General features: G+C 47.1%; 3 protein-coding genes and 1 pseudogene across 6 annotated transcripts; 3 read left to right on the top strand and 1 right to left on the bottom strand.

Annotated features, from left to right (window-relative positions):
• Positions 1 to 36,034: 36,034 nt before the first annotated feature.
• MRPS18C (mitochondrial ribosomal protein S18C) lies at positions 36,035 to 66,055 on the bottom strand. The gene is made up of 6 exons (XM_038759398.1): positions 65,907 to 66,055; positions 62,248 to 62,309; positions 56,595 to 56,678; positions 49,740 to 49,797; positions 36,241 to 36,300; positions 36,035 to 36,159 (listed from the first exon to the last, which is right to left on the bottom strand). Exons 1-6 carry the CDS (start codon positions 65,986 to 65,988, stop codon positions 36,083 to 36,085), a joined length of 423 nt encoding a protein of 140 aa, XP_038615326.1. The 5' UTR covers positions 65,989 to 66,055; the 3' UTR covers positions 36,035 to 36,082.
• A 2,760-nt stretch (positions 66,056 to 68,815) lies between these two features.
• On the top strand, positions 68,816 to 148,479 carry HELQ (helicase, POLQ like). 4 transcript variants are annotated; one of them, XM_038759318.1, is made up of 18 exons: positions 68,816 to 69,001; positions 76,009 to 76,696; positions 79,029 to 79,207; positions 80,099 to 80,299; positions 86,932 to 87,004; positions 87,596 to 87,693; positions 93,465 to 93,563; positions 94,868 to 95,013; positions 101,468 to 101,707; positions 105,829 to 105,970; positions 113,872 to 113,976; positions 115,629 to 115,851; positions 117,779 to 117,936; positions 122,473 to 122,571; positions 122,807 to 122,980; positions 130,557 to 130,670; positions 140,391 to 140,525; positions 148,305 to 148,479. In XM_038759318.1, the coding sequence occupies exons 1-18, from the start codon at positions 68,915 to 68,917 to the stop codon at positions 148,419 to 148,421; spliced, it is 3,078 nt and encodes a 1,025-aa protein (XP_038615246.1). In that variant the 5' UTR covers positions 68,816 to 68,914; the 3' UTR covers positions 148,422 to 148,479. The 4 variants fall into 4 exon arrangements, with proteins under 4 accessions (XP_038615246.1, XP_038615247.1, XP_038615248.1 ...); XM_038759319.1 differs by lacking the exon at positions 86,932 to 87,004 and having other exon boundaries at positions 80,099 to 80,228; XM_038759321.1 differs by lacking the exons at positions 68,816 to 69,001; positions 76,009 to 76,696 and adding an exon at positions 77,797 to 77,825.
• Positions 148,480 to 169,151: 20,672 nt separating this feature from the next.
• Positions 169,152 to 224,341, top strand: COQ2 (coenzyme Q2, polyprenyltransferase). The gene is made up of 9 exons (XM_038758805.1): positions 169,152 to 169,285; positions 169,375 to 169,622; positions 169,730 to 170,005; positions 182,564 to 182,730; positions 193,228 to 193,349; positions 200,529 to 200,614; positions 209,262 to 209,395; positions 212,813 to 213,001; positions 223,954 to 224,341. Exons 1-9 carry the CDS (start codon positions 169,152 to 169,154, stop codon positions 224,119 to 224,121), a joined length of 1,524 nt encoding a protein of 507 aa, XP_038614733.1. The 3' UTR covers positions 224,122 to 224,341.
• Positions 224,342 to 246,298: 21,957 nt separating this feature from the next.
• LOC119939563 lies at positions 246,299 to 257,475 on the top strand (annotated as a pseudogene).
• Positions 257,476 to 278,812: the final 21,337 nt, after the last annotated feature.

Below are 278,812 nucleotides of genomic sequence, written 5' to 3' on the forward strand. Positions count from 1 at the left end.
GCAAGACACTTCACTTCTGTGGGACTCAGTTACCTCATCTGGAAAATGGGGATGAAGACTGTGAGCCCCCCGTGGGACATCCTGATCGCCTTGTAGCCTCCACAGCGCTTAGAACAGTGCTTTGCACATAGTAAGCGCTTAATAAATGCCATTATATATATATATATAGTAAGCACTTAATAAATGCTATAGAGAAGCAGCGTGGCTCAGTGGAAAGAGCCCGGGCTTTGGAGTCAGAGGTCATGGGTTCAAATCCCGGCTCCGCCAATTGCCAGCTGTGTGACCTTGGGCAAGTCACTTCACTTCTCTGGGCCTCAGTTATCTCATCTGTCAAACGGGGATGAAGACTGTGAGCCCCCCGTGGGACAACCTGATCGCCTTGGAACCTCCCCAGCGCTTAGAACAGTGCTCTGCACATAGTAAGTGTTTAATAAATGCTATTATTATTATTATTATTATTATTTTAGAAGCAGCATGAAAGGGCACGGACTTGGGAGTTATACCTCATTATTCAGTCCATCAATCAGTCACGGGCATTTAGCAAGTACTTACCGTGTGCAGCTCGGAAGGGTACAATACAACAGAGTTGGTAGACCCGATCCCTGCCAACTGGGAGCTTCCAGTCTAGAGAAGCAACGTGGCTCAGTGGAAAGAGCGCGGACTTTGCAGTCAGAGGTCATGGGTTCGAGTCCCGGCTCCGCCACATCTGCCGTGTGACCTTGGGCAAGTTACTTCACTTCTCGGAGCCTCAGTTACCTCATCTGTAAAATGGGGATGATGACTGTGAGCCCCACGCGGGACAACCTGATCACCTTGTATCCCCCCAGCGCTTAGAACAGTGCTTTGCACATAGTAAGCGCTTAACAAATGCTATCATTATCATTATTATTATTATATTAAAATAAACTCCAGGAACCCTGGCCGGCTGGCTCCGGGGGACGCCCCCACACCCTATATCTGGGCCTCAGTTACCTCATCTGGAAAATGGGGATGAAGACTGTTGGCCCCCCGTGGGACAACCTGATCACCTTGTAACCTCCCCAGCGCTTAGAACAGTGCTTTGCACATAGTAAGCACTTAACAAATGCCATCATTATTATTATATTAAAATAAACTCCCAGTAACCTGGCCGGCTGGCTCCGGGGGGACGCCCCCACACCCTATATCTGGGCCTCAGTTACCTCATCTGGAAAATGGGGGTGAAGACGGTGGGCCCCCCGTGGGACGACCTGATACCTTGTATCCCCCCAGTGCTTAGAACGGTGCTTGGCACATAGTGAGCTCTTAATAAATGTCATTATTATTATTATTATTATTATTATTATTATTATAGGGCTCTGTATAGTAAGAGCTCAGTAAATATTTACTTATTGTCATTTGTAAGTGTTTAACAAATACCATCATTATTGTTATTATTAGAGGAAATTCACTCATTCATTCAATCGTATTTATTGAGCGCTTACTGTGTGCAGAGCACTGTACTAAGCGCTTGGGAAGTCCAAGTTGGCAACATATAGAGACGGTCCCTACCCGACAGTGGGCTCACAGTCTAGAAGGGAGTTCAAGTCCAGCTCTAAGCCAGAAGCCCTACGGGATCTTGTCCACTTCCAGAGGCCTTTGAGCCGATCGTGTGGGACCACCTGGCTGGACTCAGGGCAGATTCAATCAATCAAATCAATCAATCAATCAATCAATCAATCAAACGATGGTATTTAGTGAGCGCTTCCTGAGTGCAGAGCACTGGGGAATACGACAGAGTTGGTAGATCAATCTCCCCCTTTTAGACTGTGAGCCCACTATTGGGTAGGGACTGTCTCTATATGTTGCCAACTTGTACTTCCCAAGCGCTTAGTACAGTGCTCTGCACACAGTAAGCGCTCAATAAATACGATTGATGATGATGATGATCAATCTCCGGCCCACGGAGCGTTCACGGCCTAGGGAGGGGACATTAATACAGAGCCCACTGTCGGGTAGGGACTGTGTCTAGATGTTGCCAACTTGGACTTCCCAAGCGCTTAGTACAGTGCTCTGCACACGGTAAGCGCTCAATAAATACGATTGAATGAATGAATGAATAATATATATACAACATATAGTAATATAATATAAAAAAATAGTTTACACAAGGGCTGTGGGGCCGAGGGTGGGGATCCAGAGACCCAGAGATCCCAGATCCAAGCGCATAGACGACAAAGAAGGGAGAGGGAATCGGGGAATTAGGGAATGAATTCCCTAATTAAGGTTAGGGAAGGCCATGGCTATGAGTGGGAAAACGGGGGAAGGAGCGGGCGGGCAGGATTCCCGCTGCTGTTACCCGGATCGGCAGTCACCTGGTGTTTACGGACGTTGAAATATTTTTACAGGCTTTTTTTGGCCACGACCCACCGGAGCGATGAATTTCCCGAAGGCTGCCAGGAATACCTTCCCTCCTCAAATCCAACAGAAATGAAGACACATCTCCTCCAAGAGTCCGTCCTTACTAAGCCATTTTTCCTCTTCTCCCATTCCCTGACTTTCTCCCTTTCTTCATCCCACTCCCAATCCCTCAGTACTTGTACGTATACCTCCTTCCCTTCCCCACAGCACCTGTATATATATGTATATATGTCTGTACATATTTATTACTCTATTTATTTATTTATTTATTTTACTTGTACATATCTATTCTATTTATTTTATTTTGTTAGTATGTTTGGTTTTGTTCCCTGTCTCCCCCTTCTCGACTGTGAGCCCGCTGTTGGGTAGGGACCGGCTCTATATGTTGCCAACTTGTCCTTCCTAAGCGCTTAGTACAGTGCTCTGCACACAGTAAGTGCTCAATAAATACGATTGAATGAATGAATGAATGAATTTATTGAGCGCTTACTGTGTGCAGAGCACTGTACTAAGCGCTTGGGAAATACAAGTTGGCAACAGAGTGCTGCTGTCTGGGGGGGGTCCCAGTAAGCCTACGAATCTCAAGATGAAGGCATTCAATTAAGTAGAAGGGACTAGGATTTAATCCCTAGTTTATAGATGAGGTGTTCGTATTTATTACTCTATTTTATTTGTACATGTTTATTCTATTTATTTTATTTTGTTAATATGTTTTGTTTTGTTCTCTCTCTCCCCCTTCCAGACTGTGAGCCTGCTGTTAGGTAGGGACCATCTCTGTATGTTGCCGACTTGTCCTTCCCAAGCGCTTAGTACAGTGCTCTGCACACAGTAAGCGCTCAATAAATACGATTGAATGAATGAATGAATGAATGAATGAATGAATGAATGAATGAACTAAGGCACGGAAAAGTTAAGCGACTGGGGCCCCAGTAAGCCTACGAATCTCAAGACGAAGGCATTCAATTAAGTAGAAGGGACTAGGATTTAATCGCTAATTTATAGACGAGGAAACTAAGGCATGGAAAAGTTAAGCAACTGGGGCCCCAGTAAGCCTACGAATCTCAAGACGAAGGCATTCAATTAAGTAGAAGGGACTAGGATTTAATCCCTAGTTTATAGATGAGGAAACTAAGGCACGGAAAAGTTAAGTGACTGGGGCCCCAGTAAGCCTACGAATCTCAAGACGAAGGCATTTAATTAAGTAGAAGGGACTAGGATTTAATCCATAATTTATAGACGAGGAAACTAAGGCACGGAAAAGTTAAGCGACCGGGGCTCCAGTAAGCCTACGAATCTCAAAACGAAGGCATTTAATTAAGTAGAAGGGACTAGGATTTAATCCCTAGTTTATAGATGAGGAAACTAAGGCACAGAAAAATTAAGCGACTGGGGCCCCAGTAAACCTGCGAATCTCAAGACGAAGGCATTCAGTTAAGTAGAATGGACTAGGATTTAATCCCTAATTTATAGGTGAGGAAACTAAGGCACAGAAAAGTTAAGTGATTTATAAGCGCTTAGTACAGTGCTCTGCACACAGTAAGCACTCAATAAATACGACTGAATGAATCAAAGGTCTCAGCGGGCAGGCGACAGAGCGAGGATAATAATAATAGTGGTTATTTGTTAAGCGCTCACTGTGTGCCAGTCGCTGTATTAAGCGCTGGGGTGGATATAAGCAAACTGGATTGGCCACAGTCCCCGTCCCGCATCGGGCTCACGGCCTCAATCCCCATTTTACAGATGATAATGATAGTATTTGTTAAGTGCTTACCATGTGTGGAGCACTGTTCTAAGCGCTGGGGTTGACAGAAGGCGATCGGGTGGTCCCACGGGGGGGCTCCCAGTCTCAATCCCCATTTTCCAGATGAGGGAACTGAGGCCCAGAGAAGTGACGTGACTTGCCCGAAGTCCCACAGCTGACAAGTGGCGGGGCCGGGATTAGAACCCACAACCTCTGACTCCCAAGCCCGGGCTCTTTCCACTAAGAGGTAACAGAGGCCCAGAGAAGTGAAGTGACTTACCTCAGGTCCCACAGCAGACAAAGAATACTAATAATAATGATGGTATTAAGCGCTTACTATGTGCCAAACACTGTTCTAAGCGCTGGGGAGGTTACAAGGTGATGAGGTTGGCCCACGGGGGGCTCACAGTCTTCATCCCCATTTCACAGATGAGGGAACTGAGGCCCGGACAAGTGAAGCGACTCACCCAAAGTCACACAGCTGGCAATTGGCGGTGTCAGGATTTGAACCCATGACCTCCGACTCCAAAGCCCGGGCTCTTTCCACTGAGCCATGCTGTGGCGCAGGGGAAATTCATTCATTCAATCGTATTTACTGAGTGCTTACGGTGTGCAGAGCACTGTACTAAAGTCAGAGGTCATGGGTTCGAATCCCGGCTCCCCCACATGTCTGCTGTGTGACCTTCGGCAAGACACTTAACTTCTCTGAGCCTCAGTTCCCTCATCTGTCAAATGGGGATTAAGACTGTGAGCCCCACGTGGGACAAACTGATCACCTTGCATTCCCCCAGTGCTTAGAACAGTGCTTGGCACATAGTAAGCGCTTAACAAATGCTATTATTATTATTATTATTATTATTATTACCAAGCGCTTGAGAAGTACACGTCGGCAACATATAGAGACGGTCCCTACCCACCACAGGCCTGGGAGTCGGAGGCCCTGGGTTCTAATCCCTGCTCCTACTGAGTGCTGTGCGACCTTGCAAAAATCACTCACTAGCTCTGGGCCTCAGTTCCCTCATCTGTCAAATGGGGATGAAGACTGTGAGCCCCACATGGGGCAACTTGATCACCTTGTATCCTCCCCAGCGCTTAGAACAGTGCTTGGCACATAGTAAGCGCTAACAAATACCATAATAATAATAATAATTAATAACAATAATATTTATTATAATAATTATTATAATTATATATTATAATGTATTATATATTATTATATATTATATATTATATAATTATATAATTATAATAATAAATATAATTATTATTATTATTATTATTATTATTATTCCCAAATCTGGCATTCCTAATGGGAGGCTCTCCCTAATGTGGTCTGTGGTGCCCTCTAGTGGCTGTCTTTGGGAATGCCCAGAGAGAGAACAATCAAGCCGCCAATCAGTCGTATTTATTACTTATAAATACGGCAAATTACTGATATTGCTGCTTATCATTATTATTAGTAGTAGTAGTAATAATAATAATTAGTAATTATAATAATAATAATAATAATAATAAATAATGGCATTTATTAAGCGCTTACTATGTGCCAAGCACTGTTCTAAGCGCTGGGGAGGTTACAGGGTGATCAGGTTGTGTCCCACGGGGGGGGCTCACAGTCTTCATCCCCATTTGACAGATGAGGTCACTGAGGCCCAGGGAATAATAATAATAATAATAATAATAATAATAATAATAATAATAATAATAATAATGACATTTGTTAAGCGTTGGGGAGGTTCCAAGGTGATCAGGTGGTCTCACGGGGGGTTCACAGTCTTCATTCCCGTTTTCCAGATGAGGGAACTGAGGCCCAGAGAATAATAATAATAATAACGATAATTCTGGCATTTGTTAAGCGCTTACTATGTGCAAAGCACTGTTCTAAGCGCTGGGGAGGTTCCAAGGTGATCAGGTGGTCCCACGGGGGGCTCACAGTCTTCATCCCCGTTTTGCAGATGAGGGAACTGAGGCCCAGAGAATAATAATAATAATAATTCTGGCATTTATTAAGTGCTTACTATGTGCAAAGCACTGTTCTAAGCGCTGGGGAGGTTCCAAGGTGATCAGGTGGTCCCACGGGGCCTCACAGTCTTAATCCCCATTTTACAGATGAGGTCACTGAGGCCCAGAGAATAACAATAATAATAATAATAATAATAATAATAATAATGGGCTCACAGTCTTTATCCCCACTTTACAGATAATAATAATAATAATAATTATGGCATTTGTTAAGCGCTTACTATGTGCAAAGCACTGTTCTAAGCGCTGGGGAGGTTACAAGGTGATCAAGTTGTCCCACGGGGGGCTCACAATCTTCGTCCCCATTTTACAGATGAGGGAACTGAGGCCCAGAGAATAATAATAATAATAATAATTCTGGCATGTATTAAGCACTTACTATGTGCAAAGCACTGTTCTAAGCGCTGGGGAAGTTCCAAGGTGATCAGATTGTCCCACGGGGGGCTCCCAGTCTTCATCCCCGTTTTGCAGATGAGGGAACTGAGGCCCAGAGAATAATAATAATAATAATTCTGACATTTATTAAGTGCTTACTATGTGCAAAGCACTATTCTAAGCGCTGGGGAGGTTCCAAGGTGATCAGGTGGTCCCACGGGGCCTCACAGTCTTAATCCCCATTTTACAGATGAGGTCACTGAGGCCCAGGGAATAATAATAATAATAATGGGCTCACAGTCTTAATCCCCACTTTACTACTACTACTACTACTACTACTACTACTACTACTACTACTAATAATAATAATAATTCTGGCATTTGTTAAGCGCTTACTATCTGCAAAGCACTGTTCTAAGCGCTGGGGAGGTTACAAGGTGATGAGGTTGTCCCACGGGGGGCTCACAATCTTCGTCCCCATTTTACAGATGAGGGAACTGAGGCCCAGAGAATAATAATAATAATAATAATAATTCTGGCATGTATTAAGCGCTTATTATGTGCAAAGCAGTGTTCTAAGCGCTGGGGAGGTTCCAAGGTGATCAGGTGGTCCCACGGGGCCTCACAGTCTTAATCCCCATTTTCCAGATGAGGTCACTGAGGCCCAGTTAATAATAATAATAATAATAATAATAATAATAATAATAATAATGGGCTCACAGTCTTAATCCCCACTTTACAGATAATAATAATAATAATAATAATAATAATAATAATTCTGGCATTTGTTAAGCGTTTACTATGTGCAAAGCACTGTTCTAAGCGCTGGGGAGGTTCCAAGGTGATCAGGTTGTCCCACGGGGGGCTCACAATCTTCGTCCCCATTTTACAGATGAGGGAACTGAGGCCCAGAGAATAATAATAATAATGATAATTCTGGCATTTGTTAAGCGCTTACTATGTGCAAAGCACTGTTCTAAGCGCTGGGAAGGTTACAAGGTGATCAGGTTGTCCCACGGGGGGGCTCACAGTCTTCATCCCCGTTTTCCAGATGAGGGAACTGAGGCCCAGAGAATAATAATAATGATGGCATTTGTTAAGCGCTTACTGTGTGCAAAGCACTGTTCTAAGCGCTGGGGAAGTTCCAAGGTGATCATCCCCGTTTTCCAGATGAGGGAACTGAGGCCCAGAGAGGTGAAGTGACTTGCCCACAGTCACCCAGCTGACAAGTGGCGGAGCCGGAATTCGAACCCACGACCTCTGACTCCCGAACCCGGGTTCTTTGCATTAAGCCAAGCTGTAATCGGGTTGTCCCACAGGGGGTTCACAGTTTTAATCCCCATTTTACGGATGAGGTAACTGAGGCACAGGGAACTGAAGTGACTTGTCCAAGGTCACACAGCAGACGAGAGGCGGAGGCGGGATTAGAACTCAGCCCCCACTTTTCTTCTGCTCCTCCTCCCCTCCCCATCGCCCCCGCTCCCTCCCTTTCATTCAATCGTCTTTATTGAGCGCTTACTTTGTGCAGAGCACTGTACTAACCTCCTCCCCCTCCCCACAGCACTTGGCCAGCGCTTAGAACAGTGCTCTGCACATAGTAAGCACTTAATACATCCATTATCATTATTCTATTGATTATTCTAGTTATTTTTCATTATTATATTGATTATTCTATTTATTTGTCATTATTCTATTGATTATTCTATTTATTTTTCATTATTCTATTGATTATTCTATTTATTTTTCATTAGTATATTGATTATTCTATTTATTTTTCATTATTCTATTGATTATTCTATTTATTTTTCATTATCATATTGATTATTCTATTTATTTTTCATTATTATATTGACTATTCTATTTATTTTATGAATGATCTGTATATAGCTATAATTCAGTTTATCCCTGTTGATGCTATTGATGCCTGTCTACTTGCTTTTTGTGTTTCCCCTTCTATACATTCATTCATTCATTCAGTCGTATTTATTGAGCGCTTACTGTGTGCAGAGCACTGTACTAAGCGCTTGGGAAGTCCAAGTTGGCGACATATAGAGACGGTCATCATCATCATCAATCGTATTTACTGAGCGCTTACTATGTGCAGAGCACTGTACTAAGCGCTTATTACCCCACAACGGGCTCCCAGTCTAGAAGGGGGAGACAGAGGACAAAAGAAAACACTTAGACAGGTGTCAAAACCATCAGAATAAATAGAATTATTCACATCATGAGAAGCAGCGTGGCTCAGTGGAAAGAGCCCGGGCTTTGGAGTCAGAGGTCGCGGGTTCAAATCCCGCCTCCGCCACTTGTCAGCTGTGCGACTTTGGGCAAGTCGCTTCACTTCTCTGGGCCTCAGTTACCTCATCTGGAAAATGGGGATGAAGACTGGGAGCCCCCCGTGGGACAACCTGATCACCTGGTAACCTCCCCAGCGCTTAGAACAGGGCTTTGCACATAGTAAGCGCTTAATAAATGCCATAAAAAAGGTTATGGATTCAAATTCCGCCTCCACCACTTGTCTGCTGTGTGACTTTGGGCAAGTCACGTAACTTCTCTGGGCCTCAGTTCCCTCATCTGTCAAATGGGGATGAAGACTGGGAGCCCCCCGTGGGACAACCGGATCACCTTGTAACCTCCCCAGCGCTTAGAACACCGCTTTGCACACAGTAAGCGCTTAATGCCATAAAAAAGGTCATGGGTTCAAATTCCGCCTCCGCCACTTGTCTGCTGTGTGACTTTGGGCAAGTCACTTCACTTCTCTGGGCCTCAGTTCCCTCATCTGGAGAATGGGGATGAAGACTGGGAGCTCCCCGTGGGACCACCTGATCACCTTGTAACGTCCCCAGCGCTTAGAACAGTGCTTTGCACATAGTAAGCGCTTCATAAATGCTATCATTATTATTATTATCATTCATTCATTCATTCAATCGTATTTATTGAGCGCTTACTGTGTGCAGAGCACCGTACTAAGCGCTTGGGAAGTCCAAGGTGTCACTAGAGAAGCAGCGTGGCTCAATGGGAAAGAGCCCGGGCTTTGGAGTCAGAGGTCACGGGTTCAAATCCCGGCTCTGCCACTTAAGCTGTGGGACTTTGGGCAAGTCACTTCACTCCTCTGGGCCTCAGTTCCCTCATCTGGAAAATGGGGATGAAGACTGGGACCCCCCCCCCGTGGGACAACCTGATCACCTTGTAACCTCCCCAGCGTTTAGAACAGTGCTTTGCACGTAGTAAGTGCTTAATAAACGTCATCATTATTAATAAAATAGGGTAGTAAATATGTACAAGTAAAATAGAGTAGTAAATGTGTTACAAATTTATACAAGTGCTTGGAGGTCAGGGGGTGGGGATGGAGAGGGGAGGAGGAGAGGAAAAAGGGGGCTCAGTCTGGGAAGGCCTCCTGGAGGAGGTGAGCTCTCAGTAAGAATAATAAAATAATAATAATAATAATAATAATAATAATAATAGCATTTATTAAGCACTTACTATGTGCAAATCACTGTTCTAGTAATAATAATAATGGCATTTATTAAGCGCTTACTATGTGCAAAGCACTGTTTTAAGCGCTGGGGAGGTTCCAAGCTGATGAGGTTGTCCCACGGGGGGCTCCCAGTCTTCATCCCCATTTTCCAGATGAGGGAGCTGAGGCCCAGAGAATAATAATAATAATGGCATTTATTAAGCGCTTACTATGTGCCAAGCACTGTTCTAAGTGCCGGGGAGGTTCCAAGGTGATCAGGTTGTCCCACGGGGGGCTCCCAGTCTTCATCCCCATTTTGCAGATGAGGGAGCTGAGGCCCAGAGAAGAATAATAATAATGGCATTTATTAAGCGCTATGTGCAAAGCACTGTTCTAAGCGCCGGGGAGGTTCCAAGCTGATGAGGTTGTCCCACGGGGGCCTCCCAGTCTTCATCCCCATTTTCCAGATGAGGGAGCTGAGGCCCAGAGAATAATGATAATAATGGCATTTATTAAGCGCTTACTATGTGCAAAGCACTGTTCTAAGCACCGGGGAGGTTCCAGGCTGATCAGGTTGTCCCACGGGGGGCTCCCAGTCTTCATCCCCATTTTCCAGATGAGGGAACTGAGGCCCAGAGAAGTGAAGTGACTTGCCCAAAGGCACACAGCTCACAGGATTTGAACCCATGACCTCGGCCTCCAAAGCCCGGGCTCTTTCCACTGAGCCACGCTGCTTCTCTTTGAAGCTTTGAAGGGAGCTAGGTTGGAGGATGTGAGCCCGTTGTTGGGTAGGGACCGTCTCTAGATGTTGCCGACTTGTCCTTCCCAAGCGCTCAGTACAGTGCCCTGCACACAGTAAGCGCTCAATAAATATGAATGAATCAATCAATCAATCAATCTTGGCCCTCCCCACGGGAGTGAAGCCTCATTAGTCGCCACACTGCCCGTCAGATCGCCAACTTGTACTTCCCAAGCGCTCAGTACAGTGCATATTTATTGTATTGATTTTATTTTGTTAATATGTTTGGTTTTGTTGTCTGTCTCCCCCTTCTAGACTGTGAGCCCGCTGTTGGGTAGGGACCGTCTCTATCTGTTGCCAACTTGGACGTCCCAAGCGCTCAGTACAGTGCTCTACACACAGTGGGCGCTCAATAAATACGATTGAATGAATGAATGACTGTGAGCCCGCTGTTGAGTAGGGCCCGTCTCTATCTGTTGCCAACTTGGACTTCCCAAGCGCTTAGTACAGTGCTCTGCTCACAGTGGGCGCTCAATAAATACGATTGAATGAATGAATCATCATCAATCGTATTTATTGAGTGCTTACTATGTGCAGAGCACTGTACTAAGCGCTTGGGAAGTACAAATTGGCAACATAATGAATGACTGTGAGCCCGCTGTTGGGTAGGGACCGACTCTGTTGCCAACTTGGGACTTCCCCAGCGCTTAGAACAGTGCTTTGCGCATAGTAAGCACTTAATAAATGCCATTATTATTATTATTATTATTATTATCTATAATTCTATTTATCTATTCTGATGGTATTGACACCTGTCCACTTGTTTTTGTTGTCTGTCTCCCCCTTAATAACAATAATAATGATGGCTCTCTGCACACAGGGAGCGCTCAATAAATACGACTGAATGAATGAAAAGGGAGATGGTAAGAGGGACAAAAAGAGAACAGTGCTTTGCGCATAGTAAGCACTTAATAAATGCCATCATTATTATAATTATTATTATCTATAATTCTATTTATCTATTCTGATGGTATTGACACCTGTCCACTTGTTTTGTTGTCTGTCTCCCCCTTAATAACAATAATAATGATGGCTCTCTGCACACAGGGAGCGCTCAATAAATACGACTGAATGAATGAAAAGGGAGACGGGAAGAGGGACAAAAAAAGAGATTTTTTCCCCCCAGGCGGATGACGTCATAGAGGATGACGTCAAAGGGCGGAAGCGGCGTTGTAATACTCCGGAGCTGCCACCAGAGGGCAGCTGCCCCGATTCATCTGGCCCCGGCCGGCCGCCATTTAAGGGAGCAGGGCTGGGGCGCAAAGGCGTCTGGGAGTCGTAGTCTGGCGCTCGCCCTGAACTACAACTCCCAGCGTGCCCCGCGCCAGGGGCCGGCCGCCATTTAAGGGAGCAGGGCTGGGGCGCGCAAAGGCGTCTGGGACTCGTAGTCTGACGCTCGCTCCGAACTACAACTCCCAGCGTGCCCCGCGCCAGGGGCCGGAAGGCCCGGCCGGCCGGGCTCAGACCGTTTTCCCTTTAAGATGGATAGGAATTATTCATTCAGTCGTATTCATTCATTCATTCATTCACTCAATTGTATTTATTGGGCGCTTACTGTGTGCAGAGCACTGTACTAAGCGCTTGGGAAGCCCAAGTAGCGTGGCTCAGTGGGAAGAGCCCGGGCTTTGGAGTTAGGGGTCATGGGTTCGAATCCCGGCTCCGCCATGTGTCTGCTGTGTGACCTTGGGCAAGTCACTTGACTTCTCTGGGCCTCAGTTACCTCAGCTGTAAAATAGGGATAAAGACTGTAAGCCCCATGTGGGAGAGCTTGATCACCTTGTATCCCCCCCAGCGCTTAGAACAGTGCTCTGCACATAGTAAGTGCTTAATAAATGCCATAATAATAATAATAATAGAGACGGCCCCTACCCGACAGCGGGCTCACAGCCTAGAAGGGGAAGACGGACAACAAAACGAAACATATTAACAAAATAAAATAAATAGAATAATCAATCAATCAATCAATCAGTCGTATTTATTGAGCGCTTACTGTGTGCATGTACTAAGCGCCTGGGAAGTAAAATAAATAAATGGAGTAATATTTCCTTGGGACAGGGACCACGTGTCCTCAGTTATGAGAAGCAGCGTGGCTCAGTGGAAAAAGCCTGGGTTTTGGAGTCAGAGGTCGTGGGTTCAAATCCCAACTCCGCCACCCGTCAGCTGGGTGACTCTGGGCAGGTCACTTCACTTCTCTGGGCCTCAGTTCCCTCATCTGGAAAATTTATTGAGCGCTTACTGTGCGCAGAGCACTGTAGGAAGCGCTTGGGAAGGACAATTCAGCAAGCGTGGCTCAGCGGAAAGAGCCCGGGCTTTGGAGTCGGAGGTCATGGGTTCAAATCCCAGCTCTGCCAATTGTCAGCTGTGTGACCTTGGGCAAGTCACTTAGCTTCTCTGGGCCTCAGTGACCTCATCTGTGAACTGGGGATTAAGACTGTGAGCCCCACACGGGACAATCTGATCACCTTGGATCCTCCCCAGCGCTTAGAACAGTGCTTTGCACATAGTAAGCGCTTAACAAATGTCATCATTATTATTATTATTATTATTAAGAAAGAGAGACCATCCCTGCCCACACCACGCTTACTTACTGTGTGCAGAGAATAATAGAGTGACAGGACATGATCCATGTTCAAGATCTTACAATCTACCTGAGTGGACAGATATTAAAATATACTTAGTAATAATAATAATAATAATAATAATAATCATGTCTTAAGCAATTACTATGCGCCAAGCAGTCTACTAAATGATGGAGAAGGTGAAAGATAATGAGGTTGAATACACCCCTGTCCTTCAAGGGGCTCACTGTATTTAGCGCTTAGAACAGTGCTTTGCACATAGTAAGCGCTTAACAAATGCCATTATTATTATTATAAGGATGCAAAATGGGGATTTTTATTTATTAGGTACATTCTACAGTCCCTGTGAGATGGAGCGTAGAGAACATGGAGACCCCCAAACTTGGTACAAATTAGGCCTCTTTGATCCCATTTCCTCCCGGGAAAGTTTACCACACAAGCCACCATCGAAGCACTGAGTGGGCCCAACTTACTCCCAGGAGTAATCTATGAACCAACTAATAATAGTAATAATAATAATAATGACAGCATTTATTAAGCGCTTACTATGTGCCAAGCACTGTTCTAAGCACTAGGGAGGTTACAAGGTGATCAGGTTGTCCCACGGGGGGCTCCCAGCCTTCATCCCCAATTTAGTAATATTATTATTATTAATAATAATAAATGCGATTGAATGAATATGTGCAAAGCACTGTTCTAAGCTCTGGGAGAGAACAGTGCTTCGCACAGAGTAAGCGCTTGACAAATGCCATCATTATTATTATTATCATTACAGGGCTCTGTCTAGTAAGAGCTCAGTAAATATTATTTCTTTATTGTCATCCCGTAGTCTCCTTCAAGTCATAGCTCTTCCAAAGAAATGCCATCATCATTATTATTAATAAATACCATCATTATTATTATAATTACAGGGCTCTGTATAGTAAGAGCTCAGTAAATATTATTTCTTTATTGTCATCCCGTAGTCTCCTTCAAGTCATAGCTCTTCCAAAGAAATGCCATCATTATTATTAATAAATGCCATCATTATTATTATAATTACAGGGCCCTGTCTAGTATGAGCTCAGTAAGTATTATTTCTTTATTGTCATCCCATAGTCTCCTTCAAGTCATAGCTCTTTCAAAGAAATGCCATCATTATTATTATTATTAATAATAATAATAAATGCCATCATTATTATTATAATTACAGAGCCCTGTATAGTAAGAGCTCAGTAAATATTATTTCTTTATGTCATCCCGTAGTCTCATTCAAGCCATAGCTCTTCCAAAGAAATGCCATCATTATTATTAATAAATGCCATCATTATTATTATAATTACAGGGCCCTGTCTAGTAAGAGCTCAGTAAATATTATTTCTTTATTGTCATCCCGTAGTCTCCTTCAAGTCATAGCTCTTCCAAAGAAATGCCATCATTATTATTTTAATTACAGGGCCCTGTCTAGTAAGAGCTCAGTAAATATTATTTCTTTATTGTCATCCCATAGTCTCCTTCAAGTCATAGCTCTTCCAAAGAAATGCCATCATCATTATTATTATTATTATTGATAAATGCCATCATTATTATTATGATAATTACAGGGCCCTGTCTAGTAAGAGCTCAGTAAATATTATTTCTTTATTGTCATCCCGTAGTCTCCTTCAAGTCATAGCTCTTCCAAAGAAATGCCATCATTATTATTAATAAATGCCATCATTACTATTATAATTACAGGGCCCTGTCTAGTAAGAGCTCAGTAAATATTATTTCTTTATTGTCATCCCGTAGTCTCCTTCAAGTCATAGCTCTTCCAAAGAAATGCCATTATTATTATTATTATTAATAATAAACGCCATCATTATTCTTATAATTACAGTTCTCTGTATAGTAAGAGCTCAGTAAATATTATTTCTTTGTTGTCATCCTGTAGTCTCATTCAAGTCATAGCTCTTCCAAAGAAATGCCATCATTATTATCATAATTACAGGGTCCTGTCTAGTAAGAGCTCAGTAAATAGTATTTCTTTATTATCATCCCGTAGTCTCCTTCAAGTCATAGCTCTTCCAAAGAAATGCCATTATTATTAGTAGTAGTAGTAATGAATGCGATCATTATTCTTATAATTACAGTTCTCTGTATAGTAAGAGCTCAGTAAATATTATTTCTGTATTGTCATCCCGTAGTCTCCTTCAAGTCATAGCTCTTCCAAAGAAATGCCATTATTATTATTAGTAGTAGTAATAAATGCGATCATTATTCTTATAATTACAGTTCTCTGTATAGTAAGAGCTCAGTAAATATTATTTCTTTATTGTCATCCTGTAGTCTCCTTCAAGTCATAGCTCTTCCAAAGAAATGCCATCATTATTATTATAATTACAGGGCCCTGTCTAGTAAGAGCTCAGTAAATAGTATTTCTTTATTATCATCCCGTAGTCTCCTTCAAGTCATAGCTCTTCCAAAGAAATGCCATTATTATTATTAGTAGTAGTAATAAATGCGATCATAATTCTTATAATTACAGGGCCCTGTCTAGTAAGAGCTCAGTAAATAGTATTTCTTTATTGTCATCCCGTAGTCTCCTTCAAGTCATAGCTCTTCCAAAGAAATGCCATTATTATTATTAGTAGTAGTAATAAATGCGATCATTATTCTTATAATTACAGTTCTCTGTATAGTAAGAGCTCAGTAAATATTATTTCTTTATTGTCATCCTGTAGTCTCCTTCAAGTCATAGCTCTTCCAAAGAAATGCCATCATTATTATTATAATTACAGGGCCCTGTCTAGTAAGAGCTCAGTAAATAGTATTTCTTTATTATCATACCGTAGTCTCCTTCAAGTCATAGCTCTTCCAAAGAAATGCCATTATTATTATTAGTAGTAGTAATAAATGCGATCATAATTCTTATAATTACAGGGCCCTGTCTAGTAAGAGCTCAGTAAATAGTATTTCTTTATTGTCATCCCGTAGTCTCCTTCAAGTCATAGCTCTTCCAAAGAAATGCCATTATTATTATTATTAGTAGTAATAAATGCGATCATTATTCTTATAATTACAGTTCTCTGTATAGTCAGAGCTCAGTAAATATTATTTCTGTATTGTCATCCCGTAGTCTCCTTCAAGTCGTAGCTCTTCCAAAGAAATGCCATCATCATTATTATTATTATTATTGATAAATGCCATCATTATTATTATGATAATTACAGGGCCCTGTCTAGTAAGAGCTCAGTAAATATTATTTCTTTGTTGTCATCCTGTAGTCTCCTTCAAGTCATAGCTCTTCCAAAGAAATGCCACCATCATTATTATTATTATTATTGATAAATGCCATCATTATTATTATTATAATTACAGTTCTCTGTCTAGTAAGAGCTCAGTAAATATTATTTCTTTGTTGTCATCCCTTAGTCTCATTCACGTTATAGCTCTTCCAAAGAAATGCCATCATTATTATTATTATTAATAAAGGCCATCATTATTATTATTATAATTACAGGGCCCTGTGTAGTAAGAGCTCAGTAAATATTATTTCTTTATTGTCATCCCGTAGTCTCCTTCAAGTCATAGCTCTTCCAAAGAAATACCATTATTATTATTAATAGTAATAAATGCCACTATTATTATTATTAATAATAATAAATGCCATCATTATTCTTACAATTACAGTTCTCTGTATAGTCAGAGCTCAGTAAATATTATTTCTGTATTGTCATCCCGTAGTCTCCTTCAAGTCGTAGCTCTTCCAAAGAAATGCCATCATCATTATTATTATTATTATTGATAAATGCCATCATTATTATTATTATAATTACAGTTCTCTGTCTAGTAAGAGCTCAGTAAATATTATTTCTTTGTTGTCCTCCCTTAGTCTCATTCACGTTATGGCTCTTCCAAAGAAATGCCATCATCATTATTATTATTATTAATAAATGCCATCATTATTATTATTATAATTACAGGGCCCTGTCTAGTAAGAGCTCAGTAAATATTATTTCTTTATTGTCATCCCGTAGTCTCTTTCAAGTCATAGCTCTTCCAAAGAAATGCCATCATTATTATTATTATAATTACAGGGCCCTGTCTAGTAAGAGCTCAGTAAATATTATTTCTTTATTGTCATCCCGTAGTCTCCTTCAAGTCATAGCTTTTCCAAAGAAATGCCATCATCATTATTATAATTACAGGGCTCTGTCTAGTAAGAGCTCAGTAAATATTATTTCTTTATTGTCATCCCGTAGTCTCCTTCAAGTCATAGCTCTTCCAAAGAAATGCCATTATTATTATTATTATTAATAATAAACGCCATCATTATTCTTATAATTACAGTTCTCTGTATAGTAAGAGCTCAGTAAATATTATTTCTTTGTTGTCATCCCATAGTCTCATTCAAGTCATAGCTCTTCCAAAGAAATGCCATCATTATTATTATAATTACAGGGTCCTGTCTAGTAAGAGCTCAGTAAATAGTATTTCTGTATTATCATCCCGTAGTCTCCTGCAAGTCATAGCTCTTCCAAAGAAATGCCATTATTAGTAGTAGTAGTAGTAATAAATGCGATCATTATTCTTATAATTACAGTTCTCTGTATAGTAAGAGCTCAGTAAATATTATTTCTGTATTGTCATCCCGTAGTCTCCTTCAAGTCATAGCTCTTCCAAAGAAATGCCATTATTATTAGTAGTAGTAGTAATAAATGCGATCATTATTCTTATAATTACAGTTCTCTGTATAGTAAGAGCTCAGTAAATATTATTTCTGTATTGTCATCCCGTAGTCTCCTTCAAGTCATAGCTCTTCCAAAGAAATGCCATTATTATTATTAGTAGTAGTAATAAATGCGATCATTATTCTTATAATTACAGTTCTCTGTATAGTAAGAGCTCAGTAAATATTATTTCTTTATTGTCATCCTGTAGTCTCCTTCAAGTCATAGCTCTTCCAAAGAAATGCCATCATTATTATTATAATTACAGGGCCCTGTCTAGTAAGAGCTCAGTAAATAGTATTTCTTTATTATCATCCCGTAGTCTCCTTCAAGTCATAGCTCTTCCAAAGAAATGCCATTATTATTATTAGTAGTAGTAATAAATGCGATCATAATTCTTATAATTACAGGGCCCTGTCTAGTAAGAGCTCAGTAAATAGTATTTCTTTATTGTCATCCCGTAGTCTCCTTCAAGTCATAGCTCTTCCAAAGAAATGCCATTATTATTATTAGTAGTAGTAATAAATGCGATCATTATTCTTATAATTACAGTTCTCTGTATAGTAAGAGCTCAGTAAATATTATTTCTTTATTGTCATCCCGTAGTCTCCTTCAAGTCATAGCTCTTCCAAAGAAATGCCATCATTATTATTATAATTACAGGGTCCTGTCTAGTAAGAGCTCAGTAAATAGTATTTCTTTATTATCATCCCGTAGTCTCCTTCAAGTCATAGCTCTTCCAAAGAAATGCCATTATTATTATTAGTAGTAGTAATAAATGCGATCATAATTCTTATAATCACAGGGCCCTGTCTAGTAAGAGCTCAGTAAATAGTATTTCTTTATTGTCATCCCGTAGTCTCCTTCAAGTCATAGCTCTTCCAAAGAAATGCCATTATTATTATTATTAGTAGTAATAAATGCGATCATTATTCTTATAATTACAGTTCTCTGTATAGTAAGAGCTCAGTAAATATTATTTCTTTATTGTCATCCCGTAGTCTCCTTCAAGTCATAGCTCTTCCAAAGAAATGCCATCATTATTATTATAATTACAGGGCCCTGTCTAGTAAGAGCTCAGTAAATAGTATTTCTTTATTATCATCCCGTAGTCTCCTTCAAGTCATAGCTCTTCCAAAGAAATGCCATTATTATTATTAGTAGTAGTAATAAATGCGATCATAATTCTTATAATCACAGGGCCCTGTCTAGTAAGAGCTCAGTAAATAGTATTTCTTTATTGTCATCCCGTAGTCTCCTTCAAGTCATAGCTCTTCCAAAGAAATGCCATTATTATTATTATTAGTAGTAATAAATGCGATCATTATTCTTATAATTACAGTTCTCTGTATAGTAAGAGCTCAGTAAATATTATTTCTTTATTGTCATCCCGTAGTCTCCTTCAAGTCGTAGCTCTTCCAAAGAAATGCCATCATCATTATTATTATTATTATTGATAAATGCCATCATCATTATTATTATAATTACAGTTCTCTGTCTAGTAAGAGCTCAGTAAATATTATTTCTTTGTTGTCCTCCCTTAGTCTCATTCACGCTATAGCTCTTCCAAAGAAATGCCATCATTATTATTATTATTATTATTGATAAATGCCATCATTATTATTATGATAATTACAGGGCCCTGTCTAGTAAGAGCTCAGTAAATATTATTTCTTTATTGTCATCCTGTAGTCTCCTTCAAGTCGTAGCTCTTCCAAAGAAATGCCACCATCATTATTATTATTATTATTGATAAATGCCATCATTATTATTATTATAATTACAGTTCTCTGTCTAGTAAGAGCTCAGTAAATATTATTTCTTTACTGTCAACCCGTAGTTTCCTTCAAGTCCTAGCTCTTCCAAAGCAGGGAAAGGTGGCTTTCAGTGGCCCGTTCTCAAGCAGCCTGGGCCTGCAGTGACGCGATCAGGCAACCAAATTCAATTTGTCTGTGAACGAGTGCGAATTCCTCGTCAAGCTAAAAAGCAAAAATCCCATTTTCGGAGCCCGTGAACCGGTGAAAATACAATCCCCAACGCTCACTCCCAGCAGTAGGGTTCACGGCCTACCAGGGTAGGGACCGCCTCTCTATGTTGCCAACTTGGACTTCCCAAGCGCTTAGTCCAGTGCTCAGCACACAGTAAGCGCTCAATAAATACGCTTGATTGATTGATTGATTGATACCATGGTGGATTGCGCCTTTTTGCAAACATTTGTCGCTGCTGAGTGGAGGGCAACGATGGGATTTCTCCTGATTATCTTGCATTTCCCTAGTGCTTAGCACAAAGAACCCAGGCTTTGGACTGTCTGTGTTGCCAACTTGGGCTTCCCAAGCGCTTAGTACAGTGCTCTGCACACAGTAAGCGCTCAATAAATACAATTGATTGATTGATCTGGAGTCGGAGGTCATGGGTTCAAATCTCACTGTCGGCTGGGTGACAAATGTTGCCAATTTGTACTTCCCAAGCGCTTAGTACAGTGCTCTGCACATAGCAAGCGCTCAATAAATACGATTGATGATGATGACTGGGGGCGAGTCACCTCCCTTCTCTGGGCCTCAGTTCCCTCATCTGGAAAATGGGGATTAAGACTGTGAGTCGCCCGTGGGACAACCTGATCACCACTGTTGGGTAGGGACTGTCTCTATATGTTGCCAATTTGTACTTCCCAAGCGCTTAGTACAGTGCTCTGCACATAGTAAGCGCTCAATAAATACAATTGATGATGATGATGGTAAGTCACTTGGGCAAGCGCTTAGTACAGTGCTCTGCACACAGTAAGCGCTCAATAAATACGATTGATTGATTGATTGATTGATCGGGCAAGTCACTTCACTTCTCCGGGCCTCAGTTCCCTCATCTGGAAAATGGGGATTAAGACTGTGAGCCCCCAGTGGGACAACCAGATCACCTTGTTACCTCCCCAGCGCTTAGAAGAGTGCTTTGCACATAGTAAGCACTTAATAAATGCCATCATTATTATTATTAATAATAATGATAAATGCCATCATTATTCTTAATAATAATAATAATAAATGCCATCATTATTATTATAATTACAGGGCTCTGTATAGTGACAGCTCAGTAAATATTATTTATTTATTGTCATCACGTAGCGTGTCCCCAGTTTTTTGCACATAGTAAGCGCTTAATAAATGCCATCATTATTATTATTAATAATAATAATAAATGCCATCATTATTCTTAATAATAATAATAATAATAATAATAAATGCCATCATTATTATTATAATTACAGGGCTCTGTATAGTGAGAGCTCAGTAAATATTATTTATTTATTGTCATCACGTAGCGTGTCCCCAGTTTTTTGCACATAGTAAGCGCTCAATAAATGCCACTATTATATTATTATTATTATTATTATTATTATTATTATTATTATTATTACCACCCTAGGTGTGGGGTGCAAACAATCCCCTCAGTCGGGTCAGCCTGGGAAGCTAGAGGAGCCACAGAGAAAGAAACCTCTAACAGGAGTCATGCGATTTGACCTGTTCAGAAAGGTTGCGTGGGTTGTAAATGCATGCACCTTGCCTAAGCGCTTAGTACAGTGCTCTGCACACAGTAAGCGCTCAATAAATACGACTTACTGAATGAATGAGTGAAATCTTTTCAAAATCAATCGATCGATCAGTGGAATTTATTGACTATTTACTGTTGCCAGTCAGTCAATCGTATTTATTGAGTGAACACTGCGTTAGAAGCAGCGTGGCTCAGCAGAAAGAGCCTGGGCTTTGGAGTCGGAGGTCATGGGTTCGAATCCCGGCTCCGCCAACTGTCAGCTGGGTGACTTTGGGCGAGTCACTTCACTTGGAGTCAGAGGTCGTGGGTTCAAATCCCGGCTCCGCCAGTTGTCAGCTGGGTAACTTTGGGCGAGTCACTTCACTTCTCTGGGCCTCAGTTCCCTCATCTGGAAAATGGGGATGAAGACTGTGAGCCCCCGTGGGACAACCTGATCACCTTGTAACCTCCCCAGCGCTTAGAACAGTGCTTTGCACATAGTAAACGCTTAATAAAGGCCATTATTATTATTATTCTCTGCGCCTCAGTTCCCTCATCTGGAAAATGGGGATGAAGACTGTGAGCCCCGCGTGGGACAACCTGATCACCTTGTAACCTCCCCAGCGCTTAGAACAGTGCTTTGCACATAGTAAACGCTTAATAAAGGCCATTATTATTATTATTCTCTGCGCCTCAGTTCCCTCATCTGGAAAATGGGGATGAAGACTGTGAGCCCCCCGTGGGACCACCTGATCACCTTGTAACCTCCCCGGCGCTTAGAACAGTGCTTTGCACGTAGTAAGCACTTAACAAATACCATCGTTATTATTTCCGCCACTTGTCAGCTGTGTGACTTTGGGCAAGTCAGTTAACTTCTCTGGGCCTCAGTGACCTCATCTGTAAAATGGGGATTAAGACTGTGAGCCCCCTTGGGACAATCTGATCACCTTGTAACCTCCCCAGCGCTTAGAACAGTGCTTTGCACATAGTAAGAGCTTAATAAATGCCATTATTATTACTATTATTACTATTACTATTATTATTATTATTATTATTATTATTAAGCTCTTAGGAGAGTACGCTAGAACGGTAAGCGAATTCCCTGCCCACAACACGTTTACGCGGTACAAATCACTAGGGAGAGAACAATCCATTCATTCATTCATTCATTCATTCAATCGTATTTATTGAGCGCTTACTGTGTGCAGAGCACTGTACTAAGCGCTTGGGAAGTCCAAGTTGGCAACATCTAGAGACGGTCCCTACCCAACAGTGGGCTCACAGTCTAGAAGGGGGAGACAGACAACAAAACAAATTAACAGAATAAAGTAAATAGAATAAATATGTACAAGTAAAATAATGAATAAATAGTAAAATAAATGAATAAATAGTAAAATAAATGAACAAATAGTAAAATAAATGAATGAATAAATAGTACAATAAATAAATAAGTAAAATAAATAAATAAATATTTAAAATCCAATGAATCAATAGTAAAATAAAGAAATAAACAGTAAAATAAATAAATCAATAGTAAAATAAATAAATAAACAAAGTAAATAAACAGTAAAATAAATAAATCAATAGTAAAAGAAATAAGTAAATAAAAGTAAAATAAAGAATTAAATATTTAAAATCCAATGGAGTTGGTGGACATATTAACAGAATAGAATAAATAGAATAAATATGTACAAGTAAAATAAATGAACAAATAGTAAAATAAACAGTAAAATAAATAAATAGTAAAATAAATAAATAAATAAATAAATAAATAAATGAACAGTAAAATAAATAAATCAATAGTAAAAGAAATAAATAAATAAAAGTAAAATAAAGAATTAAATATTTAAAATCCAATGGAGTCGGTGGACATAGTAACAGAATAAAATAAATAGAATAAATATGTACAAGTAAAATACATGAACAAACAGTAAAATAAATAAATAAACAGTAAAATAAATAAAAGTAAAATAAAGAAATAAATATTTAAAATCCAATGGAGTTGGTGGACATATTAACAGAGTAAAATAAATAGAATAAATATGTACAAGTAAAATAAATGGATCAATAGTAAACAGTAAAATAAACAGTAAAATAAATAAATCAATAGTAAAATAAATAAAAGTTAAATAAAGAAATAAATATTTAAAATCCAATGGAGTTGGTGGACATATTAACAGAATAAAATAAATAGAATAAATATGTACAAGTAAAATAAATGGATCAATAGTAAAATAAATAAACAGTAAAATAAATAAATCAATAGTAAAATAAATAAAAGTAAAATAAGGAAATAAATATTTAAAATCCAATGGAGTTGGTGGACATATTAACAGAGTAAAATAAATAAAATAAAGAAATAAACAGTAAAATAAATAAATCAATAGTAAAAGAAATAAGTAAATAAAAGTAAAATAAAGAATTAAATATTTAAAATCCAATGGAGTTGGTGGACATATTAACAGAATAGAATAAATAGAATAAATATGTACAAGTAAAATAAATGAACAAATAGTAAAATAAATGAATAAATAGTAAAATAAAGAAACAGTAAAATAAATAAATGATTGATAAATAAATAAATGATAAATAAAACAAATAAATAATTGAGTAGTAAAATAAATAAATAAATGGTAAAATAAATAGATAAATAGTAAAATAAATAAATGAGCAGTAAAATAAAGAAATAAACAGTAAAATAAATAAATGAGTAGTAAAATAAATAAATAAATAAAATAAATAAATAAATGGTAAAATAAATAAATACATAGTAAAATAAATAAATGAGCAGTAAAATAAATAAATAAACAGTAAAATAAATAAATGAGTAGTAAAATAAATAAAATAAATAAATAAATGGTAAAATAAATAAATAAATAGTAAAATAAATGAGCAGTAAAATAAATAAATAAAATAAAGAAATAAATAAATAAATAGTAAAATAAATAAATAAATAGTGAAAGAAATAAATAAATAGTAAAATAAATAAATAAATAGTGAAATAAATAAATAAATAAGCAAAATAAATAAATATTTAAAATCCAATGGAGTTGGTGGACATAATTCCTGCCCTCAAGAAGTTGATGATTTTAGTTGTGCCCTCTAATGTGCTAAGTACAGTCCTCCACGCTCAGCAAATAGCAGTGATTGATTGTGAACGCAGCCACAGTACTAATCAGCCTCGGCCCAGTGGGCCTTCCCCGACGACTGCGGGCCCGGGAGCGGACAACGGATTCTGTCGGTCACCTTCAGGAGCTGCTGGGGCTGTTCTGGTGAGTCTAACTTGGGGTGATCTTCCCGGGGAGATCCTGCGTTTCGGAGCGGCGGGAGAAGCCCTCAAACGGCGGGAAATTCACTGGTGGTTGTCTCCCCCACGGGATTGTCCGGCTGAGAAGTCCCGGTCGCCTTGGGAATTAGGGACCTCAACTTTCCCCGAGGTGACCGGTGGCTCGTTCTGCTCCTCTCAGCTTGGCGGCCGTGGCGTCGGCATGTCTTGGCATTCCATCGCGGGCAGGCCCCGCTTCTCCCGGCCGGCCTACGGAAACTCCAGCGTGCCGTTTTCCGGGCCCGAGGACGGCCAGGCCGCGGCTTCGACGGCCTCCCGTCCAAGAGCGCGCCGTCGGGGCTCTCCGAGGAGCGCTGGGGAGAGGAACTTCGGTTTAACGAGCCCGTGCGGGTCTGCCGCCGGCCGGGGATTACCTGTTCCTTCCACGGACGCTCCAAGAACCAGGGCACCACGGAACCCGCCACAGGCCGCAGACCTTGTGGCCGGGACATCGGCGTCGGCCCCGAGACGGAAATCCAGCCGGCTGCCTCGGTTCCCCCGCAGAGGCCGAGGTTACTACAGCGATCGAGGCCTACTGCGGGCCCCGGGGCCTGGACGGGTCGGCCCCTACTCGCAGGACCGCGGCCTTGGGGTCCGTGCGGGCCGGGGGGCTCATTTCAGGCCCGGAGCCCCCGGGCCCCTGAACGAAATCCCGCTCCACGCGGCCCCGCCATCCAACTCCGCGTCCGGCACTGTTCGGCACACCACGGCGATGGGCTTCCCAGGTGAGGGATGGGCTGTGGGAATAATAAGGTTGGCGTTTGTTAAGCGCTTACTATGTGCAAAGTTCTAGTGGGAAGGCAGTGAAAGGGATCCCGTTCCACGGGGAGCGTCTTGGATCCTTGGATTTTGTAGGAACAGTATGGTCCCATGGGATCCCGTTCCCCGGGGATAGTCTTGGATCCTCGGATGCGATCGGAACAGTACGGCCTCAGGGTCGGACCCCGGTTTCCCTAGCTGACCTCTCTCTGAGACAATAACAATAACGATGGCATTATTGTACTTCCCAAGCGCTTGGTACAGTGCTCTGCACACAGTAAGCGCTCAATAAATGCGATTGATGATGATGACGATGGCATTTATTAAGCACTTACTACGAAGCGCTGGGGAGGTTCCAAGGTGATCCGGTTGCCCCACGGGGGGGCTCCCAGTCTTCACCCCCATTTGACAGATGAGGTCACCGAGGCTCAGAGAAGTGACTCGCCCAAGTTCACCCAGCTGCCAATGGGCGCAGCCGGGATTTGAACCCATGACCTCTGACTCCAAAGCCCGCGCTCTTTCCACTGAGCCACGCTGCTGAGATGGGCCATTGCAGCCTCTCCGGCCGGTCCAACCTGTAGATTTCCCTGTACGGAGCTCTGTGAGGAAGGATTCTTGGCACCGGGATTCATCCATCATCATCATCATCAATGCTATTTATTAAGTGCTTACTATGTGCAGAGCACTGTACTAAGTGCTTGGGAGAGTAATAATAATAATAATGATGATGGTATTTGTTAAGCGCTTACTATGTGTGAAGCACTGTTCTAAGCGCTGGGGGGATACAAGGTGATCAGGTTGCCCCACGTGGGGCTCACAGTCTTCACTCATTCAATCGTATTTATTGAGCGCTGACTGTGTGCAGAGCACTGGACTAAGCGCTTGGGAAGTACAGTCTTCATCCCCCTTTGACAGATGAGGTGACTGAGGCGCAGAGAAGTTAAGCGACTTGTCCAAGGTCACACAGCAGAGAGGCAGCGTGGCTCAGTGGGAAGAGCCCGGGCTTTGGAGTCAGAGGTCGTGGGTTCAAATCCAGGCTCCGCCACTTGTCAGCTGGGTGACTTTGGGCAAGTCACTTCACTTCTCTGGGCCTCAGTGACCTCGTCTGGAAAATGGGGGTGAAGACTGCGAGCCCCCCGTGGGCCAATCTGATCACCTTGTTAACCTCCCCAGCACTTAGAACAGTGCTTTGCACATAGTAAGCGCTTAATAAATGCCCTCATCATTATTATTACTACTACTATTAAGTGGAGGAGCCGGGATTAGAACCCACGACCTCTGACTCCCAAGCCCGGGCTCTTTCCACTGAGCCACGCTGCTTCTCTAAGTACAATACAGAGCAGAGTGTACAATATAACAAAGATGGCAGACATATTCCCTGCCCACAATAGGGTTATAGCTTAGAGGGGGAGAAAGCTAATAATAATAATAATGATAGCATTGATTAAGCGCTTACTATGTGCAAAGCACTGTTCTAAGTGCTGGGGAGGTTACAAGGTGATCAGGTGGTCCCACGGGGGGCTCACGGTCTTCATCCCCATTTGACAGATGAGGGAACTGAGGCCCAGAGAATAATAGTAATAATAATGATGGCATTTGTTAAGCGCTTACTATGTGCAAAGCACTGTTCTAAGCGCTGGGGAGGTTACAAGGTGATCAGGTGGTCCCACGGGGGGCTCACGGTCTTCATCCCCATTTGACAGATGAGGGAACTGAGGCCCAGAGAAGTGACTTGCTCAATATAAGTAATTTACAACATAAAATTTATAGATGTGTACATAGAGAAGCGGCGTGGCTCGGTGGAAAAGAGCCCGGGCTTTGGAGTCAGAGGTCATGGGTTCAAATCCCAACTCCGCCACTTGTCAGCTGTGTGACTCTGGGCAAGTCACTTCACTTCTCTGGGCCTCAGTTCCCTCATCTGTCAAATGGGGATTAAGACTGTGAGCCCTACGTGGGACACCTGATCACTTTGTAACCTCCCCAGCGCTTAGAACAGTGCTATGCACATAGTAAGCGCTTAATAAATGCCATTATTATTATTATTAAGTGCTATAGGGATGAGGATAGGGTGAATATCAAATGCCCAGAGGTCACAGAACCAAATGCACAGATGATGCAGAAGGGTGAGGGATTTTTAATCAGGGAAGGCCTCTTGGAGGAGATGGGACTTGGGTTTTGAAGGTGGGGAGAGTGGTGGTCTGGAATAAATAGGGGGGCAAGGAATTTCAGGTTAGGGAGAGGATGTGGGAATGGGATCGGAAGAGATACAGGCGACGACGAGGTACCAAGCGTTTGGCCTGGGCCGCAGGAGATCGGTGAAGTGAATACGATTCATTCGATCGCATTTATTGGTGAAGTGAATACGATTCATTCAATCGTGTTTATTGATATAGGATGAGTTGAGCTGTTTGAGTGATTTAAGGCCGAAAGTTATTAGTTTCGGTTTGATGCCGACACGGCAGGGCAACCGCTGGAGGATCTGGAGCCGTGGACTGAACTTTTTTTTAGAAAAACGATCCATGCTTCAGAGTGAACGAACTGGAGTGAATGGGGAGAGACGGGAGATCAGCAAGGAGGGACAGGATAAATTAGAGAAATTAGATAAGCAATTATAATAAGATAAATTAGATTTATCTAATTAGATAAATTAGAGAAGCAGGATGGCTCAGTGGAAAGAGCACGGGCTTGGGAGTCAGAGGGCGTGGGTTAGAATCCCGACTCTAATAATAATGATGAGGGCATTTATTAAGCGCTTACTATGTGCAAAGCACTGTTCTAAGCGCTGGGGAGGTTCCAAGGTGATCAGGTTGTCCCACGGGGACACAGTCTTCACCCCCATCTTACAGATGAGGGAACTGAGGCCCAGAGAAGCTAAGTGACCGGCCCAAAGTCACACAGCTGACAGTCGGCGGAGCCGGGATTTGAACCCACGACCTCTGACTCCAAAGCCCGGGCTCCTTCCACCGAGCCACGCTGCTTCTCTATATAGTGATTGGAAAGTCATGGGGAGTGCAGGATTTGGGTGGGAGGATAAGTTCTCTTTTGGACACGGTTAGTTTGAGGTGTTGGCAGGAAAACCGAGTAGCGATGTCCTGAAGGTGGGAGGAAATCTGAGACTGCAGGGGAGAGAGGCTGGAGATGGAGATTTGGGGATCATCCGCAGAGAGGTGGTAGTTAAAGGAATCCCCGCTGGAAGGTCTCAGGAACCAGTCACGGAATTTCCCTTTGCTCGCTTGCAGGGATGGAGTCTTCCTTCGGGACGAAGCCCCCGGCCCAGGTTCTCCTATGGATGCAACCCCCGGAAGGCCCCGGCTTTTGGATCAGCAGGGGAGTCCTGCCTGTGGAGCGTCTGGATGGCGCTCAGAACTGCGGGAGCGTACTCACTCTGCCCCCGGGACTGAGCAAGAATTCCTACCAGGAACCGCCGCTGCCTTCTCTGGGAATCCGGAATTTGTCATCGCTCCCCCTGGAAGACCAGAAGCCCCCGTTGTCCCTCCACGAAATCCCAAACCCTCCACTGCCCCCTGTTAAAATCCAAAATCCCCCACTGCCTCCTTTGGAAAATGAAAAGCCTTTACTGCCACCCCCAGATATCCCGAAGCCCCCACTGCTCCCTCTGGATATCCAGAACCTTCCACTAACCTCCCCAGAGATCCAGAAGCCCCAATGGCCTCCCCTGGAAGTCCAGAATCCTCCATTACTCTCCCTGGAAAACCAGGGACCCCCATTTCCCAACTCCCCACTTTTGAACATCCAGAGGACCCCACTGGCTCAAATCCAAAACCAACCCCCCACTGAAATCCAGAATCCCCCCCTGCCCCCTGCTCCATGGCCAGCCCAATTCCAGAAGCCCCCACTGCCCCTCCTTGAAATCCAGAATCGCCCTTTACTCCCCACTGAAAACCAGAATCCTCCACTCCCTCCCCTAGAAAATGAAAAGCCTCCATTGCCCCCGCTAGAAATCCCAAAGCCCCCGCTGTCCGTCCCGGAAACCCCAAACCTTCTGCTGCCCCTCTTAGAAAATGAAATTCCTCTGTTGTCCCCTGCAGATATTCAGAACGTCCTGCTGCCCTCCTTCAAAATCCGGAATCGCCCTCGGTCCTCAGTGGATAAACCACCATCACCCTCCCCGGGGATCCGGAGGTCCCCATTATTCCCCATTGAAATCCAGAAGCCCCCTCTGCCTCTCCTAGAAAATGAAAGCCCTCCATTGACCCCCCTAGATTCTCAGAAGCCGCAGTGGCCCCCTTTCAAACTCCAGGATCCCCCATTATCCCTACTGGATAGCCAGATATGCCCATCGCCTCCCCTGGGAATCCTGGACATTAGCGAGGCCCCAGACTCCACCGAAACCCGTCAGTCGGATCCCTTCTTGCCCCGTTTCGGCCGGGACTCCTCCCCGGGGGGGCTCATTTCTGAAGACACCCTTCCAGGGCAGATCGGTGGTAGTTCCAGGACGGCAGCGACCCCGGGACGATGGACCGGTCCCACCTCGAGCCCAGTGGACTTGGCCACGCTGATCGAAGAACTGCAGCTCCCTCCTCTTCTGTCCCCTCTGGGGGAGGACCGTGGCCCAGAGGGCAAGAGAGGCTCCAAACTCTTCAAAGCTGCCCGGGAAGATCAGGCTCTTGGGGCGTCCATCCCGGTGAAGGGCTCCTCCGGCCGATCCGACGGGTCCCGGAGCCCCGGGCGGGCCGCCGTTGTTTTGGGGTCCCCGGCTGGGGTCCCAAACCTCCCGGGGGTCTTGCCCAGCACCAAGCCCTGGAGAATCCCCAGCGAACCAAGGAGCCAGGCCACAGGGTCCAGGCGGAAGGAGCCAGAAGGGGCTGGTGGCGGTGGATCGGAGTGGGCGGCAGGCAAAAATTCAGCTGTCCAGGAGGGCCCCATCCCGCTGAGGGGGATGCAGAGGGGAAGCCACCGGGAGCACGGCCCAAAATCCCGGAGAAAGGCGCGGGGCGACCGGGGCCCGGACGCGGAGACGTTCCACGTTTTGGGCAGAGAGGGTCAGAAGCCCAGCGGCGTCTCGGCTCCCCAGGGCCCCAAGTCCCCGGGCGAGATCCACGGCTCCCAGTCGGTCTCAGGAATCAAACGCAGGCTGGGAGCCTCAGACAACGGACAGGTCCAGCGGGTGACTGAAGGAAACAGGACTGGACCCGCCTCGAGCCCAGTGGCCCTTGCCACGTTGATGGAAGAACTGCGGCTCCCTCCTCTCCTGTCTCCCCTGAGGGAGGGCCGCGGCACAGACGAAGCGAGAGGCCCCGGAGCCGCCCCGGAACATCGGACTCCCGACGTTTCCATCCCGGGGAGAGGTTCCTCCGGCCGATCCGATGAGTCCAGGAGTACCGGGCAGGCCCCCCGGTACTCAGCGCACAGCCCCGCTGCGGGGAAACCCGTCTCAGGGTCCCCAGCCGGGGTCCCGTACCTCCCGGGGGGCCGGCCCGGCACCAGTCCCCGCAGGGCGCCGAGTGATTCAGGGGGGCAGGCCGGGTTTTCCGGGCGGAAAGGGCCGGAAGGGGCCGGAGGGCGTGGATCTGAGTGGATCGGAGGGAAAGGGAGGCCGGGGTGGGATGTCACTTCAGAGGAGAGAGAGAGACCCACTCCGTGGAGCGGGAAGCAGAGGAGAAGCCCCAAGAAGCCCAGTCCAAAGCCTTGGAGAAAGGCTGGGCAGACTTTCCACATGTCAGGGAAGAGCCACGGACTCGGCGGCCTCTCCGCTCCCCGAGGCCCGAAGTCCCCGGGGAAGATCGACGGCTCCCGGCCCACCTCAGGGACCAAACGCAGGCTGGAGGCCCCGGCTGACGGGCGGGACGCCGGCCAAGCCGAGCCGGGCTCCCTGGCAGCTCCGGAGGTCAAAGTCCGGAAACCGGACGGCGCCGCGGAGACACGGCACCCGGCTCCCTCTCAGACCGAGGTGCCCTCGGCGGGAAGGGTCAGGTTTGCGTCCTTGCCTTCCACCCCCCTCACAATCCCACCTCCTCGGTCGATCCCTCGGCAACCTCGGTCCCCGGCCCCGCCGACTCCCGCCATCCCGGCCGCCCGCTCCGCCGTTCCTTGGCCTCCTCCTCCCCCGCCTTTCCCGCCTCCCGGGCGATGGTGTCCGCGTCCCCGGGTCAGGAATATCGATTTCAGCAGCCAGCCCCTGCCCTGGCGGCAGCCCAACGTCCCCGAGCCCGCGAGGTCGCGGCCCATCACCGAGGCGCAGAGGCCGCGGCGAGAGGCCATGAAGCGGCGGGCGCAGAGGGAGCGGGAGAATCTGGTCAACCACAATTCCTGGGAAAGGGGGGGAGTCGTTCAGTGAGCGGCTGAACTTTCCCGCCTAAGTGGCCGGAGGATCCGGACCAGGCCGACACAACCGGCCACCGCCATCCTCTCCGTTGGGGAACGACAGGCTTAATGAGGAGGGATCCGCGGGGGGGAGACGGTATTCCTAACACAACCGGCTAGACGCTTAAATAGGAAAAACGACTCACCGCGGCAGTGACTCCAGGGAAGCCAGCTGGAAACTGACGAGCACTGAGAACTGGTCGAGACCGAATCAATCAATCAATCAATCGTATTTATTGAGCGCTTACTATGTGCACAGCACTGTACTAAGCGCTTGGGAAATACAAATTGGCATCACATAGAGACAGTCCCTACCCAACAGTGGGCTCACAGTCTAAAAGCTCACCGAATGGGGCTGCCCCACCTGAACCGGCTTTGTGGCCTCACCATTCACTCACTCAATCGTATTTATTGAGCGCTCACTGTGTGCAGAGCACCGCGCTCAACGCTTGGGAAGCACAAGAGGTCATGGGTTCAAATCCCGGCTCCGCCACTTGTCAGCTGTGAGACTTTGGGCAAGTCACTTGACTTCTCCGTGCCTCAGTTCCCTCATCTGTAAAATGGGGATGAAGACGGTGAGCCCCACGTGGGACAACCTGATCACCTTGTATCCCCCAGCGCTTAGAACAGTGCTTTGCACATAGCAAGCGCTTAATAAATGCCATCATTATTATTACTACAAGTTGGCAACGTACAGCGACGGTCCCTACCCGACAACGGGCTCACAGTAAGAAGCAGCGTGGCTCGGTGGGAAGAGCCCGGGCTTTGGAGTCCGAGGTCACGGGTTCCAATCCCGGCTCCGCCACTTGTCAGCTGGGTGACTTTGGGCAAGTCACTTCACTTCCCTGGGCCTCAGTTACCTCATCTGTAAAATGGGGATTAAGACTGTGAGCCCTACGTGGGACAACCTGATCACCTTGGACCCTCCCCAGCGCTTAGAACGGTGCTTTGCACATAGTAAGCGCTTAATAAATGCCATTATTATTAGAAGGGGGAGACGGACGACGAAACAAAACATGGGGACGGGTGTCAAGTCGTCAGAATAAATAGAAATAAAGGTAGATGCGGAAAAAAGGGGCTTAAGTTTGCTCCGAACGAGAGCTGCCTGTCCTATCTTCTTGTGCTGGCCACCTGAGTGACGTCTGTTCATTCAATCGTATTTATTGAGCGCTTATTGCGTGCAGAGAACTATATTAATAACTTGGGAGAGTATGATACAACGGTAAACAGGCCCACTGCCTGCCCGCAGTGAGCTTACCTAGCTCCCGGCAGGGCAATTCAAGCTTTGACTTATTTGAAAAGTCTTTTTTCACTCCCGGTGAAAAGCAGCGTGGCTCAGTGGAAAGCGCCCGGGCTTTGGAGTCAGAGGTCATGGGTTCGAATCCTGGCTCCGCCAACTGTCAGCTGGGTGACCTTGGACAAGTCACTTCACTTCTCTGGGCCTCAGTTCCCTACATTGTTGGGTAGGGACCGTCTCTGTACGTTGCCGGCTTGTACTTCCCAAGCGATTAGTACAGTGCTCTGCACACGGTAAGCGCTCACTAAATACGATTGAATGAATGAATGAATGGTCTCACTGTGCCTCAGTTTCCTCCTCAGGGATGAAACTCCTTTCCTCTCTCCCTCAGACTACGGGAGACGGAATATGTCCAAGCGGATTATTTTTGTATCTACCCCAGTCTCCGGCATAAACACATCTGAACACTCAGAGTCACTCAAACAGTTCAGCACTGACGCGGCCAAGTCCAGCTTAATAATAATAATAATAATAATAATAATAATAATAATAATAATAATAATAATAATTCATTCATTCATCCAATCGTATTTATTCATTCAATCATCATCATCATCAATCGTACTTATTGAGCACTTACTATGTGCAGAGCACTGTACTAAGCGCTTGGGAAGTACAAATTGGCAACATATAGAGACAGTCCCTACCCAACAGTGGGCTCACAGTCTAAAAGGGGCGCTTACTGTGTGCAGAGCACTGCACTAAGCGCTTGGGAAGTCCAAGTTGGCAACAGATAGAGACGGTCCAAGTGCTTACTGTGTGCAGAGCACTGTACTAAGCGCTTGGGAAGTCCAAGTTGGCAACATATAGTGACGGTCCCTACCCAACAGTCTAGAAGATAATAATAACAATGTTGGTATTTGTTAAGCGCTTACTATGTGCCAAGCACTGTTCTAAGCGCTGGGGAGGATACAAGGTGATCAAGATACATGGGGCTCCCGGTCTTCATCCCCATGTTCCAGATGGGGTCACTGAGGCCCAGAGAAGGGAAGTGACCTGCCCAGAGTCACCCAGCTGACACGTGGCGGAGCCGGGATTAGAACCCATGACCTCTGACTCCCAAACCCGGGCTCTTTCCACGGAGCCACGCTGCTTCTCCACTAACACTGAGCTTCTAGACTGTGAGCCCGCCGGTGGGTAGGGACCGTCTCTATATGTAGCCAACTCGGACTTCCCAAGCGCTTAGTACAGCGCTCGGCACACAGTAAGCGCTCAATAAATACGACTGAATGAATGAATGAGCTTAGTTCAGTGACGGGGGTGAGCTGGAGGCAGGAGGGAAACCATTGGCTAAAAACCCAGAAAAAACTCCTCTAGGCTGCAAGCTCCCTGTGGGCCAGAGACGTGTCGTCTACTATAGTGTGCTCTCCCCCCAGGAAGCATTCAAGAAATACCGTTAATTAAGTTTTCCAAGGACCCTCCCACCCTCCCCAATTGAATCCTCCGACAGGCTCAGTGGAAAGAGCCCGGGCTTTGGAGTCGGAGGTCACGGGTTCAAATCCCGGCTCCGCCAACTGTCAGCTGGGTGACCTTGGGCAAGTCACTTCACTTCTCTGGGCCTCAGTTCCCTCACCTGGAAAATGGGGATTAAGACTGTGAGCCCCCCGTGGGGCAACCTGATCACCCTGTAACCTTCCCAGCGCTTAGAGCAGTGCTTTGCACATAGTAAGCGCTTAACAAATACCATCATTATTATTATCATTATTATTTGCCTGCTCTGTGATCGCTGGCAGGTCATTTACCTTCTCTGTGCCTCAGTTTCCTCATCCATAAAATGGGGATTCAATATCTCATAAACTACAGGTGGGACATGGGCTGTATCTGACCTGATTAACTTATATCTAGTAAGCGCTTAATACATGCCATCATCATCATCATCATCATATCTACCCCAGCACTTCGTACTATGTTGGGCACACAGTGAGCACTTAGCAAATGCTATTATTTTAGTGCATATCACCCTGCTACATTGAAATGATAATAATAATGATAGCATTTATTAAGCGCTTACTATATGCAAAGCACTGTATTAAGCGCTGGGGAGGTTACCAGGTGATCAGGTTGTCCCACGGGGGGCTCGCAGTCTTCATCCCCATTTTCCAGATGAGGGAACTGAGGCTCAGAGAAGTGACTTGCCCAAAGTCACACAGCTCACAGGATCTGAACCCATGACCTCTGACTCCAAAGCCCGGGCTCTTTCCACTGAGCCACGCTGCTTATCTCTATCGTTTACTCCCAAGTGCTTAATAATAATCATGATAACAATAATAATCATGGCATTTGTTAAGCGCTTACTATGTGCAGAGCACTGTTCTAAGCGCCGGGGGGGGGGGTTTACAAGGTGATCAAGTGGTCCCACGTGAGGCTCACGGTCTTAATCCCCATTTTACAGATGAGGCAACCGAGGCTCAGAGAAGTTAAGTGACTTCCCCGAGGTCACACGGCAGACATGTGGCGGAGCCGGGATTCGAACCCATGACCTCGGACTCCAAAGCCGGGGCTCCTTCCACCGAGCCACGCTGCTCCTCTGCTTAGTACGGCGCTGCTGCCCACGGTAAATACGCCTGACATTACTTAGTACAGTGCTCTGCACATAGTAAGCGCTCAATAAATACGATTGATTGATTGATTGATTACTTAGGGGCTCCAATTAAGAAGGAAAACGGCTGCCCAAAGGGAAGATCTAGTCTATTTTTTTTCCTTTTCCATCCCAAAATTGTCCTTGCAAAGATATAATTTGAGCCAAGCGATGGAAGACGGCATCTCAAAATTCACCGGGCCACACGTTTATTAAGAGGAGACTGGGGAACGTTTATTCCCGATACTTGATGTTACAGATTTTGGGGTCTTTCAGAAAGGTGGGGTCCTTGTAAGTAACGGACATGAATCCTGCAAAAGAGGAATATTTTTAATATCTCTGTTGTGTTACACAATAAAACACGGACAAAGTGTTAACCTATTTCCTCTTACCCATTATCTGAGCCCGCTTAATAGCCTTCGACAGCTCTTTCTGTTTCCTCCCGCAGAGACCTGTAAATCGGAAAACACAGAGTTTCGAACATTCCCAGCCACCCGGGGCATTCCTGAAATAAGTTTCGGAATGGGCATCTGTTTAGGCAATGAGGGAAATGACAGGAAAAGGGAGAGGAAGTTTATTTTTTTCCCGGGGGGGGGTGTGTGTGCACAAAATCCCACATTTCCTCCCGACATTCCTTGGTCTCACTGTCAGAGAGCGGGAGCGCTAAGTCAGAGGGTCCAACTTGGTCCAATATGTTGCCAACTTGTACTTCCCAAGCGCTTAGTACAGTGCTCTGCACACAGTAAGCGCTCAATAAATACGATTGATTGAATGAATGAATGAATGAATGGTCTCACCCAGTTTTGACACCGCTCCTGCTGTTACCATTACCGTTCATTGATTCAATCGTATTTATTGAGCGCTGACCGCGTGCAGAGCACTGTACTAAGCGCCTGCCAACAGTCCAATAGGTACCAGACGCAGGCCGGCAGCAAGACAGTGCACTGAGACTGCATTGTTCGTTCAATCGTATTTATTGAGCGCTGACTGCGTGCAGAGCGCTGTACTAAGCGCCTGCCAACAGTCCAATAGGTACCAGATGCAGGCCGGCAGTAAGACAGTGCACTGAGACTGCATCGTTCGTTCAATCGTATTTATTGAGCGCTGTGTGCAGAGCACTGTACTAAGCGCTCGCCAGTAGTCCAATAGGTACCAGATGCAGGCCGGCACTTAGACAGTGCACTGAGACTGCATCATTCATTCAATCGTATTTATTGAGCGCTGACTGTGTGCAGAGCACTGTACTAAGCGCCTGCCAACAGTCCAATAGGTACCAGACGCAGGCCGGCAGCAAGACAGTGCGCTGAGACTGCATCGTTCGTTCAATCCTATTTATTGAGCGCTGACTGTGTGCAGAGCACTGTACTAAGCGCCTCCCAACAGTCCAATAGGTACCAGACACAGGCCAGCAGCAAGACAGTGCACTGAGACTGCATCATTTGTTCAATCGCATTTATTGAGCACTGACTGTGTGCAGAGCACTGTACTAAGCTCCTGCCAACAGTCCAATAGGTACCAGACACAGGCCGGCAGTAAGACAATGCACTGAGACTGCATCGTTCGTTCAATCGTATTTATTGAGCGCTGACTGTGTGCAGAGCACCATACTAAGCGCTCGCCAGTAGTCCAATAGGTACCAGATGCAGGCCGGCACTTAGACAGTGCACTGAGACTGCATCATTCATTCAATCGTGTTTACTGAGCGCTGACTGTGTGCAGAGCACTGTACTAAGCGCTGCATCAGTCAGATGCAGCGTGGCTCAGTGGAAAGATCCCGGGCTTTGGAGTCAGGGGTCATGGGTTCAAATTCCGGCTCCGCCAATTGTCAGCTGGGTGACTTTGGGCAAATTACTTCAGTTCTCTGGGCCTCAGTGACCTCATCTGGAAAATGGGGGTGAAGACTGTGAGCCCCCGGTGGGACAACCTGATCACCTTGTAGCCTCCCCAGAGCTTAGAACGGTGCTTTGCATATAGTAAGCGCTTAATAAATGCCATCATTATTATTATTATTATCAGTCCAGGACAATTTGGTATCTCCAGAACTGAACGTGCTGAGCGGCCTCCAGAGGAATCATTCTCGAGACAGAGGGTCTTCTCCAAAAACGGGAGTCAGTAAGCATTTAATAAATGCCATTATTATTATTATTATTATTATTATTATTATTATTATTATTATCAGTCCAGGACAATTTGGTATCTCTAGAACTGCACACGCTGAGCGGCCTCCAGAGGAATCATCCTCGAGACAGACGGGCTTCTCCAAAAAGGGGAGTCAGTAAGCGCTTAATAAATGCCATCATTATTATTATTATTATCAGTCCAGGACAATTTGGTATCTTCAGAACAGCACGCGCTGAGCGGCCTCCAGAGGAATCATTCTCGAGATAGAGGGTCTTCTCCAAAAAGGAGAGTCAGTAAGTGCTTAATAAATGCCATTATTATTATTATTATTATTATTATTATTAGTCCAGGACAATTTGGTATCTCCAGAACTGGACGCGCTAAGCGGCCTCCAGAGGAATCATTCTCGGGACAGAGGGTCTTCTCCAAAAAGGGGAGTCAGTAAGCGCTTAATAAATGCCATCATTATGATTATTATTATTATTATCAGTCCAGGGCAAATGGTATCTCCAGAACTGGACGCGCTGAGCAGCCTCCAGAGGAATCATTCTCGGGACAGAGGGTCTTCTCCAAAAAGGGGAGTCAGTAAGCGCTTAATAAATGCCATCATTATGATTATTATTATTATTATCAGTCCAGGGCAAATGGTATCTCCAGAAATGGACGCGCTGAGCAGCCTCCAGAGGAATCATTCTCGGGACAGAGGGTCTTCTCCAAAAAGGGGAGTCAGTAAGCACTTAATAAATGCCATCGTTATTATTATTATCAGTCAGGACAATTTGGTATCTCCAGAACTGCATGCACTGAGCGGCTTCCAGAGGAATCATTCTCGGGACAGAGGGTCTTCTCCAAAAAGGGGAGTCAGTAAGTGCTTAATAAATGCCATCATTATTATTATTATTATTATTATCATTATCAGTCCAGGACAATTTGGTATCTCCAGAACTGCACGCGCTGAGCAGCCTCCAGAGGAATCATTCTAAAGACAGAGGGTCTTCTCCAAAAAGGGGAGTCAGTAAGCGCTTAATAAATGCCATCATTATTATTATTATTATTATCAGTCCAGGACAATTTGGTATCTCCAGAACTGCACGCTCTGAGCGGCCTCCAGAGGAATCATTCTCGAGATAGAGGGTTTTCTCCAAAAAGGGGAGTCAGTAAGCGCTTAATAAATGCCATTATTATTATTGCTATTATCAGTCCAGGACAATTGGTTATCTCCAGAACTGGACGCGCTGAGCAGCCTCCAGAAGAATCATTCTTGGGACAGAGGGTCTTCTCCAAAAAGGGGAGTCAGTAAGCGCTTAATAAATGCCATCATTATTATTATATTATTATCAGTCCAGGACAGTTTGGTATCTCCAGAATGGCACGCGCTGAGCGGCCTCCAGAGGAATCATTCTCGAGATAGAGGGTCTTCTCCAAAAAGGGGAGTCAGTAAGTGCTTAATAAATGCTATTATTATTATTATTATTATTATTATTATCAGTCCAGGACAATTTGGTATCTCTAGAACTGCATGCGCTGAGCGGCCTCCAGAGGAATCATTCTAAAGACAGAGGGTCTTCTCCAAAAAGGGGAGTCAGCAAGCACTTAATAAATGCCATTGTTATTATTATTATTATTATCAGTCAGGACAATTTGCCATCTCCAGAACTGCACGCGCTGAGCGGCCTCCAGAGGAATCATTCTAAAGACAGAGGGTCTTCTCCAAATAGGGGAGTCAATAAGCGCTTAATAAATGCCATCATTATTATTATTATTATTATCAGTCCAGGACAATTTGCCATCTCCAGAACTGCACGCGCTGAGCGGCCTCCAGAGGAATCATTCTAAAGACAGAGGGTCTTCTCCAAAAAGGGGAGTCAATAAGCGCTTAATAAATGCCATCATTATTATTATTATTATTATCAGTCCAGGACAATTTGGTATCTCCAGAACTGCACGCGCTGAGCGGCCTCCAGAGGAATCATTCTCGGGACAGAGGGTCTTCTCCAAAAAGGGGAGTCAATAAGCGCTTAATAAATGCCATCATTATTATTATTATTATTATTATCAGTCCAGGACAATTTGGTATCTCCAGAACTGCATGCGCTGAGCGGCCTCCAGAGGAATCATTCTAAAGACAGAGGGTCTTCTCCAAAAAGGGGAGTCAATAAGTGCTTAATAAATGCCATCATCATTATTATTATTATTATCATCAGTCCAGGACAATTTGGTATCTCCAGAACTGCACGAGCTGAGCGGCCTCCAGAGGAATCATTCTCGAGATAGGGGGTCTTCTCCAAAAAGGGGAGTCAATAAGCGCTTAATAAATGCCATCGTTATTATTATTATTATCAGTCCAGGACAATTTGGTATCTCCAGAACTGGACGCGCTGAGCGGCCTCCAGAGGAATCATTCTCGGGACAGAGGGTCTTCTCCAAAAAGGGAAGTCCCATCTGACATCATCAAAAAGTGGAAACAGGATGGTTTGCAGTCACGAAAGTCTCTGAAAAAGGGTTCAACCCATAGCAGAATCACAAGAGGAATTTGCTCACCCCACAGGGCTCCTTGATGACCGGGGGACTAAGAGGAGGACTCTCGGAGGGAGTTCGGAGCTTCTTCGGATATAAAATGATTGTTCCTTCACGGCCAAGGAACGCACGTTCTGGATTATGCTGGCACGATGCCTGTCTACTTGTTTTGCTGCCCCTTCTAGACTGTGAGCCCGCCGGTGGGACGGGATTGTCTCTATCTGTTCCCGAACTGTACTTTCCAAGCGCTCAGTACACAGTCAGCGCTCAATACGACTGAATGGATGAACGAAAAGGTAGCGCAAAGAGACTTTGGACAGGGAAACAGTCAGTGCACACAGTAAGCGCTCAATAAATACGACAATGGATGAACGAAAAGTTAGCACAAAGAGACTTTGGACAGGGAAACATTAATTGGTCAGTGCACACAGTAAGCGCTCAATAAATACGATTGAATGGATGAATGAAAAGGTAGCGCAAAGAAACTTTGGACAGGGAAACATTAATCAGTCAGTGCTCACAGTAAGCGCTCAATAAATACGATTGAATGGATGAATGAAAAGGTAGCGCAAAGAAACTTTGGACAGGGAAACATTAATCAGTCAGTGCTCACAGTAAGCGCTCAATAAATACGATTGAATGGATGAATGAAAAGGTAGCGCAAAGAGACTTTGGACAGGAAAACATTTATCGGTCAGTGCGCACAGTAAGTGCTCAATAAATATGATTGAATGGATGAATGAAAAGCTAGCGCAAAGAGACTTTGGACAGGAAAACATTTATCGGTCAGTGCGCACAGTAAGTGCTCAATAAATATGATTGAATGGATGAATGAAAAGGTAGCGCAAAGAGACTTTGGACAGGAAAACATTTATCGGTCAGTGCGCACAGTAAGTGCTCAATAAATACGATTGATGGATGAATGAAAAGGTAGCGCAAAATGACTTTGGACAGGGAAACAATCGGTCAGTGTACAGAGTAAGCACTCAATAAATATGACAATGAATGAAGGAAAAGGTAGCGCAGAGAGACCTTGGACAGGGAAACATTAACTGGTCAGTGCACACAGTAAGCGCTCAATAAATACGACAATGGATGAATGAAAAGGTAGCGCAAAGAGACTTTGGACAGGGAAACATTAATCGGTCAGTGCACACAGTAAGCGCTCAATAAATATGACTGAATGGATGAATGAAAAGGTAGCGTAAAGAAACTTTGGACAGGGAAACATTAATCAGTCAGTGCACACAGTAAGCGCTCAATAAATACGATTGAATGGATGAATGAAAAGGTAGCGCAAAGAGACTTTGGACAGGAAAACATTTATCGGTCAGTGCGCACAGTAAGTGCTCAATAAATATGATTGAATGGATGAATGAAAAGCTAGCGCAAAGAGACTTTGGACAGGAAAACATTTATCGGTCAGTGCACACAGTAAGTGCTCAATAAATATGATTGAATGGATGAATGAAAAGGTAGCGCAAAGAGACTTTGGACAGGAAAACATTTATCGGTCAGTGCGCACAGTAAGTGCTCAATAAATACGATTGATGGATGAATGAAAAGGTAGCGCAAAATGACTTTGGACAGGGAAACAATCGGTCAGTGTACAGAGTAAGCGCTCAATAAATATGACAATGAATGAACGAAAAGGTAGCGCAGAGAGACCTTGGACAGGGAAACATTAACTGGTCAGTGCACACAGTAAGCGCTCAATAAATACGACAATGGATGAATGAAAAGGTAGCGCAAAGAGACTTTGGACAGGGAAACATTAATCGGTCAGTGCACACAGTAAGCGCTCAATAAATACGATTGAATGGATGAACGAAAAGGTAGTGCAAAGAGACTTTGGACAGGGAAACATTTATCAGTCAGTGCACACAGTAAGCGACAATGGATGAAAGAAAAGGTAGTGCAAGAGACTTTGGACAGGGAAACATTAATCAGTCAGTACACACAGTAAGCGCTCAATAAATACAACTGAATGAAAAGGTAGCGCAAAGAGACTTTGGACAGGGAAACATTAATCAGTCAGTGCACACAGTAAGCGCTCAATAAATACGACTAAAAAGGTAGCGCAAAGAGACTTTGGACAGGGAAACATTAATCAGTCAGTGCACACAGTAAGCACTCGATAAATATGATTGAATGGATGAATGAAAAGGTAGCGCAAAGAGACTTTGGGCAGGGAAACATTAATCGGTCAGTGCACACAGTAAGCGCTCAATAAATACAATTGAATGAAAAGGTAGCGCAAAGAGACTTTGAACAGGGAAACATTAATCGGTCAGTGCACACAGCAAGCACTCAATAAATACAATTGAATGAAAGGTAGCGTAAAGAGACTTTGGACAGGGAAACATTAATCAGTCAGTGCGCACAGTAAGCGCTCAATAAATACGATTGAATGGATGAATGAAAAGGTAGTGCAAAGAGACTTTGGACAGGGAAACAATCAGTCAGTGCACACAGTAAGCGCTCAATAAATACGACTGAATGGATGAACGAAAAGGTAGTGCAAAGAGACTTTGGACAGGGAAACATTAATCAGTCAGTGCACACAGTAAGCGCTCAATAAATACGATTGAATGGATGAACGAAAAGGTAGTGCAAAGAGACTTTGGACAGGGAAACATTAATCAGTCAGTGCACACAGTAAGCGCTCAATAAATACGATTGAATGGATGAACGAAAAGGTAGTGCAAAGAGACTTTGGACAGGGAAACATTTATTGGTCAGTGCGCACAGTAAGCGCTCAATAAATACGATTGAATGGATGAATGAAAAGGTAGCGCAAAATGACTTTGGACAGGGAAACAATCGGTCAGTGCACACAGTAAGCGCTCAATAAATACGATTGAATGGATGAATGAAAAGGTAGCACAAAGAGACTTTGGACAGCAAAACATTTATCAGTCAGTGCACACAGTAAGCGACTGAATGGATGAATGAAAAGGTAGCGCAAAGAGACTCTGGACAGGGAAACATTAATCAGTCAGTGCACACAGTAAGCGCTCAATAAATACGATTGAATGGATGAATGAAAAGGTAGCGCAAAATGACTTTGGACAGGGAAACATTAATCAGTCAGTGCACATAGTAAGCGCTCGATAAATACGACTGAATGAACAAAAAGGTAGCATAAAGAGACTCTGGACAGGGAAACATTAATCGGTCAGTGCACACAGTAAGTGCTCAATAAATACGACTGAATGGATGAATGAAAAGGTAGTGCAAAGAGACTTTGGACAGGGAAACATTAATCAGTCAGTGCACACAGTAAGCGCTCAATAAATACGATTGAATGGATGAACGAAAAGGTAGTGCAAAGAGACTTTGGACAGGGAAACATTAATCAGTCAGTGCACACAGTAAGCGCTCAATAAATACGATTGAATGGATGAACGAAAAGGTAGTGCAAAGAGACTTTGGACAGGGAAACATTTATCAGTCAGTGCACACAGTAAGCGACAATGGATGAAAGAAAAGGTAGTGCAAGAGACTTTGGACAGGGAAACATTAATCAGTCAGTACACACAGTAAGCGCTCAATAAATACAACTGAATGAAAAGGTAGCGCAAAGAGACTTTGGACAGGGAAACATTAATCAGTCAGTGCACACAGTAAGCGCTCAATAAATACGACTGAAAAGGTAGCGCAAAGAGACTTTGGACAGGGAAACATTAATCAGTCAGTGCACACAGTAAGCACTCAATAAATATGATTGAATGGATGAATGAAAAGGTAGCGCAAAGAGACTTTGGGCAGGGAAACATTAATCGGTCAGTGCACACAGTAAGCGCTCAATAAATACAATTGAATGAAAAGGTAGCGCAAAGAGACTTTGAACAGGGAAACATTAATCGGTCAGTGCACACAGCAAGCACTCAATAAATACAATTGAATGAAAGGTAGCGTAAAGAGACTTTGGACAGGGAAACATTAATCAGTCAGTGCGCACAGTAAGCGCTCAATAAATACGATTGAATGGATGAATGAAAAGGTAGTGCAAAGAGACTTTGGACAGGGAAACAATCAGTCAGTGCACACAGTAAGCGCTCAATAAATACGACTGAATGGATGAACGAAAAGAGTGCAAAGAGACTTTGGACAGGAAAACATTTATCGGTCAGTGCGCACAGTAAGTGCTCAATAAATACGATTGAATGGATGAATGAAAGTGCAAAATGACTTTGGACAGGGAAACAATCGGTCAGTGCACAAAGTAAGCGCTCAATAAATATGACAATGAATGAACGAAAAGGTAGCGCAAAGAGACTTTGGACAGGGAAACATTAATCAGTCAGTGCACACAGTAAGCGCTCAATAAATACGACAATGGATGAACGAAAAGGTAGCACAAAGAGACTCTGGACAGGGAAACATGAATCAGTGCACACAGTAAGCGCTCAATAAATACAATTGAATGGATGAATGAAAAGGTAGCGCAAAGAGACTTTGGACAGGAAAACATTAATCGGTCAGTGCACACAGTAAGCGCTCAATAAATACGAATGAATGGATGAATGAAAAGGTAGCGCAAAGAGACTTTGGACAGTGAAACATTAGTCAATCAGTCAGTCGGTCGATTGTATTTATTCATATATGTTGGTACAGATTTATTACTCTATTTTACTGGTACATATTTACTATTCTACTTATTTTGTTAATACGTTCTGTTTTATTGTCTGTCTCCCCCTTCTAGATTGTGAGCCCGCTGTTGGGTAGGGACCGCCTCTATATGTTGCCAACTTGTCTTTCCCAAGCGCTTAGTCCAGTGCTGTGCACACAGTAAGCGCTCAATAAATACGACTGAATGAATGAATGAATCCCAGATCTTGGTGTCCGCCTGCGGTAGGGACTGGAGGGGTGGAGAGGCTCTGGGGCTGGAGAGGATTTTTTTCCACGAGCTTCCTGCACCAATCCGCGGGAATGCGTTAGGAAGGTGGTCCCCAGTGACTCCCTTCAATCAATCAATCGTATTTATTGAGCGCTTACGGTGTGCAGAGCACTGTACTAAGCGCTTGGGAAGTACAAGTTGGCAACCTATAGAGACGGTCCCCACCCGACAGTGGGCTCACAGTCTAGAAGTCTTCACCTTTGGGGAGGAGCCTGGGGTTGTCATATCATCAATCGTATTTATTGAGCGCTTACTATGTGCAGAGCACTGTACTAAGCGCTTGGGAAGTACAAATTGGCAACACACAGAGACAGTCCCTACCCAACAGTGGGCTCACAGTCATACGGGGGTGGCAGTGAGAGATGTGCAGAGATTTGGGGGGGGGGGCACCGCTCGAAATAGTCTCAGATCTCCATTTCCAAAATAAAAGAGCCGTAGGGAATTAGGACCTAGTGGAGGATAACGGGTCCGGGTGGTCCGGCGGTGATTCCGGGGGCTCTTCTGGCCCGGATTTAAGACGGAAAACCCCATGTCACACGAGTCCCTCGTGTTAATAATAATAATAATAACAATGGCATTTATTAAGTGCTTACTATGTGCAAAGCACTGTTCTAAGCGCTGGGGTGGGATACAAGGTGATCAGGTTGCCCCACGTGGGGCTCACAGTCTTAATCCCCATTTTCCAGATGAGGGAACTGAGGCACAGAGAAGTGAAGTGACTTGCCCGAAGTCACACAGCTGACAAGTGGCAGAGCTGGGATTTGAACCGACGACCTCCAACTCCAAAGCCCGGGCTCTTTCCACCGAGCCGCGCTGCTTCTCTATAATGTTGGCATTTGTTAAGCGCTTACTATGTGCCAAGCACTGTTCTAAGCGCTTGGGGGGACACAAAGTGATCAGGTTGTCCCACGTGGGGCTCACAGTCTTAATCTCCATTTTACAGATGAGGTAACTGGGGCTCAGAGAAGTTAAGTGACTTGCCCAAGGTCACACAGCAGACATGTGGCAGAGCTGGGATTTGAACCCGTGACCTCTGACTCCAAAGCCCGGGCTCTTTCCACTGAGCCACGCTGTGTTAGCGTCCGGTGCTGCTTACCTTCCGCGGAGGGGGTGATAATGACGTATTAGTTCTGCTCATTCATTCATTCATTCAATTGTATTTATTGAGCGCTTACTATGTGCAGAGCACTGGACTAAGCGCTTGGGAAGTCCAAGTCGGCAACAGGTAGAGACGGTCCCTACCCAACAACGGGCTCACAGTCACACTCCTATTAGTGGAAGGGAAATACTGTCATTCTCATCATCATCATCATCATCAATCGTATTTACTGAGCGCTTACTGTGTGCAGAGCACTGGACTAAGCGCTTGGGAAGTACAAGTTTGGTAATGGCATTTAAATACCACAATTACATAAACTAAACCCGGGTATTAATGAGGCATTGGGAGATTTCGACTGTAGGCTGCAAGCTCGTCGCGGGCGGGGAAGGGGTCAGTTTATTGTTATACTGTACTCTCCCAAGAATCTAGTAATAATAATTATTGTCTTTGTTAAGGGCTTACTATGTGCCAGGCACTGTTCTAAGCACTGGGGTAATAATAATAATAATAATGACAATAATAATAGTGGCATTTGTTAAGTGCTTACCATGTGCCAATCACTGTTCTAAGCACTGGGGTAATAATAATAATAATGGCATTTGTTAAGCACTTACTATGTGCCAAGCACTGTTTTAAGCACTGGGGTAATAATACTAATACTAACAGTAATAATAATAATAATGGCATTTGTTAAGTGCTTACTATGTGCCAAGCACTGTTCTAAGCACTGGTGTAAAAATAATAATAATAATACTAATAGTAATAATAATAATAATGGCATTTGTTAAGCGCTTACTATGTGCCAAGCACTGTTCTAAGCACATAATAATAATGGCATTTGTTAAGCGCTTACTATGTGCCAAGCACTATTCTAAGCACTGGGGTAATATTAATAATAATACTGGCATTTGTTAAGTGCTTACTATGTGCCAAGCACTGTTCTAAGCACTGGGGTAATAATAATAATAATAATGGCATTTGTTAAGCGCTATGTGCCAAGCACTGTTTTAAGCACTGGGGTAATAATAATAATAATGGCATTTGTTAAGCGCTTACCATGTGCCAAGCACTGTTCTAAGCACTGGGGTAATAATAATAATAATAATGGCATTTGTTAAGCGCTTACTATGTGCCAAGCACTGTTCTAAGCACTGGGGTAATAATAATAATGGCATTTGTTAAGCGCTTACTATGTGCTAAGCACTGTTCTAAGCACTGGGGTAATAATAATAATAATAATGGCATTTGTTAAGCGCTTACTATATGCCAAGCACTGTTCTAAGCACTGGGGTAATAATAATAATAATAATAATAATAATAATAATAATAATGGCATTTATTAAGCACTTACTATGTGCCAAGCACTGTTCTAAGCACTGGGGTAATAATAATAATAATAATAATGGCATTTGTTAAGCGCTATGTGCCAAGCACTGTTCTAAGCACTGGGGTAATAATAATAATAATAATAGCATTTGTTAAGCGCTTGCTATATGCCAAGCACTGTTCTAAGCACTGGGGTAATAATAATAATAATAATAATAATAATAATAATAATAATAATAATAATGGCATTTGTTAAGCGCTTACTATGTGCCAAGCACTGTTCTAAGCACTGGGGTAATAATAATAATAATAATGGCATTTGTTAAGCGCTTACTATGTGCCAAGCACTGTTCTAAGCACTGGGGTAATAATAATAATGGCATTTGTTAAGCGCTTACTATGTGCTAAGCACTGTTCTAAGCACTGGGGTAATAATAATGATAACAATAATAATAATAATAATGGCATTTGTTAAGCGCTTACTATGTGCCAACCACTGTTCTAAGCACTGGGGTAATAATAATAATGGCATTTAAGCGCTTACTATGTGCCAACCACTGTTCTAATCACTGGGGTAATAATAATAATGGCATTTGTTAAGTGCTTACTATGTGCCAAGCACCGTTCTATGCACTGGGGTAATAATAACAACAATAATAATGGCACTTGTTAAGCACTTACTATGTGCCAAGCACTGTTCTAAGCACTGGGGTCATAATAATAATAATAATGATAATAATAATAATGGCATTTGTTAAGCACTTACTATGTGCCAAGTACTGTTCTAAGCACTGGGGTAATAATAATAATAATAATAGCATTTGTTAAGCGCTTAGTAAGTGCAAAGCACTGTTCTATGCACTGGGGGGATACAAGGTGATCAGGTTGTCCCATGTGGGGCTCACAGTCTTAATCCCCATTTTACAGATGAGGGAACTGAGGCGCAGAGAAGTGAAGTGACTGGCCCAAGGTCACACAGCAGACAAGTGGCGGAGGCGGGATTGGAACCCACGTCCTCTGACTCCCGAGCCCGCGCGCTTTCCACTAAGCCACGCTGCTTCTCTAGTAGAGCGACGTGCACACAGTCAGCGTCCACTAAATAAAACTGAATGAATTAATCTGCGGTAAATAGCACGACGGGCTCCCACTCTGTCTACATTATGTCCAAAATTATCTGATTACGGACTCTAGTCTGGCTCTTTGCTGATTTGCAGAGTTTTGTCAGAATGGATATTTTCAGGACACACTTTGGGACCGAGGTGGTGGCAGATTTGGGAAGTTTTGTCATCCATTCATTCATTTAATCGTATTTATTAATAATAATAATAATAATGATGATGGCATTTATTAAGCACTTACTACGTGCAAAGCACTTGTTCAAAGCGCTGGGGAGGTTACAGGGCGATCAGGTGGGCCCACGGGGGGCTCGCAGTCTTCATCCCCATTTTCCAGACGAGGGAACTGAGGCCCAGAGAAGTGAAGTGACTCGCCCAAAGTCACACAGCTGACAAGTGGCGGAGCCGGGCTTACTGTGCGCAGAGCACTGTGCTAAGCGCTTGGGAAGTCCAAGTCGGCAACATCTAGAGACGGTCCCTGCCCCACAACGGGCTCACGGTCTAGAAGGGGGAGACGGCCGACAAAACGAACACACCGCCTCCCTGGATAGTACGCAACATAATTGTAGAGGAAACAGTTGTGAAGATGGACGTGGGATACTGCAATGCAAATTTTCCTTAACTACCGCCTAATAATAATAATAGTAATAATAATAATAATGGCATTTGGTAAGCGCTTACTATGTGCAGAGCGCCGTCCTAAGCGCCGGATAGGAGAAATGGGCATATCCCTTATTTTTTTTGAAGTAGTTTTTTTGAACTGCATAAAACGCCTGAATATTGCAATTGAAAAGAGTTAAATGTAAATACCTGTTATATGCCTGCCGTAAACACATCCAGTGAATGGGGAAATAAACTGAGATAGAAGCTGTTTGGAGGTAAAAACAAAAACAAAAAAAAAAAGAAAAAAAGCAAAATACGTAAACGGTCAATGCAACCAACTATGGTACTCAATCAATCAACCATCCCCCTCTCCATCCCCCCCATCTTACCTCCTTCCCTTCCCCACAGCACCTGTATATATGTATATATGTTTGTACATATTTTTTTCATTCTATTTACTTATTTATTTATTTATTTTATTTGTCCATATCTATTCTATTTATTTTATTTTGTTAGTATGTTTGGTTTTGTTCTCTGTCTCCCCCTCTTAGACTGGGAGCCCACTGTTGGGTAGGGACTGTCTCTATATGTTGCCAATTTGTACTTCCCAAGCGCTTAGTACAGTGCTCTGCACATAGTAAGCGCTCAATACGATTGATGATGATGATGATGATTTATTGAGCGCTTACTGTGTGCAGAGCACTGTACTAAGCGCTTGGGAAGTCCAAGTTGGCAACACATAGAGACGGTCCCTACCCAACAGTGGGCTCACGGTCTGGAAGGGGGAGATGGAGAACAAAACCAAACATATGTTGCCAACTTGTACTTCCCGAGCGCTTAGTACAGTGCTCTGCACACAGTAAGCGGTCAATAAATACGATTGATTGATATTAACAAAATAAAATAAATAGAATAGATACGTACAAGTAAAATAAACAAATAGAGTAATAAATCTGCACAAACATATATACAGGTACCGTGGGGAAGGGATAATATACAAATATACCGGAACGTTAAAATACACAATATAAGGCATTTATTTTGACTCCAAGTTTTTTCAACTCCCATTCACCCGCCCTGACCATACGGAAGTCACTGGAACACTTTTTAGACTGTGAGCCTACTGTTGGGTAGGGACTGTCTCTATATGTTGCCAACTTGTACTTCCCAAGCGCTTAGTACAGTGCTCTGCACACAGTAAGCGCTCAATAAATATGATTGATTGATTGTTACCTCCATATTTCAAGTGTCTACTCACCGCCACCCCGTTGTTGGGGAGGGCCCGTCTATGCCGCCGTCTTTTACTTCCCAAGCGCTCAGTCCATTCATTCATTCATTCAATAGTATTTATTGAGCACTTACTGTGTGCAGAGCACTGTGCTAAGCGCTTGGGAAGTCCAAGTTGGCAACAGATAGACGGTCCCTACGCAACAGTCTAGTGCTCTGCACACAATAATTGCTCAATAAATACGACTGAATGAACTGTTTATTCATTCCTTCATTCATTCGTGTTTATTGAGTGCTTACTGTGTGCAGAGCACTGTACTAAGCGCTTGGGAAGTACAAGTTGGCAACACATAGAGACGGTCCCTACCCAACAACGGGCTCACACTCTAGAAGGGAGAGACAGACAACAAAACATGTGGACAGGTGTCAAGTCGTCCGAACAAATACTTAAAGCTATATGCACATCATTAACAAAATAAATAAATCAGTCAATCAATCGTATTTATTGAGTGCTTACTGTGTGCAGAGCACTGTACTAAGCGCTTGGGAAGTACAAGTTGGCAACATCATCATCATCAATCGTATTTATTGAGCACTTACTGTGCGCAGAGCACTGTACTAAACGCTTGGGAAGTACAAGTTGGCAACATCATCATCATCATCAATCGTATTTATTGAGCGCTTACTGTGTGCACAGCACTGTACTAAGCGCTTGGGAAGTACACGTTGGCAACATAGAGGGACAGTCCCTACCCAACAGTGGGCTCACAGTCTCGAGTAAATATGTACAAGTAAAATAGAGTAATAAATCTGTACAAATATAGATACAAGTGCTGTGGGGAGGGGAAGGAGGAGAGGAAAAAGGGGGCTCAGCCTGGGATGATAATAATAATAATAATAATAACAACAACAACAATAATAATAATATTAATAATAATAATAATAATAATGTTGGCATTTGTTAAGCGCTTACTATGTCCAAAGCACTGTTCTAAGCGCTTGGGGGGATACAAAGTGATCAGGTTGTCCCACGTGGGGCTCACGGTCTTAATCCCCATTTTCCAGATGAGGTAACTGAGGCTCAGAGAAGTTAAGTGACTTGCCCAAGGTCACACAGCAGACACGTGGCGGAGCCGGGATTCGAACCCATGACCTCACGACCCAGGGATCCATCTAAATCTAAACGCCTGGACAATTCCCACCTGGATCGGGAGCTGTTGGACACCGTAGCGCAACGATCCGGTGGCGAGTACAAATGTTGCCAATTTGTACTTCCCAAGCGCTTAGTACAGTGCTGTGCACATAGTAAGCGCTCAATAAGTACGATTGATGATGATGAGAGGATGGAACCGGGAGTTAGAGGGCTGACCTCCAGTCCCAGCTTGGCCGGTGGGCCGCCCGCCTCCTTTCTCATCTCCCACCCTCCTGTCTCTCGCCGCTTCGGTCCATTCTTCACTCCGCTGCCCGAATGATCTTTCTACAGAAACGCTCCGGGCGTGTCACTCCCCTCCTCAAATATCTCCAGCCTGTCAACCTCCGAATCGAGCAGAAACTCTTCACTCTCGGCTTCGAGGCTGTCCATCCCCTCGCCCCCTCCTACCTCACCTCCCTTCTCTCCTTCTCCGGCCCAGCCCGCACCCTCTGCTCCTCTGCCGCTAATCTCCTCCCCGTACCTCGCTCTCGCCTGTCCCGCCGTCGACCCCCGGCCCACGTCACCCCCCAGGCCTGGAATGCCCTCCCTCTGCCCATCCGCCAACCTCGCTCTCTTCCTCCCTTCAAAGCCCTACTGAGACCTCACCTCCTCCAGGAGGCCTTCCCACACTGAGCCTCCCCTTTTCCTCTCCTCCTCATCATCATCAATCGTATTTACTGAGCGCTTACTATGTGCAAAGCACTGTACTAAGCGCTTGGGAAGTACAAATTGGCAACATATAGAAACAGTCCCTACCCAACAGTGGGCTCACAGTCTAAAAGGGGGAGACAGAGACCAAACATACTAACAAAATAAAATAAACAGAATAGATATGTACAAATAAATTAAATAAAGTCAAAAATACAAACATATATACATATATACAGGTGCTGTGGGGAAGGGAGGGAGGTAAGATGGGGGGATGGAGAGGGGGACGAGGGGGAGAGGAAGGAAGGGGCTCAGTGTGGGAAGGCCTCCTGGAGGAGGTGAGCTCTCAGCAGGGCCTTGAAGGGAGGAAGAGAGCTGGCTTGGCGGATGGGCAGAGGGAGGCCTTTCCAGGCCCGGGGGATGACGTGGGCCGGGGGTCGATGGTGGGACAAGCGAGAGCGAGGCACGGGGAGGAGATTAGCGGCGGAGCAGCGGAGGGTGCGGGCTGGGCTGGAGAAGGACAGAAGGGAGGGGAGGTAGGAGGGGGTGAGGGGATGGACTGACAGCCTTGAAGCCCAGGGTGAGGAGTTTCTGCCTGATGCGCAGATTGATTGGGAGCCACTGGAGATTTTTGAGGAGGGGAGTGATATGCCCAGAGCGTTTCTGGACAAAGATAATCCGGGCAGCAGCATGAAGTATGGATTGAAGTGGAGAGAGACACGAGGATGGGAGATCAGAGAGAAGGCTGATGCAGTAGTCCAGACGGGATAGGATCACCCCTCCCCATCACCCCATCCCTCCCTCTGCCCCTTCCCACAGCACTACATATATCTGGACATATTTATTACTCTGTTTATTTGCCCGTCCCGCCATCGACCCCCGGCCCACGTCCTCCCCCGGGCCTGGAATGCCCTCCCTCTGCCCATCCGCCAAGCTGGCTCTCTTCCTCCCTTCAAGGCCCTGCTGAGAGCTCACCTCCTCCAGGAGGCCTTCCCAGACTGAGCCCCTTCCTTCCTCTCCCCCTCGTCCCCCTCTCCATCCCCCCCATCTTACCTCCTTCCCTTCCCCACAGCACCTGTATATATGGTTGTACATATTTATTACTCTATTTATTTATTTTACTTGTACATATCTATCCTATTTATTTTATTTTGTTGGTATGTTTGGTTTTGTTCTCTGTCTCCCCCTTTTAGACTGTGAGCCCACTGTTGGGTAGGGACTGTCTCTATGTGTTGCCAATTTGTACTTCCCAGGCGCTTAGTACAGTGCTCTGCACATAGTAAGCGCTCAATAAATACGATTGATGATGATGATGATGATTAATGATGTGTATATAGCTATAATTCTATTTATTCTGACAGTATTGACACCTGTCTACTTGTTTCGTTGTCTCTCTCCCCTTTTTAGACTGCGAGCCCGTCGTCGGGTAGGGACTGTCTCTACATGTTGCTGATTTGTACTTCCCAAGCGCTTAGTACAGTGCTCTGCATACAATAAGCACTCAATAGATACGACTGAATGAATGAATCTTCTGCAAAATAATAACAATAATAATTGCGCTTAGTACAGTGCTCTGCCCACAATAAGCGCTCAACAGTTATGACTGAATTAATAATAATAATAATGATGGCTTTTGTTAAGTGCTTACTATGTGCAAAACACTGTTCTAAGCGCTGGGTGATGAGGTTGTCCCACGGGGGGCTCACAGTCTTAATCCCCATTTTCCATGAGGTCACTGAGGCCCAGAGAAGTGAAGTGACTTGCCCAAAGTCACCCAGCTGCCAAGTGGAGGAGCCGGCATTTGAACCCATGACCTCTGACTCCAAAGCCCGGGCTCCTTCCACTGAGCCACGCTGGAATGAATCTTCTGGATAATAATAATAATCGTATTTATCAAGCGCTTACTAGGTGCCAAGCACTATTCTAAGCGCCGGGGAGGTTACAAGGGGATCAGGTGGTCCCACGGGGGGCTCCTAGTCTTCATCCCCATTTTCCAGATGAGGTCACTGAGGCCCAGAGAAGTGAAGTGACTTGCCCAAAGTCACCCAGCTGCCAGGCGGCGGAGCCGGGATTTGAACCCGTGACCTCTGACTCCAAAGCCCGGGCTCTTCCCACTGAGCCACGCGGGATAAACCTTAGCAAGCCACTTTATCCACCCTACTCCTCCTCTGTGAAATAATTTCTGCCTCTCCCTCCTTCAAAGGGCGGTTGAGGGAAAATAATGTGAGTTTGCTTTGGCAAAAGATTGGTAAAATTCAATGGCTTATTTTAAAATCTAACGAGACTCCTTTAGGAGCAGGGGGGAGGGGAGAATGGGGCAGTGGAAAAGAAACTTCTCTGTGCCTCAGTTACCTCATCTGCAAAATGGGGATTAAAACTGTGAGCCCCAAGTGGGACAACCTGATCATTCATTCAATCGTATTTATCGAGCGCTTACTGTGTGCACAGCACTGTACTAAGCGCTTAGGAAGTACAAGTTGGCAACATAACCTCTTGTAACCCCCCCCCCCCACCTCAAGGGCTTAGAACAGTGCTTTGCACATAGTAAGCGCCTAACAAATACCACCATTTTTATTATTATGTGTGTTGGTGTGTCCGTTCCCGCTTGAATTGGTACAAAAGGCAAATGGTTATTCCCTCCCTGTCCCTCCCAGCCATGTGCCACGTAGAGGACTTAATAATAATAATAATAATGGTATTTATTAAGCGCTTACTATGTGCAAAGCACTGTTCTAAGCGCTGGGGAGGTTACAAGGTGATCAGGTGGTCCCACGGGGGGATCACGGTTTTAATCCCCATTTTACAGATGAGGGAACTGAAGCACAGAGAAGTGAAGTGACTTGCCCAAAGTCACACAGCTGACAATGGGCCGAGCCGGGATTTGAACCCGTGACCTCTGACTCTAAAGCCCGGGCTCTTTCCACTGAGCCATGCTGCTTCTCCACGGCTGGGCTAATGGACGTGTTTATTCTATTTATTTTATTTTGTTAATATGTTTTGTTTTGTTCCCTGTCTCCCCCTTCCAGACTGTGAGCCCGCTGTTGGGTAGGGACCATCTCTAGATGTTGCCGACTTGGACTTCCCAAGCGCTTAGTACAGTGCTCTGCACACAGTAAGCGCTCAATAAATACGACTGAATGAATGAATGAATCACGGGGCGCGACCTTCACCCGAGGCTGCCATGGGGAGCTCAAACGGCAGGTGGGCAGAGAGGCCAGATGGCCACCAATCGATCAATCAATCGTATTTATTGAGCGCTTACTGTGTGCAGAGCACTGTACTAAGCGCTTGACTCCGGCGGCAAGCTGGCCCTAGTTCCTCACTCTTCCGGCCAACAGCTGGTCTCCAGCCTGGCCCGGGGACCTGTGGTGGTCCCCTCAGGGTCACACTGACTACCGTGTGATCCAGGGTCTTGACAACAACAATAATAATAATGACGACATTTACTAAGCGCTTACTATGAGCCAAGCACTGTTCTAAGCGCTGGGGAGGTTCCAAGGTGATCAGGCTGTCCCACAGGGGGCTCACAGTCTTCATCCCCATTTTCCAGATGAGGCAACTGAGGCCCAGAGAAGTGAAGTGACTTGCCCTGTGATCCAGGGTCCCAACAATAATAATAATAATGACGACATTTATTAAGCGCTTACTATGTGCAAAGCACTGTTCCAAGCGCTGGGGAGGTAACAAGGTGATCAGGTTGTCCCACGGGGGACTCACAGTCTTCATCCCCGTTTTACAGATGAGGTAACTGAGGCCCAAAGAAGTGACTTGCCCAAGGCCACCCAGCTGACAGGTGGTGGAGCCGGGATTCGAACCCCTGACCTCTGACTCCAAAGCCCGGGCTCTTTGCACTGAGCCGCGCTGCTTCTCCAGCACCGTTTCAAGTGATGGAGCTTCCCAAGCGCTTAGTCCAGTGCTCTGCACACGGTAGGCGCTCAATAAATACGACTGAATGAATGGAGCGTTACTGATGCAATAAAAATAAAATTCCTTACCTGAACATTCTTGTAGTCGACGTGAATCCCACACAGGGTGCATTTCTTAAGAGGTTCTTTGTAGGGATTTTCCATCTGTAATGGCTGGCGGCAAGAAGAAAGGGCAACCTTAGCATAATAATAATAATAATGATGGCATTTATTAGGCGCTTACTATGTGCAAAGCACTGTTCTAAGCGCTGGGGAGGGAACAAGGTGATCAGGTTGTCCCACATGGGGCTCACAGTCTTTATCCTCATTTTACAGATGAGGGAACTGAGGCCCAGTCTTGTCCAAAGTCACCCAGCTGATAAGTGGCGGAGCCGGGATTTGAACCCATGACCTCGGACTCCAAAGCCCGGGCTCTTTCCACTGAGCCACGCTGCTTCTCCAGCACGACACCCCACGCCAACGACGCCCACGATCTCTCAGATTTAACCCCGGAAGGTGTCTGCGTGCGCATTTAGACACAAAACATATTCATTCATTCATTCAATCGTACTTATTGAGCGCTTACTGTGTGCACAGCACTGTGGGAAGTCCAAGTTGGCAACATATAGGGACGGCCCCGACCCGACAGCGGGCTCACGGTCTAGAAGATACGCTGCTTCCTCTTAATGGCTTCGCGAGGCTATACCATGCTGTCCAGTGGAGCGCAATTCGAACCCCAAACTGCGTTGTCTCTGAGCGCAAAGGTTCAAATGCGAATAAAACTCTTCCGCTAGATTCTCTTCCTCAGGCGGTTCGGGCTGATAAAGCCGTTTTCAGCTTTTTACTTCCCTCTTTATGTCCAACTGAAAATTACTCTCCTCCAGGAGGCCTTCCCGGACAAAGCCCTCCTTTCCTCCTCTCCCGCTCCCTTTATTCCCACGGCCCCACGGCATTTTTGTACGGACCTGTAATCTTATTTATTTATATTAATGCCCGTCTCCCCCTCTAGACTGTACGCTTGCTCTGAGCAGGGAATGTCGGTTTTATTGTACCCTTCCAAGAGATGATGCCGACTTGTACTTCCCAAGCGCTCAGCACACAGTAAGCGCTCAATAAATACGACTGAATGAATGACTAGTAGAGCGCTCTGCACACAGTCAGAGCTCAATAATTGCAAGCAGGCTTCTGCCCCCTCCGCTCCACCGAAGCCGCCCTCTCCGAGGTCCCGAGTGATTTCCTTCCTGCCAAATCCGAGGGCCTCCACTCTCCATCCTAATTTTCCTGACCTCAGATACCGCGGAAATCAACTTGTACTTCCCAAGCGCTTAGCACAGTGCTCTGCACACCGTAAGAGCTCAATAAATACGATTGAATGAATGAATGAATGAATAGTAGAGTGCTCTGCACAGTCAGAGCTCAATAATTGCAATCTGGCTTCTGCCCCCTCCGCTCCACCGAAGCCGCCCTCTCCGAGGTCCCGAGTGATTTCCTTCCCGCCAAATCCGAGGGCCTCCACCCTCCATCCTAATTTTCCTGACCTCAGACACCATGGAAATCAACTTGCACTTCCCAAGCGCTTGGCACAGTGCTCTGCACACAGTAAGTGCTCAATAAATACGAATGAATGAATGACTAGTAGAGCGCTCTGCACACAGTCAGAGCTCAATAATTGCAATCTGGCTTCTGCCCCCTCCGCTAAACCGAAGCCGCCCTCTCCGAGATCCCGAGTGATTTCCTTCCCGCCAAATCCGAGGGCCTCCACTCTCCATCCTAATTTTCCTGACCTCAGATACTGCAGAAATCAACTTGTACTTCCCAAGCGCTTAGAATAGTGCTCTGCAAACCGTAAGCGCTCAATAAATACGATTGAATGAATGAATGAATGACTAGTAGAGCGCTCTGCACACAGTCAGAGCTCAATAATTGCAATCTGGCTTCTGCCCCCTCCGCTCCACCGAAGCCGCCCTCTCCGAGGTCCCGAGTGATTTCCTTCCTGCCAAATCCGAGGGCCTCCACCCTCCATCCTAATTTTCCTGACCTCAGACACCATGGAAATCAACTTGCACTTCCCAAGCGCTTGGCACAGTGCTCTGCACACAGTAAGCGCTCAATAAATACGAATGAATGAATGACTAGTAGAGCGCTCTGCACACAGTCAGAGCTCAATAATTGCAATCTGGCTTCTGCCCCCTCCGCTAAACCGAAGCCGCCCTCTCCGAGATCCCGAGTGATTTCCTTCCCGCCAAATCCGAGGGCCTCCACTCTCCGTCCTAATTTTCCTGACCTCAGACCCCGTGGAAATATTCGTTGCTCTTCTCTGTCGGGTTTTTTGGGTTTGTTCGTTTGTTTCTGGCTCCTGCAGAAGAGTGGGACAGGGTCCCCCGATCCTTACTGGTCCCCTCTGAACGTCACACTCAATATGTTGGGGTCACGGCGACATGTCAGAGACGCTCTTCCATAAGAACAGCAACTTGTCTTGGTCCTCCCTGCTTATAATAATAATAATGATGGCATTTATTAAGCGCTTACGATGTGCAAAGCACCGTTCTAAGGGCCGGGGAGGTTACAAGGTGATGAGGTTGTCCCATGGGGGGTTCACAGCCTTAATCCCCATTTTCCAGATGAGGGAACTGAGGCCCAGAGAAGTGAAGTGACTTGCCCGAAGTCACACAGCTGACAAGTGGCTGAGCCGGCATTCGAACCCACGACCTCTGACTCCAAAGCCCGGGCTCTTTCCACTGAGCCACGCTGCTGCATAAATAATAACCCACAGTCTTAATAACTCACAGTCTTCATCTCCGTTTTACAGAGGAGGGAACCGAGGCCCAGAGAAGAAGTGACTTGCCCAAAGTCACACAGCTGACAAGTGGCCGAGCCGGGATTTGAACCCACGACCTCGGACTCCAAAGCCCGGGCTCTTTCCACTGAGCCACGCTGCTTCACAAATAATAACCCACAGTCTTAATAACTCACAGTCTTCATCTCCATTTTACAGAGGAGGGAACCGAGGCCCAGAGCAGTGAAGTGACTTGCCCCAAGTCACCCTGCTGACAGTTGGGGGAGCCGGGATTCGAAGCCGTGACCTCGGACTCCAAAGCCCGGGCTCTTTCCACTGAGCCACGCTGCTTCTCTAACGTTGCAAAGCACGCTGCCGGGAACAAGGAGAGCGGATAAGAACGCGGGTGGCTCAGCACAAATCAATCATATGTATTGAGCGCTTACCGTGTGCAGAGCACTGTACTAAGCGCTTGGGCAGTCCAAGCTGGCGACATATAGAGACGGTCCCTACCCGACAGCGGGCTTACAGTCTAGAAGACGAAGCACAGAGACAAATTCAAAGCAAAACACCCGCAGAAACAACTCGAATGCGTGTCCTGTGGAAGACGGACTTTTCCTCCTTTCGCCCCATCTCTTCCCGAATGGCAGAGGGCCGCAAAAAAATGTGTTGCACTGTTTTTTCACGCACAAAACGAGCACGCGTGCAGGGGGATCTGCGGCACTCAGCCCTGCGAGCAGTCTAGATGTCGGTAAATTAAATAAAGAGCAACTTTACGCATTGCTGCAAATTCTCCGGCCAGAGAAGCAGCGTGGCATCATCATAAATGCCATCATTTATATAAGATTATCACAATATAATTGCGATAATCATATTACATATATATTATAATTACATATAACAATACAATAATGTAACAATTATGATATTATTATTATTTATTTTAAGTATTTGCACAACGTATAATGAACTTTCATCCAAACGGGGCACGCGTACATTGTTTTTCTTTAGGTCATATTTATTAAGGACTTTTTATGTGAGAGGGACTGTACTAGAGAAGCAGCGTGGCTCAGTGGAAAGAGCCGGGGGTCATGGGTTCTAATCCCGGCCCTGCCGCTTGGCAGCTGGGTGACTTTGGCCAAGTCACTTCACTTCTCTGGGCCTCGGTGACCTCATCTGGAAAATGGGGATGAAGACTGTGAGCCCCCCGTGGGACAACCTGATCACTTTGTAAAATCCCTGGCGCTTAGAACAGTGCTTTGCACATAGTACGCACTTAACAACTGCCATCATTTATATAATATCATCATAATATAATTTTGATAATCATATTATGTTATATTATAATCACATGTAATAATTATTATATATTATTATTAATTTTAACTATTTGCACACCTTATAATGAACTTTCATCCAAATGGGTCACGCGTACACTTTTTTTCTTTAGATGATATTTATTAAGGACTTCCTATGTGAGAGGGACTGTACTAGAGAAGCAGCGTGGCTCAGTGGAAAGAGCCCGGGCTTTGGAGTCCGAGGTCGTGGGTTCAAATCCCGGCTCCGCCAACTGTCAGCCGGGTGACTTTGGGCAAGTCACTTCACTCCTCTGGGCCTCAGTTCCCTCATCTGGAAAATGGGGATGAAGACTGTGAGCCCCCCGTGGGACAACCTGATCACTTTGTAAAATCCCCAGCGCTTAGAACAGTGCTTTGCACATAGTACACGCTTAATAAATGCCATTATTATTATTATTATTAACAAATACCATCATTTATACATTATCATAATATAATTTTGATAATCATATATTATAATCCCATGTAATAATAATGATATTATTATTAATTTTAACTATTTGCACGACTTATAATGAACTTTCATCCAAACGGGTCACGCGTACACTTTTTTTCTTTAGACGATATTTATTAAGGACTTCCTATGTGAGAGGAACTGTACTAGAGAAGCAGCGTGGCTCAGTGGAAAGAGCCCGGGCTTTGGAGTCCGAGGTCAAGGGTTCAAATCCCGGCTCCGCCAACTGTCAGCTGGGTGACTTTGGGCAAGTCACTTCACTCCTCTGGGCCTCAGTTCCCTCATCTGGAAAATGGGGATGAAGACTGGGAGCCCCCCGGGGGACCACCTGATTACCCTGGAACCTCCCCGGCGCTTAGAACAGTGCTCTGCACATAGTAAGCGCTTAATGAATGCCGCCATTGTTATTACTATTACCAAGCGCCGGGGAAGATACAAACTAATGAGGTTGGACACACTGTGGCTTCCCCTTCTAGACTGGGAGCCCACTGCTGGGTAGGGACCGTCTCTATATGTTGCCAACTTGGACTTCCCAAGCGCTTAGTACAGTGCTCTGCACACAGTAAGCGCCCAATAAATACGACTGAATGAATGAATGAACACGGGGCTCACGGTCCTAATCACCATTTTACCAATGAGGTCACTGGGAAGTGACTTACAACAACAACAACAACAACAACAACAACAATGATGGCATTTATTAAGCGCTATGTGCCAAGCACTGTTCTAAGCGCTGGGGAGACTACAAGGTGATCAGGTTGTCCCACAGGGGGCTCACAGTCTTCATCCCCATTTTCCAGATGAGGAAACTGAGGCCCAGAGAAGTGAAGTGACAACTGGTGGAGCCGGGATTTGAACCCATGACCTCTGACTCCAAAGCCCGGGCTCCTTCCTACTGAGCCACGCTTACCCGAGGTCACACAGCCGATAAGCGGCGGGGTCGGGGATTAGAACCCGGAACCTTCCGACCTTAGGCCAGGCCCGTCTCCATGTTTTGTCGTCCGTCTCCCCCCTTTAGACGTGAGCCCGCTGTTGGGACCGACTCTGTATGTTGCCGACTTGGACTTCCCAAGCGCTTAGTACAGTGCTCGGCACACAGTAAGCGCTCAATAAATACGACCGAACGGACGGTTGGCGACAGGACATCCGTCTTACCAGGTCATCTTCGGCGGCCTCCTGTCTCGAGTGCGAATAACCTCTTCTCCACAGGCCCGAACCTGAACAAAAACACCGGCAAGGTCTTTAAGCGTGGACGGACCCCAGTTTTCCTCCCGCTCCCGGGGGACTTGGGGGCCGCGGCTCGGCTGTGTGACGCCGGGCGAGTCGCTTCACCTCTCTGGGCCTTGGTTACCTCGTCTGGAAAATGGGGATGAAGTCCGTGCGCCCCGCGTGGGACCACCTGATTGCCTTGTATCTCCCCCAGCGCTTGGCACATAGTAAGCGCTTAACAGATACCGTAGAGCAGCGGCGTGGCCCAGCTTGGGAGTCAGAGGTCGTGGGTTCTAATCCCGCCGCCGCCACTTAATAATAACAATGATGATGATGGTATTTGTTAAGCGCTTACTGTGTGCAAAGCACTGTTCTAAGCACTGTGGGGGGGGATACAAGGTGATCAGGCAGTCCCACGTGGGGCTCACAGTCTTCATCCCCATTTTACAGATGAGGGAACTGAGGCGCAGAGAATAATAATAATAATGATGGCATTTGTTAAGCGCTTACTACGTACAAAGCACTGTTCTAAGCACTGGGGGGACGGGGGGGGATACAAGGTGATCAGGCAGTCCCACGTGGGGCTCACAGTCTTCATCCCCATTTTACAGATGAGGGAACTGAGGCGCAGCAAATAATAATAATAATAATAATAATGATGGCATTTGTTAAGCGCTTACTATGTACAAAGCACTGTTCTAAGTGCTGGGGAGGTTACAAGGTGATCAGGCTGTCCCACGGGGGGCTCACAGTCTTCATCCCCATTTTACAGATGAGGGAACTGAGGCCCAGAGAATAATAATAATAATAAAAAATGATGGCATTTGTTAGGCGCTTACTATGTGCAGAGCACTGTTCTAAGCGCTGGGGAGGTTACAAGGTGATCAGGTTGTCCCACGGGGGGGCTCACTCTTTGTCCCCATTTTCCAGATGAGGGAACTGAGGCCCAGGGAAGTGAAGTGACTTGCCCAAAGTCACACCGCTGACAAGTGGCGGAGCTGGGATTTGAACCCCTGACCTCCGACTCCCAAGCCCGGGCTCTTTCCACTGAGCCACGCTGCTTCTTACTTTGTGCAGAACACTGTACTAAGCGCTTGGCAGAGTACAATAAAAACAGAATTGGTATACGTTCCCTTCCCAGAATGGGTTTACAGTCCAGATTGAGTAACAGTAATCAATCAGTAATAATAATAATGCTGGCATTTATTAAGCGCTTACTATGTGCGAAGCACTGTTCTAAGCGCCGGGGAGGTTACAAGGTGATCAGGTTGTCCCACGGGGGGTTCACAGTCTTTGTCCCAATAATAATAATAATAATGATAATAATAATAATAATAATAATAATAATAATGGCATTTATTAAGCGCTTACTACATGCAAATGAGGGAACTGAGGCAAAGAGAATAATAATAAAAATAATAATCATGGCATTTGTTAAGCGCTTACTACATGCAAAGCACTGTTCTAAGAGCTGGGGAGGTTACAAGGTGATCAGGTGGTCCCACGGGAGGCTCACAGTCTTCACCCCCATTTTACAGATGAAGTAACTGAGGCCCAGAGAAGTGAAGTGACTTGCCCAAAGTCACCAAGCTGACAATGGGCGGAGCTGGGATTTGAACCCATGACCCCTAAGAGAAGTGAAGTGACTTGCCCGAGGTCACCCAGCTGACAAGCGCTTAGTACTAGTGCTCTTGAGCACACAGTAAGCACTCAATAAATAAGATTGAATGAATTAACGACAAGTGGCAGAGCCGGGATTCGAACGCATGCCCTCTGACTCCAAAGCCGGCAGCATGGCTCAATGGAAAGAGCCCGGGCTTTGGAATCAGAGGTCGTGGGTTCAAATCCCAGCTCCGCCAACTGTCAGCTTGGACAAGTCACTTCACTTCTCCGGGCCTCAATTCCCTCACCTGTAAAATGGGGATGAAGACTGTGAGCCCCCCGTGGGACAAACTCATTCCCTTGTAACCTCCCCTGCGCTTAACAAATGCTGTCATTATTATTATTATTATTCTCTGGGCCTCAGTTCTCTCATCTGTCAAATGGGGATGAAGGCTGTGAGCCCCACATGGGGCAACCTCATCACGTTGTAACCTCCCCTGTGCTTAACAAATGCTGTCATTATTATTATTATTATTTTCTGGGCCTCACTTCCCTCATCTGTCAAATGGGGATGAAGGCTGTGAGCCCCCCGTGGGACAACCTCATCACGTTGTAACCTCCCCTGCACTTAAATGCCATTATTATTATTATTATTATTATTATTATTATTCTCTGCGCCTCAGTTCCCTCATCTGTAAAATGGGGATGAAGGCTGTGAGCCCCTCAAGGGACACCTCATCACCTTGTAACCTCCCCTGCGCTTAACAAATGCCATTATTATTATTATTATTATTTTCCGTGCCTCGGTTCCCTCATCACATTGTAACCTCCCCTGCACTTAACAAATGCCATTATTATTATTATTATTTTCTGCGCCTCAGTTCCCTCATCTGTAAAATGGGGATGAAGGCTGTGAGCCCCTCAAGGGACACCTCATCACCTTGTAACCTCCCCTGCGCTTAACAAATGCCATTATTATTATTATTTTCTGTGCCTCAGTTCCCTCATCACGTTGTAACCTCCCCCGTGCTTACCAAATGCCATTATTATTATCATTATTTTCTGTGCCTCAGTTCCCTCATCTGTAAAATGGGGATGTAGGCTGTGAGCCCCTTGAGGGACACCTCATCACCTTGTAACCTCCCCTGCGCTTAACAAATGCCATGATTATGATTATTATTATTATTATTGTTATTTTCTGCGCCTCAGTTCCCTCACCTGTCAAATGGGGATGAAGGCTGTGGGCCCCTCGAGGGACAACCTCATCACGTTGTAACCTCCCCTGTGCTTAACAAACGCCATTATTATTATTATCATTTTCTGTGCCTCAGTTCCCTCATCACGTTGTAACCTCCCCTGCGCTTAACAAATGCCATTATAATTATTATCATTTTCTGCGCCTCAGTTCCCTCATCTGTAAAATGGGGATGAAGGTTGTAAGCCCCTCAAGGGACACCTCATCACCTTGTAACCTCCCCTGCGCTTAACAAATGCCATGATTATTATTATTATTATTTTCTGCGCCTCAGTTCCCTCATCTGTCAAATGGGGATGAAGGCTGTGGGCCCCTCGAGGGACAACCTCATCCCCTTGTAACCTCCCCTACGCTTTACAAATGCCATTTTTACTATTATTATTATTATTTTCCGTGCCTCAGTTCCCTCATCGCGTTGTAACCTCCCCTGCGCTTAACAAATACCACTATTATTATTTTCTGCGCCTCAGTTTCCTCATCTGTCAAATGGGGATGAAGGCTGGGAGCCCCCCGAGGGACCACCTCATCCCCTTGTAACCTCCCCAGCGCTTAGCACAGTGCTTGGCACAGAGTAAGCGCCGAATACATGCCCTTATGAGGCTGATTTCCCCTGAGGCAGCAGGCCGCTTCTGTCCCTCGTCCCTTCCCCCGCGGCACCCGCTTAGCAGGTACAAGCGGCCAGCCCAGTCCCCCAGTAGGCGCTCAATAAGTAGGGCCGAAGAGTGGCAGCGTCTGGTGGGTGCCGTACCTGCGGGCCCCCGGGCCGTCAGCCTGACCTCCACGGCGCCCAGCACCAGCCGTGAGGAGACGAGGACTGACAGCGCCGCCATCTTGGGGGCCGCCTTCTCCTTCGCTCGGGGCGGGCCTCCGTGCGCCTGCGCGCCTTCACCGCTCAGTGCGCCTGCGCGCCTCCGCCGCTTCGCGCGCGCCTTCCCTGCTCCGTGCGCCTGCGCGCTGCCGCCAGTTCGCGCGCGCCTTCACTGCTCCGTGTGCCTGCGCGCCTCCGCCGCTTCGCGCGCGCCTTCTCCGCCGCTTCGCGCGCGCCTTCCCTGCCCAGTACGCCTCCACCGCTTCGCGCGCGCCTTCACTGCTCAGTGCGCCTGCGCGCCGCCGCTTCGCGCGCGCCTTCACTGCTCAGTGCGCCTGCGCGCCGCCGCCGCTTCGCGCGCGCCTTCACGGCTCAGTGCGCCTGCGCGCCTTCCCCTCTCCGTGCACGCCCCCTCCGCTCTGTGCACCTGCGTGCCTCTACCCCTCCTTACACCGCTACCACTCCGTGCCCCGCCACCTCCGCTCTCTGCGCCTGCGCACCTCGACGGCTCCGCGCCCCGCCCCCTCCGCTCTGTGCGCCTGCGCACCTCGACGGCTCCGCGCCCCGCCCCCTCCGCTCTGTGCGCCTGCGCACCTCGACCGCTCCGCGCCCCTCCACCTCCGCTCTGTGCGCCTGCGCGCCTCGACCACTCCGTGCACCGCCCCCTCCGCTCTGTGCGCCTGCGCGCCTCCGCCGCTTCGCGCGCGCCTTCCCTGCTCAGTGCGCCTGCGCGCCTCCGCCGCTTCGCGCGCTTCTTCACTGCTCAGTGCGCCTGCGCGCCTCCGCCGCTTCGCGCGCGCCTTCACTGCTCAGTGCGTCAGCGCGCCTCCACCGCTTCGCGCGCGCCTTCACTGTTCCGTGCGCCTGCGCGCCTCCGCCGCTTCGCGCGCCTCCGCCGCTTCGCGCGCCTCCACCGCTTCGCGCGCGCCTTCCCTGCTCAGTACGCCTGCGCGCCTCCGCCGCTTCGCGCGCGCCTACCCTGCTCCGTGCGCCTGCGCGCCGCCTCTGCCGCTTCGAGCGCGCCTTTACCACTCAGTGCGCCTGCGCGCCTCCGACGCTTCGCGCGCACCTTCCCTGCTCCGTGCGCCCGCGCGCCTCCGCCGCTTCGCGCGCGCCTTCCCTGCTCCGTGCGCCTAAGGGGATGAGGTTGCCCCACGTGGGGCTCACAGCCTCCATCCCCATTTTACAGATGAGGGAACTGAGGCGCAGAGAATAATAATAATAATAATAATGGCATTTGTTAAGCGCCGGGGAGGTTACAACGTGATGAGGGAACTGAGGCACGGAAAATAATAATAATAATAATAATGATGGCATTTGTTAAGCGCAGGGGAGGTTACAACGTGATGAGGGAAGTGAGGCACAGAAAATGATAATAATAATGGCATTTGTTAAGCGCAGGGGAGGTTACAACGTGATGAGGTTGCACTATGTGGGGCTCACAGCCTTCATCTCCATGCGCGCCTCCGCCGCTTCGCGCGCGCCTTCACCGCTCTGTGCGCCTGCGCGCCTCGACCGCTCCGTGCACAGCCACTACCGCTCCGTGCGCCTGCGCGCCTCTACCCCTCCTTACACCGCCACCACTCCGCGCCCCGCCCCCTCCGCTCTGTACGCCTGCGCACCTCGACTGCTCCGTGCCCCGCCCCCTCCGCTCTGTGCGCCTGCGCACCTCTACCAATCCGCGCCCCTCCACCTCCGCTCTGTGCGCCTGCGCGCCTCGACCGCTCCGTGCACCTCCCCCACCACTCCGTGCGCCGGCTCTTCTCTGCGCCTCGACCGCTCTGTGCGCCTGCGCATGCGCATCTCCGCCACTTCGCGCAGCGTCTTCACTGCTCCGTGCGCCCCCACCTATCCGCCCGCCTTCACCGCTCAATCAATCAATCAATCGTATTTGAGAGCTTACTGTGTGCAGAGCCCTGTACTAAGCGCTTGGGAAGTACAAACTGGCTACAGATAGAGACGGTCGCTACCCAACAGTGGGCTCACAGTCTAGAAGGGGGAGACAGAGAACAAAACCAAACATGCTAACAAAATAAAATAAATAGAATAGATAGGTACAAGTTAAATAAGTAGAGTAATAAATATGTACAAACATATATACAGGTGCTGTGGGGAGGGGAAGGAGGTAAGATGCTCAGTGCGCCTCCACCTATTCGCGCGCCCTCACGTCTCCGTGCCCAGCCACTACCAATCCGTGCGCCTGCGCGCTTCTACCCCTCCTTACTCCGCGACCGCTCCGCGCCCCGCCCCCTCCGCTCTGTGCGCCTGCGCGCCTCGTCCGCTCCATGCCCCGCCCCCTCCGCTCTGTGCGCCTCGTCCGCTCCGTGCCCCGCCCCCTCCGCTCTGTGCGCCTGCGCGCCTCGTCCGCTCCATGCCCCGCCCCCTCCGCTCTGTGCGCCTCGTCCGCTCCGTGCCCCGCCCCCTCCGCTCTGTGCGTCTGCGCGCCTCGTCCGCTCCGCGCCCCGCCCCTTCCGCTCTGTGCGCCTGCGCGCCTCGTCCGCTCCGTGCCCCGCCCCCTCCGCTCTGTGCGCCTCGTCCGCTCCGTGCCCCGCCCTCTCCGCTCTGTGCGCCTGCGCGCCTCATCCGCTCCGTGCCCCGCCCCTTCCGCTCTGTGCGCCTGCGCGCCTCGTCCGCTTCGTGCCCCGCCCCCTCCGCTCTGTGCGCCTGCGCGCCTCGTCCGCTCCGTGCCCCGCCCCCCCTCAGCTCTGTGCGCCTGCGCGCCTTGACCGCTCCGTGCGCCTGCGCGCCTGTACCCTTCGTTACCCCGCCACCGCTCCGTGCGCCTGCGCGGCCCGCCCCCTCCCCCGTCGGTACTCCGTCGCGGCCCCCGACGGTTGTCGCGATGGGGCTGTCGGGACTGGGGGCCGCCCGTCCGGGCCCCCCCTCAGCGGCGGCGGCGGCGTTGTGGGCCCGCCGCTGTCCCTCCTCCCGGACCCGCCCGTAGGACGATGCCCACCCGCAAGAGGGGCCGCCCCGTCGACCCCCCGCCGGAGGAGGAGCAGGCGGAGAGCCCAAGGGGCCCGGACCCGCCCCAGGTACGTACTGGGGCCCGGGCCCGTCTCTATCTGTTGCCGACTTGTCCTTCCCACCCGCATAGTACGGCGCTCTGCGCACAGTAAGCGCCCAATGCAGTGCTCTGCGCAGATTAAGCGCTTAATAAATGCCACCGTTAGTGCATGCGATTGAGTGAATGAATGGAGGGGGAGGCCTACCGCGCCCCCTTCCGGCGGTAGTAATATACATACGTTTGAGTGAATGAATGGAGGGGGAGACCTACCGCGCCCCCTTCCGGCGGTAGTAATATACATAGGATTGAATGAATGAATGGAGGGGGAGACCTACCGCGCCCCCTTCCGGCGGTAGTAATATACATACGATTGAATGAATGAATGGAGGGGGAGACCTACCGCGCCCCCTTCCGGCGGTAGTAATAGACATACAATTGAATGAATGAATGGAGGGGGAGACCTACCAAGCCCCCTTCCGGCAGTAGTAGTATACATACGATTGAATGAATGGAGGGGGAGGCCTACCGCGCCCCCTTCCGGCAGTAGTAATATACATACGTTTGAATGAATGAATGGAGGGGGAGACCTACCGCGTTCCCTTCCGGCAGTAGTAATATACATACGATTGAATGAATGGAGGGGGAGACCTACCGCGCCCCCTTCCGGCGGTAGTAATATACATACGATTGAATGAATGAATGGAGGGGGAGGCCTACCGCGCCCCCTTCCGGCAGTAGTAATATACATATGATTGAATGAATGAATGGAGGGGGAGACCTACCGCGCCCCCTTCCGGCAGTAGTAATATACATATGATTGAATGAATGAATGGAGGGGGAGACCTACCGCGCCCCCTTCCGGCAGTAGTAGTAGACATACGATTGAATGAATGGAGGGGGAGACCTACTGCGCCCCTTTCCGGCAGTTGTGATATGCATATGATTGAATGAATGAATGAATGGAGGGGGAGACCTACCGCGCCCCCTTCCGGCGGTAGTAATATACATAGGATTGAATGAATGAATGGAGGGGGAGACCTACCGCGCCCCCTTCCGGCAGTAGTAATATACATACGAATGAATGAATGAATGGAGGGGGAGACCTACCGCGCCCCCTTCCGGCGGTAGTAATATACATACGATTGAATGAATGAATGGAGGGGGAGACCTACCGCGCCCCCTTCCGGCGGTAGTAATATACATACGATTGAATGAATGAATGGAGGGGAGGCCTGCGGCGCCCCCTTCCGGCAGTTGTGATATGCATACGATTGAATGAATGAATGGAGGGGGAGACCTACCGCGCCCCCTTCCGGCGGTAGTAATATACATACGTTTGAATGAATGAATGGAGGGGGAGGCCTACCGCGCCCCCTTCCGGCAGTAGTAATATACATACATACATTAAGCGCTTAGTACAGTGCTCTGCACATAGTAAGCGCTCAATAAACACGATTGATGATGATACAGCTCCTTCCTCTCCCCCTCCTCACCCCCCGCCTTACCTCCTTCCCCTCCCCACACCACCTGTATATATGTCTGTACGTATTTATTACTGTATTTGTTTTATTTGTACATATTCATTCTATTTGTTTTATTTTGTTAATCTGTTTTGTTTTGTTGTCTGTCTCCCCCTTCTGGACTGTGAGCCCGTTGTTGGGTAGGGACCGTCCCTACATGTTGCCAACTTGGACTTCCCAAGCGCTTAGTACAGTGCTCTGCACACAGTAAGCGCTCAATCAATACGATTGAATGAATGAATGAATGATTGAATGAATGAATGGAGGGGGAGACCTACCGCGCCCCCTTCCGGCTATAGTAATAATGACGACATTTGTTAAGCGCATACTATGTGCGAAGCGCTGGTCTAAGCGTTGTGGGGGGATACAAAGCCCTACTGAGAGCTCACCTCCTCTCAGAGGCCTTCCCAGACTGAGCCCCTTTTTCTTCACCCCATCCCCCCTCCGCCCTACCTCCTTAACAATAACAATTTTGATATTAAGCGCTTAGTATGTGCAAAGCACTGTTCTAAGCGCCGGGGGGGGGTTCCAAGGTAATCAGGTTGTCCCACTTGGGGCTCCCAGTCTTCATCCCCCTTTTCCAGATGAGGTCACTGAGGCCCAGAGAAGTGAAGTGGCTTGCCCAAAGTCACCCAGTTGACAATTGGCAGAGCCGGAACTTGAACCCAGGACCTCTGACTCCAAAGCCCGGGCTCTTTCCACTGAGCCACACTGCTCCTTCCCCTCCCCACAGCACCTGTATATATGCTTGTAATAATGATAATGATGGTGTTTATTAAGCACTTACTATGTGCAAAGCACTGTTCTAAGCGCTGGGCACTGTTCTAAGTGCTGAACAGTGTACAGATTTGTGCAGATTTATTACTCTATTTTACTTGTACATATTGACTAGTCTGTGAGCCCACTGTTGGGTAGGGACCGTCTGTATGTGTTGCCAACTTGTCCTTCTCTGCACACAGTAAGCGCTCAGTAAATACGATTGGATGAATGAATGACTATTCTATTTACTTTGTTAATGATGTGCATAGAGCTGTAATTCTATTCATCCTGATGGTATTGACACCTGTCTCCATGTTTTGTTGTCTTTCTCCCGCTTCTAGACTGGGAGCCCATTGTCGGGTAGGGACCATCTCTAGATGTTGCCAGCTTGGCCTTCCCAAGCACTTAGTACAGTGCTCTGCGCACAGTAAGCACTCAATAAATGCGATTGAATGAATGAATGAAAATACAATATAATAATAATAATAATGGCATTTATTAAGTGCTTACTATGTGCAAAGCACTGTTCTAAACGCTGGGGAGGTTACAAGGTGATCAGGTTGTCCCACCGGGGGCTCACAGTCTTAATCCCCATTTTCCAGATGAGGGTACTGAGGCCCAGAGAAGTGAAGTGACTCGCCCAAAGTCACACAGGTGACAAGTGGCGGAGCCGGGATTTGAACCCATGACCTCTGACCCCAAAGCCCGTGCTCTTTCCACTGAGCCACGCTGCTTCTCATGAATGAAAATACGATTGAATGAATGAATGAGGCCCTTGCCCCGGGCCTCGGGGGTCGCTTTAAGGGGGAGACCTACTGCGCCCCCTTCCAGTAATAATAATAATAATAATAATAATAATAATAATAATAATAATGACATTTGCTAAGTGCTTACTATGTGCAAAGCACTGTTTTAAGCGCTACTGAGAGCTCGCCTCCTCCAAGAGGCCTTCCCAGACTGAGCCCCCATTTCCTTCTCCTCCTCCCCATCCCCCTCGCCCTACTTCCTTCCCCTCCCCACAGCACCGGTATATATGTCTGTACAGATTTATTACTCTATTTTACTTATACATATTTACTATCTATTTATTTTGTTAGTGCTGTGCATAGAGCTTTAATTCTATTTTTTTCTGATGATTTTGACACCTGTCTCCCTGTTTTGTTGCCTGTCTCCCCCTTCTAGACTGTGAGCCCACTGTTGGGGAGGGACCGTCTCTATATGTTGCCAATTTATCCTTCCCAAGTGCTTAGTACAGTGCTCTGCACACAGTGAGCACTCAATAAATACGATTGAATGAGTGAAAATACGATTGAATGAATGAATGAGGCCTGGGCCTCGGTTTAAGGGGGAGACCTAGTGCGCCCCCTTGCGGTAATAATTATAATAACAATAATATTTATTCAATCAATCAATCTTATTTATTGAGCGCTTACTGTGTGCAGAGCACTGTACTGAGCGCTTGGGAAGTACAAGCTGGCAACATATAGAGACAGTCCCTACCCAACAGTGGGCTCACAGTCTAGAAGGGGGAGACAGAGAACAAAACCAAACATATTAACAAAATAAAATAAATAGAATAGATATGTACCAGTAAAATAAATAAATAAATAGAGTAATAAATAAATAGAGTAATAATTATACAATAGGAATAAAATAAAATAACAATAATTAGTAATAATAATGATGGTGGCATCTGTTAAGCACCTACTATGTGCAAAGCACTGTTCTAAGCGCTGGGGAGGTTACAAGGTGATCAGGTCGTCCCACGGGGGGCTCCCAGTCTTCATCCCCATTTTCCAGATGAGGTCACCGAGGCCCAGAGAAGTGAAGCGACTTGCCCCGAGTCACCCAGCTGACAAGTGGCGGAGCCGGGATTTGAACCCATGACCTCGGACTCGCAAGCCTGGGCTCTTTCCACCGAGCCACGCCAACGCCACTTCTCTGTATAATGGGGATCGAGACTGTAAGCCCCACGTGGGACGGGGGCTGCATCCCCCTTGATTAGGTTGTACGGATCCCAGCACTTTGGTACAGCGCTTAACAAATAGCAGCGAAAAAAAGATACCGGTACGTTTCCATGTAGGTAAATAAAGGATGGTGGAAGAGTCTGCCCCACAGCCTGCAAAGGATTCCCAAGCCAGTTGTCTTAAAATGTTTTTTTCCATTTTTTTAAATTGTCAGAACGGTTGAGGTCCTGGCTACATGCAAACGCCGTCCTCTGTTGTGCTGTTTCCTTTGGGTGGAGCGGGGCAGGGCGTGTTTCTGCGTGCGCACACGCGTGCACACACGTGCTTCCGTCGGCCAGCTTTTCCTAGTTGGGCTTTGCCAACTAAGACAGGGTTTCTCTGGTGTCTTTACCGTCCCTTCATGTTTCTCTCGGAGCGTGAGCGTTGCCATTGAGGCAGTAATAATAATAATAATGGCGGCATTTATTAAGCGCTTACTATGTGCCAAGCACTGTTCTAAGCGCTGGGGAGGTTACAAGGTGATCGGGTTGTCCCACATGGGGCTCCCAGTCTTCACCCCCATTTTCCAGATGAGGTCACTGAGGCCCAGAGAAAATAATAATAATAATAATGGCATTTGTTAAGCGCTTACTATGTGCCAAGCACTGTTCTAAGCGCTGGGGAGGATACAGGGTGATCGGGTTGTCCCACATGGGGCTCCCAGTCTTCACCCCCGTTTTCCAGATGAGGTCACTGAGGCCCAGAGAAAATAATAATAATAATAATGGCATTTGTTAAGCGCTTACTATGTGCCAAGCACTGTTCTAAGCGCTGGGGAGGTTACAAGGTGATCGGGTTGTCCCACATGGGGCTCCCAGTCTTCACCCCCGTTTTCCAGATGAGGTCACTGAGGCCCAGAGAAAATAATAATAATAATAATGGCATTTGTTAAAAGCGCTTACTATGTGCCAAGCACTGTCCTAAGCGCTGGGGAGGATACAGGGTGATCGGGTTGTCCCACATGGGGCTCCCAGTCTTCACCCCCATTTTCTAGATGAGGTCACTGAGGCCCAGAGAAAATAATAATAATAATAATGGCATTTGTTAAGCACTTACTATGTGCCAAGCACTGTTCTAAGCGCTGGGGAGGTTACAAGGTGATCGGGTTGTCCCACATGGGGCTCCCAGTCTTCACCCCCATTTTCCAGATGAGGTCACTGAGGCCCAGAGAAAATAATAATAATAATAATGGCATTTGTTAAGTGCTTACTATGTGCCAAGCACTGTCCTAAGCGCTGGGGAGGATACAGGGTGATCAGGTTGTCCCACATGGGGCTCACAGTGTTCACCCCCTTTTTCCAGATGAGGTCACTGAGGCCCAGAGAGAATAATAATGATAATAATGGCATTTGTTAAGCGCTTACTATGTGCCAAGCACTGTCCTAAGCACTGGGGAGGATACAGGGTGATCGGGTTGTCCCACATGGGGCTCCCAGTCTTCACCCCCGTTTTCTAGATGAGGTCACTGAGGCCCAGAGAAAATAATAATAATAATAATAATAATGATGGCATTTGTTAAGCGTTTACTATGTGCCAAGCACTGTTCTAAGCGCTGGAGAGGATACAGGGTGATCGGGTTGTCCCACATGGGGCTCACAGTGTTCACCCCCTTTTTCCAGATGAGGTCACTGAGGCCCAGAGAAAATAATAATAATAATAATGATGGCATTTGTTAAGCGCTTACTATGTGCCAAGCACTGTTCTAAGCGCTGGGGAGGATACAGGGTGATTGGGTTGTCCCACATGGGGCTCGCAGTCTTCACCCCCGTTTTCCAGATGAGGTCACTGAGGCCCAGAGAAAATAATAATAATAATAATGGCATTTGTTAAGCGCTTACTATGTGCCAAGCACTGTCCTAAGCGCTGGGGAGGATACAGGGTGATTGGGTTGTCCCACATGGGGCTCGCAGTCTTCACCCCCGTTTTCCAGATGAGGTCACTGAGGCCCAGAGAAAATAATAATAATAATAATGGCATTTGTTAAGCGCTTACTATGTGCCAAGCACTGTTCTAAGCGCTGGGGAGGATACAGGGTGATCGGGTTGTCCCACGGGGGGCTCCCAGTCTTCACCCCCATTTTCTAGATGAGGTCACTGAGGCCCAGAGAAAATAATAATAATAATAATGGCATTTGTTAAGCGCTTACTATGTGCCAAGCACTGTCCTAAGCGCTGGGGAGGATACAGGGTGATTGGGTTGTCCCACATGGGGCTCGCAGTCTTCACCCCCGTTTTCCAGATGAGGTCACTGAGGCCCAGAGAAAATAATAATAATAATAATGGCATTTGTTAAGCGCTTACTATGTGCCAAGCACTGTTCTAAGCGCTGGGGAGGATACAGGGTGATCGGGTTGTCCCACGGGGGGCTCCCAGTCTTCACCCCCGTTTTCTAGATGAGGTCACTGAGGCCCAGAGAAAATAATAATAATAATAATAATGGCATTTGTTAAGCGCTTACTATGTGCCAAGCACTGTTCTAAGCGCTGGGGAGGATACAGGGTGATCGGGTTGTCCCACATGGGGCTCCCAGTCTTCACCCCCATTTTCCAGATGAGGTCACCGAGGCCCAGAGAAGCGAAGTGACTTGCCCAGAGTCACCCAGCTGACAACTGGCGGAGCCCGGATTCGAACCCGTGACCTCCGACTCCGAAACCCGTGCTCTTTCCAGTGAGCCACACTGCTTCTCCAGCCCCCGGCAGATAAGGGATTAGTTTTCCCCGTGAATGATACTCATTCGTATTGTATTTTCAGTGTAACGACAGCGAAGAGGACTTGTTTGGTGATTACGACTCGTGCAATTCCTCCTTTTTGGCTCAAGTTGACGATTTGGAGCAAAAATGTCTGCGGTCGCCCGGCTTCGCTCCCCGTCCTAAACGCCGCGGTGCCCAGGAGGATCGCTTTCCGCGGAGCATCCGAAGCGGCGAGGATAATCCCGTGGCCGCGGACGACTCGGCTCCTTTCCAATCCGGCCGGGGCGGCGGTTCCCCCAGGACTCCGGCCAGGCGGGAGGACGCGGTTATCGGACCCGAGGACGATCTTCTGTACGATGTGCCGTGTTCCCAGGCTTTCGATTTTCCCGACCTCGGGCAGTCCGACGGCCGCGATGATCGTCCTCCGGCCTCTTCCGTCCGTCCAGCCTCGGACGGCGGCGGGGGACGCCGAGAGAATAGCGATTCGTCCTGTGAAATCCCCGGGTTTGATCTGAACAGGAGAAAAAGCCTCAGAGACCACCTGAAAAAATCCATGGCCCGGAACGCCAAGGCGGTGACGCCGCCGGTCTCGAGGACTAAGCAGCTGAAAGAAATGATCCTATCCGAGGAGCTCTCCGTGGCCAGGGAAGCGATGGAGTTCCCCTCCGACGACATAGGGCCTTTCTATTCGTTGCCCACCAAAGTGAAAGAGCTCTTTGCCCGGTTCAGAGGGATTAAAAAATTATACGGTAATTCCCTTATTTCTCGCGATCGATTCTACGGTCGCACAGCAGTGGAAAACGGAGTTGGTTTTAAGGAATACCGTAGCCCGCATTTGAAGTATCCTTTGGAGATCGGGGAATTCGGGAACGCCGCGTTGGCCCGTAGTGGCGGTTTCCTTGGGATGACCCTAATTGCTCCGGCGTCTCCGTGGCACGCGGATCTTGGCCTCCGAAGTGTGGCGGGCCGCGTGCCCCGCGTGGTTTCGCGCGACCGGTCGCGGCGGCGCGGTGGGTTCAGCCAGGCTGGCGGTGAAGCGGCGACTCGGGGTCGAGGCGGATAATGATAATGATGATGATGATGGCGTTTATTAAGCGCTTGCTATGTGCAAAGCGCCGGTCTAAGCGCTGGGGCATTTGGCCCAGAGTGACCAGATGCTATTGATCACCGTTTTAGAAGAGTAGAGAGGCTGGTTGTTTCCACCCCAGCCCTCTCCTCCATCTGACCGCCTCATCACCGTCCCTGGTCACGGCCCTGCGTCATCCTTCGCGTTTTCCCCATCATCATCATCATCAATCGTATTTATTGAGCGCTTACTGTGTGCGCAGCACTGTAGTAAGCGCTTGGGAAGTCCAAGTTGGCAACATATAGAGACAGTCCCTACCCAACAGTGGGCTCACAGTCTAAAAGGGGGAGATAGAGAACAAAACCAAATATATTAACAAAATACCAACTCATCTCTCTCGTTCAACCAATTCATTCGGTCACCAAGTCCCGTCTTTTCTCTTCTTATGGGGGTGAAGACTGTGAGCCCCCGCCGTGGGACCACCTGATCACCTTGTAACCTCCCCGGCGCTTAGAACAGTGCTTTGCACATAGTAAGCGCTTAATAAAATGCCGTCATTATTATGGATTCTACCACGGACAAGGGATTTCTCCAACTGCCTCAATTGTGGGAGGTCCTTAAGTCTCTCAACTTCTCGGGTTTGTGCAGTAAAATGATCCCAGCGCTTAGAACAGTGCTTTGCACATAGTAAGCGCTTAATAAATGCCATTATTATTATTATTATCATTATTATTATTATTATCATCCCTTCCAGTGGACCAAAGGGAACTCCATGGTCTGAAAACCAGTGGTTTGGGCCTCATCAATGAGAAGTAAGTAACGTTACCATTGATGTGAAAGAGCAACTCAAGAAATGGGTTCCTGTTTTCAAAAAGATGAAACAGGACTTCTCAAAAGTTATTTTAGTACTGTTTTTTCTTGCTTATTTAGCTGAATAAAAATAATAATAATAATAATGGTGGTATTTAAGCACTTACCGTGTGCCAGGCACGGTGCTAAGCACTGGGGTAGATACAAGCAAATAGGGTTTAACACAGTCCCGGTCCCACATGAGGCTCACAGTCTTAATCTTGGTTTTACGGATGAGGTAACCGAGGCACAGAGACGCCAAGTCGCTTGCCCAAGGTCACACAGCAGATGGCGGAGCCAAGATTAGAACCCAGGACCTTTGGATTCCCAGGCCCACACTCCGTCCTCTACACCACTAGGCTATGCTCGTTTTTTAAATTCAAGATCAGTTTACTTTTATGAGTTTTGTGGCTGAAACACTTGATATTTACCCTCCCCTCAGCAAGCACCTATCTGTAATTTATTTTCATGTCTGGCTGTAATTTATTTTCATGTCTGTGGGCAGGGAGTGTTTATCAACTCTGTTGTATTGTACTTTCCCAAGTATAGCTATAATTCTGTTTATTCTGACGATTTCAATGCCCGTCTACGTGTTTTGTTTTGTTGTCTATCTCCCCCTTCTAGACTGTGAGCCCGTTGTTCGGTAGCGACTGTCTCTATATGTTAGACTTGTCCTTCCCAAGCGCTTAGTACAGTGCTCTGCACGCGGTAAGCGCTCAATAAATACGATTGAATGACTGAATTAACAAATGCCATAAAAAAAGGATCAACAGTACTTGTAAAAACATTTTCTTATTAAGGAAAATTGAAGAGTTGAGTAAATTAACAAATGCCATAAAAAAAGTATCAACAGTACTTGTAAAAACATTTTCTTATTAAGGAAAATTGAAGAGTTGAGTAACCTAAGCCCTTAATTCCCATTGATTTAGTGAGTAAGGAAGCATGGTTTCACCAAGTGTTTTCCAAGGACATAATATCGTTCACCGTAATATAGACATGAAGATATGAATACAATCCGTGAACATTACCGGGACCAAGTTCCACCTCTATTATAAAATACGTTGATTTGATTCTGCTTCATCATTGAGGAAAAGCCTCGTTTTTCTGCCACGCGAATGTTGAGATGGAGAAGAAAATGAATAACCTTCTTTTTTTGAATCCGACAGAGTGGCAGCATGCCTGTTTAACATTAAACTCTCTGCAGCGAAGGAAGAATTTAATATATTCACTACCAACCAGCGGTGGGAAAACACTTGTAGCCGAGATTTTAATGCTTCAGGAACTGCTCTGCAGGCAGAGAGATGTTTTAATGATCCTTCCGTATGTGGCTATTGTCCAAGAAAAGGTGGGAAGACTCATTTTATTTTTCCCTTTTTATTTGGTAACAAGATTTGGTTAGCCAGAGTGCGATAGAAAAAGTCAATTAATTGACAGGGGAATTAAGTGTAGACATTTGCAGCTGATTTTTGGAAAGGATGACATTTATTTTCAGAAAAAGTCAAATATCAATTGATGGGAATTAAGTATAGACATTTGCAGCTGATTTTTGGAAAGGATAACATTTGTTTTCGTTGTGTGGTGCATTTTCCTAAATGAAGTGGCTAAAATCCATAAAACGCAAACAGTGTTGTATGGTTTAATTTCTTCAAAGTAATCGAGCCCGGGCTTTGGAGTCAGACGTCACGGGTTCAAATCCCGGCTCCACCAATGTGGGCAAGTCACTTCACTTCTCTGGGCCTCAGTTCCCTCATCTGGAAAATGGGGATGAAGACTGTGAGCCCCCAGTGGGATGACTTGATCACCTTGTAACCTCCCCAGCGCTTAGAACGGTGCTTTGCACATAGTAAGCGCTTAATAAATGCCATTATTATTATTATTATTATTAATCAGCCTGTTATTGGACTGCAGTAAATATTTTAATCAGTGATTATTTTGGAAAAAAAATGGGCCTCCCAAATATTTTGTAGCCAAAAAAATTTCCATTTATTTTGCAAAGCTTCAAAAACTCATTTTATAAAAGCAGTGTAAGTTCTTGTCTGTTTTCAGTGAACTCTTAATAAACACCATATGTGCTCAGCACTGGGGTAGACCAAAATAGTGAGATTGGCGTCCTTTAGGTTAATGTTAAATATCCTCGGAAAAGAGGGACGGGAATTGCTCATGACTAAATCGAATACTGTCGGTAATTTGGCTAATGCCTTTTTCTATCACCGGTTTGAAAACCCTTCTGTTGCAGATTAGGGGCCTGTTAAACTTCGGAATTGAACTGGATTTCCTAGTTGAGGAATACGCTGGAAGCAAAGGAAGATTACCTCCGATCAAGAGAAGGAAAAAAAGATCCCTGTTTATCGCTACTATAGAAAAAGGTCACAGCCTGGTGAATGCCCTGATTGAAACAGGAAGAATGAGTGACTTGGGCCTGGTTGTGATAGATGAGGTTTGCTAACACTCCCCTAATTTGTCGGTTGATGACGAGTTTGATTTTTTAAAAGGGCTTCCCGTTAAAAAAAACAAAGGCGCAATTGCGACAAAAACAGAACAATTTATACTATTTCCCGGGGGGTTTTCCTCTACAGAATCCGCCCCATCCTCTCCGTCCAAACAGCAGCCGTGCCAGTCCGGCCGCTTTTATCTCAACCTGGTTTGACTGTTGCTTCTCACTGGTTAAATGAGCATTTATTGAGCGCCCACTCTGTGAAGTGGACCTCTGCAAGGCACTTGGGGAGCGGTAGCTGAAGAAGTGACGGGCCTCAGGTCGCTTACCCTCTAACGGGAGGCGAGCCCGAAAGAATTTAGGATTACAGTGGTCCTTATAATTTATATAGCTGAGGGCGAGGAAGGAGTGACTACGTCGGAAGGGCTGGAGTTGGGGGGGATAGGCTTCGTCTGCGGGGGAATTAATCAGGGAAAGCCCATTGGAAGAGGAGGGATTTTCGGAGAGCCGCGGTGAGTCTGACGCGGCGAGGGGAGTTCCAAGATGGGGAGGCTAGTGCAGGCGAGGGGAGCGAGGCGGGAGAATTGAGAGCGAGGAAGGAAGGCAATAAGGGGATGGTGGACGAAGAGAACAGATGGCTAAAGTGGGACCAGATAGCGGAGAGCCCGGAAGGTGATTTTGCGGAGTTTTCATCCGATGCGGAGACGCCGGAAGCCAGTGGATGGTTCTGGGGGGAGATGTGGGCGGAGCGATTCTTCGGGAAGATGTTCTGTGCAGCTTCGTGTGGTAAGGATTGGCGCGGCGAGATCATAATAATAATAATGATGGTATTTATTAAGTGCTTACTATGTGCAAAGCACTGTTCTGAGCACTCGGGAGGTCACAAGGTGATCAGGGGGTCCCACGGGGGGCTCACGGTTTTAATCCCCATTTTCCAGACGAGGGAACTGAGGCCCAGAGAAGTGAAGTGACTCGCTCAGAGTCACCCAGCTGACAATTGGCAGAGCCGGGGTTTGAACCCATGACCGCTGACTCCAAAGCCCGGGCTGTTTCCACCGAGCCACGGTGGCTGGTCTAGCTGTGGTGGAAAAAAAAAAAAGTACACAGGATGATAGCAGTTTGGATCGGAAGGAAGGGGCAGACTGGAAGATGTCGTACGGAAGAACTGGCTGAATTTGTCGGCAGATGGATTGTATCATTCATTCAGTCGTATTTATTGAGCGCTTACTGTGTGCAGAGCGCTGTACTGAGCGCTTGGGAAGTCCAAGTTGGCAACATATAGAGATGGTCCCTACCCAACAGCGGGCTCCCAGTCTGGAAGTATCAGCGTATTTTGGAATGAATATGAGAGAAAGGCGTTATTACGGTATTTGTTAAGTGCTTACTATGTGTTGAGAAGATTCATTCATTCAGTCGTATTTATTGAGCGCTTACTGTGTGCAGAGCACTGTACTAAATGCTTGGGAAGTCCAAGTTGGCAACATAGAGAGACGGTCCCTACCCAACAGCGGGCTCACAGTCTGGAAGTATCAGCGTATTTTGGAATGAATATGAGAGAAAGGCGTCATTACGGTATTTGTTAAATGCTTACTATGTGTTGAGAAGATTCATTCATCCAGTTGTGTTTATTGAGTGCTTACTGTGTGCAGAGCACTGTACTAAGCGCTTGGGAAGTACAAGTTGGCAACATAGAGAGACGGTCCCTACCCAACAGCGGGCTCCCAATCTAGAAGTATCAGCGTATATTGGAATGAATATGAGAGAAATGTGTTATTACGGTATTTGTTAAATGCTTACTATGTGTTGAGAAGATTCATTCATCCAGTCGTGTTTATTGAGCGCTTACTGTGTGCAGAGCGCTGTACTAAGCGCTTGGGAAGTCCAAGTTGGCAACATATAGAGACGGTCCCTACCCAACAGCAGGCTCACGGTCTGGAAGTATCAGCGTATTTTGGAATGAATATGAGAGAAAGGCGTTATTATGGTATTAAGTGCTTACTATGTGTTGAGAAGATTCATTCATTCAATCGTATTTATTGAGCGCTTACTGTGTGCAGAGCACTGTACTAAGCACTTGGGAAGTCCAAGTTGGCAACATAGAGAGACGGTCCCTACCCAACAGCGGGCTCACAGTCTGGAAGTATCAGCGTATATTGGAATGAATATGAGAGAAATGCATTATTACGGTATTTGTTAAATGCTTACTATGTGTTGAGAAGATTCATTCATTCAATCGTATTTATTGAGCGCTTACTGTGTGCAGAGCACTGTACTAAGCGCTTGGGAAATCCAAGTTGGCAACATAGAGAGACGGTCCCTACCCGACAGCGGGCTCACGGTCTTGAAAAAATAAGATAAAACATGGCCCTGGGACTCAGAAGGATCTGGGTTCTAACGAAGTCATTCAGTCAATGAATCATATTTATTGAAGACTTACTGTTCACTCAGTCGTATTTATTGAGCGCTTACTGTGTGCAGAACACTGTACTAAGTGCTTGGGAAGTACAAGCTTCCTATGTGCAGGGCACTGTACTAAGCTTGGAAGAGTGCAACACAACAATATAACAGACACATTCCCTACCCAACTCCTTCTCTCGTCTGCTGTGTGACCTTAGGCAAGCCACTTAACCTCTCTGAGCCCTACCTCATCTTTAAAATGGGAATTGAGACTGTGAGCCCCGTGTGGGAAATGGACAGTGTCTAACCCTGAGTTAATAATAGTTGTGGTATTTGTGAAGTGTTTACCCAAGCACTTAGTTTAGTGCTCAGCACACAGTAAGCGCTCAGTAAATACGATTGAACGAATATGTGCCAAGCATTGTTCTAAGCACTGGGGTAGACGCGAGGTAATCGGGTTGGGCACGGTCACTATTCCACATGGGGCTCACGACCTTAATCCCCATTATACAGATGAGGTAACCGAGGCACGGGGAAGTTCAGCGACTTGCCCAAGGTCCCATAGGAGTCGTTTGGTGGTGCTGGGATTAGAACCCGTGTCCTCTGGGCTCTTTCCACTAGGCCACGCTGCTTTCCAGTGCTTAGTACAGTGCCTGGCACGTAGTAAGTGCTTAACAGTTGGGGGAAAAAAAGGATTATGGGCTTGCAAGGCAGGAATACGGTGGTGGGAAAATTAAGGGAAGTAGAGGCAGGTGGGCATAGACACTTCAAGGAGTTTGGAGAGGAATGGTAGGAGGAGGGAGTTGAGGGTTCACGTGAGGGGTTTTTTTTAAGGCTAGGGGAAACGGGAAAATGTCTGAAGGCGATGGGGAAGAGTGGGTACAGGGGGAAAAGTTGTAGGATTTCCGCTTGACACGTTGGCGAGACGTCTAAGTGAAGCTGTCCAGAAAGTTAGAGGAGATGGAGGGTTTCAAGTCCGATGAGGTTAGGACTAGAGAGAGAGATTTGGGGGTCGAAACTGCGTGGGGGTCGCCGCAAAAGCCGCGTGAGCAGGTGAACGCACCGCAAAAGTGAGTGTAAAGCAAGAGGAGCATTCATTCAGTCGTATTTATTGAGCGCTTACTGTGTGCAGAGCACTGTGCTGAGCGCTTGGGACGTACAAGTTGGCAACATATAGAGACGGGCCCTACCCAACAGCGGGCCCACAGTCTAGAAGAAGAGCAGAGAAACCAGAACAAAGTAAGGAAGTTTGAGGCCGTTTTCAGCGCTCGCGTCCCCAAGCCATGCTCTACTGTGCCGTCGGGATCGTTTTTCGAAAGTTTCGCTCCCCGCTCTTCAAAAATCTCCAATTCCTCTCTTCACCCGGAGTCGCGACCGTAGTCTTTAAGGCATTCGATCAACTCTCTCCTGGTTACTTACCTATTCTCCTCTCCCGCCTCAATTCCACTCAAGCTAATTTGTCTTTCCTCCGCCCTCCCGTCTCCTCACCCAACATCTGGCGGACCACACCTCGGCCCCTTCTCCAGAGCCCTGCTGAAATCCCACCGCTCCGTCAACCCAATTTGTTGAGCGCCTCCTCCGTGCTAAGCACCGGTTGAAGTGCCTGGGAGGACAGTGGAGTTGCTAGTTACGATCCCTGCCCTCGAGGGGCTTACGATTTAGCGGAAGAAATAGATCCTGAAGTAAGGTAGAGGTGGCGGAAGTAATGAAGTGTCAAAATCCGTAAATAAATCGTGCGGGAGGTGGAGAGGTGAGTAACCAAGTGCTTAGGTGGGAGGGAAGAGCTGACGTGACGGGAGATAAAGAGGGAGGAAATGGGTGATTTCAGAAGGGCTAAGGAGCAGCTTAGAGCCCCAGCCCGGGAGTCGGAGGATGTGGGTTCTAATCCCGCCCCCGCCACTTGGCAGCCGTATGACTCTGGGCAAGTCGCTTCCCTGCGTCTCCGTTTCCTCACCTGTTTCCTCACCTGTAAGGAAACCTCACCTTATTTATTTATTTATTTATTTATTTATTTATTTTACTTGTACATTTCTATCCTACTTCTTTTATTTTGTTGGTATGTTTGGTTCTGTTCTCTGTCTCCCCCTTTTAGACTGTGAGCCCACTGTTGGGTAGGGACTGTCTCTGTGTGATGGCAATTTGTACTTCCCAAGCGCTTAGTACAGTGCTCTGCGCATAGTAAGCGCTCAATAAATACGATTGATTGACTGATTGATTGTAAAATGGGATTAAGACCGTGAGCCCCGCTCGGCGTTCAGCTTGCTTAGCTTGCATCCCGTCCCTGTCTTCCGCCGTCGAGTCATCTCTGACCCTCAGCGACACGGTGGACGGATCCCGGGACGGCCCACCTCCACCCGCAGTGGCTCCGGTAGTGTATCCGTAGAGTTGCCGTGGTAAAAACACGGACGGGGTTTACCACAGCCTCCTTCCACGGGGTAAAATCGAGTCTCCGCCCTCGACGTCCCCCCGGGCCGCCGATGCCACCACCGGGGCGTCTTGACTTGTATTAGACTCTCCCTCCCGTCGTAGAGACGGGAAACTCTCGTAGATTTTATTCATTCAGTCGTCTTTATTGAGCGCTTACTGTGTGCAGAGCACTGTACTAAGCGCTTGGGAAGTCCAAGTTGGCAACATGTGGAGACGGTCCCTACCCAACAGTGGGCTCACAGTCTAGAAGGTAGTTGGTCCGGTCTGGGTTTTTTGTGACGAGCCCCATGTGGGTCAGGCACTGTGTTACGGCAGTTGTTATTTTCCGTTTTTTGTTATGGCCACAGTAAAACCAACAATGGCATTTGTTAAGCGCTTACTATGTGCAAAGCACTGTCTTAAGCCCCGGGGAGTTTACAAGGTGGTCAGGTGGTCCCACGGGGGGCTCACAGTCTTCATCCCCATTTTACAGATGAAGCACAGAGAAGCTAAGTGACTGGCCCAAAGTCACAGTCTTAATCCCCATTTTTAACTGAGGCACAGAGAAATTAAAAATCAATCAATCAATCGTGTTTATTGAGCGCTTACTGTGTGCAGAGCACTGTACTAAGCTCTTGGGAAGTACAAGTTGGCAACATATAGAGACGGTCCCTACCCAATAGTGGGCTCACAGTCTAGAAGATGACTTGCCCAAAGTCACATAGCTGACAACTGGTGGAGCCGGGATTTGAACCCATGACCTCCGACTCCCAAGCCCGTGCTCTTTCCACTGAGCCACGCTGCTTCTCTAGTAAGTGCTTAACAAATACCATAATCATTTATTTATTATTTACTAAGCTCTTACTGAGTGCCAGGCACTGTACTAAGTGCTGGGATGGATACAAGGTCATTCATAATAATAATAATAATGATGGCATTTATTAAGCGCTTACTATGTGCAAAGCACCGTTCTAAGCGCTAGATTGATCCATTGATTCAATCGTATTTATTGAGCGCTTACTGTGTGCAGAGCACTGTACCAGGCACTTCAAGGTCATTCATAATAATAATAATAATAATGATGGCATTTATTAAGCGCTTACTATGTGCAAAGCACCGTTCTAAGGGCTAGATTGATTCATTTATTCAGTCGTATTTATTGAGCGCTTACTGTGTGCAGAGCACTGTACCAGGCACTTGGGAAGGACAAGTTGGCAACATATAGAGACGGTCCCTACCCAACAACGGGCTCACAGTCAAGAAGGGGGAGACAGGCCACAAAACAAAAACAAGTAGACAGGAGTCAATACCATCGGAGTAAATGGAATTATAGCTATATACACGTCGTTAATAAAATAGAGTAATAAATATATACAAATATACACAAGTGCCGTGGGAAGGGGGAAGGGCGGGAGGAGAGGAAAAGTGGGGGGCTCAGTCTGGGAAGGCCTCCTGGAGGAGGTGAGCTCTCGGTAGGGCTTTGAAGGGGGGAAGAGAGTTAGTTTGGCGGACGTGCGGAGGGAGGGCATTCCGGGCCCGGGATCGACGGCGGGATAGGCGGGGATCACGCGTGCTAACTCCACGGTATTCTCCCAAGCACTTAATAGCGGCTTCATCATTGGAGGCAGGGATTGTGTCTGTTTTATTGTTATACTCTATTTTCCCAAGTACCACGCAGTGTACGCTCAATAAATACAACCGACTGATTGGCGAGATGGACTACAGGTTATCAAACAGCGTCCGCTTTCGATCGCTTTGCATGCAACCCTTTTTACTGAGTAATAGCCGTGGCATATTAATTTTTTTACTCTGAATGTCTTTTCCTCCACAAGTTGCACATGATTGGGGAAGGAAGCCGTGGGGCCCTGCTGGAAATGACCCTGGCAAAGATCCTCTATACCAGCAGTGAGTAACTGGAGCCCAAAGTGGCCGTTTTATTTTAAGAAAGAAAATAATCAATCAGTCAATCAATCAATCGTATTTATTGAGTGCTTACTATGTGCAGAGCACTGTACTAAGCGCTTGGGAAGTACAAATTGGCAACACATTGGCAAATGTGGCAAATTGGCAATAATTGGCAAATAATTGGCAAATAAGGAAGGGATCGGTGCTCTCCAAGTCAGCGTGTCGTTTCTTTTCTGACTGCACATTTCAAAGATTTCGTCAAGTTCACAGTAAACGGTTGTATCTCTTTCTGTAATTTGTCGCGGAGAAATCTGTTTTGAGGTCAGAACGATTGTCGACGAATCTAGCGGACACGGACGTGTTTTTGATCATTCAATCATATTTATTGAGCGCTTACTGTGTGCAGAGCACTGTACTAAGCGCTTGGGAAGCATCGCATCTGTTATACGAGGCAGTGTGACTGCTTGTAGTTTTGCTATTTTTCCAGCCAAGATTTTCTTTTTCCCCGCATCAGTCCCCCTGTCGCCGTGCAATTTTCTGGCAGGATAGCGCGATATCTTGGTTTTTTTCTGCAAACATTTTGTTTTCCAGAAGCCACCCAAATCATCGGGATGAGCGCGACGTTAAACAACGTTGGAGACCTTCAGCGGTTCCTGCAAGCCGAGTTTTACAGCAGTGACTTCAGACCAGTACGTTCGTAAACCGCGCGCCGCGTCGTGCGGCTTTAACCAGGGATCCCCTTGTCTTTTCATTCGTTCGTTCAGTCGTATCTATTGAGCGCTTACTGGGTGCCGAGCACTGCGCTAAGCGCTTCTGCGGTTGTGCTCCCGGCGCTATAGCCGTGGGAGAGGAGGCCCTCGCTGTGGTTTAAAACCGTCGCCCTGCGGACGACCCCTCGCCTTTCTTTGCCCTCAGATTCCCTCTGCGTAAAGGTGAATGGGAAAATCTGGCTAAAATCCAGGATCATTAGAAGTAGGTTGTGGGCTGATGGCTTCCTCAGCGATGCCTGCGGCACGGGGCCTGATAACGGAGCGGGAATCGTTTTATTTTATTTTTTATTTTTATTTATTTTTATTTTTTATTTTATTTTATTTTATATTTTTATTTTTTTAGTCGTTTTATTTTTAGCCGGTCCTTAAAAGCTGGGGGAGTAAGTATGGGGGCAACAGGACCACCACCCCCAAACTTCCCATTTAGATATATTTATATCTAAATAAATCTATATTTATTTATCTAAATAAATTCCCATTTATATATTTGCCCATTTATATTTATTTATAAATAAATAAATTTATTTATCTATTTAGAATTTATCTAAATAAATTCCCATTTATATATTTGCTGCTGTTGCTCTTCCCGCCATTCTCCAATAATTATGGTACTTACGAGCCAAATACTGTTCCAAGCGCGGGTTATGTAATAATGATGGCATTTATTAAGCACTGCCCTAAGCGCTGAATAAAAGTGAATCAGTTGGACACAGTCCCTGTCCCACGTGAGACTCACAGTTTAAGCAGGAGGGAGTAGGATTGAATTCCCCCTTTTATGGATGAGGCAACTGAGGCACAGAGGAGTGCAGTAACTTGCCCAAGGTCCCACAGCTGACAAGTTGCAGAGCCCAGATTAGAATAATAATGGCATTTATTAAGCGCTTACTATGTGCCAAGCACTGTTCTAAGCGCTGGGGAGGTTGCAAAGTGATCAGGTTGTCCATTCATTCAGTCGTATTTATTGAGCGCTTACTGTGTGCAGAGCACTGTACTAAGCGCTTGGGAAGTACAAATCGGCAACATTGACAGTCCCTACCCAACAACGGGCTCACAGTCTAGAAAGGGGAGACAGATAACAAAACAAGTAGACAGGTGTCATTCATTCATTCAGCCGTATTTATTGAGCGCTTACTGTGTGCAGAGCACTGTACTAAGCGCTTGGGAAGTACAAGTCTGCAACATCTAGAGACGGTCCCTACCCAACAACGGGCTCCCAGTCTAGAAGGGGGAGACAGACAACAAAACAAAACACGGAGACAGGCGTCAAAACCGTCAGAATAAATAGAATTATAGCTATACTTGGGAGAGTACAGTACAACAGAGTTGATAAACACTCCCTGCCCACAGACATGAAAATAAATTACAGCCAGACATGAAAATAAAGTACAGCCAGACATGAAAATAAATTACAGATAGGTGCTTGCTGAGGGGAAGGTAAATATCAGGTGTTTCAGCCACAAAACTCATAAAAGTAAACTGATCTTGAATTTAAAGAACGATCATAGCCTAGGGGGGTAGAGGACGGAGTGTGGGCCTGGGAATCCAAAGGTCCTGGGTTCTAATCCTGGCTCCGCCATCTGTCTGCTGTGTGACCTTGGGCAAGCGACTTGGCGTCTCTGTGCCTCGGTTACCTCATCGGTAAAACCAAGATTAAGACTGTGAGCCTCATGTGGGACAGGGACTGTGTTAAACCCTATTTGCTTGTATCTACCCCAGTGCTTAGCACAGTGCCTGGCACACGGTAAGTGCTTAAATACCACCATTATTATTATTATTATTTTTATTCAGCTAAATAAGCAAGAAGAAACAGTACCAAAATAACTTTTGAGAAGTCCTGTTTCATCTTTTTGAAAACAGGAACCCATTTCTTTAGTTGCTCTTTTACATCAGTGTTAACATTATTTACTTCTCACTGATGAGGCCCAAACCACTGGTTTTCAGACCACGGAGTTCCCTTTGGTCCACTGGAAGGGATAATAATAATAATAATAATGGTAGTTATTAAGCACTTACTACTTGCAAAGCACTGTTCTAAGCGCTGGGATCATTTTACTGCACAAACCCGAGAAGTTGAGAGACTTAAGGACCTCCCAAAATTGAGGCAGTTGGAGAAATCCCTTGTCCGTGGTAGAATCCATAATAATGACGGCATTTTATTAAGTGCTTACTATGTGCAAAGCACTGTTCCAAGCGCTGGGGAGGTTACACGGTGATCAGGTCGTCCCACGGGGGGCTCACAGTCTCCATCCCCATCTAACAGATGAGGTAACCGAGGCACAGAGAAGTGAATAATAATAATAATATTGATGGCATTTATTAAGCGCTTACTATGTGCAAAGCACTGTTCTGAGTGCTGGGGAGGTTACAAGGTGATCAGGTTGTCCCACGGGGGGCTCACAGTCAATCCTCATTTTCCAGATGAGGGAACTGAGGCCCGGAGAAGTGAAGTGACTTGCCCAAAGTCACACAGCTGCCAATTGGCGGAGCCGGGATTTGAACCCATGACCACTGACTCCAAAGGGGCTCTTTCCACTGAGCCACGCTGCTTCTCCACTTGAATAGATAGAATTATCGCTATAGACACATAATTAATAAAATAATATAGTAAATATCCATGCAATCGTATTTATTGAGTGCTTACACAGTAAGCACTTAACATATACCATAATTACTATTGTCCACGACTGTCTCCCCAGATTGATAGAGATTGTATTTCTCATGGACAGGGAATTTGTGGGTCTCATTCAATCGTATTTATAGTGCTTACTGTGCGCAAAGCACCGTACTAAATGCTTGGAAGAGCGCAGTACAATGACAGACACATTCCCGGCCCACAACGAGCTCACAGTCTAAAGCTGGAGACAGACATTAATATAAATAAATGAATAAATAAATAAGCGGCAAGTATATACATATGTGCCGTGGGGCTGGGAGGGAGGATGAATGAAGGGAGCAAGCCCAGCGCGTAGAACAGTGCTTTTTAAAAAATTACAGGTAGAATTAAAAGAATATATTAATCGATCAATCAATCGTATTTATTGAGCGCTTACTGTGTGCAGAGCACTGTACTAAGCGCTTGGGAAGTACAGGTTGGCAACATACTTTCTGCTGAAAGTATTTTGAAGTCAAAAATAAGTGGGAGCACATTTTAGAGAGAAAGTCCTTGCTTCGGTGTGATATTTCTCAACTAGTTTATCATAATTGAAAACTCTGGCTAATGACAGGATAGTGACCTCGCTTGTTCAGTATTATCTGCTTTTTTAAAAAAATTACAGGTAGAATTAAAATAATATAGGAAGATAAACGATACTTTCTGTTGATAGTATTTTGAAGTTAAAAAAAAGTGGAAGCATGTTTTAGAGAGAAGGTCCTTGCTTCGGTGTGGTAATTCTCAACTGCTTTATCATAATTGAAAACTTTGGCTAATGACAAGATAGTGACCTCGCTTGTTCAGTATTGTCTGCTTTTTAAAAAAATTACAGGTAGAATTAAAAGAATATATTAAGATAAACGATACTTTCTGTTGAAAGTATTTTGAAGTTAAAAAAAGTGGAAGCACGTTTTAGAGAGACGGTCCTTGCTTCGGTGTGATATTTCTCAACTGGTTTATCATAATTGAAAACTCTGGCTAATGACAAGCTAGTGACCTCGCTTGTTCAGTATTATCTGCTTTTTAAAAATAATACAGGTAGAATTGAAAGAATATATTAAGATAAACAATACTTTCTGTTGAAAGTATTTTGAAGTTATTTTAGAGAGAAGGTCCTTGCTTCGGTGTGATATTTCTCAACTGGTTTATCATAATTGAAAACTCTGGCTAATGACAGGATAGTGACCTCACTTGTTCGGTATTATCTGCTTTTTTAAAAAAATTACTGGTAGAATTAAAAGAATATATTAAGATAAATGATACTTTCTGTTGAAAGTATTTTGAAGTTAAAAAAAAAGTGGAAGCACGTTTTAGAGAGAAGGTCCTTGCTTCGGTGTGATAATTTCTCAACTGGTTTATCATAATTGAAAACTCTGGCTAATGACAAGCTAGTGACCTCGCTTGTTCAGTATTATCTGCTTTTTAAAAATAATACAGGTAGAATTGAAAGAATATATTAAGATAAACAATACTTTCTGTTGAAAGTATTTTGAAGTTATTTTAGAGAGAAGGTCCTTGCTTCGGTGTGATATTTCTCAACTGGTTTATCATAATTGAAAACTCTGGCTAATGACAGGATAGTGACCTCACTTGTTCGGTATTATCTGCTTTTTTAAAAAAATTACTGGTAGAATTAAAAGAATATATTAAGATAAATGATACTTTCTGTTGAAAGTATTTTGAAGTTAAAAAAAAAGTGGAAGCACGTTTTAGAGAGAAGGTCCTTGCTTCGGTGTGATAATTTCTCAACTGGTTTATCATAATTGAAAACTCTGGATAATGACAAGCTAGTGACCTCGCTTGTTCAGTATTATCTGCTTTTTAAAAAAAATACAGGTAGAATTGAAAGAATATATTAAGATAAACAATACTTTCTGTTGAAAGTATTTTGAAGTTATTTTAGAGAGAAGGTCCTTGCTTAGGTGTGATATTTCTCAACTAGTTTATCATAATTGAAAACTCTGGCTATTGACAAGATAGTGACCTCGCTTGTTCAGTATTATCTTTTTAAAAAAAAATTACAGGTAGAATTAAAAGAATATATTAAGATAAAGGATACTTTCTGTTGAAAGTATTTTGAAGTTAAAAAAAAGTGGAAGTCCGTTTTAGAGAGAAGGTCCTTGCTTCGGTGTGATATTTCTCAACTGGTTTATCATAATTGAAAACTCTGGCTAATGACAAGATAGTGACCTTGCTTGTTCAGTGTTATCTGCTTTTTTAAAAAAATGACAGGTAGAATTAAAAGAATATATTAAGATAAGTGATACTTTCTGTTGAAAGCATTTTGAAGTTATTTTAGAGAGAAGGTCCTTGCTTCGGTGTGATATTTCTCAACTGGTTTATCATAATCGAAAACTCTGGCTATTGACAAGATAGTGACCTCGCTTGTTCAGTATTATCTGCTTTTTTTTAATTACAGGTAGAATTAAAAGAATATATTAAGATAAAGGATACTTTCTGTTGAAAGTATTTTGAAGTTAAAAAAAAGTGGAAGCACATTTTAGAGAGAAGGTCCTTGCTTCGGTGTGATATTTCTCAACTGGTTTATCATAATTGAAAACTCTGGCTAATGACAGGATAGTGACCTCGCTTGTTCAGTAGTATCTGCTTTTTAAAAAACTTACAGGTAGAATTAAAAGAATATGTTAAGATAAACGATACTTTCTGTTGAAAGTATTTTGAAGTTAAAAAAAAGTGGAAGCACATTTTAGAGAGAAGGTCCTTGCATCAGTGTGATATTTCTCAACTGGTTTATCATAATTGAAAACTCTGGCTAATGACAGGATAATGACCTCGCTTGTTCATTATTATCTGCTTTTTTAAAAAATTACAGGTAGAATTAAAAGAATATATTAAGATAAACGATACTTTCTGTTGAAAGCATTTTGAAGTAAAAAAAAAGTGGAAGCATGTTTTAGAGAGAAGGTCCTTGCTTCGGTGTGATATTTCTCAACTGGTTTATCATAATTGAAAACTCTGGCTAATGACAAGATAGTGACCTCGCTTGTTCAGTATTATCTGCTTTTTTTTTAAATTACAGGTAGAATTAAAAGAGTATATAAAGATAAACGATACAATCTATGAAGTTGACAACAAGGCCGAGGCGGGCTTCACTTTTTCCCGCCTACTAGGATACAAGGTAATGTTGGTGACTCTGTGAAGATTACATTTTTTAAATGTAACATATTTTAAGTCTGTATTCATTCATTCGATCGTATTTATTGAGCGCTTACTGAGTGCAGAGCACTGTACTAAGCGCCTGGGAAGGACAAGTCGGCAACAGATAGAGACAGTCCCTACCCAACAATGGGCTCCCAGTCTAGAAGGGGGAGACAGACAACAAAACAGAACAGTGCTTGGCACATAGTAAGCGCTTAACAAATACCATCATTATTATTATTAACCAAGCAAAACATGTTCCACATTTTCTATAGAAAATGAAGGTAACTAAGTGAAGATTTGCCAAGGAAAACATTGATTCAAGAAGAATGTAAAAAAAAAAATACGGAAAATGAAACATGGAATTCGGGGAATACTAGTCTTCAGATTTCTAAATGATGCGACTCCTAAATCCTAGATCCTAATTGACTCTGCCTGAACATTAAAGAATCCAGGATTTTCTGTTAAACAGCTGTGGGAATATGTAGGCCATATTTTGTTGTATTGATGATTTCCTCTTTCTTGGGCAGTAGGATGGGCTTCACTTACCTCCCTCCCTACCGCCATTCATGCATGTATATATATGGGTAAATATATATATATATATATATATCTATATATCTGTAGTTTTTTAAGAAGATATACAACTCTAGTGAAATTTTCCTGTGAGCATTTGGGTGGCTGAAAGGGCCAGTTCAGAATTCATAGTCCCAGCCACAATGGGCACAAAAAGGCCGTCCCTTGTTGTGTTGTGTTTTGGCACAGTTTTTCTCTTTTACCTTCCTGCCTCTGTTTCCATAGGAAACTTTAGCTCAAAGGCGGAGCCAGGTGTGTTCTCCACATTAGATTCTCAGTTTTCCGCTGGGATGCAACTTTGTCAGAGGTTTTGTTTGCCGCTGCTATTCACTACAGAAGTGACTCAGTTCATTGAAGAGTATTTTTTTGTGTGTGCGTACTCGTAAAGTATATTCCATGCCAAATGAAATTTGAACCTAAAAGCTGTTGGGCTTGTCCGTGTTCAATTTCAGTTCAAAGGAAAAGACTTTCAGAATTTAAAATATTTATATAGCCTTCAAGTCACATTAATGATCAATGAAAGGCCTTCTAGGCTGTGAGCCCGTTGTTAGGTGGGGACCGTCTCTATATGTCGCCAACTTGGACTTCCCAAGCGCTTAGTACAGTGCTCTGCACGCAGTAAGCGCTCAATAAATACGATTGAATGAATGAACGATGGCATTGAGTCTCTGGTAGCTGTTTATATTGTGTGTGATTTCTGTTTTGTAGTATTCTGCAAATCAGCAAAAGATGGATCCTGATCATGTGGTGGCATTGGCCACGGAAGTTATTCCCAATCATTCCTGCCTGATTTTCTGCCCTACTAAAAAGAACTGTGAAAACGTAGCAGAAATGATATGCAAGTTCTTAAGCAAGTATGGTTAATCTTGAAAAAATTATTTTCTATTTTATTAGTGATTAGATAGGAGCCTTTTACCACCTCATGAGACTGAGGAGTCTTACCAGACTTAGAAATAAAATCTATTTTCTGGTAAATGTATTCTCTACCTGATCATTTCCCGTGGCCTTTTAAAGTAATCCGTGAGACCGGCGGTACGAGAAAAACCTCAGTAATGTGCTCATCATCAGAATTTTAGCATTATTTTATCGGAGCCATGCAGGTGTGTACGGGAAATGTAAAATTCGGTTTTGTGATCTAGATTTCATCACTATTTTCTCAGTTTTACGGTGGAAAATATTACCCAAACTGTTTTAAGTTTCTGCAGTTGGTATCAGTGAAGGAGGCTTTTGCTCCTGGTGGTGTTATCCCTGTTGTAATAATAATGATGATGGCATTTATTAAGCACTTACTATGTGCAAAGCACTGTTCTAAGCGCTGGGGAGGTTACAAGGTGTTGTAGCGTTCAGAATGTCTCATTCTCCACCGCGTTCCTCGGTCATTGGTGAGTCATTATTCCCAGGCCACTGCTTTGGCTTCTTGTTTCATTCATTCGATGGTATTTATTGAGCGCTGACTGTGTGCAGAGCACCCAACTGAGCGCTTGGGAAGTCCACGTCGGCAACGGATAGAGACGGGCCCTACCCGACATCGGGATCGCAGTCTAGAAGGGGGAGACGGACAACAGAACCCAACCTGTAGACGAGTCAAAACTGTCAGAACAAATAGAGTTATAGCTCTGTGCGCATCATTAACAAAATAAATAGACTAGAATAAATAGAATATGTATTGTCTGGGGGATTTGGAAGAGGGAGGGGCATCCTGGCCAAAGGCCAGCGGCCAGATAGGTGAGATGAGGCACAGTGAGAAGGGATTGACCGGTGAATCAGTTAATCAGACTTGAGGGTGGCAAGTTCCAAGCAACATAGGAAGCACTCCCGCACAGACAAGTTAAGTTATCGGTCCAACGTCACACAGCAGGCACGCGAGGGCTCTGATGATGGTATTTGTTAAGCGCTTACCGCGTGCCGAGCACCGTTCTAAGCACTGGAATAGATACGAGGTCGGCGGGTTGTCCCCCGTGGGGCTCACAGTCGCCATCCCCAAGTTCCTGCTCTGATCTGATCAATAGGAATTAAATGTGTTGGAAAGCACACAGACCCGTGAGTGTTTCCGAAGCAAGGGTCAAATCTGAACGCTTTGGTGCCCCGAAATTTTGCCGCTGAAGGGACACCTTGTTAAAAGGGCCTTTCCCCAAAGGTGAGTCCCATGTCAGCTTGGGTTATTCTTGTCAGATGAGCCTTGGAACAGTTAGGGTCTCTGCCCTCTGTGTTGGCAGAAACCCTGGGGGTGACTTTTACCTTTTTGAGCTACCAGGCGTGGGCCACCTCCTGACGGGGTCGTGGGTGTTTTCCGGGCTCTTCAGTTTCTTTCCTTCCGTCAGAAAAGCTGAGCTTCTTTAATCTTGCACGGGAGCACATTTTGACCCCCGGGAGGAGAAACGAGGTCGGCAGGTTGTCCCCCGTGGGGCTCACAGTCTCCATCCCCAAGTTCCTGCTCTGATCTGATTAACAGGAATTAAATGTCACCTTCTGTTCCAGTTCCCAGCCCGGTGACCAGAAAGTCCATGATCCAAGTTCTCCTCCAACCCGAGGTCTAACTAGACCTTCGGTCCAGGGGACGACGGGGCCCGTTTCCTCCCACTCCCATGGAGAAGGTGTCTTATCTCACGGCTACAGCTGATATCCTGGGGGGCCCCTTCTCATTCATTCATTCAATTATATTTATTGAGCGCTTACTGGGTGCAGAGCACTGTACTAAGCGCTTGGGAAGTACAATTCCTCAACTCAGCCCCGTGGCGGTGACTAGGGACCTGGGTTCCCCTAGCTGCTGTGAAAATAAAGTTGGTGCCTTCTTCTGGCCTCCTGCCATTTGGGCTCGTCCAGTCCCGTGCCATTCAGGCAGGAATTCACTGCTTTCGACAGCGGTAAGATTGGCAAAAAGATGCCGGAGAGAAAAGCGTTCTATCAATCAATCGATGGTATTTATTGAGCGCTTACTGTGCGCAGAGCACTGTACTGAGCGATTGGGAAGTACAAGTTGGCAACATATAGAGACAGTCCCTACCCAACAGTGGGCTCACAGTCTAGAAGGGGGAGACAGAGAACGAAACCAAACATATTAACAAAATAAAATAAGTAGAATAGATCAATCAATCAATCGTATTTATTGAGCGCTTACTGTGTGCAGAGCACTGTACTAAGCGCTTGGGAAGTTCTACCAACTGCCAACCACTTTAGAAAGTAATTGCTCAGAGCCTTTGGGGAAGGGCAGCTATCCCTAAAGGAACAGCCCATCGTGATGCTTTCTGGCCTTTAAGTGACATCCTAATAATAATAAAAAGAAGAAGCAGCAGCAGTTCTACTGACTGCTTACCGCTTTAGAAAGTAATTGCTCAGAATCATTGGGGATGGACGTGGCTCAGTGGAAAGATCCCGGGCTTTGGAGTCAGAGGTCATGGGTTCAAATCACAGCTCCACCAAATGTCAGCTGTGTGACTTTGGGCAAGTCACTTAACTTGGGGATTAAGATTGTGAGCCCCCTGTGGGACAACCTGATCACCATGTAACCTCCCCAGCGCTTAGAACAGTGCTTTGCACAAAGTAAGCGCTTAATAAATGTCATTATTATTATTATTTTTTTTTTATTTGGGGATGGGCAGCTATCCCTAAAAGAACAGCCCATCGTGATGCTTTCTGGCCTTCAAGTGACATCCTAATAATAAAAAGAAGAAGAAGAAGCAGTTCTACTGACGGCTTACCGCTTTAGAAAGTAATTGCTCAGAGCCTTTGGGGATGGGCAGCTATCCCTAAAAGAACAGCCCATCGTGATGCGTTCTGGCCTTTAAGTGACATCCTAATAATAATAAAAAGAAGAAGAAGAAGCAGTTCTACTGATGGCTTACCGCTTTAGAAAGTAATTGCTCAGAATCTTTGGGGATGGACATGGCTCAGTGGAAAGAGCCCGGGCTTTGGAGTCAGAGGTCATGGGTTCAAATCCCAGCTCCACCAAATGTCAGCTGTGTGACTTTGGGCAAGTCACTTAATTTCTCTGTGCCTCATTTACCTCATCTGTAAAATGGGGATTAAGATTGTGAGCCCCCATGGGACAATCTGATCACCTTGTAACCTCCCCAGTGCTTAGAACAGTGCTTTGCACATAGTAAGCGCTTAATAAATGTCATTATTATTATTATTATTATTATTATTATTATTATTATTATTATTATTTGGGGGTGGGCAGCTATCCCTAAAAGAACAGCCCATCGTGATGCTTTCTGTCCTTTAACTGACATCCTAATAATAATAGAAGAAGAAGCAGCAGTTCTACTGACGGCTTACCGCTTTAGAAAGCAATTGCTCAGAACCTATTCCCTAAAGGAATAGCCCATCGTGATGCTTTCTGGCCTTCAAGTGACATCCTAATAATAAAAAGAAGAAGAAAAACAATCGGCGATATTCAGGGAGTGCTTTCACTGCTCAGGGACCTGGGGAAAAAGGATCAAGGAACCTGGTGGAGGCCTTCCCAGACTGAGCCCCTTCCTTCCTCTCCTCCTCCTCCTCCTTTCCATCCCCCCATCTTACTTCCTTCTCTTCCCTACAGCACCTGTATATATGTTTGTACGGCTTTATTACTCTATTTATTTTACTTGTACATATTCTATTTATTTTTTGTTAATATGTCTTGTTTTGTTCTCTGTCTCCCCCTTCTAGACCGTGAGCCCACTGTTGGGTAGGGACCGTCTCTAGATGTTGCCAACTTGTACTTCCCAAGCGCTTAGTACAGTGCTCTGCACACAGTAAGCGCTCAATAAATAATGATTGAATGTACTGAAAGGGTTAGCTATCATCAGCCTGTAAGACAAAGGGTGAGAGGAGACACAAATTAACTCTATTAAATCAAGAAAGGTGAGGGAAGGATGGGCACGGGATTGTTCACCTAAGTATGGTAGATACAAAACAGACTCTTTGAGCAACGTGGAGTAAAGCTATCAGTACGTTCCAAAAGAGCTGGGAAAAATTCCTGGGCAGGAGGCCCATAATAGCACAGGAGAGTTAGAGCTATTGTACTTCCCAAGCGCTTAGTACAGTGCTCTGCACACAGTAAGCGCTCAGTAAATACGATTGGATGAATGAGTAGAGGGAATATAGAGCTATAGCCTTCTAGACTGGGGGCCCGTTGTTGGGTAGGGACCGTCTCTATATGTTGCCAACTTCTACTTCCCAAGCGCTTAGTACAGTGCTCCGCACACAGTAAGCGCTCAATAAATACGATTGATTGATCTCTATATGTTGCCAACTTGTACTTCCCAAGTGCTTAATACAGTGCTCTGCACACAGTAAGCGCTCAATAAATATGATTGAATGAATGGAGGGAATATAGAGCTATAGTCTTCTAGACTGGGAGCCCGTTGTTGGGTAGGGACCATCTCTATATGTTGCCAACTTCTACTTCCCAAGCGCTTAGTACAGTGCTCTGCACACAGTAAGCGCTCAATAAATGCGATTGAATGAAGGAGGGAATGGTTAGGACTAGCTGATGATTCATCCAGCGCTTAGAACAGCGCTCGGCACATAGTACGCGCTTAACAAATACCGTCATTATTATCTCATCTAGGAGGGCTGACCTGGGGGCCAACACCACACTATTACCACTTTTAGAGACAGAATAGGATCATCGGTTTGACTGGAAAACGATACTTTTTCTGTTCTTCTCATTAAATGAACGAACGAATGACGTCCCCACTAGGAAGTCCGCATTAGGACATTTTACCTGGGCCTGAGTTTATTCAAGGAAGCACTTAATCTCCCAAAAAGGGAAATTTTTATTAAAAGCACATCTACAAGAGGCCTTTCCTGACTAAACTCTAATTTCCCCATCTCTTTCTCCCTTCTGTGTTGCTCTTGTATTTTGATTGGTGCCCTTTATTCAGTCAGTAGTATTTATTGAGCGCTTACCGAGTGCAGAGCACTGTACTAAGCGCTTGGGAAGTACAAATCGGCCACATATAGAGACGGTCCCTACCCAACAGCGGGCTCACGGTCTAGAAAAGGGGGAGACAGACAACAAAACAAGTAGACAGGTGTCGATACTATCAGAATAAATAGAATTATAACTATATACACATCACTTTATTCACCCCACACTCAGTCCCACAGCACTTAAGTATACATACCCCTAATTTATTTATTTAAATTAATGTCTGTCTCCCCTTCTTGACTGTAAGCTCTTTTTTGGCAGGGAACATGTCTCCAGCTTTATTTTGTACTCTCCCGTGTGTTAAAACAGTGCTCTGCGCGCAGTAAGTACTCAGTAAATACAATTGATCGATTGAATTGAATCGTTCACCTGTCTCCAACTTTATTTTGTACTCTCCCGTGCGTTAAAACAGTGCTCTGCGTGCAGTAAGTGCTCAGTAAATACAGTTGATCAATTGAATCGTTCACCTGTCTCCAACTTTATTTTGTACTCTCCCGTGCGTTAAATACAGAGCTCTGCACGCTGCAAGTGCTCAGTAAATACAATTGATCGATTGAATTGAATCGTTCACCTGTCTCCAACTTTATTTTGCACTCTCCCGTGCATTAAATGCAGTGCTCTGCACGCAGTAAGTGCTCGGAAAATACAATTGATCGATTGAATTGAATCGTTCACCTGTCTCCAACTTTATTTTGTACTCTCCTATGCGTTAAGTACAGTGCTCTGCACGCAGTAACTGCTCAGTAAATACAATTGATCGATTGAATTAAATCATTCACCTGTCTCCGACTTTATTTTGTACTCTCCCGTGCGTTAAGTACAGTGCTCTGCACGCAGTAAGTGCTCGGTAAATGCAATTGATCGATTGAATTGAATCGTTCACCTGTCTCCAACTTTATTTTGTACTCTCCCGTGCTTTAAGTACAGTGCTCTGCACGCAGTAAGTGCTCGGTAAATGCAATTGATCAATTGAATTGAATCGTTCACCTGTCTCCAACTTTATTTTGTACTCTCCCGTGCGTTAAATACAGTGCTCTGCACGCAGTAAGTGCTCGGTAAATACAATTGATCGATTGAATTGAATCGTTAACCTGTCTCCTTTATTTTGTACTCTCCTGTGCGTTAAGTACAGTGCTCTCTGTGCGCATTAAGTGCTTGGTAAATACAGTTGATCGATTGAGTTGAATCGTTCACCTGTCTCCAACTTAATTTTGTACTCTCCCGAGCGTTAAATACAATGCTCTGCATGCAGTAAGTGCTCGGTAAATACAATTGATCGATTGAATCGAATCGTCCGCCTGTCTTCCCCTAAAATATCGTAAATTGTTAGGTGGAGCAGGGACTAATCAGGGAGTCTACACTTCTCACAAATTCTTCTTTTTCTCCTCCAGGGAGTACATAAAGCACAGGGAAAAAGAAAAAGCTGATGTCATTAAAAACTTAAGGGCCGTCAATGGTGGCAGCATTTGTCCCGTCCTGAAGCGAACCATTCCATTTGGAATCGCGTATCACCACAGCGGCCTTACTAACGATGAAAGGAGACAATTAGAGGAAGCGTATTCCACAGGAGTCATCTGTCTTTTGACCTGTACATCCACCCTGGCTGCCGGGGTCAACCTTCCTGCTCGAAGGTGAGTGATAAGTTAGGATTTGCCCCCCAGGAAATCTAAAATTGTCTCTGCTTCCCCAAATAGGAGACGCTGCCTTTCCCGCTTCCCGCGGTGCCGGAATTAGAACACAGGTCTTTTGACCGTCAGGCTCCTGTTCTTTCCACTAGGCCACATTGCTTCCCCTGACACTTCCAACTCTACATGTCTAAAACTGAACTCTTCGTCTTCCCCGCAAAACCCTCTCCTCCCTCGACTTTCCCACTACTATTGACGGTGCCACCATTCTCCCTGTCTCACAAGCCAAAGCTGAGAGATTAGTCTTTCTCCTTCAACCACTTATTCAGTCCCCAAATCCTGTCGGTCCTATCTTCCCAACATTTCCAGAATCCTTCCCTTCCAAATTCCAATAGTCTTATTCATTCAGTCGTATATAGTGAGCGCTTACTGTGTACAGACCACTCTACTAAGCGCTAGGGAAGTACAACTTGGCAGCATATAGAGACGGTCCCTACCCAACAGCGGGCTCACAGTCTAGAAGATACAAGGTGATCAGGTTGGCCCACATGGGGCTCACGGTTTTAATCCCCATTTTCCGGGTGAGGGAACTGAGGCCCAGAGAAGTGAAGCGACTTGCCCAAAGTCACCCAGCTCTCGAGTGGCAGAACTGGGATTAGAACCCGTGACCTCTAACTCCCAAGCCCGGGGTCTTTCCACTGAGCCACGCGCACAGCAGACAGGTCGTACTGCATCAGCCTCCTCTCCGACCGGTCCGCCTCTGGCTTTTCCTCTCTGCAGTTTACACTTCACTCGGCTACTCAGATCATTTTTGAAACTGTCATTTTGCACAGGTCTTCCCACTCCAGTGGTTTCCCATCCCTCTCTCGTGTCAAGCAGAAACTCTTGACTTTGTACTTTGAAACATCCAACAAACTCTCTCCTCACTATTTATCTTTTCTCTCACCACAGTCGAGCCTGAATGCTTCAGTCCTCTAATACCAAACTGCTTTCTAAGAGTCACTCCCATCTTTCTCCACAGACTTCTTGCTTGTATCCTGCAATCCTTCCCCCAGCAGATCCCTTACTCTTCACACCTTCCAAATCCTCCCAAAATCACATCTCCAAGAGGCCTTCCCTGACGAGTTTCTCGTCACCCAATTCCATTTATCTCCACTACTCTGTCACCTATGAATTTGAATCTTTACGCCCTAAGCACTGACAAACTCTGGGCTTCCCCTACCCGTAATTTATTTTAATGTTAGTATCTATCCACAGTAAGCTCTTTGAGGGCAAGGATTGTGTCTGCTACCTTTATTTAGTAGGTTTATTTATAGATTGTGTCTACGTTTTCTATTAAATCTACCCCAACCCCATCGCTGAATATTGATTTTTATTATTATTCCATGGAAATGATAGTAATAATAATGATGGCCCAAAGTCACACAGCTGACAAGTGGCGGAGCCGGGATTTGAACCTATGACCTCTGACTCCAAACCCTGGGCTCTTTCCACTGAGAGACTCTGCTTCTCTACTCTGTCACCTATGAACTTGAGTCTTTACGCCCTAAGCACTGACAAACTCTGGGCTTCCCCTACCCGTAATTTATTTTAATGTTAGTATCTATCCAGAGTAAGCTCTTTGAGGGCAAGAATTGTGTCTGCTACCTTTATTTAGTAGGTTTATTTATAGATTGTGTCTACTTTTTCTATTAAATCTACCCCAACCCCATCGCTGAATACTGATTTTTATTATTATTCCATGGAAATGATAATAATAATAATGATGGCATTTATTAAGCGCCTACTATGTGCAAAGCACTGTTCTTAGTGCCGGGGAGGTTACAGGGTGATCAGGTTGTCCCATGAGGGGCTCACAGTCTTCATCCGCATTTTACAGATGAGGTAACTGAGGCACAGAGAAGTTAAGTGACTTGCCCAAAGTCACACAGCTGACAAGTGGCGGAGCCGGGATTTGAACCTATGACCTCTGACTCCAAACCCTGGGCTCTTTCCACGGAGAGACTCTGCTTCTCTACTCTGTCACCTATGAACTTGAGTCTTTACGCCCTAAGCACTGACAAACTCTGGGCTTCCCCTACCTGTAATTTATTTTAATGTTAGTATCTATCCACAGTAAGCTCTTTGAGGGCAAGGATTGTGTCTGCTACCTTTATTTAGTAGGTTTATTTATAGATTGTGTCTACTTTTTCTATTAAATCTACCCCTGCCTCATCGCTGAATACTGATTATTATTATTACTCCATGGAAGTGATAGTGATAATAATGATGGCCCAAAGTCACACAGCTGACAAGTGGCGGAGCTGGGATTTGAACCCGTGACCTCTGACTCCAAAGCCTGGGCACTTTCCACTGAGCCATGCTGCTTCTCTACTCTGTCACCTGTAAACTTGAGTCTTTACGTCCTAAGCACTGAAAAACTGTGGGCTTCCCCTACCTGTAATTTATTTTAATGTTAGTATCTATCCACAGTAAGCTCTTTGAGGGCAAGAAGTGTGTCTGCTACCTTTATTTAGTAGGTTTATTTATAGATTGTGTCTACTTTTTCCACTAAATCTACCCCAACCTCATCGCTGAATACTGATTATTATTATTATTCCATGGAAATGATAATAATAATAATAATAATGGCATTTATTAAGCGCTTACTATATGCAAAGCACCGTTCTAAGCGCCGGGGAGGTTACAAGGTGATCACGTTGTCCCATGGTGGGCTCACAGTCTTCATCCCCATTTTACAGATGAGGGAACTGAGGCCCAGAGAAGTGAAGTCACTCAGCTGGCGGATGCGGAATTTGAACCCGTGACCTCTGACTCCAAAGCCCGAGCTCGTTTCCACTGAGCCATGCTGCTTCTCAAATGATGGGGTTTGGGGATTTGCGGGAGGGCCTACGTGTAAACCAGGTCTTAATCTTTGTTTCCTCCACTACTGGTTATCAAAATTTAGAGAGAACTTAATATACAAAAACTGGGAATTTGTGACAGGAACTTCCGACTGCCTGTTTCAGCGATTTTATGGATTCCCCCGAAGATACAGTCAACGTAAAAGAATGCTGTATCGGGAAGATGTTCTCCTAAATCTCTCACGTGGAGTAAACATTAAACGAAACCCGTCACTGTTAGTAATGTAGAGAAGCAGCGTGGCTCAGTGGAAAAGAGCCCGGGCTTTGGAGTCAGAGGTCATGGGTTCAAATCCCGGTGCTGCCAATTGTCAGCTGGGGGACTTTGGGCAAGTCACTTCACTTCTCTGGGCCTCAGTTCCCTCATCTGGAAAATGGGGGTGAAGACTGGGAGCCCCCCGTGGGACAACCTCGATCGCCTTGGAACCTCCCCAGCGCTTAGAACAGCGCTTGGCACATAGCGCTTAATAAATACCATCATTATTATTATGATTATTATGTGGAAATCATTGCTAGCGGTTGAAAGCGGGGAAGAAGACCTCAACTTCTAGACTGATTTGGAGAATAAGCTTGTCAAGTCTTCAGTCCGTTAGAGTGGCCCCTGCAGAATCAAGTACCAACTGGGACCCTAGAAATAAACTGAGGAGTAATTTCAAGTTTTCGTTTTTTCGGAGAAAATTAGGTAGTGTGATGTTCCTGGCAGGCTCTCGCATCAGTGCTAAAACACATCATTTCCTAAGAAATATAGAATACATTAATGTATTAAAAACGGTCCCCTCCAGCACAGGTTGCATTGTCTCATTAAAAAGTCTTGAAGGACTAAAGAAAAAAAAAATCTTTTGTTTTTTTTAAAGTATATCTCATCAGAATTGATAGTAATGATGGCATTTTTATTAAGCGCTTACTATGTGCAAAGCGCCGGGAAGGTTACAAGATGCTCTGCACGCAGTAAGCGCTCAGTAAATAGGATTGAATGAATCAGGTTGTCCCACGGGGGGCTCCCAGTCTTCATCCCCATTTTCCAGATGAGGTCACTGAGGCCCAGAGAAGTGAAGTGACTTGCCCACAGTCACCCAGCTGGCAGGCGGCGGAGGCGGGATTGGAACCCACGACCTCTGACTCCGGAGCCCGGGCTCTTTCCGCCGAGCCGCGCTGCTTCCCTGAAGAACAACTGGGATCTGTGGGCTTGAAATTCCCGTGATCGAGTTATGGCCTTCGTTTTCCTAGGGTTATTTTGAGAGCGCCCTACATCGCCACGGACTTCTTGAAGAAGAACCAGTATAAACAGATGATTGGCAGAGCCGGTCGAGCTGGAATCGATACTGTCGGAGAGAGCATTCTGATATTGCAAGAAAAAGAGAAACATCTGGTAAGGTTCAGTTTGCTTGGTGGTTATTTCATTCATTCATTCATTCATTCATTCATTCATTCAATCGTATTTATTGAGCGCTTACTGTGTGCAGAGCACTGGACTAAGCGCTTGGGAAGTCCAAGTCGGCGACATACAGAGACGGTCCCTACCCGACAACGGGCTCACGGTCTAGAAGGGGGAGACTGACTCGTCAGCTGTGGGCGAGTCACTTCACTTCCCTGGGCCTCAGTTCCCTCATCTGGAAAATGGGGGTGAAGTCTGTGAACCCCACGTGGGACAACCGGATCGTCTTGTACTACCCCAGCGCTTAGGCTCAGTGGAAAGAGCCCAGGCTTTGGAGTCAGAGGTCATGGGTTCAAATCCCGGCTCCACCACTTGTCAGCTGGGTGACTTTGGGCAAGTCTCTTCACTTCTCTGGGCCTCAGTTACCTCATCTGGAAAATGGGGGTGAAGACTGTGAGCCCCCCGTGGGACAACCTGATCACCTTGTAACCTCCCCAGCGCTTAGAACAGTGCTTTGCACATAGTAAGCGCTTAATAAATGCTATTAAAAAAAAACAGTGCTTGGCACATAGTAAGTGCTTAACAAATGCCATCATTATTATTATTACGTGCCGAGGCACTGTACTAGAGAAGCTGTAGAGAAGCAGCAGGGCTCAGCGGAAAGAGCACGGGCTTTGGAGTCAGAGGTCAGGGGTTCAAATCCCGGCTCCGCCAGTTGTCAACTGTGTGACTTTGGGCAAATCACTTAACTTCTCTGTGCCTCAGTTACCTCATCTGTAAAATGGGGATTAAAACTGTGGACCCCCTGTGGGACAACCTGATCACCTTGTAACCTCCCCAGTGCTTTGAATAGTGCTTTGCACATAGTAAGCGCTTAATAAATGCCATTATCATTATTATTATTATTATTACTAAGCCCATTGGTAAGTGCAAGACAGTAAGCTTGTTATGGGCAGGGAAAGTGTTTGCTATTTCGGTGGCATTGTAATGATAATAATAATAATGGCATTTATTAAGCGCTTACTATGTGCCAAGCACTGGTCACTCTCTCAAGTGCTTAGTACGGTGCTCTGCCCAAAGTAAGCGCTCAGTAAACACTACTGATTGATTGATTGATTACAAGATAATCAGGTTGGACACAATACAATCCCTGTCCCACTTAGGGGCCCATGGGTAAGTACAAGACAGTAAGCTTGTTATGGGCAGGGAAAGTGCTATTTCGGAGGCATTGTAATAATAATAATAATAATAATAATAATAATAATAATAATGGCGTTTATTAAGCGCTTACTATGTGCCAAGCACTGGTCACTCTCTCAAGTGCTTAGTTCGGTGCTCTGCCCAAAGTAAGCGCTCAGTAAACACTACTTATTGATTGATTACAAGATAATCAGGTTGGACACAATACAATCCCTGTCGCACTTAGGGGCCCATGGGTAAGTGCAAGACAGTAAGCTTGTTATGGGCGGGGAAAGTGTTTGCTATTTTGGTGGCATGGTAATAATAATAATAATGGCATTTATTAAGCGCTTACTTTGTGCCAAGCACTGGTCACTCTCTCAAGTGCTTAGTTCAGTGCTCTGCCCAAAGTAAGCGCTCAGTAAACACTACTGATTGATTGATTACAAGATAATCAGGTTGGACACAATCCCTGTCCCACTTAGGGCTCTCATTCTAAGTAGGAGGTAGAAAAGATATTGAGTCCCCACTTCCCAGATGAGGAAATTGAGGCACCGAGCGGGGTCGCCCAGCACGGACGTGGCACGGCCAGGATTTTGAACCCGGGTCCTTTGACTCCCCAGAGCTGTGCTCTTTCAGCTAAGCCATGATACCTTGTGACCTCTGTTTAATGCCAACCGTAGTTTTCACCTTGTCACTCCGGCATCCGGGGACTCCGGGAACCAGAGCCCGGAAAGACAATTAGTTGTCGAGCTTTCTGGGTTGGGGGAGGAAGAGACGGTGAGTACAGAGTCATCCCAGGGAACCAAGGTGACCAGAGCAGCCCAGGGGAGCCTCAGTGGGTATCCATCCCCCCGATCAAAGACCAGACTCCCCTTATGGGTCTGTGCTAGATTCCCCCTCCCTTCCCTGCTTCCTACTCCAAGATAATAATAATGATAACAATAATAATGGCATTTATTAAGCGCTTACTATGTGCAAAGTACTGTTCTAAGCGCTGGAGAGATTACAAGGTGATCAGGTTGTCCCACGTGGGGCTCATAGTCTTAATCCCCATTTTACAGATGAGGGAACTGAGGCCCAGAAATGACTTGCCCAAAGTCACACAGCTGACAAAGATAAATTCTCAAGCTTCCCGCCTAATGGCTTGTCGTGAAAATATAGGCAACAAGGGAGTGGGAAGTGAAGTCAACCAATCAATCATATTTTTGAGTGCTTAATAATAATAATAATGATGGCATTTGTTAAGCACTTACTATGTGCAGAGTGCTGGGGGGGATACAAGGTGATCAGGTTGTCCCACATGGGGCTCACAGTCTTAATCCCCATTTTACAGATGAGGGAATTGAGGCCCAGAGAAGTTAAATGACTTGCCCAAAGTCACACAGCTGACAAAGATAAATTCTCAAGCTTCCCGCCTAATGTCTTGTCCTGAAAATATAGGTAATAAGGGAGTGGGAAGTGAAGCCAATCAATCAATCAATCCTATTTTTTGAGTGCTTAATAATAATAATGATGATGATGGTATTTGTTAAGCGCTTACTATGTGCAAAGAACTGTTCTAAGTGCCGGGGAGATTACAAGGTGATCAGGTTGTCCCACATGGGGCTCATAGTCTTAATCCCCATTTTACAGATGAGGGAACTGAGGCACAGAGAAGTTAAATGCCTTGCCCAAAGTCACACAGCTGACAAAGATAAATTCTCAAGCTTCCCGCCTAATGGCTTGTCCTGAAAATATAGGCGACAAGGGAGTGGGAAGTGAAGCCAATCAATCAATCATATTTCTTGAGTGCTTAATAATAATAATAATAATGATAATGATGGTATTTGTTAAGCGCTTACTGTGTGCAAAGCGCTGGGGGGGATACAAGGTTTAAGCGCTTACTATGTGCAAAGAACTGTTCTAAGCGCTGGGGAGGTTACAAGGTGATCAGGTTGTCCCATGGAGGGCTCACAGTCTTCATCCCCATTTTACAGATGAGGGAACTGAGGCACAGAGAAGTTAAATGATTTGCCCAAAGTCACACAGCTGACAAATAAATTCTCAAGCTTCCCGCCTAATGTCTTGTCTTGAAAACATAGGCAATGAGGGAGTGGGAAGTGAAGCCAATCAATCAATCAGTCATATATTTGACTGCTTAATAATAATAATGATAATGGTATTTGTTAAGCACTTACTATGTGCAAAACACTGTTCTAAGTGCTGGGGATATTACAAGGTGATCAGGTTGTCCCACGTGGGGCTCACGGTCTTACTCCCCATTTTACAGATGAGGGAACTGAGGCACAGAGAAGTTAAATGACTTGCCCAAAGTCACACAGCTGACAATTGGCGGAGCCGGGATTTGAACCCTTGACCTCTGACTCCAAGGCCTGTGCTCTTTCCACTGAGCCACGCTGCTTACTGTAATAAGTGTTTGGGAGAATACAAGCTAATGATATATCAGACACACACGTGGCTCAGTGGAAAGAGCACGTGCTTTGGAGTCAGAGGTCATGAGTTCAAATCCCGGCTCCACCAATTGTCAGCTGTGTGACTTTGGGGAAGTCACTTCACTTCTCTGGGCCTCAGTTCCCTCATCTGGAAAATGGGGATTAAGACCGTGAGCCCCACGTGGGACAACCCGATCACCTTGTATCTCCCCAGCGCTTAGAACAGTGCTTTGCACATAGTAAGCGCTTAACAAATACCATCATTATTATTATTATTATTCCCTGCCCATAATGAGCTGGCAGTCTAGAGCAGGAGACAGACAGATGTTAATGTTAGAACAGTGCCCAGCGCTTAGAACAGTGCTTTGCACATAGTAAGCGCTTAATAAATGCCATTATTATTATTATTATTAAATTATGGATATGTGCATAAGTGCTGTGGAACTGAGGTGGGGGTGTGAACAAAAAGAGCAAATCAGGGTGATGCCGAAGGGAGTTGGAGAAAAGGAAATGAGGGCGTAGTTAGGGAAAACCTCCCGGAGGAGCCGTCCCTGCAATAAGGCTTTGAACATGTCCTGGGTTTGAATCCCAGCCCTGCCACTTGTCAGCTGTGTGACTTTGGGCGAGTCACTTAACTTCTCTGTGACTCAGTTCCCTCATCTGTAAAATCGGGATGAAGACTGCGAGCCCCCCGTGGGACAACCTGATCACCTTGTAACCTCCCCAGCGCTTAGAACAGTGCTTTGTAGAAGCAGCGTGGCTCAGTGGAAAGAGCCTGGGCTTTGGAGTCAGAGGTCATGGGTTCAAATCCCGGCTCCACCAACTGTCAGCTGTGTGACTTTGGGCAAGTCACTTCACTTCTCGGTGCCTCAGTTCCCGCATCTGTAAAATGGGAATTAAAACTGTGAGCTCCCTGTGGGACAACCTAATTAGCACTTAGAACAGTGCTTTGCACATAGTAAGCACTTAACAAATACCATTATTATTATTATTCAAATCCCGGCTCCGCCAACTGTCAGCTGTGTGACTTTGGGCAAGTCACTTCACTTCTCGGTGCCTCAGTTCCCTCATCTGTAAAATGGGGATTAAAACTGTGAGCCCCACGTGGGACAACCTGATCACCTTGTGACCTCCCCAGCGCTTAGAACAGTGCTTTGCACGTAGTAAGTGCTTAACAAATACCATTATTATTATTATTATTATTCAAATCCCGGCTCCGCCAGCTGTCAGCTGTGTGACTTTGGGTAAGTCACTTCACTTCTCGGTGCCTCAGTTCTCTCATCTGTAAAATGGGGATTAAAACTGTGAGCCCCCTGTGGGACAACCTGATCACCTTGTAACCTCCCCAGCGCTTAGAACAGTGCTTTGCATGTAGTAAGCGCTTAACAAATACCATTATTATTATTATTGTTATTATTCAAATCCCGGCTCCGCCAACTGTCAGCTGTGTGACTTTGGGTAAGTCACTTAACTTCTCGGTGCCTCAGTTCCCTCATCTGTAAAATGGGGATTAAAACTGTGAACCCCCTGTGGGACAACCTGATCACCTTGTAACCTCCCCAGCGCTTAGAACCGTGCTTTGCACATAGTGAGCGCTTAACAAATACCGTTATTATTATTATTCGAACAGTATTTTGCACATAGCGCTTAATAAATGCCATTATTATTATTATTAAAATGGGGAGCGGAATTAATTGTCTATCTGATATAAAGAGGGAAGGCATTCCAGGCTAGAAGCAGGATGTCGGCAAGAGATCGGCGGCCTGGATTGTCGGACAATAGTGAGGTAAGAGGGGGCGAGGTGACTGAGCGCTTTAAAGCCGACGGTGAGGAGTTTCCGTTGGATGCGGAGGTGGATGGGCCACCACTGGAAGTTCTTGAGGAGCGTGGAGACGTGGACCGAATGGTTTTGTCGAAAAATGATCCGGGCAGCAGAGGGAATTATGGACTGGAGTGGGGAGAGAGAGGAGGCAGGGAGGTCAGCAGGGAGGCTGATAACAGTAATCGAGGCGGGTTAGGCTAAGAGCTTGGACTGACAGTAGTTTGGACGGAAAGGAAAGGGCTCATGGGGACGGGCTTAAGGAGGGGAGGGACCTGCGTAGTGGTTCCATTTACTGAACACTACACTTCTGGGGGGGGGTCTGAAACCAGTTCCATCGTCCATGAGCACATGGAGAAGTGGGGGTGTCTGAAAGCAGTTCCGTCGTTCATTCCCGTTATTCCTGTACACCATGAGTACGTGGAGAAGTGGGGGTGTCTGAAAGCAGTTCCATCATCCATTCCCTTTATTCCTGTACACTATGAGTACGTGGAGAAGTGGGGGTGTCTGAAAGCAGTTCCATTGTCTATTCCCGTTATTCCTGTACACCATGAGTACATGGAGAAGTGGGGGTGTCTGAAAGCAATTCCATCGTTCATTCCCGTTATTCCTGTACACCATGAGTACATGGAGAAGTGGGGGTGTCTGAAAGCAGTTCCATTATCCATTCCCTTTATCCCTGTACACCATGAGTACGTGGAGAAGTGGGGGTGTCTGAATGAAGTTCCATCATCCATTCCCGTTGTTACTGTACACCATGAGTATGTGGAGAAGTGGGGGTGTCTGAAAGCAGTTCCATCATCCATTCCCTTTATTCCTGTACACTGTGAGTACGTGGAGAAGTGGGGGTGTCTGAAAGCAGTTCTATCGTCCATTCCCTTTATTCCTGTACACCATGAGTACGTGGAGAAGTGGGGGGTGTCTGAAAGCAGTTCCATCATCCATTCCCTTTATCCCTGTACACCGTGAGTACGTGGAGAAGTGGGGGTGTCTGAAAGCAGTTCCAGCGTCCATTCCCGTTATTCCTGTACACTATGAGTACATGGAGAGGTGGGGGTGTCTGAAAGCAGTTCCATCGTCCATTCCCGTTATTCCTGTACACCATGAGTACGTGGAGAAGTGGGGGTGTCTGAAAGCAGTTCCATCGTCCATTCCCTTTATTCCTGTACACCATGAGTACATGGAGAAGTGGGGGTGTCTGAAAGCAGTTCCATCATCCATTCCCTTTATTCCTGTACACTATGAGTACGTGGAGAAGTGGGGGTGTCTGAAAGTAGTTCCATCATCCATTCCCTTTATTCCTGTATACCAGGAGTACATGGAGAAGTGGGGGTGTCTGAAAGCAGTTCCATCGTCATTCCCTTTATTCCTGTACACCATGAGTACGTGGAGAAGTGGGGGTGTCTGAAAGCAGTTCCATCGTCCATTCCCTTTATTCCTGTACACTATGAGTACGTGGAGAAGTGGGGGTGTCTGAAAGCAGTTCCATCGTCCATTCCCTTTATTCCTGTACACTATGAGTACGTGGAGAAGTGGGGGTGTCTGAAAGTAGTTCCATCATCCATTCCCTTTATTCCTGTACACCAGGAGTACATGGAGAAGTGGGGGTGTCTGAAAGCAGTTCTATCGTCCATTCCCGTTATTCCTGTACACCAAGAGTACGTGGAGAAGTGGGGGTGTGTGAAAGCAGTTCCATCATCCATTCCCTTTATTCCTGTACACCATGAGTACGTGGAGAAGTGGGGGTGTGTGAAAGCAGTTCCATCATCCATTCCCTTTATTCCTGTACACCATGAGTACGTGGAGAAGTGGGGGTGTCTGAAAGCAGTTCCATCGTCCATTCCCTTTATTCCTGTACACCTTCCCAGGATGAGTACATGGAGAAGTGGGAGGCGAGGAGAGACTCTGCTTCCCTGCCATCTTGAAAAACAAAAGGCTGGTTCACCATGCGGACGAGGTAGAACTCTTCCTGATAAACCTGATAAAGCGCTTAATAAATGCCATTATTATTATTATTATTATTATTATTATAAACCGCCACCTTCAGAATGGGACGTCCATTATAATAATAATAATGATGACGGTATTTATTAAGCGCTTACTATGTGCAAAGCACTGTTCTAAGTGCCGGAGAGCTTACAAAGTGATCAGGTTGTCCCACGCGGGGCTCACAGTCTTCATCCCCCTTTTCCAGATGAGGTCACTGAGGCCCAGAGAAGTGAAGTGACTTGCCCAAAGTCACACAGCTGACACTTGGCAGAGCCGGGATTTGAACCCACGACCTCTGACTCCAAAGCCCGGGCTCTTTCCACTGAGCCACGCTGCTTCTCTGAAGGGACCGTGGGAGGGTAACCGATACACTCGCTGGTTTTTCACACATAAATTGCTTTTTTTTTTTAAAAGATTTAGCACGATTCTTTCGGTCCGTAGCATTGAGGGTAATGCAATTGCTTGATTTGTAGGTACGAAGTTTAGTAAGCAGTCCACTGGAGAACTGTTACAGCAACCTCGTGAAGGAAATCACCAGGGGAATTCAAAGCTTACTCCTGTCTGTAGTTGGGCTGAAGGTATCTGCATTTTTTTTTTTGTCAGTTAATTAAAAACGTATCTATAAACTGACCTTACGGACATTATTCCTTGCATGGTAATGAGAATACCCGAAAAACCTATTCCGTTCCAGTAGGACACGGTGTCAGAATCATTTTAAAAAGTTCTCTTAGAAGAGAAACCCTAACATTCCTCCAGTCTTTGGGAGAGAGTAGCCTTCATTGTGATGAAGAGCAGAATGGATCGTTTTAAGTTGTAGCCGATTGTAACAGCTAAAATAGCGCAAGTGTAAGCAAGTGCCAGAAATAAACATCCAATAAATAATTCGTTTTCCCTGCCAGTCTTCAGGTTATGAAGATAATGGCTACATTTTTGCAGCACCTCGCTTTGAGGAAACTTGCATTTTCAAGCTCACCCGTATGTTTGGTTCCCCAAGCGTGGGCCAGCCGTTTCTTCTGACGTCGACTTGGTTCTTCCCAGGAGCGAACCGCTTTAATTCCCTTCCTGTCTGCTATCTGAAACGTGTATGAAGCGTGTATTGGCAATCTAGCGCTTAGAACAGTGCCTGGCACATAGTAAGCGCTAAACAAATACCATCATTATTATTAATATTCCTCTTTCCCTGCCTCCCACTTAAACCGAAAGAAGTCCCAGTGGAGCGACCGCTTCTAAGGCCCTGAAAGGTCCATTAAACGTGGTCTGGAGCCTGGACCGTGAGATTAAACTTTTTCATTCGTTCATTCAATCGTATTTATTGAGCGCTTACTGTGTGCCGAGCACTGTACTAAGCGCTTGGGAAGTACAAGTTGGTAACATATAGGGATGGTCTGCCCTGCCCTTCTGCTGGCAGTTTGGAGACCCAAGTTTCCCGGTTTCCTGGGAGTCAGGGTCATCTTAGATGACTGGCGCTTAGAACAGTGCTCTGCACATAGTAAGCGCTTAATGAATGCCATCATTATTATTATTATTATTATTATTGTTATCTTAGCCTTCTCTTCCCAGTTCTGTGACTGTTCCATCCGTTCCCTCAGAGTCATCTGTCCCGTAGCCAAGGTGGGTCACGCCTTCGGCCAGAAAGGAGGAAATCGAGGAAGTGGAGGGTCCCTCCCAGTTTCTTAGATACAGTGGTTCCCAGTTCCCACCCCTTTCCCCGAACGCATGCACGTTCACCGTCGTGCTTTGAGAACCATTTTAAAATGGATTCCCAAAGAGACTGGGAGCCTTTTTCACTACAGGGGAAGTTTGTGAATCACCAGTCGATTTATTTTTATCTCAAAGGATACCGAACCTTTTTGTTTTTTAATTTTAAAATGAAAAAGTCGCAACATTGTTGCTTCTACATTTGTGACGACTGCCAGTCCTGAGATCTAGCGTAACTCTTTTACGGCCCCGTAGCGATGGTCATGTTACCGGATTCATTCATTTAGTCGTATTTATTGAGCGCTTACTGTGTGCAGAGCACTGTACTAAGCGCTTGGGAAGTACAAGTTGGCAGCATATAGAGACGGTCCCTACCCAACAACGGGCCCACAGTCCAGAGTTTACTTCCGTTGATTAATCCATCATCATTTTTCATTAACTTTCAACTGTCACTAGTGAGTGTAAGTCATGTAAGGTATTCATTCATCTTATCGCAAGGGCGACGCTTTATTATTTTCCGTAACGATTGCAGATTACAAGAAACATTGAAGAAATCTACCGCTTTATGCACGGCACATTTTTTGGTGTTCAGCAGAAGATTCTGTCGAACGAAAAAAGCCTTTGGGAAATAACGAGAGAATCTCTGGAAGGCCTGATCGAAAAGGGACTTCTCCAAGGAAAAATCACCTGGAAAAATGAGGAAGAATCCCACGGTGATTTGCACATCACTAGGTTGGGACGGGCCTCGTTCAAAGGTAAAAAAAAACTTTTCTGTCTTTGCCAGATAGAGTTGTTGTGGGGAAGCTGTATCATTTTTTATGTGATTGGATATAGGCAGATGAACATTGATTACACGTGTAATAATATTAATAGTAGTAGTAGTGTGTGTTAAGCATTTGGGTAGAGACAATCAGATTCATTCATTCAATCGTATTTATTGAGCGCTTACTGTGTGCAGAGCACTGTACTAAGCGCTTGGGAAGTACAAGTTGGCAACATAGAGAGACGGTCCCTACCCAACAGTGGGCTCACGGTCTAGATCACAGCCTGATTGATTGCTACCATGCTGGTTCAAGCACTTATATTCATTCAGTTGTATTTATTGAGCGCTTACTATGTGCAAAGCACTGTTCTAAGTGCTATTTGTCTTCCCTTCTGCTTCACTGATGCACTTGGGTCTGGGAAGCAGCGTGGCTTAATGGAAAGAGCCCGAGCTTGGGAGCCAGAGGTCACGGGTTCTAGTCCCGGCTCCGCCGCTTGTCAGCTGTGTGACTTTGGGCAAGTCGCTTCACTTCTCTGAGCCTCAGTTACCTCATCTGTGAAATGGGGATGGAGACTGTGAGCCCCAAGTGGGACAACCTGATGACCTGGTATCTCCCCCAGCGCTTAGAACAGTGCTTGGCACATAGTAAGCGCTTAACAAATACTATTATTATTACTTAGTACAGTGCTCTGCACACAGTAAGCGCTCAATAAATACGATTGCTATTTATGTTATTTTGTTAATATGTTTTGTTGTCTGTCTCCCCCTTCTAAACTGTGAGCCCGCTGTTGGGTAGGGATCGTCTCTATACGTTGCCAACTTGTACTTCCCAAGCGCTTAGTACAGTGCTCTGCACACAGTAAGCGCTCAACAAATACGATTGATTGATTGATTGATTACCCCTTTAGCATTTTGATTTTCACCCCACCTTTAATTTCTTTTATATTCTGTGCCCCTCGTGTGGGTAGGTATTGTGTCCGTTTTATTGTACTCTCCCAAGTGCTTAGTACAGTGCTCTGCATCAGCAAGCACTCAATAAATTCACTGATTAATTGACGGTTGATTCACTTACCCTTCCCTCTCCTTCTGTCTACCTCTCTCCTTTCTTCGCCTCCCCTTTTCCTTCTCCTCCGTGTCCTCCTCCTCTCCTCTTCTATATCCCTCATCTTCAATTTTAACTAATAATGGTCATTTCATCATTTCATCTCCTTAAGGAGTTAGCTACGATAATGTGTATTCTGCTTTAATGTGAATTTAAGTTGTTCCATAGTCTCTTATGCACCATCCGCATTATGTTTCCATTGCATTTGGCTCTTTTGTTTAAAACGATCACCATCCCCTCTCTAAACCATTCCGAGGTGCACGCGGCCAGAGTATTGAATCGCTGCCGTTCGGGCGACGCAGAGTCTCTAAAATTGGTGTCGCTTGTCACGTAAAAGTGAGAAAACTCTTGAAACGGACCACTTTTCTCGCAGGGGGCATCGACTTGGCCTGTCTTATGCACCATCCGCGTAATGTTTCCATTGCGTTTGGCTCTTTTGCTTAAAAAGATCGCCATCCCTTCTGTAAACCACTCCGAGGTGCACGCGGCCAAAGGATTGAATCACTGCCGTTGGGGCAACGCAGAGTCTCTAAAATTGGTGTCGCTTGTCATGTAAAAATGAGAAAACTCTTGAAACTTGCCACTTTTCTCGCAGGGGGCATCGACTTGGCCTCTCTTATGCACCATCCGCGTAATGTTTCCATTGCGTTTGGCTCTTTTGCTTAAAACGATCGCCATCCCCTCTCTAAACCATTCCGAGGTGCACGCGGCCAAAGGATTGAATCACTGCCGTTCGGGTGACGCAGAGTCTCTAAAATTGGTGTCGCTTGTCATGTAAAAGTGAGAAAACTCTTGAAACTTGCCACTTTTCTCGCAGGGGGCATCGACTTGGCCTACTGCGATGTTCTCTACGAAGACTTGAAGAAAGGCCTGGAATGCCTTGTTCTGGAGAGCTGCCTTCACCTCGTCTATCTGGTGACTCCCTATGACATGATTTCTCTGTGCAACGTCGACTGGATGATCTATTTCAGACAGGTAGCCGCCGTCGCCGGAGGGTTTGCTAAGCGGCGCGGCTTCGTGGAGGGAGCAGCGGCTTGGGGAGTCGGACGACGGGTGTTCCGGTCCCGCCCCTTGTCTGCTGTGTGACCTCGGGCAAGCCACTTCATTTCTCTGGGCCTCAGTGACCTCGCCTGTAAAATGGGGATGAAGACTCTGAGCTCCATGTGGGGGACAACCTAATCACCTCGTATCTCCCCCAGCGCTTAGAGCAGTGCTCGGCACACAGTAAGCGCTTAACAAGTGCCGTCGTTACTATTATTATTATTAGAACCCGGGTTCTTCTTCCTCAGAGGCGTCCACTCTATCCACTAGGCCGTGGTCCGTCCCCTCTCTGCGTCCTATCCCCTCTCCCCCCATCCCCTTTTTCCTTCTCCCCATCTTCCCAGCCTCCTCCCCGCCCTCCCCCATCACATATATTGGGTGTGCACGTCTCTCTTGTCAGCTGTGTGACCTTGAGCAAGTCACTTCACTTCTCTGGGCCTCAGTTATCTCATCAATTTCAGACACGTTGAATTGGAGCTTTCAGTGGATTATACAGCCTGTACTTCCCAAGCGCTTAGTACAGTGCTCTGCACACAGTAAGCGCTCAATAAGTACGATTGAATGAATGAATGAATGAAGAGAAAACGTCAAGGATATTTATTGATATTTTTACTATGGCCTAGTGGGGAGAGCACAGCCTTGGTAGTCAGAGGACCCGAGTTCTAATCTCAGCCCTGCCACAGGTGTGCTGTATGACCTTGGCAAGTCACTTAACTTCTCTGTGCCTCAGTTACCTCATCTGTAAAATGGGGATTTAGTCCCACTCCGTCCTACTTAGACTGTGAACTCACATGGAACAGAGATTGGGTTCACCATGATTAACTTGCATCCATCTTGTGTCTACCCCAGCACTTAGAACAGTCCTTGACATATATCACCATATATAATAATGATGGCATTTATTAAGCGCTTACTATGTGCAAAGCACTGTTCTAGGCTGCTGGGGCGGTTCCAAGGTGATCAGGTTGTCCCACGGGGGGCTCACAGTCTTCACCCCCATTTTCCAGATGAGGTCACTGAGGCCCAGAGAAGTGAAGCGGCTTGCCCGAAGTCAGAGCTGCCAAGTGGTGGAGCCGGGATTTGAACCCATGACCTCTGACTCCAAAGCCCGGGCTCTTTCCACTGAGCCACGCTGCTTCTCATATATCATCATCAGTCATCCTTGAGGACTGTACTAAGCACTTAGGAAAGTACAGTTGCCTCAGTGACCTCATCTGTAAAGTGGGGATGAAGACTGGGAGCCCCCCGTGGGACCACCTGATCACCTTGTAACCTCCCCAGCGCTTAGAACAGTGCTTTGCACGTAGTAAGCGCTTAATAAATGCCACTATGATAATTATTACAGTGAAGTTGGTAGGCACTTTCCTGCCCTCAAGGAACTTCTAGTCTATCTCAGAGGCAGAAAGAGGTGAGGGATAGGATAGCCGGGAAGAGGTCAGACTTAAAGAGGGAGATTCGTGAGTCGGAATCCACCGAGACGTGTTAGCCGAAGGCTTGTGGGCAGATGGAAAAGAGTGGAAAAGATTGGAAAAGAGCCCGGGCTTTGGAGTCAGAGGTCATGGGTTCAAATCCCGACTCCGCCAATTGGCAGCTGTGTGACTTTGGGCAAATCACTTCACTTCTCCGGGCCTCAGTTCCTTCATCTGGAAAATGGGGGTGAAGACTGTGAGCCCCCCGTGGGACGACCTGATCGCCTTGTAACCTCCCCAGCACTTAGAAAAAAAAAAAAGCATTAGAACAGTTCTTTGCACATAGTAAGCACTTGATAAATGCCATCATGATTATTATTATCACTAGATTATTAATATTATTATTATTATTGTTAGATGAGTTCCCCGAGAGCACGAGTGTAGAGTGAGAGAATAAGGAACCTCTCACAGAGCCCTGTGGTTGACGCAAGGTTCATTCACTCCATCGTATTTATCATTCATTCAGCCGTATTTTTCGAGCGCTTACTGTGTGCGGAGCACTGTACTAAGCGCTCAGCGCTGTACTAAGGTTAGGGGGATGATAGGTGGGAGAGCAGCCAGCCAAAGAGACAGAAGGGGCAACGAGAGAGGAGGAGGAGGAGGTGGTCGGACTAAGATCTGAAAGGTTTCTAAGAAGAAGGGAGTGGACCACAGGATCGAAAGCGGTCAAGGGATGGAGGAGGATTAGGACAGAGTAGACGCCATTGGATTTGGCTTTGATCAAGCTATCGATCCATGAAACAGTGTTATTTAGTGAGCACTTACCGTCTGCAGAGCACTATATTAAGGGTTCAGAAGATAACAGAGTCGATCAGGTTATTCATTCATTCAATCGTATCTGTTGAGCGCTGACTGAGTGCAGAGCACTGTACTGAGCGCTTGGAAAGTACAAATCGGCAGCACGGAGAGACGGTCCCCACCCAGCAACGGCCTCACAGTCTGATGAGAAGCAAGGAAAGACAACAATTCCCAACTGTAGCAGATCCAAACGCCTGAATAATTAGAACAAAACAGTGGTAAAGGAAATTGCATTCCGCAAGGCGGTGAGACCCTCTCAGGACACCTTCCAAAGAATCCAAAACATTGGAAAATTAGATAAAAAATGAATTTAGGAAGCTACTCATCGTCGTGCAATGTTTAAACAGAAAATATCATCCATAGGTATGATATTTTCCAAGGCTGTGAGGGGAAAAGACCAAGGAAAATGCCATCGTCAGCTAAAAAAAAACTAAGAAAAATCAGGAGCCTTCAGGGAAACAATACCTGAAATTCCTTGAGGAATCCAATCCTGACTAATTTAGTAAGCAAAATGTATTTGCTTTCTAAATCTGGAAAATTTAACCCATCTAAAATAGAGTTTGGAAACTGCTATTCGTATGAAAAAATGCCGATTTCACGTATTTCACTACCTGCAAACCCACAGATGAGGGAGGGCGGGGAGGAGAGAAAGGTGGACGGCTAACTTTCCTAGGCTCATTTGCAAGAATCAGCTAAAGTTTTAAGCAGATTTCCATAACAAAAAATATGGCTTTTAGGGGCCAATTGTGGTTGCGGAATGCAGGAAAGGTATTTTGGGTGAAATCATATTCTCACTAGGAAGGCTTTTAGGAGCAGCCGTGAATCGCATGACTGTGATTCATTAGTAGGATGAGTCGGGTCAGCTTTAGAGCGGCTCTTCCGTCTAAACCGTCCACACGTGCGCGGGTAAACGGGAAATAGTCCAACGTTTAAGGTAACTGCATCCATCAAAATCATTTTTAAATGATCAAAATCTCTTCACTGGTTAGCCTAACGGCACCCGTTTTCAATTGCACAGATTGTTTTAAAGTTAGCTTTCATTTCACTGATCGAATAGGAATATTGGGACAATAGAGGGATTTTCGGGTTCTCGTATTCTGTTATTTATGACTGGATAAAAGGAATACACAGGTTGTGCTCTTCCAAGGGCTTAGTACAGTGCTCTGCGCGGAGTAAGCTCTCAATAAATACCACTGATGAAACGTTACTCAGTTGCTCAAAAGGCTAACTCCCTCCCTTCCCCACAGCACCTGTGTATATGTATATATGTTTGTACATATTTATTATTCTATTTTACTTGTACATATCTATTCTATTTATTTTATTTTGTTAATACGTTTGTTTTTGTTCTCTGTCTCCCCCTTCTAGACTGTGAGCCCACTGTTGGGTAGGGACCGTCTCTATATGTCGCCAACTTGTACATCCCAAGCGCTTAGCACACTGCTCTGCACACAGTAAGCGCTCAGTAAATACGATTGATTGATTGATTAAAATGCCCTGAAAAATGATTAAAGTGTGAAAGAAATTGTAGAGGCATATCGGGGGTGGTGGAGCGGAGACTTTTAGGAAATTGGTCTTCCTTTCAGGAGCAACCAGGACCGAAGGTGGGGAACAGGGTGGCCTAGAAGCTGATTTTATTTTCCGCTCAGCGTCGTGAAACTGGAGCTGTGGCAAAAGGAAAGTTTCAACCCGCGTCAAGGGAGGCGTGTATTTCCTCTCCCTTTTCTTGTAAATTCAGAACCGAAGTAGCCAATAACAACCTTATCACAGAACTCCAGAAAATCACCGGAGCCGTTTTTTAAACCCGGAAAAGAAAACCGTAACAACGCGAACTTCTTGACTGTTCCCGGTAAACTAAATCTTCCCAGTATTCTGCAACCTGCTCAGCTCCCAAATCTGCATATTGGTTCCAAACACTAAGGATTTGTGATGGACTGAACGATTCTTTGAAATTATTGACTATTTTGGAAGGTTTAATAAAAGCAGTCATAATCGTAATCCCCCTCTAGACTGTGAGCTCCATTTGTTGTCATATGCTAATAATAATGATGCTATTTGTTAAGCTCTTACTGTGTGCCAGGCACTTTACTAAGCGCTTTGCACACCGTAAGTGCTCAATAAATACGATTGAACGAATGAATATCATTTTTCTGTAGTAATACAAAAGTTTTTCGTTAAAAAGCTTCATTTTTTTTTTTTTTAGTTTAGTCAACTCACTTCGGCAGAACAAAATGTGGCAGCAATTATTGGAGTCCCTGAAAGCTATATAATGAAGAAGGCCTCCGGTCAAGCCATAAGAAAGGTATGCTACATTTTGAAAACCTTTTCTGACTTCTAGGAATGGAACCGACCTTTAAAATGTGAGTTTCTTCATTCCACTTTCAATATTCCTCAAAATATTAAAATGCCGATATTTTCCCCAAAATTCCTCGTAATCTTGGAATATACCCATTTCACTTTCCGAGTAGTTCACCCTGAGGTGCGTGCTCGGAAAACTAAGTTTTTGTGCTGCTTTTTGTTGTGTTTCTGTTTTCTAGACCGTGGATAAGAATATCGTGAACAGATTCTACCTGTCTTTTGTCCTCTACGCATTGCTCAAAGAAACCGATATCTGGAAGGTAGCCGAAAAATTCCTTTTGCCTCGAGGATACGTTCAAAATCTTCTTTCGGGGGCTGCTGCATTTTCTTCGTGTGTGCTACGTTTTTGTGAGGTAATTGTAAGTTGATAAATAATAATAATAATAATGATGTTAAGCGCTTACTATGTGTGAAGCGCTGTTCTACGCGCTGGGCAGGGGGGATACAAGGTGATCAGGTTGTCCCACGTGGGGCTCACAGTCTTAATCCCCATTTTACAGATGAGGTGACTGAGGCCCAGAGAAGTGAAGTGACTTGCCCAGAGTCACACAGCTGACAAGTGGCGGAGCCGGGATTAGAACCCATGACCTCCGACTCCCAAGCCCGGGCTCTTTCCACTGAGCCACGCTGCATCTCCCGTAGATAACGGTGCGCGTAATGCAAAACTTAAGAAATGAAATATGGTGGATATAGGTCACCGTAATTTTTAACTCAATTGAGAATTTTTAGTAATTCAGATGAAGTTCGAATTATGGTCATTTACGCTCTATTATTACATCTGTAGGCTTCACTTATTTATTTTATTTGCACATATCTATTCTATTTATTTTATTTTGTTAGTATGTTTGGTTTTGTTCTCTGTCTCCCCCTTTTAGACTGTGAGCCCACTGTTGGGTAGGGACTGTCTCTATATGTTGCCAATTTGTACTTCCCAAGCGTTTAGTACAGTGCTCTGCACATAGTAAGCGCTCAATAAATACGATTGATGGTGATGATGATGATTTAGGCTCATTTTGGCCAGGGAGCGTGTTTACAAATTCTGTTGTGCTTTACTCTCCCGATTGCTTAGTTCAGTGCTCCGCACCCACTTGATGCTCAATAAGTGCCATTGATTGATACATTAGTATCTCTTTAAACGCAGTGTTTTGAAACTTTTGTTTAATCTGGAAACGGAAGGGTAGGTATTTGCAATTTCTGAGCCGGGAGCATACATGTGTTCTGAATAGCATCTTAAGATGATGCTGTGACCAACTGGAAATAAGATAGGCTGAAGAGGGGAAAGGCTGGAAGCAGGGCGACCAGTAAGGAACTGTTGCGGTAATACAGTTGGGAGATGATCAGAGCGTGAAACGGTATTATGCCCGTAAGTCTTCTAGACTGTGAGCCCGTTGTTGGGTAGGGATCGTCTCTAAATGTGGCCAATTTGTACTTCCCAAGCGCTTAGTCCAGTGCTCTGCACACAGTAAGCGCTCAGTAGACACGACTGAATGAATGAAGGGTGGAGAGGAAAGGCAGATCTAAGAGATACTGGGGAGGGTAAATCGGGAGAATTTAGAGGCCAGGAGAATATAGGAGTTAAAAGGAGCTAGAGAGGAGTCAAAAATGATACAATGGTGGTAAGTTTCTGCGATTGGGAAGACACTGTTCCAGTTGTGATGGAAAAGCTAGGAGAACATTTAGGAAGGACGATGAGGAGTGGAATGATTAACACAGTGAATTGAAATTGCAGGTAGGCCAGCACATGATTGATAAGTATATTGACATCTGTCTACCCCTTTGGACTGTAAGCTTGTTATAGGCAGGGAATATATCTCACAACTCCATTGTATTGTTCTCACCTAAGTGCTAAATGCAGTGCTCGGAACACAGCACTCAAAAAATATCACTGACGATCCAGGTAAAGATGTCATGAAGGCAGACTACAGTGCTCTGCACACAGTAAGCGCTTAATAAATACGATTGAATGAATGGTGGAGAGGAAAGGCAGATCTAAGGGATACCGGAGAGGGTAAATCGGGAGAAATTAGAAGCCAGGAGAATATAGGAGCTAAAAGGAGTTAGAGAGGAGTCAAAAGATGTCATTCATTCATTCATTTATTTATTTATTTATTTATTTATTTATTTATTATTTATTTTTATTTATTTTACTTGTACATATCTATTTTATTTTGTAGTATGTTTGGTTTTGTCTCCCCCTTTTCGACTGTGAGCCCACTGTTGGGTAGGGACTGTCTCTACATGTTGCCAATTTGTACTTCCCAAGCGCTTAGTACAGTGCTCTGCACACAGTAAGCGCTCAGTAAATACGATTGATGATGATGATGAAGATGTCATGAAGGCAGGAGGAAATGCGGGCGACGCCATGGCCGGAGAGGTAGATTTGGGGAATCATCCATGTGGAGAGCATCCAAGTTTTTCTTGAAAGTGTCCTGCTTTACTTTGGGAGCCATGGGAGCGAATGAGTTCTCTAAGGGCGTGGGTGTAGATGGAGAATCTAAGGGGATCCAGAATGGAGCCTGGAGGGTGGGAGTCGGAGGAGAAGGCTGTGAAAGAGACTGAGAAGGAGCAGCCAGAGAGTTGGGAGAATCCGGAGATTTCCACCTACAACCTCAACTTCGTGAATGGAGGAGGCTGAAAGCAGAGAGTTCTGCAGGGAAGCTGAGGCAGGAGGCAAGGCTGAATATGACTGGACCTTGGACTAATAATAATGATAATGATGGCATTTATTAAGCCATCTGTTGCCTATTTGTACTTCCCAGGCGTTTAGTACAGTGCTCTGCGCACAGTAAGCGCTCAATAAATACGATTGAATGAATTAAGCGCTTACCATGTGCAAAGCACTGTTCTAAGCGCTGGGGAGGTTACACGGTCATCAGGTTGTCCCACAGTGGGGCTCACAGTCTTCATCCCCATTTTACAGATGAGGGAACTGGTTCCACGGCGGGCTCACAGTCTTAATCCCCATTTTCCAGATGAGGGAACTGAGGCCCAGAGAATAATAATAATAACGATGGTATTTGTTAAGCGCTTACTATGTGCAAAGCACCGTTCTAAGCACTGGGGAAGTTACAAGGTGATCAGGTTGTCCCAAGGGGGGCTCACAGTTTTAATCCCCATTTTCCAGGTGAGGGAACTGAGGCCCAGAGAATAATAATGGTATTTGTTAAGCGTTTACTGTGTGCAAAGCACTGTTCTAAGCACTGGGGAGGTTACAAGGTGATCAGGTTGTCCCAAGGGGGGCTCACAGTTTTAATCCTCATTTTCCAGATGAGGGAACTGAGGCCCAGAGAATAATAATAACAATGGTATTTGTTAAGCGTTTACTATGTGTAAAGCACTGTTCTAAGCACTGGGGAGGTTACAAGGTGATCAGGTTGTCCTAAGAGGGGCTCACAGTTTTAATCCCCATTTTTCAGATGAGGGAACAGAGGCCCAGAGAATAATAATAACGATGGTATTTGTTAAGCGTTTACTATGTGCAAAGCACGGTTCTAAGCACTGGGGAGGTTACAAGGTGATCAGGTTGTCCCAAGGGGGGCTCACAGTTTTAGTCCCCATTTTCCAGATGAGGGAACTGAGGCCCAGAGAATAATAATAATAATAATAACGATGGTATTTGTTAAGCGCTTACTATGTGCAAAGCACTGTTCTAAGCACTGGGGAGGTTGCAAGGTGATCAGGTTGTCCCAAGGGGGGCTCACAGTTTTAGTCCCCATTTTCCAGATGAGGGAACTGAGGCCCAGAGAATAATAATAATAATGGTATTTGTTAAGCGTTTACTATGTGCAAAGCACTGTTCTAAGCACTGGGGAGGTTACAAGGTGATCAGGTTGTCCCAAGGCGGGCTCACAGTTTTAATCCCCATTTTCCAGATGAGGGAACTGAGGCCCAGAGAAGTGAAGCGACTTGCCCAAAGTCACCCAGCTGACAGTTGGCGGAGCCAGGATTCGAACCTCTGACTCCAGAGCCCGGGCTCTTTCCACTGAGCCGTTTGGATGGAGAGGAAGGGGCTGATTCTGGCAATGTTACATAGAAAGTTTGAAGATTTGACAACTATGTGGGTTGAAGGAGTGAGATAAGGCCAGAATAATGCCTTTTCGAGTTGGGGGCATGTTTAGTTTGAGTTCTTCCCAAGCGCTTAGTACGGTGCTCCGCACACAGCAAGCGCTCAATAAATACGATTGAATGAGTGAATGAATATGTTGCCAATTTGTACTTCCCAAGCGCTTAGTACAGTGCTCCGCACACAGCAAGCGTTCAGTAAATACAAATGAATGAATACGTTGCCAACTTGAACTTCCCAAGCGCTTAGTACAGTGCTCCACATGTACATATGTTTGTACGTATTTCACATGTACATATGTTTGTACGTATTTATTACTCTATTTTACTTGTACATATTTACTCTATTTTATTCTGTTAATGTGTTTTGTTAATATGTTTTGGTCTCTGTCTCTGTCTCCCCCTTCTAGACTTTCTTCTTCTTCTTCTTCTTGTTCTTCTTCCTTCTTCTTCCTTCTTCTTCCTTCTTCTTCTTTCTTCTTCTTCTTTCTTCTTTCTTCTTCTTCTTTCTTCTCCTCCCTCCTTCTTCCTCTCCTTCTTCCTCTCCTTCTTCCTCTCCTTCTTCCTCTCCTTCTTCCTTCTTCTTTCTTCTTCTTTCTTCTTTCTCCTTTCTTCTTCTTCTCTTCTTCTTCTCTTCTTCTTCTTCTCTTCTTCTTCTTCTTTTCTTCTTCTTTTCTTCTTCTTCTTCTTTTCCGACCCATAATGACTCCGTGGTCTCGCTCTCTTAAAATGTCTCATTTTTTTTTGCCATATGCTATATGTACCTGTAAAGTTTTCTTGGTAAAGATAGGGTAAAGATAAATATAGGGACCATCTCTATATGTTCCCAACTTGTACTTCCCAAGCGCCTAGTACGGTGCTCTGCACACAGTAGGTGCTTAATAAATACAGTTGATTGATTGATTAAAGATGTGGAAGTGGTTTACCATTGTTGTCTTCTGCGCCGTAATAATAGTAATAATAATGGCATTTGTTCATTCATTCATTCAATCGTATTTATTGAGCACTTACTGTGTGCAGGGCACTGTACTAAGCGCTTGGGAAGTACAAGTTGGCAACATATAGAGACGGTCCCTACCCAACAATGGGCTCCCAGTCTAGAAGAGGGAGACAGACAACAAAACAAAACATGGAGACAGGTGTCAAAATCGTCAGAACAAATAGGATTAAAGCTAAATGCACATCATTAACAAAATAAAAAGAATAGTAAATATGTACTAAACGTTTTCCAATGGCTGTTAACACCCGCTGGTGCCTGGCTTTCACTTATTCATTCATTCAACCGTATCTATTGAGCGCTTACTGTGTGTAGAGCACTATACTAAGCGCTTGGAAAGTACAATTCAGCAACAAATAGGGACAATCCTGACTCAGCCGCGGGCTCACAGTCTAGACAGACAACAAAACAAGTAGATAGGCATCAATAGCGTCAATGTAATGAACTAGAATTATAGCTATAGACACATCATTAATAAAATAGAATAATAAATATGTGTATGTATACCCAAGTGCTGGCTCAGTGGAAAGAGCCCGGGCTTTGGAGTCAGAGGTCATCATCATCATCATCAATCGTATTTATTGAGCGCTTACTATGCGCGGAGCACTGTACTAAGCGCTTGGGAAGTACAAATTGGCAACATATAGAGACAGTCCCTACCCAACATTGGGCTCACAGTCTAAAAGGGGGAGACAGAGAACAAAACCAAACATACTAACAAAATAAAATAAATAGAATAGATATGTACAAGTAAAATAAATAAATAAATAAATAAATAGAGTAATAAATATGTGCAAACATATATACATATATACAGGTGCTGTGGGGAAGGGAAGGAGGTAAGATGAGGGGGACGAGGTCATGGGTTCGAATCCTGGCTCCGCCACATGTCTGCTGTGTGACCTTGGGCAAGTCACTTAACTTCTCTGAGCCTCAGTTCCCTCATCTGTCAAATGGGGATTAGGACTGTGAGCCCCACGTGGGACCACCTGCTCACCTTGTATCTACCCCCGGCGCTTAGAACAGTGCTTGGCACATAGTAAGCGCTTAACAAATGCCATCATCATCATCACTGTCCAAATATTTCTTAACAGTGTTGCGATGGCCCAGCCAAGAGGAAAAAGTCTCAATAACACAGTCTTATAGATGTCTTTTGAATATCTGATGCAGAAAGAAATGTTTGATACCACCAGCATCTGAATCCTCCCTGCCCCATAGCAGGGCATTGGAGAATTTCATTGTTTGGAGAGAGTCTCGTAGACAGATAACCTCCACCCGATCAATGAGTAACAAATATCCTGCAAATTGCACATACCAGTGTAAAAAACAAGCAAACACACACTCCAGGGTCCTCTGCGCACAATAAGCGCTCAATAAATACGATTGACTGACTGTCTGTCCGACAGAGATGAGCCACTGCGGTCACTGTCGATTCAGTCAAGTTTTATTGAGGCCTACAGTGTCCTAATCCTTTTAAAAAAGATTATATGAGTGGCAGCATGCCTGTTGAACATTAAACTCTCTGCAACGAAGGAAGAATTTAATATATTCACTACCAACCAGCGGTGGGAAAACACTTGTAGCCGAGATTTTTAATGCTTCAGGAACTGCTCTGCAGACAGAGATGTTTTAGTGATCCTTCCGTATGTGGCTATTGTCCAAGAAAAGGTGGGAAGACTTATTTTTCCCTTTTTATTTGGTAACAAGATTTGGTTAGCCAGATTGCGACAGAAAAAGTCAAGCATTAATTGACGGGAATTAAGTATAGACATTTGCAGCCGATTTTTGGAAAGGGTGACATTGGTTTTCGTTGTGTGGTGCATTTTCCTAAATGAAGTGGCGAAAATCCATAAAACGCAAACAGTGTTGCATCGTTTGATTTCTTCAAGGTAATCGAGCCCGGGCTTTGGAGTCCGAGGTCACGGGTTCAAATCCCGGCTCCACCAGTTTGTCAGCTGTGTGACTTGGGGCGAGTCACTTCACTTCTCTGGGCCTCAGTTCCCTCATCTGGAAAACGGGGATGGAGACTGGGAGCCCCCCGTGGGCCAACCTGATCACCTTGGAACCTCCCCAGCGCTTAGAACAGTGCTTTGCACGTAGTAAGCGCTTAATAAATGCCATTATCATTATTATTATTTTGACTTCTCACTGTCACCTTGTCCCTCTTAACTCATTTTGCTGCTCTCCAACTGTTCTTCACACTTCCCTCCCCACATCATCATCATCAGCAATCGTATTTATTGAGTGCTTACTATGTGCAGAGCACTGTACTAAGCGCTCGGGAAGGACAAATTGGCAACATATAGAGACAGTCCCTACCCAACAGTGGGCTCACAGTCTAAAAGGGGGAGACGGAGAACAATCATCATCATCAATCGTATTTATTGAGCGCTTACTATGTGCAGAGCACTGTACTAAGCGCTCGGGAAGTACAAATTGGCAACATATAGAGACAGTCCCTACCCAACAGTGGACATCCCAACCTTCTCACCGTACATCCCCTCCCCAGCCCTCGCCCGGCCCTAGTCCAGAAACAAAACCAATGAGCCACTTCTCCGGGCCCTGGGGCTTCCTGCCGTTTGAAGGCAACCCTCTTGATAACTTCATTCATTCGGCCGCATTTATTGAGCGCTTACTGTGGGCAGAGCACTGTACTGAGCGCTTGGGAAGTACAATTCAGTAACAGACGGTCCCTACCCAACAGCGGGCTCACGGTCTAGAAGGGGGAGACAGACAAGAAGACAAAACACGTGGACGGGTGGCAAGTCGTCAGAACCAAACTTTCTTTCTTAGATTGGATTTACATGTTGTATTCTGATTATTATTATTATTATTATTATTATTATTATTATTGCTGTTGTTTTCCACAGGAGCTGGAAGAGTTTTGGGTCTACAGAGCTCTGTTTGCAGAACTTACTAAAAAACTGACGTACTGCGTGAAGGCGGAGCTCATCCCTCTCATGGAGGTGGCAGGAGTTTTAGAGGTCGGTAGCTCCCAAATTACTCCGTCCAGATTATCCCAAACGAAGGACTTTAAAGGAATCGGCCGGGACTGGTTTCCCAAGGAAGGGGCAAGGCAGGGACCCCTGGACCCTGCCCCGAAAGAGCAAGAATTTCTCTGGATTCCATATGCAAGGGACCGTCTCTATATGTTGCCAACTTGTGCTTCCCAAGCGCTTAGTACAGTGCCCTGCACACGGTAAGCGCTCAGTAAATACGATTGATTGACTTTGCTGCCTCGGTTTTGCGGCGGTCTTTCATCGGTCATATTAATTATTATTATCATGGCATTTGTTAAGCGCTTACTATGTGCAAAGCACTGTTCTAAGCACTGGTGAGGTTACAAGGTGATCAGGTTGTCCCTCGGGGGGCTCACGGTCTTCATCCCCATTTTCCAGATGAGGTAACTGAGGCCCAGAGAAGTGAAATGACTTGCCCAAAGTCACACAGCTGACAGTTGGTGGAGCCGGGATTTGAACCCGTGACCTCTGATTCCCAAGCCCGCACTCTTGTCCACTGAGCCACACATTTCCTGCGTACAGCGCACCGTACAGAGTGCTCGGGAGAGTACGATGCAGTCGCTAGACGTGTTCCCTGCACACAGGGTAGAACAGTGCTTTGCACATAGTAAGCGCTTAATAAATGCCATCATTATTATTATTATTATTATAGTCCGGTGGGGAGCTTACTAAGAAAGAGAGGTCGTGGGTTCTAATCCCGGCTTCGCCACTTATCAGCTGTGTGACTTTGGACAAGTGTTCCTTCTGATCCAACCAGATGGTCGCTGGCTGTGTGACTTTGGGCAAGTCGCTGAACTTCTCTGTGCCTCGGTGACCTCATCTGTAAAATGGGGATGAGGACTGTGGGCCCCCCGTGGGACAACCTGATCACCTTGTAACCTCCCCAGCGCACATAGTAAGCGCTTAACAAACGTCATCGTTATTATTATTATTATTAGAACGGTGCTTGGCACATAGTAAGCGCTTAATAAATGTAAACTGACTTTAATGCTTTCCTGAATCATCAGGATAAACGCCTGCTCTAATAATAATAATAATAATGGCATTTATTGAGCGCTTACTATGTAATGCCATGATTATTATTATTATTATTCTGGTTCAGTCTCTTACATCCCAACTTGACTACTGTATCAACCGGAAGTAATCCGAATGTGTTCGCCATCGCGGGATTCCTTGGGAAAGAGCGTCTGTTTGTAATTTGGGGTCGGACAAATTGGAGGGAGAACAGAAAAATGAAGAGGACGGGAGAAACCACGAACCCCTTCCCTCCCATCTGCCTTTCCACTTTAATCATGCATATCTGGGACCTCAGGAAAACACTTGAGGTCCTTCAGTGGATTTGCACCAAAAATGGGGGAAAAGCCCCTGTCTGGGCCTTGCATTTTTTATTTCAACGGTATCTGTTAAGCAAGCAGCGTGGCTCAGTGGAAAGAGCCCGGGCTTTGGAGTCCGAGGTCATGGGTTCGAATCCCGACTCCGCCACATGTCTGCTGTGTGACCTTGGGCAAGTCGCTTCACTTCTCTGAGCTTCAGTGACCTCATCTGTAAAATGGGGATTAAGACTGTGAGCCCCCCGTGGGACAACCTGATCACTTTGTATCCCCCCCCAGCGCTTAGAACAGTGCTTTGCACATAGTAAGCGCTTAACAAATGCCAACATTGTTGTTATTATGTGCCAGAAACTCCACTGAGCACTGGGGTAATAATAATAATAATAATAATGGCATTTGTTAATAATAATAATAATGGCATTTATTAAGCGCTTACTATGTGCAAAGCACTGTTCTAAGCGCTGGGGAGGTTCCAAGGTGATCAGGTGGTCCCACGGGGGGCTCACAGTTTTAATCCCCATTTTACAGATGAGGGACAGAGAAGTGAAGTGACTTGCCCAAAGTCACACAGCTGACAGTTGGCGGAGCCGGGATTTGAACTCATGACCTCTGACTCCAAAGCCCGGGCTCTTTCCACTGAGCCACGACGCGCTTACTATGTGCCAAGCACTGTTCTAAGCGCTGGTGGGGGGGGATACAAGGTGATCAGGTTGGCCCACGTGGGGCTCCCAGTCTTCATCCCCATTTTCCAGATGAGGTAACTGAGGCCCAGAGAAGTGACTTGCCCAGTGTCACACAGCAGACATGCGGCGGAGCCGGGATTCGAACCCTTGACCTCCGACTCCAAATCCCGGGCTCGTTCCACTGAGCCACGCTGCTTCTCAGGGTAGATACAAGTCCATGTCCCACGTGGGGCTTACAAGCTTAATCCCCATTTTATAGATGAGGTAACTGAGGCACACAAGTTAAGTGACAAAAGTCACCTAGCAGACAAGTGGCGAAGTCAGGACTAGAACCCAGATCCCTCTGACTCTAGGCCCGTGCTCTGTCTGCTGCACCACACGGCTAAGAAATCATCTTGCATCCCAAGTGAGAGCACACTAGTTTTCATAAAGAGAAGCAGCGTGACTCAGTGGAAAGAGCCCGGGCTTTGGAGTACGAGGTCATGGGTTCAAATCCCGGCTTAGTCCGAGGTCATGGGTTCAAATGCCGGCTCCGCCAATTGGCAGCTGTGTGACTTTGGGCGAGGTACTTCTCTGAGCCTCAGTGACCGCATCTGGAAAATGGAGATGAAGACTGTGAGCCCCCTGCGGGACAATCTGATCACCTTGGATCCTCCCCATCATCAACATCATCATCAATCGTATTTATTGAGCGCTTACTATGTGCAGAGCACTGTACTAAGCGCTTGGGAAGTACAAATTGGCAACATATAGAGACAGTCCCTAACCAACAGTGGGCTCACAGTCTTAAAGGGGGAGACAGAGAACAAAACCAAACATACTAACAAAATAAAATAAATAGAATAGATATGTACAAATAAAATAAATAGAGTAAAAAATATGTACAAACATATATACATATATACAGGTGCTGTGGGGAAGGAAAGGAGGTAAGATGAGGGGATGGAGAGGGGGACGAGGGGAAGAGGAAGGAAGGGGCTCAGTCAGGGAAGGCCTCCTGGAGGAGGTGAGCTCTCAGCAGGGCCTTGAAGGGAGGAAGAGAGCTAGCTTGGCGGATGGGCAGAGGGAGGCCATTCCAGGCCCGGGGGATGACGTGGGCCGGGGGTCGATGGCGGGACAGGCGAGAACGAGGTACGGTGAGGAGATTAGCGGCGGAGGAGCGGAGGGTGCGGGCTGGGCTGGAGAAGGAGAGAAGGGAGGTGAGGTAGGAGGGGGCGAGGGGATGGATGGACAGCCTTGAAGCCCAGGGTGAGGAGTTTCTGCCTGATGCGCAGATTGATTGGTAGCCACTGGAGAGTTTTGAGGAGGGGAGTGACATGCCCAGAGCGTTTCTGGACAAAGACAATCCGGGCAGCGGCGTGAAGTATGGATTGAAGTGGAGAGAGACACGAGGATGGGAGATCAGAGAGGAGGCTGATGCAGTAGTCCAGAAGGGATAGGATGAGAGCTTGAAAGAGCAGGGTAGCGGTTGGGATGGAGAGGAAAGGGCGGAGCTTGGCAGTGTTGCGGAGCTGAGACCGGCAGGTTTTGGTGACGGCTTGGATGTGAGGGGTGAATGAGAGAGCGGAGTCGAGGATGACACCAAGGTCGCGGGCTTGTGAGACAGGAAGGATGGTAGTGCCGTCAACAGAGATGGGAAAGTCAGGGAGAGGGCAGGGTTTGGGAGGGAAGACAAGGAGTTCAGTCTTGGACATGTTGAGCTTTAGGTGGCGGGCAGACATCCAGATGGAGATGTCCTGAAGGCAGGAGGAGATGCGAGCCTGGAGAGAGGGGGAGAGAGCAGGGGCAGAGATGGAGATCTGGGTGTCATCAGCGTAGAGGTGATAGTTGAAGCCGTGGGAGCGAATGAGGTCACCAAGGGAGTGAGTGTAGATTGAGAACAGAAGGGGACCAAGCACTGAACCTTGGGGAACCCCCACCGTAAGAGGATGGGAGGGGGAGGAGGAGCCTGCAAAAGAGACTGAGAATGAACAACCGGAGAGGTAAGAGGAGAACCAGGAGAGGACGGAGTCTGGGAAGCCAAGGTCAGGTAGCGTGTTGAGGAGAAGGGAGTGGACCACAGTGTCGAAGGCAGCCGAGAGGTCGAGGAGGATTAAGACTGAGTATGAGCCGCTGGATTTGGCAAGCAGGAGGTCATTGGTGACCTTTGATAAGAGGGGAACCAGTGGACGTAACATCGTTAGATTTTCAGATGGTCTTTCGCAAGTTTCCACGCTAAAGGTAAAAAACAGAATAACCAAGACATTGGAAGACTATTTTGAACTTTCCCCACGGGCCAAAATGCAGGTGGATAAGAGGGGAACCAGTGGACGTAACGTCTTTAGATTTTCAGGTGGTCTTTCGCAAGTTTCCACGCTAAAGGTAAAAAACAGAATAACCAAGGCATCGGAAGACTATTTTGAAGTTTCCCCACGGGTCAAAATGCAGGTGGATAAGAGGGGAACCAGTGGACGGAACATCTTTAGATTTTCAGGTGGTGTTTCGCAAGTTTCCACGCTAAAGGTAAAAAACAGAATAACCAAGGCTTTGGAAGACTGTCAGTAGTAAAAATAAGCAAAACTGGAAGATGGAAAACAAAGGAGAGGGATAAACGGCCCCTTTGGATGGAGATAGAGAGAGGCATAAACTGCAAGAGGATCTCATCATCATCAATCGTAGTTATTGAGCGCTTACTATGTGCAGAGCACTGTACTAAGCGCTTGGGAAGTACAAATTGGCGACATATAGAGACAGTCCCTACCCAACAGTGGGCTAATCTCATAAAGCTGAGTGAGAGCAGACCTTAATCCATTCCGCACAGTGAGCGCGTACTACAGATTGCTCCTTCCTGTGCTGATCCGTTTGCCACTTAAAAGGCTCATTTAGCGATTGCTCCGCAGTACTCTGATCTTTAATAAATTATAATAATTTTGGTGTTTGTTAAGCGCCTACTATGTGCCAAGCGCTGTTCTCAGCGCTGGGGGGAAGACGAGGTGATCAGGTGGTCGCACGGGGGGCTCCCAGTCTTCATCCCCATTTTCCAGATGAGGGAACGGAGGCCCAGGGAAGTGAAGTGACTTGCCCAAAATCACCCAGCTGACAAGTGGCGGAGGTGGGATTTGAACCCATGACCTCTGACTCCAAGTAATAATAATAATAATGATGGCATTTATTAAGCGCTTGCTATGTGCAAAGCACTGTTCTAAGCGCTGGGGAGGTTACAAGGTGATCAGGTTGCCCCACGTGGGGCTCACGGTCTTAATTCCCATTTAACAGATGAGGTAACTGAGGCTCAGAGAAGTTAAGTGACTTGCCCAAAGTCACCCAGCTGACAAGTGGCGGAGGAGGGATTTGAACCCATGACCTCTGACTCCAAGTAATAATAATAATAATGATGGCATTTATTAAGCGCTTACTATGTGCAAAGCACTGTTCTAAGCACTGGGGAGGTTCCAAGGTGATCAGGTTGCCCCACGTGGGGCTCACAGTCTTCATCCCCATTTAACAGATGAGGTAACTGAGGCTCAGAGAAGTTAAGTGACTTGCCCAAAGTCACCCAGCTGACAAGTGGCAGAGGAGGAATTTGAACCCATGACCTCTAACTCCAAGTAATAATAATAATAATGATGGCATTTATTAAGCGCTTACTATGTGCAAAGCACTGTTCTAAGCGCTGGGGAGGTTCCAAGGTGATCAGGTTGCCCCACGTGGGGCTCACAGTCTTCATCCCCATTTAACAGATGAGGTAACTGAGGCTCAGAGAAGTTAAGTGACTTGCCCAAAGTCACCCAGCTGACAAGTGGCGGAGGCGGGATTTGATCCCATGACCTCTGACTCCAAGTAATAATAATAATAATGATGGCATTTATTAAGCGCTTACTATGTGCAAAGCACTGTTCTAAGCGCTGGGGAGGTTCCAAGGTGATCAGGTTGGCCCACGGGGGGCTCACAGTCTTCATCCCCATTTAACAGATGAGGTAACTGAGGCTCAGAGAAGTTAAGTGACTTGCCCAAGGTCACACAGCAGACACATGGTGGAGGCGGGATTTGAACCCATGACCTCTGACTCCAAAGCCCGGGCTCTTTCCACCGAGCCACGCTGCTCCTCTGTGCTTGTTCCTTCCTTCCTCCCTGTGCTGACCTGTTTGCCACTTAAAAGGCTCATTTTGAGATTGCTGCGCAGTACTCCGATCTTTAATAAATCCTAATAGTTTTGGTGTTTGTTAAGCGCTCACTATGTGCCAAGCACTGTTCTGAGCGCCGGGGAGGCTACAGGGTGATGAGGTGGTCCCAAGTGGGGCTCGCCGTCTTCATCCCCATTTTCCAGGTGAGGGAACCGAGGCCCAGAGAAGTGAAGCGGCTTGCCCAGAGTCACCCGGCGGGCAAGCGGCGGAGCCGGGATTTGAACCCGTGACCTCGGACTCCAAAGCCCGGGCTCTTCCCACTGAGCCACGCTGCTTCCTGTCCTGCCGGCCTGCGCTTTCCATCGCTTTCGTCTCCCAGCAGTTGTTCCCTCCTCCGGCGTGGCGCTTCCCTCCCGTCGCAAACGCGCCGTGCTCCTTTCGTTCGGTCAGTCATTCAGTCGTATTTACTGAGCGCTCGCTGTGTGCGGAGCACTGGACTAAGCGCTCGGGAAGGGCAAGTTGGCGACACATAGAGCCGGTCCCTACCCGTCAGCGGTCCTTCAAACCGAATAAAAAGCCATCGCCTCCTCCGGGGATCTTCCCCGATGAAAAGTCGACCTCCGTATCCAACAGCATCCCCCTCCTTATCCCCCTCCCCACAGCACCTGTATATATGTTTGTACGTATTTATTACTCTATTTATTTTACTTGTACGTATCTATTCTACTTATTTTATTTTGTTAATAGGTTTGGTTTTGTTCTCTGTCTCCCCCTTCTAGACTGTGAGCCCGCTGTTGGGTAGGGACCGTCTCTATATGTCGCCGACTTGTCCTTCCCAAGCGCTTAGTACAGTGCTCTGCACGCAGTAGGCGCTCCATAAATACGATTGAATGAATTGAATGATTGAATGAATGTTGGGTAGGGACCGTCTCTCTATGTTGCCAACTTGGACTTCCCAAGCGCTTAGTACAGTGCTCTGCACGCAGTAGGCGCTCCATAAATACGATTGAATGAATGAATGAATGTTGGGTAGGGACCATCTCTATATGTTGCCATCTTGGACTTCCCAAGCGCTTAGTACAGTGCTCTGCACACAGTAAGCACTCCATAAATACAATTGATTGAATGATTGAATGAATGTTGGGTAGGGACCGTCTCTATATGTTGCCAACTTGTCCTTCCCAAGTGCTTAGTCCAGTGCTCTGCACACAGTAAGTGCTCAATAAATACGATTGAATGATTGAATGAATGTTGGGTTGGGACCGTCTCTATATGTTGCCAACTTGTCCTTCCCAAGTGCTTAGTACAGTGCTCTGCACACAGTAAGCGCTCAATAAATACGATTGAATGAATTGAATGATTGAATGAATGTTGGGTAGGGACCGTCTCTAGATGTTGCCAACTTGGACTTCCCAAGTGCTTAGTACAGTGCTCTGCACACAGCGCTCAATAAATACGATTGAATGAATTGAATGATTGAATGAATGTTGGGTAGGGACCGTCTCTAGATGTTGCCAACTTGGACTTCCCAAGTGCTTAGTACAGTGCTCTGCTCACAGTAAGCGCTCAATAAATATGATTGAATGAATTGAATGATTGAATGAATGTTGGGTAGGGACCGTCTCTATATGTTGCCAACTTGGACTTCCCAAGTGCTTAGTACAGTGCTCTGCACACAGTAGGCGCTCCATAAATACAATTGAATATATTGAATGATTGAGTGAGTGTTGGGTAGGGACCGTCTCTATACGTTGCCAACTTGTACTTCCCAAGCGCTTAGTACGGTGCTCTGCACACAGTAAGCGCTCAATAAATACGATTGAATGAATGTTGGGTATGGACCATCTCTATATGTTGCCAACTTGGACTTCCCAAGCGCTTTGTACAGTGCTCTGCACACAGAAAGCGCTCAATAAATACGATTGAATGAACTGAATGATTGAATGAATGTTGGGTAGGGACCGTCTCTATACGTTGCCAACTTGGATTTCCCAAGCGCTTAGTACAGTGCTCTGCACACAGCGCTCAATAAATACGATTGAATGATTGAATGAAAGTTGGGTAGGGACCGTCTCTATACGTTGCCAACTTGGACTTCCCAAGCGCTTAGTCCAGTGCTCTGCACACAGCGCTCAATAAATACGATTGAATGAACTGAATGATTGAATGAATGTTGGGTAGGGACCGTCTCTATACGTTGCCAACTTGGACTTCCCAAGCGCTTCGTACAGTGCTCTGCACACAGTGAGTGCTCAATAAATACGATTGAATGAATGAATGCTTTGAACATAGTAAGCGCTTAATAAATGCCGTCATAATTATTATTATTATTATTAAACACAATTGAATGAATGAATCCATGTGTGTATGTGGTTGATTAATCTCTTCCATACTGGTGACTGTAAGGACTGTAAAATGGGGATGAAGACTGGGAGCCACCGTGGGCGCTATGTGCTGAGCGCTGTCCTAAGCGCTGGCAACTATCTCCGTCCACCTCTCCAATTAGATCCCGTCTGAGGGCAGGAATATCGTCTTTTATTTTTAGGGTACGCTCCTAAGTATCACTACACCCAATAACGACCAGGAAACCGTGTGGCTCAGTGGAAAGAGCCCGGGCTCTGGAGCCAGAGTTCATGGGTTCGAATCCCGGCTCCGCCAACTGTCAGCTGGGTGACTTCACTCCTCTGGGCCTCAGTTCCCCCATCTGGAAAATGGGGATTAAGGTTGCGAGCCCCCCCGTGGGACCACCTGATCACCCTGTAACCTCCCCAGCGCTTAGGACAGTGCAATAATAAATGCCATCATTATTATTATTATTACTAATAAATGATGATGATCATCATCATCGATCGTATTTATTGAGCGCTTACTGTGTGCAGTACTACGCTGCTCTCTGTACTAAGCACTTGGGAAGTACGGGTCGGGAACACAGAGACGGTCCTGACCAATCAATCAATCGTATTTATTGAGCGCTTACGGTGTGCACAGCACTGTACTAAGCGCTTGGGAAGTCCAAGTTGGCAACATATAGAGACAGTCCCTACCCAGCAGTGGGCTCACGGTCGAAAAGGGGGAGACGGAGAACAAAACCAAGCATACTAACAAAATAAAATAAATAGAATAGATATGTACAAGTAAAATAAATAGAGTAATAGATATGTACAAGCATATATACATATACATCATCATCATCAATCGTATTGAGCGCTTACTATGTGCAGAGCACTGTACTAAGCGCTTGGGAAGTACAAATTGGCAACATTTAGAGACAGTCCCTACCCAGCAGTGGGCTCACGGTCAAAAAGGGGGAGACAGAGAACAAAACCAAACATACTAACAAAATAAAATAAGTAGAATAGATATGTACAAGTAAAATAAATAGAATAATAGATATGTACAAACATATATACATATATACAGGTGCTGTGGGGAAGGGAAGGAGGTAAGATGGGGGGGATGGAGAGGGGGATGCTGTTGAATGAATTCTATATGATGAGCGAAACAGATCCGCTTTCTCCTGGGATTTAATTACGACTAATATTTTATGTGAAACCTCTTTTTTTTCAGGCTCGAGCTAAACAGCTGTACAGCGCGGGGTATAAATCTTTGGCCCACTTAGCGAGTGCGGATCCCGAAGCCCTGGCGAGCGCGGTCCACCGTCTGTCGAGACAGCAGGCCAGGCAGATCGTTTCGTCGGCGAAGGTGAGCCCAAAGTCGCCGTGTCCTTTTATTAAAGAACGGGGAGCAAGCGTTGGAAACCTCAACTTACGTGGAGGTGGAAAATGGGCCGGACAAGGGGTTTTAGAGGAGAAGCGAGAGGGTCGGAGCTCGGAAGTGGCCGGTAGTATTTGCCTAGTTCGATGTCCAAAATGGCGCCTCCATCAATCAGTCAATCAATTGTATTGCCTAGTTTAATGTCCAAAATGGCGCCTCCGTCAATCAATCAATCAATCGTATTTATTGTGTGTGCAGAGCACTGGACTAAGCGCTTGGGAAGTCCAGGTTGGCAACGTATAGAGACGGTCCCTACCCAACAGCGGGCTCACAGTCCTTCTACAAATGGCACCCCGGCTTCCGGCTTGAGTGGGGTCCCTCGAGTCATTCGTTCAGTCGTATTTATTGAGCGCTTACTGCGTGCAGAGCAGTGTACTAAGCGCTTGGGAAGTCCAAGTTGGCAACTTAGAGACGGCCCCTACCCGACGAGTCATGAGAGTGGTCACCAGTTGGCACAGGGCCCCGGTTCTGTTCTCTGTCTCCCCCTTTTAGACTGTGAGCCCACTGTTGGGTAGGGACTGTCTCTATGTGATGCCAATTTGTACTTCCCAAGCGCTTAGTACAGTGCTCTGCACATAGTAAGCGCTCAATAAATACGATTGATTGATTGATTGATTGATTGGGCACGCAGCCTCGCAGAGCAGCGGAAATCATTCCCAATTCCCGGTCAGGATGGAAAGATTGGGACTCATCCAAACGCGGGCGTCAAAATGCCTCACGTCCCTACTCCGCCAGTTGTCAGCTGCGTGACTTTGGGCGAGTCACTTCACCAATCAATCAATCAATCGTATTTATTGAGCGCTTACTGTGTGCAGAGCACTGTACTAAGCGCTTGGGAAGTCCAAGTTGGCAACATAGAGAGCCGGTCCCTACCCAACAGTGGGCTCGCCGTCTAAAAGGGGGAGACAGAGAACAAAACCAAACATACTAACACAATAAAATAAATAGAATAGATATGTACAAGTAAAATAAATAAATAAATGGAGTAATAAATATGTACAAACATATATACAGGTGCCGTGGGGAAGGGAAGGAGGTAAGATGGGGGGGATGGAGAGGGGGAGAGGAAGGAAGGGGCTCAGTCTGGGAAGGCCTCCTGGAAGACTGAGCCCCCCGTGGGACCACCTGATCACCTTGTAAATTCCCCAGCGCTTAGAACAATGCTTTGCACATAGTAAGCGCTTAATAAATGCCGTCATTATTATTATTATTATTATTATTATTATTCTCGGGGCCTCAGTGACCGCATCTGTAAAATGGGGGTTAAGATTGTGCGCCCCACGTGGGACCACCTGATCACCTTGTATTCCCCCCAGCGCTTAGAACAGTGCTTGGCGCATAGTAAGCGCTTAACAAATACCGTTATTATTATTATTTTAAAAAATACCCGTTTTAGTTCATATGTTTGGAAATCCGTTCGAGAGACACTGCACTTGAACCAGAGTCGCGGTTCCTGAGATCTGGATCCTAATCTTGACTCCCCGCTAACTCACTCAAAGTGGGCGAGTCATTTATATATATATATATATATATATATATATATATATATATATAAATGTTTGTACATATTTATTACTCTATTTTACTTGTACATATCTATTCTATTTATTTTATTTTGTTAGTATGTTTGGTTTTGTTCTCTGTCTCCCCCTTCTAGACCGTGAGCCCGCCGTTGGGTAGGGCCCGTCTCTCTATGTTGCCAACTTGGACTTCCCAAGCACTCAGTACAGTGCTCTGCACACAGTAAGCGCTCAATAGATACGATTGATTGATTGATTGATTGATCTTCTCTGTGCTCAGTTACTCCATCCGCAAAATGGGGCTAATAATTCGCGCCGCCTTCTCCTCCCATCCCCTCTCCCCTCCCTCCCGCCATCCCACAGGAGTGCTCAATTGGATGCTTTGCTACTCAAGAAAAATCCGTGAGAGGGGCCCGATCTGGAAAGCACAGTCCTATTTATTGGGCGCTTCCTGGGTGCGGAGCACTGTGCTCAGCGCTCGGGAAGTACCGGTTGAATTCCGACTGCGATATCTGGCAGACGAGTACTCCGGAAACCGATCCCAGTAATCCAAAACCGTGACCTGCCCTGACCCCGCTTCCCTCAGTTTCTCCGGGAGCGGACGTTCCGGCTCGTTGGCGTTCAGTACATGCGATTGATTGATTGATTGATTGATTGATTGATTGTGATCTTATCTACCAGCGGCCAAGCCCCGAGCAGGAAACAAGAGAAGCAGCGTGGCACGGTGGCTAGAACCCGGGCTAAGGCGTCCGAAGGTCCGTGGGCCGGCGGATTAGTCCCGCTTCATTCCCGCGGATTAGTCGCTTCATTTCCCTGTGCCTCGGTTTACCCCATCGGTAAAACGAGGATCGAGACGGTGAGCCGCACGTGGGGCAACCCGATCTGCCTGCATCCACCTCAGCGCTTAGTAATAATAATAATAATAATGATGGCATTTATTAGGCGCTTACTATGTGCAAAGCACCGTTCAAAGCGCTGGGGGGGGGGGGTTCCAAGGTGATCGGGTCGTCCCACGGGGGGGGCTCCCAGTCTTCATCCCCATTTTCCAGGTGAGGGAACTGAGGCCCGGAGAAGTGAGGTGACTTGCCCAACGTCACCCAGCTGACAGTGGGCGGAGCGGGGATTTGAACCCGTGACCTCGGACTCCAAAGCCCGGGCTCTTTCCAGTGAGCCACGCTGCTTAGTACAGTGTCTGGCCCGCGGGAAGCGCTTAGCAAGTAGCGCAGTGGTTAGGATCAGCGTGCCTCGGTTGACTGGCGATGGCTGGGAGGGCTCCCTGTCCCAGCCCCGATATGTCTGGCTTGCCCCGCGTAGAGGGGGGGCACCTTTGTGGGACAGGGAGCGTACGTAATTCTGAAGTGTTGATTTTGTAATAATAATAATATTATTATTATTATATTTATAAATGATAAAATAATAATAAAATATAAATAATAATAATAATATGATAAAACGTTATTATTATTACAAAATAATCTTTTAGTAATGGTAATAATAATAGTAATTATTGATAGTGATAGTAATAGTAAATAATAATAGTAATGATAAGCGCTTAGTACAGTGCTCTGCACATAGTAAGCGCTCAATAAATACGATTGAGGATGATGACGAATAATGGTATTAAGCCCGTTGGGTACGTATTTATTACTCTATTTTACTTGTACATATCTATCCTATTTATTTTATTCTGTTGATTCGTTTGGTTTTATTCTCCGTCTCCCCCTTCTAGACCGTGAGCCCGCTGTCGGGTAGGGACCGTCTCTAGATGTTGCCGACTTGGACTTCCCAAGCGCTCAGTACAGTGCTCTGCACACAGTGAGCGCTCAATAAATACGATCGATTGATTGATTGATTGATTGGACTTCCCAAGCGCTTAGTACAGTGCTGTGCACACAGTGAGCGCTCAATAAATACGATTGATTGATTGATTGGACTTCCCAAGCGCTTAGTACAGTGCTCTGCACACAGTAAGCGCTCAATAAATACGATTGATTGACTGGTGAGGACCGTCTCTGTGTGTTCCCGACCTGTACTTCCCAAGTGCTCAGTACAGAGAGCAGCGTGGCTCAATGGAAAGAGCCCGGGCTTTGGAGTCCGAGGTCATGGGTTCAAATCCCGGCTCCGCCAACTGTCAGCTGGGTGACTTTGGGCAAAGTCACTTCACTTCTCCGGGCCTCAGTGACCTCATCTGTAAAATGGGGATGAAGACTGGGAGCCCCCCGTGGGACAACCCGATCACCTTGTAACCTCCGCAGCGCTTAGAACGGTGCTTTGCACATAGTAAGCGCTTAACAAATGCCATTATTATTATTATTACTGTTATAGGACAGTGCTCTGCACACAGTAAGCGCTCAATAAATACGACTGAACGAATGCCAAGCACTGTTCTAAGCACTGGGGTGGATAGAAGGTGATCAGCTTGTCCCGCGTGGGGCTCACGGACTTAATCCCCATTTTACAGACGCGGTCGCCGAGGCACAGAGAGGTTAAGTGACTTGCCCCAAGGCGCCCAGCAGGCAAGGGGCGGAGCCGGGATTAGAACCCACGACCTCCGACGCCCAAGCCCGGGCCCCTGCCACTGAGCCACGCTGCCCGGGGCAGTGCTCAGCACATAGTAAGCGTTTAATAATAATAATTATTATGCATTCAATCGTATTTATTGAGCGCTTACTGTGTGCTCATCGCCTTTATCCGGTGACCGGCATAATGAACCACCTACTTGCCCGGGATTTTTTTAGGGTAAGGTCAGAGATGGTGCTTTGCACATAGTAAGCGCTTAACAAATGCCATCGTTATTATTTATTATTAATTATTATTATTATTGTTATTATTATTTATTATTGTTGTTATTTTTACATGGACTTGAATTGTTTCTCAGTAGTGGTGACCAACTGCGCTGAACCATCCGCACTCTCTTTCCCGGGTCCCCTGAATCCCGTAACATTTTCCGAGAGATGGTTTGCTATACGTAGACATGGCCATTATTTATTTGGAAGAAGCAGCGGGGCTCAGTGGAAAGAGCCCGGGCTTTGGAGTCCGAGGTCACGGGTTCGAATCCCGGCTCCGCCACTTGTCAGCTGGGTGACTTTGGGCAGGTCACTTCGCTTCTCCGGGCCTCAGTTCCCCCATCTGCAAAATGGGGATGAAGACTGGGGAGCCCCCCCCCGCGGGACAACCTGATCGCCTTGTAACCTCCCCAGCGCTTAGAACAGTGCTTTGCACGTAGTAAGCGCTTAATAAATGCCATTATTATTATTATTATTATTATTATTTGTATCACCTTGTAACCTCCCCGGCGCTTAGAGCAGTGCTTAGAGAAGCAGCGCGGCCCAGTGGAAAGAGCCCGGGCTTTGGAGTCAGAGGTCATGGGTTCGAATCCCGGCTCCACCGGGAGCTGGGTGACTTTGGGCAAGTCACTTCACTTCTCTGGGCCTCAGTTTCCTCATCTGTAAAAATGGGGACTAAGACTGTGAGCCCCCCGTGGGACAGCCTGATCACCTTGTATCTACCCCAGCGCTTAGAACAGTGCTTTGCACGTAGTAAGCGCTTAATAAATGCCATTATTATTATTATTATTATTTGTATCACCTTGTAACCTCCCCGGCGCTTAGAACAGTGCTTAGAGAAGCAGTGTGGCTCAGTGGAAAGAGCCCGGGCTTTGGAGTCAGAGGTCATGGGTTCGGATGCCGGCTCCACCGGGAGCTGGGTGACTTTGGGCAAGTCACTTCACTTCTCTGGGCCTCAGTTTCCTCATCTGTAAAAACGGGGACTAAGACTGTGAGCCCCCCGTGGGACAGCCTGATCACCTTGTATCTACCCCAGCGCTTAGAACAGTGCTTTGCACATAGTAAGCGCTTAACAAATACCATCATTATTATTATTATTATTAATCTTATTAACAGTGCACTGCACGTAGTAAGTGCTTAATAAATGCCATTATTATTATTATTTGTATTAATGGACAGCTCTTATATCAGAGAAGCAGCGTGGCTCAGTGGAAAGAGCCCGGGCTTGGGAGTCCGGGGTCGTGGGTTCAAATCCCGGCTCCGCGCTGGGTGACTTTGGGCAAGTCACTTCACTTCTCTGGTCCTCAGTTCCCTCAGCTGGAAAATGGGGATGATGACTGTGAGCCCCCCGTGGGACACCCTGATCACCTTGTATTCGTTCATTCATTCAGTCGTATTTATTGAGCGCCTACTGTGTGCAGAGCACTGTACTAAGCGCTTGTATCCTCCCCAACGCTTAGAACAGTGCTTGGCACATAGGAAGCGCTTAACAAATACCAACATTATCATTATTATCATTATATTGTACTCTTCCAAGTCTTAGTACAGTGCTCTGCACACAATAAGTGCTCAATAAATTCATTCATTCAATTGTATTTATTGAGCGCTTACTGTGTGCAGAGCACTGTACTAAGCGCTTGTATCCTCCCCAATGCTTAGAACAGTGCTTGGCACATAGGAAGCGCTTAACAAATATCAACATTATCATTATTATTATTATATTGTACTCTTCCAAGTCTTAGTAAAGTGCTCTGCACCCAATAAGTGCTCAGTAAATTCATTCATTCATTCAATTGTATTGAGCGCTTACTGTGTGCAGAGCACTGTACTAAGCGCTTGTATCCTCCCCAATGCTTAGAACAGTGCTTGGCACATAGGAAGCGCTTAACAAATACCAACATTATCATTATTATTATTATATTGTACTCTTCCAAGTCTTAGTACAGTGCTCTGCAAGCAGTAAGTGCTCAATAAATTCATTCATTCAATTGTATTTATTGAGCGCTTACTGTGTGCAGAGCACTGTACTAAGCGCTTGTATCCTCCCCAATGCTTAGAACAGTGCTTGGCACATAGGAAGCGCTTAACAAATATCAACATTATCATTATTATTATTATATTGTACTCTTCCAAGTCTTAGTAAAGTGCTCTGCACCCAATAAGTGCTCAGTAAATTCATTCATTCATTCAATTGTATTGAGCGCTTACTGTGTGCAGAGCACTGTACTAAGCGCTTGTATCCTCCCCAATGCTTAGAACAGTGCTTGGCACATAGGAAGCGCTTAACAAATACCAACATTATCATTATTATTATTATATTGTACTCTTCCAAGTCTTAGTACAGTGCTCTGCAAGCAGTAAGTGCTCAATAAATTCATTCATTCAATTGTATTTATTGAGCGCTTACTGTGTGCAGAGCACTGTACTAAGCGCTTGTATCCTCCCCAATGCTTAGAACAGTGCTTGGCACATAGGAAGCGCTTAACAAATACCAACATTATCATTATTATATTGTACTTTTCCAAGTCTTAGTAAAGTGCTCTGCAGACAATAAGTGCTCAATAAATCATTCATCCATTCAGTTGTATTTATTGAGCGCTTACTGTGTGCAGAGCACTGTACTAAGCGCTTGGGAAGTCCAAGTTGGCAACATCTAGAGACGGTCCCTACCCAACAGTGGGCTCCCAGTCTACATAGTCTTCCAAGTCTTAGTAAAGTGCTCTGCACACAGTAAGCGCTCAATCAATCAATCAGTCGTATTTATTGAGCACTTACTGTGTGCAGAGCACTGTGCTAAGCGCTTGGGAAGTCCAAGTTGGCAACATATGGAGACGGTCCCTACCCAACAGTGGGCTGACAGTCTACATAGTCTTCCAAGTCTTAGTAAAGTGCTCTGCACACAGTAAGCCCTCAGTCAATCAATCAATCAATCAATCAATCAATCGTATTTATTGAGCGCTTACTGTGTGCAGAGCACTGGACTAAGCGCTTGGGAAGTCCAAGTTGGCAACCTATGGAGACGGTCCCTACCCAACAGTGGGCTCCCAGTCTCGATAAATACTCTTCCAAGTCTTAGTAAAGCGCTCTGCACACAGTAAGCGCTCAATCAATCAATCGATCGTATTTACTGAGCGCTTACTGTGTGCAGAGCACTGGACTAAGCGCTTGGGAAGTCCAAGTTGGCAACCTATGGAGACGGTCCCTACCCAACAGTGGGCTCCCAGTCTACATAGGATAAATACTCTTCCAAGTCGTAGTAAAGTGCTCTGCACAGGGAACAAAACCAAACATATTAACAAAATCAAATCAATAGATCGGTCCAAAAGTCAATAAATACGATCGATTGACTCCCACATCGGTGTTTGTTCCCGTCCGTCGTTTACGACCCGATGCCGTTGCAGATGCTGTTGCGTGAAAAAGCCGAAGCTCTGCAAGCAGAGGTGGACGACCTGTGGCGGCTCCCAGGCGACATTCCCGACATTCCCGACGCCTCCCGCCAGCTGCCGCCGGGTCCCTGAGCACGTCCGAGGGCGGTGCTTTTAAACGACAGACAAAGTGAATCAAAGGAAAAACTTCCCGGCGCGTCTGTTCGTGAATTTGGGAGCTCGGGGAGAATCCGTTCCTGAATCCAGGAGCTCGGGGAGAATCCGTTCCTGAATCCAGGAGCTCGGGGAGAATCCGTTCCTGAATCCAGGAGCTCGGGGATAACGTGCGGCCGGGCGATCCGGACGTTTTAACGTCTCTCGAAGAGTAGGAATTCTTCGCTCAAATAGGGAACGTTGTGTCCAAAAGGCGGCGGGAAAACTCAGCTAGGCTCGCTGCCGGAAGATAGAACTGAAAGGGAAATAAAAAAAGTCACGGAAATGAATTAGGATGGTTGTGCTGCCGATTGGTCCTCCTCCTCCTCCTCCTCCTCCTCATCAATCGTATTTATTGAGCGCTTACTGTGTGCAGAGCACTGGACTATCCTCCTCCTCCTCATCATCGATCGTATTTATTGAGCGCTTACTATGGGAAGAGCACTGGACTAAGCGCTTGGGAAGTACAAATTGGCAACACATAGAGACGGTCCCTACCCAACGGCGGGCTCACGGTCTGAAAGGGGGAGACGGAGAACCGAACCGAACATACGAACAAAATAAAATAAATAGAATAGATATGGACAAGTAAAATAAATGAGTGATAAATATGTCCAAACATAGTACAAGCGCTTAGTACAGTGCTCTGCACGTAGTCAGCGCTCAATAAATACGATTGATGATATAGACATAGAGGAGCAGCGTGGCTCAGTGGAAAGAGCCCGGGCTTTGGAGTCAGGGGTCATGGTTTCGAATCCCGGCTCCGCCACGTGTCTGCTGTGTGACCTCGGGCAAGTCACTTAACTCCTCTGAGCCTCAGTTCCCTCACCTGTAAAATGGGGATAAAGACTGTGAACCCCGCGTGGGCCAACCCGATCATCTCGTATCCCCCAGCGCTGAGAAGAGTGCTTGGCACATAGTAAGCGCTTAACAAATGCCATCGTTATTATTTTCTTCTTATTATTACATATATCCAGGTGCTGTGGGGAAGGGAAGGAGGTAAGATGGGGGGGGGATGGAGAGGGGGACGAGGGGGAGAGGAAGGAAGGGGCTCGATCTGGGAAGGCCTCCTGGAGGAGGTGAGCTCTCAGCGGGGCCTTGAAGGGTTTCAAGAACTTCTTTGGTCACCAAGGACTATCAAGATGAAGCCTCCTAGGCTGCGAGCCCGCTGTCGGGTACGGACGGTCTCTATACGTTGCAGACTTGTACTTCCCACCTGATCACCCTGTAACCCCCCCAGCGCTTAGAACAGTGCTTTGCACATAGTAAGCGCTTAATAAATGCCATTATTATTACTATTATTATATTCTCTGGGCCTCAGTTCCCTCATCTGGAAAATGGGGGTGAAGACTGTGAGCCCCCCGTGGGACAACAGGATCAACCTGTATCCTTCCCGGCGCTTAGAACAGTGCTTTGCACCTAGTAAGCGCTTAATAAATGCCATCAGAAAAAAAAAATGACTTTTTGTGACAGCAAGAAGGAAGCCCTGAATGACAATGGTCAATAGCAAATGACCCCACATCCATTGTACGCAAAGGGATTTGGAGTCAGAGGTCATGGGTTCAAATCCCGGCTCCGCTAATCGTCAGCTGGGTGACTTTGGGCAAGTCACTTCACTTCTCGGGGCCTGCCTACTTGTTTTGTTGTCCGTCTCCTTCTTGTAGCCTGTGAGCCCGCTGTTGGGTAAGGACCGTCTCTATATGTTGCCGGATTGTACTTCCCAAGCGCTTAGTACAGTGCTCTGCATACGGTAAGCGCCCAATAAATACGATTGAATGAATGAATGAATATGTTGCCGACTTGTCCTTCCCAAGCGCTTAGTACAGTGCTCTGCATACAGTAAGCGCTCAATAAATACGATTGAATGAATATGTCACCAACTTGTCCTTCCCAAGCGCTTAGTACAGTGCTCTGCACACAGTAAGCCCTCAATAAATACGATAGAATGAATGAATGAATATGTTGCCGACTTGTCCTTCCCAAGCGCTTAGTCCAGTGCTCTGCACACAGTAAGCGCTCAATAAATATGACTGAATGAATATGTCGCCGACTTGTTCTTCCCAAGCGCTTAGTACAGTGCTCTGCACACAGCGCTCAATAATTACGATTGAATGAATGAATGAATATGTTGCCGACTTGTCCTTCCCAAGCGCTTAGTCCAGTGCTCCGCACACAGTAAGCGCTCAATAAATGCCATTGAATGAATGAATGGGCCTCAGTTCCCTCATCTGGAAAATGGGGATGAAGACTGTGAGCACCCCCGTGGGACAAGCGGATCTCCTTGTAACCTCTCCGGCGCTTAGAACAGTGCTTTGCACCTAGTAAGCGCTTAATAAATGCCATTAAAAAAAAATGAATCCGTAGAATTCCTTGAGCGCTTACTACGCGGACAGGACTATACTAAGCACTTGGGAGAGCACAATCACCACCTCTATGCGGATGCCTCTACTTCTCTCTCCCTGTAGTCTCACACTTCCTCCTGACTTCAGGACATTTCTACTTTTATTTTTTTATGGCATTTATTAAGCGCTTACTATGCGCCATGCACTGTTCTAAGCGCTGGGCGGGGATACAAGGTGATCAGGTTGTCCCGCGCGGGGCTCACAGTTACCACCCCCGTTTTACAGATGAGGTAACCGAGGCTCCAAGAAGTGAAGTGACTTGCCCAAGGTCACACAGCAGACACGTGGTGGAGCCGGGATTTGAACCCGTGACCTCTGACTCCAAAGCCCGGGCTCTTTCCACTGAGCCACGCTACTAGGCCCTCAAACTTATCCTGTCGAAAATAGGATTGCTCCTCTTCCCGCTCAAACCCTGATTTCCCCCCGACTTTCCCATTACCATCCGATTTATTTTATTTTGTTAATACGTTTTGTTTTTCTGTCGTCTCCCCCTTCTAGCCGGTGAGCCCGCCGGCGGGTAGGGACCGTCTCTATATGTCGCCGACTTGCCCTTCCCAAGCGCTTAGTACAGTGCTCCGCACACGGTAAGCGCTCAATAAATACGACTGAATGAATGAATGAATATGTTGCCGACTTGTCCTTCCCAAGTGCTTAGTCCAGTGCTCCGCACACAGTAAGCGCTCAATAAATACGATTGAATGAATGAATGAATATGTTGCCGACTTGTCCTTCCCAAGCGCTTAGTACAGTGCTCTGCATACAGTAAGTGCTCAATAAATACGATTGAACGAATGAATCCACCACCCTCTCTGACTCCCAACTCATAACCTCGGCCTTTTTCCTGGATTCGTCTCCGTCTTCCGATCCGCGTACGCGGTCTGAAATCAGATCTTGGTGGTCTACTTTCACAACATCGCTAAGATCCGCCCCTCCCCGTCCATCCGAGGTGCTCGGTGGAGAGAACCCGGGCTTGGGAGTCCGAGGTCGTGGGTTCGAATCCCGCCTCAGCTGTGTGACTTTAGGCAAGTCACTTCGCTTCTCTGGGCCTCAGTTCCCTCATCTGGAAAATGAGGGTGAAGACTGTGAGTCCCACGTGGGACAACCTGATCACCTTCATCATCATCATCAATCGTATTTATTGAGCGCTTACTATGTGCAGAGCACTGTACTAAGTGCTTGGGAAGTACAAATTGGCAACATATAGAGACAGTCCCTACCCAACAGTGGGCTCGCAGTCTAAAAGACTTGTAAAAGACCTTGTATCCTCTCCAGCGCTTAGAATGGTGCCCATTGTTGGGTAGGGACCATCTCTATATGTACTTCCCAAGCGCTTAGTACAGTGCTCTGTACACAGTAAGCGCTCGATAAATACGATTGAATGAATGCTTAACAAATACCAAAATTATTATTATTATTATTACTGCATCCACCTCCTCACTGGCCTCCCAGTCTCCCATCTCTCCCTTCTCCAGTTCATTCATTCATTCAATCGTATTTATTGAGCGCTTACTGTGCGCAGAGCACTGTACTAAGCGCTTGGGAAGTCCAAGTTGGGCAACATATAGAGACGGTCCCTACCCGACGGCGGGCTCACAGTCTAGAAGGGGGAGACGGACAACAAAACAAAACATATTAACAACATAAAATAAATAGAATAAATATGTACAAGTAAAAAAATAGAGTAATAAATATGTACAAACATATATACTACTATTAATATTATTATACGTGACTGTGAGCCCGCTGTTGGGTAGGGACCATCTCTATGTGTTGCCAACTTGGACTTCCCAAGCGCTTAGTCCAGTGCTCTGAACACAGTAAGCGCTCAATAAATATGATTGAATGAATATGTGTAATCAAGGTCCAATCACATAAAAAATGATACAGCTTCCCCCCAACAACTCTATCTGGCGAAGACAGGAAAGTTTTTTACCTTTGAACGAGGCCCGTCCCAACCTAGTGATGTGCAAATCACCATGGGATTCTTCCTCATTTTTCCAGGTGATTTTCCTTGGAGAAGTCCCTTTTCGATCCGGCTTTCCAGAGGTTCTCTCGTTATCTCCCAAAGGCTTTTTCCGTTCGACGGGATCTCCCGCTGAACACCCAAAAATGTGCAGAAAGCGGTGGATTTCCGCAATGTTTCTTGTAATCTTCAGCCCAATTTACAGTTCCTGCTTCACTGGTACCGCCCAGATCATTTTTCTAAAGACACCTTCGGCCCACGTTTCACTGAAACCATCAGACGTGAGGTCGTGGGTTCGAATCCCGACTCTGCCACATGTCTGCTGTGTAATCTTGGGCAAGTCACTTCACTTCTCTGGGCCTCGGTTACCTCGTCTGGAAAATGGGGATTAAGACTGTGAGCCCCCCGTGGGACAACCTGATCACCCTGTATCCTCCCCAGCGCTTAGAACAGTGCTTGGCACATAGTAAGCGCTTAATAAATGCCAATTATTATTATTATTATCTCCCAAAAATCTCCTTTCCAGTCCCTCGCTCCTCCTGCCCCTCCTTCAACTCTCCCATCTTTCCCAGTAGTATCTCAAGAGGAGATAATAATAATAAAATAATAATAATAATTGTGGTATTTGGTAAGGGCTTACTAGATGAGAAGCAGCGTGGCTCGGTGGAAAGAGCCTGGGTTCGAATCCTGGCTCCGCCACTTAGCTGCGTGACTTTGGGCAAGTCGCTTCACTTCTCTGGGCCTCAGTTTCCTCATATGGAAAATGGGGATGAAGACTGGGAGCCCCCCGTGGGACAATCTGATTACCTTGTATCCCCCCTTGTGCTTAGAACAGTGGGGAGGCCTTCCTCAATAATGATACAATAATAATAATAATAATAATAATAATAATGGCATTTGTTAAGCGCTTACTGTGGACAAATCACTGTTCTGAGCGCTTGCACATATTTCCTATTCTATTTATTTTGTTAATGACGTGCATCTAGCTTTACTTCTATTTATTCTGATGACTTGACGCCCGTCCACGTGGTTTGTTTTGTCGTCTGTCTCCCCCTTCTAGACTGTGAGCCCGTTGTCGGGTAGGGACCGGCTCTATACGGTCTATTTATACGGTCTATTTATAATATTTATTTATAAAGAAATATGTATTTATTTATTTTACTTTTACATATCTATTCTATTTATTTTATTTTGTTAGTATGTTTGATTTTGTTCTCTGTCTCCCCCTTTTAGACTGTGAGCCCGCTGTTGGGTAGGGACTGTCTCTATGTGTTGCCAACTTGGACTTCCCGAGCGCTTAGTACAGTGCTCTGCACACAGTAAGCGCTCAGTAAATACGATTGATGATGATGATGATGATGATATACGTTGCCGACTTGTCCTCCCCAAGCGCTTTGTCCGGCGCTCTGCACACGGTAAGCGCTCAATAAATACGATTGAATGAATGAACGAACAGTGCTTGGCACCTAGTAAGTGCTTAACAAATACCATTGTTATGATTATTATTATTATTATTATATGCCAGGCACTGTACTAAGCACTGGGGTTGAAGCAGCGTGGCTCAGTGGAAAAGAGCCCGGGCTTTGGAGTCAGAGGTCAATCAATCAATCAATCAATCGTATTTATTGAGCGCTTACTGTGTGCAGAGCACTGTACTAAGCGCTTGGGAAGGACAAGTTGGTAACATCTAGAGACGGTCCCTACCCAACAGCGGGCTCACAGTCTAGACGGGGGAGGCAGAGAACAAAACAAAACATATTAACCAAATAAAATAAATAGAATAGATATGTACAGGTAAAATAAATAAATAAATAGATGGGTTCAAATCCCGGCTCCGCCAATTGTCAGCTGTGTGACTTTGGGCAAGTCGCTTCACTTCTCTGGGCCTCAGTTCCCTCATCTGGAAAATGGGGATGAAGACTGCAAACCCTCTGTGGGACAACCTGATTGCCTTGTAACCTCCCCAGCGCTGAGAACGGTGCTTTGCACACAGTGAGCGCTTAATAAATGCCATTATCATTATTGCCAACTTGGACTTCCCAAGCGCTTAGTCCAGTGCTCTGCACACAGCAAGCGCTCAATAAACACGACTGACTGAATGAACGAATGGAGACAAGAAAATCAGTTTGGACACCGTCCCTTGTCCCCCGTGGGGCTCGCAATCTCAATCCCCGTTTGACAGCGGGGGTAACTGAGGCACGGAGAAGTTAGACGACTCGGCGGAGGTCACACGGCGGACGTGTGGCGGAGCCGGGATTCGATCCCAGCTGCTTCTCACTTGGCTTTTTTTTTTTTTTTTAATGGCATTTATTAAGCGCTTACTATGTGCGAAGCACTGTTCGAAGCTTTTCAGACTATTAACTCGAATCTCACACCCGGCTACCTGATGAACCGGCGAAACTTCTTCTAGAGAAAATTCTAGATAAAGCTACGCTGCTTCTTCTGCCTTCTCTAAATATCCACCCTCTCCGCCTGGGCCTCCGGCCCCATCCCTTCACATCTTCATCAATCATCATCATCGATCGTATTTATTAAGCGCTTACTGTGTGCAGAGCACTGTACTAAGCGCTTGGGAAGTACAAGTTGGTAACATATAGAGACGGTCCCTACCCAGCAGTGGGCTCACAGTCTAAAAGGGGGAGACAGAGAACAAAACCAAACATACTAACACAATAAAATAAATAGAATAGATATGTACAAGTAAAATAAATAAATAAATAGAGTAATAAATATGTACAGACATATATACATATATACAGGTGCTGTGGGGAAGGGAAGGAGGTGAGATGGGGGGATGAAGAGGGGGACGAGGGGGAGAGGAAGGAGGGGGCTCAGTGTGGGAAGGCCTCCTGGAGGAGGTGAGCTCTCAGTAGGGCCTTGAAGGGAGGAAGAGAGCTAGCTTGGCCGATGGGCAGAGGGAGGCCGTTCCAGGCCCGGGGGATGACGTGGGCCAGGGGTCGATCTTATCTTATTGATTATCAATCAATCAGTCGGATTTTTTTAATGGCATTTATGCAGCGCTTACTATGTGCAACGCAATCAATCAATCGTAGCTTGGCTCGGTGGAAAGAGCCCGGGCTTTGGAGTCCGAGGTCATGGGTTCAAATCCCGGCTCCGCCAACTGTCAGCTGGGTGACTTTGGGCAAGTCGCTTCGCTTCTCTGGGCCTCAGTTCCCTCCTCTGGAAAATGGGGATTAAAACGGTGAGTGCCCCAGGGGACAACTTGATCATCTTGTATATATGTTTGTACGTATTTATTACTCTATTTTACTTGTACATATCTATTCTATTTATTTTATTTTGTTAATATGTTTTGTTATGTTCTCTGTCTCGCCCTTCTAGACTGTGAGCCCACCGTTGGGTAGGGACCGTCTCTCTATGCTGCCAACTTGTACTTCCCAAGTGCTTAGTACAGTGCTCTGCACACAGTAAGCACTCAATAAATACGATTGGTTGATTGATTGTCACCTCCCCAGTGCTTAGAACAGTGCTTTGCACATAGTAAGTCCTTAATGAATGCCATCATTATTATTATTATTATTTATTGAGCGCTTACTGTGTGCAGAGCACTGTACTAAGTGCTTGGGAAGTCCAAGTTGGCAACATATAGAGGCGGTCCCCACCCAACAGTGGGCTCACAGTCTAGAAGGGGGAGACAGAGAACAAAACCAAACATATTAACAAAATAAAATAAATAGAATAGATATGTACAAGTAAAATAGAGTAATAAATATGTACAGTTTGAAAGCACTTAGAAAGCACGAAGCACTACTTAGAAAGGACAATTAGCAAGCACTGCGCTAAGCGCCGGGGAGGTTACAAGGTGATCCGGTTGTCCCACGGGGGGCTCCCAGTCTTCATCCCCATTTTCCAGATGAGGGAACTGAGGCCCAGAGAAGTGAGGTGACTTGCCCAAATTGGCAGAGCCGGGATTTGAACCCAATCAATCAATCAATCAATCAATCGTATTTATTGAGCGCTTACTGTGTGCAGAGCACCGGACTAAGCGCTTGGGAAGTCCAAGTTGGCAACATCTAACCTTATCAAAGCAGTTGCCCCCGAAAAATGTCTCCCTTGACCCCGTCGTTCCCTCCAGTTCCTGCCCCATCTCCCTCCTCCCATCCCTCTCCCAATTCCTTGAGGGAACTGCGTACATCCAATGAGCAGTGTGGCTCATTGGAAAGAGCCCGGGCTTTGGAGTCAGAGGTCATGGGTTCGAATCCCGGCTCCGCCACATGTCTGCTGTGAGACCTTGGGCAAGTCGCTTACCTTCTCTGAGCCTCAGTTCCCTCATCTGTAAAATGGGGATTAAGACTGTGAGCCCCATGTGGGACAACTTGATCACCTTGTAAGCCCCCCAGCGCTTAGAACAGTGCTCTGACATAGTAAGCGCTTAACAAATACCAACATTATTATTATTATTATTATTATTATTACATCTGCTGCCTCCATTTCCCCTCCTCCAGTTCTCTTCCTGACCCCCTCCCACCTGGCATCCGGCCCATTCATTCCCCAGAAACTGCCCTCTCAGTGGGGCTCTTCAGAAAGAGCCCGGGCTTTGGGGTCACAGGTCACGGGTTCAAATCCCGGCTCCGCCAATTTGGGCAAGTCACCTCACTTCTCTGGGCCTCAGTTCCCTCATCTGTCAAATGGGGATGAAGACTGTGAGCCCCCCAGGGGACAACCTGATCTCCTTGTAACCTCCCCGGCGCTTAGAACAGTGCTTTCTAATTGTACTTTCTAAGTAGTGCTTAGTGCTTTCTAAGTGCTTTCAAATTGTATGTATTTATTACTCTATTTATTTTACTTGTACATATCTATTCTATTTATTTGATTTTGTTAACATGTTTTGTTTTGTTGTCTGTCTCCCCCTTCTAGACTGTGAGCCCACTGTGGGGTAGGGACCGTCTCTATATGTTGCCAACTTGGACTTCCCAAGCGCTTAGTCCAGTGCTCTGCACACAGTACGCGCTCAATAAATACGATTGATTGATCGATTGATTGGGTTCAAATCCCAGCTCCGCCAATTTGGGCAAGTCACCTCACTTCTCTGGGCCTCGGTTCCCTCATCTGGAAAATGGGGATGAAGACTGGGAGCCCCCCGTGGGACAACCGGATCACCTTGTAACCTCCCCGGCGCTTAGAACAGTGCTTTCTAAGTGCTTTCAAATTGTACATATTTATTACTCCATTTATGTTACTTGTACATATCTGTTCTATTTATTTTATTTTGTTAATATGTTTGGTTTTGTTCTCTGTCTCCCCCTTCTAGACTGTGAGCCCACTGTCGGGTAGGGACCGTCTCTACATGTTGCCAACTTGTCCTTCCCAAGCGCTTAGTACAGTGCTCTGCACACAGTAAGCGCTCAATACGATTGATTGATTGATTGATATAGAGACGGTCCCTACCCAACAATGGGCTCACAGTCTAGAAGGAGACAAGGTGATCAAGTTGTCCCCCCGGGGGCTCCCAGTCTTCATTCCCATTTTCCAGATGAGGGAACTGAGGCTCAGAGAAGTGAAGTGACTTGCCCAGAGTCACCCAGCTGACAAGTGGTGGAGCAGGGATTCGAACGCAGGACCCGGACTGCGTCCAACCCGATTACCTTGTATCTACCCCAGCACTTAGAACAGTGTCTGACTGTGAGCCCGCTGTTGGGTAGGGACCGTCTCTATTTGTTGCCAACTTGTCCGTCCCTAGCGCTTAGTACAGTGCTCTGCACACAGTAAGTGCTCAATAAATACGATTGAATGAATGAATGGCACACAGTAAGTGCTCAATAAATACGATTGAATGAATGAATGAATGGCACACAGTAAGCACTTAACACAGACCATAAAAATAAAAGTAAAATAAAAGCACTGTATTAAGCACCGGGGCGGATACAAGATGGTCAGGTTGGACCCAGTCCTTCACTGAGTGGCTTCAGTTTGGTCGAAGCAGTTAGATAATAATAATAATAATAATAATAATGGCATTTATTAAGCGCTTACTATGTGCAAAGCACTGTTCTCAGCTAGACGCCATGGTCCTCGTGGCAGGGAAGAAGCAGCATGGCCTAGTGGGTCGAGCTGGGCCTGGGAATCAGAAGAACCTGGGTTCTAATTCTGACGCTACCATTAAGGCGCGTCACTTGACTTGTCTGGGCCTCAGTTCCCTCATCCGTAAAATGGGGATGAAGACTGTGAGCCCCCCGTGGGACAGGGATGTGTCCATCCTTGGTCCACCCCAGCGCTTAGTACAGTGCCTGGCAACATATAGAGACGGTCCCCACCCAACAGCGGGCTCACAGTCTAAAAGACTAGGTTGCCAACTTGTACTTCCCAAGCGCTTAGTACAGTGCTCTGCACACAGTGAGTGCTCAATAAATACGATTGCATGAATGAATGCCTGGCACATTGTAAGCGCTCATAAATCCCACAACTATTATTATTATAATAAAGGGGAGTCAGGGCGGAGCGGGGCGTTAAAGGAGCTGGACGGACCGGCCATTTCCATTTGGGAGAAGCAGCGTGGCTCAGTGGGCAGAGCCCGGCTTGGGAGTCAGAGGTCATGGGTTCTAATCCCGCTCCGCCACTTAGCTGGGTGACTTTGGGCAAGCCGCTTCACTTCTCTGGGCCTCAGTGACCTCATCTGGAAAATGGGGATAGAGACTGTGAGCCCCATGTGGGACAAGCTGATCACCTTGTATCCTCCCCCAGTGCTTAGGACAGTGCTTAATAATAATAATAATAATAATGGTATTTATTAAGTGCTTACTATGTGCAAAGCACTGTTCTAAGCACTGGGGAGGTTACAAAGTGATCAGGTTGTCCCACGGGGGGCTCACAGTCTTAATCCCCATTTTCCAGACGAGGCAACTGAGGCCCAGAGAAGTGAAGTGACTTGCCCAAAGTCACACAGCTGACAATTGGCAGAGCCGGCATTTGAACCCATGACCTCTGACTACACACACAGAAGCACACACTTGGCACACACAGAAGCAGCGTGGCTCAGTGGAAAGAGCCCGGGCTTGGGAGTCAGAGGTCGTGGGTTCTAATCCCGGCTCTGTCACTTGTCAGCTGTGTGACCTTGGGCAAGTCACTTAACTTCTCTGGGCCTGTCTCTATATGTTGCCAACTTGTACTTCCCAAGCGCTTAGTACAGTGCTCTGCACACAGTAAGCGCTCAATAAATACGATTGATTGATTGATTGATTGATTCACACAGAGAAGCAGCGTGGCTCAGTGGAAGGAGCCCGGGTTTTGGAACCAGGGGGGTCATGGGTTCGAATCCTGGCCCTGCCAAGTGGCAGCTGGGTGACTTTGGGCATGTCACTTCGCTTCTCTGGGCCTCAGTTCCCTCATCTGGAAAATGGGGATTAAGACTGTGAGCCCCCCGTGGGACAACCTGATCACCTTGTAACCTCCCCATTTCTTAGAACAGTGCTTTGCACATAGTAAGCGGTTTATAAATGCCATTATTATTATTATTGTAACCTCCCCAGCGCTTAGAACAGTGCTTTGCACACAGCACTTAATAAATGCCATTGTGTGGGATAGCGGCTCCCTCTACCCACCAAATCAGAGTCCAGGTCAGGATCAGAAAGAGTCTTTATTCTTTCTCGTGAGAAAGGGCACTACCCCCGTCGCTCAAACAGCATCAGCCGGGGAGTGCACTTGTTGATTGTAAGAAGCTGATTTTTATAGCCCTAACGCATCCTCTTCCTCCCACCGACTATCCCCTTTCTCCATTGTCTGGATACTTAGGGCGTACAATTTAATCGCGGCAGCTAGCACGCAACACACGCTCACGTACAAGGCTGACAGTGGCCTTGCGGTTTAACCTGCATCCTGTTTTTTCGGTTAGCTGCGTCCTGTTTTTTTGTAAACAGGTCCTGCAATGTGGCTGTTTTATTTTCCCTTTATCTCCTTCCGGTTTGTCGTATCTGGTGTAACCCGGCCTGGCCCGGGGAGATAGCTTCTGCCTTCCCTCCTGGGGTCTCATGAGGAAACTTCACTGGGTTCCATCCCTCACAATCCCCCCTTTTTCTTTTATCCTCCCTGAAGTTTCCTCACACCATTGCTGATACACCTCCTCGATCATTTCTTCCCGAGGATGTTCATCGGAATCAGATGGGTCCATAGTATTTAAAGGGATCCATCCTTGTGCTCTCATGATCATAATTTTAATTCCTCCATTCCCCGTTACTTGCAACATTTTTTTGGATTGAGCTCTGTAGTGTCCTAGTGATTAATTTCATCATATAGGGCAGACAAATAAGAAGGAGTATTATTCCACTTATAGCGAGAAGCAAGAACCATAAGACTTGTCTCCACCAGGCGCCTCCAAACCAAGACATCCATGAGGTATCAAAAGGAGTCTCCCAGGTTTGCACAGGAACATGGGCTAGTTTCCTTATTTCCTGAGCTATTTCCATGACCACCCTCCCATTGTCATCATTTTTTTTTTTTTTTTTGGACAACAGTTTGACAGGTTTAATTTTCCACACACACCCCCTTCAGCTGCTAATAAATAGTCTAAAACCAGCCGATGCTGTAAGATGGTCTCCCTGGTTTGAGTGGCTTGTTCTGCTAACAGACCAAGGGCTCTCGCCATTTGATTAGTAATAATTTCTAAAATCCCCTGGAGTCTAATTAGCCAGTTGAGCACAGAAATCGGAGTTCGGTACCCCCAACTCTCGTCCTGAGCCCACATGGCCGGACCGTAGGTCCTTATTACTCTTTCCGGAGGCCACTGGTCTCCCCACCCATTTGTGTTCCCAGTACTTGTTAACGAAGTATCGGGAGACCTCTTTTCTCTCCTATCTTTTAAATTATTGTCCTAAGTGATTTCCCTCCTGCCCCGGCTGGAGAAAGAATTTTGGTCTAATTAAGCCAATATAACAGCTACCTGACCAATCTGCGGGCAGGTGTGTATATGCGGTCAGGATGCAGATCCAATAATGACCCTTATTGTTAATGACCCTTATAATTAATGAAGCTGTTCCCTCTCCTCTCCAAATAGTTGGGTCCTGTTGTAATTTGGCCTGGGGTAGTAGTTCTGCACGGTTTTGTCCCCTACGGGTCCTCCCAAGACACCACTGGTGGAATCATACTGGCATCTCCACAACTGTTGGGACTCTTTCCACTCACACTTGCCCACATGGTCCCACCAGGACTCGTCACATCTGCTCCAGAAGGAGGAGAAGTGTCCTGCCTAATGGAGTTACAATTCCTAAGGTACAGGTACATTAAAAATATACCCCCAACCACAAAAGGCAAACCAAACCGAGCTCCCAGAACCCACTGTCCCTACTGGAGGTAACCTTCGGGGGTCATAAAGTCCGCAGTCTCTGGGTCCTGATGATCAAGGCAGCCCCTGTTAAGAGGAAAATTGGGGTTACCAGTCCTTTCTTATTCCCAAGGGATATCCGTCTCTCCGGGTCCTCTCCGGATGGTGGTCTTCATACGGTCAGGATCGCAGGAGGCAATTGTCCACTCTAAAGTTTGTTGGACAAGTCCCTTCACTCTAGTATGAGTCCAGCCTCTTTCTTTAGTCCGCACTGCTGTGTCTGCGGTGAGCAATATCTGGAACGGGCCTTCCCAGATCAGCATCAGTTTCTCCTCCTTCCACGCCCGAATGAGGATCCAATCGCCAGGCTGGAACTTATGTACAGGATATCCCATCGGAGGGGTTTGAACGATAATCCCCTCCCTCTGTAGGAAAAACAAATAGCTCGACAGAGACTGTACATATTCTTTCAGAAATCTATCTTTGGACAGTCTAGCTGGGTAGGGGCGACCATATAAAAGTTCATATAGGGATAATCCTATATCCCTGCGGGGTTTGGTCCTAATGCGGAGGAGAGCTAATAGTATGCATTTTGTCCAGGGGAGTCGTGTCTCTATCATCAACCTGGTGTGCTGTTTCTTGATTTCCCAATTCATCCCTTCCACCCTGCCTGAGGAGGGAGGGTGCCAGGGAGTATACAAATCCCAGAACACTTCTAAGGCTTTCATCAAAGACTGGAGGGCCCAAGCAGTGGAATGGGTTCCTTGGTCTGAGTCAATTCTCTCTATCAATCCATATCGGGGAATGATTTGTTCCAAGAGGGCTTTACTCACCGCAGTAGCGGTGGCCTGAGCCAGGGGAAAGGCCTCCACCCAGGCGTGAGGAGATCCACTACCACCGATCGGTATTTCAGCCTACCCACAGGGGCCACCTCGGTGAAGTCCACTTGGATGCTCTGGAATGGTCGAATTCCTGGAGGCCGACCTCCCGAAGGGCGGCGTCGCTGGGTGTTCTTATTTGTCCTTCGACAAATAATGCAGCCATCGACTGTCTGCCGGGCGAGTGTATAAATACCAGGACAGATGTACTTTACCAGTACTGCATCGGACAGGTTCTGGACATCCCAATGGCTACCTTGGTGCAGGTGCTGTAATACCTGTCTTGTTGTGGCTTCATTAAGGACCTTCCTTCCGTCTGGGAGAACCCACCTCCCCTGCTCATCCTTCTGGGCTCCCAAATCTTGGGCCCCCTTTGCCTCTTTCTCCGATAGGGATACAGGCTTCAAATTAGAAGGAAACAGCATAGGAATCAGGACCAATATAGGGTCGGTCATTCTCTGCCCGAGTTCTCCAGCCCTTTTTGCCTCCTAGTCAGCCAGACGGTTCCCTCTAGCCTCGAAAAAGCTTCCCTTTTGGTGGCCATTTACATGTGCTACAGCCAGGGCTTTGGGTAGATGTAAATCCTTCAATACCTGTTATAATAGAGTGGTGTGGGCTGACTCTTTTTCCTGGCTATTGATCATGCCTCTTTCCTCCCAAATTTTTCCTAATACATGTATGACTCCCCAGGCATACTTGGAGTCTGTATAGATATTCCCTTCTCTGCCTTTCAGGAGTTTCAGGGCCCGACTTAGTGCATATAATTCGCAGGTCTGAGCTGACCAAGGATTGGGAAGTTCACCCAGGTCTACCACAGCCGTTTTGTCTCCATCGATAATTGCATAGCCATTCCTCCGTTTCCCTTCCACCACTCGGGAAGAGCCATCTATAAACAAATTGACACTGTCAGGGATGGGAGACTCCTGTAGATCCTCTCGGGTTCTTGTCTGAAAATCAATCAGTTCCATGCAACTATGTCCCCCTTCCTTAAGCTCCACATCAGGTCCTCCCACCAGGAATGCGGCTGGGTTCTGATTAGTGTCATGGGAGAGTATCAGGTCATCTCTTTCGAGTAGAATGGCCTCGTATTTGAGGATCCTTGAATCTGTCAACCATCTCCCAGCCCTCTGATTTAGAATAGATCTGACCTGATGAGGAACACTGACAACCAGGCTGCCCCCAAATGTCAGTTTCCGGCTCTCTTCTACCATGATGGCCGTGGTGGCCACAGCCTGCACACAGGTAGGCCACCCCTGAGCCACTGGATCTAAGATCTTGGAAAGAAAAGCCACCGGCCTCCACTGCTTCCCCCGTTGTTGGCCTTACACTCCCAGAGCCACCCCTCCGTCCACACTAATGAATAAATGAAAAGGTTTCTCCAGCGAGGGTAACGCCAGCACAGGGAGTGACCTCGGGGTGTCTTTCAACCCATTAAAACTGCTCCTACCCTCCTCATCCCAGAGGATGATATCCGGTTCTTCCTCTAACAAGTGTTGGTATAATGCTTTTGTCAGGGTTGCATAGGAATCAATCCACAACCTACAGTAGCCCACCAGTCCCAGGAATTTCCGCAATTCTCTCAGTATTGGGGAGCTGAATCTGGAGTATTCCGGAAATTCGGGCTGGATCCAGTTTCTTGCTACCTTCGCTGATGAGGTGGCCTAAATATTTCACCTCTTTTTCCGCAAATTGCATCTTTTTCTGGGAGACCCTCAGTCCCCGGTCCCCCAAGAAATTTAGAAGCTCGACAGAAGTTTTGCTCACACCCTCCCTCTTTGGTCCGGCTATCAGTGTCATCAATATATTGCAGAACCAGAATCTGAGGGCTGAAGGCCCTGCCTTCCTTCAAGTGAGATGGGGTACTGTTTTACTCTGACCAGAGTCCCCGGTTCCCGTAGCTTAATTTTCAAGGGGGGGATATTCAATTTTCCCCGATCTTGAGATCCCGCCCAGACCCTTGGATCAATTCGATTCTTATCTTCCTCTCGTAATAATAATACCCTTTGGGGAACAATCTGGGACCCCATCGGGATGAGCCGGATAGACATCCGGATGATCAAATCCCTTCCCAACAAGTTTACCCCGGCTTTGGGTGTGATCAGGAATTTTCCCCAGAAGTTTGACCTTAGGTATTCTAGTTCTAAGGTCTTTGTAACAGGGACAGGGAAGTTCTCCCCCTTCACCCCCGAGATCATAATGGTTTCCTTCCCGATACTGGCCCCAGTCGGCAGTTTGGTTAGAGACGATCGGGTAGCGCCCGTGTCTATCAAAAAAGGTATAATCTTGTTTTTCTCTGCCCACCCTCAAATTTATCAAGGACTCAGGGTGGACTTGCTCTATATTCTCCTTCACAAAGGAATTACTAAAATTCTCTCCTGTCCCTTCTTTCTTCACACACACTTACTCTAAGCTTCATACACATACAATTTCCTTCAAAGGCAATCTCTCCACCCCTCATTCCCCACTTATGGGACACCTGCTTCTCGGGGTGTAGATGCCTGAGCAGACAATTTCCTTCAACTGCAATTGCTTCACCTTCCCTTTTCTTTCTTCCCTTTTCCTTCATGTGCATAAAACTCTTTTCTTTTTCCCGCTGAGGACACTCTCTTTTCATATGTCCCTGCTGGCCGCTGGCATAACAAATCATAATCAACTTTGCCGTTGTCTGCATGATTTGTATCATAATCTTTCTTTGCTTTTCCTGTTGTTTTAGAGTCTACAACATCACTTTGGTATGCCAGTTTTTCTCTTTCTTCGCCCCTCTATCTTTCTTCTCATCTATTTCCTTCACCACAACTTTACCCACCGACAGCCACCAGACTGCGGCATTCACACTTTCCCCATCATTCCGGGGTTCCCTCATAATTACATAGATGTTCAATTCTTGGCAAACCCAGTCCTCGGAGGATCCGTACTTTGGCCAGAAGACGTTTCCTCCGAGGTGGGTGCCAGCCCAAGTTAGGCCGTAATATTTAATTATTTAATAATAATTTGTATAATTGATTTCTTCCCTTTTCTCTTGTACTTTGGAAGTTCATCGGACTGCCTTCCGGAATTTCCAGGAGGGACTTCCCACCACTCGGTTTTGACTGAGATTTTCCCATTTTCCCACCTTTGTTTCCTCGAGTCAAACAGACACTCCCATCACTTTCTAATATCTAGAGAACGTTAACCGTGCACAGATCACGGTACCAAGCACTTACAAAAACACGTACAACGATAAACAGATAAACAGTGACCTCCCCCGTCCACAACAGGTTTACGACTTAGACTGGGGAGGGGGGGGAAACAAACATCAATAGAATGTATTCTATAATTTTTCCATATTTTGGAGGTTCATCCCAATACTCGAATCTGGGTACCTTTAATGGGGCCTATGCCACTCGACCCTCTGGGAAGCTGGGGCTCTTATCTCTCCTGTGCTCTTGCCTGGAGCCGTCGCTCAAACAGACTCAATCAGGACCGCCCCGGGTGGAGAAGGCTCTTTTCTCTCCTGTGCTCTTGGCTGGAGTCCAACTCCGGAGCCTCAACAGGACCGCCTCTCCACCCTGCCCGGTCACCCAGATCCCATCTGGGCCTGTGCACAGACTTACGTGACCTTAGGTATTCTAGTTCTAAGGTCTTTGTAACAGGGACAGGGAAGTTCTCCCCCTTCACCCCCGAGATCATAATGGTTTCCTTCCCGATACTTCCCGATACTGGCCCCAATCGGCAGTTTGGTTAGAGACGATCGGGTAGCGCCCGTGTCTATCAAAAAAGGTATACTCGTTCCCACGAGTAACCGTCGTCGTGCCCCCGTTGGCTGTTTCTCATCCCGGCTCTGGTCTCTCCTCGGGTCTTTTCTCGTCAGGGGAGAGCTCTTCCCAGGCCAGACCGAGGGCCACTGAAAATTTCAGCGGGACGTCCTGCCAGTCAGCCCAGGCCAAGGAAGGCTTTCCCCGTTCGGAGAGGATCCCGGACGAGCCCCCAAACTGTGTGGGATGGCGGCTCCCTCTACCCACCAAATCAGAGTCCAGGTCAGGATCAGAAAGAGTCTTTATTCTTTCTCATGAGAAAGGGCACTCCCCGGCTGATGCTGTTTGAGCGACGGGGGTAGTGACCTTTCTCATGAGAAAGAATAAAGACTCTTTCTGATCCTGACCTGGACTCTGATTTGGTGGGTAGAGGGAGCCGCTATCCCACACACCATCATTTATTATTATTATTATTATTCCCTGGGCCTCAGTTCCCTCATATGGAAAATGGGAATGAAGACTGTGAGCCCCACGTGGGTCACCTTGTATCTACCCCAGCGCTTAGAACAGTGCTTGGCACATAGTAAGCGCTTAACAAATACCAACTTTATTATTTATTATTGTTATGATTATAGTAACTGCTTAACAAAGGCCATCATTATTATTATTATTATTATTATTGTTATTCTAGCCTGTGAGCCCGCTGTTGGGTAGGGACTGTGTCTACCTGTTGCCAAATTATATTTTCCAGGCGCTTAGCCCAGTGCTGTGCACACACAGTAAGCGCTCAATAAGTGAATTATCCCGTCCAACGACAGCAGGCCCGCCTCTGCACCCCCGGCTTTGGCCTCTAGGGGGGGCGTGAGGGGAGGAAGCGTGTGCGCATGTGCGCTGGCCAACCGGGAGCCAACTGGCCCGCGCATGCGTATTCCACGCCGGAGGGGGAGGGAGCGTGTGCGCATGTGCGCTGGGTTAGCCGGAGCCAACTGGCCCGCGCATGCGTATTCCACAGAGGGCTCATCGCCGGAGGAGGCGGGAGGCGTGGGGGGAGGGAGCGTGTGCGCATGTGCGCTGGACCACGGGGGCGGGGGGGAGGAGACGGACGCGCGCGCGCGCAACTGGCCGGCGCATGCGTATTCCACAAAGAGCTCCGCACCGGAGGAGGGAATGTTTGCGCATGTGTGCTGAATTAACCAGAGCCAACTGGCCCGCGCATGCGTATTCCACAGAGGGCTCCGGAGCGTATGCGCATGTGCGCTGGGATGCCCGGCGTCAACTGGCCCGCGCATGCGTATTCCACAAAGGGCTCCGCGCCGAAGGGAGGAGGGAACGTTAGCGCATGTGTGCTGAATTAACCAGAGCCAACTGGCCTGCGCATGCGTATTCCACAGAGGGCTCCGCGCCGGAGGAGGGCGGCGTGCGGGGAGGGAGCGTGTGCGCATGTGCGCTGGACTACCAGGGTGGGGGGCGCAACTGGCCTGCGCATACGTATTCCACAGAGGGCTTAGCGTCAGAGGAGGCGGAAGGCGTGGAGGGGGGGAGGAAAGTGTGCGCATGTGCGCTGGATTATCCAGAGCCAACTGGCCCGCGCATGCGTATTCCACAGAGGGCTCCACGCCGGAGGGGGAGGCAGCGTGTGCGCTGGGCTAGCAGGAGCCAACTGGCCCGCGCATGCGTATTCCACAGAGGGTTTAGCGCCGGAGGCGGCGGGAGGGAACGTGTGCGCATGTGCGCTGGATTATCCGGAGCCAACTGGCTGGCGCCTGCGTATTCCACAAAGTGCCCCGCTCCGGAGGGGGAGGGAGCTTGTGCGCTGGGTTCCCCGGAGCCAACCGGCCCGCGCATGCGTACTCCATAAAGTGCCCCTCTCCGGAGGGGGAAGGAGCGTGTGGGCATGTGCATTGGGTCCCCCCAGCCAACTGGCCCGCGCATGCGTATCCCAATCAATCAATCGTATTTATTGAGCGCTTACTGTGTGCAGAGCACTGTACTAAGCGCTTGGGAAGTCCAAGTTGGCAACAGATAGAGACAGTCCCTATCCAACAGTGGGTTCACGGTCTAAAAGGGGGAGAAAAACTTTAGAAGCAGAAGAGTTATATCCGTATTCCACAAAGTGCCCCGCTCCGGAGGGGGAGGGAGCGTGTGCGCATATGCGCTGGGTACCCCGGAGCCACCTGGCCGCGCATGCGTACTCCACAAAGTGCCCCGCTCCGGAGGGGGAAGGAGCGTGTGCGCATGAGCGCTGGGTTCCCCGGAGCCAACTGGCCCGCGCATGCGTACTACACAAAGTGCCCGCTCCGGAGGAGGGAGGGGGCGTGTGCGCATGTGCGCTGGGTTCCCCGGAGCCAACCGGCCCGCGCATGCGTACTCCACAAAGTGCTCCGCTCCGGAGGAGGGAGGGGGCGTGTGCGCATGCGCGATGGGTTCCCCGGAGCCAACCGGCCCGCGCATGCGTATTCCACAAAGGGCTCCGCTCCGGAGGGAGAGGGAGCGTGTGCGCATGTGCGCTGGGTTCCCCGGAGCCAACCGGCCCGCGCATGCGTACTCCACAAAGTGCCCCGCTCCGGAGGGGGAGGGAGCCTGTGCGCATGAGCGCTGGGTTCCCCGGAGCCAACCGGCCCGCGCATGCGTATTCCGAAAAGAGCTCCGCGCCGGAGGGGGAGGGAGCGTGTGCGCATGTGCGCTGGGTTCCCCGGAGCCAACCGGCGCGCGCATGCGTACTTCACAAAGTGCCCCGCTCCGGAGGAGCGAGGGGGCGTGTACGCATGCGCGCTAGGCCCCCCCGAGCCAACCGGCCCGCGCATGCGCATTCCGCCAAGTGCCCCTCTCCGGAGGGGGAGGGAGCGTGTGCGCACGCGCGCTGGGTTCCCCGGAGCCAACCGGCCCGCGCGTGCGTATTCCGAAAAGAACTCCGCGCCGGAGGAGGGGGGGGGGCGTGTGCGCATGCGCGCTGGGTTCCCCGGAGCCAACCGGCCCGCGCACGCGTATTCGGCGGAGGCGGGAGTGCGGTACGTCACATCCGGTCTGGCCGCGGGGAAGAAGCCATGCTAAGATGGCGCGGGCCGGGGCTGTCGCTGAGGCTGCTGACGGCGGGAGTCAGCCGTTGTCCCCGGGCCGCCGCCGCCGCCATGGTGTCGGTGCGGCCCGTGGTGTCCCCCCCGGGCGGGCCGCGGCCCCGGCGGCCCCTCAGCCTGTCGGCGGCCGCCATCGTGGGCCGGGCGCCCCGCCCCCTGCGGCCCTACCTGCGCCTCATGCGCCTCCACAAGCCCATCGGTGAGGCCCGTCCCCCCCCCCCCCACTGTAAATCAATCGCATTTATTGAGCGCTTACTGTGTGCAGAGCACTGTGCTAAGCGCTGGGGAAGTCCAAGTTGGCAACATGTCGAGACGGTGCCCAGCCGACGGCGGCGGGCCCACACCGCCTGTCGTGTCGTAATGGCGGAACACCACCGGGCTAATCGCGGAGTACTCACGGCCTAGCGGTGGAGAAGCGGCGGGGCTTGGCAGTCCGAGGTCCTGGGTTCGAATCCCGGCCCCGCCGCTTGGGTGACTCCGGGCCAGGCGCTTCACTTCTCTGGGCCTCAGTTCCCTCATCTGGAAAATGGGGATGAAGACTGTGAGCCCCCCGTGGGACCACCCGACCACCTTGGAACCTCCCCAGCGTTTAGAACGGTGCTTTGCACATAGTAAGCACTTAATAAATGCCATTATTGTTATTATTATTATTATTATTATTGTTATTATTATTATTGTTATTATTATTCTCTGGGCCTCAGTTCCCTCACCTGGAAAATGGGGATGAAGACTGTGATGCCCCCCTTTGGGACAGCCCGATCACCTTGCAACCGCCCCGGCTCTCAGAACGGTGCTTTGCACGTAGTAAGCGCTTAATAAATGCCGTCATCATCATTATTATTATTATTCTTTGGGCCTCAGTTTCCTCATCTGGAAAATGGGGATGAAGACTGGGAGCCCCCCGTGGGACCACCTGACCACCTTGGAACCTCCCCAGCGTTTAGAACGGTGCTTTGCACATAGTAAGCACTTAATAAATGCCATTATTATTATTATTATTATTATTATTATTATTATTATTATTATTATTCTCTGGGCCTCAGTTCCCTCATCTGCTAAATGGGGATGAAGACCGTGATGCCCCCCTTTGGGCCAGCCTGATCACCTTGCAACCTCCCCTGCACTCAGAACGGTGCTTTCTAAGTAAGTAAGCACACAGTAAGCACTTAATAAATTCTATCATTATTATTATTATTATTCTCTGGGCCTCAGTTCCCTCATCCGGAAAATGGGATGAAGACTGTGAGCCCCCCATGGGACCACCCAATCGCCTTGTAACCTCCCCAGCGCTTAGAACGGTGCTTTGCACATAGTAAGCACTTCATAAATGCCATTATTATTATTATTATCCTCTGGGCCTCAGTTCCCTCATCTGGAAAATGGGGATGAAGACTGTGAGCCCCCTGTGGGACAGCCTGATCACCTTGGAACCTCCCCAGCGCTTAGGGCGGCGCTTGGCACATAGTAAGCACATAGTAATACTAGAGTATTATGGTGTTACGATATTCTAGTATAATAATGGCATTTATTAAGCACTTACTATGTGCCAAGCACTGTTCTGTGCAAAGCATCATTATTATTATTATAGTACTAAAATATCATAACACCATAATACTTTAGTAAGCGCTGGGGTAGATTCAAGACGATCAGGTTGTCCCATGTGGGGCTCCCAGTCCCCATCCCCATTTGGCAGATGAGGGAACTGAGGCCCAGAGAATAATAATAATGATGGTATTTGTTAAGCGCTTACTAGGCGCCATGCACTGTTCCAAGCGCTGGGGTAGATTCAAGGTGATCAGGTGGTCCCATGTGGGGCTCCCAGTCTCCATCCCCATTTGACAGATGAGGGAATTGAGGCCCAAAGAACAATAATGATGGTATTTGTTAAGCACTTACTATGTAATCATAATAGTGATGGCATTTATTAAGCGCTTACTATGTGCAAAGCACTGTTCTAAGTGCTGGGGAAGTTACAAGGTGATCAGGTTGTCCCTCACGGGGCTCACAGTCTTCATCCCCATTTTACGGTTGAGGGAACTGAGGCACAGAGAAGTTAAGCGCTGGGGTAGATTCAAGGTAATCAGGTTGTCCCACCTGGGGCTCCCAGTCTCCATCCCCATTGGACAGATGAGGGAACTGAGGCCCAGAGAATAATAATAATAATGATGGTGGTATTTGCTAAGCGCTTACTATGTGCCAAGCACTGCTCTAAGCGCTGGGATAGAAACAGGTATCAGGTTGTTCCACGAAGGGCTTATAGTCCTAGTCCCCATTTGACAGATGAGGGAACTGAGGCCCAGAGAATAATAATAATGATGGTATTAAGCGCTTACTATGCGCCATGCACTGTTCCAAGCACTGAGGTAGATTCAAGGTGATCAGGTGGTCCCACGTGGGGCTCCCAGTCTCCATCCCCATTTGACAGATGAGGGAATTGAGGCCCAAAGAACAATAATGATGGTATTTGTTAAGCGCTTACTATGTAATCATAATAGTGATGGCATTTATTAAGCGCTTACTATGTGCAAAGCACTGTTCTAAGCGCTGGGGAAGTTACAAGGTGATCAGGTTGTCCCTCACGGGGCTCACAGTCTTCATCCCCATTTTACAGTTGAGGGAACCAAGGCACAGAGAAGTTAAGCGCTGGGGTAGATTCAAGGTAATCAGGTTGTCCCACCTGGGGCTCCCAGTCTCCATCCCCATTTGACAGATGAGGGAACTGAGGCCCAGAGAAGAAGAATAATAGTGATGGTGGTATTTGCTAAGCGCTTACTATGTGCCAAGCACTGCTCTAAGCGCTGGGATAGAAACAGGTATCAGGTTGTTCCACGAAGGGCTTATAGTCCTAGTCCCCATTTGACAGATGAGGGAACTGAGGCCCAGAGAATAATAATAATGATGGTATTTGTTAAGCGCTTACTATGCACCATGCACTGTTCCAAGCACTGGGGTAGATTCAAGGTGATCAGGTGGTCCCACGTGGGGCTCCCAGTCTCCATCCCCATTTGACAGATGAGGGAATTGAGGCCCAAAGAACAATACTGATGGGATTTGTTAAGCGCTTACTATGTAATCATAATAGTGATGGCATTTATTAAGCGCTTACTATGTGCAAAGCACTGTTCTAAGCGCTGGGGAAGTTACAGGGTGATCAGGTTGTCCCTCACGGGGCTCACAGTCTTCATCCCCATTTTACAGTTGAGGGAACCGAGGCACAGAGAAGTTAAGCGCTGGGGTAGATTCAAGGTAATCAGGTTGTCCCACCTGGGGCTCCCAGTCGCCATCCCCATTTGACAGATGAGGGAACTGAGGCCCAGAGAATAATAATAATAATGATGATGGTATTTGTTAAGCACTTACTAGGCACCATGCACTGTTCTAAGCGCTGGAGTAGATTCAAGGTAATCAGGTTGGCCCACATGGGGCTCCCAATCTCCATCCCCATTTGACAGATGAGGGAACTGAGGCCCAGAGAATAATAATAATAATAACGATGGTATTTGTTAAGCGCTTACTATGCGCCAAGCACTGTTCTAAGCGCTGGGATAGAAACAGAGGTATCAGGTTGTTCCATGTGGGGCTCACAGTCCTAGTCCCCGTTTGACAGATGAGGGAACTGAGGCCCAGAGAATAATAATAATAATGATGGTATTTGTTAAGCGCTTACTATGTGCCATGCACTGTTTTAAGCGCTGGGGTAGATTCAAGGTGATAAGGTTGTCCCACGTGGGGCTCCCAGTCTCCATCCCCGTTTGACAGATGAGGGAACTGAGGCCCAGAGAAGTGAAGTGATTTGCCCAAAGTCACCCAGCTGACAAGTGGCGGAGCCGGGATTAGAACCCATGACCTCGGACTCCCAAGCCCCTGCTTTTTCCACTAAGCCACGCTGTTTTTTAAGTAGTTAAGTGACTTGCCCAGAGTCACCCAGCTGACAAGTGGCGGAGCCGGGATTCGAACCCACGACTTCCGACTCCCAAGCCCGGCCTCTTTCCACTGAGCCATGCTGCTCCTTTATACCACGGAGCTCACTCTCCGTGAGGAACAGTGGACTAAAAAAACTCCTGTGAGAGCCCAAGGCAACAACCCTGTCCACAGAGAGCTTACAGTCTAGAGGGGAAACAGACATTAGTATAAATAAGTAACAGATACGGACGTAAAAATACAGAAATATTCACGTGGCCAAGAAAGGTTTCCCTGGCCCGCGGGGTCTGACCCCCAGGGCTTCTCTTTATTCACTTTCTTATATGATAATAATTGTAATTATTGTATCTGTTAAGCGCTTACTCTATTCACTTTCTTATAGGATCGTAATTGTAATTATTGTATCCGTTAAGCGCTTACTTTATTCACTTTCTTATATGATAATAATTGTAATTATTGTATCTGTTAAGTGCTTCCTTTATTCACTGTCTTATAGGATCATAATTGTAATTATTGTATCCGTTAAGCGCTTACTTTATTCACTTTCTTATAGGATAATAATTGTAATTATTGTAGCTGTTAAGCGCTTACTATGTGCCAAGCAGTGTTCTCAGCGCTGGGGTAGATTCGAGGTAATCGGGTTGTCCCACGTGGGGCTCACCCTTTTAATCCCCGTTTTACAGATGAGGGAACTGAGGCACAGAGAAGCGAAGTGACTGGCCAGGATTAGAAACCAGGTTCTTCTGCCGTCCAGGCGCCTGCTGTGTCACGCCGCTTCTACTACACCACATTGGTTCTTCTCCTTCCGCTTCTGCTCCTTCTTGTCACTGTGCCTCAGTTTCCTTATCTGTAAAATGAGGATTAAATCCTACTCCCTCCTGCCTAGCCTGTGAGTCCCAAGCGAGATGGATTATGTCCAAACTGATAACCCTGTATCTAAGCAGTGCTGAGAAAAATGCTTGACATATAGTAATAATTAATTATTATTGTACTTGTTAAGCACTGGGGTTAAGCGGGGGAGAGACGGACAGCCCTGATTTGACAAGTTCAATCAGTTTGGCCAGTGTCCCCCATTTTAATCTCATTTTGCAGTTGGGCTGACTTGCCCAAGGTCACATAGCAGACATGGGGGCAGAGCAGGATTAGAACTCAGGTCCTCGGGCTCCCAGGCTCGTGTTCTGGCCACTAAGCCACAAGGAAGTGCTTAACAATTACTATCATAATCATCATTATTAGCGTCGTTATCTTCTCCCACTACACCCCAGCTTAAATTCTCAGTTCCACATTCTCCGTTCCTTCCGAGCTCACCTTCTCACCGTGTTCTCTACGAAGCATTTACTCACCCAGAGACCCGTCTTTCCCTTTTTTCTCCTGTCCAAAATTGGGTTCTAATTCCCCTATTTAAAAAAAAAAAGCCCCTTAAAGGCCGAGATCAGATCTTCTAACACTGTTGTTCTCTTCCAAGCACTTTGAAGAGGGCTGTGCCCGCAGTAAATGTCCCGGATCGATGAGTGCGACAGAGAAAAGCCAACATCGTCCTGAGCTTTTTCTCTTTTGGTGTTGGTATTGTTCTCTGTCTTCCCCTTTTAGACTGTGAGCCCACTGTTGGGTAGGGACTGTCTCTATATGTTGCCAATTTGTACTTCCCAAGCGCTTAGTACAGTGCTCTGCACATAGTAAGCGCTCAATAAATACGATTGATGATGATGATGATGATACTTGACTGCCCCCCAATTCCTCCAGCCTCTAGTCCGTCAGTATTAAACACCTACTGGGTGTTTCATCCTGAACTGAGCACTTGGGAAAGTACGCTCGTTTCTGCCGTAAAGCGTGTTTTTTAATATGTGATTTGGCTAGAACGCAATTTAGGAAATGAACTTCGGACGGCACAAGCTTATATAGGTTTGGTATTCCTCATTCATTCATTCAGCCGTATTTATTGAGCGCTTCACTGTGTGCAGAGCACTGGACTAAGCGCTTGGGATGTACAAGTCGGCAACATATAGAGACGGTCCCTACCCACAACGGGCTCCCAGTCTAGAAGGGGGAGACGGACAACAAAACGAAACACGTGGACGGGTGTCAGAGTCGTCAGAACAAATGGAATTAAAGCTCTATGCACAACATTAACAAATGCAATAGTAAGTATGTACAAGTAAAATAGAGTCATAAATCTGTACAGATATATACAGGTAGGGCGGAGGGGTGGGGAGGAGGAGAGGAAAAAGGGGCTCAGTGTGGGAAGGCCTCCTGGAGGAGGTGAGCTTTCCGTAGGGCTTTGAAGTGGGGGGGAAGAGAGCTAGTTTGGCGGATGTGCGGAGGGAGGGCATTCCGGGCCAGGGGGAGGATGTGGGCCGGGGGTCGACAGCGGGACGGGTGAGAACGAGGCACGGTGAGATTAGCGGCGAAAGAGGAGCGGAGGGTGCGGGGTGGGCTGGAGAAGGAGAGAAGGGAGGTGAGGTAGGAGGGGGCGAGGTGACGGACAGCCTGGAAGCCGAGAGTGAGGAGTTTTTGCTTGATTCGTTGGTTGACAGGCAGCCTCTGGAGATTTTTGAGGAGGGGAGTGATATGCCCGGAGCGTTTATGCCTGCATATAATAACAATAATAATTGTGACATTTGTTAAGAGCTTCTGTGTGCCAAGCACTGTACAGAGCGTTGGGGTAGAGAGACGACAGTCAGGTCCCATCCCCATGGGGCTCACATTCTAAGTAAGAGGGCGCGCACCTATTGAATCCCCGTTTTGCCAAGGAGGGAACCGAGGCATAGAGAAGCGAAGAGACTTGCCCAAGGTCACACAGCAGACAAGTGGCAGAGCAGGAATTAGAACCCAAGTCTCTTCTTGGCCGTAAGTCTGTACATTTGTAAGAATCATCTTGGTATTTGTTAAAACACTCACTGTGTGCCAGGTACTGTACTAAGCGCTGGGATGGATACCAACAGACACGGGCCCTGCCCCGTAATCTCAATCCCCTTTTTACAGAAGAGGTAACTGAGGCATGAGAAAGTGAAGTGACTTCCCTAAGGATTACAAGGGGCAGAGCCAGGATTAGGAGCCTTGACCTTCCGACTCCCAAGCCCGTGCTCTATCCACGATGCTCTGCTGCTTTGTACATACATACGCACGTATATGAAATATGAAGATGAAATATGAAAAACACCTCCTTCCCCTCCCCGCAGCACCTATATATATGTTTGTACAGACTTATTACTCTATTCATTTTACTTGTACATATTTACTGCTCTATTTATTTTGTTAAGGATGTGCATTTAGCTTTAATTCTATTTGTTCTGACGACTTGACACCTGTCCACGTTTTGTTTTGTTGTCTTGTCTCCCCCTTCTAGACTGTGAGCCCGTTATTGGGTAGGGACTGTCTAGATATGTTGCCAACTTGTACTTCCCAATCGCTTAGTACAGTGCTCTGCACACGGTAAGCGCTCAATAAATACAATTGAATGAATGAATGAATAATCGGGGCAGGAGAGTGAAGTATAGACTGAAGCGGGGAGAGATAGGAGGATGGGAGATCGTAGGTTGACAGGCAGCCACTGGAGATTTTTGAGGAGGGGAGTGACATGCCCGGAGCGTTTCTGTACAAAGATAATCCGGGCAGGAGAGTGAAGTATAGACTGAAGTGGGGAGAGACAGGAGGATGGGAGATGGGAGAGGAGGTTGATGCAGTAATCCAGTCAGGTTAGGATGAGAGATTGAATCAGCAATAATCTTCCTCATTATTGAATAATAATAATAATAGCACTTGTTAGGCGCTTACTATGTGCAAAGCACTGTTCTAAGCGCTGGGGGGTTACAAGGCGATCAGGTTGTCCCACGTGGGGCTCACGGTCTTAATCCTTATTTTACAGATGAGGTAACTGAGGCTCCGAGAAGTTAAGTAACTTGCCCAAGGTCACACAGCAGGCATGTGGCAGATCCGGGATTCAAACCCATAACCTCTGACTCTAAAGCCCCTGCTCTTTCCACTGAGCCACACCGCTTCTCTTTTGGGGCAAACATGTGGCATCGGGATAGGAGCGTACTCTAGCACAAGTGTTCCTTAGTGTGAGGTTTCGCAAGAATGGACTTCTCAAATTTTAGGGGAACTTGGGACTCGGTGTATAGTGGAAATACATTCTCTCGTCCTATCCTGACTGGATTACTGCATCAGCCTCCTTTCTGACCGCCCAACCTCCTGCCTCTCCCCTCTTCAGTCCCTACTTCACTCCCCTGCCCGGATTATCTTTCTGCAGAAATGTTCAGGGCATGTCACCCCGCTGCTCAAAAAACTCCAGGGGTTGCCCATCCACCTCTGTATCAAACAAAAACTCCTCTCCACCGGCTTTAAAGCAGTCCATCACCTTGCCCCCTCCGGCCTCACCTCGCTTCTCTCCGTCTACAGCCCAGCCCGCGCACTTGGCTAACCTTGCCCGTCTCTCCCTCCTTGTCAGGGTTGATTTGTCAAAACAAATTGTGTTGAAACGTGGTTGAAAATTCTGTCCTGTCACCGCCACCGTCACCCACTGCCCCTGGGTGGAGGCAGAAACAGAGGTGACGTCTGGTACTGGTCGCCCCCGGGGTAACGGGGCCCTACATTTTCAGATGTTCAGTATTTCTGTGAGTGTGAGAGCCGCTGCAAACGATAAAACAAACTGGGAGAAGTTGAGCACTAGCCAAATGGGTTAACGCGTATTGGAGAGGCCGAGGAGAATCCGGTCGGGAAGTTGGGGGATCAGTTCGCAAGTGTGTCGGGAAACACCTTGTCCCAGTGGGATGCTTCTAGACTGTGAGCCCACTGTTGGGTAGGGACCATCTCTATATGTTGCCAATTTGTACTTCCCAAGCGCTTAGTACAGTGCTCTGCACACAGTAAGCGCTCAACAAGTACTATTGAATGAATGATGAGCACAAGCCTGGGAATCAGAGGATCTGGGTTCTAATCCCAGCTCTGCCAACTGTCTGTTGTATGACCTTGGACAAGTCACTTCCTTTCCCAGCGCTTTGAACAGTGCTTTGCACATAGTAAGCGCTTAATAAATGCCATCATCATTATTATTATTATTCTGTCTCAGTTCCCTCATCTGCAAAATGGGGATTAAGACCGTGAGCCTCACGTTGGACATGAACTGTGTCCAACTCCCCAGCACTTAGTACGGTGCCCTGGCACATAGTAAGCACTTAACAGATCTAGACTGTGTTGGGTAGGGACCGTCTCTAGGTGTGGCCAACTTGTACTTCCCAAGCGCTTAGTACAGTGCTCTGCACGCAGTAAGCGCTCAGTAAATATGATTGAATGAATGAATGAAAGTTAAAAAGGAAAAGAAAAGACAGGAGATGATTTCCTTGGGAGGAGCAAAGAAAGTGAGCTAGAATGAAGCTTCGGTGGCGAGGGTCGTAGATAGGCGAGAGGTAAGTGGTAGAGAACTTGGAAGCCAATTGTTAGATTTGTGTTTATTGTGAAGTAAAGTGGATGCTTGTTTGAGGTTTTAGAGGCATGGAGTGATACATTCTGAAAGGTGTTTAAGGAACATGATCTCAGTAGCTGTTATGTGAGGTCCCAGAAATGAGGTTAATGTGGGAATCCAGCCTGGAAGGGGGGCAGTTTGCTTGACCATGGCGGGTAGTGAGGAATGGGTGGATTTTAGGACAGATTGAATGGGAGCGGTGAAAGAGGAGTCAAAGGAGACACCAAAGTTGCGAGTTTTCTGGACCGGGAAATCGACGGCGTTTTCAACTGTGATGCTCTCCTCCTCCCCATCCCCCCCACAGCACCTGTATATATGTTTGTACAGATTTATTACTCTATTTATTTTACTTGTACATATTTCCTATTTTGTTAATAATGTGCATCTAGCTTTATTTTTATTTATTCTGATGACCTGACACCTGTCCCCATATTTTGTTTTGTTGTCTGTCTCCCCCTTCTAGACTGTGAGCCCGTTGTCGGGTAGGGACCGTCTCTAGATGTTGCCGACTTGTACTTCGCAAGTGCTTAGTACAGTGCTCCGCTCAATAAATGCGATTGAATGAGTGAATGAATGAATGAGAAATCCACTGCAGTCCAACTGTTTGCCATGTTTTGGCTTGGTTACCGAATCAGCCTCTTCCCCATTCTCCTTGCCTCCGGTGTCTTCCATCTCCATCCAGCTCCTACTTCATTCCGCTGCTTGGAATATTTTCCGAAAACTTCATTCTTTCATCTCTTCCCCAACGCTTCAGAGCACTAATCAATCATATTTATTGAGCACTTACTGCGTGCAGAGCTCTGTACAGACAGAAAAATGTTTACTTTCTCTCCTTTATTTGCTATTAGCCAGTTTTCTTGCCATGACATATCTGCCAACCCATTTTAAGTTTCTTAAAAGCCTTTCGTGTGGAAACTTGTCAAGGCCTTTTTATGACCACTTCAAAAAACTCCAGTAGACCAGTGAACCACGGTTTTCCTTTTGGCTGAAACCATGTTGCGTTTCCCTCACAGGCTGTCTTTTGCCGGAGTGTTTACTGACCCGAAGCTTTATTGTACAGTTTGCCAGGTGGAAAGGAGACCGATCGGTCTATAGAGTTCCCTCAATCCCTTCTGCATTGTTCCTTATTCTGCCCTCGCAGCCACCCAGCAATCAAGTGTTGATCTGTTTGCTTATTTTGTTTCCGTCATTTATTTCCAGGGGTGCCAACTTTTTGTTGTTGGTGTTGGGGAAAAAGGAGGGCAGAGCATTGAGCGGGTAGAGTTTTGAGGAGAGGGACAATAAAAGGCAGAGGAGAAAAAGAGAGAGGAAGGGAAAGAGGTTGTCCTCCTTTATTGCCACTCTGTTTCATCCCCTGGTAGGGGCACTGGAGGAGGAAAGAGATGAGGAAAAGGAGAGAAGAAAGAGAGAAAAAGGAGGATTCATTAATTCAGTAGTATTTTTTGAGGGCCAGTTTCATACTTAGTACTGTGCTAAGCACTGGGGAAAGTAGAAGAGAGGTGAAAATGTGGCTGTGCCCTTGGGAGCCTACAATTCACAGCGGGGAGACGGGCAGAAATTGTATCTGTAAAGTAGGTTCAAGAGGAAATAAGGGCAAGAAATAATGAAATACAGGATTACCCAGGATTGCGTAAAGACCGGCGATAGTCATAAAGTAATTGCTGAAGTGCCCCAGAATCAGGAAGTCCCTGAAGTTGCGTGGAATCGCAATGGTAAACCAATTCCGTGGTAGTTTCCTCTCCTACTTCCAACGCCGAACCAAATTTGGTCCCTTCCTCTCGTCAGTCCCAACCTCCTCCCCCTCAGTCGGTCAATCCATCAGTAGTATTTATTGAGCACTTAGAGTAGGCAGAGCAAGCACTCGGGAGAGTACACTATATTAGAGTCCTCAGGGGAAGACAGACGGGAAAATAAATTACCGTTAGGAGAAGAAATAAATGGTACACGGGCAAAATAGTAGGGAGAGAGAATGAAGGGGGCGAAAAGAGGTTAGTCGGGGAAAGCTTCCTGGAAGAGAAGTGATTTTAGTAGGGTAGAATGGACGGGTAACTTTGGAAGGATTTGAGGAGCGTGTAGTTGTGTGGCAAACATGATCTGGGCAGGAGAGCGAAGTACGGACTGGACTGGGGAGAGACAAGAGACAAAGAGGTCAGAAGCAGTAGACGAGGAGGGAAAGGATAGGTGCTTGGAGCAACCTGGCAGCAGATGGGATGGACAGGAAAGGGGTGGATTGTAGGAATGTTGGGAAAGGCGAACCAACTGGATGTAGCGACCGACTGAAAACGTTGGTTGAATGGGATAAGTGAGTCATTTCGACTCGTACCCCCAGTATTCTTTTTTTTAACGTCGTTGCCCTGAGGGAAAATGGGTAGCCATCAGCGATACCTTCATCGGGTCCTGTCCGCTATTGAGAAGGAGCTCGTTCCCATGGGTTTGGGGACTAGTATATATGTTTGTACGTTTGTACATATTTATTACTCTATTTTACTTGTACATATCTGTTCTATTTATTTTATTTTGTTAATATGTTTTGTTGTCTGTCTCCCCCTTCTAGACTGTGAGCCCGCTGTTGGGTAGGGGCCGTCTCTATATGTTGCCAACTTGGACTTCCCAAGCGCTTAGTACAGTGCTGTGCACACAGTAAGCGCTCAATAAATACGATTGACTGATTGATTGATAGTGGTTGGTGAAAAGTCATCCATCATCCCCAAATCTTACCCTAATGAATTATTCAGGAAAAACCCATATGGGAATAATTAAAAGTACCATTATCGTGTGATACTCTGGCCCTGACTTTTACCGCTGCTCCGAAAGGAGCGTGGCTCAGTGGGAAGAGCCCGGGCTTCGGAGTCCACGGTCAGGGGTTCGAATCCCGGCTCCCCCAGTTGTCAGCTGTGGGACTGTGGGCAAGTCACTTCACTTCTCCATGCCCCAGTGACCTCATCTGTAAAATGGGGGTGAAGACTGCGTGCCCCCCGTGGGCCAACCTGATCACCTTGTAACCTCTCCGGCGGTTGGCACATAGTAAGCGCTTAATAAGTGCCATCATCATCATCATCGTTGTTATTATTACTCAACGGCTCTTGCTCATTTTCATCGTCCTGGAGGAGTTAGTCTGTAGAAAACCACGTTTTTGTTGGGTAACCATGGAACGTTTCTTGCCGGGGGATCCCACCGTTAGTAAACCTCTTGGGTAAGGGGACTCAAAACTGTGTAGATTGTCCCTCCCCACGCTGCCGAAGCCCAGGCGATGCCCGAGCGGCTGCTGAGAGGCTGGAGGCCCGGGGTTGCCGGTAAGGAATGCCGCTGTGGATTGAGGTGGGTGTGGCATCCTGTTTTAATTTGTCTTTTTTCCTTCCCTCTGATGCCATTTAGGGACCTGGCTGTTGTACCTGCCGTGCACCTGGAGCATCGGGCTGGCCGCCGACCCGGGTTGTTTCCCAGACTGGTCCATGCTGTCCCTTTTCGGGGCGGGAGCCGTCCTGATGCGAGGGGCCGGCTGTACCATCAATGACATGTGGGATCAGGATTACGACAAAAAGGTAGGCGGAGCGTCTGGACTACATTTCTATCCTATTTATTTACATTTCTATCCTATTTATTTTATTTTGTTGGTATGTTTGGTTTTGTTCTCTGTCTCCCCCTTTTAGACTGTGAGCCCACTGTTGGGTAGGGACTGTCTCTATGTGTTGCCAATTTGGACTTCCCAAGCGCTTAGTACAGTGCTCTGCACATAGTAAGCGCTCAATAAATGCGATTGATTGATTGATTGATTGATTGATTGACTGGCTCCCAGCGGGAGCACCCTCCGTCATTTTTGATGAGGAGCCGGCAGCTTTTGTGATACCGGCCCCCGGGCCGTGCGAGCGAAATTTTTCACACAGAAACTGCAGGATTCTGTTATTTTATTGTAGCAGTCAAACCCTGGTGAACAACGCAAGGAATTTTAGCCGTAAAAATTCCCCGCCCTGGGAGTCTGAGGTCTAGGGTTCAAATCCCGTCCCTGCCAATTGCCCGCTGCGTGACTTTGGGCAAGTCAGTTCACTTTTCAGGGCCTCAGTTCTCTCATCTGTAAAATGGGGGTGAAGGCTGTGAGCCCCCCCCCCCCCCCCCCCCCCCGCCCGGGACCACCTGATGACCTTGTAACCTCCCCAGCGCTTAGAACGGTGCTTGGCACACAGTAAGCGCTTAATAAATGCCATTATCATCATCATCAATCGTATTTATTGAGCGCTTCCTATGTGCAGAGCACTGTACTAAGCGCTTGGGAAGTACAAATTGGCAACATATAGAGACAGTCCCTACCCAACAGTGGGCTCACAGTCTAAAAGGGGGAGACAGAGAACAAAACCAAACGTACTAACAAAATAAAATAAATAAGATAGATACGCACAAGCAAAATAAATAAATAAATAAATAGAGTAAAAAATATGTGCAACCATATATACAATAATATACATTATTATCATTATTATTATTATTATTAATATGATCCGTGATGATATTTTTCCAAATTTAGTTCGGAATCGTGTTTCCATTGTATTCTTTGTCGGTGTGATACCGGCAGTTATTCAAATCAAATATCCCTTCTGCTTAACGGTCAAGATCGGATGTAGTAGAGCCCAGTCCGTGTCAATTCATTCATTCAGTCGTATTTATTGAGCGCCTACTGTGTGCAGAGCACTGTGCTACGTGCTTGGGAGGTACAGTTAGGGGAAGCAGCATGGCTCAGTGGAAAGAGCCCGGGCTTTGGAGTCAGAGGTCATGGGTTCAAATCCCAGCTCCACCAATTGTCAGCTGTGGGACTTTGGGCAAGTCACTTCACTCCTCTGGGCCTCAGTGACCTCATCTGGAAAATGGGGATTAAGACTGGTCAGGTTGTCCCACGCGGGGCTCACAGTCTTCATCCCCATTTTACAGATGAGGTCACTGAGGCCCAAAGCAGTGAAAGTCACCCAGCTGACAAGTGGCGGAGCCGGGATTTGAACCCACGACCTCTGACTCCAAAGCCCGGGCTCTTTCCACTGAGCCACGCTGCTTCTCAATGAATGAATGAATGAACTGGGTGGATCCAAGCAAAGCAGGTTGGACCCACATGGGGCTCACAGTCTCAATCCCCATTTTCCCGATGAGGTAACTGAGGCACAAAGAAGTAAAGTGACTTGCCCAAGATCACACCGCAGGCGAGCGGCAGAGTCGGGATTAGAACCCCTGACCTTCCCAGGCCCACGCTGCTTTGGAAGTGGGGAGAGCGGTGGTCTGTCGGATGTGACAGGGAAGGGAATTCCAGGCCAGAGATGGGATAATAATAATAATAATGGTATTTGTTAAGCGCTTACTCTGTGCAAAGCACTGTTCTAAGCTGCTGGGAAGGTTACAAGGTGATCACAGTTTTAATCCCCATTTTACAGATGTGGTAACTGAGGCCCAGAGAAGCGACGTGAGTTGCCCAAAATCACACAGCTGACAGGTGGCGGGGTCCGGATTTGAACCCACGGCCTCCGACTCCAAAGCCCGGGCTCCTTCCGCTGAGCCACGTCGGCGGGAAGCTAGAGGAGCCCGGAGGACAGTGAGTAGGTTGGTGTTGGAGGCGTGAAATGGACGGGGAGCGTCGTAGGAAGAAATCGGCAAGGGGATTCAGTGCTTTAAAGCCGACGGCAAGGAATTTATGTTCAGGGGTGAGTAGGCAACCACGGGAGGCTTTGAGGAGCGGGGAGACGGGTGCGGAACGACATTTTAATCAATCAATCAATCAATCGTATTTATTGAGCGCTTACTATGTGCAGAGCACTGTACTAAGCGCTTGGGAAGTCCAAATTGGCAACACATAGAGACAGTCCCTACCCAACAGTGGGCTCACAGTCTAAAAGGGGGAGACAGAGAACAGAACCAAACATACCAACAAACTAAAATAAATAGGATAGAAATGTACAAGTAAAATAAATAAATAAATAAATAGAGTAATAAATAGGTACAACCATATATACATATATACAGGTGCTGTGGGGAAGGGAAGGAGGTAAGATGGGGGGATGGAGAGGGGGACGGGGGAGAGGAGGGAAGGGGCTCAGTCTGGGAAGGCCTCCTGGAGGAGGTGAGCTCTCAGCAGGGCCTTGAAAGGAGGAAGAGAGCGAGCTTGGCGGATGGGCAGAGGGATTGGGGGCATTCCAGGCCCGGGGGATGACGTGGGCCGGGGGTCGACGGCGGGACAGGCGAGAACGAGGTACGGTGAGGAGATTAGCGGTGGAGGAGCGGAGGGTGCGGGCTGGGCTGGAGAAGGACAGAAGGGAGGTGAGGTAGGAGGGGGCGAGGGGATGGATGGACAGCCTTGAAGCCCAGGGTGAGGAGTTTCTGCCTGATGCGCAGATTGATTGGTAGCCACTGGAGATTTTTGAGGATTTTAGAAAGATGAGCCCAGTAGCGGAGAGAAGGGAGGACCAGTATGGTTGCCGGTTTTAATGGAGCGGAAGGGGTTGGAGCCTGGAAATATCCCGGAGAAGTCGGAGGAGAACCAGTTAAGCATCATCTCTGCGGAACCTAGTAGGGCTCAGAGGAGAGAAGCAGCGTGGCTCAGTGGAAAGAGCCCAGGCTTTGGAGTCGGAGGTCGTGGGTTCAAATCCCGGCTCCGCTCGTTGTCAGCTGGGTGATTTTGGGCAGGTCGCTTCGCTTCTCTGGGCCTCAGTGACCTCATCTGGAAAATGGGGATTAAGACTGCGCGCCCCACGTGGGACGACTTGATCACCTTGTATCCTCCCCAGCGCTTAGAACAGTGCTTTGCACGTAGTAAGCGCTTAACAAATGCTGTTATTATTATTATTATTATTCTCTGGGCCTCAGTGACCTCACCTGGGAAATGGGGATTAAGAATGCAAGCCCCACGTGGGACAACCTGATCACCTTGTATCCTCCCCAGCGCTTAGAACAGTGCTCTGCACATAGTAAGCGCTTAACAAATGCTATTATTATTATTATTATTCTCTGGGCCTCAGTGACCTCACCTGGGAAATGGGGATTAAGACTGCAAGCCCCACGTGGGACAACCTGATCACCTTGTATCCTCCCCAGCGCTTAGAACAGTGCTTTGCACATAGTAAGCACTTAACAAATGCCATTATTATTATTGTTATTATTATTACTACTATTATTCTCTGGGCCTCAGTGACCTCACCTGGAAAATGGGGATTAAGACTGCGAGCCCCACGTGGGACAACCTGATCACCTTGTAACCTCCCCAGCGCTTAGAACAGTGCTTTGCACATAGTAAGCGCTTAACAAATGCCGTTATTATTATTATTCTCTGGGCCTCAGTGACCTCACCTGGGAAATGGGGATGAAGACTGCGAGCCCCATATGGGACAACCTGTTCACCTTGTATCCTCCCCAGCGCTTAGAACAGTGCTTTGCACATAGTGAGCGCTTAATAAGTGCCATCATCATTATTATCGGATAGATTGATCGATAGATTAGGTAGATAGATTAGATCGATTGATTGATTAGATTAGATATATAAATAGATCCCAACTCGGTGGTTAAGAAACACGGTGGGGGCCTGGAGGAGAGCGCAGGTGCCGTGTCCAACTGCTTCCACGGAAGCTGTGGCCGGACACAGCGCTCGGGCTGTGCTTTGCACATAGTAAGCGCTTAATAAGTGCCATCATCATTATTATTAGATAGATAGATTGATTGATAGATTAGATAGATAGATACATAGATAGATAGATCCCAACTCCAAGTTGGTGGTTAAGTAAATGCGGTGGGGGCCCGGAGGAGACCGCAGGTGACATGTCCAACTGCTTCCACGGAAGCTGTGGCCGGACACAGCGCTCGGGCTGTGCTTTGCACATAGTAAGCGCTTAATAAGTGCCATCATCATTATTATTAGATAGATGGATAGATTAGATAGATATAGATCCCAATTCGGTGGTTAAGAAACGCGGTGGGGGTCCGGAGGAGACCGCAGGTGCTGTGTCCGACTGCTTCCATGGAAGCTGTGGTCGAACACAGCGCTCGGGCTGTGCTTTGCACATAGTAAGCGCTTAATAAGTGCCATCATCATTATTATTAGATAGATTGATAGATTAGACAGATTAGATAGATAGATTAGATAGATACATAAATAGATAGTTCCCAACTCGGTGGTTAAGAAACGCGGTGGAGGCCCAGAGGAGACCGCAGGTGCTGTGTCCAACTGCTTCCACGGAAGCTGTGGCCGGACACAGCGCTCGGGCTGTGCTTTGCACATAGTAAGCGCTTAATAAGTGCCATCATCATTATTATTAGATAGATAGGTAGATAATTATTAGATCCAGGAGGGTCAGTGGTTTCGAAGGCGAGCTTTGGGTGGTTTTGGGTGGTCATGGTGAATTAAGGCAGACTGGAGCCCATTGAAATCCGTTATAGGAGATCACTGGGGGACTTGGTTGGATACTGACTCGGTAAATTGAAAGGTGGCAAAACCACAGTTTATAGAAGGAGAAGGATTTTCGGGTGCTCCGTTTTTTATTTTGATTTGAGCAGAGTCTCGCTGGGCACTGCATTAACACACGTGATTAACGTGTGGGTAAATAGAAACCATCTGTTATTCGATGGTTCCAGCTGACCAAGAAACCGGGGGAAATCCCCGCAAAGACTGTGAGCCCGTCGTTGGGTCGGGACCGTCTCTAGATGTTGCCAACTTGGACTTCCCAAGCGCTTAGTGCAGTGCTGTGCACACAGTAAGCGCTCAATAAATACGATTGAATGAATGAATGTGTATACCCAGGTGCTGTGGGGTGAGGAGGGAGCTGAGGAAAAGCGGGGTTAGTCTGGGAAGGCCTCCCGGAGGAGGTGAGCCTTCAGTAGGGCTTTGAAGGGAGGGAGAGAGCTAGTTTGGCGGATGTGCGGAGGGAGGGCATTCCGGGCCCGGGGAAGGACGTGGGCTGGGGGTCGATGGCGGGACGGGCAAGGACGAGGCATGGGGAGGAGGTTAGCGGTGGCAGAGGAGCGGAGGGTGCGGGCTGGGCCGGAGAAGGAGAGAAGGGAGGGGAGGTAGGAGGGGGCGAGGGGATGGACAGCCCTTGAAGCCCAGGGTGAGGAGTTTTCGCTCAATAAAGCGCAGGTGGGGCTTATGGAAAAGCAACCACCCTGCTCGGAGGTACGCGGATTTCATTCATTCATTCATTCATTCATTCAATCGTATTTATTGAGCGCTTACTCTGTGCAGAGCACTGGACTAAGCGCTTGGGAAGTACAAGTCGGCAACGTATTCATTCATTCAATCGTATTTATTGAGCGCTCACTGTGTGCAGAGCCCTGGACTAAGCGCTTGGGAAGTCCAAGTCGGCAACATATAGAGACGGTCCCTGCCCGACAGCGGGCTCACAGTCTAGGAGGAGGAGGCAGAGAACAAAACAAAACATATTAACAAAATAAAATTAATAGAATAGTAAATATGTACAAGTAAAATAAATAGAGTAATAAATGGTCATGGAACGGTCGTGGTCCTTAGCCACACTTCAATCAATAAATCGTATTTATTGAGCGCTTGCTCTGTGCAGAGCACCGTGGGAGAGTACAGTACAACAGATTTGGTAGCCGTATCCGCTGCCCACAGAGAGCTTACAGCCTGCGGGAGGACACGGGCATTAAAATTCATTCATTCATTCAATCGTATTTATTGAGCGCTCACTGTGTGCAGAGCACTGTACTAAGCGCTTGGGAAGTACAAGTCGGCAACATAGAGATGGTCCTTACCTGACAGCGGGCTCCCAGTCTAGAAGGGGGAGGCAGAGAACAAAACAAAACGTATTAACAAAATAAAATAAATAGTATAGTAAATATGTACAAGTAAAATAAATAGAGTAATAAATGGTCATGGAACGGTCGTGGTCCTTAGCCACGCTTCAATCAATAAATCGTATTTATTGAGCGCTTACTCTGTGCAGAGCACCGTGGGAGAGTACAATAAAACAGATTTGGTAGCCGTATCCGCTGCCCACAGAGAGCTTACAGTCTGCGGGAGGACACGGGCATTAAAATAAATTATGGATATTTAAATGTCATGTGGGGCTGAGGGTGGAATGAATAAAGGTTGCCAATTCATTCACTCATTCAGTCATATTTATTGAGTGCTTACTGTGTGCAGAGCACTATGCTAAGCGCTTGGGAAGTGCAAGTCAGCAACATATAGAGACGGTCCCTACTCGACAGCGGGCTCACAGTCTAGAAGGGGGAGACAGAGAACAAAACAAAACATATTAACAAAATAAAATAGAATAGTAAATATGTACAAGTAAAATAAATAGAGTAATAAATGGTCATGGAACGGTCGTGGTCCTTAGCCACGCTTCAATCAATAAATCGTATTTATTGAGCGCTTACTGTGTGCAGAGCACCGTGGGAGAGTACAACATAACAGATTTGGTAGCCGTATCCGCTGCCCACAGAGAGCTTACAGTCTGCGGGAGGACACGGGCATTAAAATAAATTATGGATGTTTAAATGTCATGTGGGGCTGAGGGTGGAATGAATAAAGGTTGCCAATTAATTCACTCATTCAGTCGTATTTATTGAGCGCTTACTGTGTGCAGAGCACTGTACTAAGCACTTGGGAAGTACAAGTCAGCAACATATAGAGACGGTCCCTACCTGACAGCGGGCTCACACAGTCTAGAAGGGGGAGACAGTGAACAAAACAAAACATATTAACAAAATAAAATAAATAGAATAATTATGTACAAATAAGAGTAATAATAAATAAATAGAGTAATAGTAATCTTATTAGAGATTAGAGATTATTAGAGATGTAGAAGTTATGGATATTTCAATGTCGTGTGGGGCTGAGGGTGGGATGAATAAAGGTTGCCCATTCATTCATTCAATCGTATTTATTGAGCGCTTACTGTGTGCCGAGCACTGTACTAAGCACTTGGGAAGTCCAAGTCGGCAACGTATAGCGACGGTCGCTGCCCGACAACAGGCTCACAGTCTAGAAGGGGGAGACGGCCGACGAAACAAAACACGTGGACGGGTGTCAAATCGTCAGAACAAATAGAAGTCAAGCTAGATGCACGTCATTAAGAAAATAAATAGAATAGTAGCGCTTAGAACAGTGCTTTGCACATAGTAAGCGCTTAACAAGTACTATCATCATTATTATTATTAAATACGTGCAAATAAAATAATAAATCTGTACAAACATATAAAGGTGCTGTGGGGAGGGGAAGGAGGTAGGGTGGGAATTCATTTATTCAGTCGTATTTATTGAACGCTTACTGTGTGCAGATCACTGTACTAAGCGCTTGGGAAGTCCAAGTCGGCAACGTATAGAGACGGTCGCTGCCCGACGAAGGGCTCACAGTCTAGAAGGGGGAGACGGCCGACGAAACAAAACACGTGGACAGGTGTCAAATTGTCAGAACAAATAGAAGTCAAGCTAGATGCACGTCATTAAGAAAATAAATAGAATAGTAGCGCTTAGAACAGTGCTTTGCACATAGTAAGCGCTTAACAAGTACTATCATCATCATTATTATTAAATACGTGCAAATAAAATAATAAATCTGTGCAAACGTATAAAGGTGCTGTGGGGAGGGGAAGGAGGTAGGGTGGGAATTCATTCATTCAATCGTATTTATTGAGCGCTTACTGTGTGCCGAGCACTGTACTAAGCGCTTGGGAAGTCCAAGTCGGCAACGTATAGAGACGGTCGCTACCCGACAACGGGCTCACAGTCTAGAAGGGGGAGACGGACAGCGAGACAAATCACGTGGACAGGTGTCAAATCGTCAGAACAAATAGAAGTCAAGCTAGATGCACATCAGTAAGAAAATAAATAGAATAGTAAACGCGTGCGAGTAAAGTAATAAATCTGTATAAACATATAAAGGTGCTGTGGGGAGGGAATTCATTCATTCAATCGTATTTATTGAGCGCTTACTGTGTGCAGATCACTGTACTAAGCGCTTGGGAAGTCCAAGTCGGCAACGTATAGAGACGGTCGCTGCCCGACAGCGGGCTCACAGTCTAGAAGGGGGAGACGGCCGGCAAAACAAAACACGTGGACGGGTGTCAAATCGTCAGAACAAATAGAAGTCAAGCTAGATGCACATCAGTAAGAAAATAAATAGAATAGTAGCGCTTAGAACAGTGCTTTGCACATAGTAAGCACTTAACAAATACCATCATCATTATTATTATTAAATACGTGCAAATAAAATAATAAATCTGTGCAAACGTATAAAGGTGCTGTGGGGAGGGGAAGGAGGTAGGGTGGGAATTCATTCATTCAGTCGTATTTATTGAGCGCTTACTGTGTGCCGAGCACTGTACTAAGCGCTTGGGAAGTCCAAGTCGGCAACGTATAGAGACGGTCGCTACCCGACAACGGGCTCACAGTCTAGAAGGGGGAGACGGACAGCGAGACAAATCACGTGGACAGGTGTCAAATCGTCAGAACAAATAGAAGTCAAGCTAGATGCACATCAGTAAGAAAATAAATAGAATAGTAAACGCGTGCGAGTAAAGTAATAAATCTGTATAAACATATAAAGGTGCTGTGGGGAGGGAATTCATTCATTCAATCGTATTTATTGAGCGCTTACTATGTGCAGATCACTGTACTAAGCGCTTGGGAAGTCCAAGTCGGCAACGTATAGAGACGGTCGCTGCCCGACAGCGGGCTCACAGTCTAGAAGGGGGAGACGGCCGGCAAAACAAAACACGTGGACGGGTGTCAAATCGTCAGAACAAATAGAAGTCAAGCTAGATGCACATCAGTAAGAAAATAAATAGAATAGTAGCGCTTAGAACAGTGCTTTGCACATAGTAAGCACTTAACAAATACCATCATCATTATTATTATTAAATACGTGCAAATAAAATAATAAATCTGTGCAAACGTATAAAGGTGCTGTGGGGAGGGGAAGGAGGTAGGGTGGGAATTCATTCATTCAGTCGTATTTATTGAGCGCTTACTGTGTGCCGAGCACTGTACTAAGCGCTTGGGAAGTCCAAGTCGGCAACGTATAGAGACGGTCGCTACCCGACAACGGGCTCACAGTCTAGAAGGGGGAGACGGACAGCGAGACAAATCACGTGGACAGGTGTCAAATCGTCAGAACAAATAGAAGTCAAGCTAGATGCACATCAGTAAGAAAATAAATAGAATAGTAAACGCGTGCGAGTAAAGTAATAAATCTGTATAAACATATAAAGGTGCTGTGGGGAGGGAATTCATTCATTCAATCGTATTTATTGAGCGCTTACTATGTGCAGATCACTGTACTAAGCGCTTGGGAAGTCCAAGTCGGCAACGTATAGAGACGGTCGCTGCCCGACAGCGGGCTCACAGTCTAGAAGGGGGAGACGGCCGGCAAAACAAAACACGTGGACGGGTGTCAAATCGTCAGAACAAATAGAAGTCAAGCTAGATGCACATCAGTAAGAAAATAAATAGAATAGTAGCGCTTAGAACAGTGCTTTGCACATAGTAAGCACTTAACAAATACCATCATCATTATTATTATTAAATACGTGCAAATAAAATAATAAATCTGTGCAAACGTATAAAGGTGCTGTGGGGAGGGGAAGGAGGTAGGGTGGGAATTCATTCATTCAGTCGTATTTATTGAGCGCTTACTGTGTGCCGAGCACTGTACTAAGCGCTTGGGAAGTTCAAGTCGGCAATGTATAGCGACGGTTGCTGCCCGACAACGGGCTCACAGTCTAGAAGGGGGAGACGGCCGACGAAACAAATCACGTGGACAGGTGTCAAATCGTCAGAACAAATCGAATTCAAGCTAGATGCACGTCATTAAGAAAATAAATAGAATAGTAAACGCGTGCGAGTAAAGTAATAAATCTGTACAAACATATATAAAGGTTGTCCCCACCCGACAACGGGCCCGCAGTCTAGAAGGGGGAGACGGCCGACGAAACAAAACGTGGAGACGGGTGTCAAGCCAAGTGCGGTTTCGTGGATTAGGTTTCAGTTCTTCGGTACTTTGTAAGTATTTCTTGACGCTTAGGAGACATTTTTGTCTGTTTGTTTGGGAATTCAGGTCGCCAGGACGGCTAGTCGGCCTTTAGCCGCCGGGAACATTTCAACTTTCCAGGCCTTGGTTTTCCTTGGGGGACAGCTGAGCTTGGCCCTCGCCGTGCTCCTGTGTCTAAATTACTACAGGTGAGTTGTACGGATTTCACGAACCCGGAACCAAACCTGTCTCGGGCATCATTTTCGCCCAGATTGGCTTTCTGCAGAGACTCCGTGGGAATAAAATGAAATCAGCGCTCAGTACAGTGCTGTGCACACGGTAAGCGCTCAGTAAATACGATTGAATGAAAGAATGAAATGGCCCCAGACTATTTTTTTTTAAAAAGGGATTAAGGGAAGAGAAGTAGAACCGAGTTCGTCCTGAACTTCCCTGAATAGTTCAAGCATAAGCAGCGTGGCTCAGTGGAAAGAGCCCGGGCTTTGGAGTTGGGGGTCATGGGTTCGAATCCCAACTCCGCCACATGTCTGCTGTGTGATCTCGGGCAAGTCACCTAACTTCTCTGGGCCTCAGTTCCCTCATCTGTAAAATGGGGATTAAGACTGTGAGCCCCATGTGGGACAACCTGATCACCCTGTGTCCTCCCCAGCGCTTAGAACAGTGCTTTGCACATAGTAAGCGCTTAACAAATGCCATCATTATTATTATTATTATTACAAACCAACTCAGTTATTTACGCTCATCACGGGCAGGGAACGCGTCCGCTAATTCTGTTGTGTCGTACTCCCCGAAGCACTTAGTACAGTGCTCCGCACATAGTAAGCACTCGATAGTAAGCGCTCAATAAATACGATTGAATGAGTGAATAAATAGTACGGATTGATTAATATCTCCAAGTGTGGTATGAAGGCGAAGGTATTATACAGATGGGGAGATTGAGGCACAGAGACAATGGCTCGTCTAAATGCGCACAGGTCCGAAGCAGGCCAGTATTCAATCAATCAATCAATTGTATTTATTGAGCGCTTACTGTGTGCAGAGCACTGTACTAAGCGCTTGATATAATGTTGGTATTTGTTAAGCGCTTACTATGTGCAAAGCACCGTTCTAAGCGCTGGGGTAGCTACAAGGTAATCAGGTTGGCCCACGAGAGGCTCCCAGTCTTCGTCCCCATTTTCCGGATGAGGGAACTGAGGCCCAGAGAAGGGAAGTGACTTGCCCCGAGTCCCACAGCTGACAAGTGGCGGAGCCGGGATTCGAACCCACGGCCTCCGATTCCAAAGCCCGGGCTCTTTCCACCGAGCCGCTCGGGCATCTTTTATAGACTCCTTGGGCTTGGGCGGGCCGGAAAGCGGCGGACACATTGCTTTCGGTAAGGAAAACGGCCAGGGCGGCGTCACACGTAGCCAGAAATATTGATAATCCGTCCAAATTAAAGCCCTCCGCTGCACGGTACGTCCTTTATAGCTTAGGCGCATTCAGTCCGTCGTATTTATTGAGCGCTCACTGCGTGCGGAGCGCTGCGCTAAGCGTTTGAGGTCACTCAAGGTCACTGGATCGCTTAAAAGCAAGTCGTATCGTCTTCCGAGTAGCTTAGACCAAGTACCTTAGAGGAGCAGCGTGGCTCAGTGGGAAGAGCCCGGGCTTGGGAGTCGGAGGTCACGGGTTCTAATCCTGGCTCCGCCACATCAATCAATCAATCGTATTTATTGAGCGCTTACTGTGTGCAGAGCCCTGTACAAAGCGCTTGGGAGGTACAAGTTGGCAGCATACGTCTGCTGTGTGACTTTGGGCGAGTCGCTTCATTTCTCTGTGCCTCAGTGACCTCATCTGGAAAACAGGGATGAAGACTGGAAGCCCCCCGTGGGACAATCTGAGCACCTTGTATCCTTCCCAGTGCTCAGAACGGTGCTTTGCACATAGTAAGCGCTTAATAAATGCCATTATTATTATTATTATAATATAAAGAACTTCTGGAGAACCCTTCCAGTATACATGTGGTCCTAATGGGAGAGGGATTGTGTCCAACCTGATTTGCTGGTATTCATTCATTCATTCAGTCGTATTTATTGAGCGCTCACTGTGTGCAGAGCACTGTACTAAGCGCTTGGGAAGGACAGGTTGGCAACATATAGAGACGGTCCCTACCCAACAGTGGGCTCACAGACTAGAAGTCTTGTATTTACCCCAGTGCTTAGTAGAGTGCCTGGCACACAGTGAGTGCTTAATAAATACCACAATTATTATTATTATTATTATTATTTTATTATTATTATCTCACCCCTCCAGCCGGACCCAGCCTAGCTGTCACCACTACAGTATTTTTCCCCCGACTGGAAGCAGTGTGGTCCAGTGGGGAGAGCGAAGGCCCAGGAGTCAGAGGACCTGGGTTCTAATCCCGGCCCTGCCAGGCGCTTGCTGCGTGATCTCGGGCGAATCACTTACCTTCTCTGGGCCTCCGCCATAAAATGATAACGATGGCATTTATTAAGCGCTTACTATGTGCACCGTTCTAAGCGCTGGGGAGGTTACAAGGTGATCAGGTGGTCCCGTGGGGGGTTCGCAGTCTTAACCCCATTTTCCAGATGAGGTAACTGAGGCCCGGAGAAGTGAAGTGACTTGCCCAAAGTCACCCAGCTGACAATTGGTGGAGCCGGGATTTGAACCCACGACCTCGGACTCCAAACCCCGGGCTCTTTTCCACCGAGCCGCGCTGATTCTCTAAAATGGGGGTTAAATGCCTCTTCTCCCACCTCGGGCTTTGATCCCCATGAGGGACCGGGGCTGTGTCCAACCGGAGAAGCAGCGTGGCTCAGTGGAGAGAGCCCGGGCCTGGAACTGGGTTCTAATCCTGCCTCTGCCACTCTCATTCATTCATTCATTCATTCCACGTATTTATTGAGCGCTTACTGTGTGCAGAGCACTGTACTGAGCGCTTGGGAAGGACAAGTCGGCAACCTAGAGAGACGGACCCTACCCAACAGCGGGCTCACTTATCTGCTCTGTGACCTTGGGTGAGGCACTGAACTTCTCTGTGCCTCAGTTACCTCACCCGTAAAACAGGAATCAAGGCTCCCCTTTGTGGACAAGGACCATCCTGAGTAGCGTGAATCTACCCAAGCGCTTAGTACAGTGCCTGGCGTTTAGATAGTGCAAACCTCGTGAGTGTGTGCTTACTCCCAACACTTAGAAAAGTGCTCGACACTTAATAACTATCGTAATCCTCATCGTCATCCGTGGACTCCATTCATTCATTCGGTCATATTTGTAGAGCGCTTACTGTGTGCAGAGCACTGTACTAAGCGCTTGGGAAGTCCAAGTTGGCAACATCTAGAGCCGGTCCCTACCCGACAGCGGGCTCCCAGTCTAGAAGGGGGAGACGGACAACAAAACAAAGCGTGTTAACAAAATAAAATAAATAAATATGTACAAACATATATACAGGTATCCACCCAGTTCATTCATTCAGTCATATTTACTGAGTGCTTACTGTGTGCAGAACGCTGTGCTAAGCGCTTGGGAAGTACCAGTTGGCGACGTATAGAGCCGGTCCCTCCCCGACAGCGGGGCTCACAGTCTAGAGGGGGGAGAGAGACGACGAAACAAAACATGTGGACGGGTGGCAGGTCATCAGAATAAATAGAATTAAAGCTAGGTGCACCTCATTAACAAAATACTTAGAGTGGTAAATATGTCCAAGTAAAATCAATAGGGTGATAAATCCGTACAAACATATATATAGGTGCTGTGGGGAGGGGAAGGAGGTCGGGCGGGGTGGGGGGGAGGAAAGAAGGGGCTCACTACAGTGCCTGGCACCTAGTAAGTGCTTAACAAATCCTATAATAATAATAATAATCTCCTCCAAGAGGCCTGCCCTCATTTCTTCTTCTCCCACCCGCTTCTGCATCACTCTTACCTTAGATTAATTAATGTATAATCCATAAGTGCTCACGTATGTATATATCTTGTAGACTGCGAGCCCGCCGTTGGGTCGGGACCGTCTCTCTGTGTTGCCAACTTGGACTTCCCAAGTGCTTAGCACACAGTAAGCGCTCAATAAATGCGATTGAATGACTGAATGATTATTATTAGGTGCATAAAGCTTTAATTCTATTGGTCCTGACGGCTTTGACACCCGTCCACGTGTTTGGTGGTGTTCCCTGTCTCCCCCCTGTAGACCGTGAGCCCGCTGTCGGGTGGGGACCGTCTCTATACGTGGCCAACTTGGACGTCCCGGAGTCTCTCTTGCCCCCCGGGGTCCTCTCAGGGCCCGCTGGGCCGATCGACCACGGTATTTCATCAATCAATTGTATTTATTGAGCGCTTACTGTGTGCAGAGCACTGTACTAAGCGCTTGGGAAGTACAAGTTGGCAACATAGACGGTCCCTACCTTTGTTACGATGACATCTAGTAAGCGCTCACTGTGTGCAAAGCACCGTTCTGAGCGCCGGGGAGGTTACCAGGTGATCCGGTCGCCCCACGGGGGGCTCACAGGCCTCATCCCCATTTTATAGAGTAGGGAACTGAGGCCCAGAGAAGTGAAGTGGCTTGCCCACATCAATCAATCGTATTTATTGAGCGCCTACTGTGTGCAGAGCACTGGACTAAGCGCGTGGGAAGTCCAAGTTGGCAACATATAGAGACGGTCCGTGCCCAACAGTGGGCTCACAGTCTAGAAGGGGGAGACAGAGAACAAAACCAAACATATTAACTAAATAAAATAAATAGAATAGATATGTAAAAGTTAAATAGAGTCATAAGTAAATAGAGTAATAATAAATAGAGTAATAAAGAAATAAAGTCACACAGCTGACAAGTGGCGGAGCCGGGATTTGTTGAGCATTTACCGGCTGCAGAGCACTGCGCAACGATAACATTTATTAAGCGCTTACTATGTGCAAAGCACTGTTCTAAGCGCCGGGGAGGTTACAAGGTGATCCGTTGGTCCCACGGGGGGCTCACAGTCTTCATCCCCATTTTATAGAGGAGGGAACTGAGGCCCAGAGAAGTGAAGTGGCTTGCCCACATCAATCAATCGTATTTATTGAGCGCTTACTGTGTGCAGAGCACTGTACTAAGCGCTTGGGAAGTACAAGTTGGCAACATACAGAGACGGTCCGTGCCCAACAGTGGGCTCACAGTCTAGAAGGGGGAGACAGAGAACAAAACCAAATATATTAACTAAATAAAATAAATAGAATAGATATGTACAAGTTAAATAAATAGAGTAATAAATAAATAGAGTAATAATAAATAGAGTAATAAATAAAGTCACCCAGCTGACAAGTGGCAGAGCCGGGATTTGTTGAGCATTTACCGGCTGCAGAGCACTATGTAATGATAACATTTATTAAGCGCTTACTATGTGCAAAGCACTGTTCTAAGCGCCGGGGAGGTTACAAGGTGATCTGTTGGTCCCACGGGGGGCTCACAGTCTTCACCCCCATTTTATAGAGGAGGGAACTGAGGCCCAGAGAAGTGAAGCGACTTGCCCAAAGTCACCCAGCTGACAAGTGGCGGAGCCGGGATTTGTTGAGCGTTTACCGGGTGCAGAGGACTGTACTAAGCGCCTGGGGGAATTCAATACAGTAGACTTGGTAGACGTGATCCTTGCTCTCAAGGAGTTTCCTTTCTAGACTGAAGGGCGTCTAGCTGATGCATGCGGTAGAGAAGGGAGATGAGCGATCGGTCAAGCCAGGCTTCCTGGAGGAGGTAGCAAACCCAGAAAATGTTTCTCCATTAAAAATTCCAGTGAATGATAATAATAATAATAATAATAATAATAATAATGGCATTTATTGAGTGCTTACTATGTGCAAAGCACTGTTCTAAGTGCTGGGGAGGTGATCAGGTGGTCCCACAAGGGGCTCACAGTCTTCATTTGCACATAGAAAGCGCTTAACAAATGCCATGAAACAATTATTATAAGTTCTGTAATTAAAATAAGGAGAATAAACTGGGTACTTGGCTATTCAGAGCATTTCGTTCAAACTCTTGTTCGTGGCCAACAGATTTTTGTGTGGTTTCCCCAGTGCAGGCTGATTCATTCATTCATTCAGTCACATTTACTGAGCGCTCACTGTGTGCAGAGCGCTGTACTAAGCGCTGGGGAAGTCCAAGTCGGCAACATATGGAGGCGGTCCCTGCCCAACAGCGGGCTCACGGTCTAGAAGGGGGAGACGGACAACAAAACGAAACATATTAACAAAATAAAAGAAACTGAATAGCGAATATGGTGTTCTGTAGACACGATCGATGGAGAATATCTGACTGAATACCTGACTGATTCGGCCAAGTCTTTTGCAATCAATTTACAGTTATTTACAGTGAATACAATCGGCTCTGAAGCATTTGGATCGAGCCGATCGTGGTGACGTGGCCTGGTTATGGAGATGGTGTTTATTAAATGCTCACTGTGTACAGAGCACTGTACTGAGTCCTGGGAAAGAGTTCACAGGTGGAAATTAGACATGACCTCTGTCCCGTGGTCGGCTCACCATCTAAAATTAAAGAGGGGGAGAGGGGAATGGGGCTAGAAACGTGAAAAGATGAAACAAAGCGCTGACAGTTGTCAGCTGGGTGACTTTGGGCAAGTCACTTCTCTGGGCCTCAGTTACCCCATCTGTAAAATGGGGATGAAGACTGGGAGCCCCCCGTGGGACCACCTGATCGCCTTGTAACCTCCCCAGCGCTCGGAACAGTGCTTTGCACATAGTACGCGCTTAATAAATGCCATTATTATCACTACAAGCAGCGTGGCCCAGTGGAAAGAGCCCGGGCTTTGGAGTCCGAGGTCGTGGGTTCGAATCCCGGCTCCGCCGCATGTCTGCTGTGTGACCTTGGGCAAGTCACTTAACTTCTCTGAGCCTCAGTTCTCTCAACTGTAAAATAGGAATTAAGCCTGTGAGCCCCACGTGGGACAACCTGATCACCTTGGATCCCCCCAGCGCTTCGAACAGTGCTTTGCACATAGTAAGCGCTTAACAAATGCCATCATCATTATTATTATTATTATTGTTATCCCCATTTTCCAGATGAGGGAACTGAGGCCCAGAGAAGTGAAGCGACTTGCCCAAAGTCACCCAGCTGACAGTTGGTGGAGCTGGGATTTGAACTCCAAAGCCCGGGCTCTTCCCACTGAGCCACGCTGCTTCTCTAATGAATGAATATTCATTAATATTAATATTCATTCATTCATTCTGCCGTATTTATTGAGCGCTTACTGTGTGCAGAGCACTGTACTGAGCGCTTGGGAAGGGCAAGTTAAATATCTTTCTCCTGGTTGCTTTGCTGTCGTGATCAATGACGTTGAAGCGGTGTGACCGATCCGGTGTTTTCACATTTCTGCCGATTTTTTCTCTCAATCCAGTATAGCGCTGGGAGCGGCGTCCCTGGCTCTTGTGGTCATCTACCCTCTGATGAAGAGGATTACTTATTGGCCGCAGTTAGTCTTGGGTGAGCCTGAACTGACCGTCGAGCGTTTTCCGCGATTCTTTCCAAGTGTGTTTCGGCCGTGGCGACGGAGTTAAGGGTTGGTGGCGATTAGAGTTAATAACGCGCCTGTCCAGATTTAGAAGTCAAATTTACTTGGAGTAAAGAAAAGTGATGTGTTTTATTTGGGCAGATGCAGTGAGGTATTGTGTAACATCATTTATAAGCGATTTCTTTTTTAAAAAAAGTAGGGCCCCATTTGACCTGAGAGCAGCGTCCTTAATATTATTATTATTATTGACAATAATAGTAATAATAATAATAATGTTGGTATTTGTTAAGTGCTTACTATGTGCCAAGCGCCGACGGGGGGAGATACAAGGTGATCGTGGGGCTCCCAGTCTTCGTCCCCATTTTCCAGGTGAGGTCACTGAGGCCCAGAGAAGTGCAGTGACCTGCCCAAGGTCACACAGCAGAGCCGGGATTAGAACCCAGGACCCCCCGACTCCCAAGCCCGGGCTCTTCCCGCTGAGCCGCGCTGCTTCCCTCAACCGTACCTTTGTGTCAGCTTGGAAATAAGCTGAGAAGCAGCGTGGCTTGGAAGTCAGAGGTCCCGGGTTCAAATCCCGAACTCCGCCGTGTGTCTGCCGTGTGACTTTGGGCAAGTCACTTCACTTCTCTGGGCCTCAGTTCCCTCATCTGGAAAATGGGGGTGAAGACTGGGAGCCCCCCGTGGGACAACCTGATCACCTTTCATTCATTCAGTCGTATTTATTGAGCGCTTACTGTGTGCAGAGCACTGTACTAAGCGCTTGGGAAGTACAAGTTGGCAACATATCGAGACGGTCCCTACCCGACAGCGGGCTCACAGTAAAATGGGGATGAAGACTGTGAGCCCCCCATGGGACAACCTGATCACCTTATAACCTCCCCAGCGCTTAGAACAGTGCTTTGCACATAGTAAGCGCTTAATAAATGCTATCATCATTATTATTATTATCATTGTATCCTCCCCAGCGCTTAGAACAGTGCTTTGCGCATAGTAAGCGCCTAACAAATGCCATCATTATCATGATTAAATAACAGAGTTAGGCCTCAGCACATTTTCACAGCTCACAGCACCGCTCACGGTCTTGTATCCTCCCCAGCGCTTAGAACAGTGCTTTGCACATAGTAAGCGCTTAATAAATGCTATCATCATTATTATTATTATTGTATCCTCCCCAGCGCTTAGAGCAGTGCTTTGCGCATAGTAAGCGCCTAACAAATGCCATCATTATCATTATTAAATAACAGAGTTAGGCCTCAGCACATTTTCACAGCTCACAGCACCAATCACGGTCTTGTATCCTCCCCAACGCTTAGAACAGTGCTTTGCACATAGTAAGTGCTTAATAAATGCTGTCATTATTATTATTATTATTGTATCCTCCCCAGCGCTTAGAACAGTGCTTTGCGCATAGTAAGCGCCTAACAAATGCCATCATTTTCATGATTAAATAACAGAGTTAGGCCTTAGCACATTTTCACAGGTCACAGCACCGCTCCCGGTCTTGTATCCTCCCCAGCGCTTAGAACAGTGCTTTGCACATAGTAAGCGCTTAATAAATGCTATCATCATTATTATTATTATTATTGTATCCTCCCCAGCGCTTAGAACAGTGCTTTGCGCATAGTAAGCGCCTAACAAATGCCATCATTATTACTATTAAATAACAGAGTTAGGCCTCAGCACATTTCACAGCTCACAGCACCGCTCACGGTCTTGTATCCTCCCCAGCGCTTAGAACAGTGCTTTGCACATAGTAAGTGCTTAATAAATGCTATCATCATTATTATTATTATTATTATTGTATCCTCCCCAGCGCTTAGAACAGTGCTTTGCGCATAGTAAGCGCCTAACGAATGCCATTATCATGATTAAATAACAGAGTTAGGCCTCAGCACATTTTCACAGCTCACAGCACCGCTCACGGTCTTGTATCCTCCCCAGCGCTTAGAACAGTGCTTTGCGCATAGTAAGCGCTTAATAAATGCTATCATCGTTGTTATTATTATTGTATCCTCCCCAGCGCTTAGAACAGTGCTTTGCACATAGTAAGCGCCTAACAAATGCCATCATTATCATGATTAAATAACAGAGTTAGGCCTCAGCACATTTTCACAGCTCACAGCACCGCTCACGGTCTTGTATCCTCCCCAGCGCTTAGAACAGTGCTTTGCACATAGTAAGCGCTTAATAAATGCTATCATCATTATTATTATTATTGTATCCTCCCCAGCGCTTAGAGCAGTGCTTTGCGCATAGTAAGCGCCTAACAAATGCCATCATTATCATGATTAAATAACAGAGTTAGGCCTCAGCACATTTTCACAGCTCACAGCACCAATCACGGTCTTGTATCCTCCCCAACGCTTAGAACAGTGCTTTGCACATAGTAAGTGCTTAATAAATGCTGTCATTATTATTATTATTATTGTATCCTCCCCAGCGCTTAGAACAGTGCTTTGCGCATAGTAAGCGCCTAACAAATGCCATCATTTTCATGATTAAATAACAGAGTTAGGCCTTAGCACATTTTCACAGGTCACAGCACCGCTCACGGCCTTGTATCCTCCCCAGCGCTTAGAACAGTGCTTTGCACATAGTAAGCGCTTAATAAATGCTATCATCATTATTATTATTATTGTATCCTCCCCAGCGCTTAGAACAGTGCTTTGCACATAGTAAGCGCTTAACAAATGCCATCATTATTATGATTAAATAACAGAGTTAGGCCTCAGCACATTTTCACAGCTCACAGCACCGCTCACAGTCTTGGATCCTCCCCAGCGCTTAGAACAGTGCTTTGCACATAGTAAGCGCTTAATAAATGCTATCATTATTGTTATTATTATTGTATCCTCCCCAGCGCTTAGAACAGTGCTTTGCGCATAGTAAGCGCTTAACAAATGCCATCATTATTATGATTAAATAACAGAGTTAGGCCTCAGCACATTTTCACAGCTCACAGCACCACTCACGGTCTTGTATCCTCCCCAACGCGTAGAACAGTGCTTTGCACATAGTAAGCGCTTAATAAATGCTGTCATCATTATTATTATTATTATTGTATCCTCCCCAGCGCTTAGAACAGTGCTTTGCGCATAGTAAGCGCCTAACAAATGCCATCATTATCATGATTAAATAACAGAGTTAGGCCTCAGCACATTTTCACAGCTCACAGCACCGCTCACGGCCTTGTATCCTCCCCTGCTCTTAGAACAGTGCTTTGCACATAGTAAGCGCTTAATAAATGCTATCATCATTATTATTATTATTATTGTATCCTCCCCAGCGCTTAGAACAGTGCTTTGCGCATAGTAAGCACCTAACAAATGCCATCATTATCATTATTAAATAACAGAGTTAGGCCTTGGCACATTTTCACAGCTCACAGCACCGCTCACGGCCTCGTATCCTCCCCAACGCTTAGAACAGTGCGCATAGTAAGCGCTTAACGAATGCCATCATCATTATGACTAAATAACAGAGTTAGGCCTCAGCACATTTTCACAGCTCACAGCACCGCTCACGGCCTCGTATCCTCCCCAACGCTTAGAACAGTGCGCATAGTAAGCGCTTAATGAATGCCATCATCATTATGATTAAATAACAGAGTTAGGCCTCAGCACATTTTCACAGCTCACAGCACAGCTCACGGTCTTGTATCCTCCCCAACGCTTAGAACAGTGCTTTGCACATAGTAACCGCTTAATAAATGCTATCATCATTATTATTATTATTGTATCCTCCCCAACGCTTAGAACAGTGCGCATAGTAAGCGCCTAACAAATGCCATCATTATCACTATTAAATAACAGAGTTATTTATTAAATAAATAATTAAATTGAATTAATTGAATTATTTATTAAATAGCAGGGTAGCAGCGCCGTATTTGTCTGTGTTGTACCGGGGGGGGACCAACCCGAGCGGGGCCGGAGTCTATTAATTACGGTATTAAGTGCTTCCGTTATGTCAAAGAGCCACGCCGACTTGTGGGGTGGGTCGGCCCGCGCGGGGAGGAAGCCTCTCACCCACATTTTTCCGAGGGAGGCAACCGAGTCAGCCGAGGTGGGCCAACCCGCCGTCGTCATTCTACCGCTTCAGTTCTCCCCCCGCCGCCGCCGCTTTCGTCTCCTGCCTCCTTCTCCCCGCTTTTCCCCAACTCGAGGGCGGCAGCCTGGAGGGACGGAGTCGCGGGAGGAGGAGGAAGAAGAGACGGACCGGTCAACCCCCCCGCTGCGCTTCCCGGTTCGGACGGAGGCCGGTCACGGGCTTGACCCCCACTTCGCCGAGAAGCGAAGTGACTTCATCATCAATCGTATTTATTGAGCGCTTACTGTGTAAGCGCTTGGGAAGTACAAATTAATAATAATGTCGGTATTTGTTAAGTGCTTACCAGGTGCCAGGCACTGTTTTAAGCGCTGGGGTAGATACAGGGTGATCAGGTTGTCCCAGGCGGGGCTCACGGTCTTCATCCCCATTTTCCAGATGAGGTAACTGAGGCCCAGAGAAGTGAAGTGACTTGCCCAAGGTCACCCAGCTGACAAGTGGCGGAGCCAGGATTAGAACCCGTGACCTCGGACTCCCAAGCCCGGGCTCTTCCCGCTGAGCGAAGTGACTCGTCCGAGGTCGCACCTCAGGCGGGTGGCGGAACCGGGATTAGAACCCAAGACCTGCCGACTCCGAGGCCTGCGCTGTCGCCACCCCGCTCTTCCCGCGGGATTTTCCCCCCTTAAAAGTTAGCGTGTGTTGAGAGAGGAGCCGAGGGGGCTGCCGCCCCCGCTTCCCGTAAATTCGGCATCACTTGGTGATAATGATAATAATATCGAGAGGCAGCGTGGCTCAGTGGAAAGAGCCCGGGCTTTGGAGTCAGGGGTCAGGGGTTCAAATCCCGGCTCTGCCAGTTGTCAGCTGTGTGACTTCGGGCAAGTCGCTTCACTTCTCTGGGCCTCAGTTACCTCATCTGTCAAATGGGGATGAAGACTGTGAGCCCCCCGTGGGACAACCTGATCACCTTGTAACCTCTCCAGCGCTTAGAACAGTGCTTTGCACATAGTAAGCGCTTAATAAATGCCATCATAAGCGCTTAGTACAGTGCTCTGCACATAGTAAGCACTCAATAAATACGATTGATGATGATGAATAATAAAAATTATAGTGTTAAGTGCAGTAGAGCCCACTGTTGGGTCGGGACTGTCTCTATATGTTGCCAACTTGGACTTCCCAAGCGCTTAGTCCAGTGCTCTGCACACAGCAAGCGCTCAATAAATACGATTGATTGATTGATTGATTGGTGATGATGATAATAATAATAATTATGGTGTTTGTTAAGTGCTTACTATGTGCCAAGCACCGTTCTAAGTGCTGGGATCGTCCCCGTATTCACTCGGTCGTATTTATTGAGCGCTTACTGTGTGCGGAGGTAGGGACCGTCTCTGTGTGTTGCCGCCTTGTACTTCCCAAGCGCTTAGTCCAGTGCTCTGCACACAGCAAGCGCTCAATAAATACGATTGATTGATTGATTGATGGGTGATGATGATAATAATAATAATTATGGTGTTTGTTAAGTGCTTACTATGTGCCAAGCACCGTTCTATTGATTGATTGATGGGTGATGATGATAATAATAATAATTATGGTGTTTGTTAAGTGCTTACTATGTGCCAAGCACTGTTCTATTGATTGATTGATGGGTGATAATGATAATAATAATAATTATGGTGTTTGTTAAGTGCTTACTACGTGCCAAGCACCGTTCTAAGTGCTGGGATCTTCCCCGTATTCACTCGGTCGTATTTACTGAGCGCTTACTGTGTGCGGAGGTAGGGACTGTCTCTGTGTGTTGCCGACTTGTACTTCCCAAGCACTTAGTCCAGTGCTCTGCACACAGCAAGCGCTCAATAAATACGATTGATTGATTGATTGGTGATAATGATAATAATAATAATTATGGTGTTTGTTAAGTGCTTACTATGTGCCAAGCACCGTTCTAAGTGCTGGGATCGTCCCCGTATTCACTCGGTCGTATTTATTGAGCGCTTACTGTGTGCGGAGGTAGGGACCGTCTCTGTGTGTTGCCGCCTTGTACTTCCCAAGCGCTTAGTCCAGTGCTCTGCACACAGCAAGTGCTCAATAAATACGATTGATTGATTGATTGATTGGTGATGATGATAATAATAATAATTATGGTGTTTGTTAAGTGCTTACTATGTGCCAAGCACCGTTCTATTGATTGATTGATGGGTGATGATGATAATAATAATAATTATGGTGTTTGTTAAGTGCTTACTATGTGCCAAGCACTGTTCTATTGATTGATTGATGGGTGATAATGATAATAATAATAATTATGGTGTTTGTTAAGTGCTTACTATGTGCCAAGCACCGTTCTATTGATTGATTGATGGGTGATAATGATAATAATAATAATTATGGTGTTTGTTAAGTGCTTACTATGTGCCAAGCACCGTTCTATTGATTGATTGATGGGTGATAATGATAATAATAATAATTATGGTGTTTGTTAAGTGCTTACTATGTGCCAAGCACCGTTCTATTGATTGATTGATGGGTGATAACGATAATAATAATAATAATGGTGTTTGTTAAGTGCTTACTACGTGCCAAGCACCGTTCTAAGTGCTGGGATCTTCCCCGTGTTCATTCGGTCGTATTTACTGAGCGCTGACTGTGTGCGGAGGTAGGGACTGTCTCTATGTGTTGCCGCCTTGTACTTCCCAAGCGCTTAGTACAGTGCTCTGCACCCAGTAAGCGCTCAATAAATATCATCAATCGTATTTATTGAGCGCTTACTGTGTGCAGAGCACTGGACTAAGCGCTTAGTACACTCTAAATATGATTGATTGATTGCGGAGAACTCTACTAAGCGCTTGGAAAGTACAGTTCAGCAGTAGAGAGAGACAATCCCTGCCCAAACCGGGCTGACAGTCTAGAAACAGGGAAACAGGCGTCAGTATAAATAAATAGAATTATGGATCTATACACGTCAAAACAAATAAATCTGCATTAATATAAATCAGTAGATTTATTGATGTGCCGTGGGGTGAGGAGAGGGGGGTTAGAGCAAAGTGAGCGAGTTGGGACGACGCGGAGGGGAGGGGAAGCGGAGGAAAACGGGGGCTTAATCCGGGGAGGCCTCTCGGAGGAAGTGTGATCGTTCGGTGGATTTGAGGAGGGACGGCATTCCAGGCCAGACGTAGGACGTGCGGGAACGAGGCCCGGAGAGGAGGTTAGCTCCGGAGGAGCGGAATGTGCCGGCTGGGATGTAGGAGGAGAGAAGGGAAGTGAGGTAGGAGGGGGCGAGGGGATGGGGAGCTTTGAAGTCCGTAAGGATACAGAGGTTGATAGGCAACCGCTGGAGATTTTTGAGGAGGAGAAAGACAATCCGGGCCGCAGAGTGAAGTAGCAGGGAAGCAGCGTGGCTCGGTGGAAAGAGCCCGGGCTTTGGAGTCGGAGGTCATGAGTTCAAATCCCTTGTCAGCTGCGTGACCTTGGACAAGTCACTTCACTTCTCTGGGCCCCAGTTACCTCATCTGGAAAACGGGGATTAAGACGGTGAGCCCCAGGCGGGACAGCCTGATCTCCTTGTAAACTCCCCAGCGCTTAGAACAGTGCTTTGCACATAGCGCTTAAGAAATGCCATCATCATCCTCATTATTATTAAGTATGGATTGAAGTGGGGAGAGACAGGAGGGCCTTCTAGACTGTGAGCCCACTGTGGGGTAGGGCCCGTCTCTATGCGTTGCCAGCTTGGACTTCCCAAGCGCTTAGTACAGTGCTCTGCACACAGTAAGCGCTCAATAAATACGATTGATTGATTGATGGGAGATCAGAAGGGAGGCTGATGCAGTAATCCAGTCGGGATAGGAGGAGTGATTGTAATAATAATAATAGCGTGGCTCAGTGGAAAGAGCCCGGGCTTTGGAGTCAGAGGTCGTGGGTTCAAATCCCGGCTCCGCCAGCTGTCAGCTGGGTGACTTTGGGCAAGTCACTTCACTTCTCTGGGCCTCAGTTACCTCATGTGTAAAAAGGGGATTAAAACTGTAAGCCTCCCGTGGGACAACTTGATTACCTTGTAACCTCCCCAGTGCTTAAAACAGTGCTTTGCACATAGTAAGCACTTAACAAATACCATTATTATTATTATTTTGTTCTCACTCCTTTCTTTTACAAGTCTGCCTTTTCCCCCGACGTCCCGTTGCCCCCTCAAACCTCTTCTAGGAAGAGTCGGAAAATGCTGCAGACCCTCGGGGAGAAAGATGTTAGAAGCGATTCGCTTTTCTCTGGTTCTAGCTTTTCCCCAGACGTCCCGTTTCCCCCTCAGACCTCTTTTAGGAAGAGTCGGGAAATGCCGCAGACCCTCGGGGAGAAAGATGTTAGAAGCGATTCGTTTTCCTCTGGTTCTAGAGCCCAGATGATCCGTTGGGTTTTTTTCTCCTTTTCATCCCGAGAAAGGACTAGGTAGAATTCCAGATTCCCAGTGCCTCTTCTTTTCAGTACGTTGTTCAACACTTTAAATCTCTGCAGCATTTTCTCAACTAGCTTGCGCCTGTAAATAGAATATGTCATAGTCCTGATTTTTGTTTTCTTTTATCTTAACTGTAGGACTGGCCTTCAACTGGGGAGCCTTGCTCGGGTGGTCTGCCGTTAAGGGGTCCTGCGATCCATCCGTCTGCCTGCCCCTTTATTTCTCCGGTGTGATGTGGACGTTAATCTATGACACCATCTATGCCCATCAGGTACCGTCATGATAAACCTTGGGTTTTTGCTTTGGGGTGAAAATCCATTACGGAACGTCCCTCCGTTCCACTGTATTATGCGTTTTTGTGACCACAAAGAACTCGGTGCTGTTTCCAAACCAAGACTGCCCGGCGTCCCATCGGGGTGATCAGTCAGCTTATTTATTGAGCACTTACCGTACGCAGAGCACTTTTGGGAGAGCACAATATTTCAGAGTCGGTAGACACATATTCCTTGCCCACGGTGAGATCACAGTCCAGAGGGGAGAATGGGTATTAATGTAAAGAAATAAATTGTGGATATATACTTATATATATATATATATATATATATATATATATATATATATATATAAGTGCTTTAGGGCTGAGGAAGGAGTGGATAAAGTGACGCAGAAGGGCAGGGACGAAGAGGAAATGAGGGCCTAGAAGGGGACGGCCTTTGGGGAGATGTGCCTTCAATAAAGCTTGGAAGGAGGGAAGAGCGATTGTCAGCTATGAAGAGGGAGGGCATTCCAGTCCAGAAGCGGAAGAATGATACTGGTAATATGCTTAATAATAATGATAATCGTGGTATTTTTGAAACACGTAACTACGAGCTAATAGGATTAGACACGGTCCCACCTGGGGCTCCCAGTCTGAATCCCCGTTTTACGGGTAACTGAGGCATAGAGAAGTGAAGTGACTTGCCCAAGGCCACACCCAGCAGACAAGTGGCAGCGATAAGAAACCAGGTCTGGGCTCTTCCCGCCGAGCTGCATTGCTTCCCGAGTTGTTATTCAACTAGAAGTTGCCCTCCCTCAGAGTGTGAATTTCGGGAGAGCCGCGACCTTTGACCAAAAAAAAAACAAGCCAGCCTCTTGATTTGGGAGTAATAATAGCTGTAATGGTATCGTTTGGAAAACTTGGGATGCACATCCTCTGCCCACAAGGAGCTTGCACTCTAAAGGGGCGAAACAGACTTCGGGATATTGACAAATTGTAATCCAACCGAACAATTAACTGTACGATTGATCGCGAAGATAAACTTAAGGGCTGCTCGATTAGCGCACAAATAAATACGCAGCTGCTTGGGGAGCTACGACTTGGGATGTGAGAAGTTAATTGGCAGGTGTTATTAAGCACATGGGAAGTGCTTAATAAATGCTATTATAAAAAATTGGGGAAAACATGTTGGAGGAGGTGGGAGATTTGGAAGGCTTTAGATTTGGGGGGAGCTGTGCTCTCCTATTTGAGAGAAACAATAAACTCCTCCTCCGGGGAAGACGGGATTGTGTTTTCCCGACTCTACTGTATTTTACTTTCCCAAGTTCTCAGTGCGTAGGAAGCACTCTTTAATTAACCTCGACTGATTGGGCTGCACCTCTCCACCTTGTCCTGAAATGACGATCTGGTCATAATCTGGAAAGAACGTGCCCCGGATTAATGCTGTTCCCACCTTTCCAAGGGGCCTATGGATTTTTTTCCCCGAACGACGTCACCCGGCAAGTGTGGAGGACTCTGTTGAGGGTTTTCTAGCTGTCGCCAAAAGATGTTCGATGTGATTATGTGGGTTCCTAAAGGGGGGAGTCAGAATGTGGGCAACCCCCTTCCTAGGATGAGCGGGTAAATTAGTAATGCCGCCGACCGATCAGTTAATGGGATTTAGGGAGCGCTCGCTGTCTGCAGAGCACGGGCCCCGACGTGGGCGAAGACGGAGGAAATTGCAGATATTAAAATAGAGATGAACCACGTAGCGTCTTGAGGTGGGCCTTTGCATCAGCTGGGGTTGAGAAGAACGGCGCAACGAAGGATGGCGTGAAAGGACCCAAAAACTAAATATCCGGATTCTTACCTTGGGGAGTGGGGTTGGCCCTCCGCGCTACCTATTAATCAGGAATATTTATTGAGTACCTACTGTGTGCAGAGCACTGTACTGAGCGCTTGTAATAATAATAATGGTATTAAGCGCTTACTGTGTGCAGAGCACTGTACTGAGCGCTTGTAATAATGATAATGATATTTGTGAAGCGCTTACTATGTGCAAAGCACCGTTCTAAGCACTGGGGAGGTTGCAGGTTGTCCCACGGTGGGCTCACGGTTTTAATCCCCATTTTACAGATGAGGTCACTGAGGGCACAGAGAAGTTAAGTGACTTGCCCAAAGTCACACAGCTGACGGTTGACGGAGCTGGGGTTTGAACCCGTGACTTCTGACGTCAAAGCCCGGGCTCTTTCCACTGAGCCACGTTGCAGCCTCCCCAGTGCTTAGAGCAGGGCTTGGCACATTCATTCATTCATTCAATCATATTCATTCATTCAATCGTATTTATTCAGCGCTTACTGTGTGCAGAGCACTGTACTAAGCGCTTGGGAAGTACAAGTTGGCAACATATAGAGGCGGTCCCTACCCGACAGTGGGCTCACAGTCTAGAAGAAAAAATAATAGTGGCATTTATTAAGCACTTACTATTTGCAAAGCACTGTTCTAAGCTCTGGGGAGGTTACAAGGTGATCAGGTTGTCCCACCGGGGGCTCAGTCTTCATCCCCATTTTCCAGATGAGGTCACCGAGGCCCAGAGAAGTGAAGTGACTTGCCCAAAGTCACACAGCTGACAACTGGCAGATCCGGGATTTGAACCCATGACCTCTGACTCCAAAGCCGGGCTCTCTCCACTGAGCCACGCTGCTTCTCAATTGAGTAATTGAGCGCTTACTGTGTGCCGAGCACTGGACTGAGCGCTTGGGAAGGACAAGTTGGCAACATCTAGAGACGTAAGCGCCTAACAAATGCCATCATTCTTATTATTAGGGAAGGCCTTGCCGTTAAAATCGGAGCTAAAACGAGCCCGAAGGCCTTGCCATTAAAATAGGAGCTGAAACAGTCCCTGGAACCTCACTGTCCTTAATTGAGAAAAAGTCACGGAGAGGATAAGTCTTGAGCCGAGGTTGGAAGGGAGGCGGGAATTCCACGGCAGCAGCCAGGAGTGGAGTTATTTTATTTTGTTAGTATGTTTGGTTTTGTTCTCTGTCTCCCCCATTTAGACTGTGAGCCCACTGTTGGGTAGGGACTGTCTCTATATGTTGCCCATTTGTACTTCCCAAGCACTTAGTACAGTGCTCTGCACATAGTAAGCGCTCAATAAATACGATTGATGATGATGATGATGATGAAGCTAGGCCCGGACAGAGGCCCAGGGGGGATTGCAAGGAGCCGGCTGGAAAAGAGCTACAACACAGGTGCACAGACGCCTGTTCAATTCCTCCCTTTGCCCGCAATCTCCCTCAAGGCTAATCTAGACCGAATTACGAACACCGGAGACTCTCATCCTTCCCGGTCGTCGGGAGGATACGGTTCAGTGGGGCTGGCGGACACGATCCCCGCCCACGAAGAACTCCCGGCCTCGTCTAATTGCTTTTAATGATTTTCGGCCTCCAGGATAAGAGCGACGACGTTCAGATTGGCGTCAAATCAACCGCCCTGCGGTTCGACCGGGACACGAAGCGTTGGCTCGGTTGCTTTACCGTGGCCATGCTGGGCGGGCTGAGCGTGGTGGGGCTGAACTGCGGCCAGACCGTCCCCTTTTACGCCGCCGTGGCTGCAGCCGGCGCTCACTTGGCTCGCCAGGTATGACTTCTCCTTCGTTTTGTTCACTCTATTCGTTCAGTCGTATTTATTGAGCGCTTACTGGGTGCAGAGCACCGGACTAAGCGCTTGGATGTAAATCAGTGGTGTTCATTGGGCACTTACTCCGTGCAAAGCTCTGTGGGCGAAATCGAAATCTGCTTCTCTGTGCGCGGATTGTTGTCATAAATTATAGGGGGACTGTTCGTTCTGGTGTGAGCCCGTTGTTTCTAGACTGTGAGCCCGCCGTCGGGTAGGGACCGTCTCTCTGTGTTGCCGATTTGTGCTTCCCAAGCGCTTAGTGCAGTGCTGTGCACACAGTAAGCGCTCAATAAATACGACTGAATGAGCGAATGGCGACCCTGCGTAAACACGAGGAATCCGTGAGGCCCACCTGACTTTTTGGCCGGGTGAAGGAGGACGCAAAATAAGTTTGAAAGTGCCAGAGCATGGCTCTGTGGATAGAGCCCGGGCCGGGGATTCATTCATTCAGTCGTATTTATTGAGCGCTTACAGTGTGCAGAGCGCTGTACTAAGCGCTTGGGCAGTCCAAGTCGGCGACATATAGAGACGGTCCCGACCCAACAGTGGGCTCACGGTCTAGAAGATTCGAGCACCCTTGTCTGCTGGTGTGACCTTGGACAAGTCGCTTAACTTCTCTGTGCCTCGGTTACCTCCTCCCTAAAAAGGGGGCTAAGAGTGGGAGCCCCATGTGGGCTCAACCTGATTGAACCGTATCGACCCCAGTACTTAGAACAGAGTTGGGCACACAGTAAGCGCTAAAAAAACCCAGAATTATTATTATACATATACATATATATGTATATATATATTATTATTATATTATATATATTATACGGCGCAGGGAGCTGGGAAATTAAACCGGGAGACCTGTGGCAAGGTCCGTCTCTCCCTCCAAGGAATATACGGGAGGGAAAGGAAGATCAACCTTATTTAAAGAGGCTGTTGATGGATAATTTCACGCTTTCATTCGGTCGTATTTATTGAGCGCTTACTGCGTGCAGAGCACTGGACTAAGCGCTTTTCAGGGGCCCCAAGCGGCTCAGGCCTGACGCTACGTTGGCCAGCCGATCTGGATGACTTTCTAGGGGGAGGCGCTGATAATCGGTCCTAAAATTGTTCAGGAGCCGGGGAGAGTCACCGATTAAGCCTCTCCCGCTGTATTTTGTGGTGTTTCTCTCTGTTTACGCTCCAGGTTAAATCTTATTTTCTCCCCCTGTACGTGGGTTCAGTTCCGATGGGGTCGCTGGCGCTTGGTACACGTTTAACGCGGCCTTGGGGGGAATTTCTAGGTCCGTATTTTCCTCCGGACGCCGGCTGGGATTGTATGCAGCCCCGCTCCTGCGGTTTACCAGCAACGCTCCGGCGTGGCCGTCAGTGTAGTCGTGTTTATTTTGTTTTTTTTTTTCGGGTATCTGGAGGGTAGATAGAAGTTAAGCAAGTTGGACACGGTCCCCGTCCCTCGTGGGGCTCACGGTCGTCATCCCGGTTTTCTAGACGACGCAGGTGAGTTAGGGGACTTGCCCAGGGTCGCCCGGAAAATAACGGATAAGGTCGGATTCCCAGGCCGTGCTTTATCCGTTAAGCCACGCTGCTCTTCACGTACCTGAACTACTCTGGCTTCCATTCTTTCTCTCCGTTAGTCATTCATTCATTCAGTCGTGTTTATTGAGCGCTTACTGTGTGCAGAGCACTGTACTAAGCGCTTGGGAAGTCCAAGTTGGCAACATCTAGATACGGTCCCTACCCAGCAGCGGGCTCACAGTCTAGAGGGGGTGACAGAGAACCAAACAAAACGTATTAACAAAATAAAATCAATAGAATAAATATGTACAAATAAAATAAATAAATATTTATTTATAAGCCACACTGCTCTTCACATACCTAAACTACTCTGGCTTCCATGCTTTCTCCCCATTAGTCATTCATTCATTCAGTCGTATTTATTGAGCGCTTACGGTGTGCAGAGCACTGGACACAGTCTAGAGGGGGGAGACAGAGAACCAAACAAAACATATTAACAAAATAAAATCAATAGAATAAACGTGTACAAATAAAATAAACACAGGCTTTGCTTTATCTGCTAAGCCACACTGCTCTTCACATACCTGAACTACTCTGGCTTCCATTCTTTCTCCCCATTAGTCATTCATTCAGTCGTATTTATTGAGTGCTTACGGTGTGCAGAGCACTGTACTAAGCGCTTGGGAAGTCCAAGTTGGCAACCTAGAGAGACAGTTCCTACCCAACAGCGGGCTCACAGTCTAGAGGGGGGAGAGAGAGAACAAAACAAAACATATTAACAAAATAAAATAAATAGAATAAATATGTACAAATAAAATAAATACAGGCTTTGCTTTATAATAATAATAATGATGGTGTTTGTTAAGCGCTTACTATGTGCAAAGCACTGTTCTAAGCGCTGGGGAGATGTAAGGTGATCAGGTTGTCCCACGGGGGGCTCACAGTCCTAATCCCCATTTGACAGATGAGGGAACTGAGGCCCAGAGAAGTGAAGTGACTTGCCCAAGTCACCCAGCTGACAATTGGCAGAGCTGGGATTTGAACCCATGACCTTGGACTCCAAAGCCCGGGCTCTTACCACTGAGCCACGCTGCTTCTCTTCCATTACTATTAGTATTATTATTAAAATGCCATTATTAAGTAGGAAGGAAAACAGGTGTCGAATCCCCGTTAGGCCGATGAGGGAACTGAGGCACGGAGGCAAGTTTAGGAGCCGGGATTGGAATCCGGGTCTTCCGATTCCTGGGCCCGTGTGCTTTCCACTAGGCCCCACCGCTTCCCGCTAAGTCTTTGCATCCCGCGGGCGTTGGATCTAGGCCCCACTGCTTCCCGTGAACTCTTCGCATCCCCGTCCGTTGGATTCCCGCTCCTCATCTTGGATTTCCAGAGCGTCTGTGAATTCCCGCTCCCCTCCGTCACTTCCCTTCCGCCCTCACGCCTGCTCCCCTTCCATCTCCTTGACTCTAGGTTGGAAAACGTCTTCGGCAATTCCTTGCTTCGCTCAAGACCGTGCTCCCTCTTCCTCTCTGGCCTGCTTGCTTAGAACAACCACCAACCTCGCTTGGTTGTCCGTCTCCCCGGGCGGAGACCGCCTCCGTATGTTGCCGACTTGGACTTCCCAAGCGCTTAGTACACTCAGTAAGCGCTCAATAAATAAAGCACTCCTCATTCAAAGCTCTTCTCAAATCCTAAGACAAGCTGGAAGTCCTCCTTATTGAGGACCCCTCCGATAATAATAATAATGATGGCATTTATTAAGCGCTTACTACGTGCAAAGCACTGCTTTAAGCGCTGGGGAATTTACAAGGTGATCAGGTTGTCCCACGGGGGGGGCTCACAGTCAATCAATCAATCAATCAATCGTATTTATTGAGCGCTTACTGTGTGCGGAGCGCTGTACTAAGCGCTTGGGAAGTCCAAGTTGGCAACATCTAGAGACGGTCCCTACCCAACAGTGGGCTCGCAGTCTAAATGGGGGGCACGGAGAACAAAACCAAACATACTAACAAAATAAAATCAATCGTATTTATTGAGCGCTTACTGTGTGCAGAGCACTGTACTAAGCGCTTGGGAAGTCCAAGTTGGCAACGTCTAGAGACGGTCCCTACCCAACAGTGGGCTCACAGTCTAAAAGGGGGAGACGGACAACAAAACCAAACATACTAACAAAATCAAATCAATCAATCAATCGTATTTATTGAGCGCTTACTGTGTGCAGAGCGCTGTACTAAGCGCTTGGGAAGTACAAGTTGGCAACATATAGAGGTAGTCCCTACCCAACAGTGGGCTCACAGTCTAAAAGGGGGAGACGGACAACAAAACCAAACATACTAACATACTAACAGTCTTCATCCCCATTTGACAGAGCAGGTGACTGAGGCCCAGAGAAGTGAAGCGACTTGCCCAAAGTCACACAGCTGACAGAGCTGGGACTTGAACCTGTGACCTCCGACTTGAAAGTCCGGGCTCTTTCCCCCGAGCCGCGCTGCTTCCCTACTTCCCAAGCGCTTAGTACAGTGCTCTGCCCACAGCAAGCGCTCAATAAATACGACGGAACGAATGAATCAATCAATCGTATTTATTGAGCGCCTACTGTGTGCAGAGCACTGTACTAAGCGCTTGGGAAGTATTCCCAAGTCCAAGTCGATCGCGCGGAAAACTCACGAGAAAGAGAAACCAGTGAAACGCAAGTTGAGCGGTAAAACTGAGCGTGATCAGGATGCGCTTGTGGGCGGTTTCCGTATCTCGACCGGCGGCCGCCGCGTGAATATCTGGGTCGCGCTGCTCAAATTGGTTTCTCCGCGTGTTTGGGTGAATTTACCCGCCCAAGTTTGGTAGTTTTAGACGGTGAGCCCACTGTTGGGTAGGGACTGTCTCTGTATGTTGCCAATTTGTACTTCCCAAGCGCTTAGTACAGTGCTCTGCACATAGCAAGCGCTCAATAAATGCGATCGATGATGATGATGATGGTACCCTGGATTGTATGGTGACTAACGAGGACTGGCAGAGCTGAGATTTCAGAAAAGTCTCACGGGATCGGTTCCGTTCCATCGGCTCTTATTGGGGCTGGTTTGGTTGCGGCTGTGGCCGTTGGGATTATCGGACGCCGGCCGGCCCTCCCTGAGCCGTGAGGAAATTGAAAGTACTCCTTTAGCCACCCCGTTCAATAACTCCTTCGATATTTATCCTTGTCCCTGCCTCTTTAGGCTGCTTTTTGGGGGTTTTATGGATTCACCTTTCTTTAGAGAAGCAGCGAGGCTCAGCGGAAAGAGATCGCGGGTTCCAATCCCGGCTCCGCCACTTGTCAGCTGGGTGACTTCGGGCAATAATAATAATAATGGCATTTATTAAGCGCTCAAGCGCCGGGGAGGTTACAAGGCGATCAGGTCGTCCCACGAGGGGCTCACAGTCTTCATCCCCATTTGACGGATGAGGGAACTGAGGCCCAGTGAAGTGACTTGCCCAAAGTCCCCCAGCTGACAGTTGGTGGAGCCGGGATTTGAACCCGTGACCTCTGACTCCAGAGCCCGGGCTCGATTACTTTGAAGAAATCAAACCATACAACACTGTTTGCGTTTTATGGATTTTAGCCGCCTCATTTAGGAAAACGCACCACACAACGAAAACAAATGTCATCCTTTCCAAAAATCAGCTGCAAATGTCTATACTGAATTCCCCTGTCAATTAATATTTGACTTTTTCTATCGCAATCTGGCTAACCAAATCTTGTTACCAAATAAAAAGGGAAAAATAAAATAAGCCTTCCCACCTTCTCTTGGACAAGCCGCTTCACGTCTCTGAGCCTCGGTTGCCTCCTCTGTAAAATGGGGATCAAGACCGTGAGCCCCACGTGGGACTACCATGTGTCGTCGTCCCCCCCACAGCGCTTAGAACAGTGCTCGGCACATAGTAAGCGCTTAACGAATCCCAACCTTATTATTATTATTTATATGTCCATTTTTCTACTACCCCACCGTATTCTTAGATTATAATAAACCCCTTGGGAACCGAGGACACGGTCTAATTCACGACATTATACTCCCGGCATGTAACACAAAGCTAGGGCTTAATAAACATCAGCACGGCAACAACTACTGCAACTACCGGTATTACCGAAGAGTGTGCAGTTTGTGGCCGATGAGAAGGATGGGGGAATTTGCGGACGGGCCCAGAGTAGATAGAGAAGCGGCGTGGCTCAGTGGAAAGAGCACGGGCTGTGGAGCCGGAGGCCGTGGGTTCAAATCCCAGCTCCGCCAGTTGTCAGCTGTGGGACTCCGGGCAAGTCGCTTCACTTCTCTGGGCCTCAGTTTCCTCATCTGGAAAATGGGGATGAAGACTGAGCCCCCCGGGGGACAACCTGATCACCTTGTAACCTCCTCGGCGCTTAGAACAGTGCTTGGCACATAGTAAGTGCTTAATAAATGCCATTATTATTATTATTATTATTATTATTATTATCATGGAGCACAGAATAGGGACATTGAAGCAGGAGGAGGAAACCAAGCCTGATTCCTCATCTCCTGATTCCTCATCTACGTCCCCAAACCTCACTGGGGACCCGGAGTGCAAACGTTAGCCTTCTGAGCAGAAAGATACGCGCGTTGTCGGCCCAAGAAAGAGGGGCCTTTTGATTCGGCTGGTTTCATCTCTGGGGCCGGAGGAATCCGTTAATGATGACGTTGACTCTGAGTTTCTACGGTTTGCTTTTTTAACGTCTCCAGGGCACTTGTCCGTTAATCATCTCATCGTGTCCTTGTAATTCCCTGAGAGAAAGGGAGAAGCGAGCGTTAATGTATCCTCAGAGGAGCTCTCCTCCCTCCTGTCAAGTGCTACTCCGGCCACCCGTGCTTCTGACCCCATTCCCTCTCATATGAAATCTCTCGCTCCGTCCCTTCTCCCCTCCTTAACTTCCATCTTCAACCTCTCACTCTCCACTGGTTCCTTCCCCTCTGTCTTCAAACATGCCCACATCTCCCCCATCCTTAAAAACCCCTCTCTTGACCCCACCTCCCCTTCTAGTTATCGCCCTATCTCCCTCCTACCATTCCTTCCCAAACTGCTTGAACGCGTCATCTACACCCGCTGCCTTGAATTCCTCAACGCCAACTCTCTCCTCGACCCCCTCCAAACTGGCTTCCGTCCCCTACATTCCACAGAAACTGCCCTCTCAAAGGTCACCAATGACCTCCTGCTTGCCAAATCCAATGGCTCCTCCTCGACCTCTCAGCTGCCTTCGACACTGTGGACCACCCCCTTCTCCTCAACACGCTATCCGACCTTGGCTTCACAGGCTCCGTCCTCTCCTGGTTCTCCTCTTACCTCTCCGGTCGTTCTTTCTCAGTCTCTTTTGCAGGCTCCTCCTCCCCCTCCCATTCTCTCACTGTGGGGGTTCCGCAAGGTTCAGTGCTTGGTCCCCTTCTGTTCTCGATCTACACGCACTCCCTCGGTGACCTCATTCGCTCCCACGGCTTCAACTATCATCTCTACGCTGATGACACCCAGATCTACATCTCTGCCCCTGCTCTCTCCCCCTCCCTCCAGGCTCGCATCTCCTCCTGCCTTCAGGACATCTCCATCTGGATGTCTACCCGCCACCTAAAGCTCAACATGTCGAAGACTGAACTCCTTGTCTTCCCTCCCAACCACTGCCCTCTCCCTGACTTTCCCATCACTATTGACGGCACTACCATCCTTCCCGTCTCAGAAGCCCGCAACCCTGGTGTCATCCTCGACTCCGCTCTCTCATTCACCCCTCACATCCGATCCATCACCGAAACCTGCCGGTCTCACCTCCGCAACATCACCAAGATCCACCCCTTCCTCTCCATCCAAACCGTTACCCTGCTGATTCAATCGCTCATCCTATCCCGACTGGATTACTGCATCGGCCTCCTCTCCAATCTTCCATCCTCCTGTCTCTCCCCACTTCACGCTGCTGCCCAGATCATCTTTGTGCAGAAACACTCTGGGCGTGTCACTCCCCTCCTCAAAAATCTCCTGCGACTGAGACTGGGCCCCCCCTTCCTCTCCCTCTCCTCCCCATCCCCCCCCGTCTTACCTCCTTCCCCTCCCCACAGCACCTGTATATATGTTTGTACAGATTTATTACTCTATTTATTTTACTTGTACATATTTATTCTATTTATTTTATTTTGTTAACATGTTTTGTTTTGTTCTCTGTCTCCCGCTTCTAGACTGTGAACCCACTGTTGGGTAGGGACCGTCTCTAGGTGTTGCCAAGTTGGACTTCCCAAGCGCTTAGTACAGTGCTCTGCACACAGTAAGTGCCCAATAAATGAGCCCACTGTTGGGTAGGGACTGTCTCTATATGTTGCCAACTTGGACTTCCCAAGCGCTTAGTACAGTGCTCTGCACACAGTAAGTGCTCAATAAAAACGATTGAATGAATGAATAAATACGAATGAATGAATGAATAATGTCCCCGTTTTTACAAATGAGGAAACTGAGACCCAGAGAGTTAAAGGACAGAGACATCCAGCAGGTTAGGTACAGTTGAACTTAGTACCAACAGCGAGGATAAGCCCCTTCCTTCCTCTCCCCCTCGATCCCCTCTCCATCCCCCCCATCTTACCTCCTTCCCTTCCCCACAGTACCTGTATATATGGAGATATGTTTGTACATATTTATTACTCTATTTTACTTGTTCCTATCTATTCTATTGATTTTATTTTGTTAGTATGTTTGGTTTTGTTCTCTGTCTCCCCCTTCTAGACTGTGAGCCCACAGTTGGGTAGGGACTGTCTCGATATGTTGCCAGCTTGTACATCCCAAGCGCTTAGTCCAGTGCTCTGCACACAGTAAGCGCTCAATAAATACGATCGATTGATTGATTGATTGATTAACTTCCAGGGCCTGGCGACTGTCTTGGAGAACTCATTCTCTCCCACGGCTTCAACTGCCATCTCTATGCGGATGATCCCCAAATCTCCATCTCCTCCCCTGTCCTCTGTCCCTCCCTCCCTCCCTCCAGGCTCGCGTCTCCTCCTGCCTTCAGGACGTCTCTGCTCGGATGTCCGCCCGCCACCTCCGATTCCACATGTCCAAGCCAGAGCGCCTTATGTTCCCTCCCAAACCCCGTCCCTTCCCCAACTTCCCCGTCGCTGTACGTGGCCCAGCCGTCCTTCCCGTCTCACAAGCCCATAACCTTGGGGTCGTCCTCGACTCCGCTCTCTCATTCGACCCCCGTAGCCACCCTGCCTATCTTCACAGCGTCTCCCAGATCCACCTTTTCTTCTCCATCCAAACCACTACCACGCTGGTACAGTCACTCGTCCTATCCCACCTAGATGGCTGCATCAGCCTCCTTCCTGCCTCTCCCCACTTGGCTCCGCACTTCACTCCGCTGCCTGGATTATCTTTCTCCTGAAACGTTCAGGGCGTCACCCGCCCCGTCCTCCAAAGTGTCCAGCGGTTGCCTAGCCACCTCCGTTTCGAACAAAAACTCCTCACTGTTGGCTTTAAGGCTCTCCATCCCACCTCACCTCCCTGCTCTCCTACGTCCCGGCCCGCGCACTCCACTCCTCTGGGCTGACGTTCTTACTGTGCCTCAGTTTCACCTGTCTCGCCGCCGACCCATAGCGCGCGTCCTGCCTCTGGCCTGGAACGCCCTCCCTCCTCAAGTCCGCCAGTCACTGTCCCCCCCTCAAAGCCCTACTGAAGGCCCATCTCCTCCAAGAGGCCCTCCCAGATTAAGCCCCACTTTTCCTCACCTTCCCCTTCCCTTCCGCATCACCTCGACTTACTCCCTTTCCTCTTCTCCCCACCCTACGGCACTTATGTAAATATCTATAATTCTATTTATTGTCAAGCCCTAATGAACAACGCAAGGAACTTTAGCAGTAAAAGTTCCCTGCCCTGGGAGTCCGAGGTCAAGGGTTCAAATCCCAGCCCTGCCAGTTGCCCGCTGTGTGACTTTGGGCAAGTCAGTTCACTTTTCTGGGCCTCAGTTCCCTCCTCTGTAAAATGGGGATGAAGGCTGGGTGCCCCCCGCGGGACCACCTGATCACCTTGTAACCGCCCCAGCGCTTAGAACGGTGCTTGGCACACAGTAAGCGCTTAATAAATGCCATCATTATTATTATTAATCTGAACAACCTGATCACCTTGTAACCTCCCCAGCGCTTAGAACAGTGCTTGGCACACAGTAAGTGCTTAATAAATGCTATCATCATTATTATTATTATTATTAATCTGAACAACCTGATCACCTTGTAACCTCCCCAGCGCTTAGAACGGTGTTTGGCACACAGTAAGCGCTTAATAAATGCCATCATCATTATTATTAATCTGATCCGTGATGATATTTTTCCAAATTTAGTTCGGAATCGTGTTTCCATTGTATTCTTTGTCAGTGTGATACCGGCAGTTAGTCAAATCAAATTTCCCTTCTGCTTAATGGTCAAGATCGGATGTAGTAGAGCCCAATCTGTGTCAATTCATTCATTCATTCAATCGTATTTATTGAGCGCTTACTGTGTGCAGAGCCCACTGTTGGGTAGGGACTGTACATGTTGCCAACTTGTACTTCCCAAGCGCTTAGTACAGTGCTCTGCACACAGTAAGTGCTCAATAAATACGATTGATTGATTGATTGATTGATTGAGGTACAAGGAGGGGAAGCAGCGTGGCTCAGTGGAAGGAGCCCGGGCTTTGGAGTCAGAGGTCAGGGGTTCAAATCCCGGCTCCGCCACTTGCCAGCTGGGTGCCTTTGGGCAAGTCACTTCACTTCTCTGGGCCTCAGTTCCCTCATCTGGAAAGTGGGGATGAAGACTGTGAGCCCCCAGTGGGACAACCCCATCACCTTGCAACCTCCCCAGCGCTTAGAACGGTGCTTTGCACAGAGTAAGCGCTTAATAAATGCCGTCATTATTATTTATCGATGTTAATGCCCGTTTACTTGTATTGATGCCTGCCTCCCCTTCCCCGTAGACTGGGAGCCCATTGTGGACAGGGAATGTCTCTCTCTATTGCTGTATTGTACCACCCAAGCGCTTAGTACAGTGCTCCGCACACCTCTCAGTAAATTGCGATCGAATTGAAGAGCTGTAAATAAAGCTCTCCATCCTTGCGCCGGGGGCCAAGGGATTGGGGTTCTCTCCTGAGCCTTCCTCCTGAACGTCAATCGCTTACTCTGATTTTTGCGGGCCTCCTGGGCCGTCTCACGTGCTGATCAAATCTGCCCATTCCCCGGAGGCTGCCCCGTCTTTGGCCTCTCCGACCGTTCCCCATGGACGCAATTCCGAGTCTTATCCCAGTTGGTTCCCGTTCATTTCTTCGGCCCCTGAGATTTCCAGCCACGTCGTCTCCAGACGGTCCCAAGTGCGTGTTTCTGTCGTTAGATCGCACTGCCCTACTCCCGGATGCTGATTCTCACTTCCTTGCTCTTCCAGATTTACACTTTGGACACGCAGAAGCCCGAAGACTGTTGGAATAAGTTTTCTTCCAACCGCACAGTCGGACTCTTGCTCTTCATTGGAATCATACTCGGAAACTTACGGAAGGAGAAAGAGCCGGAAGAGATGGGAAAGGATTTAGACAGCACTGTGGCCGATGAATAAATGAGATTCCGCAATATTATTGGTAATAATTATCATTATTATGGTATCCGTTAAGCGCTTGCTATGTGCCAAACACTGTTCTAAGTGCTGGGGTAGAGACAAGTTAATCAGGTTGGACTGAGATATCCTGGAAAAAATGCACCATTCCCCAAGCTACAAGGCTCCTTTGTTTCAGTTGTTGAATATTTCAGTAAGCGCTCAATAAATACGATTGAATGAATGAATTGCAATGGACTGAGGATTAAAATATTTAGAAGAGGGAATGACCAAGAAATAAGTATTTGTTTTATACCTTGCTTAAGATTCTCCACATAAAGTGATCCTCAAAATCACTCTTACCCATTCAGGGATGTCAGAGTTCTCAGAGGGTTTAAGGATGGGGGTCTTGTGTAAAATGTTGGGGGTTGTAACCACTTGGGATCTTTCCAGCACAGTGACGAATATCTAATTCCAAAGAATGGATCAGAAAAGTCATGGCTCCGCCACTTGTCAGCTGTGTGACTTCGGGCAAGTCACTTCACTTCTCTGGGCCTCAGTTCCCTCACCTGTAAAATGGGGAGGAAGACCGTGAGCCCCCCCCGTGGGACGACCTGATCGCCTTGTAACCTCCCCAGCGCTTAGAACCGTGCTTTGCACTTAGGAAGCGCGTAATAAATGCCATCATCATTATTATTATTATTATTAAAGAAACGCATTTTTCAGAATCTGAAGTGAAAGCTCAGCGGACCACTCAGAATCTTCGTCGTTCACACTTGCTACCTCTTGCTACAGGCGACTAAATTCAGAATATTTTTATCATAATTTTCCCACCAGTCCCCCCACCCCAACAGTGAATACCCACTGCAGACCTCCCCGCGGACTGGGTTCCTATGTCCACGCAGAATCCGGTTCCTTCGGATGAGTTCAGAAACAGCGGGATTTGTTCCTCCCTGGGGGTACAGACTGGTCCCCAGTAGACCCCGGGGGTACAGACTGGTCCAGGACCTCTAATAATAATAATGATGGTATTTGTCAAGTGCTTACTATGTGCCAAGCACTGTTCTGAGCGCCGGAGAAGACACAGGGTCATCCTGTTGTCCCCCATAGGGCTCCCAGCCATCATCCCCATTTTACAGATGAAGTAACTGAAGCCGAGAGGAGTGAAGTGACTTGCCCGAGGTCACACAACAGACGAGTGGCGGAGCCGGGATTAGAACCCACGACCTCGGACTCCCGGCTGCCCCGTGTCCGGGGCTGAGGATGGGACTGGCCAAGCGAAGACGGTGGAGTCCAGGCGGCAGAGCTCAATTAAATTTGAAAACACCCTGCTTTATCTGGATTAGTCTCAGCGTCGCGCGTGCACACGTAAGCGCTCCAACTCATCACGGGCTAGATCTCGTACATATTTACTATTCCATTTATTTTATTTTGTTAATATGTTTTGTTTTCTTGTCCGTCTCCCCCTTCTAGACTGTGAGCCCGTTGTTGGGTTGGGACCGTCTCTCTATGTTGCCGCCTTGTACTTCCCAAGCGCTTAGTACAGTGCTCTGCACTCAGTAAATACGACTGAATGAATGAATGAGTGAATCTCATGCTCTGCGTCGGGCTCGCGTTGGTTAACTGTGAATCCATTGTCCCTCTGTAAAAATGACTGAAAATTGGCTCTTTCTACTACTGCCTGTAAATAAGGGCACCTATAATAATAATAATAATATTGGCACTTATTAAGCGCTTACTATGTGCAAAGCACTGTTCTAAGCACTGGGGAGGTTACAAGGTGATGCAGTTGTCCCACGGTGGGCTCACAGTCTTCATCCCCATTTTCCAGATGAGGTCACTGGGGCACGGAGAAGTGAAGTGACTCGCCCAAAGTCACCCAGCTGACAATTGGCGGGGCAGGGATTTGAACCCATGACCTCTGACTCCAAAGCCCGGGCTCTTTCCACTGAGCCACGCTGCTTCTCTTCATTCAGAAGATAGTAAGCGCTTAACAAATACCACCATTATTATTATTATTACAAGGTGATCAGGTTGTCCCACGGCGGGCTCACAGTCTTCATCCCCATTTTACAGATGAGGTAGCTGGGGCACAGGAAGTGAAGCGACTCGTCCAAAGTCACCCAGCTGACAATTGGCGGAGCAGGGATTTGAACCCGTGACCTCGGACTCCAAAGCCCGGGCTCCTTCCACTGAGCCACGCTGCTTCTCTTCATTCAGAAGATAGTAAGCGCTCAACAAATACCACCATTATTATTACAGGGTGATCAGGTTGTCCCACGGGGGGCCCACAGTCTTCCTCCCCATTTGCCAGATGAGGGGACCGAGGCCCGGAGAAGGGAAGTGACTTGCCCAGAGACACACAGCCGCACTGGGTCGTAGCGGGAGGAAGTGCATCCGCCCCGCCTCGTGACCCACTGGCCGTCTCTCTCGGGGCACACGGGAGCTTCTCCGGGGCGCGACTGCGGAGCTGTTGCCAGGGAAGGGGAAGTCGGGGAGAGGGGGCCCGCGGTCCCAGCGGCGGCGCCGGCCCCATTTCCCGGAGCAGGGAGTTGGCTCGCTGTTTGGGTTCCGGGAGAGGACGAAGGAAAGGAGAGTGATGGGAAGGAGGAAGAAAGGATTCTCAACCGGGATCTCCGCAGCCGAGCGCCTGGGCCGGCCACGGGTGGCTCAGGAGCCGAGGACGGGGCGCAACCGACCGAAAGACCCTCCCTCCTTCCTCCGCTGCTGCCCACCTGAGAATCCCATCATTCATTCAGTCGTATTTATTGAGCGCTTACTGTGTGCAGGGCACTGGACTAAGCGCTCGGGAAGTACAAGTTGGCAACATCAAGAGACGGTCCCGACCCGACGACGGGCTCACGGTCTTTGCCGGGGTTTCTCCCGGTTTCTTGGTCAGCTGGAGCCATCGAATAACAGATGGTTTCTATTTACCCACACGTTAATCATGTGCGTTAATGCAGTGCCTGACGAGACTCTGCTCAAATAAAAATAAAAAACGGAGCACCCGAAAATCCTTCTCATTCTATAAATTGTGGTTTTTGCCACCTTTCAGTTTACCGAGTCAGTATCCCACCAAGTCCCCCAGTGATCTCCTATAATGGAGTTCAGTGGGCTCGATTCTGCCTTAATTCACCTTGACCACACAAAACCACCCAAAGCTCGCCGTCGAAACCACTGACTCTCCTGGATCTAATAATAATCTATCTCTATCATCTATCTATCTATCTATCTATCTATCTATCTATCTATCTATCCTATCAATCAATCTATAATAATAATGATGATGGCACTTATTAAGAGCTTACTATGTGCAAAGCACAGCCCAAGCGCCGTGTCCGGCCACAGCTGCTGTGGAAGCAGTCAGACAGCACCTGCGGTCGCGGTCTCTTCATATCTATCTATCTATCTATCATCTATCTATCTATCTATCTATATCTAATGTATCAATCAATCTATCTCTAATAACAATGAAGATGGCACTTATTAAGCGCTTACTATGTGCAAAGCACAGCCTGAGCGCTGTGTCCAGCCACAGCTTCCGTGGAAGCAGTTGGACACGGCACCTGCAGTCTCCTCATATCTATCTATCTATCTATCTATCTATCTATCTATCTATCTATCTATCTATCTATCTATCTATATCTATCTATGTAATCTTATCAATCAATCTATCTCTAATAACAATGAAGATGGCACTTATTAAGCGCTTACTATGTGCAAAGCACAGCCCGAGTGCTGTGTCCGGCCACAGCTTCCGTGGAAGCAGTTGGACATGGCACCTGCGGTCTCCTCATATCTATCTATCTATCTATCTATCTATCTATCTATCTCCTCAAACTCCTCACCCTGGGCTTCAAGGCTGTCCATCCCCTCGCCCCCTCCTACCTCACCTCCCTTCTCTCCTTCTACTGCCCAGCCCGCACCCTCCGCTCCTCCACTGCTAATCTCCTCACTGTACCTCGCTCTCGCCTGTCCCGCCATCGACCCCCGGCCCATGTCATCCCCCGGGCCTGGAATGCCCTCCCTCTGCCCATCCGCCAAGCTAGCTCTCTTCCTCCCTTCAAGGCCCTGCTGAGAGCTCACCTCCTCCAGGAGGCCTTCCCAGACTGAGCCCCTTCTTTTCTCTCCCCCTCGTCCCCCTCTCCATCCCCCCGTCTTACCTCCTTCCCTTCCCCACAGCACCTGTATATATGGATATATGGTTGTACATATTTATTACTCTATTTATTTATTTATTTATTTATTTTACTTGTACATTTCTATCCTACTTATTTTGTTGGTATGTTTGGTTCTGTTCTCTGTCTCCCCCTTTTAGACTGTGAGCCCACTGTAGGGTAGGGACTGTCTCTATGTGATGCCAATTTGTACTTCCCAAGCGCTTAGTACAGTGCTCTGCACATAGTAAGCGCTCAATAAATATGATTGATTGATTGATTGATTGATTATCTATCTATCTATCTAATCTATCAATCAATCTCTAATAACAATGAAGATGGCACTTATTAAGCGCTTACTATGTGCAAAGCACAGCCCGAGCGCCGTGTCCGGCCACAGCTTCCGTGGAAGCAGTTGGACACGGCACCTGCGGTCTCCTCATATCTATCTATCTATCTATCTATCTAATCTATCAATCAATCTCTAATAACAATAAAGATGGCACTTATTAAGCGCTTACTATGTGCAAAGCACAGCCCGAGCACTGTGTCTGGCCACAGCTTCCGTGGAAGCAGTTGGACACGGCACCTGCGGTCTCCTCATATCTATCTATCTATCTATCTATCTATCTATCTATCTATCTATCTATCTATCTATCTGTCTATCTATCTAATCTATCAATCAATCTATCTCTAATAATAATGATGATGGCACTTATTAAGCGCTTACTATGTGCAAAGCACAGCCCGAGCGCCGTGTCCGGCCACAGCTGCCGCGGAAGCAGTCGGACACGGCACCTGCGGTCTCCTCCGGGCCCCCACCGTGTTTCTTAACCACCGAGTTGGGAGCCAAAGCGCGGCGGAATAATTTCGAGAGACACAGGGGTTGGGGGGGGATCCGTATATCGAGGCCAGCCCTCTGCCTCCCTCTCCTCCGGAGTCTGTCATTCATTCAATCGTCTTTATCGAGCGCTTACTGTGTGCAGAGCGCTGCACCAAGCGCCTGGGAAGTACAAGTCGGCGACGTCGAGAGACGGTCCCTACCCGACAACGGGCTCCCAGTCTAGAAGGGGGAGACGGACGACACAACGAAACGCGGACGGGTGGCAAGTCGTCAGAACACGTAGAATTAAAGCTAGATGCGCAGTGTTAACAAACAATAGTAAATATGTACACGTAAAATAGAGTCATAAATCTGTACAAATATACATACAGGTGCTGTGGGCTGGAGAAGGAGAGGAGGGAGGGGAGGCCTGTCCTTGGATTTAGGCCTAGGCTGTGGCGGCGTCATGACGGTGCCGCGGGGAGGGACTCATCTGGGGGTGATTGGGCGGAGAGGATCTCAGCAGGTGTCCCCTCTGGTGTGTCTTCTCTGTCTCTCAGTCTCTTCATCTGTAAAATTTCTCCCCCTTCTAGACTGTGAGCCCGTTGTTGGTCTCAGTATGTTGCCAACTTGTACTTCCCAAGTGCTTAGCACAGTACAGTGCTCTGCACACAGTAAGCGCTCAATAAATACGATTGACTGAATGAATGAATAAAATGGGGCTACAGTATCTGCTCTCCTTCCTAGACTGAAAGCCCCGGTGGGACAGAGACTTGGTCCCATCTTGGATGTTCCCCAGAGGGGTGGCTGTTGTGGCTGTTGTGCGTCTTTCACCCCACCGCGTTCCCCCCGTGCTGGCTTTCCGGGGGATGGGACGGACCCCTCTGGGATCGCTTCTGCGCCCTTCTCGGACCTGGATTCTGCTTCTGGAGCTGCCAGGCCAGAAGTCAGCGGGAGATGGGCCCTCCCTCCCAACATCCACCAAGCTAGCTCTCTTCCTCCCTTCAAGGCCCTGCTGAGAGCTCACCTCCTCCAGGAGGCCTTCCCAGACTGAGCCCCTTCCTTCCTCTCCCCCTCGTCCCCCTCTCCATCCCCCCCATCTTACCTCCTTCCCTTCCCCACAGCACCTGTATATATGGATATATGTTTGTACATATTTATTACTCTATTTATTTATTTATTTATTTTACTTGTACATATCTATCCTATTTATTTTATTTTGTTAGTATGTTTCGTTTTGTTCTCTGTCTCCCCCTTTTAGACTGTGAGCCCGCTGTTGGGTAGGGACTGTCTCTATATGTTGCCAATTTGTACTTCCCAAGCGCTTAGTACAGTGCTCTGCACACAGTAAGCGCTCAATAAATACGATTGATGATGATGATGATATATATGTATATATATGTATACATATATGTATATATGTTTGTGCATATTTATTACTCTATTTATTTATTTATTTATTTATTTTACTTGTACCTATCTATTCTATTTATTTTATTTTGTTGGTATGTTTGGTTTTGTTCTCTGTCTCCCCCTTTTAGACTGTGAGCCCGCTGTTGGGTAGGGACTGTGTCTATATGTTGCCAATTTGTACTTCCCAAGCGCTTAGTACAGTGCTCTGCACACAGTAAGCACTCAATAAATACGATTGATGATGATGATGATATATATGTATATATATGTATACATATATGTATATATGTTTGCGCCTATTTATTACTCTATTTATTTATTTATTTATTTATTTTACTTGTACCTATCTATCCTATTTATTTTATTTTGTTAGTATGTTTGGTTTTGTTCTCTGTCTCCCCCTTTTAGACTGTGAGCCCACTGTTGGGTAGGGACTGTCTCTATATGTTGCCAATTTGTACTTCCCAAGCGCTTAGTACAGTGCTCTGCACATAGTAAGCGCTCAATAAATACGATTGATGCTGGTGATGATGATGTCTCCCCCTTTTAGACTGTGAGCCCACTGTTGGGTAGGGACTGTCTCTATATGTTGCCAATTTGTACTTCCCAAGCGCTTAGTACAGTGCTCTGCACATAGTAAGCGCTCAATAAATACGATTGATGATGATGATGATGATCCCCCTGGCCCCACGTGGCGGAGTGATCCACCGTAGCTCCGCCTGATAGATGGGGAAGCAGTCTGGCGTAGGGGAAGGAACTCGGAAGGACCTGGGTTCTAATCCCGGCTCCGCCACTTGTCTGCTGGGTGACCTTGGGTAAGTCACTGCGCTTCGCTGGGCCTCAGTTTCTTCATCTATGAAATGAGAATTGAGACTGCGAGCCCCATGTGGGACAGAGAATGGGTCCAGCCCCAGCACTTAGTACGTTGCCTGGCACATAGTAAGTGCTTAACAAAAACTGTCATTATTAGGCGGTGGATGGGATGATGAAGATGGCATTTATTAAGCGCTTACTATGTGCAAAGCACTGTTCTGAGCACTGGGGAGGTTACAAGCTGATCGGGTTGTCATTCATTCATTCATTCAATCGTATTTATTGAGCGCTTACTGTGTGCAGAGCACTGTACTAAGCGCTTGGGAAGCCTAAGTTGGCAACATATAGAGACGGCCCCTACCCAACAGTGGGCTCACAGTCTAGATGGGGGAGACAGAGAACAAAACAAAACATATTAACAATATAGAATAAATATGTACAAATAAAATAAATAAATAAGTCCCACGGGGGGCTCACAGTCTTCATCCCCATTTTACAGATGAGGGAGCAGAGGCCCAGAGACGTGAAGTGACTTGCCCAAAGTCACCCAGCTGACAATCGGCGGAGCCGGGATTCGAACCCCTGATCTCTGACTCCAAAGCCCGGGCTCTTTCCACTGAGCCACGCTGCTTTCCCCGCCACTTAGTATGTTGCCTGGCGCGTAGTATGTGCTTAACAAAAACTATGATTATTATCAGATAGTGGATATGGAAGTTGAACGATGGCAGAGTCTAGGATGAGGTTTCCGGCTTCTGGAATGGGAAGAACGGCGGTGTTGACGGAGGTGGGAAAGTGGAGATCGGGGAGTGGGTTTAGGGGCAAATCTTTGAGTTTGGTCTTTTGGTCCTGTTGGATTCGAGCTGCCACTGTACTTCCCAAGCGCTTAGTACAGTGCTCTGCACACAGTAAGCGCTCAATAAATATGATTGATTGACAGTGCTCTGCACACAGTAAGCGCTCAATAAATATGATCGATTGATCTAGGTTGAGATGTCCTGGAGGCCAGAGAAGGTAAGTGGTAGAACTGGGATTAGAAACCCGGTCTCAGTTTCCCAGTTCCGTGATCTTACCACTGGACCGCACTTCCTCCATCCCTATGACTTTCTACAGACCAAGAAGAAAATGGATGTTTACGGACGTTACTTTCTATTTTGTTTTTCCCATCCCCGTCATTTAGACAAGTAAATTGTGGAGAGTATCATACAGATAGATGGAAGTACACATCCCATGTTTGAAACGCTTATTCATTCGTTCATTCAGTCGCGTTTATTGAGTGCTTGCTGTGCGCAGAGCACTGTGCAGGCACTTAAAAAGTACGATTGGGCAACGGATAGAGACAGTCTCTTCACAACAATCAATCAATCAATCAATCAATCGTATTTATTGAGCGCTTACTATGTGCAGAGCACTGTACTAAGCGCTTGGGAAGTACAAGTTGGCAACACATAGAGACAGTCCCTACCCAACAGTGGGCTCACAGTCTAAAAGGGGGAATAGTAGTGGTATTTGTTAAGTGCTTACTCTGTGCCAAGCACTGTTCTAAGCGCTGGGGTAGATCCAAGGTCATCGGGTTGTCAGTCAATCAATCGTGTTTATTGAGCGCTTACCGTGTGCGGAGCACTGTACTAAGCGCTTGGGAAGTGCAGGTTGGCAACATACGGAGACGGTCCCTGCCCAACGGTGGGCTCACAGTCTAGAAGGGCTTGTCCCACGGGGGCTCCCGGTCTTAATCCCCATTTTAGAGATGAGGTGACTGAGGCCCAGAGAAGTGAAATGGCTTGCCCCAGGTCACACAGCAGACAGGTAGCAGGGGTGGGATTAGAACCCACGTCCTCTTTCCACTGAGCCACGCCACCTCCGTAGCAAACAAAAACCCCTCACAGTTGGCTGTAAAGCTCTCCATCAACTTACCCCGTCCTACCTCACCTCCCTTCTCTCCTTCTACATCCCAGCCCGCACACTGGCCGCCCGCTGTTGGGTGGGGACCGTCTCCATGTGTTGCCGACTTGTACTTCCCAAGTGCTTAGTACAGTGCTCTGCACACAGTGAGCGCTCAATAAATATGATTGATTGATAGGGAGGAGACTTGGTAGTCGTCTGCCGAGGTGGGAAGCTGTGTGAGAAGACGCGCACGCGGGCGGTTTCAGCGGCGGAGTGAAGGGGTTGGAAATGGGGCTTCAGATGCCGAGAAGAGCGATGGATGGATTTAGCCCCCCGGGAGAGGAGTGGGGAGCGGGGAAATAGGGTGAGAGGTGGAGGGAACCGTGGGATGGGGGCGAGACTATTTATGTCAAGAGGCCGTCGCCGCGGATTGTCGATCTATCACCGAAATTCCCTTTCGCCAGGGAATCAGTCTCCCCCTCATAACAGGTACTCAACGACAAGTTCAAAGTCGACGCGACAACCGCGTCCTGCGGAAAGCTTTATTCCCTGTACGTACCCACGCACGCACTCTCTACCCAGCCGGCTTCCCCAAGTCCGTACGTCAGAAGTCCGGCGCTCAGGACAGTGCTTGGCACATAGTAAGCGCTTAATAAATGCCATTAAATAGAAAAAGAAGTCAAAGAGTCGGCCGCTCGCAGCCCCTCGTACTGGTTCACGTCTTAATAATAATAATAATGGCGTTTTTAAGCGCTTACTCCGTGCCAAGCACTGTTCTAAGCCCCGGGGAGGTTACAGGGTGATCAGGTGGTCCCACGGGGGGCTCCCAGCCTCAATTCCCATTTTCCAGATGAGGGAACTGAGGCCCAGAGAAGCGAAGCGACTCGCCCAAAGTCACCCAGCTGACAAGTGGCGGAGCCGGGATTTGAACCCATGACCTCGGACTCCGAAGCCCGGGCTCTTGCCACTGAGCCACACGGCTTCTTAGATGGTTTGACCGCGGAGGGGACCCGTTCTTTCCCCTTTTATCGGTTATTTTGGAGGGGGCCGTGGCGGCAGGGGCCGCCCAGGATCGCTTGCTCCTTTTAGACTGTGAGCCCACTGTTGGGTAGGGACTGTCTCTATGTGTTGCCAATTTGTACTTCCCAAGCGCTTAGTACAGTGCTCTGCACATAGTAAGCGCTCAATAAATACGATTGATTGATTGATGGATTGATTGCTCTCCCTCTATGGACGTAACCCCGTCCGTCGGCCTTTTTCCTGCCAATTCACCCCCTCCGCCAAACGATTTAGTTTCTCCTCACAATTCACGTCCTCCCCAAAACTTTTCAGCGAGATAATAGCTTTCCCCCCATCCTTCCTTCGACCTCGTTGGTCCCGGAGTCAAACAACAGTCTCTTGGGAAGTGGCTTCCGCGTCCCAAGATGGAGTCGGTCTGGCTCACTGCTCTTTTAAAATGGGGAAGGCTTTAAATACGTTTCAAAGCGGAGGGGAAAGAGCCCTTGGGGGTCGAAGATGGCAGCAAGGGAGAGAGAATAGGATGGAGTGGTTTCAAGTGGGAGGGTCAGACGCGCAGGGGCGGAGGGGAGGATTGGAGATGTCTCGAGAAGTACAAATAGTCTGTTGCGGGGGTGGTAAGGGAGGGTTAGGGGAAGTTCACAGATGACGGTTTCGATTTTACCAGTTGACAGGGTCACCGGTTTCATCGGCGACGTAGCTGACAGGGTCACCAGGGGTTAGGGAAGGAGCGGGCCCGGGCATCCACATCTGCGGAAGGAAGTTAAAGATTCGGGAGAACCGGTGGGGGCTGTGGAAAAACATACTTGTGACCTCCCCAGCACTTAGAACAGTGCTTTGCACATAGTAAGCGCTTAATAAATGCCATCATTATTATTATACTTACAGACCAGCTTTAAGACTCCTGAAATTTTCAAATTGGAGGTGGAACGATAACTGTACTAGAGAAGATGATCGGGTCTGAAATAATGATGGCATTTATTAAACGCTTACTACGTGCAAAGCACCGTTCTAAGCGCTGGGGAGTTTGCAAGGTGACCGGGTTGTCCCACGCGGGGCTCACAGTCTTAATCTCCGTTTTCCAGATGAGGGAACTGAGGCCCAGAGAAGTGAAGTGACTTGCCCAAAGTCACCCAGCTGACAAGTGGTGGAGCCGGGATTTGAACCCACGACCTCGGACTCCAAAGCCCGGGCTCTTTCCACTGAGCCGCGCTAAATCTGCCGAGCCTCTCACATCGGGAGCCCATTTCCAACCAAGAAGGCCGTCGCGGACGGTATCTGAAAGCGTCCTACCGAGTCTCCGAGTCCCCCGATTATCATCTTCTAGACTGGGAGCCCACTGTTGGGTAGGGACCGTCTCTATGTGTTGCCAACTTGGACTTCCCAAGCGCTTAGTACAGTGCTCTGCACACAGTAAGCGCTCAATAAATACGATTGATTGATTGATTGATCTCCTGGTGATCAGCTTAGTGTCAGGACTGAGGCCAAGATTCTGTATAATAATAATGATGGTATTTGTTAAGCGCTTACTACGTGCAAAGCACTGTTCTAAGCGCTGGGGAGGTTACAAGGTGATTAGGTTGTCCCACGGGGGGCTCACAGTCTTTAATCCCCATTTTATGGATAGGTAACTGAGGCACAGAGAAGTTAAGTGACTTGCCCAAAGTCACCCGGCTAAGTGGTGGTTCAACGGGGTTCATTGTGAATCAATCAAAAAGACAGTGGTATTTATTGAGTGCTTACTGCGTGCAGAGCACTGTAGAGAAGCAGCGTGGCTCAGCGGAAAGAGCCCGGGCTTTGGAGTCAGAGGTCATGGGTTCAAATCCCCGCTCTGCCAATTCATTCATTCATTCATTCAATCATATTTATCGTGCACTTACTGTGTGCAGAGCACTGAACTAAGCGCTTGGGAAGCCCAAGTTGGCAACATAGAGAGACGGCCCCTACCCAACAGCGGGCTCACAGTTGTCAGCTGTGTGACTTTGCGCGAGTCACTTATCTTCTCTGTGCCTCAGTTACCTCATCTGTAAAATGGGGATGAAGACTGTGAGCCCCAGGTGGGACAACCTGATCGCCTTGTAACCTCCCCAGCGCTTAGAGCAGTGCTTTGCACATAGTAAGCGCTTAATAAATGCCATTATTATTATTATTATTATTACTAATCTCTCAGGGGAGTGAGTACAACACAACAGAATCGGTAGACACATTCCCTGCTCACAAGGAGCTTACGGTAGAGAAGGGGAGAGGCATTAATATAAAGAAAAAAGCATGGATATGTCCAGAAGTGCTCAAGGGGTGCAGACCCAACTGCACAGTCAACGAGAAGCGGCGTGGCTCAGTGGAAAGAGCCCAGGCTTTGGAGTCAGAGGTCATGGGTTCAAATCCCGGCTCGGCCACTTGTCAGCTGTGTGACTTTGGGTGAGTCATTTCACTTCTCTGGGCCTCGGTTCCCTCATCTGTAAAATGGGGATTAAGACTGTGAGCCCCCCCGTGGGACAACCTGATCGCCTTGTAACCTCCCCAGCGCTTAGAACAGTGCTTTGCATGTAGTAAGCGCTTAATAAATGCCATCATCATTATTATTATTATTAAAAAGAGTTGGGGAAAAGTGGGTTTAATCCGGGACGGCCCCTTGGAGGAGATGAGATCTTAATAAATCAATCAAGCCTGGGCTTTGGAGTCAGAGGTCAGGGGTTCAAATCCCGGCTCTGCCAGCTGTCAGCTGGGTGACTTTGGGCAAGTCACTTCACTTCTCTGGGCCTCAGTTCCCTCATCTGGAAATGGGGATGAAGACTGTGAGCCCCAGGTGGGACAACCTGCTCACCTTGGAACCTCCCCGGCGCTTAGAACAGTGCTTTGCACATAGTAAGCGCTTAACAAATGCCACCATTATTATTATTACTCTCCCGAGCGCACATAGTAAGCGTTCTGTACGTACCACTGATCGACTGACTGACACGATCCCTGTCCCACGTGAGGCTTCCAGTCTAAAGAGGAAGAAGAACGGGCAGTGCAGCAGATTTTGTTCACTTGGATGTAATTTGGAAGCCCCCCAGTTAATCAGCGGTATTTATTGGGCACTTACTCTGTGCAAAGCTCTGTGGGAGAAATCTAAATTTAATTTTCCGTGCACAAATTGTTGTCATAAAATACACCCAGTATAGGGGGACTCCTGGGTAAATAGAAACAATCTGTTATTCGATGGCTGACCAAGAAACCAGGTGAAATCCCGGCAAAGACTGTGAGCCCGTTGTTGGATCGGGACCGTCTCTAGATGTTGCCAACTTGGACTTCCCAAGCGCTTAGTACAGCGCCCTGCACACAGTAAGCGCTCAATAAATACGACTGAATGAATGGTGTGAGCCCGTTGTTGGGTAGGGACCGTCCCTAGATGTTGCCAACTTGGACTTCCCAAGTGCTCACCCTGCACACACTAAGCGCTCAATAAATACGACTGAACGAATGGTGTGAGCCCGTTGTTGGGTCGGGACCGTCTCTAGATGTTGCCAACTTGTACTTCCCAAGCGCTCAGTACAGCGCCCTGCACACGGTAAGCGCTCGATAAATGTGATTGAATGAATGAGGAAACGGAGGCACAGAGAAGTTTCATGAGGTCGCACAGCAGAAACGGGACAGAGTTGGGTCCTCCGATGCCCGGGCCTGTCTTCTTTCCACTTTCGTCCCTTCATTCAGTCGTATTTACTGAGCGCTCACTGTGTGCAGAGCACTGGACTAAGCGCTTGGGAAGGACAAGTCGGCAACAGGCAGAGACGGTCCCTACCCGACAGCGGGCCCACAGGCTAGGAGGGGGAGACGTGTGACAGGTGGCAAGTCGTCAGAATAAATAGAAATAAAGCTAGATGCGGAAAAGATGGGGAGACTTGACCAGCCATGACATCACGCAAGTCGCCCAAGGGTCACGGGTGGCCACCTCGCCTGCCGTGCTACCTCCTCCAGGAGGCCTTCCCAGACCGAGCCCCTTCCTTCCTCTCCCCCTCGTCCCCCTCTCCATCCCCCCCATCTTACCTCCTTCCCTTCCCCTCAGCACCTGTATATATGTATATGTGTCTGTACATATTGATTACTCTATTTATTTATTTATTTATTTTGCTTGTACATATCTGTTCTATTTATTTTATTTTGTTAATATATTTTGTTTTGTTCTCTGTCTCCCCCTTTTAGACTGTGAGCCCGTTGTTGGGTAGGGACTGTCTCTATATGTTGCCAACTTGGACTTCCCAAGCGCTTAGTACAGTGCTCTGCACACAGTAAGCGCTCAATAAATACGATTGATTGATTGATTGATTAAAAGAACTCATGCCTGCAGTTGCAGACGTAGCTTGTTTCCTTTTACGCCCCCAACCCATTCCAGTCTCCCTCTCTTCCCCTTTCCCCTTTTCTGTCCACCCCCTCTGTGACCCCTTCTTCTTCTTTTTCTTCTCACCTTCCTCCTCTTACTTCTCTTTTGGCCGTCCTTCCCCTTTCCTCTTTTCCTCATCTGTGTCCATAGTGTCGGTAAAGCGCTTACTACGTGCCAAGGGCTATGCGGACAGCAGTCCGGTTCCCCCTTGGGGCTCCCATTTTGCAGATGAGGCACAGAGAAGGGATGTGCCTTGGCCAAAGTCAATCAATCAATCAAACAATCATATTTATTGAGCGCTTACTGTGTGCAGAGCACTGGACTAAGCGCTTGGGAAGTCCAAGTTGGCAACATATAGATACGGTCCCCACCCGACAGTGGGCTCACAGTCTAGAAGTCTGCGCCGGAGGCAAGTGATGGACGGAGCCAGGACTAGAACAGCAGCGGCGTGGCTCAGTGGAAAGAGCCCGGGCTTTGGAGTCCGAGGTCATGGGTTCAGATCCCGGCTCCACCACACGTCTGCTTTGTGACTTTGGGCAAGTCACTTCACTTCTCTGGGCCTCAGTGACCTCATCTGTCAAATGGGGATGAAGACTGGGAGCCCCCCCATGGGACAACCTGATCACCTTGTAACCTCCCCAGCGCTTAGAACAGTGCTTTGCACATAGTAAGCGCTTAATAAATGCCGCCATTATCATTATTATTATTATTATAACAGTGCTTTGCACATAGGAAGCGCTTAACAAATGCCATCATTACTATTATTATTATTATTATTAGAACCCGGGTTCTTCTTCCTCAGAGGCCTACGCTCTATCCACTAGGCCGTGGTCTGTCCCCTCTCTGCATCAACCAATCAATCGTATTTATTGAGCGCTTACTGTGTGCAGAGCACTGGACTAAGCGCTTGGGAAGTCCAAGTTGGCAACATATAGAGACGGTCCCTACCCAACAGTGGGCTCATTTATTGAGCGCCTACTGTGTGCAGAGCACTGTACTAAGTGCTTGGGAAGTCCAAGTTGGCAACATATAGAGACGGTCCCTACCCAACAGCGGGCTCCCAGTCTAGAAGGGGGAGACAGACAACATAACAAAACACATTAACAAAATAAAATAGAATAGTAAATATGTACAAGAATTAGAATACCAGCTAATGGAATGATATTAAATGCAGCATTTGGTGGACGCGTTTTTCTCATTCATTCATTCATTCAATCGTATTTATTGAACGCTTACTGTGTGCAGAGCACTGTACTAAGCGCCTGGGAAGTACAAACTGGCAACATTCTCGGCTCAATCAGTCAATCATGTTTATTGAGTGCTTACGCTGTGCAGAGCACTGTACTAAGCGCTTGGGAAGTACAAGTTGGCAGCATTCTCGGCTCAATCAGTCAGTCATATTTATTCAGTGCTTACGCCGTGCAAAGCACTGTACTAAGCGCTTGGGAAGTACACGTTGGCAACATTCTCGGCTCAATCAATCATATTTATTGAGTGCTTACGCCATGCAAAGCACTGTACTAAGCACCTGAGAGAGTACTGTAGGACAGTATAACAGACCGTACAGCCGGGGGGGGGGGACACAGACATTACGATAAGTAAGCAAATTATGGATGTGTAAACAAGTGCCGTGGGGCGAGGGCCATGAATAAAGAAAGCAAGTCGGGGTGACGCAGAAGGGAGGGGGAAAAGAGGAAATAATAATGGTGGTATTTGTTAAGCGCTCACTATGTTCTAAGCGCTGGGGGGATACAAAGTGATCAGGTTGTCCCACTTGAGGCTCACAGTCTTAATCGTTGTAGACTGTGAGCCCGATGTTGGGTAGGGACCGTCTCTGTATGTTGCCAACTTGTACTTCCCAAGCGCTTAGTCCAGTGCTCTGCACACAGTAAGTGCTCAATAAATACTATTGAATGAATGAATGAATGAGAAAAACACGTCCACCAAATGCTGCATTTAATATTCCATTAGCTGGTATTCTAATTCTGATTTTTGTACATATTTATCATGAATTAATCCCCATTTTCCAGAAGAGGGAACTGAGGCCCAGAGAAGTTAAGTGGCTTGCCCGAGGTCGCACAGCTGACAAGTGGCGGAGCCGGGAGGGCCTCGTCAGGGAAGGCCTCTTGGAGGAGATGTCTCTTCAATAAGGCTCTGACGAGGAGGAGGGCGATTGTCCGTCAGAGATCAATCAATCAATGGTATTTATTGAGCACTTACTGTGTGCAGAGCACTGTACTAAGCGCTAGGGAAGTACAAGTTGGCAACAGATAGAGACAGTCCCTAACCAACAGCGCGCTCCCGGTCTAGAAGGAGGAGACAGAGAACATAACAAAACACATTAACAAAATAAAATAAATAGAATAGTAAATATGTACAAGAATTAGAATACCAGCTGATGGAATGATATTAAATGCAGCATTTGGTGGACACCTTTTTCTCATTCATTCATTCATTCATTCAATCGTATTTATTGAGCGCTTACTGTGTGCAGAGCACTGGACTAAGTTATTGAGAGGTCAGAGACGAGATAGACAAGACGGAAGGAGACTAAGTCAGGTGGCCCCATTCATTCATTCAATCGTATTTATTGAGCGCTTACTGTGTGCAGAGCACTGTACTAAGCGCTTGGGAAGTCCAAGTTTGCAACATATAGAGATGGTCCCTACCCAACAGCGGGCTCACAGTCTAGAAGGGGGAGACAGACAACAAAACAAAACATACTAACCAAATAAAATAAATAGAATATGTAGAAGTAAAATAGAGTAATAATAATAATGATATATCATCATCATCGTCAATCGTATTTATTGAGCGCTTACTATGTGCAGAGCACTGTACTAAGCGCTTGGGAAGTACAAATTGGCAACATATAGAGACTGTCCCTACCCAACAGTGGGCTCACAGTCTAAAAGGGGGAGACAGAGAACAAAACCAAACATACTAACAAAATAAAATAAATAGAATAGCTATGTACAAGCAAAATAAATAAATAAATAGAGTAATAAATATGCACAAACATATATACATATATGTATGCATATATATACATATATTATATATATCATCATCATCATCAATCGTATTTATTGAGCGCTTACTATGTGCAGAGCACTGTACTAAGCGCTTGGGAAGTACAAATTGGCAACATATAGAGACAGTCCCTACCCAACAGTGGGCTCACAGTCTAAAAGTCTAAAATATGTAATATTATAGAGTAATAATAAGAGGAGAGAAGTGTGAGGGTTGGGTTGTAGGGCCAGTGAAGTGACGGAGGAGGGGGCCAAATGATTGAGCGCCTTAAAGCTGATCCGTTCTTTCATTCCATCGTATTTATTGAGCGCTTTAAAGCCATTCATTCATTCAATCGTATTTATTGAGCACTTTAAAGCCATTCATTCATTCAATCGTATTTATTGAGCGCTTAGGAGTCTCTGTTGGACGCAGAGGCGGCTGGACAACCACTGGAAGTTCTCGAGGAGCGGGGGAACGTGCAACGGATGGTTCTGGGGAAAGAGGAGCCGGGCGTCGGAGAGGGAAGGAGGGCACCAAAGCCATTCCCGGGTCTTCCCCTTGGCCGAGCATCCCGGGCACCTTGACTCCATGACTCTTTTCCAGCGTCTTTGAGACGGTCAGCGGTGGGCCGCCTCGGAGAGAAGCCCTGCAGCCGCCATCGTAGGAGGAGCCGCGTGGCCCAGTGGAAAGAGCACGGATTTGGGAGGCAGAGGCCCTGGGTTCTAATCCCGGCTCTGCCGCTTGTCTGCTGGGTGACCTCGGGCAAGTCACTTAACTTCTCTGGGCCTCGGACATTCGTTCATTCAGTTTTTCCATTTCAATCGTACTCGTTGAGCGCTTACTGCGGGCAGAGCGCTGTCCTAAGCGCTTGGGAAGGACAAGTTGGCAACATATAGAGACGGTCCCCGCCCGACAACGGGCTCACAGTCTAGAAGGGTTATTCATTCATTCATTCAATCGTATTTGTTGAGCGCGTACTGTTTGCAGAGCACTGTACTAAGCGCTTGGGAAGGACAAGTTGGCAACATATAGAGACGGTCCCCGCCCAACAACGGGCTCACAGTCTAGAAGGGTTATTCATTCATTCATTCAATTGTATTTGTTGAGCGCGCACTGTGTGCAGAGCACTGGACTAAGCGCTTGGGAAGTACCAGTTGGCAACGTAGACTGCCCCTACCCAACAGCGGACTCACAGTTGTCAGCTGTGTGACTTTGGGCGAGTCACTCATCTTCTCTGTGCCTCAGTTACCTCATCTGTAAAATGGGGATAAAGACTGTGAGCCCCAGGTGGGACAACCTGATCGCCTTGTAATCTCCCCAGCGCTTAGAACAGTGCTTTGCACATAGTAAGCGCTTAATAAATGCCATTATTATTATTATTATTATTATTACTAATCTCTCAGGGGAGTGAGTACAACACAACAGAATCGGTAGGCACATTCCCTGCTCACAGGGAGCTTACGGTAGAGAAGGGGAGAGGCATTAATATAAAGAAAAAAGCATGGATTTGTCCAAAAGTGCTCAAGGGGTGCAGACCCAACTGCACAGTCAACGAGAAGCGGCGTGGCTCAGTGGAAAGAGCCCAGGCTTTGGAGTCAGAGGTCATGGGTTCAAATCCCGGCTCCGCCACTTGTCAGCTGTGTGACTTTGGGTGAGTCACTTCACTTCTCTGGGCTCCAGTGACCTCATCTGTAAAATGGGGATGAAGACTGTGAGCCCCCCGTGGGACAACCTGATCGCCTTGTAACCTCCCCAGCGCTTAGAACAGTGCTTTGCACGTAGTAAGTGCTTAATAAATGCCATCATCATTATTATTGTGATTAAAAAGAGTTGGGGAAAAGTGGGTTTAATCCGGGACGCCCCCTTGGAGGAGATGAGATCTTAATAAATCAATCAAACCCGGGCTTTGGAGTCAGAGGTCAGGGGTTCAAATCCCGGCTCCGCCAGCTGTCAGCTGGGTGACTTTGGGCAAGTCACTTCACTTCTCTGGGCCTCAGTTCCCTCATCTGGAAATGGGGATGAAGACTGTGAGCCCCAGGTGGGACAACCTGCTCACCTTGGAACCTCCCCGGCGCTTAGAACAGTGCTTTGCACATAGTAAGCGCTTAACAAATGCCACCATTATTATTATTACTCTCCCGAGCGCACATAGTAAGCGTTCTGTACGTACCACTGATCGACTGACTGACACGATCCCTGTCCCACGTGAGGCTTCCAGTCTAAAGAGGAAGAAGAACGGGCAGTGCAGCAGATTTTGTTCACTTGGATGTAATTTGGAAGCCCCCCAGTTAATCAGCGGTATTTATTGGGCACTTACTCTGTGCAAAGCTCTGTGGGAGAAATCTAAATTTAATTTTCCGTGCACAAATTGTTGTCATAAAATACACCCAGTATAGGGGGACTCCTGGGTAAATAGAAACAATCTGTTATTCGATGGCTGACCAAGAAACCAGGTGAAATCCCGGCAAAGACTGTGAGCCCGTTGTTGGATCGGGACCGTCTCTAGATGTTGCCAACTTGGACTTCCCAAGCGCTTAGTACAGTGCCCTGCACACAGTAAGCGCTCAATAAATACGACTGAATGAATGGTGTGAGCCCATTGTTGGGTCGGGACCGTCTCTAGATGTTGCCAACTTGTACTTCCCAAGTGCTCACCGTGCACACAGTAAGCGCTCAATAAATACGACTGAATGTATGGTGTGAGCCCGTTGTTGGGTCGGGACCGTCTCTAGATGTTGCCAACTTGTACTTCCCAAGCGCTCAGTACAGCGCCCTGCACACGGTAAGCGTTCGATAAATGTGATTGAATGAATGAGGAAACGGAGGCACAGAGAAGTTTCATGAGGTCGCACAGCAGAAACGGGGCAGAGTTGGGTCCTCCGATGTCCGGGCCTGTCTTCTTTCCACTTTCGTCCCTTCATTCAGTCGTATTTATTGAGCGCTCACTGTGTGCAGAGCACTGGACTAAGCGCTTGGGAAGGACAAGCCGGCAACAGGCAGAGACGGTCCCTACCCGACAGCGGGCCCACAGGCTAGAAGGGGGAGACATGTGACAGGTGGCAAGTCGTCAGAATAAATAGAAATAAAGCTAGATGCGGAAAAGATGGGGAGACTTGACCACCCGTGACATCACGCAAGTCGCCCAAGGGTCATGGGTGGCCACCACGACTGCCGCGCTACCTCCTCCAGGAGGCCTTCCCAGACTGAGCCCCTTCCTTCCTCTCCCCCTCGTCCCCCTCTCCATCCCCCCCATCTTACCTCCTTCCCTTCCCCACAGCACCTGTATATATGTATATGTGTCTGTACATATTGATTACTCTATTTATTTATTTATTTATTTTACTTGTACATATCTATTTATTTTATTTTGTTAGTATGTTTGGTTTTGTTCTCTGTCTCCCCCTTTTAGACTGTGAGCCCGTTGTTGGGTAGGGACCGTCTCTATATGTTGCCAACTTGGACTTCCCAAGCGCTTAGTACAGTGCTCTGCACACAGTAAGCGCTCAAAAAATACGATTGATTGATTGATTGATTAAAAGAACTCATGCCTGCAATTGCAGACGTAGCTTGTTTCCTTTTACGCCCCCAACCCATTCCAGTCTCCTTCTCTTCCCCTTTCCCCTTTTCTGTCCACCCCCTCTGTGACCCCTTCTTCTTCTTTTTCTTCTTACCTTCCTCCTCTTACTTCTCTTTTGGCCATCCTTCCCCTTTCCTCTTTTCCTCATCTGTGTCCATAGTGTCGGTAAAGCGCTTACTACATGCCAAGGGCTATGCGGAGAGCAGTCCGGTTCCCCCTTGGGGCTCCCATTTTGCAGATGAGGCACAGAGAAGGGAAGTGACTTGGCCAAAGTCAATCAATCAATCAATCAATCGTATTTATTGAGCGCTTACTGTGTGCAGAGCACTGGACTAAGCGCTTGGGAAGTCCAAGTTGGCAACATATAGAGACGGTCCCCACCCGACAGTGGGCTCACAGTCTAGAAGTCTGCGCTGGAGGCAAGTGACGGACGGAGCCAGGACTAGAACAGCAGCGGCGTGGCTCAGTGGAAAGAGCCTGGGCTTTGGAGTCCGAGGTCATGGGTTCAGATCCCGGCTCCGCCACACGTCTGCTGTGTGACTTTGGGCAAGTCACTTCACTTCTCTGGGCCTCAGTGACCTCATCTGTCAAGTGGGGATGAAGACTGGGAGCCCCCCGTGGGACAACCTGATCACCTTGTAACCTCCCCAGCGCTTAGAACAGTGCTTTGCACATAGTAAGCGCTTAATAAATGCCACCATTATTATTATTATTATTATGACTGTGAGTCTAGACTCCAAGTCCCCACTACCCGATTTGTAGCCCCTTCTCTCCTTTCAGCCGACCCCTACCATTTCGGTAAATCCGCCCTGTTCACTGTGCGCTTACTGTGCGCCGAGCGTTGTACCCAGCGCTTGAGAGACTCCTTCCTTTGAATTTCAGCTGCTGGCCAACTTCCTCCTGGAAGCCTTCCCAGGCTGTCGTCTCCCACCCGGCGACACGACCATCGCGCCTCAACTCTTAATGATGTCATCTGCTGGTTTCACCTTGCCCGGAGCCCCTTTGGCTCGTCTTTTTCACACAGCGAAACTGCAAGTCCTGTGAGGTTCCTTATATATCTTTTTTTCTGGAGCCTAACGCAGTGTTATTCCCCAGGGGCTGCTCCGGGAAGGTTTCGTTGGCCGACTGATCGACCGTCTCGAAATAGGAGGCCCTTCCAGGCCCGAAGACGGCAGCACGGAGAACCCCAAGAGCTACTGCGGCTTCCGCACCTCTTCTGCAGCCCTCTGAAGCGAAAAGGTGACACGTGTCTTTTCAACCGTACGTATTTTACAACTCCCTTAGGTGCTTTCTCTTTCTGAACTGATAATCGCTCACCAAGAAACCCCGCCGCTCTCTACTAACCTTCGGACTCGTTAAAGTTCCTGGAAAACCTTCCCTCGGTTGCTCCACAGTCTAGGGGGAGGCTGACTCGCGCTGTGGAGTTCAAACGTAGAGAGGGTGGAACAGTGAGCAGGGATCCGGGCGTTATTCTGGGTGACTTTTCTGGGTTGATTTTCAAGTATTTCTGTTCCTCTTTTGAATCGGGCACTCGGTAAAACTGACTCCCAGGAACCCCTCAAGGTTGTGACTTCAGAAAGCGCTGCTTTTGAGAGAGGTTCCTTTCGGTTGTTGTTATCAAAAGCAGGAACTACCAGAAGCCCAGATAATAATAATAATAATGATGGCATTTATTAGGTGCTTACTATGTGCAAAGCACTGTTCTATGCTGGGGAGATCAGGTTGCCCCGCGGGGGGGGCTCAGTCTTCATCCCCATTTTACAGATGAGGGAACTGGGTCCCAGAGAAGTGAAGTGACTTGCCCAAAGTCACACAGCTGACAATGGGTGGAGTCGGGATTTGAACCCATGACCTCTGACTCCAAAGCCCGGGCTCTTTCCAGTGAGCCACAGTGCTTCTCTGCACGGGAAAGGGTGGCCCTCTACCCCCGCTGCACCGTGGCTCAGTGGAAAGAGCCCGGGCTTTGGAGTCAGAGGTCAGGGGTTCAAATCCCAGCTCCGCCCCTTGTCAGCTGTGTGACTTTGGGCAAGCCACTTCATTTCTCTGGGCCTCAGTTACTTCATCTGTAAAATGGGGGCTAAGACTGTGAGCCCCCCGTGGGACAACCTGATCACCCTGTAACCTCCCCAGCTCTTAGAACAGTGCTTTACACATAGTAAGCGCTTAATAAATGCCATTATTATTATTATTATTATAAAGTTGGACAATCTGAGTGGCAGCCTAGATGTTTGGTTCCAAACCAAGAGAGGTGTTAGAGGTGTTAACTCTCTTCCCCGCTTCAAGGCCCTCCGGAAAGCTTACCTCCTCCAGGAGGCCTTCCCAGACTGAGCCCCCCTTTTCCTCTGCTCCTCCTCCCCTCCCCATCGCCCCTGCTCCCTCCCTCTGCTCTATCCCCCCTCCCCGCCCCCCAGAACTTGTGTATATTTGTACATATTTATTATTCTATTCATTTTATTAATGATGTGTATATATCTATAACTCTGTTTATCTACTTTGTTGCTACTGAGGCCTCCCTACTTGTTTTGTCTCGTTGTCTGTCTCCCCCCATCTAGACTGTGAGCCCGTTGTTGGGTAGGGATTGTCTCTGTATGTTGCCGAATTGTACTTCCCAAGCGCTTAGTACAGTGCACTGCACTCAATAAGCGCTCAGTAAACACGATTGAATGAATGAATGAATTTGCATAGTGACCTTTCTGATCTCCCAATTTCCTGTCTCTCCCCACTTCAATCTATACTCTGCCGCCCGGATTATCTTTCTACAGAAAGATACTGAAGGCTCACCACCTCCAGGAGGCCTTCCCAGACTAAGCCCCCCTTTTCCTCAGTTTCCCCTCCTCTCCCCATCACCCCAACTTACTCCGTTTTCTCTATCCTCCCTCCCTGCCCCACAGCCCTTGAGTATATTATATTGTTGCCAACTTGTACTTCCCAAGCGCTTAGTACAGTGCTCTGCACACAATAAGCGCTCAATAAATACGACTGATGATGATGATGATATTATTATTAGCCCTTGAGTATATTAATGCCTGTTTACTTGTTTTTTTGTGTATATAAATATTAGCCCTTGAGTATATTAATGCCTGTTTACTTGTTTTTTGTGTATATACATATTAGCCGTTGAGTATATTAATGCCTGTTTAATTGTTTTGCTGTGTATATATCTATAATTCTGTTTATTTGTATTGATGCTATTGATGCCTGTTTACTTGGTTTGATGTCTGTCTCCTCCCTTCTAGACGGTGAGCCCGTTGTGGCCAGGGGTTGTCACTCTTTGTTGCTGAATTGTACTTTCCAAACTCTCAGTACAGTGCTCTGCACACAGTAAGCATTCAATAAATACTATTAAATGAAAGAATAAGAATAATGATGGCATTTATTAAGCGCTTACTGTGTGCAAAGCACTGTTCTAAGCGCTGGGGAGGTTACAAGGTGATCAGGTTGTCCCACGGGGGGCTCCCAGTCTTCATCCCCATTTTCCAGATGAGGTCACTGAGGCCCAGAGAAGTGAAGCGACTTGCCCAAAGTCACACAGCTGCCAAGTGGTGGAGCCGGGATTCGAACCCACGACCTCGGACTCCCAAGCCCGGGCTCTTTCCACTGAGCCACGCCGCTTCTCAAAGAATGAATGAATCGTGGTGCTAGAGAGGGATGGATCGTCATCATCATCATCGATCGTATTTATTGAGCGCTTACTATGTGCAGAGCACTGTACTAAGCGCTTGGGAAGTAGAAATTGGCAACATATAGAGACAGTCCCTACCCAACAGTGGGCTCACAGTCTAAAAGGGGGAGACAGAGAACAAAACCAAACATACTAACAAAATAAAATAAATAGGATAGATATGTACAAGTAAAATAAATAAATAAATAAATAGAGTAATAAATATGTACAACCATATATACATATATACAGGTACTGTGGGGAAGTGGAAGTCAGTGGAAGTCAGGTGAATCAATCGATCAGTCAGTGGTATTGATTGAGTGCTTATTGTGTGCAGAGCACTGTACTGAGCACTTGAAAGAGAACAATATAATGGAGTTGTCCGCAAGCAGATCCCAAACTTGGGGATCCCAAACTTTGAGAACCGGCTCTCCTCGGCTGGTCATTCCTGGTGGAATCGGATTCCTCGCCGTTCTCTTCAGCGGAGAGTCCTGTGCACGTGGGGCCCGGAGCAGTCCCAAACAGTACCGGCCCTAACAGTCTCGCTTCTCTAATTAGGACTCTCTAGAAAAGAGGAAGGAACAGCGGTATTTTAATGAAACTAAGAAGTCAAAGTTCTTATTTTTGTTTCTTTCGGGCCAATCACAAGCCTGAGAATTTTGGTCGTTACAACCGAGTTCTGCCCGAAACATTGTCACTATCGTCATCGTCATCATCATCCAGTCTTCTGAATGAAGAGAAGCAGCGTGGCTCAGTGGAAAGAGCCCGGGCTTTGGAGTCAGAGATCATGGGTTCAAATTCCGCTCCGCCAATTGTAAGCCGGGTGACTTTGGGCAGGTCACTTCACTTCTCTGGGCCTCAGTTCCCTCATCTGGAAAATGGGGATGAAGACTGGGAGCCCCCCGTGGGACAACCCGATCACCTTGGAACCTCCCCAGCGCTTAGAACAGTGCTTTACACGTAGCGCTTAATAAATGCCATCATTATTATTATTATTCTGGCGAATGACCTCTCTGGCTTGGCAGTGGCAGTACCAGACGCATCCCCTGATCACCTTGTAACCTCCACAGCGCTTAGAACAGTGCTTTGCACATAGTAAGCGCTTAATAAATGCCATTATTATTATTATTATTATTATTATCCCCTGTCTGACTGGGCTGTACAGTTCCAAATGGGGGCAGAACCGTGGCTGCAGGGTCAGTCTACAACCGGGGCCAGATCGAAGTTAGTCTTCAGGCAGCTGGTCTCTTTGAGGTGGGGAAAAATCTGGCCCCTCATCCCTTTCCTCACGATGCTATAGAGGAGTCTTCCCAATGTCCCCGGATTTTGAGCGTTTCCCTTGGGGATCTCTCCTTGCCGACCCAGGCTTCTCTGCTTGGGGAATCTCTCCTTCCCCAAGGCTCCAGAGCCATTGTTCTGGAGAAGCAGCGTGGCTCAATGGAAAGAGCCCGGGCTTTGGAGTCCGAGGTCATGGGTTCGAATCCCGGCTCCACCGCAAGTCTGCTGTGTGACCTTGGGCAAGTCACTTAACTTCTCTGAGCCTCAGTGACCTCATCTGTAAAAATGGGGATTAAGACTGTGAGCCCCACGTGGGACAACTTGATCACATTGTAACCCCCCCAGTGCTTAGAACAGTGCTTTGCACCATTATTATTATTATTATTATTATTATTATTATTATTATTATTGTGTTCCCCCTGCCAGGGTGAGAAAGACTGCTGCGCCTGGTGATAGCCGGGGCCAGTGATCTCATCGTGCCAACAGTCATCCATGGCAGTTGTCATAACAGAATATTGACCGCCTCAGAAGGGTGGGCTGTAGCGTCTCACCACCGACTGAAATGGGCCGACAATGTCGCCAACTTGTACTTCCCAAGCGCTTAGTACAGTGCTCTGCACACAGTAAGCGCTCAATAAATACGATTGATTGCTTGATTGACAAGTGAGGCAGCAGCCAAAGAACTGAAATAATCACCGGTCTGCTGCTACTCCTAAAACATTTTTGTTTAAATGTATAAATACCGCCCCCGTACACCGCCCCACCAAGGGGACTCTGTGGGGCTTAAGTCAAATAGAAATAGTGAAGCCGATCCCACTGGCATTCCTGCCCACTGACGATGAATCTGACTTCCAGGGAACCTGCTTAGTTGGTCACGTGTGAAATTCCTCTCAGCATCTTTGGATGTGGTCGATCTCCGGAGCGTTTGTTCTGTTCCTTTGTGGCCCAGGATGGGCCTCCTCTCAATCAATCAATCGTATTTATTGAGCGCTTACTGTGTGCAGAGCACTGTACTAAGCGCTTGGGAAGTACAAGTTGGCAACATACAGAGACAGTCCCTACCCAACAGTGGGCTCTCGCCTCAGTCTAGTTCCCCACCGTTCCAGTTAGGAAAACCTTCCTGCCCGCCCTTTCAGACGATGATAGGGTCTCCCATTAAGAGCGATGGATGAGCCTCCCATTTGACAATTCGGGACCAAAGATCTGTGCAGAGAAATTGATTTCAGAGGCGACTCACCCTCTCTTGTTCCTGCCAGGCGTGTTCCTGCTGGGGCATGCATTGGTCTGAACTAGACTTCCTAGTTTTTGAGGATGGCATTTACCCCTGTCGTTCACTGAATGACTCCCAGACTGAGCCCCTTCCTTCCTCTCCCCCTCTTCCCCCTCTCCATCCCCCCCATCTTACCTCCTTCCCTTCCCCACGGCGCCTGTATATATGTACATATGTTTGTACATATTTATTACTCTATTTATTTATTTATTTATCTTACTTGTACATCTCTATTCTATTTATTTTATTTTGTTAGTATGTTTGGTTTTGTTCTCTGTCTCCCCCTTCTAGACTGTGAGCCCGCTGTTGGGTAGGGACTGTCTCTATGTGTTGCCGACTTGTACTTCCCAAGCGCTTCGTACAGTGCTCTGCACACAGTAAGCGCTCAATAAACACGATTGATTGATTGATAGATTGATTGAAAGGTGGTTGGGGTAGATATTCATTCATGCAATCAAATTTAGTGAGTGCTAACTGTGTGCAGAACACTCTACTAAGTGCTTGGAAACTACAATTCAGCAACAAAGAGAGCCAATCCCTACCCAACAATGGGCTCACAGTCTAGAAGCGGGGAGACAAGATGACAAAACAAAACGAAACAGGTGCAAGTAAACAAGCATCATTAGCATCGATATAAATAAATAGGATGATAGATAGATAGATGCACGTCATTAATAAAATTCATAGAATAATAAATATGTACATATACACACAAGTGCTGTGGGGCAGGGAGGGGGGTAGAGCAGAGGGAGGGAGTCGGGGCGATGGAGGAGGAGCAGAGGAAAAGGGGGATTCGGTCTGGGAAGGTCTCTTGGAGGAGGTGAGCTTTCAGTAGGGCTTTGAAGGGGGGAAGTGTGCTAGTTTGGTGGATGTGAGGAGGGAGGGTATTCCAGGCCAGAGGTAGGACGTGGGCCGGGGGTCGAAGGCGGGACAGGCGAGAACGAGGCACAGTGAGGAGGTTAGCGGCGGCAGAGGAGCAGAGTGTGCGGGCTGGGCGGGAGAAGGAGAGAAGGAAGGTGAGGTAGGAGGGGGCGAGGTGATGGACATCCTTGAAGCCGAGGGTGAGGAGTTTTTGCTCGATACGGAGGTTGATAGACAACCGCTGGAGATTTTTGAGGAGGGGTGACACGCCCAGAGCGTTTCTGTAGAACGATCATCCGGGCAGCGGAGCGAAGTACAGATTGAAGTGCGGAGAGACAGGAGGATGGGAGATCGGAAAGGAGGCTGATGCAGTAATCCGGTCGGGATAGGATGAGTGACCGTACTAACGGGGAAGCGGTTTGGACGGAGAGGGAAGAGCGGATCTTGGCGATGTCGCGAAGGTGAGACCAGCAGGTTTTGGTGACGGATTGGATGTGAGGGATGAACGAGAGAGCGGAGTCGAGGATGACACCGAGGCGGCGGGCTTGCGAGACGGGCAGGATGGTAGTGCCGTCCACAGCGACGGGAAAGTCAAGGAGAGGACAGGGTTTGGGAGGGAAGAAAAGGAGCTCAGTCTTGGATAGAGCAGCCTAGCGAGACCGAAATTGCTTTAGAACTAGGCTAAGAGATAGGATCAGGGCTGAGTTAGGTTCAAGAATTGGTTCCCTCAAAAAGGATTGGCTCATTGGCTCCTTCCTTGACCTCTCAGTGTTTTATTTTAGACAGATGAGAATTAAACAGTGGCTTCACAGTTCAGAAGACTGTCAAGTAGACAACCCTGCCATCTTTGCTTGTCTTTCAGGCTTCGGGCGGTCTCCCCACCCTGATTTGCGAACTGATTTTTCCACAGGCTGGGGACGAGAAGACTCCCGCCTTGGCCATGAGTACGGTTGTAACTCAGCCCCAACCTGGCAAAGATCCCACCACGACCAGTGACTGGCAAACCGGAATATTTGACTGCTTCGAAGACACTGGAGTCTGTATGTGGATGGTGGCTTCTTTGGGGTTGGGTCAGGGTGGCGTCTTGTGGATTGAGGGAGCCGTGGTCACTTCCCACTCCTCTGGGGAACATCCAAGATGGGACCCAGTCTCTGTCCCACCGGGGCTTTCAGTCTAGGAGGGAGAGCAGATACTGTACCCCCATTTTATTCATTCATTCAGTCAATCGTATTTATTGAGCGCTGACTGTGTGCAGGGCACGGTGCTAAGCGCTTGGGAAGTACAAGTTGGCAACATATCGAGACCAACAACGGGCTCAAAGTCAAGAAGGGGGAGAAATTTTACAGATGAAGAGACTGAAAAACAGAGAAGAAATTTCCCACGGTCACGCCGCAGGCTAGCGGCAGAGCCAGGACTAGAGAGAACCTGGGCCTCCTGATTCCCAGGCCTGTGCTCTAACCACTAGACATCACCACCATTCTGCCTCCCAGTCAGGTCACCATCAGCGAGCAGCTGCCTAAAGTCTCTGAGTCGAGGTAGTTGAAAGAAATTAAAATTTGCTGCAACACATTTTTCATCTATTTTTGCTCCCGTAGTCGGCTTAGTGGGTGTTTTCTGGTCCCTGAGTGTGGGCAGCCACGCTCCCGAGATTTGGGCTAAGGGGCTAAGTGACTTCCAGTTGTAACGGGTCAAATATTGGCTAAATCCCGGTGCATTTCTCTCCGCGTTCAGGCATCCGTGGGACGTTCTGCTTCGTTTGCCTCGGGTGTCAGGTGGCCAAGGACATGAACGAATTCTGCCTGTGAGGGTCGAGCGTGGCCATGCGGACTCTGTACCGCACCAAATACGGCATCCCCGTGAGTGACCGTCCACGTGTCCGTTCAGCGCTCCAGGCCAGGCCCAGAGAGAGAGGTTGGGCCTGGCAAGTCCCCCCTGCCCTGGATTTCCGGGGCTCCTGTTTGTCTGACCGTTGGGTCGTGCAGTTACCAGAACACACCCTAACCAGTCCCCCACCCCAATACCCCCACGCCCTGTTCTCACTTCCTCCTAGCCACCGGCTGCCAGCCGCCCTCCCAGGGCCTGAAATGTTGCCTCCTGGCCGGTGCCTGGACTCTGTTGCCTTGACGTAACCCCGCAACCATAGCTGAGGGGAGGTGTGAACCCCCCTCACTTCCTCCCTCCACCCCAGGCTGGGCAAGCAGGCTTCCAAGCGGAGGCAACTGCTCTCTTGGTCCCCACAGCCCTTACCAGAAGGGACTTCCCTTAATGAGGCCAGTCTGCCCAGGTCAAGAATAGCCACAGGGATAATAATCAATCAGTCGTATTTATTGAGCACTTACTGTGTGCAGAGCACTGTACTGGGAAGTACAAGTTGGCAACATATAGAGACGGTCCCTACCCAACAGTGGGCTCACAGTCTAGAAGGGGGAGAATAATAATAATAGAGAAGCAACGTGGCTCAGTGGAAAGAGCCCGGGCTTTGGAGAAAGAGGTCACGGGTTCAACTCCCGGCTCCTCCAGTTGTCAGCTGTGTGACCTTGGGCAAGTCACTTAACTTCTCTGGGCCTCAGTTATCTCAACTGTAAAATGGGGATTAAGACCGTGAGCCCCCTGTGGGACAACCTGATCACCTTGTAGAACAGTGCTTTGCACATAGTAAGTGCTTAATAAGTGCCATTATTATTACTATTAATGACGGCATTCATTAAGTGCTCACTATTTGCAAAGCAGAGTTCTAAGCTCTGGGGAGGTTACAAGGTGATCAGGTTGTCTCACGGGGGGCTCACAGTCTTCATCCCCATTTTCCAGCTGAGGCACAGAGGAGTTAAGTGACTTGCCCAAAGTCACACAGATGACAGTTGTGGAGCCAGGATTTGAACCCATGACTTCTGACTCCAAAGCCTGCGCTCTTTCCATTGAGCCACTTCTTATCACTGGGGAGATTACAAGGAGATCCGGTTGTCCCGCGGGGGGCTCACAGTCTTCATCCCCATTTTACAGATACGGGAACTGAGGCACAGAGAAGTGAGCCCGTTGTTGGGTAGGGGCCGTCTCTATATGTTGCCAACTTGTACTTCCCAAGCACTTAGTACAGTGCTCTGCACACAGTAAGTGCTCAATAAATACGATTGAATGAATGAAGTGACTTGCCCAAAGTCACAAAGCTGACAATTGGCAGAGCCGGGATTCGAACCCATGACCCCTGACTCCAAAGCCCGGGCTCTTTCCACTGAGCCATGCTGCTTCAAAGCAAGTGAAATACTTGAGAGGTCACGTACACTCCTGGGAGGTTCATTTCTCCACACAGGAATTGTGTAGGAATTGTGCTTTTTTTTTAGAAAGATTCATTCATTCAATCATATTTATTGAGTGCTTACTGTGTGCAGAGCACTGTCCTAAGCGCTCGGGAAGTACAAGTCGGCAGCTTGATTGATGATAATAATAATAATAGTATTTGTTAAGCATTTCTATGTGCCCAGCATTGTATTAAGCACTGAGCACTAAGCACTTAGTGTATTAAGCACTAAGCACGCAAGATAATCAGATCCCACATGGGGCCCACATCATCATCATCATCAATCGTATTTATTGAGCGCTTACTATGTGCAGAGCACTGTACTAAGCGCTTGGGAAGTACAAATTGGCAACATACAGAGACAGTCCCTACCCAACAGTGGGCTCACAGTCTAAAAGGGGTATTGGTACTGAACCCCCATTTTGCAGATAAGGAAACCGAGGCACAGAGCAGTTAGGTGACTTGCCCAAGGTCACGCAACAGGTATGTGGCAGAGCAGGATTAGAACTCAGGGCCTCTGACTCCAAGGCCCGGGCTGTTTCCAGTTGGCCACGCTGCTCTTCTGATGCCGTGGCTTCTCTTGGTAGCCTTCTCCATTGCTTAATCACAGTCAGAGATTCCTGACTGTCGACTGACTGTCCTTTGGTCCAGCTAACCTCTTTCTTGCTGATATTTAAGCTAATTTCCCCTAATTCCATCTTCTGTGGACGTGGAGAGAACCTCAACACCCCTCCCAGAGCAACACGATGGGATTTAACCTTCCCTTCGCTATGCTGAACTACCCAATTCCGTTACCCTTCCTCCCCAGGGCCTATTTTCCACCCCTTTGACCATTGATTTTCCAGCTTCTCTCAGGGTCCTTTCCAACAACTCGTCTTCCTCTGGAAATCCAGAGCCATCCCCTTCCCCTCCCACCTTGTTTCCAACAACTCATCTTCCTCTGGAAATCCAGAGCCCTCCCCTTCCCCTCCCACCTTGTTTCCAACAACTCGTCTTCCTCTGGAAATCCAGAACCCTCCCCTTCCCTTCCCACCTTTTTTCCAACAACTCGTCTTCCTCTGGAAATCCAGAGCCATCCCCTTCCCCTCCCACCATTTTTCCAACAACTCGTCTTCCTCTGGAAATCCAGAGCCATCCCCTTCCCCTCCCACCTTGTTTCCAACAACTCGTCTTCCTCTGGAAATCCAGAGCCATCCCCTTCCCCTCCCACCATTTTTCCAACAACTCGTCTTCCTCTGGAAATCCAGAGCCTTCCCCTTCCCCTCCCACCTTTTTTCCAACAACTTGTCTTCCTCTGGAAATCCAGAGCCCTCCCCTTCCCCTCCCACCTTGTTTCCAACAACTCCTCTTCCTCTGGAAATCCAGAGCCATCCCCTTCCCCTCCCACCATTTTTCCAACAACTCGTCTTCCTCTGGAAATCCAGGGCCATCCCCTTCCCCTCCCACCTTTTCTCCAACAACTCGTCTTCCTCTGGAAATCCAGAGCCATCCCCTTCCCCTCCCACCATTTTTCCAACAACTCGTCTTCCTCTGGAAATCCAGAGCCATCCCCTTCCCCTCCCACCTTGTTTCCAACAACTCGTCTTCCTCTGGAAATCCAGAGCCATCCCCTTCCCCTGCCACCTTGATCCCAGGAGCCGGGCCGAGACCTGGCCAGTGGGGTCCAAGGAGACCAGCAGGAAAGTCTCCAGCGAGGGCAGGACTATCGCTGAAGTCACTCTCCCTCCTTCTGAATGCCAAATGGAAAATTGCACCCATTTGCGGAGATTTCTAAAAGCGTTTTTCCAAACTCCTGACCCCCGCGCAAGACGTACACTCGTTGCATTTAATTCTCTGTTCTCTCGGGAACCAGGGTTCGATCCTCCGTGATTTCCTGTGGTTGACGTGCCTCCCTCCGTGTGCTCTCTGCCAACTGAAGCGGGACATTAATAAAAGGAAATCAGCGAACACTTTCTAGGCGCCAAACGGTGAGTGTGTGGCCAGTCTTCTCTCGCCGAGGCCAAACGAAGCCAACCCAGCTTTCCCCTTTGCAGCACTGATTAACTTTAGGTCACTCTTCTCAATCAATTTCTTTATTAGTGGTGTGTATTGAGCACTGACCTTGGCTGACACTACAATCTAGTCGTGGGACAGACCTTGAAATACAATACAGATGGTGGAAACAACAAGAGCACAGGCTTTGGAGTCAGAGTTCGTGGGTTCAAATCCCGCCTCTGCCAGTTGTCAGCTGTGTGACTTTGGACAAGTCATTTAACTTCTCTGGGCCCCAGTTACCTCATCTGTAAAATAGGGATTAAGACCGTGAGCCCCCCGTGGGACAACCTGATCACCTTGTAACCTCCCCAGCGCTTAGAACAGTGCTTTGCACATAGTAAGCGCTTAATAAATGTCATTATTATTATTATTATTAAGAGCCATGGGGCTGGGAGTGGAGTGAATATCCATATGCTTAAGGGGTATAGATCTGAGTGTGTAGGTGATCCAGAGGGAAGGGAGAGGAGGGCGATGAGAGGAAAATTTAGTCAGGGAAGACCTCCTGGAGGGAAAATTATTCTATTTTGAATTATTTTAAGAGGGTTTTGAAGATGGGGAGAGTGCTGGTCTGCCAGATATGAAGTGAGGGAATTCCAGGCAGGCGGGATAGTGTGAACATAATAATAATAATAATGATGATGATGGCATTTGTTAAGTGCTTACTATGTGCGAAGCGCGGTTCTAAATGCTGGGGGGATACAAGGTGATCAGGTGGTCACACGTGGGGCTCCCAGTCTTCATCCCCATTTTCCAGATGAGGTCACTGAGGCCCAGAGAAGTGAAGTGACTTGCCCAAAGTCACACAGCTGACGGGTGGCGGAGTCGGGGTTTGAACCCATGACCTCTGGCTCCAAAGCCCGGGCTCTTTCCACCGAGCCCCGCTGCTTCTCTTAACACGGTGAGGATTGTACAACGTGGTGTGAATTGTACTAAGCACTTTCATTCGTTCATTCAGTCGTACTTATTGAGCGCTTACTGTGTGCAGAGCACTGTACTAAGCACTTGGGAAGTGTAAGTCGGCAATAGATAGAGACGGTCCCTTCCTGATGATGTGCTCACAGTCTAGAAAGCACTCGGGAGAGGGCGGTATGACAGTTGGTAGTCACGTGGCCCAGTGGGCCTGGGAGTCGGGTCATGGGTTCTAATCCCGGTTCTGCCACTTGTCTGCCGTGTGATCTTGGGCAAGTCACTTCATTTCTCTATGCCTAAGTTACCTCACCTGTTAAATGGGGATTGAGACTGTGAGCCCCCCCGTGGGACAGGAACTGTGTCCAACCCGATTTGCTTGTATCCACCCCAGCACTCAGTACAGTGCCTGGGACACACTACCACAATTATACCACAATTACCACAAAATACCACAATTATAATTACAGTTCTTATTATTATACAAAGTTCTCATCCTCCAAGGGGCTCTCGAGGGTCTCTGGCCTAGGCGACCACACTGGGGGTCAGGGGCAGGGGATCACTGGGGTCGGAGAGGGTTCTGGGACTGTAGATGCCCCCAAATCCTCACTCTCCTCCAGCGCCTTATTGTGCCAATAAAGGGGACCAGACTGTGAGGCCCATGTGGCACAGGACTTTCCAACCTGACAAATTTGTATCTACCTACAGTGCCTGGGACATAGTAAGAGCTTTACAAATACCACGATTATTATTATTATTATTATTAATAATGGGAAGTCGATGGTGAGGAAGATGAGATCAGTGGTCATGGGTTCAAATCCCGGTTCCACCAGTTGTCAGCTGTGTGACTTTGGGCAACTTCTCTGGGCCTCAGTGACCTCATCTGTAAAATGGGGATTAAGACTGTGAGCCCCCTGTGGGACAACCCGATCACCTTGTAGCCTCCCCAGTGCTTAGAACAGTGCTTTGCACATAGTAAGCGTTTAATAAATGCCATTATTATTATTATTATTATTATCGAATCTTGGCATGGCCAGCCCATGGTCCTCAGGCCACAGCTTTGGCCTCCCGGGCCTTCCCCCTTCTGTATATTTGCAGGCAAGTGAGGTTGCCCAGCAGCAGCAGCGTGGCTCATTGGAAAGAGCCCGGGCTTTGGAGTCAGAGGTCAGGGGTTCAAATCCCGGCTCCCCTGACTGTCAGCAGTGTGACTTTGGGCAGGTCACTTCACCTCTCTGGGCCTCAGTGACCTCATCTGTACAAAAGGGGATGAAGACTGCGAGCCCCCCGTGGGACAACCCGATCGCCTTGTAACCTCCCCAGCGCTTAGAACAGTGCTTTGCACATAGTAAGCACTTAAATGCTATTATTATTATTATTATTATTATTATTACATCTTCCCAGGTCCCAGAATGGCACCCGCCACTTGGACCCAGCTGATCCAGGTTGGCTGCTCTCAGTCAACACAGCAGCCAGCCACCGTTCATTCATTCATTCAATTCTGTTTATTGAGCGCTCACTAGGTGCAGAGCACTGTACTAAGCGCTTGGAAAGTACAATTCAGCAATAAAGAGAGACAGTCCCTGCCCACCACGGGTTTACAGTCTAGAAGGGGGGGACCAGAACAACCCAGAGCCCCCTGACCCCGGGTCCTGGCTTGCCAGGGTTGCTTCAGATAGGTCCGTGGGAAGAATTCCTCGCCTCTATTTGGTGTTTTCCACACAAGTCCCGGATGCCGCGACTGCCCTCAGTCCCTGCCTCCAGGGTTCAGAGACTTCTCTGGTTGGGGGCATACGCCTGGCAGGCCCGGGCCCAAATGACAGGGTGGGATATCAGGGGGCCTGCTCCCCTTTGCCATCTGCACCTTGATGTCCGGACCCGGGCTTGACGGAGCATCCCTGACCCACCCATCCGGCCCCATAGATAGGTGGGAGCCGGAGGGAAGCCGAGAGAATTACAACAGGATGAGGTGAGTAAATCAACCCTAATCCGTGTGTTTTGCGTTCTTGTAGGTCCGTTTCAATGGCGCCAGAGCCTTTTCCGACTCAAACGATGCCAGCCTGGGCTTTGTTATTTCAGCTGCCGCTGGTTCGGCTGGGATGGGGGAGAGGTCTCAGGGCCACCCCCACTTCCATCTGTTTTCCCAAATGGTTTTGGCCAATCCTTGCCCCCAAAGATTTTCTTGGCTTTGCTTCCATTACTTTCTGAAGTTTCCAAATAAAATTCCATATCGAACAGAAGAGTCCTTGCCTCCCTCCAGTAGGGCTCAGAACCACTGTTCATTCATTCAATCGTATTTACTGAGCACTTACTGTGTGCAGAGCGCTGTACTAAGCGCCTGGGAACTACAAGTTGGCAACATATAGAGACGGTCCCTACCCAACAATGGGCTTTCTCCCATTCCATCCTCCAGCTTTTCGCCAATCCTGCCCCACCCTCCCAGGAAAAGGCCTTCTTAAGGTAGAGGTTTGGGGAAGACCCTCCTTCCGCTTTCATTCGTTCATTCATTCAATCGTATTTGTTGAGCGCTTACTGTGTGCGGAGCGCTGTGCTAAGCGCTTGGGAAGTACAAATTGGCAACATATAGAGACGGTCCCTACCCAACAGTGGGCTTTCTCCCATTCCATCCTCCATCTTTTCCCCAATCCTGCCCCACCCTCCCAGGACAACGCCTTCTTAAGGTAGAGGTTTGGGGAAGACCCTCCTTCCGCTTTCATTCGTTCATTCATTCAATCATATTTTTTGAGCGCTTACTGTGTGCAGAGCACTGTACTAAGCGCTTGGATAGTACACCTCAGCAACAGATAAGAGACAGTCCCTACCCAACAACGGGCTCCCAGTCTAGAAAGGGGCATCACAACAAGCCTGCCTACTTTCAATCTGTGGTGAGCGCTCGTTGAGGCCAGGGGGGTTTGTTGGTGGTAATAATAGTAGCAATATTATTTATTAAGCTTTTACTGTGTGCAGGGCACGATACTGAGCGCTGGGAGAGAATCCACAGGTGGGAATTCAATACGGACCCTTGTCCCTTCTGGGGCTCACAATCCAAGCACCTGGTCTGGGAATTAAAGTCCAAGATCTTTCGCATTCATCTCAGCCGGGCTGGAACGGGGTGGCTCAGAACGGATTAATCTCACGGGTTAAAGTCAGATAAGACTTTTAAAAAGAACAGATTCAGTTACTCCCAGGAGGGTGCTGCTTCCTCAGTGGTGACCGGAATCCAGCTGTGGCACGCACACGCCCTGAGGCCTACCGAAGACGACGGGGAGCTGAAGTGGTATCACCCCCGGCAGCTTGAGGGGAGAGATCTTGCGGCCTGGGGGCTCCCACGGGAAACCGTGCCGCGGATGCTAGCTACTTTTAGTCCCCACACACTTGACCACACATTTGTCCCCCCCGGCCTCTGACTCGTGGCTGCTTTTGAGCGGTTCGGGGTTGGAACAGACATGGCGGGCGTTGTCGCGAGCCCCCAGCTGATGCCGGGGCAGTCTCAGCGCCACTTAGTACGGTCAAAACACACCTCTGATCGCCAAGGCTACTGTGGAAAGTTTTTGATTTAGTTTTCCCAACGAGCAAGGGAGTGGCACCTCAACACACTCTCACTCCACTCCACCAAGGGTCCAATACCAGTCTGCTCGTTAAGGGAGCCCATTCTTGTGCTTCTGTGCTGATCTCTGTACGCCCCAGTGCCTTCCGTATTTGTGCTTCCTCACGATTCAAACTTTATCTGCTTTAGGCGTCGCAGCTGTGGCTCTGAGTAGCCGTCATCGACCGGTCCAGGCCCGTTACCGGGTAGAGCAGGGAGAGAAGGCCGTGCTGTGCCCCCCCGGGCCAGCAATCACTCGTCTCAGGTAGAGCCCATCAGTGCCTTCGCGAGTCTCTTCCTTCTTGCTGTTCACGGGATCACAAACAGTCGCTAAGACGGCAGCTTGTTGTGGGATCACCACAGGGGTCAGGCACACTGTAAGAACTCATTTAGGTGCCAAGGGAGGATTGGGGAGAGTGGAAAATTCCCCTGGATATCCTGAAAAACTCACTTTCAGTGTCCCCAGCTCATTTTGGCTCTCAAGTGCCTTCTTGGCTTGGATTTGACCAACCCTGAGAAGTCACTGTGATGTTTCCAGTCACTATTGAGGACGAACCCCCCCGTAGTTGTAGCTCCAGGGTCCTTAGAGCCCACAGCATTTGCCATCTGGGCAAGGGACTACTAGGCAGTTGGTTAATAGTAATAATAATAATAATAATGATGGCATTTGTTAAGCACTTACTATGTGCGAACCACTGTTCTAAGCGCAGGGGAGGATACAAGGGGATCAGGTTGTCCCATGTGGGGCTCACAGTCTTAATCCCCATTTTACAGATGTGGTAACTGAGGCCCAGAGAAGTGAAGTGACTTGCCCAGAGTCACACAGCTGACAAGTGGCAGAGCTGGGATTTGAACCCATGACCTCTGAATCTCAAGCCCGGGCTCTTTCCACTGAGCCACGCTGCTTCTCTTAGTTGGAAGTTGGTTCTTCCTAAGACACTCACTCTAAGATCTCCCATGAACTGGTAACCCCGAAAGGCGTAGGATGAATCGGGGTTCAGCTCTCTGGTCCTGCAATCAATCAATCAATGGTATTTGTTGAGCATTTAGTAATAATAATAATAAAAATAATGGCATTTAGTGTGTGCAGAACACTGGACTAAGCGCTGGCAGCAGAGGTTTGGAAGAATGTCAGATGCCCTGCTCCCTTCCTCTATAATAATAGTAATAATGATGATGGCATTTATTAAGCACTTACTATGTGCAAAGCACTGTTCTAAGTGCTGGGGAGGTTACAAGGGGATCAGGTTGTCCCACGGGGGGCTCACAGACTTCATCCCCATTTTACAGATGATGGAACTGAGGCCCAGAGAAGTGAAGTGACGTGCCCAAAGTCACCCAGCTGACCAGTGGCGGAGCCGGGATTTGAACCCATGACCTCGGACTCCAAAGCCCGGGCTCTTTCCACTGAGCCACGCTGCCAGTGAGTTTCTGATCCAGCAGACTCCACACATACAGCGAATGTTCAGGCTCACTCGTTTACGAACAGATAAACAAAATTTACTCTGTTAAATCCTTCTACAGTAACAGCACCTGTGACATTTCTAAGTACTACAAGCTACCGCATATTGGTACAGAGGGAATTTTAAACCAGATGAGGAAGTGGGACCTAATGGGGAGAACACGAGACTGTGAGTCAGGAGACCTGGGTTGCAATCCCAGCCTGCTGTGTGACTTCTCTGGGCCTCAGTTTCCTCATCTGTAAAATGGGGTTAAAATACCTGTTCTGTCTCTGGCTTCGACTGTGAGTCCCTTGTGGGATGGGGAATAGGCCTGATCGGATTATCTTGCATTTACCCTAGCTCTTGGTACATAGTAAACACCATAATTATATATATATATATATATATATATATATATATATATATATATAATTATATATATGTTATTATATCTATATATTGTAATTATATATATATGTTATTATATCAAGGTAAAAGTCTTGATTTAGCATTTATTCCCCATTTAAATGCAGGGGTTACTCTACCCTCAACCTTGAAACCACTGCAGTAGTTCCCTTAGCACCTATCTATCAATCAAGCAGTGAGAAGCAGCGTGGCTCAGTGGAAAGAGCCTGGGCTTTGGAGTCAGAAGTCATGGGTTCGAATCCAGGCTCCGCCACATGTCTGCTGTGTGACCTTGGGCAAGTCACTTCACTTCTCTGAGCCTCAGTTGCCTCATCTGGAAAATGGGGATGAAGACTGTGAGCCCCCCGTGGGACAACCTGATCACCTTGTATCCTCCCCAGCGCTTAGAACAGTGCTTTGCACATAGTAAGTGCTTAACAAATGCCATCATTATCATTATTATTATTATTAATCAATCAATTAGATTTATCGAGCACTTACTGTTTGCAGAGCAATTTTCTAAACACTCCGGAGTGTTCAATAGCAGAATTAGACATGACTCCTGCCCCCAAAGTCACTTAACTTCTCTGAGCCTCAGTTACCTCATCTGAAAAATGGGGATTAAGATTGTGAGCCCCACGTGGGACAACCTGATCACCTTGTATCCACCCCCAATGCTTAGAACAGTGCTCTGCACATAGTAAGCACTTAATAAATGCCATTATTTTTATTACTATTACTATTATTATTATTACATCAAGTATAAGGACTATGTATACAAGTGTTATAGGGGTGGGGTGAGTACTTTTAAATGCTTAGGCATCAAGTCTAAGTGCTGAGACGGGGAATAGGATGGGGAGACCGTCAGGGAAGGCTTCTTAGGGGAGATATGATTCTGGTAGGGCAGAATGATGATTCATTCATTCATTTAATCATATTTATTGAGCACTTACTGTGTGCAGAGCACTGTACTAAGCGCTTGGGAAGTCCAAGTTGGCAACAACATATAGAGACGGTCCCTACCCGACAGCGGGCTCACAGTCGAGAAGGGGGAGACAGACAACAAAACCAAACATTTAAACCAAATAAAGTCAATAGAATAAATATGTACAAGTAAAATAAATAAATAGAGTAATAAATATCTGCCAGATATAAAGGAGGAGGAAGTTACAATCAATCGATCGTATTTATTGATCGCTTACTGTGTGCAGAGCACTGTACTAAGCGCTTGGGAAGTCCAAGTTGGCAACATATAGAGATGGTCCCTACCCGACAGCGGGCTCACAGTCGAGAAGGGGGAGACAGAGAACAAAACAAAACATATAAACCAAATAAAGTAAATAGAATCATTATGTACAAGTAAAACAAATAAATAAATAGAGTAATAAATATCTGCCAGATATAAAGGAGGAGGAAGCTACAATCAATCAATCGTATTTATTGAGCGCTTACCGTGTGCAGAGCACTGTACTAAGCGCTTGGGAAGGACAAGTTGGCAACATATAGAGACGGTCCCTACCCGACTGCGGGCTCACAGTCGAGAAGGGGGAGACAGAGAACAAAACCAAACATATAAACCAAATAAAGTCAATAGAATAAATATGTACAAGTAAAATAAATAGAGTAATAAATATCTGCCAGATATAAAGGAGGAGGGAGCTACAATCAATCAATTGTATTTATTGAGCGCTTACTGTGTGCAGAGCACTGTACTAAGTGCTTGGGAAGTACAAGTTGACAACATATAGAGACGGTCCCTACCCGACAGCGGGCTCACAGTCGAGAAGGGGGAGACAGACAACAAAACATATAAACCAAACAAAGTAAATAGAAAAAATATGTACAAGTAAAATAAATAAATAAATAGAGTAATAAATATCTGCCAGATATAAAGGAGGAGGAAGCTACAATCAATCAATCGTATTTATTGAGCGCTTACCGTGTGCAGAGCACTGTACTAAGCGCTTGGGAAGTACACGTTGGCAACATCTAGAGACGGTCCCTACAAGAGGGAGGGAACAAGGACTAGCTGGGTAGAGAAGCGAGGGTGGGGGACAATAATTAGGTATTAGAGGCATGAAATGGATGGATTGGGTTGCAGTGGGAGAAAAGTTAAATTTCTCTCTCTAGACTATAAGCTCCCTGTGGCTGGGGAACGTGTCCATCAACTCTGCTGTATAGTGTACTTTCCCAAGCACTTTGTAGGGTGCTCAGCACACATTAAGTGCTCAATAAATATGACTGATTGATGGAAGGATTGATCAGTGTTGCGAGAGCTTGACTGCTTTGGATCTGCGGGTGAGGAGTTTCTGCTTGAAGGGAGATGGATGGGAAATCACTAGAGGCTTCAGAGGAGTCGGAAGGCTATTTTTTTATGGTATTTGATAAGCATTTACTATATGAGAAGCAGCGTGGCTCAGTGGTAAGAGCCCGGGCTTTGGAGTCAGAGGTCATGGGTTCGAATCCCGGCTCCGCCCACTGTCAGCTGTGTGACTTTGGGGAAGTCGCTTCACTTCTCTGGGCCTCAGTTCACTCATCCATATGGGGATTAAGACTATGAGCCCCATGTGGGACAACCTACTCAACTTGTATCCCCCCAGTGCTATGTGCTTTGCACATAGTAAGTGCTTAACAAATACCATTATTATTATTATTATTATCTGGGCCTCAGTGACCTCATCTGGAAAATGGGGATGAAGACTGTGAGTGCCACGTGGGACCACCTGATCACCTTGTAACCTCCCCAGCGCTTAGAACAGTGCTTTGCACATGGTAAGCGCTTCATAAATGCCATTATTATTATTATTATTAATTAAGCATCCACTGTGTGCAGAGCACTGTACTAAGCTCTGGAAACTAGTACAGGAGGGAATTAGACACAGTTCTTATCTCTAGAGGGGGGCTCACAATCCGGAAATATAAGCGGGAGAAGGGACTGGAGACGGATGCTTCTGAACAATGAAATATTAAAACACAACAAATACGCAAAATAGAAACAAAATCAGGGGGGTGCTGTGGCTAGTGGAGCAGAATTTCAGATTCTTCTGGGCTCCGAGTTCAGGACCCAGCCGCAACCACAACCGCCGCTATGGCCGACACGAGTTTTCCAGGGGTTTTGTGAGGCCTCCGGCTGAGCTTGCTTTCCTCTTTCCTGCTGGGATTGCGCAGTGCTCTGCACGCAGTAAGCGCTCAGTAAATACGATTGAATGAATGAATGAATGAATGAATGAAGGGTCACTTTTTATTACTGTATTGTACTTTCCCAAGCTCTTAGTACAGTGCTCAGCACACCGTAAGCGCTTAATAAAAACGATTGAATGAACTAAGCACCTGGGAGAGAGAAATATAGTGGAGTTCTTTTTTCCACAAAAACGCTCAGGATATTCATTCATTCATTCAATCGTATTTATTGAGCGCTTACTGTGTGCGGAGCACTGTACTAAGCGCTTGGGAAGTACAAGTTGGCAACATACAGAGAGGGTCCCTACTCAACAACGGGCAGACATGTCACTGCTTTCCTTAAAAAAGCTCCAGTGGTGGCCCATTCACCTCCCCATCAAACAAAAATTCCTCACCCTTGGTTTTAATACAGTCAGTCACTTCGCCCCCTCCCACTTCTTCTTCTATATAATAATGATGGTATTTATTAAGCGCTTACTATGTGCAAAGCACTGTTCTAAGCGCTGGGGGGATACAAGGTGATCAGGCTGTCCCACGTGGGGCTCACAGTCTTCATCCCCATTTTATAGACAAGGGAACTGAGAAGTGAAGTGACTTGCCCAAAGTCACACAGCTGACAAGTGGCAGAGCCGGTATTTGAACCCATGACCTCTGACTCCGAAGCCCAGGCTCTTTCCACTGAGCCACGCTACTCTGATGGTATTAGAGAAGCAGCGTGGCTCAGTGGAAAGAGCAGGGGCTTTGGAGTCAGAGGTCATGGGTTCCAATCCCGGCTCCGCCAATTGTCAGCTGTGTGACTTTGGGCAAGTCACTTCACTTCTCTGGGCCTCAGTTATCTCATCTGTAAAATGGGGATTAAGACTGTGAGCCCCCCGTGGGACAACCTGATCACCTTGTAACCTCCCAGTGCTTAGAACAGTGCTCTGCACGTAGTAAGCGCTTAATAAATGCCATTATTATTATTATTATTGACACCTGTCTGCTTGTTTTGTCTTGTTGTCTGTCTCCCCCTTCTAGACTGGGAGCCTGTTGTCGGGTAGGGACCGTCTCTAGATGTTGCCGATTTGTACTTCCCAAGCGCTTAGTACAGTGCTCTGCACATGGTAAGCGCTCAATAAAGACGATTGAATGAACGAATGTAAGACAGGATGGGATGGTGCAGAGGACAGCAGATGCTGCGTGTGGCTGGCTGTCCGATGAGGATGTGGCGGCTAAGGCACACGATTAATCAATCAATTGATCGGTTGTATTTATTGAGCCCTAACTCTGTGAAGTGCTCAATCCTGTAGGTTCTACCTTCCCGATAATAATAATAATAATAATAACGATGGTATTTTTTAGGTGCTTACTATGTGCAGAGCACTGTTCTGAGCGCTGGGGGGGGAACAAGGTGATCAGGCTGTCCCATGTGGGGCTCACATCTTAATTCCCATTTTACAGATGAGATAACTGAGGCCCAGAGAAGTCAAGTGACTTGCCCAAAGTCACACAGCTGACAAGTGGCGGAGCTGGAATTAGAACCCACAACACGGCTAAAATCCACCCTTTCCTCTCCATCCAAACTGCTACCGTGCCGATCCGTGCATTTATCCTAACCCACCTTGACTATGGCGTCATTCCGCTCAATTATCTCCTTACCTCCAGTCTCTCCCCACTCCAGTCCACACTTCACTCCGCTGCACAGGTCATTTTTCTAAATAATGTTCAGTCCGTGTCTCCCCACTCCTCAAAAATCTCCAGTAGTTGCCTATACATCTCCGCATCAAAGAGAAACTCCTTGCCATTAGTTCTGAAGCCCCCAATCTGTTCTTCCCCTCCTACTTACCTCGCTGATCTCTTATTACAGTCCAGCCCCCGCACTTCGCTCCTCTATTGCCGGCTTACTCACTGGGCCCCAATCTTGTCTATCTCATTGTTGATCCCTTTTCCATTTTCTCACTCTGGCCTGGAATTCCTTCCCTCTCCCAATACTCCATATACTCTCCCACCTTGAAAGCATTATTAAGGCGACATCTCCTCCAAGAGGTCTCCCCCAATTAAACCCTCTTTTTCCCTATTCCCTCTCCCTTCTGCATCATCTAGGCCCTTGGATCTGTGACCTTTGAGCATTTGATAGTCACTCAACCCCACAACTCCACAGGATTTATGTACATATCTAAAATTATATATCTATATATATAATGAGGAGCAGTGTGGCTCGGTGGAAAAGAGCACGGGCTTTGGAGTCTGAGGTCATGGGTTCAAATCCCAGCTCCGCCACTTGTCAGCTGTGTGACTTTGGGCAAGTCACTTCACTTCTCTGTGCCTCATTCCCTCATCTGTAAAATGGGGATGAAGACTGTGAGCCCCACGTGGGACAACCTGATCACCTTGTATCCCCCCAGCGCTTAGAACAGTGCTTTGCACATAGTAAGCGCTTAATAAATGCCATTATTATTATTATTATTATTATTATCTATATCTATCCATCTCTCTATCTAAATAGTATGGTATTTGTTAAGTGGTTACTCTATGTCAAACATACATTTGATAGTCCCTCAACCCCACAACTCCACAGAATTTATGTACATATCTAAAATTGTATATCTATATCTATCCATCTATCTATCTAAATAGTATGGTATTTGTTAAGTGCTTACTCTGTATCAAACATACATTTGATAGTCACCCAACCCACAACCCCACAGAATTTATGTACATATCTAAAATTAATATCTATATCTATCCATCTCTCTATCTAAATAGTATGATATTTAAGTGCTTAATCTATGTCAAACATACTTCTAGAGAAGCAGCGTGGCTCAGTGTAAAGAGCCCGGGCTTGGGAGTCAGAGGTCATCGGTTCGAATCCCGGCTCCGCCAATTGTCAGCTAATTAGGTTGGACACAGTCTCTGTCCCACAAGGGGCTCACATTCTAAGTAAAAGGCAGGTATTTAATCCCTATTTTAGAGTTGAAGAAACTGAGGGACAGAGAAGTTACGTGACTTGCCCAAGGTCACACAGCAAGTAATTGTTGGAGCAGGGATTAGAACCCAGGTCCTCTGACTTCCTCTATCGATCTGCTGCTTTTCTTAAATACAGTATTTATTTCTGGTAATATCTGTCTCCCCGTCTAGACTGTAAGCTCGTTGTAGGGAGGGAATATGCTTACCAACTCTGTTGTCTTGTACTTTACCAAGCTCTTAGTTCGGTGCTCTGTGCGTAGTCAGTGCTCAATAAATACCACTGATGACCGAATCCTCCAGACAATTACTCTCCCCCACTTCAAAGCCTTATTGAAGGGGACATCTCACAGAGAAGCAGCGTGGCTCAATGAAAAGAGCCCGGGCTTTGGAGTCAGAGGTCAGGGGTTCAAATCAAGGCTCCGCCACTTGTCAGCTGTGTGACTTTGGGCAAGTCACTTAACTTCTCTGGTGGGCCTCAGTTATCTCATCTGTAAAATGGGGATTTAGGACTGTGAGCCCCTTGGGACAACCTGATCACCTCGTAACCTCCCCAGAGCTTAGAACAGTGCTTTGCACATAGTAAGCGCTTAATAAATACCATTATTATTATTATTTATTATTATCTCCTCCCAAGGACCCCTCTCCTCTTCTTCCATTCTTTTTGCATTGACTTGCTCCCTTTGTTCTTCCCCTTTCCCAGCCCCAGAGCACTTACGTACTTACTTATGTATATTCATTTATATTTATGCGTGTCTTCCCGCTTCTGGACTGTAAGCTCATTGTGGGCAGGGAATGTTTCTATTTATTACTGTATTATGCTCTCCCAAATGCTTAGTTCAGTGCCCTGCACACAACAAGCGCTCAATAAATACGACTGAATCAATGAATGAATGATGATAGAGCACTCTACCAAACACTTGGAAAAGTGCAGTAGGGTTAGTAGAAAAGATCACTGCCCTCAGGAACCTTACAATCAAGCCATTCAGACAGACGCTGAGTAAATTATAAGTAGAGGGAAGCAACAGAGTATAAAAATAAGTATCGTTGAGAAGCAGCATGGCCTAATGGATAAAGCCCAGGCCTGGGAATCAGAAGGTCATGGGTTCTAATCCTGGCTCCACCACTTGTCTGCCGTGTGACCTTGGCCAAGTCACTTCATTTCTCTGGGCCTCAGTTCCCTCATCTAATAATAATAATAATAATAATGATGGCATTTATTAAGCGCTTACTATGTGCAAAGCACCGTTCTAAGCACTGGGGGGGCGGTTACGAGGTGATCAGGTTGTCCCACGGGGGGCTCACAGTCTTCATCCCCATTTTACAGATGAGGGAACTGAGGCCCCTAGAAGTGAAGTGACTTGCCCACAGTCACACAGCTGACAACTGATGGAGCCGGGATTCGAACCCGTGAACACTGACTCCAAAGCCTGGTCTCTTTCCTTCTAGACTGTGAGCCCACTGTTGGGTAGGGACCGTCTCTATATGTTGCCAACTTGTGCTTCCCAAGCGCTTAGTACAGTGCTCTGCACACAGTAAGCGCTCAATAAATACGATTGATTGATTGATTTCCACTGAGCCACGCTGCTTCTCCATCTTCTTCATCTGTAAAATGGGGATTCAGACTGTGAGCCCTATGTAGGACAGGGGCTCAGTCCAACCCAATTACCTTGTATATACCCCATTCATTCATTCAGTCATATTTATTGAGTGCTTACTGTGTGCAGAGCACTGTACTAAGCGCTTGGGAAGTACAAGTTGGCAACATATATAGACGGTCCCTACCCAACAACGGGCTCAGCACCTAGAAGCACATAGTAAGTGCTTAACAAATACCATTATTATTATTATAATCCAGGCTCTGCCATTGGTTTGCTGTGTGACCTCGGGCGAGTCACTTCACTTCTCTGTGCCTCAGTTCTTCAACTGCCGTTGAGGCGTTTCCAACCCAGAGCGACTCCGTGGACACCCCCTCTTCAGAATGTCCCATCTTCGGTCATAAAGACCGTGAGCTCCATGTGGGACAATCTCGGTGACATTCATTCAACTCATTCAATCATATTTTCATTCATTCAGTTGTAATTATTTAGCGCTTACTGTTTGCAGGGCACTGTACTAAGCGCTTATCTACCCCAGCACTTAGTACGGTGCCTGGCATACCATAAGTACTTGACAAATAACAATAAAAAAGAAAAATAATATATAAAGTGTTATCGAGTGTTCACCTGTCTCCCCGCCCGCCCCTCATCTCTTGGTCCTAATGATGTGGCCGTGAACCGTGAGGACGTGGCCGGAAGATATCAAAGGACCGGGGTGATGTGGATATTTCTGGCTGATGTTAAAAGCGGGGGGCGAGGTGGACGTGGCAGGCAGATAACAATGATAATAATAATAATAATGGCATTTGTTAAATAATGGAGTCGATGAGGACATTTCCTGCTGGCGTTACTAGCCGGCCGCGTTAAAGGGCGGGGGCGATGAGGATGTGTCCAGTTGACATCATGGACTGGAGTGATCTGGATGCGGCCCGCTGATTTTAAAGGAGAGCAGCGATGGTGGAAGTTACATGAGCAGATCCCCGAGGAGAGGGCAGGGCCCGGTTTCCTGTGGCAGCCGAGCCAGGGTGGAGACACAGGATTTCCACTGGTCACCGCTGCCGCTCCGGGAGAGGCCAATGTCGTGTTCACTCCCTGCCCTGGGGGTGCATCCTGCTCTTTCTCCGCAGGGAATTCCTCCCCAACTTCCGGGCACGGCCCACCCAACCCAGAACCCTCTTTCGTTTCTCTCGGTCACTTTCTCCCATCTGTTCGCGGGGTCCCCGGCCTGCGAACGAAGGTCAGGGCGCCTGAGGAGGCACCGGGGGTCGCGGGCGGACTGCGCCGTGGGGAGGGAAGGGGAGCGGATCCCATCGTGTGACGCCGGGTGACGTCCCCGTTGGGACGGTGACTGGATATGGAGGAGGTCGACACTGAGTTGACGGGAGCAGGGGGTCCCTGCTCCATCTCCCATCTCCTGTCAGAGCGACCCCCGTCGCGGGGCAGCCCCAGAGCCACCAGACCCGGTGGCGGGGAGGCCTGTCAGGTGCGGCCCTCACACACGGCACATCTGCCCTCGTCCCCTCAGCCCGTGTCCCATACGGGGCTCACAGTCTTAATCCCCATTTTACAGATGAGGCAGCTGAGGCCCAGAGAAGTTAAGTGACTCGCCCACGGTCATAGATAAGTGATGGAGCCCAGGTCCTTCCGAGTCCCAGACCTGTGTTCTCTTCACGAGGCCACGTTGCTTCTAAAGCATATAATGAGAACTCTAGATGCTGGGGTCAGAATAAACTTCAACGCCTTTGGAAACTTTCTCAGCTCAACAGGATGTGAACATCACCTAAAATAGTAGACCCAGAATGGCTGAGAACAGAAGATTCATTCAATCGTATTTATTGAGCGCTTACTGTGTGCAGAGCACTGTACTAAGCGCTTCATAGCCAAGAGTGGATTAACACAGGGACCGGTAATCAAAGCTTTGTGTTCTTCAGGGGTCTCGCCTGACCACTAAAATCATGTTCCCCAATTTAACTTTACCAACAAGGCTGTTTGGGACATTATGAAAAATAGTATTCTTTTTTTTAAAAAAAAAACACATGCAAAGCAGGCCCAACCAGCCTGCCTGGCTCTTAAAGATGGCATTGCCCCTAAATTGTCCAAAATAGGGCAACACCTGAGAGAAACCCGCATGCCCTCAGGAGGGCCTTAAAAATCTCACTTCCTCAGCCTCCTTCCCTTTTCTTCTCAACGAGCCCATCTGTGAAGTATAGAGGGAGTTGCGTTAACAATCACTTTCACTGTCCACCCTCATCACCACCACCCCTGGCTCCTCAATCCATTGCTTCCAGTAGAAATCTTGAACTCTTGGATGTCAATAAGCAGATAGCTAACGGAAGGGAGAAAAGTGGATTTGGTGTTTAAAAGGCAGTTTGGGGATCGGGTGAAATAGAAGGTGGGGAGGGCGATTGTCTGTGGGATATGAGGAGTGAGGGCATCCCCGGCCAGAGACAGGATTCGGGCGAGAGGTTGGCGGCGAGATAGGTACACAGAGAAGGTTAGCGTTAGAGGAGGAAAGTGTGCGGGCTGGGTTGTAGTAAGAGTGTAATGAGATGAGGTAGGAGGAAGCAAGGAAGCTCTGAAGCTGATGATGAGGGGTTTTTGTTTGATTTAAAGGTGGATGGGAAACCACTGGAGTTTCTTGAGGGGTGGGGAAAATGGTCCAGGCAGCAGAGTGAAGTGTGGACTGGATTGGGGAGAGACAGGAGGCAGGGAGATCCGCAAGGAGACTGACACGGTAATCGAGGCAGGATAGGGAAAGTGATTGGATTAACATGGTAGCATTTGGGATGGAGAGGAAAGGGTGGATTTTAGCGATGTTGTGAAGATAGGATTGAATATGTGGGTTTGAATGAGAGAGAGGAGTCAAGGATAATGACAAGGTTATGGGCTTACAAAACAGGAAGCGTGGTGGTCCTGCCTTCTGTGATGGGGAAGTTGTGAGGCATACAGGTTTTGGGTGAGAAGTAAGAAGTTTTGTTTTAGACATACTAAGCTTGAGTTGACGGGAGGACATCTGAGTAGAGACGTCTTGAAGGCAAGAAGAAATGCGAGACTGCAGAGAGGGAGAGAGATCAGGGCTGGAGATGTTGATTTGGGGATTGTCCACATTCAGGTGGTAGTTGAAGCCGTGGGAGGGAATGAGTTCTCCGGGGGAGTGGGTGTAGATGGAGAATAGAAGGGGGACCCAGAATTGAACCTTGAGTGAAACCCACAGTTAGGGGTGGGAGGCAGAGGAGGAGCCCACAAAAGAAACAGAAAATGAGCGGCCAGAGAGATAGGAGAACCAAGGACAGGACAGTGTCAGTGAAGCTGATGTCGGATAATGTTTCCAGGAGAAGGAGGTGGTCGAAAGTGTCGAAGGCAGCTGAGAGGTTGAGGAGGATTAGGCTGGCGTAGAGGCCATTGGATCTGGCAAGAAGGAGATCTTTGGTGGGCTTTGAGAGGGCGGTTTCTGTGGAGCGAAGGGGATGGAAGCCTGATTGGAGGGGGTCAAGGAGAGAACTGGAGGAGAGGAACTTCGGGTGTAGACAATTCATTCAAGGGGTTGGAGAGGAATGAGAGGAGGGAGCTGGGGGGAACTGTAGGATAGGGGAGACATGGTCATGGTTGAAAGCCGTGAGGAAGGAGTCATTGGAGAAAGAGCAGTTGAAGATGGCAGAGAGGGAAGAAGGGAGTGTTTTGATTAGGGGTGAAGGAATGAGGTCGGATGAGCAGGTGGAGGGAGTGGATTTTCAGAGAAGGCAGGCGATCTCCTCTAGAGATACGGCTGGGAAAAATGGGAGAATAGAAGAAGGGGCAGGAGAGGGGAGGGACTGGGGAGGGGCAGGGGAGATTTGAGGACGATCAAGTCTGATATGATCAATTTTCTCAATAAAGTAGGTGGCCAGGTCATTAGGGGCAAGGGGCTGGGGGACAGGAGGTTTGAGGAGGGAGTTAAGTATCAGGAACAACTGGAAAGGGTGATGGGCGAGGGCGTCAATGAGGCTGGAGAAATCATTTTGCTGGAAAGAGAAGAGGGCAGAGTTGAAGCACACAAAGATAAATTGAAGTGAACAAAGTTGGCCCGTTATCTAGATTCCCCCCATCAGTGCTCTGCAGCTCGTCAAGAACAAAGGAGGTGGACTGTGGTGTAAAAACCACAAGGACATTCTGTGGGTTGAACAAACCAGCAGGAATCCTGATAATGGCTCTATAGTACGTACGTGTTAGCTATAATAATAATAATAATGATGGCATTTATTAAGCGCTTACTATGTGCAAAACACTCTTCTAAGCGCTGGGGAGGTTACAAGGTGATCAGGTTGTCCCACAGGGGGCTCTCAATCTTCAACCCAATTTTCCAGATGAGGTAACTGAGGCCCGGAGAAGTGAAGTGACTTGCCCGAAGTCACACAGCTGACAATTGGCGGAGGCTGGTTTTGAACCCGTGACCTCTGACTCCAAAGCCCGGGCTCTTTCCACTGAGCCACGCTGCTTCTCTTGCACGCAAGGTGGCAAGGTCTTTATCTCCCAGAGTTGTAGCGTTGGCTCGGCGGTTAGGCCTGCGGGGAGGACGTTTGGAAAGGAAAATTCCTTTTTCCACTTAACACAGGACTCGCCATGCTGATGGAGCAGGACTCCACCCTGTCGCCAAGTTTTTGTGGCCGAAGCCTGGACCCACCAGGTTTTCCAAGGGGCGGATTGTGAACACGCATCCGTATTATAGTAGTCTATTCTATTCCCTGCCAAACTGGCTGATTCTTGGGCCGTTCAGGAGACAACGCAAGTAAAAAGCGCTCTCCACAAGACCTCAGACCTTAGAGATTTTCATTTCTTCTAGGGGATTGGGGCCCAACGTCTTCAAGCAGACACTCATCCTCGCCTGGTGACCAATCAGTCCATCAATCAGTGGCATTTATTGCATTAGAAGCAGCCTGGCTCAGTGGAAAGAGCCCGGGCTTTGGGTTCAAATCTCAGCTCCACCTATTGTCAGCTGTGTGACTTTGGGCAAGTCACTTCATTTCTCTGGGCCTCAGTTACCTCAACTGTAAAATGGGGATTAAGACTGTGAGGCCCCCGTGGGACAACCTGATCACCTGGTAACCTCCCCAGCGCTTAGAACAGTGTTTTGCACATAGTAAGCACTTAATAAATGCCATCATTATTATTACATATAATAATAATAATAATATAACAATATAACAACAATATAACAGTATAACAATAATATATTATAATTATAATAATATTATTATTATCACCTTGTAACCTCTCCAGCACTTAGAACAGTGCTTTGCACATAGTAAGCACTTAATAAATGCACTTCATTATTAATGATTAATAATATAATATTGTTATTATATTATTAATGCCATCATTATTATTATTTATTGAGCCCTTACTCTGTGCAGAGCAGAGCAGCTACCCTAGGGTACTTGCACTTTGTCAATACATCAGTCAATCATATTTATTGAGTATTTACCATATGCCGAGCTCTTGGGAGAGTAGAATATAACAAAGTTGGCCCTTTCTGACGGTAACAGACTCAATCACTGGGAGCCCCACTCTTGTTTTGCAAACACCAGAATTCTTTTCCACACTACAAACACTCCTTAAGAAACTCAGGCTTCCAACTCAAAATTATAATTGTTGCATTTACTAAATGCCTAGGATGTGCCAAGCCTCGGTCTAAGCGGAGGGGCAGATACAAGATAATGAGATTGGACACAGTCCCTGTCCAACATGGGGCTCACAGTCTAAGTATGAGAGGGGACAGGTATTGGCTCCCCATTTTACAGATGAAACTGAAGCACAAAATATTTAATTTCCCCAAGGTCATCCAGTGGGAAAATGGCAGACCTGGGATTATTATCACTCTCCAATGGCATCTTCCCCTCTGCCTTCAAACATGCCCACCTCTCCCCCATCCTAAAAAACCCGTCTCTTGACCCCCTTCCCCCTACAATTATCACCGCATCTCCCTCCTATCCTTCCTTTCCAAACTTCTAGAGCGAGTCGTCCACACTTGCTGCCTCGAATTTCTCAACTCCAACTCTCTCCTGGACCCCCTCCAATCTGGCTTCCGTCCCCTCCACTCCACCGAAACCGCCCTCTCAAAGGTCACCGATGACCTCCTTCTTGCCAAATCCAATGGCTCCTACTTTATCCTAATCCTCTTCGACCTCTCAATTGCCTTTGACACTTCTCCCTTCTCCGCAACATGTTACCCAACCTTGGCTTCACAGACTCCGTCCTCTCCTGGTTCTCCTCTTATCTCTCCGGCCGTTCATTCTCAGTCTCCTTCGTGGGCTCCGCTTCCCCGTCCCATCCCCTAACAGTAGGGGTTCCTCAAGGGTCAGTTCTCGATCCCCTCTGTTCTCCATCTACACTCACTCCCTTGGTGAACTCATTTGCTCCCACGGCTTCAACCATCATCTCTAGGTAGATGACACCCAAATCTCCATCTCCTCCCCTGTTCTCTCTCCCTCCCCCAAGGCTCGTATCTCCTCCTGCCTTCAGGACATCTCCACCTGGTTGTCTGCCCGCCACCAGAAACTCAACATGTCCAAGACTGAGCTGCTTATTTTCCCTCCGAAACCCTGTCCTCTCCCTGACTTTCCCGTCACTGTGGACGGCACTACCATCCTTCCAGTCTCACAAGCCCGCAAGCTTGGTGTCATCCTCGACTCCACTCTCTCATTCACCCCACACATCCGATCTGTCGCCAAAACCTGCCGGTCTCACCTTCACAACATCACGAAGATCCGCCCTTTCCTCTCTCCATCCAAACTGTTTACCTTGTTGGTACAGTCTCTCATCCTATCTCGACTGGATTACTGCATCGGCCTCCTCTCTGATCTCCCATCCTCCTGTCTCTCCCCAGTCTATACTTCACTCTGCTGCCCGGATTATCTTTCTACAGAAACGCTCTGGGCATGTCACCCCCTCCTCAAAAATCTCCAGTGGTTACCTATCAACCTTTGCATGAAGGAAAAACTTCTCACTCGGCTTCCAGGCTGTCCATCACCTCACCCCCTCCTACCTCCCCTCCCTTCTCTCCTTCTCCAGCCCAGCCCACACCCCCCGCTCCTCTGCCGCTAATCTCCTCACTGTGCCTCATTCTCGCCTGTTCCGCTGTCGACCCCGGCCCACGTCCCACCTCTGGCCTGGAATGCCCTCTGCCAAACTAGCTCTCTTCCTTCAAAGCCCTACTGAGAGCTCACC

Source organism: Tachyglossus aculeatus, chromosome 17 (assembly GCF_015852505.1).
Source record: "Tachyglossus aculeatus isolate mTacAcu1 chromosome 17, mTacAcu1.pri, whole genome shotgun sequence".
Taxonomy (NCBI): Eukaryota; Metazoa; Chordata; class Mammalia; order Monotremata; family Tachyglossidae; genus Tachyglossus; species Tachyglossus aculeatus.

What these genes read in the sequence shown, in the direction of transcription:
- MRPS18C (XM_038759398.1), bottom strand. Translation starts at nt 65,988, where the DNA reads ATGGCGGCGCTGTCAGTCCTCGTCTCCTCACGGCTGGTGCTGGGCGCC. An exon ending in TTACGGCAGGCATATAACAG is followed by an intron (nt 36,301 to 49,739) that starts GTATTTACATTT and finishes TCCGATTTACAG; the next exon opens with GTCTCTGCGGGAGGAAACAG. An exon ending in TAAGCGGGCTCAGATAATGG is followed by an intron (nt 36,160 to 36,240) that starts GTAAGAGGAAAT and finishes CCTCTTTTGCAG; the next exon opens with GATTCATGTCCGTTACTTAC.
- HELQ (XM_038759318.1), top strand. Translation starts at nt 68,915, where the DNA reads ATGCCCACCCGCAAGAGGGGCCGCCCCGTCGACCCCCCGCCGGAGGAG. An exon ending in ACAGCAGTGACTTCAGACCA is followed by an intron (nt 87,694 to 93,464) that starts GTACGTTCGTAA and finishes TTTAAATTACAG; the next exon opens with GTAGAATTAAAAGAGTATAT. An exon ending in GGATGATCTATTTCAGACAG is followed by an intron (nt 117,937 to 122,472) that starts GTAGCCGCCGTC and finishes TTTTTTTTTTAG; the next exon opens with TTTAGTCAACTCACTTCGGC.
- COQ2 (XM_038758805.1), top strand. Translation starts at nt 169,152, where the DNA reads ATGGGTTCCCCGGAGCCAACCGGCCCGCGCATGCGTATTCCACAAAGG. An exon ending in CGGAGCCAACCGGCCCGCGC is followed by an intron (nt 169,623 to 169,729) that starts GTGCGTATTCCG and finishes TATTCGGCGGAG; the next exon opens with GCGGGAGTGCGGTACGTCAC. An exon ending in ACACCATCTATGCCCATCAG is followed by an intron (nt 209,396 to 212,812) that starts GTACCGTCATGA and finishes TTCGGCCTCCAG; the next exon opens with GATAAGAGCGACGACGTTCA.